The following is a 258,366-nucleotide window of genomic DNA, read 5'->3' on the forward strand; positions in this document are numbered from 1 at the left end:
AACCATCTCCATGGTATATTGCGGAGCCGAGCCAGGAAGGAAATTGTCAACATCCAACAACATCCGAGGCGGCCCCCGGGCAATGGGGAGTATGGCTTGGGGCGAGCACTCCCGTCGCGATACCAGTCCGAGGTCTTCACATCGTCCCAGACATGCAACATCCTCAGCATGGTATGTTTCGAGGTTCGGAGTCTCAGATCCGCCATTATAATGTAGGGCAGCCATCTTGGTGGAGACGGACGTGGAACAAGGAGAATCGCTATGTACCTGTAAATCTTCCATTCTCGATCTTCCCAGTGCGCTCACGATATCATCCACCGTGTTGATCAGGGTTTGAACAGAGTGAGCCATGAAGTGACGGAGGGAGAGAACAGCTGCCAAAAGATCGCCATAACCCGGGTCTCCTCCACTCTCCCCTCCGAGTGCGTCCCCCTGCGCCACAAGTCCGCCATCACACTGTAGCCCAGGCTCCCCCAGGCTGTATTCCATCATGTCCGCTGTAGGCGTGAGTGTGGACACTCCGAGTCAGGCCAGGGTACTCAAGGTGGGAAGCCAAAGTTCCGTGCACTATTATAGTGGCAGACGATGCCAATATGTTGCCACAAGCTAAGACCCATAGAGACGTTTTCCTGCAAAAAGTAGCGGGAGTAGAAATTCGGGAGCCTCCCGCCGATTGCGGGACATTACTCAAGCCGTTTCTCGGCGGCCAGCAAACAGGCCACTTGCAGCCGTGCGGTTGCCCCGTACAAAGAGCCAGGCACGATTAAATCCGTACCTACAGTCCAACGGGGTTTGCGTGCTGAAGTTCGGCCGTCTCGCACATGAAATGATCCGACCGGCTCACCGCGATCGTTGGCATCCCGTGTTGTGCTCTTGGTAGCCGGCCTCGCTGCCTACTCGGGGCCCCGGTCTCAGAGCTGCTGCGGGCCGCAGAGTTTAATCGATCATTTCTCCCGCTTGCAAGGATGTTACAGCCTCAGGATTTCTCCGTGGGTTGCCGGAAGTCATCATCGTCCACAATTCGCCACTGCGGTTCAGGATAGCCGGCAGGATTGCTGCAAAGGAGGAGATGGTCCTCGGAGCCGAGGGACTGGACGTCCTACCCGGACGCCATCTGGCTCCTCCCCCCCAGGAGACATTCTTAATCATCTTTGTGGACTCTGAGACACTCATCAGCTGTGACGCTGTGTCAGCTCCAACTTATCCATTTTATGGCGGCCCTGTGTGACCACTCGGAAGACGTGTAAAGGCTATTCCGTGACTTCCCAGGCCTATTCACCAGTCTGGGCCGCCTGAAAGGTCCACCGATTTCACTGCACATCAACTCCTCAGTTTGCCCAATTGCACTCTATCACCGCCGGATCCCTTTCCATCTCTGCCCAGCAGTGGAAGCAGAGCTATAGAAACAGAAAGATGCAGGAGTCATCGAGGAAGTCTCCGGAGCGAACCCTTGGGTATCCCTCATGGCATCTGCCTGCAAACTCAAACGACCAGGTAGCATCCAGATCTGCATTAACATGTGCCTCCCCAATGCGGCAATTAAAAGAGAACTCCCACCATAGACAATCTCATCGCCAACACTAACGGTTCAACCTGGTTCTCAAAATAAGACCTAAACTCCAGCTACCACCAACTCGAACTCCACGAGAACAGCAGGTATATCACAACTTTCTCCACGCACATTGATCACCACCGCTGCCACTGGCTCAACTTTAGGATATTTTCGGCCGCTGAGGTTTTTAGAAATGCAATCCCTAATGCGCCCACTCTCAACAGCCATCGCCTCCAACTGCCTGCTGCCTTCTCAAGGATCGTGTCAGCAGGCCTCACCCTCAACCACACAAAATGCCAGCTCTTCCAAGAAGAGATGGTGTTCTTTGGCTACATCTTTTCCAAGGAAGGTGTCAAGGTCGACCCGTCCAAGTGTGTCTATATCAAAGAAGCGCCTACTGCAGCCGAAGTCCGGAGCTTCCTTGGCCTTGCAATTTACTGAATGAGGTTCATCCCAAACTTGGTAATGCTAGCAGGCCCTCAAAGACACCTCACCAAGGGCCCGATGTAGGTAATTTTATTTTACCACTTCTTAAATACCGAATGATACCGAATCGGTATTTAAGAAGTGGTAAAATAGAGGGGGGGATGTAGGTAATACAGAATCGGTAAATACCGAATCGTTAAGATTCGGTATTTACCGATTCTGTAAATACCGATTCGGTAATGCCCATTGATTCCAATGGGCATTGAAGCCCATAGGAATCAATGGGCATTACCGAATCGGTATTTAAGGAATCTGTAAATACCGATTCCAGCAAGGGTGCAGGGGGTGTCACTTTGACACCCTCTAGCACCCCAAATACAGGCATGTGTGCCATGTGGCACACAGACATGCCCTAAGGGCATGCCTGTCTGTCACATGGCATAGGTGTGCATGCACACATGTGCATGCACACCTGGATTCAGTATTTTACCACCCAATTGGATTGGGTGGTGAAATACCGAATCTGAAAGGCCTGTAGCACTGGAAACAGTGCTACCTACATCAGGAATTTTCCGAATCCGAAAAATTACCGATTTGGTATTTTACAGATTCGGTAAATTTACCTAATCGGTAAATTTACCGATTCTGTAAAATATAGCCCCCTACATCTCAATCACCAAATACCGGTCGGTAACGGCCGAATTCGGCCGTTACCGACCGGTATTTGGTGACCTACATCTGGCCCCAAGACATCAGCCCCCTGGGCATGGGGACCGGTGGAAGAAGACGCCTTTCAAGTTATCAAGAGGGCACTCCTCCAAAACATGGTGACGGCCTACTTTGACCCCACCAAAGAGTCTGAGCTAGTGGTGGATGCCAGCCCCATTAGACTAGCAACAAAAAAAAGATGGACGGAATGCAGAACAAATTAAACATTCACCCTCAGTCACAGATCTGGGTTAAATCGATTGTTTTTTGCTCACCATAAACACAACTTCCCACAGACACTCTCCCGATGGCCCTGCCCTGACGGATGCCACAGGCCTGTGATACTGTTAAGGCCAGTTTCATATTCCACAAAGGAGTTCATTCATGAGGGTAAAGAGAGAAAAACTGAACTTTGAGACATTGAACTTGTTCTTCAGGGCGGATCAATTCTCATTGCTGCAAGGTTGGTGAACCACAAGGATCTGGAATAACCTTTCGTGAATAGTAGGGGAGTAGATTTAGAAATAGGCTCTGAACCCTGCCTTGGCCTCTGGTCTAAATTCATCTTGTGGCTGAAAGCAGCTGGTACCCTGTGTGACAGACCCGAGATGGGTGATTGCATCGACAAAGATCATAACATGAGGCCTTGATCCTGAAGCAGGCTCCAGTGTTTATCTGTGAGTACACCTGTGTGGCACTCCGCGCCGGTGAGAGCATCTTGCAAGTATCGCGTTCCTCCACACTGGTTAATCCATCGTTATATGGCTATGGTGTATGTACTCCTTTCTCTGCAGATTGTCAGTGTAGTTGATTCACTCGTCACAGCCCACCACCACCACACAGCAGTCAGCATCAGCGGTTGGCTTTCCAACGCCAAAGAGATGTCATGTTGGCCCTACTCTGAAGCTGCAAGAGTGCCATTGCACCAGTGACTCAGGACCACAGTTTAGCTTCAAGATACAGGTATACTGGGAGGCATTGTTGACCTATTCGGCCGTACTCACAAGTATTACCACTCAACAGCTCATGCTCAGCTCAAATCTTTTGGGTGTGCAAGTGTACTCAACTTTGATCTTCACTACGTAACTTGTAGGTTAGACTTCCATGAAACCCAGTCCACCACCAACACAGACATGCCTCAGTATGTATTATGCTCTTCAGGCTGGCTGATTCAAGGACCAGCCTTAGGCACTAAAACTCTCCCATTAGGACTTTGAGTATGCTCCAGATGAATGTGCTACTCTGCCCTTATCCAAAAATATGAGTGTAAGCACTGCAACAATCTACTTGATTCAGAGAACCACTCAGAACCTCAAGCATGACACCAAACTCTTCACTCTTCCACACACAAACGTTCATCACTGCAGGCATGCTTCGCCTGCTGCGTAATGGACATGTTTGATCCCTCCAAGGCCACTGCAGCGGCGGCAGTGCACTCAACATATCTAAAGAACCAATAATAACATAAATTACAATGGATCAGCCTCTGCCAGAGGAGAGGACTGGTGGACCAGACAGAGATCCCCTGGTGGGACAGAGAAGGTTCCCCCTGACTGGCTCTGCCAAGAATGCCTGACCAGATCACCAGTTTCAGAACCAGAGAATTCGTAGAGCACCAGAGTTGGGCTAACGACCATCAGCTCCCCTCTGGACCGGCAGATTGGAGGAACTGGACTAGTCTGTCTCCAGAGGCAGACTGGACCTTGCGCGAGGTCAGAACTGACCAGGCCTAGGAGGGGTGCTGGAGGTGCCCCTGCAAAAGGGAGGCGTAACTGTGAAAGTGAGGGCTGAGAAGGAGCTCAGCGGGAAGGCTCCATGCCGCCCCTGAGATATCGGAAGACAATTGTACCACTATGCCATGTTGAGTCTCAGATTCCTAAGTGTATCCCCAGCAGATGTATTATTAACACCCCAACGAAGCCTTGGACTCTGGGCCAGACAGAAAGGCAGGGCTCGAGTCGGGGGTACATGCAGGTACACAGCATCCCCCACTCTTATCACAGGGTGGACGCCGCCCCCCCTGCCAAAAAGATAGGCCCCGCAGAAATCGCCAGGTGTAATTTTCAGACACCGGGACACGTTCAGCAGCACCTGCACGTTGCCTGCTTTCCATTCCCAGCAGCAACGTGCAGGCAGCCAGGGAGCCTTTGTTCACCTCCAGTTGGGCCGAAGTTATGGGGCCATCCGGCCTCCTTTTGTTTGTATATGCTGACTGGGGGCCGCCTGGAACCTTACATTTAAATGTAAATGCCACAGAGGGGAACAAAGGCACACAGCTTGCCTTCTCGTCACAGGTACTTAAGAGAGGCAGCTTTTGCCTTTGTTCTGTCCCAGTATATAAATGCAGACACAGTAAGACTGTCAGATGGGTTAGTCTGTCCCAGTATTTACACAAATATTTTAAATAGCACTATTTTATTTCTTGTATAGCGCTACATCGTGACGTCATGAGGTCATTTGCATATTGTCTTACTTGGTCAGTCCCCCCACTTCTTTTTATAGGACTTGCGCCCTGCAGAAAGGTAAGGCATCATGGAACACAATAGGCCTTGTGGTTGGCCAGAGAGAAACTACTGGGACTCATGCATGGCTGTGAACACACATTTGATCTGCAGGCGCTGTTTATAGTACCCCAGAGATTCCACACGGGTCAAAGTACAGTTACTGATGTAACCTATGCCACATGATCCACTGTGGGGGCTGTTCCAGTTAGTACCCATAAGAACTGCTCTGTCTAAATGATGCCAGTATATTTGCATTGATAACATGAGTAGTAATAAACTACTTTTCTTTTCTTAAAGTACTCTGTGGGTGTTTATTTAGCTTCTATTCCATGCTTATTAGGCACTGAGTCTCTAAGCCCACACTACCTTCCTGAGTAAGCCTTGGACTTCTCGACATCATTACCCCAAGAGTCAAGCGCCAAAGGGGCATACTTGGTGATCAGTTTTGGGACAAGAGTAAGGTTAAGACCCAGGACAGGCTCTGATTTCCAGAAACTGAACCCAGTAAGCAGAGCCTGTCCTGGAACTCCTGAAAGCATCACCTTGTCTAGGAAGGGGTATCTTACAGTTGACACAGGGTTGCGACCCACCTATGCCCTCCCCCATGGCAGGTACCTTCAGAAGCAATCCAAGGTTTAAGGACCAGGGCCGCCTTGGAGTTGAAGAAACTCAAGGAGTTCTGGAGAGACACTAATGACAGAGTGATGTCCAGCTTGTTTCCCATCCTCAGCACCGGTCCCGCAGCCCCCGTCAATGTGGACCTTAGATAAGGATGGACGCTCTTCAACAGAAACCTTACCATGTTTACCAGCAGAAGACAGAGGAGCTAAGACTCAGAGATAGGAGAAGGCTCAGTGTCCTCCTGTGTGGGCAGAGGATGAATGGAGACCCCTGGAACACACTGCACTTTATCATTATAAATCATGAATATAATCAAGACACTTGCTCTACCTGATGTAGACCAAGTCTATAGGACCGCTCGCAATGTGTTCTTGTCCTAAACCAGTGAAGGTTGGGATAAATCCATGGGTGCTTATAGATAGTACTATCTATTATGTCTCAAATGAATAATAGTAAAGGTTTCACACTATTGGACAGGACCAGCAACCAGCTTACTATCTGTGCTCATGGCCAGCGCGATGGCAAGTCGACAGTGGACAGTTTCTGAGAGCACCAACAGAAAAGGACATGGACTTACCCTGGACATGAATATCTCTCCCTACCTCTGAGAGCAGCAGATCCAAACACCTCTCTAGCTAGCTGCATGGGCCCACAGTGGATTGTCTTTACTGTTTAAAACAATTGAGATAACATATAAAGAAACACCAAAGACAAATTGGACGTCTGATATCCTGTGTCACTCTGACTCTACAAGTCATTCAACAGCAGACGACAGCCTAGAAATGAATCCAGAATTATTCTGTACCCTAGAAGTGAATCCACCACACAGATGCTAAGGTCCACCGACGTGATCGAGATACAGACCTGCGCCTCACCCGAGAGGTGATTTGACACAGAGAAGGCATTGAGGACAGACTGGACATTAAGACTCAGCTCCCCTCCCCCAAAGAGGTGACTACAGAACCAAATCACACCCAGTAACAGGTTAGACATTGAGACTGGGCTCCTTCCTCACCTCAGTCAACCAATCATGCAACTTTTGTACAGTACTACCAACCCCAAATAAATGTCAACAAAGATCTGTATGGATCTAGACCTTAATACAACAAAATCTTCAAGGATTTCCAGAAGGTTCAAAGATCTCTACATCTCATATTTTTAGGAAACATATTCCAAGTGGAAGATGCTGACATTGTAAAAGCTCCCCTTAGTGCTTCGTTCCGTGCATACTTTGGTGGCAATATACTTGTTTTTCATATGATCGCTAAGTCCTCTATGATGCATACAAATTTACTTTATTGTTGTATACAATGCCTTGTGCATTAGAACCAAATTAAAAATTTTCATAAGGAGACCAGAGAAGCCAGAGAAGTTGACATAGATCCTGTGGGATAGAAGTGTTAACTAACATAGTGCTTCCATAGTCAAGCAAGGCCACTATGATCACCCCAGTGGCTTATTCAGCCTGTGAGAACAGAAATCTGGGTTCCTGAGCTACTTCAAATGAAAACATGAAGATGCTGTAGCATTGTTTAAATGGCAGTCCACCCACATTCTTGGGTCAGATGAGGCTGCCAATGCCTTGGCTGTCACTCACCAGAGCATCTCAGTCCCCCACTCTGAAACAAGTGTCAGTCACTCTAAGCTTCTTTAAACAATGGTCTGTACCAATCATCAACACATCAGTCTTAGATGGATGAAGACTCGACCAGTTGTGACCCATCCAGCACTTTATTTGATCAAACATTTTGTAGAATCTCAGAAGACCATATATTGATTTTTGGAAATATGAAAGACAATTTGCATACCATCAGCCTAATTCTGAAGACCTGCAGCAATGAGTAACAAGGTGTGATGCAGTGTTTGGACTTACAGATGAAGTACCTCATGGCTGTAGCCAAGATCTACAGACTGCGGCTCCTTATTGTACCATCGTTTCTCATCGCCCTCATGACCAGAACCACTCTAGTGCCTCTCTCATAGAAGATCGATTCCAGCCACTTACTAGTCACCTCTGCTAATCCAAGCAGCCTGTAGACCTGCTTATCACCATTGTGTGCTCTGGAGTATCAAATATTTGGGACAGGTCCAATGGAAACGTAAGGCAACATAACTCTCATCCAGAACATTCAGAATTGTGGCTTGAATGTCCAGTGGTGCTGTTCCAGTCCCTCTCTGTGGATGAAAACCAGATTGATTGCTCCCTAGGAGGGTGTCAACTTCCACAAAGCTCTTAGGTTTGGCTATTTCCATAAGTTTTGGCAACCAGAGAATATTGGAAACAGGCCTGTCATTTTTCGGATGAGATCTGTCTAGCACAGATTTCTTCAACAGAGGAAAGACCCATGCCTTCTTCAAGATTGCAACAGTGTCACCAGTTCGGAAGGAGGAATTATTAAAATCTGTAATAATACTTGTATGGCCGGGGTCTCCCAGGGACCAAGTGGAAATGTTTGGCTTCATCGGGCCATTTCATCTGATCTTGATACAGAGATGCTGAGCAGAGAACACATGGAGTCTTACATCCTGTATCACTCTATAAGTGAAGACTGAACATCCCTCTCACTGTACAGCTGGCCCCGCCGCATGGACACTGAGGTCAAGATAGACTCAGGGACGGATCACCTGCCATACACTGAAGAACTGTAATCTTCATTCTCAGGGGTCTCACAATACAAAGAACTTGGCACATAAGCTGAAATATGAAAAGACATCTTTATTAAACTTAATTAAGTGAGACTACGTCACACAGAAGCCTTTAGCAACTGAATGAGGCAGTCTAAAGAGTACAAAACACAGAGGCCTTTTATATGCTTAGGGTTACAAACTCAGCATAAAAGAAAGGGGCAGTCCTAGCTTCTGCAAGCATGCAAAATACCTAATATGGACATACAAGATCTGCAAAATATTAGCCAATAGAAAAACATCATGTAACCAGAATGTCCACCTTACGTCGTGTTTCTGCCCAACCCATAAGTCAATCAATTACAGCACTTATAGGTCAATCAGTAATGGCAGAACATGTCTGTATGCAGTTAGGCCAGCTGGTGTCTGAGATTGATTTCAAAGCAAGGATGTAGGGGGGTTTTCAACACGTTGCAGTCCAAAGGGCAGAGACACTTCATGAATAGAGCAGCCTGTGTAAAGGCAACGCAAATTGATGACAAATGTAAGATGGAGTCAAAATGAAAGAACCTCAACACTAGAAGTGCAGAATGGATCCATTTCTCACTCCCTACTACATCCTTCTAGAAGGGCACCAAAGACAGGCTGGACATGATTAGTGGGCTTCTCTCTTACATTAGCGGTAGAGACTAAATACTCTCTCACTCTCAGCTCGATCCAGGCACTGAGTCATGGCTGCATGAGTGGACTTGGAGAGTGAGTTTATGCCTCACCATAGAGAGGCTCCCTCTATAAGCACAGAGAGGATCAAATGGAAAGGGAAACAAAAACGAGACCAAGAGTGAGATGACTTGGAGACCGAGCTGCCTAGAGCCTTGAGAGCTGACCCCTCAGAGTGTGTCAGCGGGCTTCTAGACCAAGAGACGCTGGAAGGTGAACCCTCAGAGTGAGTGAGTGTGCTTCTAGACCAAGAGGTCCTGGACGGTGACCCCTCAGATTGAGTGAGTGGGCTTCTAGACAAAGAGGCTCTGGACGGCGACCCCTCAGACTGTCAGCGGGCTTCTAGACCAAGAGACGCTGGAAGGTGACCCCTCAGAGTGAGTGAGTGGGCTTCTAGGCCAAGAAACCCTGGACTGTGAACCCTCAGAGTGAGTGAGTGAGTGAGTGGGCTTCTAGACAAAGAGACCCTGGACGATGAACCCTCAAAGTGAGTGAGTGGACATGGAAAGGCCATGTGAGGTGAACCCTCAGAGTGAGTGAGTGGGCTTTGAGACCAAGAGGCCCTGGACTGTAAACCCTGAGAGTAAGTGGGTGGGCTTCGAGACCAATGGGCCCTGGACGGTGAACCCTGAGAGTGAGTGAAGGAGTCGGCTTCTAGACCAAGAGGCCCTGGATAGTGAACCCTGAGACTGAGTGAGAGAGTGAGCTTCTAGACCAAGAGGCCCTGGATGGTGAGCCCTCAGAGTGAGTGGGTGGGCTTCGAGACCAAGAGGCCCCGGAAAGTAAACCCTCAGAGTGAGTGAGTGGGCCTCTAGACCAAAAGACCCTGAACGGTGAACCCTCAGAGTGAGTGAGTGGGCTTCTAGACCAAGAGGGCCTGGATGGTGAGCCCTCAGAGTGAGTGGGTGGGCTTCGAGACCAAGAGGCCCCGGAAAGTAAACCCTCAGAGTGAGTGAGTGGGCCTCTAGACCAAGAGACCATGAACGGTGAACCCTCAGAGGGAGTGAGTGGGCTTCTAGACCAAGATACCCTAGATGTTGAACCCTCAGAGTGAGTGGGGGGGCTTCGAGACCAAGAGGCCCTGGAAGGTGAACCCTCAGAGTGAGTGAGTGGGCTCCTAGACCAAGAGGCTCTGGACAGTGAACCCTCAGAGTAAGGGAGTGGGCTTCTAGACCAAGACACCCTGGAATGTGAACCCTCAGAATGAGTGGCTGGGCTTCTAGACCAAGAGACCCTGACCTGTGAACCCTCAGAGTAAGTGAGTGGGCTTCGAGACCAAGAGGCCCTGGACGGTGAACCCTCAGAGTGTGTCAGTGGACTTCTAGACCAAGAGGCCCTGGACTGTGAACCCTCAGAGTAAGTGGGTGGGCTTCGAGAATAAGGGGTCCTGGACGATGAACCCTGAGAGTGAGTGAGGGAGTGGGCTTCTAGACCAAGAGTCCCTGGACGGTGACCTCTCAGAGTGAGGGAGTGGGCTTCTAGACCAAGAGGCCTTGGACGGTGACCCCTCAGAGGGAGTGAGCTTCTAGACTAAGAGGCCCTGGACGGTGACCCCTCAGAGTGTGTGGGTGGGCTTCGAGACCAAGAGGCTCCGGAAAGTGAATCCTCGGAGTGAGTGAGTGGGCTTCTAGACCAAGAGGCCCTGGAAGGTGACCCCTCAGAGTGAGTGAGTGGGCTTCGAGACCAAGAGGCCCTGGAAGGTGAACCCTCAAGGTAAGTGAGTGGTCTTTTAGACCAAGAGACCCTGGACTGTGAACCCTCAGAGTGAGTGAGTGAGTGGGCTTCTAGATGAAGAGACCATGGATGGTGAACCCTCAGAATGAGTGGCTGGGCTTCGAGACCAAGAAGCCCTGGACGGTGAACCCTAACAGTGAGTGAGTGGACATGGAAAGGACATTGGAGGTGAACCCTCAGAGTGTGTCAGTGGACTTCTAGACCAAGAGGCCCTGGACTGTGAACCCTCAGAGTAAGTGGGTGGGCTTCGAGAATAAGGGGTCCTGGACGATGAACCCTGAGAGTGAGTGAGGGAGTGGGCTTCTAGACCAAGAGTCCCTGGACGGTGACCTCTCAGAGTGAGGGAGTGGGCTTCTAGACCAAGAGGCCTTGGACGGTGACCCCTCAGAGGGAGTGAGCTTCTAGACTAAGAGGCCCTGGACGGTGACCCCTCAGAGTGTGTGGGTGGGCTTCGAGACCAAGAGGCTCCGGAAAGTGAATCCTCGGAGTGAGTGAGTGGGCTTCTAGACCAAGAGGCCCTGGAAGGTGACCCCTCAGAGTGAGTGAGTGGGCTTCGAGACCAAGAGGCCCTGGAAGGTGAACCCTCAAGGTAAGTGAGTGGTCTTTTAGACCAAGAGACCCTGGACTGTGAACCCTCAGAGTGAGTGAGTGAGTGGGCTTCTAGATGAAGAGACCATGGATGGTGAACCCTCAGAATGAGTGGCTGGGCTTCGAGACCAAGAAGCCCTGGACGGTGAACCCTAACAGTGAGTGAGTGGACATGGAAAGGACATTGGAGGTGAACCCTCAGAGTAAGTGAGTGGGCTTCTAGACCAAGAGGCCCTGGACGGTGAACCCTCAGAGTAAGTGGGTGGGCTTCGAGACCAAGGGGCCCTGGACTGTAAACCCTCAGAGTTAGTGGGTGAGCTTCGAGACCAAGGGGCCCGGATGTATGACGGTACAACGCGTACCGTTACAACGCGTACCTTTACAACGCAGGATTAACAACGCAAGTCGTTACAGCGACTTGCGTTGGGGGCGCTGGATAGTGAATAGTTTAATTTAGTATTCCAACTCCAGTCCCCATGGATAGTAGGGAAGGTGTTGGATAGTAAATTAAACTATCCCCTATCCTGGAGCGCCCTCCAGCGAAAGTCATTGTAACGACTTTCGTTGTAAATCCCACGTTGTCACGGTACCGCGTTGTAACGGTTCCGTTGTAAAGGATGTTTCCCAAGGGGCCCTGGACGGTGAACCCTGAGAGTGAGTGAAGGAGTGGGCTTCTAGACCAAGAGGCCCTGGATGGTGAACCCTGAGAGTGAGTGAGAGAGTGAACTTCTAGACCAAGAGGCCCTGGATGGTGAGCCCTCAGAGTGAGTGGGTGGGCTTCTAGACCAAGAGGCCCCGGAAATTGAACCCTCAGAGTGAGTGAGTGGGCCTCTAGACCAAGAGACCCTGGACGGTGAACCCTCAGAGTGAGTGAGTGAGTGGGCTTCTAGACCAAGATGCCCTAAACTTTGAATCCTCAGAGTGAGTGGGTGGGCTTTGAGACCAAAAGGCCCTGGAAGGTGAACCCTCAGAGTGAGTGGGTGGGCTTTGAGACCAAGAGGCCCTGGAAGGTGAACCCTCAGAGTGAGTGGGTGGGCTTCGAGACCAAGAGGCCCTGGAAGGTGAACCCTCAGAGTGAGTGGGTGGGCTTCGAGACCAAGAGGCCCTGGAAGGTGAGTCCTCAGAGTAAGTGAGTGGGCTTCTAGACCAAGAGACCCTGGACTGCGACCCCTCAGAGTAAGTGAGTAAGTGGGTTTCTAGACCACGAGGCCCTGGGCAGTGAACTCTCAGAGTAAGTGAGTGGGCTTCTAGGCCAAGAGGCTCTGGAAGGTGAACCCTCAGAGTGAGTGGGTGGTCTTCTAGACCAAGGGGCCCTGGGCGGTGAACCCTCAGAGTGAGTGGGTGGGCTTCGAGACCAAGAGTGCTGGACGTTGACCCCTCAGAGTGAGTGAGTGGGCTTCTATACCAAGAGGCCCTGGACGTTGACCCCTCAGAGTGAGTGAGTGGGCTTCTATACCAAGAGTCCCTGGACGTTGACCCCTCAGAGTGAGTGAGTGGGCTTCTAGACCAAGAGGCCCTGAACGGTGAACCCTCAGAGGAAGTGAGTGGGTTTCTAGACCAAGAGGCCCTGGACGGTGAACCCTCAGAGTAAGTGAGTGGGCTTTGAGAACAAGAGTCCCTGGAAGGTGAACCCTCAGAGTAAGTGAGTGGGCCTCTAGACCAAGAGGCCCTGCAAGGTGAACCCTCAGAGTGAGTGAGTGGGCTTCGACACCAAGATGCTCTGAACTGTGAACCCTCAGAGTGAGTGAGTGGGCTTCTAGACCAAGGGGCCCTGGACGGTGAACCCTCAGAGTGAGTGGGTGGGCTTCGAGACCAAGAGTGCTGGACGTTGACCCCTCAGAGTGAGTGAGTGGGCTTCTATACCAAGAGGCCCTGGACGTTGACCCCTCAGAGTGAGTGAGTGGGCTTCTATACCAAGAGGCCCTGGACGGTGAACCCTCAGAGTGAGTGAGTGGGCTTCGACACCAGGATGCTCTGGACTGTGAACCCTCAGAGTGAGTGAGTGGGCTTCTAGACCAAGGGGCCCTGGACGGTGAACCCTCAGTGTGAGTGGGTGGGCTTCGAGACCAAGAGTGCTGGACGTTTACCCCTCAGAGTGAGTGAGTGGGCTTCTATACCAAGAGGCCCTGGAAGGTGACCCCTCAGAGTGAGTGAGTGGGCTTCTAGACCAGGAGGCCCTGGACGGCGAACCCTCAGAGTAAGTGAGTGGGTTTCTAGACCAAGAGGCCCTGGATGGTGAACCCTCAGAGTGATTGGGTGGGCTTCTAGACCAAGAGGCCCTGGAAGGTGAACCCTCAGAGTGAGTGGGCTTCTAGACCAAGAGGCCCTGGACGGTGAACCCTCAGAGTGAGTGAGTGGGCTTCTAGACCAAGAGGCCACGGACGGTGAACCCTCAGAGTGAGTGGGCTTCAAGACCAAGAGGCCCTGGATGCTGAACCCTCAGAGTGAGCGAGTGGGCTAATAGACCAAGAGGCCCTGGACGCTGAACCCTCAGAGTAAGTGAGTGGGCTTCTAGACCAAGGGGCCCTGGACGGTGAACCCTCAGAGGGAGAGGGTGGGCTTCGAGACCAAGAGGCCCTGGACGGTGAACCCTCAGATTAAGTGGGTGGGCTTCTAGACCAAGAGGCCCTGGTAGGTGAACCCTCAGAGTGAGTGAGTGGGCTTCTAGACCAAGAGGCCCTGGAAGGTGAACCCTCAGAGTGAGTGGGTGGGCTTCTAGGCCAAGAGGCTCTGGACAGTGAATCCTCAGAGTAAGTGAGTGGGCTTCTAGACCAAGGGGCCCTGGAAGGTGAACCCTCAGAGTTAGTGAGTGGGCTTCAAGACCAAGAGGCTCTGGACGGTGAACCCTCAGAGTAAGTGAGTGGGCTTCTTGACCAAGAGGCCCTGGTAGGTGAACCCTCAGAGTGAGTGAGTGGGCTTCGAGACCAAGAGTCCCTGGAAGGTGAACCCTCAGAGTGAGTGAGTGGGCTTCTAGACCAAGAGGCCCTGGAAGGTGAACCCTCAGAGTGAGTGAGTGGGCTTCTAAACCAAGAGGCCCTGGAAGGTGAACCCTCAGAGTGAGTGGGTGGGCTTCTAGGCCAAGAGGCTCTGGACAGTGAATCCTCAGAGTAAGTGAGTGGGCTTCTAGACCAAGGGGCCCTGGAAGGTGAACCCTCAGAGTTAGTGAGTGGGCTTCGAGACCAAGAGGCTCTGGACGGTGAACCCTCAGAGTAAGTGAGTGGGCTTCTTGACCAAGAGGCCCTGGTAGGTGAACCCTCAGAGTGAGTGAGTGGGCTTCGAGACCAAGAGTCCCTGGAAGGTGAACCCTCAGAGTGAGTGAGTGGGCTTCGAGACCAAGAGGCCCTGGAAGGTGAAGCCTCAAGGTAAGTGAGTGGTCTTTTAGACCAAGAGACCCTGGACTGTGAACCCTCAGAGTGAGTGAGTGAGTGGGCTTCTAGATGAAGAGACCATGGATGGTGAACCCTCAGAATGAGTGGCTGGGCTTCGAGACCAAGAAGCCCTGGACGGTGAACCCTAACAGTGAGTGAGTGGACATGGAAAGGACATTGGAGGTGAACCCTCAGAGTAAGTGAGTGGGCTTCTAGACCAAGAGGCCCTGGACAGTGAACCCTCAGAGTAAGTGGGTGGGCTTCGAGACCAAGGGGCCCTGGACTGTAAACCCTCAGAGTTAGTGGGTGAGCTTCGAGACCAAGGGGCCCGGATGTATGACGGTACAACGCGTACCGTTACAACGCGTACCTTTACAACGCAGGATTAACAACGCAAGTCGTTACAGCGACTTGCGTTGGGGGCGCTGGATAGTGAATAGTTTAATTTAGTATTCCAACTCCAGTCCCCATGGATAGTAGGGAAGGTGTTGGATAGTAAATTAAACTATCCCCTATCCTAGAGCGCCCTCCAGCGAAAGTCATTGTAACGACTTTCGTTGTAAATCCCGCGTTGTCACGGTACCGCGTTGTAACGGTTCCGTTGTAAAGGATGTTTCCCAAGGGGCCCTGGACGGTGAACCCTGAGAGTGAGTGAAGGAGTGGGCTTCTAGACCAAGAGGCCCTGGATGGTGAACCCTGAGAGTGAGTGAGAGAGTGAACTTCTAGACCAAGAGGCCCTGGATGGTGAGCCCTCAGAGTGAGTGGGTGGGCTTCTAGACCAAGAGGCCCCGGAAATTGAACCCTCAGAGTGAGTGAGTGGGCCTCTAGACCAAGAGACCCTGGACGGTGAACCCTCAGAGTGAGTGAGTGAGTGGGCTTCTAGACCAAGATGCCCTAAACTTTGAATCCTCAGAGTGAGTGGGTGGGCTTTGAGACCAAAAGGCCCTGGAAGGTGAACCCTCAGAGTGAGTGGGTGGGCTTTGAGACCAAAAGGCCCTGGAAGGTGAACCCTCAGAGTGAGTGGGTGGGCTTTGAGACCAAGAGGCCCTGGAAGGTGAACCCTCAGAGTGAGTGGGTGGGCTTCGAGACCAAGAGGCCCTGGAAGGTGAACCCTCAGAGTGAGTGGGTGGGCTTCGAGACCAAGAGGCCCTGGAAGGTGAGTCCTCAGAGTAAGTGAGTGGGCTTCTAGACCAAGAGACCCTGGACTGCGACCCCTCAGAGTAAGTGAGTAAGTGGGCTTCTAGACCACGAGAACCTGGGCAGTGAACTCTCAGAGTAAGTGAGTGGGCTTCTAGGCCAAGAGGCTCTGGAAGGTGAACCCTCAGAGTGAGTGGGTGGTCTTCTAGACCAAGGGGCCCTGGGCGGTGAACCCTCAGAGTGAGTGGGTGGGCTTCAAGACCAAGAGTGCTGGACGTTGACCCCTCAGAGTGAGTGAGTGGGCTTCTATACCAAGAGGCCCTGGACGTTGACCCCTCAGAGTGAGTGAGTGGGCTTCTATACCAAGAGGCCCTGGACGTTGACCCCTCAGAGTGAGTGAGTGGGCTTCTAGACCAAGAGGCCCTGAACGGTGAACCCTCAGAGGAAGTGAGTGGGTTTCTAGACCAAGAGGCCCTGGACGGTGAACCCTCAGAGTAAGTGAGTGGGCTTTGAGACCAAGAGTCCCTGGAAGGTGAACCCTCAGAGTAAGTGAGTGGGCCTCTAGACCAAGAGGCCCTGCAAGGTGAACCCTCAGAGTGAGTGAGTGGGCTTCGACACCAAGATGCTCTGAACTGTGAACCCTCAGAGTGAGTGAGTGGGCTTCTAGACCAAGGGGCCCTGGACGGTGAACCCTCAGAGTGAGTGGGTGGGCTTCGAGACCAAGAGTGCTGGACGTTGACCCCTCAGAGTGAGTGAGTGGGCTTCTATACCAAGAGGCCCTGGACGTTGACCCCTCAGAGTGAGTGAGTGGGCTTCTATACCAAGAGGCCCTGGACGGTGAACCCTCAGAGTGAGTGAGTGGGCTTCGACACCAGGATGCTCTGGACTGTGAACCCTCAGAGTGAGTGAGTGGGCTTCTAGACCAAGGGGCCCTGGACGGTGAACCCTCAGTGTGAGTGGGTGGGCTTCGAGACCAAGAGTGCTGGACGTTTACCCCTCAGAGTGAGTGAGTGGGCTTCTATACCAAGAGGCCCTGGACGTTGACCCCTCAGAGTGAGTGAGTGGGCTTCTATTCCAAGAGGCCCTGGACGTTGACCCCTCAGAGTGATTGAGTGGGCTTCTAGACCAAGAGTCCCTGGACGGTGAACCCTCAGAGTAAGTGAGTGTGCTTCTAGACCAAGAGGCCCTGGAAGGTGAACCCTCAGAGTAAGTGGGTGGGCTTCTAGACCAAGAGACCCTGGGTGGTGAACCCTCAGAGTAAGTGAGTGGGCTTTTAGACCAGGAGGCCCTAGAAGGTGACCCCTCAGAGTGAGTGAGTGCGTGGGCTTCTAGACCAAGAGGCCCTGGAAGGTGACCCCTCAGAGTGAGTGAGTGGGCTTCTAGACCAGGAGGCCCTGGACGGCGAACCCTCAGAGTAAGTGAGTGGGTTTCTAGACCAAGAGGCCCTGGATGGTGAACCCTCAGAGTGAATGGGTGGGCTTCTAGACCAAGAGGCCCTGGAAGGTGAACCCTCAGAGTGAGTGGGCTTCTAGACCAAGAGGCCCTGGACGGTGAACCCTCAGAGTGAGTGAGTGGGCTTCTAGACCAAGAGGCCACGGACGGTGAACCCTCAGAGTGAGTGGGCTTCAAGACCAAGAGGCCCTGGATGCTGAACCCTCAGAGTGGGCTAATAGACCAAGAGGCCCTGGACGCTGAACCCTCAGAGTAAGTGAGTGGGCTTCTAGACCAAGGGGCCCTGGACGGTGAACCCTCAGAGGGAGAGGGTGGGCTTCGAGACCAAGAGGCCCTGGACGGTGAACCCTCAGATTAAGTGGGTGGGCTTCTAGACCAAGAGGCCCTGGTAGGTGAACCCTCAGAGTGAGTGAGTGGGCTTCTAGACCAAGAGGCCCTGGAAGGTGAACCCTCAGAGTGAGTGGGTGGGCTTCTAGGCCAAGAGGCTCTGGACAGTGAATCCTCAGAGTAAGTGAGTGGGCTTCTAGACCAAGGGGCCCTGGAAGGTGAACCCTCAGAGTTAGTGAGTGGGCTTCAAGACCAAGAGGCTCTGGACGGTGAACCCTCAGAGTAAGTGAGTGGGCTTCTTGACCAAGAGGCCCTGGTAGGTGAACCCTCAGAGTGAGTGAGTGGGCTTCGAGACCAAGAGTCCCTGGAAGGTGAACCCTCAGAGTGAGTGAGTGGGCTTCTAGACCAAGAGGCCCTGGAAGGTGAACCCTCAGAGTGAGTGAGTGGGCTTCTAGACCAAGAGGCCCTGGAAGGTGAACCCTCAGAGTGAGTGGGTGGGCTTCTAGGCCAAGAGGCTCTGGACAGTGAATCCTCAGAGTAAGTGAGTGGGCTTCTAGACCAAGGGGCCCTGGAAGGTGAACCCTCAGAGTTAGTGAGTGGGCTTCGAGACCAAGAGGCTCTGGACGGTGAACCCTCAGAGTAAGTGAGTGGGCTTCTTGACCAAGAGGCCCTGGTAGGTGAACCCTCAGAGTGAGTGAGTGGGCTTCGAGACCAAGAGTCCCTGGAAGGTGAACCCTCAGAGTGAGTGAGTGGGCTTCTAGACCAAGAGGCCCTGGAAGGTGAACCCTCAGAGTGAGTGAGTGGGCTTCTAGACCAAGAGGCCCTGGAAGGTGAACCCTCAGAGTGAGTGGGTGGGCTTCTAGGCCAAGAGGCTCTGGACGGTGAACCCTCAGAGTGAGTGAGTGGGCTTCTAGGCCAAGGGGCCCTGGAAGGTGAACCCTCAGAGTGAGTGGGTGGGCTTCTAGGCAAAGAGGCTCTGAACGGTGAATCCTCAGAGCAAGTGAGTGGGATTCTAGACCAAGGGGCCCTGGAAGGTGAACCCTCAGAGTGAGTGGGTGGGCTTCTAGACCAAGAGGCTCTGGACGGTGAACCCTCAGAGTGAGTGCGTGGGCTTCTAGACCAAGAGGCTCTGGACAGTGAACCCTGAGAGTGAGTGAGTGAGTGGGCTTCTAGACCAAGAGGCCCTGGAAGGTGAACCCTCAGAGTGAGTGAGTGGGCTTCGAGACCAAGAGGCCCTGGACGGTGAACCCTCAGAATAAGTGGGTGGGCTTCTAGACCAAGAGGCCCTGGACGGTGAACCCTCAGAATAAGTGGATGGGCTTCTAGACCAAGAGGCTCTGGAAGGTGAACCCTCAGAGTGATTGGGTGGGCTTCTAGACCAAGAGGCCCTGGAAGGTGAACCCTCAGAGTGAGTGGGCTTCTAGACCAAGAGGCCCTGGACGGTGAACCCTCAGAGTGAGTGAGTGGGCTTCTAGACCAAGAGGCCACGGACGGTGAACCCTCAGAGTGAGTGGGCTTCAAGACCAAGAGGCCCTGGATGCTGAACCCTCAGAGTGAGTGAGTGGGCTAATAGACCAAGAGGCCACGGACGGTGAACCCTCAGGGTGAGTGGGTGGGCTTCTAGACCAAGAGGCCCTGGACGGTGAACCCTCAGAGTGAGTGGGCTACAAGACCAAGAGGCCCTGGACGGTGAACCCTCAGAGTAAGTGAGTGGGCTTCTAGACCAAGAGGCCCTGGTAGGTGAACCCTCAGAGTGAGTGAGTGGGCTTCTAGACCAAGAGGCCCTGAAAGGTGAACCCTCAGAGTGAGTGGGTGGTCTTCTAGACCAAGGGGCCCTGGGCGGTGAACCCTCAGAGTGAGTGGGTGGGCTTCGAGACCAAAAGTGCTGGACGTTGACCCCTCAGAGTGAGTGAGTGGGCTTCTATACCAAGAGGCCCTGGACGTTGACCCCTCAGAGTGAGTGAGTGGGCTTCTATACCAAGAGGCCCTGGACGTTGACCCCTCAGAGTGAGTGAGTGGGCTTCTAGACCAAGAGGCCTTGGACGGTGAACCCTCAGAGGAAGTGAGTGGGTTTCTAGACCAAGAGGCCCTGGACGGTGAACCCTCAGAGTAAGTGAGTGGGCTTTGAGACCAAGAGTCCCTGAAAGGTGAACCCTCAGAGTAAGTGAGTGGGCCTCTAGACCAAGAGGCCCTGCAAGGTGAACCCTCAGAGTGAGTGAGTGGGCTTCGACACCAAGATGCTCTGAACTGTGAACCCTCAGAGTGAGTGAGTGGGCTTCTAGACCAAGGGGCCCTGGACGGTGAACCCTCAGAGTGAGTGGGTGGGCTTCGAGACCAAGAGTGCTGGACGTTGACCCCTCAGAGTGAGTGAGTGGGCTTCTATACCAAGAGGCCCTGGACGTTGACCCCTCAGAGTGAGTGAGTTGGCTTCTATACCAAGAGGCCCTGGACGGTGAACCCTCAGAGTGAGTGAGTGGGCTTCGACACCAGGATGCTCTGGACTGTGAACCCTCAGAGTGAGTGAGTGGGCTTCTAGACCAAGGGGCCCTGGACGGTGAACCCTCAGAGTGAGTGGGTGGGCTTCGAGACCAAGAGTGCTGGACGTTTACCCCTCAGAGTGAGTGAGTGGGCTTCTATACCAAGAGGCCCTGGACGTTGACCCCTCAGAGTGAGTGAGTGGGCTTCTATTCCAAGACGCCCTGGACGTTGACCCCTCAGAGTGATTGAGTGGGCTTCTAGACCAAGAGTCCCTGGACGGTGAACCCTCAGAGTAAGAGAGTGGGCTTCTAGACCAAGAGGCCCTGGAAGGTGAACCCTCAGAGTAAGTGGGTGGGCTTCGAGACCAAGAGGCCCTGGGTGGTGAACCCTCAGAGTAAGTGAGTGGGCTTTTAGACCAGGAGGCCCTAGAAGGTGACCCCTCAGAGTGAGTGAGTGCGTGGGCTTCTAGACCAAGAGGCCCTGGAAGGTGACCCCTCAGAGTGAGTGAGTGGGCTTCTAGACCAGGAGGCCCTGGACGGTGAACCTTCAGAGTAAGTGAGTGGGTTTCTAGATCAAGAGGCCCTGGATGGTGAACCCTCAGAGTGATTGGGTGGGCTTCTAGACCAAGAGGCCCTGGAAGGTGAACCCTCAGAGTGAGTGGGCTTCTAGACCAAGAGTCCCTGGACGGTGAACCCTCAGAGTGAGTAAGTGGGCTTCTAGACCAAGAGGCCACGGACGGTGAACCCTCAGAGTGAGGGGGCTTCAAGACCAAGAGGCCCTGGATGCTGAACCCTCAGAGTGAGCGAGTGGGCTAATAGACCAAGAGGCCCTGGACGCTGAACCCTCAGAGTAAGTGAGTGGGCTTCTAGAGCAAGGGGCCCTGGACGGTGAACCCTCAGAGTGAGTGGGTGGGCTTCGAGACCAAGAGGCCCTGGACGGTGAACCCTCAGATTAAGTGGGTGGGCTTCTAGACCAAGAGGCCCTGGTAGGTGAACCCTCAGAGTGAGTGAGTGGGCTTCTAGACCAAGAGGCCCTGGAAGGTGAACCCTCAGAGTGAGTGGGTGGGCTTCTAGGCCAAGAGGCTCTGGACAGTGAATCCTCAGAGTAAGTGAGTGGGCTTCTAGACCAAGGGGCCCTGGAAGGTGAACCCTCAGAGTTAGTGAGTGGGCTTCAAGACCAAGAGGCTCTGGACGGTGAACCCTCAGAGTAAGTGAGTGGGCTTCTTGACCAAGAGGCCCTGGTAGGTGAACCCTCAGAGTGAGTGAGTGGGCTTCGACCAAGAGTCCCTGGAAGGTGAACCCTCAGAGTGAGTGAGTGGGCTTCTAGACCAAGAGGCCCTGGAAGGTGAATCCTCAGAGTGAGTGAGTGGGCTTCTAGACCAAGAGGCCCTGGAAGGTGAACCCTCAGAGTGAGTGGGTGGGCTTCTAGGCCAAGAGGCTCTGGACAGTGAATCCTCAGAGTAAGAGAGTGGGCTTCTAGACCAAGGGGCCCTGGAAGGTGAACCCTCAGAGTTAGTGAGTGGGCTTCGAGACCAAGAGGCTTTGGACGGTGAACCCTCAGAGTAAGTGAGTGGGCTTCTTGACCAAGAGGCCCTGGTAGGTGAACCCTCAGAGTGAGTGAGTGGGCTTCGAGACCAAGAGTCCCTGGAAGGTGAACCCTCAGAGTGAGTGAGTGGGCTTCTAGACCAAGAGGCCCTGGAAGGTGAACCCTCAGAGTGAGTGAGTGGGCTTCTAGACCAAGAGGCCCTGGAAGGTGAACCCTCAGAGTGAGTGGGTGGGCTTCTAGGCCAAGAGGCTCTGGACGGTGAATCCTCAGAGTGAGTGAGTGGGCTTCTAGGCCAAGGGGCCCTGGACGGTGAACCCTCAGAGTGAGTGGGTGGGCTTCGAGACCAAGAGGCCCTGGACGGTGAACCCCCAGAATAAGTGGGTGGGCTTCTAGACCAAGAGGCCCTGGTAGGTGAACCCTCAGAGTGAGTGAGTGGGCTTCTAGACCAAGAGGCCCTGGAAGGTGAACCCTCAGAGTGAGTGGGTGGGCTTCTAGGCCAAGAGGCTCTGAACGGTGAATCCTCAGAGCAAGTGAGTGGGATTCTAGACCAAGGGGCCCTGGAAGGTGAACCCTCAGAGTGAGTGGGTGGGCTTCTAGACCAAGAGGCTCTGGACGGTGAACCCTCAGAGTGAGTGCGTGGGCTTCTAGACCAAGAGGCTCTGGACAGTGAACCCTGAGAGTGAGTGAGTGAGTGAGTGGGCTTCTAGACCAAGAGGCCCTGGAAGGTGAACCCTCAGAGTGAGTGAGTGGGCTTCAAAACCAAGAGGCCCTGGACGGTGAACCCTCAGAATAAGTGGGTGGGCTTCTAGACCAAGAGGCCCTGGACGGTGAACCCTCAGAATAAGTGGATGGGCTTCTAGACCAAGAGGCTCTGGAAGGTGAACCCTCAGAGTGATTGGGTGGGCTTCTAGACCAAGAGGCCCTGGAAGGTGAACCCTCAGAGTGAGTGGGCTTCTAGACCAAGAGGCCCTGGACGGTGAACCCTCAGAGTGAGTGAGTGGGCTTCTAGACCTAGAGGCCACGGACGGTGAACCCTCAGAGTGAGTGGGCTTCAAGACCAAGAGGCCCTGGATGCTGAACCCTCAGAGTGAGTGAGTGGGCTAATAGACCAAGAGGCCACGGACGGTGAACCCTCAGGGTGAGTGGGTGGGCTTCTAGACCAAGAGGCCCTGGACGGTGAACCCTCAGAGTGAGTGGGCTACAAGACCAAGAGGCCCTGGACGGTGAACCCTCAGAGTAAGTGAGTGGGCTTCTAGACCAAGAGGCCCTGGTAGGTGAACCCTCAGAGTGAGTGAGTGGGCTTCTAGACCAAGAGGCCCTGGAAGGTGAACCCTCAGAGTGAGTGGGTGGGCTTCTAGGCCAAGAGGCTCTGGACAGTGAATCCTCAGAGTAAGCGAGTGGGCTTCTAGACCAAGGGGCCCTGGAAGGTGAACCCTCAGAGTTAGTGAGTGGGCTTCGAGACCAAGAGGCTCTGGACGGTGAACCCTCAGAGTAAGTGAGTGGGTTTCTTGACCAAGAGGCCCTGGTAGGTGAACCCTCAGAGTTAGTGAGTGGGCTTCGAGACCAAGAGGCTCTGGACGGTGAACCCTCAGAGTAAGTGAGTGGGCTTCTAGACCAAGAGGCCCTGGACGGTGAACCCTCAGAGTGAGTGAGTGGGCTTCTAGACCAAGAGGCCCTGGAAGGTGTACCCTCAGAGTGAGTGGGTGGGCTTTTAGGCCAAGAGGCTCTGGACAGTGAATCCTCAGAGTAAGTGAGTGGGCTTCTAGACCAAGGGGCCCTGGAAGGTGAACCCTCAGAGTTAGTGAGTGGGCTTCGAGACCAAGAGGCTCTGGACGGTGAACCCTCAGAGTAAGTGAGTGGGCTTCTTGACCAAGAGGCCCTGGTAGGTGAACCCTCAGAGTTAGTGAGTGGGCTTCGAGACCAAGAGGCTCTGGACGGTGAACCCTCAGAGTTAGTGAGTGAGCTTCTAGACCAAGATGCCCTGGAAGGTGAACCCTCAGAGTGAGTGCGTGGGATTCTTGACCAAGAGGCCCTGGTAGGTGAACCCTCAGAGTTAGTGAGTGGGCTTCGAGACCAAGAGGCTCTGGACGGTGAACCCTCAGAGTAAGTGAGTGGGATTCTTGACCAAGAGGCCCTGGTAGGTGAACCCTCAGAGTTAGTGAGTGGGCTTCGAGACCAAGAGGCTCTGGACGGTGAACCCTCAGAGTAAGTGAGTGGGCTACAAGACCAAGAGGCCACGGACGGTGAACCCTCAGATTAAGTGGGTGGGCTTCTAGACCAAGAGGCCCTGGTAGGTGAACCCTCAGAGTGAGTGAGTGGGCTTCTAGACCAAGAGGCCCTGGAAGGTGAACCCTCAGAGTGAGTCTGTGGGCTTCTAGGCCAAGAGGCTCTGGACAGTGAATCCTCAGAGTAAGTGAGTGGGCTTCTAGACCAAGGGGCCCTGGAAGGTGAACCCTCAGAGTTAGTGAGTGGGCTTCGAGACCAAGAGGCTCTGGACGGTGAACCCTCAGAGTAAGTGAGTGGGCTTCTTGACCAAGAGGCCCTGGTAGGTGAACACTCAGAGTGAGTGAGTGGGCTTCGAGACCAAGAGTCCCTGGAAGGTGAACCCTCAGAGTGAGTGAGTGGGCTTCTAGACCAAGAGGCCCTGGAAGGTGAACCCTCAGAGTGAGTGAGTGGGCTTCTAGACCAAGAGGCCCTGGAAGGTGAACCCCCAGAGTGAGTGGGTGGGCTTCTAGGCCAAGAGTCTCTGGACAGTGAATCCTCAGAGTAAGTGAGTGGGCTTCTAGACCAAGGGGCCCTGGAAGGTGAACCCTCAGAGTTAGTGAGTGGGCTTTGAGACCAAGAGGCTCTGGACGGTGAACCCTCAGAGTAAGTGAGTGGGCTTCTTGACCAAGAGGCCCTGGTAGGTGAACCCTCAGAGTTAGTGAGTGGGCTTCGAGACCAAGAGGCTCTGGACGGTGAACCCTCAGAGTTAGTGAGTGAGCTTCTAGACCAAGATGCCCTGGAAGGTGAACCCTCAGAGTGAGTGGGCTTCAAGACCAAAAAGGCCCTGGATGCTGAACCCTCAGAGTGAGTGAGTGGGCTAATAGACCAAGAGGCCACGGACGGTGAACCCTCAGGGTGAGTGGGTGGGCTTCTAGACCAAGAGGCCCTGGACGGTGAACCCTCAGAGTGAGTGGGCTACAAGACCAAGAGGCCCTGGAAGGTGAACCCTCAGAGTGAGTGGGTGGGCTTCTAGGCCAAGAGGCTCTGGACAGTGAATCCTCAGAGTAAGCGAGTGGGCTTCTAGACCAAGGGGCCCTGGAAGGTGAACCCTCAGAGTTAGTGAGTGGGCTTCGAGACCAAGAGGCTCTGGACGGTGAACCCTCAGAGTAAGTGAGTGGGCTTCTTGACCAAGAGGCCCTGGTAGGTGAACCCTCAGAGTTAGTGAGTGGGCTTCGAGACCAAGAGGCTCTGGACGGTGAACCCTCAGAGTAAGTGAGTGGGCTTCTAGACCAAGAGGCCCTGGACGGTGAACCCTCAGAGTGAGTGAGTGGGCTTCTAGACCAAGAGGCCCTGGAAGGTGAACCCTCAGAGTGAGTGGGTGGGCTTCTAGGCCAAGAGGCTCTGGACAGTGAATCCTCAGAGTAAGTGAGTGGGCTTCTAGACCAAGGGGCCCTGGAAGGTGAACCCTCAGAGTTAGTGAGTGGGCTTCGAGACCAAGAGGCTCTGGACGGTGAACCCTCAGAGTAAGTGAGTGGGCTTCTTGACCAAGAGGCCCTGGTAGGTGAACCCTCAGAGTTAGTGAGTGGGCTTCGAGACCAAGAGGCTCTGGACGGTGAACCCTCAGAGTTAGTGAGTGAGCTTCTAGACCAAGATGCCCTGGAAGGTGAACCCTCAGAGTGAGTGCGTGGGATTCTTGACCAAGAGGCCCTGGTAGGTGAACCCTCAGAGTTAGTGAGTGGGCTTCGAGACCAAGAGGCTCTGGACGGTGAACCCTCAGAGTAAGTGAGTGGGATTCTTGACCAAGAGGCCCTGGTAGGTGAACCCTCAGAGTTAGTGAGTGGGCTTCGAGACCAAGAGGCTCTGGACGGTGAACCCTCAGAGTAAGTGAGTGGGCTACAAGACCAAGAGGCCACGGACGGTGAACCCTCAGATTAAGTGGGTGGGCTTCTAGACCAAGAGGCCCTGGTAGGTGAACCCTCAGAGTGAGTGAGTGGGCTTCTAGACCAAGAGGCCCTGGAAGGTGAACCCTCAGAGTGAGTGGGTGGGCTTCTAGGCCAAGAGGCTCTGGACAGTGAATCCTCAGAGTAAGTGAGTGGGCTTCTAGACCAAGGGGCCCTGGAAGGTGAACCCTCAGAGTTAGTGAGTGGGCTTCGAGACCAAGAGGCTCTGGACGGTGAACCCTCAGAGTAAGTGAGTGGGCTTCTTGACCAAGAGGCCCTGGTAGGTGAACCCTCAGAGTGAGTGAGTGGGCTTCGAGACCAAGAGTCCCTGGAAGGTGAACCCTCAGAGTGAGTGAGTGGGCTTCTAGACCAAGAGGCCCTGGAAGGTGAACCCTCAGAGGGAGTGAGTGGGCTTCTAGACCAAGAGGCCCTGGAAGGTGAACCCCCAGAGTGAGTGGGTGGGCTTCTAGGCCAAGAGGCTCTGGACAGTGAATCCTCAGAGTAAGTGAGTGGGCTTCTAGACCAAGGGGCCCTGGAAGGTGAACCCTCAGAGTTAGTGTGTGGGCTTCGAGACCAAGAGGCTCTGGACGGTGAACCCTCAGAGTAAGTGAGTGGGCTTCTTGACCAAGAGGCCCTGGTAGGTGAACCCTCAGAGTGAGTGAGTGGGCTTCGAGACCAAGAGTCCCTGGAAGGTGAACCCTCAGAGTGAGTGAGTGGGCTTCTAGACCAAGAGGCCCTGGAAGGTGAACCCTCAGAGTGAGTGAGTGGGCTTCTAGACCAAGAGGCCCTGGAAGGTGAACCCTCAGAGTGAGTGGGTGGGCTTCTAGGCCAAGAGGCTCTGGACAGTGAATCCTCAGAGTAAGAGAGTGGGCTTCTAGACCAAGGGGCCCTGGAAGGTGAACCCTCAGAGTTAGTGAGTGGGCTTCGAGACCAAGAGGCTCTGGACGGTGAACCCTCAGAGTAAGTGAGTGGGCTTCTTGACCAAGAGGCCCTGGTAGGTGAACCCTCAGAGTTAGTGAGTGGGCTTCGAGACCAAGAGGCTCTGGACGGTGAACCCTCGGAGTTAGTGAGTGAGCTTCTAGACCAAGATGCCCTGGAAGGTGAACCCTCAGAGTGAGTGGGCTTCAAGACCAAAAAGGCCCTGGATGCTGAACCCTCAGAGTGAGTGAGTGGGCTAATAGACCAAGAGGCCACGGACGGTGAACCCTCAGGGTGAGTGGGTGGGCTTCTAGACCAAGAGGCCCTGGACGGTGAACCCTCAGAGTGAGTGGGCTACAAGATCAAGAGGCCCTGGAAGGTGAACCCTCAGAGTGAGTGGGTGGGCTTCTAGGCCAAGAGGCTCTGGACAGTGAATCCTCAGAGTAAGCGAGTGGGCTTCTAGACCAAGGGGCCCTGGAAGGTGAACCCTCAGAGTTAGTGAGTGGGCTTCGAGACCAAGAGGCTCTGGACGGTGAACCCTCAGAGTAAGTGAGTGGGCTTCTTGACCAAGAGGCCCTGGTAGGTGAACCCTCAGAGTTAGTGAGTGGGCTTCGAGACCAAGAGGCTCTGGACGGTGAACCCTCAGAGTAAGTGAGTGGGCTTCTAGACCAAGAGGCCCTGGACGGTGAACCCTCAGAGTGAGTGAGTGGGCTTCTAGACCAAGAGGCCCTGGAAGGTGAACCCTCAGAGTGAGTGGGTGGGCTTCTAGGCCAAGAGGCTCTGGACAGTGAATCCTCAGAGTAAGTGAGTGGGCTTCTAGACCAAGGGGCCCTGGAAGGTGAACCCTCAGAGTTAGTGAGTGGGCTTCGAGACCAAGAGGCTCTGGACGGTGAACCCTCAGAGTAAGTGAGTGGGCTTCTTGACCAAGAGGCCCTGGTAGGTGAACCCTCAGAGTTAGTGAGTGGGCTTCGAGACCAAGAGGCTCTGGACGGTGAACCCTCAGAGTTAGAGAGTGAGCTTCTAGACCAAGATGCCCTGGAAGGTGAACCCTCAGAGTGAGTGCGTGGGATTCTTGACCAAGAGGCCCTGGTAGGTGAACCCTCAGAGTTAGTGAGTGGGCTTCGAGACCAAGAGGCTCTGGACGGTGAACCCTCAGAGTAAGTGAGTGGGATTCTTGACCAAGAGGCCCTGGTAGGTGAACCCTCAGAGTTAGTGAGTGGGCTTCTAGACCAAGAGGCCCTGGAAGGTGAACCCTCAGAGTGAGTGGGTGGGCTTCTAGGCCAAGAGGCTCTGGACAGTGAATCCTCAGAGTAAGTGAGTGGGCTTCTAGACCAAGGGGCCCTGGAAGGTGAACCCTCAGAGTTAGTGAGTGGGCTTCGAGACCAAGAGGCTCTGGACGGTGAACCCTCAGAGTAAGTGAGTGGGCTTCTTGACCAAGAGGCCCTGGTAGGTGAACCCTCAGAGTGAGTGAGTGGGCTTCGAGACCAAGAGTCCCTGGAAGGTGAACCCTCAGAGTGAGTGAGTGGGCTTCTAGACCAAGAGGCCCTGGAAGGTGAACCCTCAGAGGGAGTGAGTGGGCTTCTAGACCAAGAGGCCCTGGAAGGTGAACCCCCAGAGTGAGTGGGTGGGCTTCTAGGCCAAGAGGCTCTGGACAGTGAATCCTCAGAGTAAGTGAGTGGGCTTCTAGACCAAGGGGCCCTGGAAGGTGAACCCTCAGAGTTAGTGTGTGGGCTTCGAGACCAAGAGGCTCTGGACGGTGAACCCTCAGAGTAAGTGAGTGGGCTTCTTGACCAAGAGGCCCTGGTAGGTGAACCCTCAGAGTGAGTGAGTGGGCTTCGAGACCAAGAGTCCCTGGAAGGTGAACCCTCAGAGTGAGTGAGTGGGCTTCTAGACCAAGAGGCCCTGGAAGGTGAACCCTCAGAGTGAGTGAGTGGGCTTCTAGACCAAGAGGCCCTGGAAGGTGAACCCTCAGAGTGAGTGGGTGGGCTTCTAGGCCAAGAGGCTCTGGACAGTGAATCCTCAGAGTAAGAGAGTGGGCTTCTAGACCAAGGGGCCCTGGAAGGTGAACCCTCAGAGTTAGTGAGTGGGCTTCGAGACCAAGAGGCTCTGGACGGTGAACCCTCAGAGTAAGTGAGTGGGCTTCTTGACCAAGAGGCCCTGGTAGGTGAACCCTCAGAGTGAGTGAGTGGGCTTCGAGACCAAGAGTCCCTGGAAGGTGAACCCTCAGAGTGAGTGAGTGGGCTTCTAGACCAAGAGGCCCTGGAAGGTGAACCCTCAGAGTGAGTGAGTGGGCTTCTAGACCAAGAGGCCCTGGAAGGTGAACCCTCAGAGTGAGTGGGAGGGGTTCTAGGCCAAGAGGCTCTGGACGGTGAATCCTCAGAGTGAGTGAGTGGGCTTCTAGGCCAAGGGGCCCTGGACGGTGAACCCTCAGAGTGAGTGGGTGAGCTTCGAGACCAAGAGGCCCTGGACGGTGAACCCCCAGAATAAGTGGGTGGGCTTCTAGACCAAGAGGCCCTGGTAGGTGAACCCTCAGAGTGACTGAGTGGGCTTCTAGACCAAGAGGCCCTGGAAGGTGAACCCTCAGAGTGAGTGGGTGGGCTTCTAGGCCAAGAGGCTCTGAACGGTGAATACTCAGAGCAAGTGAGTGGGATTCTAGACCAAGGGGCTCTGGAAGGTGAACCCTCAGAGTGAGTGGGTGGGCTTCTAGACCAAGAGGCTCTGGACGGTGAACCCTCAGAGTGAGTGCGTGGGCTTCTAGACCAAGAGGCTCTGGACAGTGAACCCTGAGAGTGAGTGAGTGAGTGGGCTTCTAGACCAAGAGGCCCTGGAAGGTGAACCCTCAGAGTGAGTGAGTGGGCTTCAAAACCAAGAGGCCCTGGACGGTGAACCCTCAGAGTGACTGAGTGGGCTTCTAGACCAAGAGGCCCTGGAAGGTGAACCCTCAGAGTGAGTGGGTGGGCTTCTAGGCCAAGAGGCTCTGAACGGTGAATACTCAGAGCAAGTGAGTGGGATTCTAGACCAAGGGGCCCTGGAAGGTGAACCCTCAGAGTGAGTGGGTGGGCTTCTAGACCAAGAGGCTCTGGACGGTGAACCCTCAGAGTGAGTGCGTGGGCTTCTAGACCAAGAGGCTCTGGACAGTGAACCCTGAGAGTGAGTAAGTGAGTGGGCTTCTAGACCAAGAGGCCCTGGTAGGTGAACCCTCAGAGTGAGTGAGTGGGCTTCTAGACCAAGAGGCCCTGAAAGGTGAACCCTCAGAGTGAGTGGGTGGTCTTCTAGACCAAGGGGCCCTGGGCGGTGAACCCTCAGAGTGAGTGGGTGGGCTTCGAGACCAAAAGTGCTGGACGTTGACCCCTCAGAGTGAGTGAGTGGGCTTCTATACCAAGAGGCCCTGGACGTTGACCCCTCAGAGTGAGTGAGTGGGCTTCTATACCAAGAGGCCCTGGACGTTGACCCCTCAGAGTGAGTGAGTGGGCTTCTAGACCAAGAGGCCTTGGACGGTGAACCCTCAGAGGAAGTGAGTGGGTTTCTAGACCAAGAGGCCCTGGACGGTGAACCCTCAGAGTAAGTGAGTGGGCTTTGAGACCAAGAGTCCCTGAAAGGTGAACCCTCAGAGTAAGTGAGTGGGCCTCTAGACCAAGAGGCCCTGCAAGGTGAACCCTCAGAGTGAGTGAGTGGGCTTCGACACCAAGATGCTCTGAACTGTGAACCCTCAGAGTGAGTGAGTGGGCTTCTAGACCAAGGGGCCCTGGACGGTGAACCCTCAGAGTGAGTGGGTGGGCTTCGAGACCAAGAGTGCTGGACGTTGACCCCTCAGAGTGAGTGAGTGGGCTTCTATACCAAGAGGCCCTGGACGTTGACCCCTCAGAGTGAGTGAGTTGGCTTCTATACCAAGAGGCCCTGGACGGTGAACCCTCAGAGTGAGTGAGTGGGCTTCGACACCAGGATGCTCTGGACTGTGAACCCTCAGAGTGAGTGAGTGGGCTTCTAGACCAAGGGGCCCTGGACGGTGAACCCTCAGAGTGAGTGGGTGGGCTTCGAGACCAAGAGTGCTGGACGTTTACCCCTCAGAGTGAGTGAGTGGGCTTCTATACCAAGAGGCCCTGGACGTTGACCCCTCAGAGTGAGTGAGTGGGCTTCTATTCCAAGACGCCCTGGACGTTGACCCCTCAGAGTGATTGAGTGGGCTTCTAGACCAAGAGTCCCTGGACGGTGAACCCTCAGAGTAAGAGAGTGGGCTTCTAGACCAAGAGGCCCTGGAAGGTGAACCCTCAGAGTAAGTGGGTGGGCTTCGAGACCAAGAGGCCCTGGGTGGTGAACCCTCAGAGTAAGTGAGTGGGCTTTTAGACCAGGAGGCCCTAGAAGGTGACCCCTCAGAGTGAGTGAGTGCGTGGGCTTCTAGACCAAGAGGCCCTGGAAGGTGACCCCTCAGAGTGAGTGAGTGGGCTTCTAGACCAGGAGGCCCTGGACGGTGAACCTTCAGAGTAAGTGAGTGGGTTTCTAGATCAAGAGGCCCTGGATGGTGAACCCTCAGAGTGATTGGGTGGGCTTCTAGACCAAGAGGCCCTGGAAGGTGAACCCTCAGAGTGAGTGGGCTTCTAGACCAAGAGTCCCTGGACGGTGAACCCTCAGAGTGAGTAAGTGGGCTTCTAGACCAAGAGGCCACGGACGGTGAACCCTCAGAGTGAGGGGGCTTCAAGACCAAGAGGCCCTGGATGCTGAACCCTCAGAGTGAGCGAGTGGGCTAATAGACCAAGAGGCCCTGGACGCTGAACCCTCAGAGTAAGTGAGTGGGCTTCTAGACCAAGGGGCCCTGGACGGTGAACCCTCAGAGTGAGTGGGTGGGCTTCGAGACCAAGAGGCCCTGGACGGTGAACCCTCAGATTAAGTGGGTGGGCTTCTAGACCAAGAGGCCCTGGTAGGTGAACCCTCAGAGTGAGTGAGTGGGCTTCTAGACCAAGAGGCCCTGGAAGGTGAACCCTCAGAGTGAGTGGGTGGGCTTCTAGGCCAAGAGGCTCTGGACAGTGAATCCTCAGAGTAAGTGAGTGGGCTTCTAGACCAAGGGGCCCTGGAAGGTGAACCCTCAGAGTTAGTGAGTGGGCTTCAAGACCAAGAGGCTCTGGACGGTGAACCCTCAGAGTAAGTGAGTGGGCTTCTTGACCAAGAGGCCCTGGTAGGTGAACCCTCAGAGTGAGTGAGTGGGCTTCGACCAAGAGTCCCTGGAAGGTGAACCCTCAGAGTGAGTGAGTGGGCTTCTAGACCAAGAGGCCCTGGAAGGTGAATCCTCAGAGTGAGTGAGTGGGCTTCTAGACCAAGAGGCCCTGGAAGGTGAACCCTCAGAGTGAGTGGGTGGGCTTCTAGGCCAAGAGGCTCTGGACAGTGAATCCTCAGAGTAAGAGAGTGGGCTTCTAGACCAAGGGGCCCTGGAAGGTGAACCCTCAGAGTTAGTGAGTGGGCTTCGAGACCAAGAGGCTTTGGACGGTGAACCCTCAGAGTAAGTGAGTGGGCTTCTTGACCAAGAGGCCCTGGTAGGTGAACCCTCAGAGTGAGTGAGTGGGCTTCGAGACCAAGAGTCCCTGGAAGGTGAACCCTCAGAGTGAGTGAGTGGGCTTCTAGACCAAGAGGCCCTGGAAGGTGAACCCTCAGAGTGAGTGAGTGGGCTTCTAGACCAAGAGGCCCTGGAAGGTGAACCCTCAGAGTGAGTGGGTGGGCTTCTAGGCCAAGAGGCTCTGGACGGTGAATCCTCAGAGTGAGTGAGTGGGCTTCTAGGCCAAGGGGCCCTGGACGGTGAACCCTCAGAGTGAGTGGGTGGGCTTCGAGACCAAGAGGCCCTGGACGGTGAACCCCCAGAATAAGTGGGTGGGCTTCTAGACCAAGAGGCCCTGGTAGGTGAACCCTCAGAGTGAGTGAGTGGGCTTCTAGACCAAGAGGCCCTGGAAGGTGAACCCTCAGAGTGAGTGGGTGGGCTTCTAGGCCAAGAGGCTCTGAACGGTGAATCCTCAGAGCAAGTGAGTGGGATTCTAGACCAAGGGGCCCTGGAAGGTGAACCCTCAGAGTGAGTGGGTGGGCTTCTAGACCAAGAGGCTCTGGACGGTGAACCCTCAGAGTGAGTGCGTGGGCTTCTAGACCAAGAGGCTCTGGACAGTGAACCCTGAGAGTGAGTGAGTGAGTGAGTGGGCTTCTAGACCAAGAGGCCCTGGAAGGTGAACCCTCAGAGTGAGTGAGTGGGCTTCAAAACCAAGAGGCCCTGGACGGTGAACCCTCAGAATAAGTGGGTGGGCTTCTAGACCAAGAGGCCCTGGACGGTGAACCCTCAGAATAAGTGGATGGGCTTCTAGACCAAGAGGCTCTGGAAGGTGAACCCTCAGAGTGATTGGGTGGGCTTCTAGACCAAGAGGCCCTGGAAGGTGAACCCTCAGAGTGAGTGGGCTTCTAGACCAAGAGGCCCTGGACGGTGAACCCTCAGAGTGAGTGAGTGGGCTTCTAGACCTAGAGGCCACGGACGGTGAACCCTCAGAGTGAGTGGGCTTCAAGACCAAGAGGCCCTGGATGCTGAACCCTCAGAGTGAGTGAGTGGGCTAATAGACCAAGAGGCCACGGACGGTGAACCCTCAGGGTGAGTGGGTGGGCTTCTAGACCAAGAGGCCCTGGACGGTGAACCCTCAGAGTGAGTGGGCTACAAGACCAAGAGGCCCTGGACGGTGAACCCTCAGAGTAAGTGAGTGGGCTTCTAGACCAAGAGGCCCTGGTAGGTGAACCCTCAGAGTGAGTGAGTGGGCTTCTAGACCAAGAGGCCCTGGAAGGTGAACCCTCAGAGTGAGTGGGTGGGCTTCTAGGCCAAGAGGCTCTGGACAGTGAATCCTCAGAGTAAGCGAGTGGGCTTCTCGACCAAGGGGCCCTGGAAGGTGAACCCTCAGAGTTAGTGAGTGGGCTTCGAGACCAAGAGGCTCTGGACGGTGAACCCTCAGAGTAAGTGAGTGGGTTTCTTGACCAAGAGGCCCTGGTAGGTGAACCCTCAGAGTTAGTGAGTGGGCTTCGAGACCAAGAGGCTCTGGACGGTGAACCCTCAGAGTAAGTGAGTGGGCTTCTAGACCAAGAGGCCCTGGACGGTGAACCCTCAGAGTGAGTGAGTGGGCTTCTAGACCAAGAGGCCCTGGAAGGTGTACCCTCAGAGTGAGTGGGTGGGCTTCTAGGCCAAGAGGCTCTGGACAGTGAATCCTCAGAGTAAGTGAGTGGGCTTCTAGACCAAGGGGCCCTGGAAGGTGAACCCTCAGAGTTAGTGAGTGGGCTTCGAGACCAAGAGGCTCTGGACGGTGAACCCTCAGAGTAAGTGAGTGGGCTTCTTGACCAAGAGGCCCTGGTAGGTGAACCCTCAGAGTTAGTGAGTGGGCTTCGAGACCAAGAGGCTCTGGACGGTGAACCCTCAGAGTTAGTGAGTGAGCTTCTAGACCAAGATGCCCTGGAAGGTGAACCCTCAGAGTGAGTGCGTGGGATTCTTGACCAAGAGGCCCTGGTAGGTGAACCCTCAGAGTTAGTGAGTGGGCTTCGAGACCAAGAGGCTCTGGACGGTGAACCCTCAGAGTAAGTGAGTGGGATTCTTGACCAAGAGGCCCTGGTAGGTGAACCCTCAGAGTTAGTGAGTGGGCTTCGAGACCAAGAGGCTCTGGACGGTGAACCCTCAGAGTAAGTGAGTGGGCTACAAGACCAAGAGGCCACGGACGGTGAACCCTCAGATTAAGTGGGTGGGCTTCTAGACCAAGAGGCCCTGGTAGGTGAACCCTCAGAGTGAGTGAGTGGGCTTCTAGACCAAGAGGCCCTGGAAGGTGAACCCTCAGAGTGAGTCTGTGGGCTTCTAGGCCAAGAGGCTCTGGACAGTGAATCCTCAGAGTAAGTGAGTGGGCTTCTAGACCAAGGGGCCCTGGAAGGTGAACCCTCAGAGTTAGTGAGTGGGCTTCGAGACCAAGAGGCTCTGGACGGTGAACCCTCAGAGTAAGTGAGTGGGCTTCTTGACCAAGAGGCCCTGGTAGGTGAACACTCAGAGTGAGTGAGTGGGCTTCGAGACCAAGAGTCCCTGGAAGGTGAACCCTCAGAGTGAGTGAGTGGGCTTCTAGACCAAGAGGCCCTGGAAGGTGAACCCTCAGAGTGAGTGAGTGGGCTTCTAGACCAAGAGGCCCTGGAAGGTGAACCCCCAGAGTGAGTGGGTGGGCTTCTAGGCCAAGAGTCTCTGGACAGTGAATCCTCAGAGTAAGTGAGTGGGCTTCTAGACCAAGGGGCCCTGGAAGGTGAACCCTCAGAGTTAGTGAGTGGGCTTCGAGACCAAGAGGCTCTGGACGGTGAACCCTCAGAGTAAGTGAGTGGGCTTCTTGACCAAGAGGCCCTGGTAGGTGAACCCTCAGAGTTAGTGAGTGGGCTTCGAGACCAAGAGGCTCTGGACGGTGAACCCTCAGAGTTAGTGAGTGAGCTTCTAGACCAAGATGCCCTGGAAGGTGAACCCTCAGAGTGAGTGGGCTTCAAGACCAAAAAGGCCCTGGATGCTGACCCCTCAGAGTGAGTGAGTGGGCTAATAGACCAAGAGGCCACGGACGGTGAACCCTCAGGGTGAGTGGGTGGGCTTCTAGACCAAGAGGCCCTGGACGGTGAACCCTCAGAGTGAGTGGGCTACAAGACCAAGAGGCCCTGGAAGGTGAACCCTCAGAGTGAGTGGGTGGGCTTCTAGGCCAAGAGGCTCTGGACAGTGAATCCTCAGAGTAAGCGAGTGGGCTTCTAGACCAAGGGGCCCTGGAAGGTGAACCCTCAGAGTTAGTGAGTGGGCTTCGAGACCAAGAGGCTCTGGACGGTGAACCCTCAGAGTAAGTGAGTGGGCTTCTTGACCAAGAGGCCCTGGTAGGTGAACCCTCAGAGTTAGTGAGTGGGCTTCGAGACCAAGAGGCTCTGGACGGTGAACCCTCAGAGTAAGTGAGTGGGCTTCTAGACCAAGAGGCCCTGGACGGTGAACCCTCAGAGTGAGTGAGTGGGCTTCTAGACCAAGAGGCCCTGGAAGGTGAACCCTCAGAGTGAGTGGGTGGGCTTCTAGGCCAAGAGGCTCTGGACAGTGAATCCTCAGAGTAAGTGAGTGGGCTTCTAGACCAAGGGGCCCTGGAAGGTGAACCCTCAGAGTTAGTGAGTGGGCTTCGAGACCAAGAGGCTCTGGACGGTGAACCCTCAGAGTAAGTGAGTGGGCTTCTTGACCAAGAGGCCCTGGTAGGTGAACCCTCAGAGTTAGTGAGTGGGCTTCGAGACCAAGAGGCTCTGGACGGTGAACCCTCAGAGTTAGTGAGTGAGCTTCTAGACCAAGATGCCCTGGAAGGTGAACCCTCAGAGTGAGTGCGTGGGATTCTTGACCAAGAGGCCCTGGTAGGTGAACCCTCAGAGTTAGTGAGTGGGCTTCGAGACCAAGAGGCTCTGGACGGTGAACCCTCAGAGTAAGTGAGTGGGATTCTTGACCAAGAGGCCCTGGTAGGTGAACCCTCAGAGTTAGTGAGTGGGCTTCGAGACCAAGAGGCTCTGGACGGTGAACCCTCAGAGTAAGTGAGTGGGCTACAAGACCAAGAGGCCACGGACGGTGAACCCTCAGATTAAGTGGGTGGGCTTCTAGACCAAGAGGCCCTGGTAGGTGAACCCTCAGAGTGAGTGAGTGGGCTTCTAGACCAAGAGGCCCTGGAAGGTGAACCCTCAGAGTGAGTGGGTGGGCTTCTAGGCCAAGAGGCTCTGGACAGTGAATCCTCAGAGTAAGTGAGTGGGCTTCTAGACCAAGGGGCCCTGGAAGGTGAACCCTCAGAGTTAGTGAGTGGGCTTCGAGACCAAGAGGCTCTGGACGGTGAACCCTCAGAGTAAGTGAGTGGGCTTCTTGACCAAGAGGCCCTGGTAGGTGAACCCTCAGAGTGAGTGAGTGGGCTTCGAGACCAAGAGTCCCTGGAAGGTGAACCCTCAGAGTGAGTGAGTGGGCTTCTAGACCAAGAGGCCCTGGAAGGTGAACCCTCAGAGGGAGTGAGTGGGCTTCTAGACCAAGAGGCCCTGGAAGGTGAACCCCCAGAGTGAGTGGGTGGGCTTCTAGGCCAAGAGGCTCTGGACAGTGAATCCTCAGAGTAAGTGAGTGGGCTTCTAGACCAAGGGGCCCTGGAAGGTGAACCCTCAGAGTTAGTGTGTGGGCTTCGAGACCAAGAGGCTCTGGACGGTGAACCCTCAGAGTAAGTGAGTGGGCTTCTTGACCAAGAGGCCCTGGTAGGTGAACCCTCAGAGTGAGTGAGTGGGCTTCGAGACCAAGAGTCCCTGGAAGGTGAACCCTCAGAGTGAGTGAGTGGGCTTCTAGACCAAGAGGCCCTGGAAGGTGAACCCTCAGAGTGAGTGAGTGGGCTTCTAGACCAAGAGGCCCTGGAAGGTGAACCCTCAGAGTGAGTGGGTGGGCTTCTAGGCCAAGAGGCTCTGGACAGTGAATCCTCAGAGTAAGAGAGTGGGCTTCTAGACCAAGGGGCCCTGGAAGGTGAACCCTCAGAGTTAGTGAGTGGGCTTCGAGACCAAGAGGCTCTGGACGGTGAACCCTCAGAGTAAGTGAGTGGGCTTCTTGACCAAGAGGCCCTGGTAGGTGAACCCTCAGAGTTAGTGAGTGGGCTTCGAGACCAAGAGGCTCTGGACGGTGAACCCTCGGAGTTAGTGAGTGAGCTTCTAGACCAAGATGCCCTGGAAGGTGAACCCTCAGAGTGAGTGGGCTTCAAGACCAAAAAGGCCCTGGATGCTGAACCCTAAGAGTGAGTGAGTGGGCTAATAGACCAAGAGGCCACGGACGGTGAACCCTCAGGGTGAGTGGGTGGGCTTCTAGACCAAGAGGCCCTGGACGGTGAACCCTCAGAGTGAGTGGGCTACAAGATCAAGAGGCCCTGGAAGGTGAACCCTCAGAGTGAGTGGGTGGGCTTCTAGGCCAAGAGGCTCTGGACAGTGAATCCTCAGAGTAAGCGAGTGGGCTTCTAGACCAAGGGGCCCTGGAAGGTGAACCCTCAGAGTTAGTGAGTGGGCTTCGAGACCAAGAGGCTCTGGACGGTGAACCCTCAGAGTAAGTGAGTGGGCTTCTTGACCAAGAGGCCCTGGTAGGTGAACCCTCAGAGTTAGTGAGTGGGCTTCGAGACCAAGAGGCTCTGGACGGTGAACCCTCAGAGTAAGTGAGTGGGCTTCTAGACCAAGAGGCCCTGGACGGTGAACCCTCAGAGTGAGTGAGTGGGCTTCTAGACCAAGAGGCCCTGGAAGGTGAACCCTCAGAGTGAGTGGGTGGGCTTCTAGGCCAAGAGGCTCTGGACAGTGAATCCTCAGAGTAAGTGAGTGGGCTTCTAGACCAAGGGGCCCTGGAAGGTGAACCCTCAGAGTTAGTGAGTGGGCTTCGAGACCAAGAGGCTCTGGACGGTGAACCCTCAGAGTAAGTGAGTGGGCTTCTTGACCAAGAGGCCCTGGTAGGTGAACCCTCAGAGTTAGTGAGTGGGCTTCGAGACCAAGAGGCTCTGGACGGTGAACCCTCAGAGTTAGAGAGTGAGCTTCTAGACCAAGATGCCCTGGAAGGTGAACCCTCAGAGTGAGTGCGTGGGATTCTTGACCAAGAGGCCCTGGTAGGTGAACCCTCAGAGTTAGTGAGTGGGCTTCGAGACCAAGAGGCTCTGGACGGTGAACCCTCAGAGTAAGTGAGTGGGATTCTTGACCAAGAGGCCCTGGTAGGTGAACCCTCAGAGTTAGTGAGTGGGCTTCTAGACCAAGAGGCCCTGGAAGGTGAACCCTCAGAGTGAGTGGGTGGGCTTCTAGGCCAAGAGGCTCTGGACAGTGAATCCTCAGAGTAAGTGAGTGAGCTTCTAGACCAAGGGGCCCTGGAAGGTGAACCCTCAGAGTTAGTGAGTGGGCTTCGAGACCAAGAGGCTCTGGACGGTGAACCCTCAGAGTAAGTGAGTGGGCTTCTTGACCAAGAGGCCCTGGTAGGTGAACCCTCAGAGTGAGTGAGTGGGCTTCGAGACCAAGAGTCCCTGGAAGGTGAACCCTCAGAGTGAGTGAGTGGGCTTCTAGACCAAGAGGCCCTGGAAGGTGAACCCTCAGAGGGAGTGAGTGGGCTTCTAGACCAAGAGGCCCTGGAAGGTGAACCCCCAGAGTGAGTGGGTGGGCTTCTAGGCCAAGAGGCTCTGGACAGTGAATCCTCAGAGTAAGTGAGTGGGCTTCTAGACCAAGGGGCCCTGGAAGGTGAACCCTCAGAGTTAGTGTGTGGGCTTCGAGACCAAGAGGCTCTGGACGGTGAACCCTCAGAGTAAGTGAGTGGGCTTCTTGACCAAGAGGCCCTGGTAGGTGAACCCTCAGAGTGAGTGAGTGGGCTTCGAGACCAAGAGTCCCTGGAAGGTGAACCCTCAGAGTGAGTGAGTGGGCTTCTAGACCAAGAGGCCCTGGAAGGTGAACCCTCAGAGTGAGTGAGTGGGCTTCTAGACCAAGAGGCCCTGGAAGGTGAACCCTCAGAGTGAGTGGGTGGGCTTCTAGGCCAAGAGGCTCTGGACAGTGAATCCTCAGAGTAAGAGAGTGGGCTTCTAGACCAAGGGGCCCTGGAAGGTGAACCCTCAGAGTTAGTGAGTGGGCTTCGAGACCAAGAGGCTCTGGACGGTGAACCCTCAGAGTAAGTGAGTGGGCTTCTTGACCAAGAGGCCCTGGTAGGTGAACCCTCAGAGTGAGTGAGTGGGCTTCGAGACCAAGAGTCCCTGGAAGGTGAACCCTCAGAGTGAGTGAGTGGGCTTCTAGACCAAGAGGCCCTGGAAGGTGAACCCTCAGAGTGAGTGAGTGGGCTTCTAGACCAAGAGGCCCTGGAAGGTGAACCCTCAGAGTGAGTGGGAGGGGTTCTAGGCCAAGAGGCTCTGGACGGTGAATCCTCAGAGTGAGTGAGTGGGCTTCTAGGCCAAGGGGCCCTGGACGGTGAACCCTCAGAGTGAGTGGGTGAGCTTCGAGACCAAGAGGCCCTGGACGGTGAACCCCCAGAATAAGTGGGTGGGCTTCTAGACCAAGAGGCCCTGGTAGGTGAACCCTCAGAGTGACTGAGTGGGCTTCTAGACCAAGAGGCCCTGGAAGGTGAACCCTCAGAGTGAGTGGGTGGGCTTCTAGGCCAAGAGGCTCTGAACGGTGAATACTCAGAGCAAGTGAGTGGGATTCTAGACCAAGGGGCCCTGGAAGGTGAACCCTCAGAGTGAGTGGGTGGGCTTCTAGACCAAGAGGCTCTGGACGGTGAACCCTCAGAGTGAGTGCGTGGGCTTCTAGACCAAGAGGCTCTGGACAGTGAACCCTGAGAGTGAGTGAGTGAGTGGGCTTCTAGACCAAGAGGCCCTGGAAGGTGAACCCTCAGAGTGAGTGAGTGGGCTTCAAAACCAAGAGGCCCTGGACGGTGAACCCTCAGAATAAGTGGGTGGGCTTCTAGACCAAGAGGCCCTGGACGGTGAACCCTCAGAATAAGTGGATGGGCTTCTAGACCAAGAGGCTCTGGAAGGTGAACCCTCAGAGTGATTGGGTGGGCTTCTAGACCAAGAGGCCCTGGAAGGTGAACCCTCAGAGTGAGTGGGCTTCTAGACCAAGAGGCCCTGGACGGTGAACCCTCAGAGTGAGTGAGTGGGCTTCTAGACCTAGAGGCCACGGACGGTGAACCCTCAGAGTGAGTGGGCTTCAAGACCAAGAGGCCCTGGATGCTGAACCCTCAGAGTGAGTGAGTGGGCTAATAGACCAAGAGGCCACGGACGGTGAACCCTCAGGGTGAGTGGGTGGGCTTCTAGACCAAGAGGCCCTGGACGGTGAACCCTCAGAGTGAGTGGGCTACAAGACCAAGAGGCCCTGGACGGTGAACCCTCAGAGTAAGTGAGTGGGCTTCTAGACCAAGAGGCCCTGGTAGGTGAACCCTCAGAGTGAGTGAGTGGGCTTCTAGACCAAGAGGCCCTGGAAGGTAAACCCTCAGAGTGAGTGGGTGCGCTTCTAGGCCAAGAGGCTCTGGACAGTGAATCCTCAGAGTAAGCGAGTGGGCTTCTAGACCAAGGGGCCCTGGAAGGTGAACCCTCAGAGTTAGTGAGTGGGCTTCGAGACCAAGAGGCTCTGGACGGTGAACCCTCAGAGTAAGTGAGTGGGCTTCTTGACCAAGAGGCCCTGGTAGGTGAACCCTCAGAGTTAGTGAGTGGGCTTCGAGACCAAGAGGCTCTGGACGGTGAACTCTCAGAGTAAGTGAGTGGGCTTCTAGACCAAGAGGCCCTGGACGGTGAACCCTCAGAGTGAGTGAGTGGGCTTCTAGACCAAGAGGCCCTGGAAGGTGAACCCTCAGAGTGAGTGGGTGGGCTTCTAGGCCAAGAGGCTCTGGACAGTGAATCCTCAGAGTAAGTGAGTGGGCTTCTAGACCAAGGGGCCCTGGAAGGTGAACCCTCAGAGTTAGTGAGTGGGCTTCGAGACTAAGAGTCTCTGGACGGTGAACCCTCAGAGTAAGTGAGTGGGCTTCTTGACCAAGAGGCCCTGGTAGGTGAACCCTCAGAGTTAGTGAGTGGGCTTCGAGACCAAGAGGCTCTGGACGGTGAACCCTCAGAGTTAGTGAGTGAGCTTCTAGACCAAGATGCCCTGGAAGGTGAACCCTCAGAGTGAGTGCGTGGGATTCTTGACCAAGAGGCCCTCGTAGGTGAACCCTCAGAGTTAGTGAGTGGGCTTCGAGACCAAGAGGCTCTGGACGGTGAACCCTCAGAGTAAGTGAGTGGGATTCTTGACCAAGAGGCCCTGGTAGGTGAACCCTCAGAGTTAGTGAGTGGGCTTCGAGACCAAGAGGCTCTGGACGGTGAACCCTCAGAGTAAGTGAGTGGGCTACAAGACCAAGAGGCCACGGACGGTGAACCCTCAGATTAAGTGGGTGGGCTTCTAGACCAAGAGGCCCTGGTAGGTGAACCCTCAGAGTGAGTGAGTGGGCTTCTAGACCAAGAGGCCCTGGGAGGTGAACCCTCAGAGTGAGTGGGTGGGCTTCTAGCCAAGAGGCTCTGGACAGTGAATCCTCAGAGTAAGTGAGTGGGCTTCTAGACCAAGGGGCCCTGGAAGGTGAACCCTCAGAGTTAGTGAGTGGGCTTTGAGACCAAGAGGCTCTGGACGGTGAACCCTCAGAGTAAGTGAGTGGGCTTCTTGACCAAGAGGCCCTGGTAGGTGAACCCTCAGAGTGAGTGAGTGGGCTTCGAGACCAAGAGTCCCTGGAAGGTGAACCCTCAGAGTGAGTGAGTGGGCTTCTAGACCAAGAGGCCCTGGAAGGTGAACCCTCAGAGTGAGTGAGTGGGCTTCTAGACCAAGAGGCCCTGGAAGGTGAACCCCCAGAGTGAGTGGGTGGGCTTCTAGGCCAAGAGGCTCTGGACAGTGAATCCTCAGAGTAAGTGAGTGGGCTTCTAGACCAAGGGGCCCTGGAAGGTGAACCCTCAGAGTTAGTGAGTGGGCTTCGAGACCAAGAGGCTCTGGACGGTGAACCCTCAGAGTAAGTGAGTGGGCTTCTTGACCAAGAGGCCCTGGTAGGTGAACCCTCAGAGTGAGTGAGTGGGCTTCTACACCAAGAGGCCCTGGAAGGTGAACCCTCAGAGCGAGTGGGTGGGCTTCTAGGCCAAGAGGCTCTGAACGGTGAATCCTCAGAGCAAGTGAGTGGGATTCTAGACCAAGGGGCCCTGGAAGGTGAACCCTCAGAGTGAGTGAGTGGGCTTCGAGACTGTGGACCTGGCTGGTGGGTCTGGGATGAGAGACACGCCAGGTTGTTGAAGTAATGCAGGTTTTATTAGGATATCACGTTTTGTTTTAAACATCAATGTCCTTCTCGTTCTGAAGGTCAGTCTTTCCCTTGCAAATTGACTCGGATCCGTTTTGGCGTTGTGAGGTGTTCCCGCTTGGCTGACGTAGGGAGGTTCAGCTCGGTGATGTCTGGTCAATACGTCGGTTTCCCAAGCTCCGGGTTCCCATGAAAAAGAAGACCAACAGAAAGGAGGCCGTTAGTTCTATTGTCGGCTGGGGGGTGTGCACCTCGGGGCCGTGTGTAGTGAGACAGGGGTTCACCGGTGATACTGTACAACCAGCGGTAGTGGTGAGACGTGATTACAGACAGTGAGGGAGTAAACGCGGGGTAATGGAACAAGAGGAAAGGGAAGACTAGGGAGTACTAGGGGTCTATATACACTTTTTACACACGCTTGCTTCCCACCCAAGCTGCCATATGCCGCCGTACCTGAGAAAGCCACACTCCTCCCCCGGGAGTGTGGCACGGCGGCTCACGGGGTCGTTGGCCTCCTGGCTCTCCTTGGGACCCTTCTCCGCTTCCTTCTGCTTCTTCCTCGGGGACTCTCCGTGTTCCTTCGCTACGTACTCCTGCCCGCTCTCCGACTCCGACTCCGCTCCTCGCCTTCTCCACCGGGGTGACGTCACACGCCCCAAACAATACTTCCTGGGGTTTATCCAATCCGACTGTTCTGACGTGGGCGGAAGGAGGGGTCTCCTCCTCAGGGAACGCCCAATTAAAGGCACCGCGTTCCTCTTCCTCCAGTTCGTCCAGTTCCGATTCCCAGGGGTTCGTCTGTAAGGAAGGAGGCATCACTGGGTCAGTTCTGGGTGTCCACCACTCCTCGTTACAGAGACCAAGAGGCTCTGGACGGTGAACCCTCAGAGTGAGTGAGTGGGCTTCGAGACCAAGAGTCCCTGGAAGGTGAACCCTCAGAGTGAGTGAGTGGGCTTCTAGACCAAGAGGCCCTGGAAGGTGAACCCTTAGAGTGAGTGGGTGGGCTTCGAGACGAAGAGGCCGTGGACGGTGAATCCTCAGAGTAAGTGAGTGGGCTTCGAGGCCAAGAGGCCCTGGAAGGTGAACCCTCAGAGTGAGTGGGTGGGCTTCTAGACCAAGGGGCCTTGGACGGTGAACACTCAGAGTGAGTGGGTGGGCTTCTAGACCAAGAGGCTCTGGACGGTGAACCCTCGGCTTCTAGACCAAGAGGCTCTGGACAGTGAACCCTGAGAGTGAGTGAGTGAGTGGGCTTCTAGACCAAGAGGCCCTGGAAGGTGAACCCTCAGAGTGAGTGAGTGGGCTTCGAGACCAAGAGGCCCTGGACGGTGAACCCTCAGAATAAGTGGGTGTGAGGTTCCGTGACTATTTGAACCCGTGTTTTTAACATTGTCGCAAATACATAATTTTGGTATCAGTGAACCGCAAATGATCCATCTAGTATATCCTGGTGTTTTCGCTATGCTACGAGCAAGAGCACTCCTGTTACAAACACATTTCTGTTCTACCCATGGCATCCATCTTAGATTACGGCAGACATTTTGTATTCTTCGCCCTCACATAGTCAATGGACACGCAATGACCTCTTTCAATTAAGGACACATAGGCTTTAGCAGGCAATTCACCTTGCTAGTGACACGTGCACCTTAGGCAAACAACGCTGTGGCAGCATGACTCAGCAAGAGCTGCCTCCCCAGCCTGAGGCCAGTCCTGCTATACTGGTTCTCGTGTCCGTTGGCCTGATCATGATTAGGCGGACGAAGCTGGTAGCCTTGCCCATTTACGACCCACAAACATCTCTTATCCTACTGTTCTATCTTCTGCACCTGGCTCTGCTCCTTTCCTTCTGGGCCTTTATTAGGGGGAGGTAACGAAATTTACGATGAGGCGGTCCGGGTCTTGAATGAGAAATTGACATGGGATTATGATGGAATAGTGGGAACCCCTCGTTCGTAATGTTTTGACATCAGATATTGTTGACGATTCCTGTGCAACGCCAAATATTTATTGTTTAAGATACAAAGGTTTTTGAATGTGCTAACATATAAAGAATTTGCCTGAAGCCCAATATTCAGTATATAAGGAGCAACCCTCTTTGTACAAATTGAACAGGCTCCTAGATACTGCCCATGTGTAGTTTCTGTGACTTCTGTGTCCCTGCAGTAATAAACCTTTGGTCTTTGACGCCACCATCGAGAAGCCCGTGTTTCTGTTTGTTTATGCACCGAGGCAGGTAGAACTCCGGGGTCTTCGGGTGTTATCCCTGACACCTCTGGACGGAACCAAAAAGTCCAGAACTCCAATTGGCGCCCAACGTGGGGCGACGTCATTCGGTACCGGTCCAAAAGCCTGAAGAGTTCGAGAAGCTTCGTGTGAAGATTCCAGAGGGAGGCGCCCCACTTCATCGATCCCGGCATATCGCAAAAGTGGCCCGACGTTCTCTTCCACGAGGGTTCCCGTTCGGATGGCTACAGTGGTCCGTTGCTTTGACCGTCGCCCTGTCTTGGACCCGAGGTGCAGTCCTTAGTACGGCGAGACGTGACGGGTTTCTCCTTGGTGACGTCTTCAGTGCCTCAGTTAAGTATTAAGTGGTTGCTAGTTGGTTACTTCGTAAGGGTTGCTCCTGTTTGGATAATCCTTTTAGTTTTTGGTTTGGTTTGGTTTCGTAAGATTATCACTGGTTGTTCTGGTTAAGATAATCATTTGGTTTAGTTTGGGTATCGATACATTTGTGCGCTTTGGTAGGCCTAAGTTCTTCGTTCGAGTGCGCACCTTTTGTTTGTGTTTTGTCTGTTCTGTGTTCCGGATTATAAAATGGTAAGTCGGAAAAATTGTATGTTGTCTTGTTTTAGTTGCAACAGTGATTCCCAGTTGGAGGACTCGTGTTCGGTTCCTCCGATTGGAACTCCCCTTTATGATCTATATTGCAAATTTGGTGTGGGCCCTATCTCTTATAACGAGGTATGGATCCACTATACAGAGAAAGATGGTGTCCTTAGTTGGCCACTGCATGGTAGTTTTGAACCCCAAGTTCTTGATAATTTAGAAACGAAATTGTTCAAGAAGAAAGCCCGGCCGGCAATGTTTGATTCTTTCCGTTATTGGCGAAAAGAATCTAAACAGAGAGAAATTAAAAAGTTGAAGAAAGAACAGAAAAAGCAAGAGTTGACTTTAGAACAGTCTGCTAAGCAGCTGCAACTCAACGAGTCTGAGAAAGCGATGGAGGTGGCCAATAGAGAGCGTAATTTAGCGATAGACAAGTGCTATCCTGCTTTGCCATCGAGTACAGCTAAGATAGTAGAGGACCCCGAAAAGGATCCCCTGTTGTCTTACTTGTTACGATCACCCCCACCGTATGCACAGGGTGCTACGGCTCCACCTATACCAAATGTTCAATTACCGGTTGCTGGACAACCTGGTGTTCCTGCTCCTCTGAATCAAGTTCCTGTACCTCCTGTGATCAATATTAATGTTCCTTCGATACCCCCTCTTCCAGGGTTGCCGGCTTCTTTACCTATACCTGTATCGCTCACACCTGCTAGTTCACAGGCTATTTTGCCCGCTACTCCTACTGTTCCTGTTCTATCTGTTCCAACTGCTACTCTATTTACTGCTTCTGCTAATATTATGACTCCGCTTTCTGTTCGTCGGAGAATCACTGATTCTGTCTCTAATATTCTATCTCCCTTCTATAAAACTCTGATTAAGACTCCTACCTCTGACTCTGTGCAGAGACGTAGTCAGCTTCCCAGTACTGAAGAGCGAGGAATATTAGATTCCACTGCTCTTAGATGGGTTTCGAAAGTTGGAAGATATAATGTACAAGATGTATTAGATACATTTATGCAATGGAACGAACCGACACAACGATATGTGTTCGATGAAATGTGCTTCCTTCTACGTGAGGAATTGGAAGAGGATGACTCTGAATCAAATAGGGAAGAATTAATTAATGTTCAGAAAGAGTTTGCTGCAGGTATGATAGTTGGTCAAAATATAAAAGGAGCAATGGAACTGATTTTAAGTTATAGGAATGACCCATCCCTTCGTTCACCGAGGGAGTTAGAGAAACGTAGTACGAAACAAAATCGTCAATACCCAATGAGGGAGGTTCCACCAATTTGGCGTGAAGCTGTGCAAGCTAATGTAAACCTTGGTATTGCAGCCGCTCCAGCCCAATTCCAGAGAGTATGGATACATATTCCATGGAAGCGAGCTGAAGTATTAGCAGTGAAACAGGCCTTGCCAGATCCGCGTAAAAATCCTGCAGGATACTACAAAGAGTTGGCTCAGACAGTTGACGCTTGTGTATTGAATCTAGCTGACATAGATCTGCTATTTGGTAATGTAGTACCGCAACCAATTTGGGCTAAGATTCGTAAAGAGAATCATCCAGTTGCCCTAGGTGGTGATTGGGCAGCTATAATTGCAGCGGATGGTCAACAAATAGGTGGTTCTAAACCTGAACCCTTAATTGCTAATTTGCCTGGTAGAATAATCGATTTAATGAAAACCCTGATGCCTGCATTACGCGTTAACTGGGACAAATTGTCCGCGTGCAAACAGAAGAAAGACGAAAGCGTCTCCGACTTTTTCACAAGATTCGAGGAGACTTTCGTGGATCATAGTGGTCAGGATATGAGCACAGAAGGAGGCCAGAGATTATTTGTTGATAAATTTGTGCACAATCTGTTGCCAGAACTTAGTGGTAAATTAAAGAATTCTGAAAGTGCGTGGGCTGTCTCTACGACTGCGCAAATACTTGCGACTGCCCAGTACTATGAAAATAGGGATAAAGAGGAGAAAGAAAAATCAGATAAAAAGACGAAAGATTTAAAAACTAAAGTTCTTTTACAGCAAGCATATCCGCCTCGCATGAATAATTCTCATACACAGCAAGGGTCATATCAAAGGACGGAGTATAATTCTCAGAGGCCACAGTACCAATGGAATCAGTGTGCTTATTGCAAAATGGAAGGCCATTATAAGACTGAGTGTCCAGTCTTAGCGCAAAATAATGCTGCGACAGCTCAGAGAGGTCGTGGTAGTTCTATACAAAACTCTAGAGGTCGAGGACGAGGTGCTATGCCTCCACAGACAAGTGATCGCCCTTCTAATCATTTCGATCAGCGAAATGGACAATCTGCCCAACAAAATAGGTCTCAACAGTATCATGTTGAAGACTACTATAAAGCTAGTGAGTGAGGAAGTTCAGCCAAGAGAGTACTAGGACAGCCATGGACAAAGAGAGGGAGTAGTATCAGTTCCAGTAGATCAGAGTGGGCCTTATGTCGCAGTAGCAACATCAGGTATAGTCGAACCGTTTCTGTTGGATACTGGTGCAGCAAAAAGTTCTATCATACATGCGAAACTCCCTGGCGCACCTTTGTCTGGCTCAACAAACGTTTCAGGCGCCCCTGTTCACAACCCTGTTTCTGGTCCTTTGTCTATTTCTGTTGGACCCCGCCACTTGAAAGCACCCCTGATTTTGACGACAGGTTGTAATGAAAATCTGCTTGGTTTAGACTTGTTAAAACGCCTGTACGCGACATTGTACTGTTCTCCGGCAGGAGTACAGCTTACGTTAGGTAAAAGAATAATTTCTCCGATGTACTTGTCGATGGATGCGCTCCCACCAGAGCTGCGTTCTCTCCCTAATACTCTTTGGGCGACTGGTCCTAATGATGTAGGTCTTTTACAAATTCCACCATATGTAGTAACTTTGAAAGCAAATGCCAAACTTCCACGAATACCACAATACAAGATCTCGAGTGAAGGTGAGCGTGCGCTCCTACTGATAGTGCAAGATCTGATCAAGAAAGACGTTGTAGAAGAAACTAGAGGTAATGTCTGTAATAGTCCTGTACTGCCTATTCTGAAACGAACTGACCCAACAAAACCTCCAGTATATAGGTTTGTAATTGATCTTAGAGAAGTTAATAAAATTGTGATTCCACAGTTTCCTGTGGTTCCAGACATTACTGCATTGTTAACGTTGATTCCTGCTACAGCAACATGGTTTTCGGTTATCGACTTGAAAAATGCCTTTTTCAGCATTCCGATAGCCGAGGAAAGCAGAGATATCTTCGGTTTCTCTCTAGGAGGACGAAGCTTCAGGTTTAAACGTGCTCCACAAGGTTATTGTGAAAGCCCGTCCATTTATAGTCAGGCATTAAAAAGCCAGTTAGACTCCTTTGTACTTCCTCCTGGTTCTGCTTTAGTACAATATGTCGATGATCTTCTAGTGGCTGGCGATGACAAGGAAACTTGCAAAACAGCTACAATTTCTTTATTGCATCATTTGTCAAATTTGAATCACAAGGTGTCACCTTCAAAAATGCAATACTGTTGCCAAGAAGTGACCTACCTAGGTCATCTCTTGTCAGAGGAGGGAAGGAAGTTGACCCCAGAGAGAATAAAAGCAATTACACAGATGAATGTTCCTAGCACGCAGAGAGAAGTACGTGCCTTTTTAGGTATTACCTCATATTGTAGGCAATGGATCCCAAATTTTTCTCTTTTGGCAAAACCGTTGGTAGCTTTGACTGAGAAAAATGTTCCGAGTCCAGTGCCATGGTCTGCCGAATGTCAGGAGAGTTTTTCTGAGTTACGAAATGCACTGTGTTCAGCTCCTGTATTGGGTACACCCGATTACAGTAAGCCATTTACGCTCTATGTCCATGAGAGAGAAGGTTGTGCGTTGAGTGTTTTGACACAGAAATTTGGTGACAAACAACGCCCTTGTGCGTATTTTTCATCAACGTTAGATCCGGTAGCTAGAGCGTTGCCTAGTTGCTTGAGAGCTACAGCCGCAGCTGCGGCCTCCATTCGACAATCTGCTGGTTTAGTAATGAACAACATGCTAGTGGTTATGGTTCCTCATGCTGTGGATACACTCATGAACCGAACCAAGACGCAGCACCTTACCAGTGCTAGATTATCAGGTTACGAACTGACATTGCTAGCGAGTCATATTCAGATCAAAAGATGCAATGTATTGAATCCAGCAACATTGTTGCCGACTAGTCAAGAGTCGAGTGATTCCGAACCACACGACTGTTGTTTCAGAACTGAGGAAGAAACAAAAGGACGAATTGATTTAAAAGACACTCCGTTATCAGATCCAGATGGCACGTTGTATGTTGATGGGTCTTGCTTCAAATTGGAAAATGGTGATGTGACTGCTGCCTATGCAGTAACGACTTTGAGTACGATTGTGGAGACTGCAAGAGTGAGTCAGAATTCTGCCCAGGCTGCAGAATTGATCGCGCTAACAAGAGCGTGCGTTTTAGCTAAGGGAAAGAGAGTGAATGTGTTCACAGATAGCCAGTACGCGTTCGGCGTAGCCCATAGTTTTGGCCGTTTGTGGAAAGAGAGAGGTTTCATTACGTCCCATGGGACTAAGATTCAACATGGTCAGCTAGTTAATGACTTGTTGGAATCTCTAACCTTGCCGACTGAAGTTGCGATTGTGAAATGCAGTGCTCATAAAGCAATCACGGATGATGTTGGTCGTGGGAATGCTTTTGCTGATGAGACTGCAAAACAGACAGCTAGAAATATGATGAGTAGAATGTATGTTGCAACGTCTGCAAGATGGATTTCTGAGTCTGGAATGTGTGAGGACACAGTGGAAAGCGTGAAAGAAATTCAGAAAGAGGCGACTGAGGAGGAAAAGCTTGCATGGAAAGAGAGCACGGGTAAATTGGACCCGAGTGGGTGTTGGATTGACTTGTCGGAACAACAGCGTTGGATGTTGCCTGATGCGTATGTGCTTGCAGTAGTAACGATGGCACATGGAGCAGCGCACATCAGTTCTAAAGGGATTTGTAAGATGTTGGCTCCAGTTTGGAAGAATGATGGGATTAGTAAGTGTGCAGAGAGAGTGGTGAGAAATTGTATGGTATGCTTGATGCATAATCCTGGCAAGGGAATCCCCACACCTGCAGGTCACTTCGCTCCTCCTTCCTGCCCCTTTGAAGTGATTCAGTTAGACTTCATTCATATGGATCGTTGCAACAATCTAAAGTACGTCCTAGTGGTAGTTTGCGCGTTCTCCAGATGGATCGAAGCATACCCACTGAAGGACAATACTGCTTTGTCCACTGCCAAAATCCTTCTTAAAGAATACTTCCCCAGATTCGGAATGCCACGGATTGTATGGTCAGATAATGGAAGTGAGTTCGTAGGGAAAGTTATGCAGAGTGTGTGTGCCGGCCTAGGGATTAGACAAAAGTTTCACAGTGCGAATCATCCCCAGTCCGCGGGTTTAGTTGAGGGTTACAATGGCACCCTTAAACTGAAACTTGCTAAGATACAAGCGTCCACGGGTTTGCCCTGGCCAGATGCACTGCCTTTGGCTTTGTTATCAACAAGAGCAACTGTACATTCTAGAGTAGGGCTTAGTCCATATGAAATAATTTTTGGTCGTCCTGCAAATGTTTGGGGGGTACCTAGACCGAAAGAATTTAAGCAGCTGGAATACCCAATGTTAATTGATTACCTTTTCGACTTGACTGCTAAATTGAGCCTTATTCACCAACAGGTTTTCGATGCATTGCCAAAGCCACCGGAGAGTCCAGGTCATCAGCTGAAACCTGGGGATCAAGTAGTCATTAGAAATTTTGCAAGAACGAAAAATCTTCAGCCCAGATTCGTTGGCCCCTTCCAAGTCTTATTGGCGACGAGAACTGCTATTCGTGTGGCCGGACGGAAGAATTGGATCCACACGACACACGTCAAACGTGTGCCTCTGCCACTTCCTTACGACAACTGGGTAAAGAAAGGAATCAGTGCCTCTGAAGCAGAACAAATACCCAGTTTCATCCCTTTCAGTGATGCAGAACTGATCACTGATACATCAAACTCTGGCTCTCCTCCTGAAACTGCTCTTTTGAACCCTGAACATTTGCCATCTGCACCAAAAGAACATTTGCCATCTGCAAACGTGAACATTGCAACGTCGGCTGAAAATACATTGTTTCCAGATCAGACAGCTCCTGCAAAACTGAGATACAACTTGCGATCTCGCAATATGGACAAATAAAGCAGGAAACTGCCTATTTTCACATTTGAATTTTTGATACATTGCCTCCAGCCAGGAAGTTTGCTATTATTTTGTTGTTTTAAATTTTGCCTTGCCGTCTGGGTAGCCGTAGGGTCGTGGCTGTGTGCTTAGTTGAATCTGCGGGGGTCAGACACAAGGTCGATCTTTCTGTTAGTTCTGGGAACTCCCAGGGCTGATAGAGGCATTTTCATCTACGTACACATCATCAGTGGTCACGAACGGATTGTAGAAGATGGAGCTTCCTGAGCTGCAACGAAAGAATGTAATTTATGTTCGCAGAAATAGACTGTACAGAATACTTCACAGCAAATGCTTTCTAATGCAATGTGCAGTTACATTTTTAATTGTTTTGATAACGTTGGTGGGTGGAATCATCTTTGGTGTGCATTTGATTTTTATGCCGGTAACTACAGTACCTCCCCTTGATCCTACTACTTCTACGGTTTCTCCTATGCATTCTTTTCACTCGTTTCCTGAACACGAACAAGCTCGACGCTCAGAATTTATTAACAATACATTTGTACAGCTCTTGCATCAACACCAACTGGTAGTTAATACTACAGACTGCTGGGTGTGTGGCTTGATACCTCACACTATGGATAAAGGCATTCCCTATCTAGTCTTGCCTTTTAGCTATAATGGATCATTTCAGGCCTTTCAGACCATTTTTTCCTATGCCCTTGAGACCTATCCTTCGCGTCCACCACGGTCCACTAAATACAACTCAGCCAACAAAGCTTTAGTCCAGGGAATTATTGACATGATTAAAGACGTCAATAATACTCCATCTTACCCTAGAGATGAATTACGGGTGTATTTGAGTTGGAACTCTACAGAGTATCGCCTTAGTTTGGGAGAAAGCAAGCGTAAAAGCTCCACTTCAGTCTGGGTCGTGCCTCACCGAGGTCAGGTCTGTGTGCAAGGAAATGGGAGAAATCTGAGAGCTCAGCTAGGGAGGAGTGAGTGCGTTGAGACTTACGTATTTCCGTCTAACTCCTCCCCTGCCTTCCTGACTGCTAGGGGTACTTACTTCATCTGTCAAGACAGAGCGTATACATGGCTGCCTGCTGACTTCTCAGGTTCATGTTATATTGCTCGATTGTTACCTCCGACATACACTGCTTCTTCAGATTATCACAAGACCAGAGTAGCAAGAGGTGTCTTCAGCAAGGAAGATACCGCTGGTCAGGAAGCTGGAGACTTCTTCAAAGGTTTCCTTCCGTTTTGGGGGCCTATGGCCAATAGTAGAAATCTACGTCAACTAACACGGGTAGTTGAATCTACTATTACAGAAACTGCTGGTGCCCTTAGTAACTTAACAGCTGAGCTTCAGGCGGATCGTCTCATGACGTTGCAGAACCGTATGGTTCTAGACGTAATACTTGCAGATCGAGGTGGGGTATGCAGAATGATCCAATCGAGCTGCTGTGTTTTTATTCCCAATAATGCTCCAACCGTCTATGAAGCGATCTCTAAGCTACACAAGATTTCCGACTCTATACACGCAGACAAGGGAAACTGGTCCTTCATGGAGTGGTTTTGGACTCTGGTATCAGCGTGGGGATGGAAGGTTCTGATGGTCATTGGTGTCATCCTAGTATTTCTGTTCTCGTGCTGCCTTATTATCCAATGTGGTCCCGCTTTGTGTAGTCTCTGTGCTGCAACCTGTTTCAGAAAACCACCTACATTTGGGGAGAAGGTACGAGACAAGATGATGATGCAACAACATGTCACTGACCTAATGAGCATAGAGTTAGATTCTGACATAGACTGAGTAATTGCCTATGTAAGGGCAAAAGGAGGGTCTGAGGTTCCGTGACGATTTGAACCCGTGTTTTTAACATTGTCGCAAATACATAATTTTGGTATCAGTGAACCGCAAATGATCCATCTAGTATATCCTGGTGTTTTCGCTATGCTACGAGCAAGAGCACTCCTGTTACAAACACATTTCTGTTCTACCCATGGCATCCATCTTAGATTACGGCAGACATTTTGTATTCTTCGCCCTCACATAGTCAATGGACACGCAATGACCTCTTTCAATTAAGGACACATAGGCTTTAGCAGGCAATTCACCTTGCTAGTGACACGTGCACCTTAGGCAAACAACGCTGTGGCAGCATGACTCAGCAAGAGCTGCCTCCCCAGCCTGAGGCCAGTCCTGCTATACTGGTTCTCGTGTCCGTTGGCCTGATCATGATTAGGCGGACGAAGCTGGTAGCCTTGCCCATTTACGACCCACAAACATCTCTTATCCTACTGTTCTATCTTCTGCACCTGGCTCTGCTCCTTTCCTTCTGGGCCTTTATTAGGGGGAGGTAACGAAATTTACGATGAGGCGGTCCGGGTCTTGAATGAGAAATTGACATGGGATTATGATGGAATAGTGGGAACCCCTCGTTCGTAATGTTTTGACATCAGATATTGTTGACGATTCCTGTGCAACGCCAAATATTTATTGTTTAAGATACAAAGGTTTTTGAATGTGCTAACATATAAAGAATTTACCTGAAGCCCAATATTCAGTATATAAGGAGCAACCCTCTTTGTACAAATTGAACAGGCTCCTAGATACTGCCCATGTGTAGTTTCTGTGACTACTGTGTCCCTGCAGTAATAAACCTTTGGTCTTTGACGCCACCATCGAGAAGCCCGTGTTTCTGTTTGTTTGTGCACCGAGGCAGGTAGAACTCCGGGGTCTTCGGGTGTTATCCCTGACACCTCTGGACGGAACCAAAAAGTCCAGAACTCCAGGTGGGCTTCTAGACCAAGAGGCCCTGGACGGTGAACCCTCAGAATAAGTGGGTGGGCTTCTAGACCAAGAGGCTCTGGAAGGTGAACCCTCAGAGTGAGTGGGCTTCTAGACCAAGAGGCCCTGGAAGGTGAACCCTCAGAGTGAGTAGGCTTCTAGACCAAGAGGCCCTGGACGGTGAACCCTCAGAGTGAGTGAGTGGGCTTCTAGACCAAGAGGCCACGGACGGTGAACCCTCAGAGTGAGTGGGCTTCAAGACCAAGAGGCCCTGGATGCTGAACCCTCAGAGTGAGTGAGTGGGCTAATAGACCAAGAGGCCACGGACGGTGAACCCTCAGGGTGAGTGGGTGGGCTTCTAGACCAAGAGGCCCTGGACGGTGAACCCTCAGAGTGAGTGGGCTACAAGACCAAGAGGCCCTGGACGCTGAACCCTCAGAGTAAGTGAGTGGGTTTCTAGACCAAGGGGCCCTGGACGGTGAACCCTCAGAGTGAGTGGGTGGGCTTCGAGACCAAGAGGCCCTGGACGGTGAACCCTCAGATTAAGGGGGTGGGCTTCTAGACCAAGAGGCCCTGGTAGGTGAACCCTCAGAGTGAGTGAGTGGGCTTCTAGACCAAGAGGCCCTGGAAGGTGAACCCTCAGAGTGAGTGGGTGGGCTTCTAGGCCAAGAGGCTCTGGACAGTGAATCCTCAGAGTAAGTGAGTGGGCTTCTAGACCAAGGGGCCCTGGAAGGTGAACCCTCAGAGTTAGTGAGTGGGCTTCGAGACCAAGAGGCTCTGGACGGTGAACCCTCAGAGTAAGTGAGTGGGCTTCTTGACCAAGAGGCCCTGGTAGGTGAACCCTCAGAGTGAGTGAGTGGGCTTCTAGACCAAGAGGCCCTGGAAGGTGAACCCTCAGAGTGAGTGAGTGGGCTTCTAGACCAAGAGGCCCTGGAAGGTGAACCCTCAGAGTGAGTGGGTGGGCTTCTAGGCCAAGAGGCTCTGGACAGTGAATCCTCAGAGTAAGTGAGTGGGCTTCTAGACCAAGGGGCCCTGGAAGGTGAACCCTCAGAGTTAGTGAGTGGGCTTCGAGACCAAGAGGCTCTGGACGGTGAACCCTCAGAGTAAGTGAGTGGGCTTCTTGACCAAGAGGCCCTGGTAGGTGAACCTTCAGAGTGAGTGAGTGGGCTTCGAGACCAAGAGTCCCTGGAAGGTGAACCCTCAGAGTGAGTGAGTGGGCTTCTAGGCCAAGGGGCCCTGGACGGTGAACCCTCAGAGTGAGTGGGTGGACTTCGAGACCAAGAGGCCCTGGACGCTGAACCCTCAGAGTAAGTGAGTGGGCTTCTAGACCAAGAGGCCTTGGACGGTGAACCCTCCGAGTCAGTGAGTGAGCTTCGAGACCAAGAGGCCCTGGATTGTGAACCCTCAGAATAAGTGGGTGGGCTTCTAGACCAAGAGGCCCTGGTAGGTGAACCCTCAGAGTGAGTGAGTGGGCTTCTAGACCAAGAGGCCCTGGAAGGTGAACCCTCAGAGTGAGTGGGTGGGCTTCTAGGCCAAGAGGCTCTGAACGGTGAATCCTCAGAGCAAGTGAGAGGGATTCTAGACCAAGGGGCCCTGGAAGGTGAACCCTCAGAGTGAGTGAGTGGGCTTCGAGACCAAGAGGCTCTGGACAGTGAACCCTCAGAGTAAGTGACTGGGCTTCTTGACCAAGAGGCCCTGGAAGGTGAACCCTCAGAGTGAGTGAGTGGGCTTCTAGACCAAGAGGCCCTGGAAGGTGAACCCTCAGAGTGAGTGGGTGGGCTTCTAGACCAAGGGGCCTTGGACGGTGAACACTCAGAGTGAGTGGGTGGGTTTCTAGACCAAGAGGCCCTGGAAGGTGAACCCTCAGAGTGAGTGGGTGGGCTTCTAGACCAAGGGGCCTTGGACGGTGAACACTCAGAGTGAGTGGGTGGGCTTCTAGGCCAAGAGGCTCTGAACGGTGAATCCTCAGAGCAAGTGAGAGGGATTCTAGACCAAGGGGCCCTGGAAGGTGAACCCTCAGAGTGAGTGAGTGGGCTTCTAGACCAAGAGACCCTGGAAGGTGAACCCTTAGAGTGAGTGGGTGGGCTTCGAGACGAAGAGGCCGTGGACGGTGAATCCTCAGAGTAAGTGAGTGGGCTTCGAGGCCAAGAGTCCCTGGAAGGTAAACCCTCAGAATGAGTGAGTGGGCTTCTAGACCAAGAGGCCCTGGAAGGTGAACCCTCAGAGTGAGTGGGTGGGCTTCTAGACCAAGGGGCCTTGGACGTTGAACACTCAGAGTGAGTGGGTGGGTTTCTAGACCAAGAGGCCCTGGAAGGTGAACCCTCAGAGTGAGTGAGTGGACAGGGAGAGGCCCTGGGAGGTGAACCCCTCAGAATGAGTGGACAGGGAGAGGCCCTGGGAGGTGAACCCTCAGATTGAGTGGACAGGGAGAGGCCCTGGACGGTGAACCCTCAGAATGAGTGGACAGGGAGAGGCCCTGGACGGTGAACCCTCAGAGTGAGTGGGCTACAAGACCTAGAGGCCCTGGACGGTGAACCCTCAGAGTAAGTGAGTGGGCTTCTTGACCAAGAGGCCCTGGTAGGTGAACCCTCAGAGTGAGTGAGCTTCTAGACCAAGAGGCCCTGGTAGGTGAACCCTTGGAGTGTGTGAGTGGACAGGGAGAGGCCCTGGGAGGTGAACCCCTCAGAGTGAGTGAGTGGGTTTCTAGACCAAGAGGCTCTGGACGGTGATCCCTGAGAGTGAGTGAGTGGACATGGAGAGGCCCTGGACGGTGAACCCTCAGAGTGAGTGAGTGAGTGGACGTAGAGACGGAGCTCCCAGCCCTCAGAGTGAGGGGGTACCCATATACTCACTAACTGCAGATGGTTTCAAACTCGACTAACCCTCCCTGTGCCCCCATCTCTCACTCTTGCAGGTAAAGATGTGACAACCCAGTGACTGAGACACCCCCCTCAGACCCCTGCCCCCCAGTAATACACAGGAATGCCAAGCGCAGAGGTGGGTGAGATCAAAGGTACCCTCACTAAAGCCCCTGCCCCTTCTCCCTGCACGTGCCATCGTGAGGGGGGGGGGGGCACTCATTAATTGATCCATGCCCTGATTAGCACAAAGCCCCCCTCCAGGTGCGGCTGCGCTTATCCCTTGCTCTCTGCTCCCTCGGCTCAAGCCCGGCGCCGAGCTGTTAACTCAAAGCGCCTGAAATCTCATAAACGTGTCAGGGGCTGTCAGCCCGGGCCCCCGGGGGCTGTCAGCCCGGGCCCCGGAGCCTGATGGGCCCTGACAGGCGCCGGCGCCTGCGGGCGATAATCCCCCCTGGGATTTCCAGTTCACACTGGGGTAGGAAGATTAGCAACAAAACTTTACAATTTAATCTCTGCCGAGAGTCCTGGGACAGGAGGGGCTTTCAACTTGGCCATGGGACTCTCTGGGGGAGGGTCCCGGAGGGGGAGGGGGCAGGAGGCAGGAGGTGCTCAAAGACGGGTCTGCTGCCCTCCTAAACAGGGAGGCAGAGCCGGGGGCCTGGCAGAAGCCGGAGGCGCCAGGCGAGGGAGGCACCGCCGAGGAGCAGAGGTAAGGTGTGCCCGCGGGCAGGGCACGGATGGGTGGCACAGGGCGTCTGCTGTGGTGTAAGGAATAGAAGCGGCACTGCAGTGTACCCGGAGGGCACAGCCTCGCCCCTGGTGGCATGCACCCACGTGGGCAGCCTGCCAGCTGGCACGCATGGGGTCAGCCATGGTGCCACGGTGCCAAGGGCACAGCCCTGTGGCAATGCATGGGGCCGAGGTCCGCGGGGCAGGGCTGCCAAGGGCTTCTGCAAAGCGCCTTGAAGGAAGAGCTCATTAGAAGCCACGTGCACTGCCTTGTTTGGAACACGCGTCAGATTTCTAAGGGTTTTGTATGGACAGTGTTTGGTATGCATGGTTCAGGTGTGGCACCTTGTGTCTATGACATCAGACATATATTGGACATGCATGATTTCAGGTGTGGTACCTCACATGGAAGGGTGCTAGATTGCATGTGACATGCATGACACCAGTATGCACCTTGCTGTGAAGAGTGCTGTATTGTATGTATACATGGTGTCAGGTATGGTACCGTGTGTCCATGAGATATTTATATTGGACATGTATGTTATCAGGTGTGGTACCTCACGTTGAAGGGTGCTATATTGTACGGGACATGCATGACGCCATATGCACCTTGCTTCGAAGGGTGCTACAGTGTGTGATGCGTGGTGCCAGGTATGATACATTGTGTCAATTAGATAATTTTATTATTAGACATGTATGATATCAGGCATGGTTCCTCACGTTGGCGGGCACTATATTGTATGGGACATGCGTATCAGTATTTACCGTACTTTGAAGGATGCCGCACTGCATGAAGCATGCTTGGTCTCAGGCCTGGCACATGGTATTTCACATTCATGGGATCAGGTATGGAGCCTTTCTTGAAAATGATATGTATGATATTTCATGGACCACTCATGGAATCAGGTATGGAACCTTGCTTCCTAGTGACCAATAGTGCATGGGGAGGTATCCTGAAAATTGACACCAAAGTACCAATGGGACACAATATCGAGGAGAAAATATCAAACGTAAAATCAACTGGTAAATGTGCCTAGATTATCTATGCCGAACTCCACATATAAGACCTTGTATATATAGATATATATATATATTTCAAGGCACATAGATGTGGAGTTGAGAATTGAAAATCTATACTTCCCTCTATGCACTTATCTTTCAATATTGTATCCCTCAGTAGTCTATCTTCGATATTCTAGGGGTCGATATTCAGTAATACAGCCCGGTGGCGGACGGCATGCCATCGGGGATGGTACCTTGCTTCTAACGGAGCTGTATTGTATAGATAAGCAAGGTGTCTGGTATGGCACCCTGCAACCATGTGATCAGTTTTATATTAGACATGCATGTTATCAGGTATAGTAACATGCTTTGAAGGGACCCGTATTGTGTGGGAGATTCATGGTGTAAGGTATGTTCCCTTGCTTCGAAGGGCGCTGTATTGTGTAAACACGCATGTTACCAGATATGGTTCCGTGCTTTGAAGGGGCTGTATTGCATGGGAGACGCGTGATCTCAGGTATGTTACCTATGTAGACATGCATGTTACCTGGTATGGTACTGTGCTTTGAAGGGTCTGTATTGTATGGGAGACGCATGGTCTCAGGTATGTTACCTTGCTTCGAAGTGCGCTGTATTTTGTAAAAAAAAAATCAAAAAAGTTACCTGGCCACCAATTTCAGTACTGCTAATTAATACTGCAGATTCGAAATGCAACGCAAAAAATCATTGTACTTTACTTTCATATTTGTATTGATTTAACTTCATTTTAAACAACTATTCATCACTCTTGATGCATAGGAGGAATACACATTTCATTCAGTATATTGTGCGACTCAAAATTATATGAAAAACATTTTACAAAAACATATTAGAAAGTCAAAAACAAAGACAAAACACTGTTCTATTTGCCTCAATTAATTACACCAGTCCAAAATTTCAACATTTGCCTGCCAAAATTCAAATTCTATGTGGCACTATGACAGGCAGACTGCGGGGAAGATTATTTTTTATTAAAGTTCGCTCTCGGGGTATATTTCAATTATGACACCCTCGCTAGAGTCCCATTAAATGTTGGTCCCTCGCAGACGATTAAGACGTTTACAGTATTGTGTAAACATGCATGTTACCTGGTATGGTACTGTGCTTTGAAGGGGCTGTATTGTATGGGAGACGCGTGGTCTCAAGTTTGTTACCTATGTAGACATGCATGTTACTTGGCATGGTACTGTGCTTTGAAGGAGCCGTATTGTATCGGAGAAGCATGGTACCTTGCATCTATGGGAGTAGTTTGCATATTGGGCATGCATGTTGTCACGTATGGTACCGACCTTTGAAGGGGCTGTATTGTATGGGAGATGCATGGTGTAAGGTATGTTAACTTGCTTCGAAGGACGCTGTATTGTGTACACATGCATGTTACCAGGTATGGTACTGTGCTTTGATTTGAAGGGACTGTATTGTGTGGGAGACACGTGGTGTCAAATATGTTACCTTGCTTCGAAGGGCACTGCATTGTGTAAACATGCATGTTACTGGGTATGGTAACGTGCTTTGAAGGGTCTGTATTGTATGGGAGACGCGTGGTTTCAGGTATGTTACCTATGTAGACACGCATGTTACTTGGAATGGTACCACGCTCTGAAGGGGCTGTATTGTATGGGAGACACGTGGTCTCAGGAATGTTACCTTGCTTTGGAGGGCGCTTTATTGTGTAAACATGCATATTACCAGGTATGGTACTGTGCTTTGAAGGTGCTGTATTGTATGGGAGACGCATGGTCTTAGGGATGTTACCTATGTAGACATGCATGTTACCATGTATGGTACCAAACTTTTAAGGTGCTGTATTGTATGAGAGACGCATGGTCTTAGGGATGTTACCTATGCAGACATGCATGTTACCATGTATGGTACCAAACTTTTAAGGTGCTGTATTGTATGAGAGACGCATGGTCTTAGGTATTGTATTGTACTTGTAATTGCATTTATATAGCGCTTACTACCCCTGACGAGGCGTCGTAGCGCTTTGTCCCATAGAGGATTAGTGTTGAAATAGTATAGTGAAACATGCAAGTATATTTTAAGTGGTGGATAGGTTAGTCAGTTATTTGGATTTGGAATGATAGCAGAAGGATAGAGGAGAACAAAGGTTTGTATTTATATAGCGCTTGTTGACGCACGCTATTCAGGAAGCCTATAAAGGATTAGTGGTGAATTAATATGGTGAAATATGAAGTAATTTCAGTGGTGGATATTAGTCAGTTACTTGGAGTGAGAAGAATAGCAGAGGGATAAAAGGGGAAGAAAGATTTACATTCATATAGCACTTGTTACCCCTGATGGATGTTGAAGCTGGCGAGTAACACGCCACTCCGGAACCCATAAAGGATTAGTGTTGAAAATTAGTATAGTGTAAATGTGAAGTAATTTAAGTAGTGGATTTGTTATTCAGTTATTTGGGTAGTAGATTAGTATAGTTGAATGTGGAATTTGAGAAGTAAACATGTTAGTCTGTTCATTTTGATTGAGAAGGATAGTGGAGGGATAAAAGAGTGAAGGATTTTTTTTTAGGTCTTAGTAGTAAGAGGCTTTTGGATGAGTAAAAAGGAGTTTTGAAGGGGAGGAGTCAGAGGGAAGAGTTTAGAAAGGTTTGTTTAGGGGTTCGGTATAGTAAAAGAGGTGTCAGGTGATGCAAGGAGGGGTAGAGTAGGAGAGATTCTAGAAAGGGTTATTTTGGCGATCATAGTAGTGGTATGGGGTTTGGGATAAATGAGAGAGTGGATGTAGAGGATATATTGATAGATGTATAGGATGAGTGATAGGGTAGTGCATTGGAAGGAGTAGTAGAAAGAAGTTTTAGATGAGTCAAAAAGTTGGGCTAGAACATATATTGAGCGAAGTATAGGCTGAGAAATAGGGTAGTGCATCGGAAATGCTAAATTAGAAGAAAGGAATAAATATATAGAACCATAAGTACATTGAAAGTATATAGATACATAAAGGAGGTAAGTATATGTAGATTAAAGATATTGATAGAGGCGCAGGATGAGAAATAGGGTAGTGCTTTGGATATGCTTTTTCAGGAGAAAAGTTACAGACACACAGATCCAAGTACATGGAAGGTACACAGATGCACAATGGAAGTATGTACATGTAGACCAAAGATGATTTTTATTTATTTATTATTATTTTTTTCTCTTAACAACATAATATTATTTTACATGTTTATACAAAGTAATACACAAAGATAGGTACATATCTATAGTGAAAACAAATGCTTATATACAGAGGGATATGCTGTAAATTTCTGTTTGCGTATGGTGCAAATTGTTGAAGGAACTCACACAGGGATCTATCACAACGGCCCAGCAAGAGCAGGCCACAGCATGCTGTTTGCATGCCGCCACTTCTGTGACAAAGTCAGGAGTAGGGTCCAACCGGAGGAAGGAAGGTCCAACTCCGGAAAAATTAAACAGTACTATTGCCGGTTCTCCAAACCCGGCACCAACGGAAGCAGTGGACGAAGGAACATTTTTCATTCTTTATTTTTCTTTTTTTTGATGTTTCATTTGTAGAGTCTTAAACATCACTGATGTCGACTGTACAGGGAGCTTCGAAGCCAGAACCTCCCGGCATGTGGCATGTTACCTGGTATGGTACCGAACTTTGAAGGTGCTGTATTGTATGGGAGTCGTGTGGTCTCAGGTATGTTACCTATGTAGACATGCATGTTACCTGGTATGGAACCGTGCTTTGAAGGGGCTGTATTGTATGGGAGACGGTTGGTCTCAGGTATGTTACCTATGTAGACATACATGTTACCTGGTATGGAACCGTGCTTTGAAGGGGCTGTATTGTATAGGAGACTCATGGTACCTTGCGTCCATGGGACCAGTTTATATATTAGACATGCATGTTATGACGTATGGTACCATGCTGAGGGGGGTTGTATAGTATGGGAGACACACGGTCTCAGGTAAATTACCTTGCTTCGAAGGGTGCTGTTTTATGTAAACATCCATGTTACCAGGTATGGCACTGTGCTTTGATTTGAAGGGGCTGTATTGTATGGGAGACGCGTGGTCTCACGTATATTATCTATGTACACATGCATGTTACCAGTTATGGCACTGTGCTTTGAACAGGCTGTATTGTATGGGAGACATGTGGTCTCAGGTATGTTACCTATGTAGACATGCATGTTACCAGGTATGGTTCCGTGCTTTGAAGGGGCTGTATTGTATGGGAGACGCGTGGCCTCAGGTATGTTACCTACGTAGACATGCATGTTACCAGGTATGTTTCCGTGCTTTGAAGGGGCTGTATTGTATGGGAGACGCGTGGTCTCAGGTATGTTACCTATGTAGACACGCATGTTACCAGGTATGGAACCGTGCTTTGAAGGGGCTGTATTGTATAGGAGACTCATGGTACCTTGCGTCCATGGGACCAGTTTATATATTAGACATGCATGTTATGACGTATGGTACCATGCTGAGGGGGGTTGTATAGTATGGGAGACACACGGTCTCAGGTAAATTACCTTGCTTCGAAGGGTGCTGTTTTATGTAAACATCCATGTTACCAGGTATGGCCCTGTACTTTGATTTGAAGGGGCTGTATTGTATGGGAGACGCATGCTTTCAGGAATGTTATCTATGTAGACATGCATGTTACATGGTATGGTACCGTGCTTTGAAGGGGCTGTAATGTATGGGAGACGTGTGGTCTCAGGTATGTTACCTATGTAGACATGCATGTTACTTGGTATGGTACCGTGCTTTGAAGGGGCTATATTGCATGGGAGACGCGTGGTCTCAGGTATGTTACCTATATAGACATGCATATTACCTGGTATGGTACCGTGCTTTGAAGGGTCTGTATTGTATGGGAGACGCGTGGTCTCAGGTATGTTACCTAGGTAGACATGCATGTTACTTGGTATGGTACTGTGCTTTGAAGGGGCTGTATTGTATGAGAGACGGGTGGTTTCAGTTATGTTACCTATGTAGACAAGCATGTTACTTGGTATGGTACCGTGCTTTGAAGGGTCTGTATTGTATAGGAAGACACGTGGTTTCAGGCATGTTACCTTGTTTCTAAGAGCCCTGTATTTCGTAAACATGCATGTTACCAGATATGGCACTGTGTTTTGATTTGAAGGGGCTGTATTGTATGGGAGACGCGTGGTTTCAGGTATGTTACCTATGTAGACATGCATGTTACCAGGTATGGTTCCGTGCTTTGAAGGGGCTGTATTGTATGGGAGACGCGTGGTCTCAGGTATGTTACCTATGTAGACACGCATGTTACTTGGTATGGTACTGTGCTTTGAAGGGGCTGTATTGTATGGGAGACGCGTGGTCTCAGGTATGTTACCTATGTAGACATGCATGTTACCCGGTATGGTTCCGTGCTTTGAAGGGGCTGTATTGTTTGGGAGACGCGTGGTTTCAGGTATGTTACGTATGTAGACATGCATATTACCAGGTATGGTTCCGTGCTTTGAAGGGGCTGTATTCTATGGGAGACGCGTGGTCTCAGGTATGTTACCTATGTAGACACGCATGTTACTTGGTATGGTACTGTGCTTTGAAGGGGCTGTATTGTATGGGAGACGCGTGGTCTCAGGTATGTTACCTATGTAGACATGCATGTTACCCGGTATGGTTCCGTGCTTTGAAGGGGCTGTATTGTATGGGAGACGCGTGGTTTCAGGTATGTTACGTATGTAGACATGCATGTTACCAGGTATGGTTCCGTGCTTTAAAGGGCACTGTATTGTGTAGAAACATTCCTTGCATACATGGGATCAGTTTTAAATTGGACATGCAGAATATCGTGTCTGGTACCTTGCTTCGAAGGAGGATGTGCTGCATGGAACATACTGGAGAAAGGACCGAGTAGATCTGTTCTGGCTGCAGCGTTAGTTGGTCGTATGTTAAGATCACTCAGCGAGGTAAAGAGTCTCCTGCAGAGCTCGATGTGTGCTCAGCAGGTCTCAGGGTGAACAACACAACTACCGTGCCCATATATGTGTTTAATGCACTGGCCGCAGGGGTCTGTGTGTGAAGAATAGGCCAGTGGGTTCAGATCTTGCAGCAGAGGTCTGTGTGTGAAAGATAGGCCAGTGGGTTCAGGTGCCTGCAGCTAAGTGCTGGGTGGGGCATGAGGGGGACCTCCTTCAGTCTTAGATTACTCGTGGGTTAATGCACTTGCTGCGGAGATGCCTGTGTGGCCCGCAGATCACAAGGGCCAGTCGTGTTACAACACTTTAGAGACATCTTCCTGCTGCCACAGGGGCGTGTAACCTGCAGGGCATACCTTGGAATCATTGCAGGGCTGAGCTCCACATGTCTTAACCCTAGCGTCGATAAAACGAGGAGCATTTACTTAGGTACCATTTTACAATCAGTTTACATTGCGCTCTATAGTAATAGTGGTCATTACTGACCTACGGAGACCTCGAGGCGAACAACACTCTATGTTTAATATGCCATAAAGTAAAATGCTTTCAGCTCGCATCACCAGGCACAGTTTTACCCCCGCATTAAACTCAAGAAAGTAGACAATGTTCATTACTCAGTTTATTTGTGGCTAACTTGTGCAGTGACATGGCATGGCTCCCCTTAACTTCTGAAACCTGCTGCCAGGACGTTCAGACAAAATAAATGACTCATCGTCCTTGAAGTGAGGGATTTGGAGCAAGTGTCTTTCTTTCTCGTTCCACCTTTTGTTTCCCCTTTGTTTCCTACTTTTTCTCTCTTTGCTTGTTTCTTTTTCATGTTTTACTTTATTTCTCTCTTTATTCTTTTCTTTGTGTTTGTTCCTTTATACTTTCTTTGCATTTTCTTCTTTCCATTCTTTGTTTACTTCTTTTGTCTTCTTAATTTTGTTTCTTTTTTTATTTTCCTTTCCTTCATTTTTTCTCTTTCATCTACTCATTCTTTCCTTCTGTTCCTTTATCTTTTCCTTTTCTTTACTGTCTTGTTTCCTTTTTTCTTTTTAATTCCTTCTTCCCTGTTCTTTTGATTTTCTTTCTTTCTTTCTTTCTTTCTCTATTTATTTATTTTCTTCTGTCTTTCCTTCGTTCATCTTTCTTCCCGCTCCCTGTTTCTTTCTTCCTTTAATTTTCCTTCTGTCTACATTATTTATTGTCTCTAGAGCTCTTTATAATACACCCTATCTCTATCACCTCACCAGTTCTTCCTTTAATCCTACATCTTCCTTTTTCTTTTGCTGTATTCTTTAGGTCTGGCTATAGACCGATTAGTGTTTGGATGACATCATGTCATCAGCTCACCTAAAAAGTTCCATAAGAGGAGATATAGCGAGAGATAGAGCAGGCATTGGGTTAGCCCCATTCTGTCATTGACTTTCATATGTTTTTCATGGTTTGCCAATCCTTGAGTGGGCTGTTCATCATAGTACTTTGTGATTGGGTATGCTGTCCCCTTTGTGTTCCCATTAGGTTTCATGTAGTTCTTTTGTGAGGCTATGGATGGGACATGACTTGTAGCTTGTAGTACATAACCAGTGTGTAGTTTTTGATGTATTTACTTTGCAGACATTTGAGTTGCTGATCTAGAGCATTTTTGTTTAGGAAGTGCACATTATTTGTTTTGACTTTCATAAAGACCCAAGTTTATTTGTTTTAATTTACTCTCATGATAAAATGGTGCTGAATGTTCAGCTTCTTTGGGCCATATGTATCAACATTCCCTTTTGCGATTTCTAAATAGCGATTTTTAAGGAATCGCTATTTATAAATCGAAAAATGGTATGTATGTAGAAATTCGCTTTGTTTTAGCGATTTCTTAAAATTCCTTATTTGCGAGTAGCAAATTGCTAATCGCAATGAAGGAATAATTCCCCATTCATTTCTATGGCCCAGGAAGCCCATAGGAATGAATGTGAAATTATTCTCAATTTGCGATTCGCAATTTGCTAATCGCAAATTGAGAATAATTTCAAGGGTGCAGGGGTGTCTCAAGAACACCCTGCTGCACCCCTGAAAATGACAAAAGTGCGCATATGGCGCACATACATGCCCTAAGGGCATGTATGAGCGTCACATGGCACCTTTACAAATTGCATAAAGTGCATTTGTAAAAGAAATCGCAAACTACCACCAACTACAAGTTGGTGGTAATTTGCGATTCCTTAAGGGCATTTTGGATTATTTTTTTTGCATCATACATTGCTTTTAAGGAATCGCAAAATTTGCGATTCCTTAAATGCAATCGCAAAATAAGGAATGGCAAATTTTGCGATTCCTTATTTTGCACCCAAATACTTTCATACATACCATGTTGCGAGAATGGGTTCGCAAACGCCGAAATTCTGCTAATTTTGGCGTTTGCGAACCCATTTGGTCTTGATACATATGGCCCTTAGCTCGATGCAACTAAAGGTCCATGTGTTCTGGCGCTTTATTAAAACGTTTTGCAATCCAGTATGTTGCTGTCTGCCTTTGACGTTGCCCACTTACAAGCTCCATCGCACGTCTCCTTTCATACTGTCTTCTTTGAGGGTACAACTTAAGCCTACTAATGTAGTCTGTTCTGCAAAGGGGCCCTACGCCCACCCTCCATGTTGTAGTAGCCCAGGATATTGCGCAATTATGAGATTTTCTATCTAGGACATCAGGATAAAAAATACTCAAAGTCACTCTACTGTTATCAAGCACATTCCTTAACAAAAATCAGGCCCATTGGCTTTGTCAATGCTTGTCATTCTTTCCTTTTTTCTTTTCGTCCTTCCAGTATTTTTTTCCTTTTCTGTTTTTGCATTCATTTTCCATGTTTTTCTTCATTTCACTTCATTCTTTTCTTTCTTTCCAGCATACTTCCTCTCTCTATTTACTCCCCTTCCTCGCTTTCTTTTTTAATCATTAATTCTTTTATTCTTTCTTTCTTTTCTTATTTCTATTTCCTTTATCTATTTTTGTTTCTTTCGTTGTTTCTTTGTTAGTTTGTTTGTTTGTTTGTTTGTTTCTTTCTTTCTTTCTTTGTGTCTCTTTTGTATTCCTTTCCCTTTCCATCTTCCATCTTTATTTATTAACTCTTCCTCTGTACACTTCGCTCCAACTTTCTTCTACTTGCAGTTTATGTTCCCACCTCTTTCTTTGTCCCACACTGTACTTCTTTAACTGTGCCTTGCTAACCTCATTACAGCTTATCTCTCTTTGATCATCTTGCACTCTGTCCTAATCTAATTTCTCTTTGTTACATTGTTTCTTCAACTAGATAAATATCGTGTCTCTCTTTTCCCTTCTTTATCCATTTGTTCTCGTGCTTCCTCTCTCATGCCCCAGATTGATGTATTTTGTTTTCTCTATTTATATAATTGCTCCCTCGCTCTCTCGCTTCCATTCCGTCATTACCTTTTTGTTTGTCTCTTTTTTGCTCTACTCTCTTTGCTTCTTCTCTCTGCACATCCCCTTGCATTCCCTTTGCTCTCCAGCTCTCTATGCCTTTCTTCTCCTTTTCTCTTCCCTCTCTTATCCTTCTTCGTGTTCTCCCATCTCATCCTCACCTCTATCCCTGTTCCTTAAGTGGTTCTGACAGTGAAGTGCTTCACACACCTTCCCTCTCCTCAATCCTTTCATCCTCTCTATTTCTGTTGGTCCCTAATCCTGCGATCAGCCGCCCTGAGCAGTAAATACCACAAGGGTTAGATTCAAACACAGGCACTCGCTGCCACCTTATGCATTCCATAAAACAAAGAATGGGGGGAGAAGGAGATTAAATCCTAGGTTCACCCTCCTAAGAATATTTAGTGTGAACAACAATCCTTAATTGATCAACTAACCTAGCCACTGGAAAAAGGGGGGGGGGCGTTCACTTAATGAGTGAAACACATCCCTGTCTTGAGAAAAGAAAATTCTGTTCTTGAGTCCCCTCACTCACCAAAGGGTTACCCCTAGGTGACATGCTTCATCGTTGGGGCCGTCACAAACATCTACTGTCTGGGGCGTGCTGTGACTTGCGGATTTACGTAGGAGCACTTTTTTGTTGAAATATGTGTAGTGCAGTGTAGGGGGAGTGGTGCAGGTGACGTTAAAAGTTACCTACCTAGTGAGCTCATACTTTATTCTTGCTCCTAGTTGGCAAGGATTAAAAAGGGGGTTAATAATAGGGAAAAAGTAACTGTTATGTGTTTCAGTCCCTAATATTCCGTCGACATGTTTCGAGGTGTCCCCTAAACCTCTTCTTCAGTGCCACATGGGGACCAGCCCCATGGGTACCACTCCGTGACAAACCTATAATAAAGAATACTGTAATACAATCACTACAGATGCACACCTAATATGTGGGCATCAAATAAAATACATATGTTTAATTAGACTCTTAGTATTTATTTGTAGGCAATAATGAGCCTCATGGTCAGCCAGGGTGGAGGGGCCTGTAGTAACCTGGACTCAACAACCCTCCGCCGATATGACCTGCTCGTTCTCAGGGCGGACCGCATTTTATGCATTCCAGTAGCCCTTGCATGAGCACAAACCTAAGCACATGTGTGTTACCATCATTATCACGTGACCTGTGGAAGGAACGCCCATCCCTACCTATCCCAGTTCACATGTGAGGTACCACCATCCCCGATGACTCAGAGACTGGCTAGCGAGGCCAAGGCCGCCTTTCCCTCTTAGAGTCCAACCCACCTCCTGGACAGAGACTCCAGGACAGTGGAGGAAACCTAGGGCTGGAAGCAGAGAAGGCACTTGTGCAGCCGGTTGGATGGTACAAGCCCTCGACTGGACTTTGAGCTCCAGGATTCACAGCGTCACACACAGATGAGGCAAACCTATCTGTTGAACCAGAGAGGAAGGCAGTAAGAATGCCACCAGATCAAAAACGACTAACTCAAGACCCAAACTATCACCCAAGGGCTGAGGAGTCTCACTGTAACCAGGCCCCAAGTAAACCTGGACACTTACCTGAGATCCGCAGAAGAGCAGACTAGACCGCAAAGGGTGAGCTGAGCTGCTCCCAAAACAGGACCACAGGAGAAGAGACAGAGGACCCTCCTTCTCCTCCCTGTGTGATGTTTCTTGAGCATTTTCTGCTTTTCCCTCTGAAATGTACACACCAAGAAGCAGAAGATTGAGGTAAAGAGCTGCCTCCATGGTGTCAGAGTACAACCTTGCTCACAGTGTATCCACTAAGGAACCTGCCCCACCAGATTAAGTGAAGTGTAACACTGGAAGTGCCATCCTCTCTGGGGCTGAGTCCTTCTAGAGGTACACGTTGAGTAGGGTCCCTACTAAAAAGGACAAAGGCCCTCAGTCAACGAGTTGACCTGCTTCAACACACTGGCGTAACGAAAACTGAGGGGGCCCCCTCCCAGGTATGTGGAGATGCCCCCTCTGGACGCAATCAGGGTCTCTCCGGCCAGAGTACTGCGCTGAGGGGGCCCCCCTGCAGCTTGTGCCCCCCCTGCACCCCGGTGGATGCGGGGGCCTGTGTTATGCCACTGCTTCATCATCGGGACCCTCCTTCATCATGGCGATTGAAACGTTGCCCACAGTGGGCACCCTGAGAGCTTTCTAACTGGAGAAGGGGGCATGTGGGCATAGCTATCAAGCAGTGTCCCTCGTGACCATGACGTGTAAGTTATATTCTCCAGTATTACATCTTTCATAGATTCACATGCTTGTATCTTCCCCGTCGTCATGGTGGGAGTCTCACGGTAACAGAATGACCAAAGCAGTATCATAGAGAAGAAAAACTGCATAGAAAAGACCCTAGGGACTGTAGTATTTGGTAACCAGACCTCCTCATTGTTTGGTCCAAAAGTCAGCCAATCAGCATAGCTGCCCTGCCCTCACACTCCCCAGCAGAAGCTTCCTGCCTCAGATTTCCAACCACCTTCGTGTGAGAAAGTAGTCTCCCTGAGCTCTGCTCAGTTTTGCTGTTCCTGAGTGAACTATTGACCTTTTATTTTTACTATCTTTTCATCTGGATTAAGGTATTGTGTGTACCTAATTTCTTTCATAATGGCTGAAAGCTCTAAAAAGAGGCTTTTCAGGCCTTGCAGATCCTGTGGAAAGGCTAGGCTTTTCTCTGAAGATCCTCACAAGGACTGCTTATATTGCCTTCATCCTAAGCATGTGGCCAAGGATTGTAAATATTGTAGAACCTTCTCTGCTAAAACTTTGAGGGACAGAGAGGCTCGTTTGCTGTTGTGGCTTCAAAAGAAGAAGGCCGCATCAGACTCAGATTCTGGGGAGGAATCTTCTAAATTAACACCTAAAAAGAGAAAGGCCTCACATTCTGAGGAGAGGGTGGAGCCTAAAAAGGTTAAATCAAAGGAGAAAGTGGCGTCATCTCTCCCTCTTACTCCCCTCAAGAAGCCGTCAGGTCAGAAAGGGGCAGGGTCTGCTCCGTCGACCAGTTCACTGTTTTTTTGCTGCAAAATCTGAGGTAAAGTCTTCAGCCCCGTCGACGACGACTGTTTCGACGACGGTGGCTCCGTCGACGACAGGATTTAAGGCGTCGACGACGACCACATCGACGAGTATGATCATCCTGTCGACGAAGAAACCGTCGACGGCTAAGACGTCGTCGACGACGAAAGGCTCGGCGACGAAGACGTCGACGACTCCGTCGACGGACACCCCGTCGACGGCGGTCTCGCCGGCGATGACTTTGGTGACGACGGCTCCGTCGACGATGGCTATGTCGTCTCCGACACCGTCGACGACGACTGTAATTTCAACGGCAAAGGCTTTTAAATCGCCACAGTCGAAGACTATGATCTCTATTCGATCTTTTCAGTCGTCGAGGGGCTCGGCGACTATAAGCAAATCTGCAGAATTCACGGCGTGGACGCAGATTTCGCCTCTACCACCATCTTCTTTACTGGAACAGGATTCAGAAGGAGAGGAGTCGTCAGGTGCGGCCTACAGCCCATCACAACTCAAAATAAAGAGCCAGGACACAGACGAGGAAGAGGTGTTTTCCTTCAAGGAGAGAGCTCAATCTACGAGATATGAATCCTTCCAGGAAACATGTAATTATAATGATGAGGACGAGCAGCAAGAAGAGTCGCGAGAGGAGTCGCGAGAAGAGTCTGTCTCCATACCTACTTCTCTTGTCTCTGACCTGAGGTTCATGATTAATGACTATTATCGTCGTTTTCCGGAGGCAAATGCGCCTCCGTCATCTACGCCGGTAATTACATCGCAACCTCCGAAGACCCAATCTACTCCTCAGGAGCAGGTGGTGAGGTCACCACCAGTGATAACAATCAGGGATGATCTGACGGAGTCTGACGATGACGATCAGCCTGAGGAAGGTGAGCTTGTACAAGATTCTACTGGACAGGAATGGAATGAGTACATTTTGCCGTCGGCTCCTTCACCTATTCCGCCGCCAACCACTTCCCCTCCTCAGGACATTGGAGGTTTCCATGACATTATGGAAAATGCGGCTAAAAGGTTTGATTTGGATATGGAGGTTAAAGAAACGGAATGTTTCTTATATGATTTTAAATATGATGCCAGGAAATCTGCTCGCTCAATTCCGATTATCCCTCACGTTTGGGAAGAAGGCCTGAAAATTTTAAAGACACCCGCTTCCATCGCGGGTTCGGTTCCTAGAATTGAAAATAAATATAGAGCACCAGAGTCTGCTGCAGCCTGTCTTATAGGACACCCGAGACCGGAGTCGGTGATGACGCAGGTGGCGCAGAGGCACTCAAAGAATCCAGTTGCTACTTCATTGGTGCCACCAGATAAGGAAGGACGGAGGATGGAAGGAGCCGGGAAGAGGTTTGCGGTCATGGCAGCCTCTACGATTAAAGCAGCCAATGCTATGGCCCTTATTAGCCGTTTTAATAGGCAAATGTGGTGTGATTTGGCACCCATTCTGTCTGCAAGGCCGGAGGATAAGAAAGAAGAGGCAGCGGCTATCCTTCGAGACGGGGCAAAGTCAGCATCAGAATCTATTGACATTGCCATGGATGTATCCTCTATGGCGTTCAGGCAGATGGCAGGAGCAGTTTCGCTCCGGAGACAGGGTTGGCTAAAGGCAACAGCCTTTCGTCCGGAGGTGCAAGCAAAGATTGTAGACATGCCTTTCGATGGTGAAAATCTATTTGGAAAGCACGTCGACGAGGCGCTGCAGGGTATTAAATCAGACACGGATACAGCTAGAGCGCTGGGATCCCTTCAGCAAGGACGGTTCCAGTCCTTTCGTAAAAGAGGTGCAAGGGGTCAATTTAATCAGAGGTCTTCCTTTCAGTCCAACAGATATCAACCTTATAAGCAACAAGGATATAGGCAATACAATACAGGCAATCAGTACAGGACCTCCAACTCCTCTTACCAGCAGCAGTCTAGGGGCAAGTCCTTCAATAGAGGGAGGAATCAACAGTCTAACAAACGACAATGATTTCAGGCAGGCGCTCCCCACACAGCAGATCCCGGAAAACGACCAATATCTGTCTCAATACTTCAACAACTGGATATCCATAACATCAGACAAATGGGTTTTGGACGTAATAAGCAGAGGCCATACCCTAGAGTTTGTGGAAGTGCCACCAGATCACCCCCGGTGCTCAGGCATCACCAACATCATCAGGATCTGCAAAAGGAAGTCCTTTCACTATTGCAGAAGGGGGCTATAGAGGAAGTACCTCAACAACACCGAGGGAAATGCTTCTATTCGCATTTCTTCCTCATCAAAAAGAAACAATCTCTGAAGTGGAGACAGGTACTGGATTTGAGAGATCTGAATCAATACATAAAGAAAATTCCCTTCCGAATGCTTTCCTTGCAAGAGATCCTTCTAATGTTAAAAGAGAAAGACTACATGGCGTCACTGGATCTCATGGATGCATACTTCCATATCCCAATTCATCGGAAGCACAGGAAGTTTTTAAGGTTCGCTGTGGAGAGTCGCCATTTCCAATTCAAAGTGTTGCCTTTTGGCCTCAAATCGGCCCGAAGGGTGTTTACCAAATGCATGGCCCCGGTGGCGGCCCACTTAAGGTTGAAGGGGCATTGCATTTACCCATATCTCGACGATTGGCTGGTGACAGGACCATCATTCACAAGAGCCAGAAGGTCCCTTCAGTGCTGCATCCGCCTTTTCCATCGGTTAGGACTAAGGACCAACTTGGAAAAGTCTTCACTGATTCCAGCCCAGGGCCTTCAATTCCTAGGGGCATGGATATGCACCAAGGAAATGAAAGCATACCCATCCGAGGAAAGGATGAGAAAAATAATAAGCCTTGCAACATCCCTTCAAACAAAAAGGTTCACTTTTGTGCGGATGTACAAATCCTTGTTGGGGATGATGTCCTCTTGCATCCCCCTGATTCCAAACTGCCGTCTTCGAATGAGATCCTTGCAGGAACATCTAGACGAGCAGTGGGTTCAGTCCAAAGGAACCTTCGAAGATCGGATTACCATCACTCAACGTATGAAGGTGGCCATGTCATGGTGGAAGGTTCAGAAGAACTTGAATCAGGGTCTCCACTTTGTACCTCAAACTCACAAATATGTGATGACGACGGGCGCTTCGTTGCAAGGATGAGGCGCGCACCTCCAGGAGCTGTAGATCCAGGGCCACTGGTCAGAGTGGGAAGCACAGCTTCACATAAATCTGTTGGAGCTCAAAGCGGTGTTTCTGGGGCTCCAAGCTTTCCTTCCCAGAATACAGAACTCGTCGGTGCTCATTCAGACGGACAGCACCACGACTATGTTCTATCTTCTGAAGCAAGGAGGAACAAGATCCAAACCTCTTTCTGCGCTGGCGCAAAGACTTTGGAAATGGCTGATAAAACACAACATTTCTATTCGGGTGCAGCATATACAAGGCATCCTCAACACAAGAGCAGACGTCCTGAGTCGCACGACAAGTGTGCTGCACGAGTGGGAACTGAACGACACTCAGCTTCACAGAGTATTCCAAAGATGGGGCACACCAACGTTCGACTTGTTCGCAACCCGGGACAATTCGAAATGCGATCAGTTTGCGTCCAGGTACCCTCAGCGGGATTCCAAAGGAGATGCGTTTCACATGGACTGGACGGGAATGTTCGCTTACGCGTTCCCACCAATTCCTTTAATACCACAAGTGATTCGCAAAATGAGATCAGAACCATGTCATGTCATTCTGATAGCACCAGCTTGGCCGAGGCAGGCATGGTTTTCAGATCTGCTGCAGATGTCGAAAGGCAACAAGGTGCAATTCCCGACATTCGAGAGCCTCATATCAATGAGCAACGGACAAATTCTGCATCCAGACCTGCCATCGCTAAAATTATCCGCATGGAACCTCATGAGCGGGAATTTCAAGCCATGAGTATTCCACAAGACTGCAGACAAATACTTTCACAATCCAGAGCTATGTCAACCAACAAGACATACACAGCCAAATGGACACGCTTCTGTCACTGGTGTACTAGTCAAAGTCTACATCCATTGACGGTACCCCCAGAAGGTATTCTGCCCTACCTGTTGTCGTTATCAAAAGCAGGTCTGTCTCATGCCTCGCTGAAGGTGCATTTGGCGGCGTTTTCAAGATTTAGGAGAACGCCAGACGAGCCGTCTCTCTGGTCCCACAGGCTGATAAAAGAGTTCGTTAAAGGGCTCTTTAGAGCTTTTCCACCCATTCTACGACCGCCAGTACCCTGGCATCTCAATACAGTCTTTTTTTTTTTTTTTTAAATATTTTTTTATTTTATTGCAGAAACACAAAACGGTACATCAGATTGAGGAGCCCAGTGACTCCCCCTGCAGGAAAACATTGTTAAAGGTACATTTATCACACGGCCCTTCAGCCCGCAACCCTGGGTCGGGCGGCAATTCTCACGTCTCGTCAGACGGCATTTTCACAGTATACCATGTATATCGGCAAAACACTCGAAATTTTCTGCTTTGTTCCCAGTTTACGTTTGTTAGTTATCCCGTTTTGGTTTCTGACTTTTTAATCCCCAACTCTCCCTCCCCCCCAACTGTACACTGTCAGCACACACCTGTGCCTGTGCTTCAGAAGCGGGCCTTTCACACAGTTCTATCTGTAACTTCAGAAGGTAGTCTGAATACTTTAGCAAGACAGTACGGAACTTCCCCACCCCACCACCCCCCAGCACGTGACAATATGGCACAATACCCGATCCCCCCACTCTACGCCCCAAAAACCCTCCGTATCCACATTCATGGCTCAGTGTCATCAGCAGTACATTAGTCAAGTCAAACCTGCAGTTTCACCCCTCCCTTCTCCATTTGGGGTCTCCTCTTGCACTCCACCCTCCAGCCCGTGGTATTGCCTCCATTTGGCCCATACTCTGCGGAACTTTTTGGGGCAGCCCCTAGCTTTATAGGTCACCCTCTCGGCCGCCATGTAGAGGTCCATCCCCCTTCTCCATTCCTCGATGTCAGGTGTCTCTGCGGCTCCCCAGTGCTTAGCAATGTCCCTCTTAGCTACCACCAACGCTAACACCAGGAAAATGAGTTGTGGTCGTGGTAGGTCCACTTCGTTTGTCATGCCCAGTAGGGCCAACTTAGGGTCTAGTGGCAGTTCCGTTTCCAACACCGCCCCCAGTTCAGTAAGAATGTGTTGCCAATAGATGTGTATTTGAGCACAAGCCCACATAGTGTGAAAGAAGTCCCCCTGTTGCTGGCGGCAGCGCAGGCATGTCGGATCATTTATCTTCCCCATTTTAAGAAGCCGTTTTCTATCATAGTAAGTCCTATGAAGCACATTCAGCTGTATGAGGCGTAGCCTTGATTTTATTGCGACTTCCCGGGGGTGCATGAGGACCAACTCCCAATCCAGATCTTCCATCGCTCCCAGCTCTGCCTCCCATACGCCCCTTAATTTGGTCAGGTCACCCAGCATGTTGTTGGTGAGGGTTTTATATGTGAGGGATACCGCCTGACTACATATCCGCTCCTGGAGGAGTCTGCCCTCCAGAGGCGCATATTCCGGCATTTCTGCAAGCTCGATGTTCTGGGCCCTCCATGCGTGTTTGAGCTGCGATCTCAATACAGTCTTAACGCAGCTTATGAGGCCACCATTTGAGCCTATACACAAGACAGACTTACAATTCCTCTCTTGGAAGACAGCCCTGCTGCTAGCTCTGACCTCGGCGAGGAGAGTTAGCGAAATACAAGCCTTTTCGGTGGAAGAGCCTTTTCTGCAATTTCATCAGGACAGGGTTATACTACGGACAAATCCTAAGTTTATACCCATTGCATTTGAAGGTCAGAGGAAAGGGCAACCTCTGTCAAGACTGAGTATCGCCAGATGGATATCATCGGCTATCATTAAGTGTCATGAGAAAGCTGGAAAGCCGCTTCATTCCAGAGTGACTGCTCATTCCACAAGAAAGATGGCGACATCGATAGCCTTATTTGCAGGAGTGTCTCTACCTGACATCTGCAGAGCAGCGACTTGGAAGAGTGTGCATTCATTTACCAAGCACTACTGTCTTGACACTGCGTGGAAAGAGGACACGGCAGTGGGGCAAGCTGTTCTGAAACGTCTGTTTCAATAAGGTATTCTGTATTTCTCTATTAATACTCTATGCAATGTGTGTATGTATATATATATTTATATATCTATATGTAGAATCTGATTTTGTTATACATGGTTTTCTATTCTTATCTGCCCTGTATATTTTCAGATCATGTTCTAACGAGATTTCAGCTGCAGAACTTCCTTCTGGGTTCTATCCTGGAAACGCTGCAGGCTTTGTGGGTACTACTTACTAATCTGATACAAGCATGTGAATCTATGAAAGCTGTAATACTGGAGAAGGAATTAGTTACTTACCTGTACACTATAGTTCTCCAGTATTATCTTTCATAGATTCACATGCGCCCGCCCACCTCCCTGTTTCTCAGGCAGAACTTATTGTCTCGGTATTTATCCAGGTCTCTCACTTGGGGCCGGAAATCTGAGGCAGGAAGCTTCTGCTGGGGAGTGTGAGGGAAGGGCAGCTATGCTGATTGGCTGACTTTTGGACCAAACAATGAGGAGGTCTGGTTACCAAATACTACAGTCCCTAGGGTCTTTTCTATGCAGTTTTTCTTCTCTATGATACTGCTTTGGTCATTCTGTTACCGTGAGACTCCCACCATGACGACGGGGAAGATACAAGCATGTGAATCTATGAAAGATAATACTGGAGAACTATAGTGTAGAGGTAAGTAACTAATTCCATGTGTATAAAGGGCATGATTGTCTTGTTCACATAATTAAATAAGCATTGGCAATGCCAATTGGTCTGAGCATTACAAGAATATAGCGTGGGAATCAATATGTACTTGTGTGGAAGTAAAGAACTGTAGAATGTTGGTGTAGGGTATAAGGTCAGATGACAGTTGTACTTTCAAGCCAGATCTAAAAGTCCATGTAGGTGAATGACTGCCCTCGTTCCATCTGTGCTGCTGCCAGAGATAAACACCCAAAATGATCTAGTTATCTAAGACACCTAATAACATTACAATGCCATGTGTGTGTCACTGAAAATTCAAGCTCAGGCAGCAGGATACTTAATCAAATGATCACAGATGTCTGAAGGAAAAACATTTTTGTAGAAGCATGCAACTTCTTCCCAATGAAAATATGTGCACCTCACTCCCAACATGAGGGCGGAGCCAAAGCCCTCTCCTGGTGATTCTCACATAATAATCTGGCAACAGCTGCGCTGTCAACCCGGACCATAAAAAGAAAGTGCCTGGGGAGCTGCGCCATGCAAAACCATAGGATTCTGTCGACATGTTTCTGCCCGCTATTTCAGGCCTATTGCAGTCGGCAACAGTCGTCAAGGCTATGCCCCCCCTAGATCCCTAATGTCGCCCTATCTGCACTGCATATAGTCTCATGTCCTTTGATCACTTGCAAGAGTGAGAAAGACCACAGCTGGCCTGCATTGGTGCTGTCAGAATGTGTCCTTTGACCTGCGGAAAATGCCAAGTTCAGAAGAAATTTCAATTATAAATGTTTTTTTATTGGAGTTTATATCAGATCGCTTTATATATATATATATATATATATTGGGAAGTTAATGTCACGAGTTGAAGTGATATATATATATATATATATATTCACTGAAAAAACCATAGGTTATAGACCATATATAGTTAGGAATTAGCATTTAAAAAACCTTATTTTACTCACACAAAACCATTGAAATTCCATATATAGTTAGTTGCACTAACTATATATTGCGCACCCGCAATCCACTGCTGATGATGTCACATATTACATCATTCATGACATGGTCAGTGACATCACTGATGACAACATCCAGTGACTATGTTTCTGTAAAGTTAAAATATGTCTTACATATTGAAGAATGAGTGGATGTATAAGTGTCTGGACGAAGGATTTAGTAGGTGCATGACTGAATGTATGAGTGAGTGATTAAATGTGTCTCACTGAGTGCATGGGTTAGTGACTAAACTGTCTTAATTTGTGCATCATTATGTCTGTTGTTCTGTAAACTGCTGCATGTGTTGATCAGTAGCTATATGAGTAACTATATGGGTTATTGATTGATTGCCCAAGTATTTGCATGGGAGACTGAGTGTGTGTGTGGCTGGATGGGAGGTGTGTGACTCTGTACAGATCAATGTGTACTTGTATCAATGATTGTATAAGAGAGTAAGTATGTGTTAGTATATGGTTGAAAACGTAAGGTGCTCTATGTTTAACTGTATAGAGTAGAAAATGGAAGTGTGATTGATTCTTTACAGGACTGACTAGGTGTGTGAGTAACTCCATGGATGAGTGGCAGAGTGTGAGTGTCTGTATAGGTGTATGAGTGCATATGATTGTGTTGTAAACATGAGTGATTGTATGTATGAATGATTGTATGGGTGAATGAGTGAATGTGTGTGTAGACGTAGGAATCAGTGAGTACGTATGTAGTAACTAGTATTGGTGTGTCAATGGTTTCAAAAATTATACTCTGTTTTTAACACTGGGTGAAACAGAGGTTATATTAAAATGTGAGGAGATGCATTGTATTGTCACATGAATGATATCATCAGTGATGTGGTCATTGATGTCAAATGAGATGTCATCAGTGATGTCATTTGAGATGTCATCAGTGATGTCATCAGTGATGTCACTGACCATGTCATGAATGATGTAATATGTGACATCATCAGCAGTGGATTGCGGGTGCGCAATATATAGTTAGTGCAACTAACTATATATGGAATTTCAATGGTTTTGTGTGAGTAAAATAAGGTTTTTTAAATGCTAATTCCTAACTATATATGGTCTATAACCTATGGTTTTTTCAGTGAATTTTCAAGGTTTTGTAAATGCTAATTCCTAACTATATATGGTCTATAACCTATGGTTTTTTCAGTGAATTTCAATGGTTTTTTAATAGCAAATATCATAAGCTGTCGAATGTCAAGTACGTGGTAAGAATTTTTTTTTTCGTGTTTATGCACACTGATCTGCTTTGATTGCTGCCCCCCACCCCTCATTTCTATTAGGAGTACTCTCTCTTTGCAGATAGTGAAGGGTAGTTAACGCAGCCCTTTCCCCCTTTGTAATCCGTCGTGCCTGCTTCTCTCTCCATTTGATTGATTGTTCTCTTTGGTTCATTCTCTATTTACAAACAAGCACAGAGTCGCAATACTCTGTTTAGTCTTTGCAGATAGCGAAAAATCGTGTAAAAAAACAAAAGGAATCGAGCAAAATCAGTAGGCCACTAATGGGATCTCTTTTGACCTCGCTAAAATAGAAACATTAGGAACAACCTGTTGAAAATAGCAATGCGTATGTATATAAGCGGCGTTCATTTGTGTTCACAGTACCCCTTGTTGATTGTTTCAATCGAGCATTGAATTGTTCGAAGTTAATTCTCTTAACGATCTTCTCTACCTGCAAACGAGGAAGAATAGGAATATTCTATCTCCCTTTGCAGATAGTGAAGGGTAGGTAACGCAAGCCTTTAACACGTCGTACCTATTTCATTCCTCATTGATTGATTGATTGTCCGAACATTGACTGTTTGGGAATTAGTTCTTTTTGGAGGTATTCCCTGTTTGCAAATAAACGTAGGAAAATCTTTGCAAGTAGTGAAAGGGTACGTAATGCGGACCGTTCTCCCCCGTTGTAATCTGTCATGCCTATCTACTCCCCACTGATTGATGCACCTTTTTCACCCGGACCATTTACTAGAGATACGTCATCTGGCCCGACCAGAGAGCACCCCTAGTGAAAAGGACATATGCAATAATAACGAAGTGATCACTGTATCCTGTTAACAGAAACTTTACCATGAAACAACCTGGAATGAAAAAAATAGGAAAACGAAAATCAGTAGGCCACTGATGAACATGAACTTTTATTAAACAACGAACAAAGAAACGATAACATAACGTAATGATAAAACCTATTAATGTCCTAGAAACAAGAAAACGTTAAAATATGCCAGTGGTGAGAGACCAGAAAAACAGTAAGAGAAACCAAATCACCCCTCGCTGTCCCACCGCCTGCCACGCCAAAAAAATCGATAGACTAGGGAAAATGCAAGTCAGTAGAACATCCACCCCCACTCTGGAAACTTCCAAGGTGGGGCAGGGTTCCGGCTACGCCCAGCCGGGAGCAGCCCATATAAGGCAGGTCCTGCTGCCACGCCTCGGCCAGGAGATCCTAACGTAGGGTGTAGCCGGAGGAGAGGCCGAGACCAGCGGGACCCGGCCAGGGGATTGCCTTTACAACGCTGAACAGTTGCAGGGGGGGGGAATGTCTCCTCGACCCTCCCCTCTCTCTCCCAGTCCGGCCGCGGTGGCCCTTGAGAGTTGCAGGTAGTCCCGCCACATGCTCTTCCGGTCCGACCACCAACGGTCGGGGGGCCGAGGCCGACGGGATCCGGCTGCAGCCGATAAACCAAGAAACCCGTTCATGGGGCCAGAGCCAGGGGCGTCCGGCCGACATCCACCGGAAGCCCGGCCCGAAGACGGACGGGACACTTCTTTCTTTTATAATGGCTGCGACAACACTGGAGGGGGATGTCTTGCACATGCCTCCGACCCCCCCCTCGTCCTCATCGCCTGGTCCGGCCATAACAAATCTCAAGCGAGACGCCGTGGGGTGCACTGGGAGGGAGAGACGGTGCGAACAGGCCTCTCCCGCCTCCCCAGGTGGAGGCTTCCCAGCTGCACCCTCAGCGCTCCAGGCGGTGGCATCCTAACAACTACAGTGCTGCACAGTTTCGGAACGACCTAGATAACGGTTCTTCCACTGTGGCCATGCTGCAACGTCTCGCCCGGCAGGGTGGAGCCCGTCCGCTCATGTGACCCCGCGATCGCCGGTAGCTGCCGAACTCTCAAAATGGCTGTCGACCTGGCAAGAGCGGGCCCAACATAAAGAAATGGCCCGGTCACTGGTTGACTCCACCACCGTAGTCCTCCACGACCTTGAAGATTCTAGAGGAGCCGCGGGAGTCTCCGACCCCCGATGGGGAATGACTGCCATGATCGCCCGTGGAGTGACGAAACTGTATCCGCGGGACGTCGGCGCTCCCATGCTGGCGCCAGCCTCACTTTGAATTACTACAATCCTGCAGACCTCACTTCCGGTGAAAGCACAGTGTGACCCGGTAGGAAAAATTATTGCACCCCCTCCCCTTTTTGACTGATAGTTCAAACCACCGATCCTTTCCTTTGCCCTTTTAACGGAACTTTGGACTGCCTCCCCCTCTTTTACATTTTCTAGAGAAAACAAAACATTAACCGCTACATTAGCATAGCAGTTGACACCAGAACTGTTTTCAAATTGAAACCAACAACATCTTCAACAGAATCCTTTTTGTTTCTGCTGTGACCCTGCTACAGCACAGGCATTGTCCCCAGCAGTAATTCTGCAATGCCGGTAAGAATAGCTGTGGTGCCTACTGGACTCACTCACCCCCGCGGCGCCCCACGCTGTTTTTTGCTGGGCGGCAACTTACTAGACATCACTTTCGTGCCATCTAGATTTCAGCGCGTTCTGCTGCCTTGGAACTATTCGCACAACAGACCGCTACTGACAAGAATATTTCATTATTGGTGCTGTCAATTTCAATAAATCTATTGGATAATTAAAAAGAAATTGCCACGGTCTCTTCGTTGTTTAAATGTTTTTACTGTTTTTGTTTTGTTGTATATATTTATATGTTATTAAAGTTTTATATTCCTACTACTTTGTTGGAGTGCTATATATTTTTAATGTGACACATAATTGTAAAAACTTTGATGTACAAAGAGTCATTCCTGGAATCTTCCGCTTCAGGCTCGGTCCCCTCCCCAATCACAATACAGGATGGTTTTCAGATAGTAGGAACGCGTGTGCTGTGACGGATCACATCGGGTGTGGGCCTTGATCTACTATAACTCCTTTGAAGAGGGGTGATTCTTTACAGCTGGGGCCATAAACTACATCTGCAGGGCTAGCTGATAGCCTAGGACCGGCCTGGACATTCGGACACAGAGGAAGAGGAGTGTCAGAGGGTGCGGTAGTGAATAGGGCGAAAGGGAGGTGTCGGGCGGGCACAGAGTGTGATTCTCAGGGAAGAGCAGCGCAGATGGGGGAAGGTTTATTGCCCATGCATAAGACAGAGAGCGGTGGTGACCAGTGCCTGGGGGAGATGCTTACGAGGGTGAGGAGCCATGCTACGAATCGACAGCGTGCAGAGAGTGGGTCTGGTCAAGACATCTAAAATGGCTGCCGTGCACGACAAAAGTGTGGCATTTCAAAAAAGGCAAGATGGCGCAGACAATGTTTTTCAACACTTCCTCATTTCCTTCGAATCGAACGTTAACAGACGTTGGGGCATATTACCAAAGTTAAGCGATATTTATCGCTAACGATGCTTACCAACCAATTTTTTACCACTAAGCATCGTCAGAAATTATCGAAGATAAACCTTACTATTATCAAGGTTTATCGCAAATGCGATAATAAACGGCCGCAATGCATGAATATCGCTAAAAACTCAGCGATATTCATGCATTACCGAGCTAATACTCTTAGCCATGTTATCCACCTCCCATTGGATAACATGGCTAAGAACTGCTCAGGGCAGGTGTCACTTTTTGGAGATATTCGCGCTTAGCGCGAATATCTCCAAAAGTTGGTAATAGGAGATAGATATCTTGCATGTTGTAATGCAAGTTATTGTGGTATATGGAACTCATACCATAATCTCTCAGGAAAGCAGAAACTGATCCTTTTGGGACCGCCTAAAAAGGCCTAGGGGGTGAGGAGTACTCTACTTTGCCCCCTTTTCACGTTCCGAACTATTTTATTTTACTCTCTTCTGTAATTACACAAAATACCAGCGATAAGATGCATCGGAGACACACAGTGAGAGAAAGGAGGCCGGAGATGAAGAAGACATGTCAAATACACATTGGAGATAATATAGTGGCAGAAGGGAAGTAAATATGAGTAAACTTACCATGTAACATAAAAATGTTGCACTCTATACTATAAGTCTCATTTTATACTACAATCACTTCGCTACAACCTCATAAATTAAAAATAAAAATAAATAATGTCTCAAACAATTTTTGATTTCTAAATATAAATTTATTCTTCAGAATTTTCTAAATTTGAAACAACTAGTAACATGTCCTCATCAGTAATTTCCTCTTCAATCATCTCATCTGGAATCTCCTCATTAAAAGTCTGCAATGATGATTCTTGTAACTCTATGGTCTCCAAACACTCGATAAATTCGCCATCAAGAGATTGATCAAAAAAATCATTCAAGTCATCTCCTCCTTCTGACAATATTTCATTATTGGTGCTGTCCATTTCAATCAATGTAGTGGAATCATTCAAGTCATCTCCTCGTGACAATATTTCATTATTGGTGCTCTCAATTTCAATCAATGTAGTGGAATCATTCAAGTCATCTCCTCCTTGTGACAATATTTCATTATTGGTGCTGTCCATTTCAATCAATCTAATGGAATCATACAAGCCATCTCCTCCTTGTGACAATATTTCATTATTGGTGCTCTCAATTTCAATCAATGTAGTGGAATCATTCAAGTCATCTCCTTGTGACAATATTTCATTCTTGGTGCTGTCCATTTCAATCAATCTAATGGAATCATACAAGTCATGTCCTCCTTGTGACAATATTTCATTATTGGTGCTCTCAATTTCAATCAATGTAGTGGACAATTCAAAAGAAATTGCCACGGTCTCTTCATTGTGAGCCATTTTATTTTGAAATTGCTTGCTGTAAATTGCAGAAAAAAATAATCACTTTCATTTATCGTTTTTAGTAATACATAATATAAAACTAACTTCATCAAGTATTTAGTATAACAGAAGGACTGCAAATAAATAACAGAAAACATTTTTCAAATTATCTTCAAGTGTACAACATAGTTCCCCTTACAAATTAACAACTCACCTTTTTAAAAGTAGCAGAAGTGTTAGTACTGTGTAAATCAAACACCAGAAATTCACCACCAAAAATTCCTCACAAATGTACCTCAGACAGTAGTATCACAAAATGGCTGTGGTTTCCTCTCATTTGACATATATACATAACCAATTAACTTTCATCACACACAAATACAAAACCAAAGTAACATTTTAATTGGTTCTAAATTTCAACACTTTCAAATGTGTTTTCCCCATGCAATTTTCCATAGGACATTTACATACGTCTACAGCCTGAATGGCTGAACGGAATTACACCAAACTTGGCAAAATGGTACATCAAACCTAAGAGGTCAGGAAGGATCTACTATGCCCCCTTATGGTCATTTCCCCCTTCGCTTTGGCCTCCTCTTGTCTCTCAATCCTACCGAGGGACAAGATGGCGGCCGCTACGGACTGTTTGGAATGTTGACAGACGCCGGAGAACCAATCAGCTTCGCAAAGCTCCGTAACGCGAAAAGTACGCGAAGCGGAGCGCTGTTACAGATATATATCTTTTTTTCAACGTTAATTTCTCAAAATCCACTGGAGCACATATATTGAGACCTAGCAAAGGCACATCGGGCTACCAGTCCCTAATATTTTGCCAAGTTTCGTGCAAATCCATTCAGCCGTTCGATTATTATTATTTTTTTTTTTTTTTGCCCCGCGGGGCCCTTTTAAAACCTCCACATCAAACCTAGGGGGTCAGCGAGGATCTACTATGCCCCCTTATAGTTATTTCCCCCTTTGTTTTGACCTCCTCTTGTCTCTCGATCCTACCGAGAGACAAGATGGCGGCCGCTACGGACTGTTTGGAATGTTGACAGACGCCGGAGAACCAATCAGCTTCGCTTCACAAAGCTCCGTTGCGCGAAAAGTCCGCGAACCAGAGCGCTAACCGGTCCGCTGTTACAGATATATATCTTTTTTTAAACGTTAATTTCTCAAAATCCACTGGAGCACATATATTGAGACCTACAAAAGGCACATCGGGCTACCAGTCCCTACAATTTTGCCAAGTTTCGTGCAAATCCATTCAGCCGTTCGGGCTAAAAGTGAGGCCAACCGCCCTATGGAAAACTCAATGTTAAAAACACGTTTTGGGACCCCCCTTTTTTCTCGGCCCCCACTGGACGAACCCCCCCCAAATTTTCAAGGGCTGCTCAGAAACAAAATGTGCCATTTTCCTGAAAATTTCAGCCGATTCCGTCCACAAACGCCAAAGTTATTAGACATAGAATTTTCAAAAAACCCATAGAGAAAAAATCCTAACTATATATACCTACTGGCGACCGCCAGTAGGTAATATATATATATATATATATATATATATATATATATATATATATATGTATATATATATATATATATATATATTTATATATATATATATATATATGCCAAGAACTTCGTTGCTACACCAGGAAACTGGAAGTAAAAAACGAACCGGACCCAACCAGGTATATTTAGCGCGTATTTTATTCGTGCAACCTCTCGTCCGCCATGACGCGTTTCGGGCCCTGGAGCCCTTGATCACATGACATGGTCGTTTTCACCTCGTGATTTTAAAGTACAGGTAATGGTCACATGATCCCGGGCCTATAGACATAAACAACATACTTCAGCCTAATCAACAGCTTTTGACCGTAATCTATGTGCTGTATGATGTTGCATTCGTTTTTCAATACATCATGATTACATTTTTTACAACCTCCTTGTTACTGTAGCTCCAGACCTGTGTGCACAATTCACAATCAATAGATAAAATATATATTAAATATATATAAATATGTGCAAAGTTGCTGAATTATAAAACATTGAGTAACCTCCATCTTATTGATGATAAAAATTATACAGCAATATTTCATTATATATACACATTTTCATATTTATCAAAAAGCCTGAATACCAATATATAATACATTGAATTCATTAATATCACTTTTGACAAAGATTTGTGCAAAATCTGCCTATAGTGTGCAAATATTCGCTAATCTAAAATCTATTTGGTCTGGATTTTATTATACAGAAAGGGAGGGTAGGTAGTGCAACGCCCAAGTGGGCTCAGTTGGCTTGTGGATTACTGCTACTACACTGCCCGGGAGGTCAATTTGTACCATGTACCTTTATACTTAAGAAAAGATTGTGTGGTTTCCCATAGTGACAAATTAAATTACAATATTTTTTTTAAAAAGCAGTTCTTGTTGTTTTAGTTTGATGACCTCACTTATTCAGATTTCTAATGGACATGGGCTGACTTGGACAGATCTATACCGTATGTCATTTTCGGTTACTATTTATAGACATGTGTACAGGTCTTCCGTCGCATTGAGGCCATTAGGTGTCTTGGTGTCAAGCTCAAGAATATATCTGGTTTCAAGTAATCTTAAATGTGCGTCCCTGTTGCCCCCTCTGCGGAGCAGCAGCACCATGTCTATGGCGTAATACTTGAGGCAGTTCAAGTCTCCTCTGTGGCACAGGTTGACATGTCTCGCCACAGGGTATGCTTCGTCTTTATTGTTTACCGCTCTCATGTGTTGTAGTATGCGCTTATGTACTTGTAGCTTTGTGCTACCCACGTAGCATAGCCCACAAATGCATTCCAACACATAAATGACATAATCTGATTTGCATGTCATTTTTTTGGTAATTGAGATCGGGGCCTCACTAAATGGGGACATGTAAGATGTTTTGTTTTTCCCTATGGTGCATGCCTTGCACACTGCGCACTTTAAGAAACCTTTACTTTTCTTGAGCCAGTTATCCCTCTCTACTATTTCCGGGCTACTTTTCACCAGCATGTCATTCATTGATCTGGCACGACTGTAGGTTATTGCTGGGTAATTCGCCAATGTTTTGCCTATCACCGGATCCCCTGTGATTATGGGCCAGTTGTTTCTGACAATCTTTTGTAGTTGTCTATGTTGGCGGCTATACTCAGTAATGAATCTAGGTTGGCTACCCACACTGATTGTCGCTGTGTTTTTTACCTCAGTAATACCTTCTACGCTGGGACAGGTATTAACTTTGTTTGCCCGTAGCATTGCCTTTTGCACCAAGCTCTCTGCATAGCCCCTTTCTAGGAACCTTGTTTTGCTGTCGTTTTGTGCTATTAAACAGGCATCGTCTGTACTGCAAATTCTTCTGATCCTCAGCATCTCCCCGTAAGGGATGCTTCGGATCAGATGGTTGGGGTGCTGGCTGGACACGTGGAGGACCGTATTGCCCGCAGTTTCCTTGCGGTGCAATTTGGTCTGCAATTTGCCTCCTTCCACGTATACTTCTACGTCCAAAAAAGTAACCCTGTTTTCACTGATTGTACCTGTAAAATTGAGATTCAGTTAATTGTTGTTAATATCCACAATAAATTGTTCAGCTTCTCTAGATGACCCCTTCCATATTATAAAGAGGTCATCTATGAATCTATACCATGACACTACTTTACTGGACATAACCTCTGCAAAGGCGACACCCAGGACCTGCTCCTCCCACAGCCCCATGTGTAAACACGAGTAACTGGGGGAGAAGCAGGCCCCCATTGCCACTTCTCTCAACTGTTGGAACACTTGGTTTTGGAAAAGAAAATAATTGTTCTTTAAACACATTTCCAACATCTCCATCAGCATTTTGTTGTGCTCCAACATACAAGCCGGTCTCTTGTTCAGGAAATGCGCGACTGCCCTTAAACCATCAACATGATTAATACTAGTATAGAGAGCAGTCACATGTAGTGTGATTAAAAGGTATTCAGTTTCCCACACTATTGTTCTGATTTTCTGCAAGAAGTCCATAGTGTCTTTTATGTAGGATGGCAAGGATTTTACAAAGTCTTGAAGGAAATGATCAATGTAGCTGGACACGTTCTCAAAAGTCCCACCCCGGGCCGATATAATGGGCCTTCCCGGTGGCTTACTACTATCCTTATGGATCTTTGGAATTAGATAGAACACGGGTATTATCGGATGATTAGTTTTTAAAAATTTCAATTAATCTCCACTCAAGAGTCCTTGACCTCTCCATGAGTATAGCTTGGTATTGAACTTTTCCCATGACAGCTTGGTTGTTTGCCAGTCACTTCTGCTGTAACATTGCCTGTCATTTAGTTGTTTCAACGCTTCCTCCAAATAAAGATGCATTGGCCAGAGGACAATATTGCCCCCTTTGTCCGATTGCCTGATGACTACCTTGTTGTTATCTTGGAGTTTCTTCATTAGGCTGCCAAAAGAATCATTATATTTCATTGTTTTTTTGTTTTCAACCATCGTTTTTTTGTATAGTTTTTTAATTTCTGTTGTTACCAAGTCACTGAATACATCAATGTTATCGTGTGCCATCACTGGGTTAAATGTCGATTTTGGCTGGAATGAAGTGTTTCCTGGGTTATTGGTTTTGATTACGTTTTCAGTCTCCTGAGTACCATCAAAATCCCCCTCATTCAAGAGATCTACTAGATCGCACTGTAGCTCATATTCTCTTACCGACATAGTTGTAGCTTCCACATTCTCCCCTATGTTAATGTCCGGGGGATTCCGCGTTTTATGCTTATTGACCAGATACAATTTCCTTAATTTTAATTTTCTTACAAATTTAAATAAGTCCATTCTGGTCTTTGCATAGTTAAAAGTGCATGGTGGGCAAAATGATAACCCCAGTGATAACGTACGCAGTTCTTTAGGACTCAGTTGCATATCAGTTAAATTCACAATGGTCATATTGTCACTTACTTGTGAATTCATCGGCGGTTCCACCTTTTGTAGGTTTTCTTTTTCGTTACTTGATTTGTTGTTTGATTTGGCTGCCCTACATTGCCTCCGTTGTTTGCGCTTGATGTTTTTCCTTTGGTTGCGCCGGAGTTTGAGACATGGGATCTTAACGATTGTTTGCGGTCGTGTCGCAGGCATTCCACTTCCTGACCCAACGACCGCTTTGTAAACCCCGACTGCCCCACTGTTGATCGTTGTTCCGCCTCCGAGTCACTACTGGGTACCGAGCTGATATCAGTAGATGATATTGAGAAACGTTCCAGGCTAGTAGCCGCCTGTGCTGGCTGCGGTAATTTGTTTGTTGCCGGGAGATCATATTTCTTCGAGAACGTATAAATACGCCCATTCTGGTAATCCAGTTTGTCCCTTTGAAATTTGAAGGTTTTTCTTCTTTTAATTACATCTTCTTCTTTAGCCAGCCGTATTGTCATTTCGTCTCTCATTTTTTTCTCCAAAACATCTTCATTCAGTGCTTTGATTTGTTCGGTCAATTCTTTGATTTTAATTTGGAGTTTTGCGCCTAAATATATATATATATATATTTAGGAACTGTACCGAATCCGCGGTAAGCACAACAGCTGACAGTTAATTATACCAGCATAACATTCAGGGGCCCACTGTGGGTGTTTTAATGCTTCATCAATGCTCAGATAATATTTCATCACCAAAGGAACTCACTACGAGGAATAACTTTATTTAATTTGGACTCAATGTCCCAGCATGCAAGCAGGCACTGAGCATGACCCACTGGGGGTTGCTGCTTGTACTTAAAGCAGGGAATTGAGCACCTGTGTGATCAAACAGAGCAGCCCAGGAAGAAGAGGCAGTGTCCTCGAAACGCGTTGGCTGAAGAAAATGAAAAGTCACCTTGAATGAAAATGCCGGTTTTTGGAGTGAATAAAGCCTGTTGGTGACAGCTGCTGGGTGTGCACGTTTTAGCTTTCGGGCACATTGGAGAAAATATATATATATATATCCAAGGTATTCACATGTGTAGTTAGGTATAGAAAATCTAGGCTTACTTATATGTCAATCTTTTGTTTTCTATGTTATATCCTTGATATTGTGTCCCATCAATATTCTGGTGTCGATATTCAGGGTTCCCACCTGAGAGTGGATCCACAGGTAGCATAGTGTATGAGCTCTAGAGTGCATCACCTCCTCTGTGGATGATATGGTCACTCTCCGGATGTAAAGTAGCCATATGCCAGGGGGCAGGACTTGGGGCTTGGTTAGCAGGACGATTCTGATCTAAGAAGTACCTATGTTGGTCAAGACAGTTTAGGCAATAAACAGCATTTTAGGTTGAGGAAGAGCAGTGTGGATGAAGTTTTTAGCATGGAAGTGATGTGTGCATGGAGCCCACATAACAGTACTTACAACTATTTATGGAACAACTTAAAAAACCAATTTGCTTTCAGCACTTCAGGAGAGTGCATGTGTTTTCCGGCTGTCTTGCCAGCGTGCTGATTTCTCCCACAAATTCATGATCCGCCCTCCGCATGCTTCATGTTGCTCCCTCCTGCTCCTACCCCCAGCTCGACCACTGCTTTCTTCAACTTGGCTTCCTATATTTTTTTATTTCCTTCTCCTCAGTTGCTCTTCAACCCCCTCCCCGTTGCAGCCCATCAGGCGTTCACTTCTCCTCCACACTTTCCCCTGATGCTCTTCGTCCCCCAACCTATTGTATTTGGTTAATGGCAGCTGCCATTTGCGGCTGGGCCGTTCAATTTGTACAAAGGCCAATCACGCATATTTACATTTTTTTTACCTATTGGAACAGGTAATAAAAAGATAAGCAAAATGGCGCCCAGTGTCATGCCGTATGCGTGTGCATGCATTGAGCTGCATACATACTCACCTGCGCGGACATGTAATATCATTTTCCTTTTGGTGCACCACAGTGGCAAGAGGTATTGGCAAATCCAATAGGTCAAAAATGTAAGACCTCCTTTACTTGCCGCTGCTTGGTTTACTTCAGGAGTTACTGCCATTGTTTATAATATATAATATACTAATGTCCCTATAATCTCATGTTGGTGACATTCATCCCCCTATACCCTACCTCCAGGATCTCATGCAGTTCCATTCATGCCCTTTAGTCCAACTTCTGTCATCTCATATTGATTACTGTTTACATTCCTTCCTCTGTAATTCTGTCTCTAGGATCTGATTCAGTTCCATTCATGCCCCTATAGTCCTACTGCTATCATCTTATACTGATTACTGATTACATTCCGTTCTATGTAATCCTCTCTCTAGGATCTCATGCAGTACCATTCGTGCCCCACTAGTCCTACCTCTATCATCTCATACGGGTACTGATTGCATTCCTACCCGTGTTATCCTGCTTCTAGGATCCTATACATTTCCATCCACGATTCTATAGCCCTACCCCTAGCATCTCTTACTGATTACTGATTACATTCCTGTCTCTAGGATCTCATGCAGTTCCATTCACGCTCATATAGTCATACCTCTATCATCTCATACTGATTACTGATTACATTCCTTCCCCTCTAACTGTGCCCCTTTGATCTCATGCAGTTCCATTCATTCCCCTCTAGTCCTACCACTATCATCTCATGCTGATTACTGATTACATTCCCTTACCTGTAATCCTGCCTCTTGGATCTCATGCAGTTCCATTCGTGCTCCTATAGTCCTGTCGCTATCATCTCATACTCATTACTGATTACATTCCTGCCCCTAGGATCCTATACAGTTCCATTTACGCTCCTATAGTCCTACCTCTGGCATCTCATACTGATTACTGATTACATTCCTTCCTGTGTAATCCTGCCTCTCAGATCCTATACAGTTCCATTTACGCTCCTATAGTCCTACCTCTGGCATCTCAAAATGATTACTGATTACATTCCTTCCCTTGTAATCCTGCCTCTAGGATCATATACAGTTCCTTTACTGCCCTATAGTCCTACCTCTTTCATCTCATACTGACTACTGATTACTTTCCTCCCTCTGTAATCCTGCTTCTAGTTATCTTACATATTGCATTCCTACCCTTATAAATCTCCCTTTAGGATCTCGTACAGGTTACATTTCTTCCCCTATCACCATGCCTCTAGGCTCTCTTGTATGTTATATTTCTAGCCCTATAATCCTGTCTTTAGACTCTCACACGTTATATTCCTGGCCCAATATTCCTGTCTTTAGGCTCTAACTCATTTTATATTTCTGGCTCGATAATCCTGTCTTTAGGCTCGCGTGCATGTTATATTCGTGTCCCTATAATCCTGCCTTTAGGCTCTTGCATGTATTATATTCCTGGCCCTATAATCCTGTCTTTAGGATCTCGTGCATGTTGTATTCCTGGCCCTATAAAGCTGTCATTAGGCTATTGTGCATGTTATATTCCTTGCCCTATAACCCTGTCTTTAGGCTCTCATGCTTGTGATATTCCTGGCCCTTTATTCCTTTCTTTAGGCTCTTGTGCATGTTCTATTTTTAGTCCTATAATTTGTGCATGTTATTTCCCTGTCACTATAATCCTGTCCTTATAATGCTGTCTTTAGGCTCTTGTACATGTTATATTCCTGGCCCTATAATCCTGTTTTTAGGCTCTTGTGCATGTTACATTCCTTGCCCTCTAATCCTGTCCCTATATTCCTGTCTTTAGGCTCTTGTGCATGTTATATTTCTGTCCCTATAATCCTGTCCCTATAATCCTGTCTTTGGGCTCTCGGGGGCGTGGCCAAGAGCCGTGCATGGCGGACGTGTAGCGCAGTAGCTCCGTCTTCGCCCTTATTACACTCGCTCTTAATCCTGTCATCCCTTACTGCAACCACCCCAAACTCTAGCCCGGACCTGCGGCTGATGAGCGGAGGGCAGTATCTGCGCGTGGACCCCGCCGGACGCCGCCTGCATCCTGGGAAGCCGCGGCGGCCTCTGGGGCCTGCTGCGAGTGGAGAAGCCGCGGCCTCGATTAACCCTGGGGCCGGACTGCAGCGGATTACCGGCGGGCCGCCAACGAGACACCGGCCGGGCACCAGGGCACTGCACTACCCGCATTACAACCGGAATACCGGCGACTCATCCTGCACCCCCCAGGACCGGCTCCTACATCGCCGGTGGACAACCGAGAACCGCGCTGCCCCTGTATACCCACCTTAAGACCGGAGAAGCGCCGGCCTGCGCTGCGCCTCCTGGATAACTGCGGGGGCGCCAGAGACGGGCTCCTGGGACCGCTGGACAAGCTAAGTGGGGGCCGCTAGAGACCTGGGTCCTTCTATCACTGCGTATACCATCGACGGCGGCCCAGCGGGCCTCTGTACCAGGGAGACGTCACGAGCGCCATCTTGCCTACTCCCTGGCCGAAGGCGGCTCCGAGAGAGACGCGGAGGACGTCAACATTGCCTCGGATCCATTGGGGGCGGCGGAGGAGACACGGATCCAAAGTAGGGACGAGGAGTCCACGCAGCACCTGCAGCCACGCTACCATTGGGGTCACGAACCAGCGTGGAGGGGTCCAGTTACGGGGGAACCCAGGTGGCTCACTATAGACCGCGAAGGGACAGGAGTGGAGCGCATTATCACTGTTCTGCCTCTGGTGTTCCCCCCCCCTTTCCCCCCACCCCCCTTCTGTAGCCGCTTGCCCATATCTACCGCCACGCCAGGACCACTGCGGCGACTACTGAGAGGTTACCCAAGACGCACCGACAAACAGGCCGGGGGTGCCACCTCTTCTACGCCACACTTGGCCCCTTCCAACGCCGGGGGGGCCGCCCCTCCTATCGCCCTCCTCGCCTGGGATCTCGGTGACCACGTGGAACTCTGCAGAACTCAGGGCGGTGCCCTGAGGGCCTTCCATCGGCGGACGGAAACGCGACCTCCCCAACGCCGCTCTATATACTAGGTCGATGGGGCGACACAGGGGCAAGGCCCAGGACCCCGGTACATCAACAGACATGCAATCCACCGGATCTGAAGACCCTCTTTTCTCCTCGAACGTGGACGTCATTCCACAGACTGGGAAGGGGTCCCAGGACGCCAAGCTAGATCTTATCCTTAATGAAATACGGGCCACAAGGGAGGCATTGGAAACGCGTATAGACAATATGGCGACTGGACTCTCGTTGCTCCGTGCAGACCACAATAAACTTGCTGAGAGGGTCTCCGAACAGAAACTCGCACTGAACGACCTCATACCCCAACAAACGGAACACTCTGCAAAACTGGAAGGCGTAGAAAAACAACTACGGCAGCTATGGGACAAGGTGGATGATGCGGAAGGACGTGCCCGCCGCAATAACGTCCGCATCTTGGGCATTCCAGAACGAAGCGAAGGGAGGAACCCCACCCAATTTGTGGAAGACTGGCTACGTCAACTAGTGGGCCCACAAGATCTCACCGCACTATACAGCGTGGAGAGAGCACACAGGATGCCGTCCAAACCACCGCAACCAGGAGCGCCCCCGCGCCCTTTGATCGCACGCCTCCTCCACTACAAAGACCGCGACACTGTGCTACGCGTGGCCCGGGAGAAGGCTCCAATCCGTTATGAGGACAAGAATATCTCCGTATATCCTGACTTCACGCCCACAGTCCAACGGGCCAGATCCACATTTCTGGGAGTGAAACGCAAGTTGCGTGAAAGGGACTTAAAGTATGCCCTTCTATTCCCTGCGCGCCTTAAAGTACTGCACAATAACAAATCATACTTCTTTGACTCACCGGAGGATGCAGCAGAGTGGATGGAGGTGACGTTGACTCCGCCCGCCTCGCAAGACCCTTTCCTGGCCACCAACAGGAAAGGCCACAAGCCTCACTCAGATCGGCGCAGTACCACTTCCGAGACTCGACAAGCCCCGCCGCAGAGGACATCACCAACGGATGCGACCGCTGCGACCCATCCAGAAGGCCCCCCACCAGTGATGCAACTAACGAAAGAAGCGCTCGCCGCCCATGATGCGGCACACCTAGAGACCTGATTAGCAACTCCGACACACGCACTGAGGTTTCGGGGTCAGCAAGCAGCGTCCAACTCTTCCCGAAGATCACGGCGCAGACGGCAGAAGAATTTTAACGTCGACATCGTGATCGCACTCCAGGTGGTAACGTATAGACTGTATTATTCCTTGCACTCGGGTGGGCTGCTCGAGGGATTGCTTTGCTAAGGGCCGCCATGCCACCGCAGGCCAGTACAGGTACGGCGACAGCAGCCTACGCCCCCCACCGCAGGCACATGAAACTGTTTGACTTTTGCCCCTGTTGGGCATCATGGTTTGGACCTCGAGCCCGTTGGCCTAGGGACCTTAGTATTCAGGGACTGATTGTTAGTTTGACACTCCTCCTATGCAAGAAGAAGTACCAGGTACGCGTGCCCACATGCACACTCCTACTGCAATACACGACCGGACATGGGACCACTTAATGTTTATAGTTCGTGCACCTGGAATGTGCGGGGCATGGGCTCGATTTATAAACGGCACAGGATACTCGCCCAACTGAACCGAAGGGGCGTCATGATGGCCTGCCTGCAAGAGACCCACCTGAACTGTGCTGAGAGTGTGAAATTACATAAGAAGTGGAAAGGCCAGTTTTTTGCTACGTCCTATTCTGCATTCTCTAGGGGGGCTGCTATCTGGCTCCGTAATTCTGTTCCCTTTAAGCCACTGGAGCAACAAATTGACAAAGAGGGTAGATATGTCTTTGTGAGGGGGTTACTGGATGGGGCTACTGTCGTGCTTGGCTGTGTGTACTCCCCGAATTCGGGACAACAGGATTTTTTGATTGCTGTCAACAGGGTCATTGCGGATTGGGCGGAGCACCAATGGGTGGTGGGAGGGGATTTCAATGCTGTGCTGGATGTAGCCATGGACAGATCACACCCCCCCCCTGCATGCCACGGAGAGCAGGCGAAAGGCAGAGGCACTGACACAATGGGCGGAGGGATGGGATCTAGCAGACACATGGCGATGTACGCATCCACAAGACAAAGAATACACCTTTTACTCCCCCCCCCACAACCTCCACACCAGGATAGACCGAATTTTCTGCTCCCGTTCCTTGCTAGGGTCGGTTATCCAAGCCCAGCACATGGGGAAGACCCTATCTGATCACAATCCAGTTGAACTGACTTGGCAATGGGGACGTCAGACGACCCCTATCCCAACCTGGAGATTACCCACAGACCTACTGGAGGATACGGTCTTCAAATCCACTATGGCGGATGCCATCGAGGGTTATTTTGACACGAACACTAACACTGCCAGCTCACGACAATTGGAATGGGACGCCTTTAAAGTTTACATTAGGGGGGAAGCGATGGCCACTTAGGTGGGCATGAGGAGAGCAGTCGTTGCAGATCTGAAAGATGTGGAGGGTAGACTTGCAACCCTGGAATGTGAGGCTGCGGGCACGAACACACTTTTCACCCCACTGCAGGATGCACATATAAAACACGCTGAACTACTAGAAGACTTGAGATTGTTGGACTACAGGGAATACACATTGAGACAACACACACAAGCAGATAGGGCAGGCGCTCTACTGGCCCGTATCTTACGTGACTCCCCAACACAACATCCCATCCTAGAAGTACTGGACCAGGACGACATACTAGTTACGACACAAACAGGGATAAACGTCGCGTTCAAGGACTACTATGCAACGCTCTACGACCCCCACAACTGCCTCTCACACACTGCATTCGAGGGTTTCATGCGGGATTTAGACCTGCCCAAGCTCACTGACGGACAACGCGACGACCTAAAGCGTACTATTTCTATCGCGGAAATTAGACAAGCGATGCGTGCCCTCCCCAGAAACAAAACCCCCGGGACGGACGGCTTGCCGGCCGAATTCTACACCGCATTTATGGATCTGTTGGCCCGCGCCTCCATACCCTCTATTCAGAGGCGCTACGGACTGCATGCTTGCCGCAATCCTCCCTTCAGGCCTTGATTACCTCCCTCTTAAAGCCGGGCAAGGACGGGCTGTACCTTGCTAGCTACAGACCCTTATCTTTACTTAACACCGATTACAAGATACTGAGTAAAATTCTAGCGACAAGACTGGCACAATACGTACCACATTTGATTCACCCTGATCAGTGTGGCTTTGTGCCAGGCAGGAGCACGGCCATGAATCTTAGGCGGCTAGCCCAGCTGATGCTGGGAGATCAGACGGACCTTGGCTCGGAGGGATGCATTTCGTTGGACCTGAAGCAGGCTTTTGGCTCCCTCAGATGGGATTACATGCTCGCTGTGTTCGCGAGATTCGGAATCCCTCAAGAGTATATAGCATGGGTCCAACTGCTGTACACACGGCCCACGGCCCGGGTGCGCACGTCCAGATGCATCTCGGATCCCATAGTTATTGCACGGGGCACGGGAAAAGGCTGCCCCCTCTCCCCACTCCTCTTTATTCTAGCGCTCGAACCACTACTCTGTAAACTACGGACTGTGGCCCCCCACCGTGGAATTAAAAGAGGTGACACGACGCATATAGTGTCAGCCTATGCTGACAATATTATCCTCTACCTACGTAACCTAGGTGGAGACCTGGACCCTATCCCTTCCATATTTGAGGACTTTAGATCGTTATCTGGCCTCACTATCAGCGAGTCCAAGTCCTACGGATTTACCTTTGTCGCCTCTGCTTTGAATACACCACTGCTCTTTGAGCCGCACGCGTTTCAATTAGCGGATACTTCATTCCGATACCTCGGGATACAGATTTACAGGGATTCCGACATGATGATTGACGGCAACCTTGGAAGGGCTATAAGGACTCTAAAGTCACAGATACAGTTCTGGTTGTTGCTCCCTCTCTCAGTGGCCGGCAGGATTGCCATTTCCAAGATGGTAATGCTTCCCCGTCTTATTTACTATTTTACGAATTTACCGTTCCTGATCCCTGCTACGACGTTTAAAATGCTTGACACTCTCCTTACGGAACTCATATGGGGACAAGGGCGAAGGCGCATAGGTCTCGCTAAGCTGCAACTCGCAACCAGTTCGGGAGGTATGGGAGTACCTGACTTTAGGGCCTACAACTTTGCATGCCAGCTGCAATGGCTGGCCTTCTGGCTTGTTGGTAGGAACCTCCATGAGATTAGCATGGTAGATGACGATCGTGCTAAGGGGAGAATACATGTCCTGCTCCTTCCCCACTCGGACTTAGCGAGAGATGCCCCGCCGCTTCTCCGACTTGCAGTACTATACTGGCGAAAGGCGGTGAAATACACGACCCCTCTATCATCTTACGCCCCCACAATTCCACTACTGGGATTGCCATTGGGGTCGGGACCGCTCACGACACACAAACTAACGCTATGGCATGACGCAGGTGTGACACAGGTAGGAGACCTTTTTGCTGAAGGGCGGATGTTGTCATTTGAAGACCTCAGGTCCACGCATAACGTACCCAGGGGTTCGTTCCTCATGCATGCTAGCATCCGCCGCTACGTACTGGGACAATGGGCGCCTGGGGGGGTAGAACCGCCCACAAACCCCTTGCTGACGATGCAGTACCTCATGGGAACGGGAAGCCATCTGACAAAATGGCTCACTGCTGGCATTAGAGCGGGTTGAGCGGTTTCACTGTCACCTCTCAGGACCAAGTGGGAAGAAGACATTGGGAGGCCATTACGGGAAAAGGAATGGGAGAGGATCCTTCAATTCCCCAAAAAGGTAGCTAGAAACCCTAAATTTAAATTCATCCAACTAATGGTCCTGCATAGAGCTTACCTAACGCCACACCGATTGCATGTCATGTTTCCCAACACCACTGACACCTGCCCTAGATGCGCTATAGATGATGCGTCACTGACACATATGTTGTGGAGTTGCCCCAAACTGGGCTATTTCTGGACTACTGTTAATGACACACTTACGGACGCAGGTGCATTGATGCAGCCACTCACCATGGAATACACGCTCCTGGGGTTGGGTCCTACAGCGCGTAAGAGAAGCGTTGCGACACGTTTTACTGATATAGCAATGCTGCTTGCGAAGCGTGCCATTACAATGAGGTGGAAGTCTCTCAAGCCACCTGACCCTGATTTGTGGAAAACTGAACTATTGCGATGGGGCAAGGCAGAGGGTGCGGCGCTACAACGCGAGGAACGCAGAGGCCTCCGAAAAACACCAATCTCACTAGATTGGTTTACTATACTCGGGAGGTTAGAATCTGGGAGTGACGAAGAGTCTGATACTTCAATGCTGTAAACTGTACTGAGCGAAGCTGTTGAAGGGCCTCCATAACCCTCGCACGACCAGGTTGCACTACATTGGGACACGGGTTAACTCGTGCTAAAAATGCTTATACCACTGTCTAGTTGTGTAAAACGCAAACAAATGCATTGTAGAATTGTTCTGTCTGTAGGGGGCGCTCTGGTACTAACTACTATATATACAAGCTCGATGGGAGGTTTTAGGGGGGGACCTTTCTGTGGGTGGAGGGTGGGTTTATATGGTTCTTCTGGGATTGTTAGATTGTAAGATAGCACTACAAAAGTTTTAAAATGTTTGACACACGCATTGTTCCGGAGCTCGATGGAGCGGTCTTAATCCTATTTCGATGCTCTCCTGCTGACAATGTATAATTGCTCTAATCACTCTGCTAATAAACAGATTTTCAACAAAAAAAATTCTGTCTTTAGGCTCTCGTGCTTTTTATGTTCCTGGCCCAATAATCCTGTCTTTAGGCTCTCACGCATGTTATATTCCTGGCCCTATAATCCTGTCTTTAGGCTCTCATGCGTGTTATATTCCTGGTCCTATAATCCTGTCCTTAAACTCTTGCTCATTTTATATTCTTGTCCATATAATCCTGTCTTTAGGCTCTTATGCATGTTATATTTCTGGCCCTGTAATCTTGTTTCTAGGCTCACATGTTTGTTTCAATCCTTCACCAATAATCCTGTCTTTAGGCTCTCACGCATGTTATATTCATGTCCATATAATCCTGTCTTTAGGCTCTCACACATGTTATATTCTTGTCCATATAATCCTATCTTTAGGCTCTCATGCATGTTATATTTCTGGCCCTTTAATCTTGTTTTTTAGGCTCTCATGTTTGTTATATTCCTGGACCTATAATCCTGTCTTTAGGCTCTCACGCATGTTATATTCTTGTCCATATAATCCTGTTTTTAGGCTCTCACGCATGTTATATTCTTGTCCATATAATCCTGTCTTTAGGCTCTCATGCATTTTATATTCTTGTCCATATAATCCTATCTTTAGGCACTCGTGCATGTTATATTTCTGGCCCTATAATCTGGTCCCTATAATCCTGTCTTCGGGCTCTCGTGCTTTTTATGATCCTGGCCCTATAATCCTGTCTTTAGGCGTTTCTGAATGTTATATTCCTGGCCCTATAATCCTGTCTTTAGGCTCTTGTGCATGTTATATTTCTGGCCCTATAATCCTGTCCCTATAATCCTGTCTTTAGGCTCTCGTGCTTTTTATGTTCCTGGCCCCATAATCCTGTTTTTAGGCTCTCATGCATGTTATATTCCTGGCCCTATAATCCTGTCTTTAGGCTCTCATGCGTGTTATATTCCTGGCCCTATAATCCTGTCTTTAAACTCTTGCTCATTTTATATTCTTGTCCATATAATCCTGTCTTTAGGCTCTCATGCATGTTATATTTCTGGCCCTGTAATCTTGTTTTTAGGCTCACATGTTTGTTATATTCCTTCACCAATAATCCTGTCTTTAGGCTTTCACGCATGTTATATTCCTGGACCTATAATCCTGTCTTTAGGCTCTCACACATGTTATATTCTTGTCCATATAATCCTGTCTGTAGGCTCTCATGCATGTTATATTTCTGGCCCTTTAATCTTGTTTTTTAGGCTCTCATGTTTGTTATATTCCTGGACCTATAATCCTGTCTTTAGGCTCTCACGCATGTTATATTCTTGTCCATATAATCCTGTCTTTAGGCTCTCACGCATGTTATGTTTTTGTCCATATAATCCTGTCTTTAGGCTCTCACGCATGTTATATTCTTGTCCATATAATCCTGTCTTTAGGCTCTCACGCATGTTATATTCTTGTCCATATAATCCTGTCTTTAGGCTCTCATGCATGTTATATTTCTTGCCCTGTAATCTTGTTTTTAGGCTCACATGTTTTTTATATTCCTGGACCTATAATCCTGTTTTTAGGCTCTCACGCATGTTATATTCTTGTCCATATAATCCTGTATTTAGGGTCTCACGCATGTTATGTTCTTGTCCATATAATCCTGTCTTTAGGCTCTCACGCATGTTATATTCTTGTCCATAATTTAGGCTCTCACGCATGTTATACTCTTGTCCATATAATCCTGTCTTTAGGCTCTCACGCATGTTATATTCCTGGCCCTATAATCCTGTCTTTAGGCTCTTGCGTATTTTATATTCTTGTCCATATAATCCTGTCTTTAGGCTCTCACGCATGTTATATTCTTGTCCATGTAATCCTGTCTTTAGGCTCTCACGCATGTTATATTCCTAGCCCTATAATCCTGTCTTTAGGCTCTTGCGTATTTTATGTTCTTGTCCATATAATCCTGTCTTTAGGCTCTCAAGTTTGTTATATTCCTGGCCTGTAATCCTGTCTTTAGGCTCTCATGTTTGTTATATTCCCGGACCTATAATCCAGTCTTTAGGCGCCTGTGCATGTTATATTCCTGGCCCTATCATCCTGTCTTTCGGCTGTTGTGCATGTTATATACCTGGCTGGCCCTATAATCCTGTCTTTAGGCTCTTGCACATTTTATATTCTTGTCCATATAATGCTGTCTTTAGGCTCTCATGCGTGTTATAGTCCTGGCCCTGTAATCCTGTTTTTATGCACTTGTACATTTTATATTCTTGTCCATATAATCCTATCTTTAGGCTCTTATGCATGTTATATTCCTGGCCCTGTAATCTTGTTTTTAGGCTCTCGTGTTTGTTATATTCCTGGACCTATAATTCTTTCTTTAAGGTCTCACGCATGTTATATTCCTGCTACTATAATCCTGTTTTTACTGTCCCTATAATCCTGTTTTAGGCTCTCATGCATGCTGTATTCCTTGCCCTATCATCCTGCCTTTAGGCTCCCATACATGTTATTTTCTTGGCCGTATAATCTTGCCTCTAGGATCTCATATAGATTTCCTTGCTGCCCGTATAATTCTACCTCTATTACCTCATACACGTTGTATTACTGCCCATATAATCTCATTCAGGTTACAGTCCCTTCCCATTAATCCCCCCACCATACTCTCTTGAATATTATTTTGTTGTCCTTATTACCCCGCCTCTTTAGTCTCATGGTGGGTATGTTACTATCTCTGTAATCTCACAGATGACGTAACTACCCCTTTAATCTCTTACAAATTATTTTCCTACCCCCAGAATCTGTCACAGGTTATAATTCCACCTCTATCATTTCTCACAGTTTATATCCCTGCATCCATCATCAGTCACATGTTATAGTCCAATATCTATGATCTTTTGTAGCCTATAATTCTGTCCTACAATTTAAATCTCTTACAGGTTATGTGTCTGCCCTTGTAATCTTTGATGTTTTATTAATGCCCCTATAATCCTTTACAAGTTAAATTCTATGCTTTTATTCTCTTGTAGATAATGGGCCCTATTCACAAAGGCAATCTCAGTCAAGAGTCTAACTTTACGACTTTTGGTATTTCCCAAAGGTCATTTACCAATTATATCTTTACGTCCGCAGTCTGTCCGAAATCTCCAGCTTGGGTCGTACTCTCCGCACCCGGGCCGTACTCTCTCCACCCGGGCTCTACTCTTCAGCTTGGGCCGTTCAACACTGAGGGGAACGCAAAATGTGGACTGCATGTACCATGATGCAAAGGAGCAAACTTTTCTGGGAAATGATGTAGTGTACGGCCACACCCTTTTCACTGCCCAAACTGTTTTTCATGACCTCTTCTACCATTTATCACACATTCCTAATGTTCATTTTAGTAAAAATGGCATTCTGGCCCATTGCTTACACTTCATCCGGCCCGAGTCGGAGAGTACGGCCCGGATGCGAAGAGTACGGCCCAAGCCGGAGATTCCAGCCTGACTGCAGACGTAAAGATACACCTCATAAATCACCTCTGTGAATACCAAAAGTCATAAAGTTAGACTTAAGTCTCAAATTGCCTTTGTGAACAGGGCCTTTTATTCCAAAGTCTATAAAGTTATACATTTTATTTATTGAGTTATAGTTTCATGTAGCACAGACTAGAGCCATTTGGATAAAAAAAGCTCTTTACATAAGTTACAAAACAAATCACAGGAGTGGCAGATGTACCATGACACATGGTATAAAATACATTATTGAAATCCAGATTAAAGAGCAGATAAAAGGCATACAAGAGGGCAAAATTAATTGTATGGAGGGTAAATGAAAGCAGAAAGGGATACAAGTTTATATTATTAAAATATATAGTCCCATTCCCTGAGAACAATTGCTTTAGAGTTATTTTCTTTCTACTTGTTGAGTATTCCAGCATGAAGGTTCCTAAGCTCCAAAGTTGACCTCGGATGGCCGGTTAAGGAGCTACATGAGTGGGTGGCCCATAGAAGGGAGTTTAGTGATTATCCGGGTCAGTTTAAGTCTACTTCTGGCCTCAGCCAAGGCCACTCAGGTGAGCTCAAGACTGGCTTCATCTGATCATACTTCTTCACTCCAGTGGCCACCCTGGGAGTTGCATGTGACGCTGCTCAAGAGTAGCCAGCTGTCACTTTAACCCCTTCGCTGCGGGGGTTATTCCCCCGATGTGCTGGGGGGGAGGGGGGCGCGCACAGCGCCCCCATGCTCATGACGAGCTCAGCTCGTCATGAGCTACGGCGCTCCTGTGCTCATGACGAGCTGAGCTCGTCACAGGTGTATTGCCTCCCGTGGAACGCTCAGCACAGCGGGGGAATTCTCCCCGCACCTGAGCGTTCCACGGGCCATGACGAGCTGAGCTCGTCATGAGCACCGTAGCGCCGTGGCTCATGACGAGCTCAGCTCGTCACAGGTGTATTGCCTCCCGTGGAACGCTCAGCACAGCGGGGGAATTCTCCCCGCACCTGAGCGTTCCACGGGCCATGACGAGCTGAGCTCGTCATGAGCACCGTAGCGCCGTGGCTCATGACGAGCTCAGCTCGTCATGAGCGTCCAAGGAGTTAAGACTGAGTAAATAAGGAGTTATCATAGTCTAAGGGCCTGTTTATGATCTAGGCATATGGAATCCTCTGTCACAAATGTGATGGATATCCCGTCTGCTGTATTACAAATTCCATAGGGTATAATGGAACTGAAATTCGGCGGGCGGCATTTCCGTCACGTTGTGACAGAGTAACCCTGTCAGCCAGCATCGCAATCAGGCCCTAAGACGGGTGAATACCGCCTCCCCGCTAAAGTCCATCATCTCAAGTCAAATCAACTCAAATAAAACGTATAAAGCGCACGGCTACTCTAGAGAATGTCCCGGCGCTACAGGTCCATCCGCTGCTGATGTCAGAAGAGCGGAGCAAACGCTAAAAGGCGCAGTCAAATCGCCAAGTTTTCAAGCCATAAGGGCACCCAGATCCACAATGACACAAAGGTGCAGGGGAAGAGCATTCCAGCCCACAGCAGCCAAAGCATCTCCATCTGGAAGCAAAGCTTTGATTCTACATAGGCACCTGATTTGAAACCGTGCCCCTTTTTCTGAAGGAATTGATGTAACTTGGTAGACTGTGATTCTTGCCTAACATAACATCCTTAGATCTGATCGATTCATTGATGAGCTGTCGAAACTCCAATATCCGTACTGTATCCATCTAAATCTGCACAAACGTGAGACCTTTTATATATACAGTTTAAATGTATGTGCCACTGAAATTATGTGGCAAAAGAGGACTGAGTTATGTGGCAAGGTTTACTAACTTATGCGGCACGCAAAGGCAAGTTACGCAGCATTATGTGCACATTCTGAGGCAGAATTATTTTGCGATTTTCTTTTCTCGCACAATAATATGAAAGGGGTTCCAAAGTTGTGCAACGTCTGAAATTGTCATAAAAAAGTAATGTACACAAAATGTAAATGCATTTACATAAAGAGTTTGTCTGGCTTGAAAGCACAGGAACCCCATTGTATAAACCGCATCCCTTCTAACTTTTAAAATTGATTCATTTGTCGAAAGTATTCATAATCACAGTCAGAAGAAAACAAGCATTCAATTTAAGTGCACAATTCTTCAAATAAAAGTTGTACCTCTTTTATTCTGCATATTCCACTGATGGTTTAGAACCGTCCTACAGTTTTGGGTTTGCTCAGTTGCTGTACTAAGAGCACTTTTTGTTGAAATTTGCAAACTGTACCGCAAATGGTGTAATATGTGGCAAATACAGTCAGTCCATAATTAGGTGGTAAATGCTTCAGTCGCAGAATCCCCTCATTTTAGTGGTCCTGGTCCTGGTCCTGTTTATAGGGTATACTCCTGTAATCTTTCACTTTACATTTCTGCCGCTTTAATCTCTCATGTTACATTCCTTCCCTGGTAATCTCCCTCAAACGAAATTCCTGCCCTTTCATCCATCAGGGGTTTATATGCCTGCCCTCTAATCTGAGCTTTAGATCTTACACAGGTGGAAGTCCCCTTAAATTTCACACAGGTTGTATCCTGCCCCGTAATCTCTCACACGTTGCATTTCGGTCCCAGTTGTCTTGCACATGTTATACTCCTAGGAATATAATCTTCTGTACAGGAAAACAAAACGACAATGGGTGCTTTGCTTGATTTAACTCCACTCACTGTTAACTACTTGAAGCTGCATCCCAGTGTGTCGTTGTTTTGCTCACTATGGATCAGATGTAGGTAAAATCAAATTTGCAAACCCTTAATAGCGAATTTTACCGATTCGCTATTGAGGACTCGCAAAATTGAATGTAGGTAGGAATCGGTAAAATATTAGGGAATCCTTAATATGCCTTAATAACAAATCGCTAATTGACATTCGCTAATAAGGAATACCTACCCATTCATTCCTATGGACTTGGAGGCCCATAGGAATGAATGGGAAGATATTCTCCATTTGCGATTTGCTATTAGTGAATCGCAAATAGCGGGCGCTATTTCAAGGGTGCCAGGGTGTCAAAAGGACACCCTGTTGCACCCCTGAAATGTGCATGTGTGCACATGTGGCGCACATACATGCCCTAAGGGCATGAATGTGTGCCACATGGCACTTTAAAAAAAGTGCTTTTTTAAAGGAAATCGCTAATTACCACCAACTTGAAGTTAGCGATTCCTTAAGGCTAAAGTGCACTTTCTTTTGTGCTACTTACATTGCATTTAAGGAATCGCAATTTCCGATTCCTTATTTTGCTAGCAGGTTTAAACTCACCTACATTGCTCGCAGCCAAATAGCGATCGCAAACACTCAAATTCTGTGGATTTCAACGTTAGCGCTCGCTATTTGGCCACCTACATCTGGCCCTATGTCCCTCGAGAGAGACACCAGTCATCTGCAGATCAATCTCGGTCCTGCACCAATAGTATGAGTCTGGAACAAACTGCCAGACCAGGTCCCCTCCGGATGGGTACATAAGCACTCCAGACCGGTCCTATGTAGGCCTCATCAGTCAGATATAGCTTGGTTCCTGTGGCAGAGTGAGCATGACGCAACAGTTGCAAAAATGGCTTCCTCCAGAGGAAAATATTCTTACGGTTCCACCCATTGGACTTGGTCAGCCAACATGTGCCCTATCCATAAGAAGCTTTCTCCTGCTAGTGGACCTGCCAGTCTCCTGCATCCAGCTGTTTACCGGTGGGTGATTGTTATTCTTACATCTAGAAACAGTAGCTACAGAAGAAGGTAATTCTACACACTCCTTTACTTGCATCTTTCCTGGGCTATTAGGGGACAGTCTCGATGTTTAGATAAAGAGCTACCGAGACCCAGGGGTGAAATAACCAGGGCTTAATTTGAGCCTGTGGTTTCCGGAGCTCGGCACCAGCACTTAATTGTCAACACCGGCACTTACAGGCAGTCTGCCACATGGTGGGGCTGTGCAATTAGCACAACAGCAGTTCAGTGCCCCCAGCCATCCAGAAGGCCCCCGCCCTTCAAGGGGGGCTCAATCAGCCCAATGCCAATGAATGTCCCTTTTTCCATATCAGCATGTTGTTTTCTTAAATAACATATGGTGTATTTGTAAAGTGCACTTTCACCCAAGGGTATCTTGGCTCTAAAGAACTGCAGTTTATTGTTACCCAACGGTACTCATTTTATCAACCTCAGAAGGATGAAAGGCTGAATGGACCTGCCAGGATTTGAACCGGTGACCATGAGGGCGAACACAGGTCCCTACAGTGAGCGCATTAGTCCACTAAGCCACCAGACCCATCGTTGACTAAACCAGCGGCCTTTGTTCAGTTCTTTGAGCCCCGATGCGTCGGTCCTCTGATGCTTCCTGAAAATGGTGCAAGACTGCAGAAGAGCATCCCAAAAGAGAGAGTACTTCTGCAAGTCACAGCTGGAAGAATATATAGTTAGTTCATCAAGAGGGTTTGTAAAGCGCAGATACTCACCCGAGAGGGCCTCGAGGAGCTTGGGGGGAGGGGCGGCTCCGTTGGGTGCTGGGATCATCTGAATAGCCAGGTCATGTAGTGGAGGACAAGGCCAAGTGCCCCCACAGAGGTTCGCGTTGGAACCATTGAGGGGCCGTCTGGTTGAGAGTTGAGAGGAAAGATGCCTCTGTCTCCATACAGCAGCTCTTTCCTGTTGCCCAGATGATGTGGAAGGGGTTATTGAGGGTCGGGTGGCAGGATGCCTCTTGTATAACCTCAGATCTTTCCAAGACTCTTAATGGCATGCAGGGTGTGCTTTGGATTCTGGGGGCAGAATGTGCCCAGTATCCCCTTAACATCAGTTTACCCTGTAGGCCTGGTGGCATGGAAGGATCTGACTTAGAGTTTGGAGGTAGGATGTTCCTTCATCTACTGAACATCAGCTTTTTCCTGTAGCTGTGATGATGTAAAATAACCGCAGCGGTTTCCTTCAGTCTTGTGATGCACGAGGGTCTATTATAGAGCGTGTACTCTATCCATTAGCAGCAGCGGTTTCCTGTAGCTTCGTAAAGTGAAAGGGTGTGGTTTAGAGCGGGGCAACAGGATGTGATGAGTATCCGCATAGCAGCAGCGGTTTCCTGTAGCCTCCACAGATGTAGTTGGGTCTGATTTAGAGTGGGGCGACAGGATGTGACCACTATCCGCTTAGCAGCAGCGGTTTCCTGTAGCCTTGTGATGTGGTTGGGACTGATTTAGAGTGGGGCGACAGGATGTGTTCAGTATCCGCTTAGCAGCAGCGGTTTCCTGTAGCCTTGTGATGTTAAAGGGTGTGGTTTAGAGTGGGCGACTGGATGTGTTCAGTATCCACTTAGCAGCAGCGGTTTCCTGTAGCCTTGTGATGTGGTTAGCTCTGATTTAGAGTGGGGCGACAGGATGGGCTCAGTATCCGCTTAGCAGCAGCGGTTTCCTGTAGCCTTGTGATGTTAAAGGGTGTGGTTTAGAGTGGGGCGACTGGATGTGTTCAGTAACCACTTAGCAGCAGCGGTTTCCTGTAGCCTTGTGATGTGGTTGGGTCTGATTTAGAGTGTGGCGACCGGATGTGTTCAGTATCCACTTAGCAGCAGTGGTTTCCTTCAGCCTTATGATGTGGTTGGGACTGATTTAGAGTGGGGCGACAGGATGTGTTCAGTATCCGCTTAGCAGCAGCGGTTTCCTGTAGCCTTCTGATGCAGAAGGGTCTGATTTAGAGTGGGGCGACAGGATTTGTTCAGTATCTGCTTAGCAGCAGCGGTTTCCTGTAGCCTTGTGATGTGGTTGGGTCTGATTTAGAGTGGGGCGACAGGATGTGTTCAGTATCCGCTTAGCAGCAGCGGTTTCCTGTAGCCTTGTGATGCAGAAGGGTCTGATTTAGAGTGGGGCGACAGGATGTGTTCAGTATCCGCTTAGCAGCAGCGGTTTCCTGTAGCCTTCTGATGCAGAAGGGTCTGATTTAGAGTGGGGCGACAGGATGTGTTCAGTATCCGCTTAGCAGCAGCGGTTTCCTGTAGCCTTCTGATGCAGAAGGGTCTGATTTAGAGTGGGGCGACAGGATGTGTTCAGTATCCGCTTAGCAGCAGCGGTTTCCTGTAGCCTTCTGATGCAGAAGGGTCTGATTTAGAGTGGGGTGGCAGGATGTGGCCTGTTTCTGCTTAGCAGCAGCGGTTTCCTGTAGCCTTATGATGTGAAAGGGTCTGTGTTGGAGTTGGGTGGCAGGATGTGATTAGCATCCATCAGCACGTTCACGTAGTCCTGGTGATGCGGAAGGGTCTGAGTTGCAGTTGTGAGGCGAAAGTTTCTGGTTTAGAGTGGTGTGGCAGGATGTGTTCTGTATCCACTTAGCAGCTACGTTTTCCTGTAGTCTTGTGATACGCAAGGGTGTGGTTTAGAGTGGGGTGGCAGGATGTGATTAGCATCCATCGGCATGTTTGTGTAATTCAGATGATGCAGAAGGGTCTGAGTTAAGGTGGGGTGGCAGGATGTGATTAGCATGCATCAGCACGTTCATGTGGTCCTGATGATGTGGAAGGGTCTGGTTTAGCGTGGGGCAGCAGGGTATGTGTTTTATATCCACCTAGCAGCAGTGTTTTCCTGTAGCCTTGTCTGCGGAAGGGTATCGTTTAGAGTGGGGTGGCAGGATATGATTAGCATCCATCAGCACGTTCATGTAGTCCTGATGATGTGGAAGGGTCTGAGTTGCAGTTGTGTGGCAGGATGTTTCCTCTACCTGCCTAATATCATCTCTTTTCACTAGCCTTGCTGATGTGGAAAGATCCAAAAGATGGGTCTAAAACATTAATTGCTAAGATTCACAAGGCACATGCAACTTCTCTAGGTTGAATCACTGCCATTGTAGGTATTTATGTTTTATGAGCTTCAGGCTTGTGCGGGCACCATGAACCATTATTATAGCATTAACGCCTGCTGCCCAGGACTACACTGCTTATTAATGCCCTTTCATGCTCTAGCCTCTGTGTCCTTGCCTCCACTTTCCAAGTTTAGGCCCGTTTATTAAGTTCATCATTGCTTTTCCACCTCTTTTTCAGTGTTCCTCTGGGAGTCGTAAGCTTCAGTGTAAGTCCTGCCGGTGCTGCCATGTCTTCTTCTTCTAGCGTTGGTTGTGGAGTTGTTTCGGTCAGACCCCAACGCTATCCCTGATGATGTGTACAGGTAAGTTGTTAGTTAGGCTTTCGCTCTGGGTTGGACCATATGATGTGACCTGATGGATTTTTATCTGAGGGGGAGGCTTTGATAGGGCTGAACTGGAACCTGAAAGTACCCCTGGAAAATATTTTATTTCTTAATCCATACACCCTTAAACTTGGTGCTCAGGCCCGGCCATCTCCCGGAGGTTAGGGGAGTGGCCTCCCCTTGGAGAAGATGTGCCAAAAACTAAATTAAATTCACAATTTGCCAAATGTATATTTCATAATGTCAATTTTACAGGGAACTCTCCAAGGCACCTCATAAAAAATCCCAGATGAATCCTGAGTGTCAGTGAGCTGATAAAATGGAGATTAGGCTTCATCCTGAAGCTTGCCTTTATGTGTCTTTCGTTGATGAACTGGCCGGTGAGGCTCTGCTGCAGTCTACGTCATCCACAGCAGACAGACCCTGGTCTGGGCTAGTCAGGACCACCCATCTAAGGTCCACTGGGGACCGGTCCATGAGAGAATTCCAGAATGCCCACATAAAATACATTTAAATTCAATGGATCCAAATGAAACCTATTTACATAGTCAATGGGGATGCCTCAACTCAGGGTTAGGGTTGTGGACACCCCGGGTTAAACTAGTGTCTTGTTCTCTGGGTCATCAGGGTCAACATGCTAGAAGGTTTATAGATGTTTGAACCTCTACTTACAGAGCGCTTTGAAGTAGACTATGTGTATGATTTAGAGTGTGTACACTCATGTATATTTAATAAAACTATTGATTATGCTTATGAGATTTCTCTTGTATCCTAATAACATAAGGACTCTTTGGCTGGATGTCCATAAACGCTGCACGCACCATGAAGATCTCAGCAGGTGATGGCTGCTGGGGCTGCTGAAGCTTTCATAATGTCCTTGGACCTCACAACTGTGGGTCCCGAATGAGATCAGCTGTTCCAAGATGGTACTGGGGCCACGTGTAACTGAACAAGAACCTGGTTCAGCCTGACGAGGGATGGCATGGTGGTTACTTCTGACTCCAACAAGGCTGGGTAAGAGGACTAGCTGGTGAAGGAACAGCTGGGACCTGGTAAAGCCTGATGAGGGATGGCATGGTGGTTACTTCTGACTAGGTAAGACGACTAGCTGGTGGAGGAACACGGGGAACCTGGTAAAGCCTGACGAGGGATGGCGGTAACTTCTGACTCCAATATGGCTGGGTAAGAGGACTAGCTGGTGGAGGAATAGTCGGGACCTGGTAAAGCCTGACGAGGGATGGCATGGTGGTTACTTCTGACTGGGTAAGATGACTTGCAGTTGGAGGAACAGTGAGGACCTGTAAAGGTTGAGGAGGGATGGCATGGTGGTTACTTCTGACTGGGTAAGACGACTAGCTGGTGGAGGAACACGGGGGACCTACTAAAGCCTGATGAGCGATGGCATGGTGGTTACTTCTGACTCCAGTATGGCTGGGTAAGAGGACTAGCTGGTGGAGGAAGACCAGGGCGAGGCATGGTTTACAACATTGATATCCATGTAAACTAATCACAACAGATCCATACATCCGACGCTCTTGAGGCCTTCATACCCTGTGAAGAAGGCAACGTAGTCCTTTATGATCGTGCTGGTGAGCGTCTTAAGAGTTACAGGTAAGGGCAGCTCCCACACCTGCTCAACTTAAACGCTGCCATGTGTCCTGCTGCTGATAACATGCTCGGGCGAAAGTTAGCTATGAATAGGCTCTGAGGACATATTCCATTGACATCCTTATAGCTTTTTACTGCCTAGTGGCATTTAATAGAACCTCCTTGAGGCTGCAAAGTTAATATTAGTAAAGAAAGGGAAATGTCCCCAGTGGTTGGTGGGATGGCTGTGAGCGAAGAGGCGAGCTTCGGCTGTGGATGTGTTTGTCTAGATACAGCTACGAAGATCAACAATGACAGTGAAGAGGGGAGAGGAGATGAAGGGCCAAACGGCATGGGACTTTCCACACTCCTCTCTCCAGGGGCTCAGTGGAATGGAGACGTAGACCCCAGGGGTAGTAAAAGGGCACTGCTAAGAATACGTAGGTATGGAGGTTTGTAGAGAGTGAACCTAGCGCAAAGCATCATGGCAGCGCGGAACTGTGGAGGGGGAGCATGATGGAAGCTGCATGGAGCACGAGGTAAGAGCACCCATAGGGTGAGAGTCTGGGGGAGTGGAGAGAGGGCATGGGAGCTGGCACACTGCCAGGAAGGAGGGTCCCCCTTGTCCTACCGCTGTGACCCCAGGGAGTCCCGGCTTGTAGCAGCCGCGGACAGGAGTAAGGTCTTCCCCGTCAGGTTGCCTCATCGAAGCTTTATCCCTCAGACCAGGCTTGAGACCATGAAGTGGGTACCATCTACTCGCTGCTTGAAGAGGATGATACAGATTTTAATAACGTGATATCAAGTTATCGTAAACTGATGGAGCTCTGACATCATTGGTGGGAAGGCACTCTGTTGGTTCTTGGAGCGGTGCATTCTGGCAAGGCATGGTATGGTCACATTCATTTTAAAGGAAAGAAGTCTGATGATGCATGCAGAATGTCAACAAGCAGGGGCTGCAGGGGGTTTAAATGTACAATGGTTGAATGGTGTCTTGTGTTCTATTGATATCACGTATTATGATCTTGTTTACATGTAGTAACATCTATCAATAGCATTGATAAAGTGTGTTGTAAAGTTTTCGTTGAGGTTTAGCCGGGTCACTGAAGACATTCCTCGAACCATGGACCTGGCACCCTCAATGTTCTCCAGTAACCACCCTGAACCCGGACACTTTGCGCCCCCCACAGTGTCTTGCCCTTCCTTGGCTTCTTCGGGGTGCCCGGTAGGAATTCCGCTAGTTCTGAACTATTTACATTTGGAAAAAGTTCACTACTAGCAGAACTCGGCTGTGCACTCTCTTGCTTCACCAAGAAGGGACAAGGCTCTTCGGGGGACCGTCGAGGACGAGGCCACTGAAGGAGGCCCTGGTGGTGTCAGGACATTCAGAGCAGGAAGAAGGAGCTCCGTCTTAAGCCAGAGAAGATTCCGCATACTGGGAGCGTGGACTCAGAAGGTGCTCTCCGCTGTTGGGCGGTCGGGGCGATGAAGAAAGACTGCGGGTCATTCTCCATCACTCCAAACCCCCCCAACTAAAGGACAATGATTTTCTGTTACTGTGTTTTAATTGGCTGTGAGGGTTACTATAGAGGGGGGTGGGGGGTTCAACATAAGAAGGGACAGAATGGCCAGCAAAGATGGGGATCAATATGGAAAAGGAGGTGAGACTTTGCTTCAGCAGTTGCACAAAGTGATAGGATTAGGGACTCGAATGGCCAGAGGGCTAGTTCCTGGCTGACTTTACAACATGGATGCCTGTTGTCCTCATGAAGGGAGTGGTCACGTTCCAGGGCACTTTAGCTTCCTTCTTGTTGACTACATCATTATTAGAACGTCTTGTGGACAACAGCCCCATTCCGCGAGTTCACTGGGCCACAGTTCTCACCCAGAAAGAATGTCAGTCGTCTGCAAGCAGAAGTGGAAGGAGGTAGATCCTGCTGTACCCTCGGAATGATGGGCATCACCTGTACCCCACAGCAGCCAGTCCTGCTTCAAGGGCCTTGTCTCGCTCCTCCAGGGCCCTTGCTGGGCTGGCGGCTGCTTTCATCGTCGTGGTCATGCCAGAGCCTGGGATCTACCAATCAACCCAGTATTTATAAAGTGTGGCAAATCACCCGTGAGGGTCTCAAGGATCTATCAGTCACCGCATGAGCATTCTTAGCCTCCTAGGGCAGCAGCGTGCAAGTCACAGTCGCCAGGTTTGAGACATTCGCAGTTTGTGGGATGGGGATGTGTTCATGTGTGTTGTCCTACACAGGAGCAGAGGATGAGTCCAGGAGCACAGGACCAAAGGAAGAAGAACAAACACGAAAGAAGTCAGACATGGTTCTCCATCTGATGGTGAGTGGATTCAATAGTACTTTAGGTATAGGCGCAGATATTCCTAAATCCTGTCTATGCTCCCTTTAAATACATCTTCTGGTCCCACCTAACCCCACTCTCAGATTATTCTATTGTGGAACCAATAGACCAACCATCAATACTTTGAGACTGCCCGCTTGTCGAATGTCTGCACGTCCTGAACACTGGATACCACCTGGTCAAAGTTCACCATCCACTGAGCAGTGCTAAGTAAACTCATTTTATTGTGCAGGAAGGGTGGTCAGAGGGGTGAACAACCGTTACAACGAAACTATTACAACGCACTACCATTACAACGCGGTCATTACAACGCAAACCATTACAACGCATTGCGCTGGGGGCGCTCTAGGATAGGGAATAAGTTTAATTTTCTATCCAACACCTTCCCTAGTGTTCACGGGGACTGGAGTTGGAATAGAAAATTATACTTACCACTATCCAGCACCTCTAAGCGCTATGCGTTGTAAAGGTTTGCAATGTAAAAACCGCGTTGTAAAGGCAGGCGTTGTAATAGCCTGCGTTGTAACGTCATACATCCGGTCAGAGGCACCAAAGCTCTGCTGGAATTAGCCCTTGGCTTTGCAGTCTTTCTTCCGATTTACAAAGTGGGAGCCCCTTGGACATGTGATCCACGTGATGTAAGGAGACATGGGTACAGGCTCATGAACCCTTTGGGCATCAGTGGGATGCAAACACACTGAGTGACATGCATTCATGGGGGGATAGAAGAATGACAAGTTCAAGGGGTCCTTTATAAAGAGGAGGGGGTGACGCTTCACACAAGAGGCGCGTCCTATGGAAGCTTCTCTTCCAAATGCTTATATTGTTCTCATGTTTGCCGGTGGTAGGCACTGATTCTCATCTTTTGTGGGACCAGGATTTATTTTTTATCATTAGACTTTGGCCCAGAGCTAAAGAGAAAGGCAGAAAAGGGAGGGTGAAGGACCCTAAGAAAGTTAGGAAAACAGTGACAAAGGGAGCAAGCAGTAATGAAAAGTAAGCATCAAGAGTGGGATAAATAGACACAAAGTTTAGAGTGGTAAAGAAAAGAGTCATGAGGTGGAATCAAGACCATGCAGAGTTGGTATTCATGAGATAAAGAGGCAGGAAGTGTATCAAAGTGGAAGAAAGAGCCATAAGGTGTAATCAGGACTACACAGGCTTGGTATTCATGAAATGAAGAGACAAGAAATGTAGAGTGGTGGAAGAAAGAGTCATGAGGTGGAATCAAGAATGCACAGCCTTAATAGTCATGAGATAAAGAGACAGGAAGTGTAGAGCAATGAAAGAAAGAGCCAAGAGGTGGAATAAAGAATACGCAGCCTTGGTAGTCATGAGATAAAGAGTTAGGAAGTGTAGACTGCTGGAATTAAGACCCATGAGGTGATATCAAGACTACTCAGGCTTGGTATTCATGAGATAAAGAGACAGGAAGTGTAGAGCGGTGAAAGAAAGAGTCATGAGGTGGAATCAAGACTAGCCTGCCTTGGCATTCATGAGATAAAAAGACAGGAAGTGTAGAGCGGTGAAAGAAAGAGTCATGAGGTGGAATCAAGACTAGCCTGCCTTGGCATTCATGAGATAAAAAGACAGGAAGTGTAGAGCGGTGAAAGAAAGAGTCATGAGGTGGAATCAAGACTAGCCTGCCTTGGCATTCATGAGATAAAAAGACAGGAAGTGTAGAGCGGTGAAAGAAAGAGCCATGAGGTGGAATCAAGAATACGCAGCCTTGGTAGTCATGAGATAAAGAGTTAGGAAGTGTAGACTGCTGGAATTAAGACCCATGAGGTGATATCAAGACTACTCAGGCTTGGTATTCATGAGATAAAGAGACAGGAAGTGTGTAGCGGTGAAAGAAAGAGTCATGAGGTGGAATCAAGACTAGCCTGCCTTGGCATTCATGAGATAAAAAGACAGGAAGTGTAGAGCGGTGAAAGAAAGAGTCATGAGGTGGAATCAAGACTAGCCAGCCTTGGCATTCATGAGATAAAAAGACAGGAAGTGTAGAGCGGTGAAAGAAAGAGTCATGAGGTGGAATCAAGACTAGCCTGCCTTGGCATTCATGAGATAAAAAGACAGGAAGTGTAGAGCGGTGAAAGAAAGAGTCATGAGGTGGAATCAAGACTAGCCTGCCTTGGCATTCATGAGATAAAAAGACAGGAAGTGTAGAGCGGTGAAAGAAAGAGTCATGAGGTGGAATCAAGACTAGCCTGCCTTGGCATTCATGAGATAAAGAGACAAGAAGTGCCGAGTGGTGAAAGAAAGAGCCATGAGGTGGAATCAAGACTATGCTGCCTGGGTATTCATAAAATAAAGGGACAGGAAGTTCAGAATGGCAAAAGAAGGAGTCATGAGGTGGAATCAAGACTAGGCAGCCTTGGTATTAATGAGATAAAAAGACAGGAAGTGTAGACTGCTGGAATTAGGACCCATGAGGTGATATCAAGACTACCCAGGATGGTATTCCTGTGATAAAGAGACAGGAAGTGTAGAGCGGCGAAAGAAAGAGCCTTGAGGTGGAATCAAGACTAGCCTGCCTTTGTATTCATAAAATAAAGGTACAGTAAGTGCAGAATGCAAAAGAAGGAGTCATAAAGTGGAATCAAGACTACGCGGCCTTGGCAGTCTTGAGATGAAGAGCCAGAAAGTGCAGAGCAGTTAAGGAAAGAGCCATGAGGTGGAATCTAGAATACGCAGCCTGGGTAGTCATGAGATAAAAAGACAGGAAGTGTAGAGCGGTGAAAGAAAGAGCCAAGAGGTGGAATAAAGACTACGCAGCCTTGGTATTCATGAGATAAAGAGACAGGAAGTGTAGAGCGGTGAAAGAAAGAGTCATGAGGTGGAATCAAGACTACGCATCATTGGTTTTCACCAACCCCAGCATTCGGCAGCAGCAAGCTCCCAAATAAAACTTTGGGCCCCTACTGTTATTTGTTTCACAAATTAGGTACTCTTCAAACCCCTGTCAGCCCCATGTTCCCAATAACATGTTTTATTAACAATCTCTCAGTTTGAGGAGAACTGTTTACAAAGTCAAAGCTGCCAGCGAACCAGAAATTCAATGATAAAAACAATTTTTAAGTACAATAAAGCACCAGATGAGGCAGATGTGAAGATGCATCTCCCATATTTATTTCAAGACATACCAACAGCATGAGCTACGCTACTTGACGGCAAGTACAGAGAGTGAGGAAGCAAGGCGGTGGAGAAGTATTTACAATGTACAAGTTATTCTGCCCAACACACCAAGGAAGAGCGTCCGCTGCTATCGCATTCACTGCTCTCGCGTGCACTGCTTCGCGAGAACAGACAGCGCCACTCTGCGTGCTCTCAATCTTAAGGTGGGTGGGTCTCACCGATGACGTCTACTTGACTTTCAAAGGAAGGTTTGAATTGCTAAATCTCATCAGTTTGGTAAGAGGGGTTGCCTTGATAGTGGAATATGCTGTTGGGCTTTTTTGATTAGATTCCTGCATCCCACTCAATATAATGAACCCTTAAAAATTATTTTACAATCACCAAGTAGACACACTGGCGTTTATGAGGGCGCCCTATGAGCGAAGGGTTTGATGAGACGAGCAGGCTTAAGCGTGTTCTCGCGACATCCCAGGGAGCCTTTGAGACCATTGCGCCCTATTGCACCTGCCGCGTGCCCGCGGGTTCTATGCAGGCGCCACCTGGCTGCTCGACACTGAAGAGACCTGGGTGGACTGGCCAGAGACGGAGGCGTCGTCGTCGTCCCCGAAGGGACTCTTGCCACAGAAGACGAGCTTCATCATGGAGGAGCGGAACTGAGGAGAGAGAAAAGAAGGCGTCACCATGTTGTCATGCAGATAGACCTGCAGCATTATTGAAACAGTGCATCACTTTACAACCTCAGCACTCACACTTCTTCCCGCCCCTTTAATATGTAGCACAGACCGGAAGGGCGTGGCCTAAACAATGAGACTTAGATCTGACAATCATCATCCTAAAGCTCAGAGTTCCACTGGCATTCATTGTCGCTAAAAATCTACGGGGCATATTAGCAAGAACCTCGTTAAGATTATCGCCATTTTAGCGGCAGGAAGCTGCAGCTAATGGGGCGATAATGGGCTTACTAATATGGGTTATAGAATTCAAATAGAAGCCCAGGTTCGATTTGCAGGACATCTAACCTGGGCTTCTATTGGAATTCTATAACGCATATTAGCAAGCCCATTATCGCCCTTATAGCGGCAGTTTCCTGCCGCTAAAATGGCGATAATTTTAACGAGGTTCTTGCTAATATGCCCCTACATTCTCAGCTGGTAAAAAACATTAGAAATTACTTGTAAAATTGCTATTATCTGTATAAAAATGGTTTTGTTTTGCAGTTTATTCTGATAATAGTGCCACCAGGAATAGACACGTTCAGTTTGTAGTATCCTCAGGCATGTTGTGTTTCTCTCGTCAACCAGTGCGAGAGAGATAGAGGCTTAGAAAACTCATCTCTCAAGGACAAGATCAGCAACAGCAGAAAACTCTGACTGCCAACAGCAGATATAAGTAAATGACAATACGCCTTGGGGAGTGATTCAGGTGCTTTATAAATCCTAAATCAAATCAAATCAAACCAATGGTGCCTTTGATGAGCCGGCACACACTATTGCCCAACGCAGATCAATTCTTTGTCTTTCAGAGCGTTACATCCCGGGAGCCCATCTAAGTTAATGTAGTACATGTCTAGAGCATGTCTTAGTATCTCAAAAGATTTAAGATGGCTTGGGGGCATATGTATCAACCCTTTTCCCGTTCGCAAACAGGACGATTCTCAGAATCGGCCCATTTGCGAACGGGAAAATGCCTTTTGGGATGTATCAACCCAAAAGGGAATCGCAAAATAGGGAATTGTAAAATTTGCGATTCCCTATTTTGCGAAAGTATTTAAGGAATCGCAAATTGCGATTCTTTAAATGCGATGTAACAAGCACCCAAGTTGTGCGATTTCTTTGAAAAATGCCCTTTTTGCCATTTTTCAAAGTGCCATGTGGCGCACATACATGCCCTTAGGCCATGTATGTGCGCCACATGCGTACACATGCTCATTTCAGGGGTGCATCAGGGTGTCCTTATGACACTCTTGCACCCTTCAAATTATTCTCACCTTGCGATTCTCTAATTGGGAATCGCAAATTGAGAATGTCTTCCCATTCATTCCCACGGGCCTCCTGGCCCATAGGAATGAATGGGAAGGTATTCCTTAATTGCGATTCGCAATTTGCTAATCACAATTAAGGAATGCCAAGCAATCGCTAACTGTTTGCGAATTTTTAATTACATCTCGTTTGCGATTCTCAAATAGCGGTTCTCAAAATATAGCTATTTGAGAATCGGAAATAGAGTATTTGATACATATGCCCCTTGGTTTCCAAGTATAACCAAGTCATCAACACAGTTCTGCTTGTTTCAAAGAGTTTGGTCACGAGTACACTTAACCATATTATACCTGCCAGGAATTCACAAAAGAATTCCTGGGAGGTGTAAATGGCTTGAGAGAGAGGTGAGGTACAGATTGATGATTCTAGACAGAGGTGAGGACTAGAGAGAGAGGTAGGGAAGAGATGTAATGAGAGAGATGAAGGTGAAAGTGTAATGAAAGATATGAAGGAGAGATACAAGGAGATGAGATGGGAACAGATGGAAACAGAGCGGTGAGGTTCAAGGAAGGAGTGAGAAGAAGAATTGGATGAGGTGGAGAGAGAAAACTGATGCAGAAAGAGAGGCAGGAGTAGAGATGAAGAGGTTGGCACAGAAAATGATAGAGAGGTGAGGACTTGAAAGTGAGGTAAAGGTGGGGCAGAGAGGTGAGGTGCTCATAGGTCAGGTAACTAGAGATGTGAGGTGGAGAGAGGGGATAAAGAAATAGGACAGGTTGGAGGTAGAAGGGGTGAGGTGGAGCAGGGAGAGTAAGATGAGACAGAAAGATAATTTGTAAGGTTAATTGCTTCGAAAAGCCTGAGAGCATTAAGTTTGTGTAGCCCGACAGTCCCAGCTGTCAAATTAAAGAGCCATTTGCAATGCAATTGGTCTCACATTTGCCAGAGTTAGAGCTATTGGCGTTGTAAATGACAATGTCTTTTACCCATGTGTTTTGGTTTGGAGTGAAGTGGATGTATGTGATTTGCAGTGGAATAGTGTGTTGAATTGTTATTGTAAGTTGTGGAATTGTGTAGTGTGTAGAGTACTTGTGTAGTGGAATTATGTGGCATGGTGAATAGATAGGGGTGAGAGCTGCACAGAATAGATCGAAAGGAAGATAGAGAGAGATGGGTAGTTTATGTACAAAGTGGTGAATACACTCCAGACAGAGGAGCAGAAAGAGTGTGTAAGAAAAAGAAAGAAAGGGAGTGCAGACCACAGACGCATAAAGAGGGAGCGCCTGTGTACGCAGAAGACACCCCAAAAAGAGGAGCAGAGTGTCTGTCTGAGAGATGGAAATGTTGAAAAGGTACAGGAAAGAAACTCCATTTGAAGACTTGAAGTGAACCAATATGAGACCGTCGGGAATAGGGCATCAGAGAGTAAGAGAGAACTGTGAGAGAAAGAGAGTGAGAGAGAGATGTGAGAGAAAGAGAGCTTGAGAGAGAGAGGGGGGCTAGTGGGAGAGGCATCCAGAGGCAGGAAGGCAAGAGGTGGACCAGTGCACAGCCTCAGGAGGTACAGGAAGGTACCATGTGTGAGCAGGCAGCATAGAGATGAGAATGGGGGTGTGAGGGACGGATGAGGGGGTAGTAGGAGTGTGAGGGAGAGATGACATTTTATTTTAATACGTAGTTTAATGCACTTGAAAAGATTATTTAAACAGAGTGTTAAATATGTGCATGTGCACCAAATCAAACAATTCACTTTTAGGCACTACTTACACAATTGAGAACATACAGAAAGTGAAGCACAGCAAGGTTTAAAGTTCAGATTATAAATAGGCTTCAGGGAAATATTCTTGCTTCAGCTGTAACGTGCATATGAATAATTACATATCGACATACATGATGGAAGATAGATGTACATATTTATCTTAAATGATTTTCAACATTAGCATTGTGATATTCACCTAGTACCCTTAAATTGTTTTTAATTAGGACAGCTGGTAACTAACAATTAAGAAAAGAAAGTAAAAGAACAATAGTATTTAGGACGTGAGGATAAAGCATGTGTTGTGCACATGAAAGTAACAAGCATTGGCAATGCCAACAGGTCCTGCATTTGCGAGAGTTAGAGCTTTTACGTTGTAATTGATAATGTTTTTTACCCATGTGTTTTGGGTTGGAGTGGAGTGGATGTATGTGGTTTGCAGTGGAATCATGTGGGTTGGATTGGAATTTTTAGTTACGGAACCGTGTGGGTTGTAATTGTGTGGCGTGGTGTGGATGTGTGTAGTGGAATTATGTGGCATGGTGGATAGAAAGGGTTGAGAATATACAGAATAGATAGACAAATAGTGTGATGTGAAGTGGATTTGTGTGGTGGAATTATGTGGCATGGTGTGAAGTGGAATTATGTGGATAGTAATTGTGTGGTATTGTGTGTGGAGTGTAAATCTGTGAATTGATATTTTGTGTTGTGGTTTGGATGTATGAGGTGTGTTGTACAAATGTGTTGTTGAGTTGAATTATGTGGTGTGGAATGGAAATGTGTGGTGTTGAATTGTGTGATGTGGAACTGTGTGGCGTTGAGTGAAATTATGCTGATTGGAATTATGTGGCATGGTGTGGGGTGTATTTATGTGGATTGTTGCTATGTGGCATAGTATGGTTTTACGTGGGGTGTATTTATCTGGTATAGAGTACAGTGTAATTATGTTAAGTTGAATTATGTTGTGCTGAGTTGTATTATGTGAAGTGTAACTATGTTGAGTGGTGTTGATTTGTGTGACGGTGAATTGTGTGGTGTTGTATGTCACACTAAACATCCAGATATGCGCAAGGTACCTAGGTGAACTAACGAGCTAAAGAAAAGATTTAAAAGTGGGGGATGGTAAGAATAACCAAGATTTTACCAATATGTTAAACCTGGGGCACAGGAGCACTTAGAATGAAAAGGTCTGAACCCAAAGTTCTTAAGCTAATAGTCTTGCAAGGTGTCCTCAAATTTCTACTGAAAACATCAGGAAATTTAAATTATGGTAAATATTTGGAAATTAATATTTTCTGAATGTTTACAGCTCTACTGTTATACCAATGCTGACTTAAGGATTCTATATTAAGTACCTACGTCTACACAGTTTTACTTAAACATTAGCATTGAAAGACATGCCATTGCATAAAAAAAAGAGATTAGTAATAAAATAAAGTAGGGTATATGTTGGCACCTGTAATGAACATGAACAATATATGTGCCTTGATTTTGAAATGGGTGGGTACTACTGAGCTCTGCTACCAACATAACTTTCAAAGTTTCAATCCTATATCAATTAAATGATTTATTGCGAAAGTGACGTGACAGTATTTTTTCTACTTTTCAATTACTGTCACCCGACTCAAATAGTTAATGCAGAGGGTGCCCAACAGGGCGGACTGGCCGTAGCAGGCATCAGGCATTTCCCCAGGAAGCTGGAAGGGTGGGGGCCAATTTTGCAGCAGTGTGGGCCATATTTAGGTCTCGTGCCTAGCGTTGCAGTGCGTAGCACTGCTCGCGCAGCGCGAGCCCTTATGTAGGGGGTTTTGAAAGCTAACCACATGCTTGTGCATGTGCTTTTGCTTTTGCCGGCAGCCATTGGGTTTCGCGTGTTTAAAAAAAAGAAAAAAAGGCACGCGATTGGGCAAAGGTGGGCGCATGTCCCACCTTTGCTCCACCCATTCCCGTCCGTGGCTAGCACAGGCAGCAATGCGCGTTCGCATCGCTGCTACTGCTGTGCTCCCCCGCTCCTCTGTGGTGCACACGCACCACTGGTTTGCTTTTACTTTCGCGCTGCGCAGCTGTGTCACTTTCACAGCCGTGCGGCCATTGCTTTTTTTAAAGGTGTGTTGTGGTCATCCTATCTACTGCTGGTCAAACAAGAGCTGTGTATTCTGAGGTGGGGTGACACGAATGTCACCACTCTGTTTCCAGGGCAACGCGACTGACGCTAACAGCGATTTGCCACTAATTCTTTGAGTTCCTGAATAGCACGCTTCGATGCCTCGTCAGGGGTTGTAAGCATTATATAAATGCAATACAATAGTACTAAGGTAGGCATAAGAGAGCAGAGAGGTCTTTGACTCAGCAGGTGGGATCATGTTGTTGGAATACAGCCTCTCTTTTCACACCCATTTCGGCTCCCAGCTTCTGAGGGTTTCTTTTTTGAAGCTAGTTTTTAGTTTGCCACAGTGCCCGGTTAGTTCAGGTAGCCTGTCAGAGTCCTCTCCTGGCGGCCGCTGCAGTGAGTGAGTGTGGCGGTCGGTCACAGGTCATGACTCCGACAATGCCATGCACTGCACTCTCCCTACCGGGCTCAGCAATATTGAATTGTGTGCGGGCGGCACTGGCCTGTGCTAGCACTAGTCACTTAGCACTGCTCAAGATCACTTAGCACTGCTCGAGACGGCATGGACTGCTGCGAGCAGAGCCGGGAGCACCATAATGATTGTGGCCGGTGGTGCCAGCCGCAAACCACTGAGCCGCCCGCCTTCACACTCCTGGATCTTGTGGCGATATTAGTCTAGTAGGAGGCAGGACGTCACGCCCCCCCTGCGGTGCCACAGCCAATCTATCCAACAACTGGACAGTCTCAGTAGTACTAGTTACTATTGGGCATACTACTGGGCCAGTCGTGTCGTCATGCTGTCTCGGAGCAGTGTTGTTACTCAGAGCTGCACAGGCAGCGCCGGAATAGAACTGAATAAATATAATACATTGTAGCGCTGACTGTGGGCTTGCCAGAGTGACCTTAGCTGCCAGTCTTGTTAAGTACTATGGAGCACTCTGACAGCTGCTACACACAGGTTTGCAGCACCTCAGTTACAGCCAACGTATCATGCAAATCTGTGGGACAATGCATTTCAGTGCGGTGATACGGAGCACCACACTGAAATGCTTAAGTCAGATGCGTGGTACCTGGCAGGTTGGACTTGGGTCTAGCTCAGGCAGCAGCTGTGCAAACTTTTCCACCAGAAAACAAGTACAGTCTAAAGTGTCAGCAGAAGAGTCCTAAAAAGGTGACCACAATGGCAACTGCAAGGAATAAGAGATGCACTTAGGTGGGGGAACTCAAAGCCACCCCGATGGTGGCCTGGGCCCTATGTGAACAAGCAGTAGGTAGTGGTGCATGTTTGCTGTGTGTGTGTGTGTGTGTGTATGCTTGTTCCAGGCAGCACAATCAATCATATCATTTGTAAAGCGCACTGCTCACCCGTGAGGGTCTGAAGGCACTGGGGTGGGGAATGCTGCTACTGCTCGAAAAGCCAGGTCTTGAGGAGTTTTCTGAAGGTCAGCAGGTCTTGGGTCTGCCGTAGGTGGATGGGGAGGGTGTTCCAGGTCTTGGCGGCGAGGTGGTAGAATGATCTGCTGCCGGAGGTCGCTCTTTAGAAGCGGGGTACTGTGGCGAGGTCGGTGGAGCTGGTGGGTGGGGGTGTAGAAGCTGAGTCGTCTGTTGAGGTTCGTTGGTCCGGTGTTGTGGAGTGCCTTGTGTGCGTGAGTGAGGAGCTGGAAGGTTATCCTCTTGTTGACCGGGAGCCAGTGCAGGTCTCTCAGGTGGGGTGTGATGTGGCTGCGGCGAGGGATGTCGAGGATCAGGCGTGCAGAGGCGTTCTGAATGTGTTGGAGCCGTCTCAGGAGTTTGGCCGAGGCTCCTGCATAGAGGGCGTTTCCGTAGTCCAACCTGCTGCTGACGAGGGCCTGGGTGACCATTCTTCTAGTTTCAGTGGGGATCCACTTCTAGATCCTGTGGAGCATGCGGAGGGTGTTGAAGCAGGAAGAGGAGATGGCATTGACCTGTTTAGTCATGGCGAGGGTGGAGTCGAGGATGACTCCTAGGTTGCATGCGTGGTTGGAGCGGTTCCCAGTGCGGTCGGCCACCAGGGGTCGTCCCAGGCCAAAGGGGTGGATCCGAGGATGAGGACCTCCGTCTTGTCCGACTTCAGCTTCAGTCGGCTATTCCTCATCCATTCAGCGACGACCTTCATTCCTTCGTGAAGGTTGGTTTTGGCGGTGTGGGGGTCCTTAGTGAGGGAGAGGATCAGCTGGATGTCATCGGAGTAGGAGATGATGTTGAGGTCATGCCGACGAACGACGTGGGCGAGCGGTGCCATGTAGATGTTAAACAGAGTTGGGCTGAGGGATGAGCCCTGGGGTGCACCGCAGATGATCTCGGTGGCTTCGGAGCGGAAGGGGGGAAGGTGGATGCTCTGTGTTCTGCCGGAGCAGAAGGAGGTGGTCAAGTCCAGGGCCTTCTCTTGGATCCTGGCGTTGTGGAGGCGTGTACGTAGTGTGTGGTGGCAGGCCGTGTCGAAGGCGGCTGACCGGTCCAAGATGATTAGGACCGCCGTTTCTCCGTTCTCCAGCAGGGACTTGATGTCATCGGTGGCGGCGATGAGGGCAGTCTCGGTGCTGTGGTTGCTGCGGAACCTGGACTGGGAAGGGTCCAGGATGTTGTTCTTCTCGAGGTAGCGGGTCAGTTGTTCATTGACGGTCTTCTCGATGACCTTTGCCGGGAACGTGAGCAGGGAGATGGACCGGAAGTTCTTGAGGTCCTTGGGGTCCGCCTTGGGTTTCTTGAGTAAGGCGTTGATCTCGGCATGCTTCCAGCTCTCCGGGAAGGTTGCTGTCTCGAAGGAGGCGTTGATGACTTTCCAGAGATGGGGTGCGATGGCTGTGCTGGCTTTGTTGAAGGTGTGGTGTGGGCATGGGTCTGACGGAGATCCGGAGTGGATGGTGTTCATGATCTTGATGGTGTCGCCGTCATTGATGTTGGTGCAAGAGAGCAGGCGGTTGTTGCGGATGGTGGTCGTGGGGGCGGACGTCTCAGTGGTTGTTGGGGCAGTTGTGGCGTTGAAGCTGTCATGAATGTCTTCGATCTTGCGGTGGAAGAAGGTTGCCAGGGAGTCGCACAGGTCTTGCGAGGTTGGGACGTCGTTGGTTTTGGAGCTGGGGTTGTAGAGTCCCTTCACGATGTTGAAGAGCTCTTTGCTGTTGTGTGCGTTGTTGTCTAGGCGGTCTTTGAAGGAGGCCCTTTTGGCAGATCTGATGAGGTGATGGTGTCTGCGGGGTGCCGTACTTGTGGGCAGCGTGGCTGTCCTGTGTTCGTTCACGGAGCCAGATCTTCTCCAGCTTTCGACAGGTTTGCTTAGAGGCCCAGATGTCTTCAGTAAACCAGCTGGCTTTCTTGTTGGTGTGACTATTGGAGGGTTTCTTGATCGGGGTTAGGGTGTTGGCACAGTCGTTGATCCACTGTCCGAGGTTGTGGGCGGCGGTGTCGGGGTCAGTCGGGTCGGCGGGTGGGCTCTGGGTGAGGTTGGTGGTTAGCTGGTCTTCGGTGACTTTGCTCCAGCAGCGGCAAGACACCTGTTGGGTGCGGTGGTTCGTGGTGGGTTTCTTGAAGGTGAAGTGGATGCATCGATGGTCGGTCCAGTGGAGTTCGGTGGTGTGGTTGAAGGAGACGTGGGGGCTTGCGGAGAAGATCGGGTCAAGCGTGTGACTGGCAGAGTGGATGGGTGTTGTGACGAGTTGTCTGAGTCCGAGGTTGGCTAGGTTGTCGATCAGGGTGGTGGAGTTAGTGCTGTTGTTGTTCTCGAGGTGGAAGTTCAGGTCCCTGAGGAGGATGTAGTCCGTGGAGGCGAGGGATGTGTGCTGACGAAGTCGGCAATGGAGTCGCTGAACTGTGGACGGGTCTGGGGGGGTCGGTAAATGAGGGTTCCTCTGAGGGTGGTGTTGGGGTCAGGGTGGATCTGGAAGTGCAGGTGTTCAGCGGTGCTGAGGGTGTCGTTGGTGTTGGTCGTGACTCTGAGAGTGTTCCTGTGGACGATGGTGATTCCTGCTCCATTAGTGCGGTCCCTGCGGGTGATCTTGTAGCCTTCCGGGACGGCTATGTCGGGTGCCGAGGCAGTGTTCAGCCAGGTCTCCGTCAGGAAGGCGACGTCTGGGGAGGTTGAGTCGAGTAGGTCACAGAGTTCAACGGCGTGTTTGCGGGCAGAGCGGGTGTTTGAAAAGGATGCATCTGAGGTGGTTGGGTTCTTTCCTGGTCGGCAGCATGGTGGGTTGGATGCTTGTGAAGCTGCAGTTCCGGCAGGTGAAAGCTCCGAGGGTGCACTTCGGGGCGGCCAGGAAGCAGGTGTGTGATCATCCGGCGTTGAGTGCATGGAGGGTTCTGGCATCGTAGTGGTGTCGGGCGTCGTGGCATTCACAGGGTCCAGGGGTCCTGGTGCTGGGCGCGGTCCAGGCGTGGATGGGTGCAGACAGGCTTGCCTTAGGCGTGGCCGCTGCGCGGACTCCATATGAGGGGATGTGGGAGGGAGGAGCAGCTGGGAGGCGGGAGCAGGACAGCGAATGGGATTGCAGGGGGGCGGGGACGCAGCGGCGGGAAAACTGGCAGGGGCTGCTGTAGAACTGGGCACAGGAAGGAAAAACAAGTTTAGGCAAGAAAACAAGTACAGGCACAGAGGAATAAAAACAAGTGTGGGCAAGAAAGCAAGTACAAGCACAGAAGAATAAAAGCAAGTCTGGGCAAGAAAGCAAGTTAGGCACAGGGGAAAAATACAAGATTGTGCAAAAACAATGCAGGCAGAGCCATGCAGCAGCGTGGGGAGCGACCTGCCTGCGAGCAGGGTCAGAGGTCGCTCACTACTTCTGGTCAAGGCACACTTTAGATTTAGCATGACTGATCTGTCCTGCTCAGGGCAGCAAGCAAACCATCACTTTTTGCTGAAAAGCGGATGTTATTGATTAGGCACCATTCTGCTTATAAGTGTTTCTCGAATGATAAACTCCAAAAAGTTCCCCTTATGGGTCTTGCATGTGCATGACCTAGTGGTGGGTGAGTCACTGAAAGTTCCAGCCAGATGTTGGGCTTTCGATTCGCCCGAGGCCCACGAACCCGAATCAAGCCAAGCTTTCATGTGCCTGCACATGACACCTGCGCTCTACCCCCATGTGCCAAGAATAAAAACTGAGCATAGATCTCGGATGTAAAAACGTGAGAAATCAATAATCATCTGGGGGCTGAATTGCACAAAGTGAAGCCAGAGAAATGGGATCAATCCTGCCTTGTTTGTTCCTCGGTAAATATTTTTATTTCACAAAGACTTTCTTTTAATTTATTATCAAATGTAAACGCACTTTCAATGAGTGAAGGATGTGCGATGTATAAAAACCTCATGTATTTGATCTACAGTATGTCTACATGTATAATAAGACCACACAGAGTACATATGACAAGTGACGTGACTCATAGGGCCATATGTACCATCATCACCATTTGCGATTTCTAAATAGCGATTTTTAAGGAATCGCTATTTAGAAATCGCAAAATGGTATGTATGTAGAAAATCGCTATTTTTTAGCAATTTCCAATTTTTCCTTATTTGCGAATTCGCAATTTGAAAATTTGCAAATAAGGAATAATTTTCCATTCATTCCTATGGGCCAGGAGGCCCATAGGAATGATTGTGAAATGCATTTCATTTTGCGATTCGCAATTTGCTAATCGCAAAATGAGATTGATTTCAAGGGTGCAGGGGTGTCTCAAGGACACCCTGCTGCACCCCTGAAATCAGCATGTGTGTGCATATGGCGCACATACATGCCCTATGGGCATGTATGTGCGTCACAAGCCACATTCAAAAATGCCAATTTGTGCATTTTTTAAAAGAAATCGCAAATTACCACCAATTGAAAGTTGGTGGTAAATTGCAATTTCTTAAGCTAAATTCGCTATAGAAAAATGCTTCATACATAGCATTTAAGGAATCGCAAAAGTGCAATTCCTTAAATGCTATAGCAAAATAAGGAATCACAAATTTTTGCGATTCCTTATGAGGCAATTTTTCTTACATATCAAAACATGCAAAAAAGCCTTTTGTGATTCGCAAAGGCCGGAATTCGGCGAATTCCGGCCTTTGCGAATCGAAAAAGGCTTGATACATATGGCCGTAAGTTCACTAATGGGAATGTTTCTAAATTCATGTTTAAAAACTTGATTAATTTCCTCTCAATACAGTGATATAATCTGATGTCATAATGTGAACTTCTAGTGCATCTTAAACAAAAACACGTTCTGATTAATTTTGAAGAGACAATACCATATTCCAATTTTTTTTTGCATGCTCTACATTTCAACTATTTTCAGGATTGGGATGGGCAGAAGAGGAACACAGGAATAACAAACATTTGAAATGCAATAGGTCTTGCATTTATATGTTTTGTAAACCTGCAAGCGGTGCGTAAACACACTTTCTAGTTATATGCGTTGCTTACAAGAAACAAAGCTGGCAGTAACGGCCTGTTTTACTGCCAGTCTTGCTTCTCATAAGCAAGGACTATAAGTACAAAGTGTGTGGTTATGCTCTGCTTGCAGGTTTTCAAAACACATAAATAAAAGGCATTGTCATTCACAAAGCCAATAGCTCAAACTCTCGCAAACGCGAGACCTATTGCATTGCAAATACTTGTTGTTACTGTGGGCCAGCTTTCAGTAGTGCTGCTGTATCGGCCCCCAGTAACAAAAGCAGGAGGGCTCCTGGTCCAAACAAATTCACAGGGCTGGTTTGGGTTCCCATTCCGACCCTGGTGCCCAAGTCTCACTGAATTCAAGGATATAACCTAGCTTTATATATTAGACACAACTTGCAGGCCAAGTCCGAGGCCTGACGCTGACTCCCTGGGACTGGAGGTGGCGAAATCCCCGACGCGACGTGGCTGGCCAGTGAGGAGGGCCCTGACCGGAAGGCAGCGGCTCCCCCCCTTGCATCCTGCTGCCGCCACTGCTCCGCCAGGGCTGGGCGTGCCGTGCCGCGTCCCGAGGCAGGTCTCATCGGCCGCATAGCGTATGACTGCCTGTCATGATTCTTGGACTGGAGGTGTGCTTCCCGTGGGCAGCGGGCGGAGGATCGGAGATGATGCCCGTGTTACCGCTTGTGGTGTCAGACTGCTGAGCCCCACGGAGAACTGTGGTGGTGCGGCAGGGGCTACTCTTCAGTGGGGTGGGGGCTGTCAGTTGGTGGAGGTGGGATTTGGTGGAAGTGGGATTCCCTGCTCCCTCCCTCCCCCTCCTTCCTTCCCACCCTTGCCCTTGCCGTGTGTGCAGTGTAGTCTGTGGGATGAACGGACCAGCCGAGGACGGCTTATTGCGGCGGTGAGGACTTGGTTTTTGGAGTCTGTGTGGCTGCCTGCGGAGGAGATCCACTGGAGTTACCTGAGGTTCCGTGACGGCGCTGGGGAGACTGCTTTATATTGGAGGTTGGGGTTTCTGGACGTGGAGGTGGATACCCCCTTCTTCCCCCTCCCCATCCTTTTCTGTGCTGGCCCCGGCCTCGTGTGTGGTGGGAGGCGGAGGAAGAGTCAGATTAACCGAGGGCGACATATTTGTGGTGGTGGGGCCCTGCATGGGACGGCCCCTGGAATTCTGTGTGTCCCTTGGAACTCCTACTGGGCCCTGTGTTGTGGTGACTGGGCTATCTGGTGTGGGTGGGCAGCGGAGTGCTTGTCCACTAGATTCATGGAGACCACCACCAGGGCTGGACCTGCCAGGTGGGACTTGCTGTGTCTTGGGACCTCCCCCTCACTTTCCCAGATGGTGGGGACCCCCATCTGTGCCGAGCATTGGCACCTGCCTTGCCTCTCCTTGGCCATCAAGGGGCGGTGTATCAGGTTGGGGCAGGGACTAATGCCTTCCCGTGGATCTCCTGCCTGCGTGACGATACAATCCTGTGCTGGGCAAAGGAGAAATAATACAGTGCGTACCGATACACCCCGTACCTTGCAATGGGAGAAATAATACAATGCATACCGCTATAATCATGTACTGCGGAATGAGGGAATAATGCAAAGCGTCACACCCCAATCACGTACTTTGCAATGGAGAAATAATGCAATGCGTAGCACTACAATCATGTACTTCGTTATGCAGGCATCATAAGACAGTCCGGCAGTTTGTTAGCAGCCTTATTGGCAATGTGTATTACGAAAATCAGCCTCTTCGATAACAGTTGTCCCCCACACGTATCAACGATGACATAAAGTACGGCTTCTTACTCTGGCCCCAGTACTGCCACTCCTCTGGTCAGTACGGGCCCCAATCTTAGCCGAAGCAAAGGCTCCCATTGCCTGAAGGACTGAGAGGCAGAGAGAGTGTCCCTCCGAGCCCGCACCCCGCCCAGGTAGTGATCCACGTTACCTGGGGTCGCGACCCCACTCTCCTCTCCTTCTTCAGCGAACTGGGCCTTCCATGCAGAACTTTCTCAATGGGCGGCTCGTCCTGGCAGCTCAGCTCCTCTGGGGCTGCTGGTCCGGGCCGGGACTGTTAGGAAGGTCTCAGGTGGCCGCAGGGCACACGTACCCCATGCCTCTGAGATGATGTTACTCCGGGTGCACGTTCACCACAGCACCCTCCGTGTCTCCTCTGGCATGAAGCCACACATACAATGCTGATGGGACTTCACATCGACTCCGAGTGCATGTTCACCAGGCACTCCTTCTTGCGGTCTTAGCTGTCACCAAGACACGCACACTGCGCAGCAGAGACTCACTTTCTTCTGGTGCACACGATGATCAGCCGATTACCTTCACAGTCCCAGGTTGCACCAAAATATGCACACTGCTTTACTGAGACTTACTCCAACTCCAGTGCCCCAAAATCCAGGCGCTCTTCGGCTGCACTATGACACACTCACCGTGTCCGAGCCTCACTTCTCCTGCGGGGCACTTGATGACCAGGTGCTCTTCACCAATGCCTCGGGTGCACCCCGACACGCACCCTGCGCGTCCGAGACTCACTCCACTTCCGATGTACACGTTGACCAGGCGCTCCTCACCAATGCCTGCGGTGCACCAGACACGCACCCTGCGCGTCCGAGTCTCACTTCACCTCGGATGCACACGCTCACCAGGCGCTCTTCACCAACGCCTGCGGTGTACCATGACACGCACCCTGCGTGTCCAAGACTCACTTTCACCTTCGATGCAGACGTTGGCCAGGCACTCTTCACCAATGCCTCCTTTGCACCACGACACGCACCCAGCGCGTCCGAGTCTCACTTCTCCTCCGTGTGTCCAAGATCACAGGGCACACCTTCCGAGGGTCTCAAGCTGCCAAAACACATGCCCACTGCGTCGCTTGAAACTTCTCCGGAAACGTTTATGTTCCTGTGTTTCTAAACAGGGAGCCAGCTCACCTCGGGCCCTTGGGGTAACAAGACACAGCACAAAGCACAGTCTTCTTCAAGCAGGGGGACCCAGCGCACAAAGCACAGTCCCAACAGCCTCTTCCTTGGTTAAAACAGTCAACTGCAGACCAGCCCCAGATCGCAAAGCAAGGGTCGGTCCTTCCCGGCAGTCTCTTCAGTTGTTCCTTCCTTAGCAGAGGTTCCTCTTGACCACAAAATGGATCCAAGCCTTTTCAGTCTCAATCCATTTCTATTCCATTCCAACGTTCAGGGGTCTCAGCTCTCATAGTTATACCCCTAAATGTCTTTGAAGTTTGTTGTGCTCAGGGGTCCCTGACCCCTGCCTAAATCGGTTCTGGGTGTCTCCCTCCCAGTGTCATCTTTCTCCCTTTGATACTGGGGGTCTGGATCCTTAATCACTCAGCAGGAGACGGGTCAATTGGTTTATAGCAGCAACCCAGGCCTCTTCACCTCTCGGGGCTTCTCCTCGCCTACTCTCCAGATGCAGGTCAGCCTGGTGCCATTTCAACCCCCTCCCTGGGTCAAGAACTCCCCCAGCTCCTCTCACCTCTCAGATCCAGAGAGTCAATCCAAATTCAGCAGAGACACACCAAAATGCTTAATGCACAAAACTCAGCCACTTCTAAAAGAGTGGTTTCTTAACACAGTGACAAAACCACTTTCATATAAAGATGTGTTATGACACTGTGAGTTCATACATACTAAACTTCACCTCTCCATTTTAAACTTCTAGGAAACTAGACTAACAAAACACAATACCCAGCCTCCCCCATTCGATCCTATGGGCAGGATGATCTTTCACCAGTGAAAAACGAAATGGAGTGTTTTTCACTGTCAGGACATAGACACACATCAGTATATGTCCTGCCTTTTACTTACACCCATCCTGCCCAGAGGTTACCCGGGACCTACCACAGGGGTGCCCACTGTGTACGGAAAAGGGAAAGTAAGGCCTGACAAGTGGTTGCACTTGTCAGGACAACATGCTAACTTAGCAACCTGTGCGGAGGCCCTACACTGAAGGCCTGAGTTCCCTTCTCCGCGCACCTTTGCATTACTAGCCCTGGCACACACAGTGCACGTCACTAGGGACTTTACTAGTAAGGCAAACATACCAATCATGGCCAACCAATTACCATTACACTTTACATAGGGAACACTTGTACTTTGACACTAATCAGCAGTGGCAAAGTACCCAAAGCATCTACATTGGCAACTCTATGTCAGGAAAACAATCTAGGGGGAAAGCAAAAGGTTTAGGGAACTCTAGCCAAAAAAGCCAAGTCCTACACAATTTCCTCCCAGCCAAAAGCCAGAGTGGACCAATCACTACCTTCCCGGCTTCGGGCGATAGAACCAGGATGCAGACCCTCTACCACAGGGACACCCTCCTGTTGCACGCCTTCCTGACCCCACGGGGTCTTTTTTATCACTAGTCCCTGAGCCCACAATGCTGTTCCATGGATCCTCCCAGCCAGGGGGACCCCTCCAGTGGTGCTGGTTCCACACCAACCACACCCCAGGGTGGTTCCCTGGGAAGGCCCATCAGTCAGAATACTGCCTCCAGTCATCCTGTCCTCTAGGTTAAGAGTGGGTCTACCGTTGTCATGTATTCCTATAGGTTCTGAATCGATCCCCCTATTCCTGACCCTATTCTAGTTAGACAAACCAACAAGTTAACTAGCAGTCAGCCCATGAGGAAGAAAACCCCCCATGATGCAGATACCGTTATCTGACGCAGTTACACTACGGCACAGGAACGTGTTATCTGATTAGGTCATAACGCTTGCGATCTAATTAGACAAGCGATATTCCTCCAGCCCCTGATAAGGCATACGGAGTTCTCATAACAAATCAAACCTATGACAACCTGGAAAAACCGTGCGGCCATTGTTTTGACTTCACAGAGAACTTCAGTAAAAGAATGTGCTAACGAGCAAGTCGTATGACATCTTTATTGACGTATCTATGTCCATCCTTACGTCAATCTCGGCACCTTAAAGGTATAAATATTACCGATCTTGCCCTATGCAAACACACGCGTGGTGACGAGACGGAGCAGCCATACTTGCCGAAGCCCAGAGCAGAGCAGACCCCGCTGGCAGCAGCCCCGCCTTCCTGACGCGCTGAGAGACGCGCTGCTTTCTCCTGCCGAGAATCCAGCACCGGCGTTTCTGGGTAGCCCTCGCAGGCAGCCTGGAATATCGAGACCAGAGAGAGAGATACCATTCCTCATTCATCCTAACTTCCAGGTACAGAACTGAATAACCCCTCACAGAGAATTCTTTAGTTATCCACTTGGCAAAAACAAACTTAACTTAAACTGTAACTTTCTATTCCCGCCCACGTATTAGGCTTAGGTCAGGTACACGGGGTAGGCGTATTTAGAAACACCAGTTGAGTACGTTTAGTCAAATGTAAATGTGTATGTAATATATTTTATTCATTTTAAACCTTCATATGGCTTAGAAACCATATAAATGTTTTTACAGTATTATTTTATACTTCTGCTTCTAATGTATGCACTTTACTTAACTATAAGTATTGCAATAATATCGATCCATTTCTCATGTATGAGAAAAGAGACTGATCAATAAATACCACCTTTTTATTGAACACGCCCGTCTCTTCCTTTTCTCTACAATCTGATGAGACTAAGAATGCACGTACTGACTGAGTAAAATAATTGCCTTTTGTTCACACGACTCTCGAGATACACTCTTGATTAGGGGAGAGCAAAGTTGTCATGTTCTATGGTTGTCAGAAACTAAATCCCTTCTTGTCTAATCAGGGAAGTTACTTCTTTCCTGAACATTCGAGAAAGTTTCTAGTGAACTCTGAGCTAAGCTGGCAAACCCAAAACTTTAAGTCTAGTATCGACAGTAGTAGACCTAGTTAACGTCTGGCCTAGGCCTTTACTGCTGTAGGTATTATTCCAATGCGCAGAGCATATTGGGAAGATAGGAACTACACTACACCGTGGTCACTCCTAGATGAACCAGCCCTACTGGCTGGACAATGTCCCATTGGTGTCCCCACCGGGGAACACAGCCCCAGGGTGGGGCAATCCTGGGAAATAATTTATGAGCCTAGGCTCCCCTGGGGCCAAATTGAACAACCCGTCCAAATCATTTACCATGCTAACCGCTACCCAATCTTCCGGTGCACACTTGTACTAATCCACACTTGGCACTGGTTGTGCGCTGCCACCAATCACACTGGACTCTTGTTTCTCTACCCTTAATGTCCAGTTCCCTCATGCTTAACTCACGAGCGAAGAGAATCTGTTTATCTTCTAACACGAGAGCGTTCCTGCTCTCCTCTGCTTGTGTTTTAAGTTTTAACACCTCCAACTCATGCAGTCTGACCCTTTGGTTTCCGTCCAACTCCTCTGGTGAAAAACTCCTCCCTGAATGCCTACTACCAGCCCCTGCGGCTGGACCCTCCACTGGCAAATCCTGTGAACCAAATCCATTCCCTGGGTCATCCTCATCCACCTCAACATTACCCATCTCCTGAGCCTCTTTGGCTTCCCACCAGGCCCTCAAGGCCACTTGCAGCTCCTCCGTCTTGGTGCTACCCTTCATGGGACATCCCAAAGCTCTGCAGAATTTCCTCAACTGATCAACCTTGTAGGTAAACAATGCCTCAATGTTAAACTCTAATTCTGCAGCCGCAGCCTCACCGGCTATCTGGCTCCTCTCCTGAGACATGATGGACACTCACTCTTCCCTAATCCCGAGCACCCTATGCCACCAGGTCCCACACTCTTCCCTAATCCTCAAACACTGTCCAACCCCAGGTCACTCTTCCCTGATCCCTAGCACCATGCACCCCCAGGTCACATGCAGTTCCTTGATTCTGAAGTACCCTGCACTAAAAGGTCCCACTCTTCCCTATTCTTCAAACACCGTCCGCCCCAGGTCACACACACTTCCCTGATCCTCAAGCATCCTGCCATCCCAGGTCACACGCTCTTCCCTGATTCTTAAGCACCGTCCACCACCAGGTCACACACTCTTCCCTGATCCTCAAGCACCGTCCACCCCAAGTCACACACTCTTCCCTGATCCCTATCACCATCCACCCCCAAGTCACACACTCTTCCCTGATCCCTATCACCGTCCACCCCCAGGTAACACACTCTTCCCTATTCCTCAAGCACCGTCCACCCCAAGTCACACACTCTTCCCTGATCCTCAAGCACCGTCCACCCCAAGTCACACACTCTTCCCTGATCCCTAGCACCATCCACCCCCAAGTCACACACTCTTCCCTGATCCCTAGCACCATCCACCCCCAAGTCACACACTCTTCCCTGATCCCTAGCACCATCCACCCCCAAGTCACACACTCTTCCCTGATCCCTAGCACCATCCACCCCCAAGTCACACACTCTTCCCTGATCCCTAGCACCATCCACCCCCAAGTCACACACTCTTCCCTGATTCCTAGCACCGTCCACCCCAAGTCACACACTCTTCCCTGATCCCTAGCACCATCCACCCCCAAGTCACACACTCTTCCCTGATCCCTAGCACCATCCACCCCCAAGTCACACACTCTTCCCTGATCCCTAGCACCATCCACCCCCAAGTCACACACTCTTCCCTGATCCCTAGCACCATCCACCCCCAAGTCACACACTCTTCCCTGATTCCTAGCACCGTCCACCCCCAAGTCACACACTCTTCCCTGATCCCTAGCACCATCCACCCCAAGTCACACACTCTTCCCTGATCCCTATCACCATCCACCCCCAAGTCACACACTCTTCCCTGATCCCTATCACCGTCCACCCCCAGGTAACACACTCTTCCCTATTCCTCAAGCACCGTCCACCCCAAGTCACACACTCTTCCCTGATCCCTAGCACCATCCACCCCCAAGTCACACACTCTTCCCTGATCCCTAGCACCATCCACCCCCAAGTCACACACTCTTCCCTGATCCCTAGCACCATCCACCCCCAAGTCACACACTCTTCCCTGATTCCTAGCACCGTCCACCCCAAGTCACACACTCTTCCCTGATCCCTAGCACCATCCACCCCCAAGTCACACACTCTTCCCTGATCCCTAGCACCATCCACCCCAAGTCACACACTCTTCCCTGATCCCTAGCACCATCCACCCCAAGTCACACACTCTTCCCTGATCCCTAGCACCATCCACCCCCAAGTCACACACTCTTCCCTGATCCCTAGCACCATCCACCCCCAAGTCACACACTCTTCCCTGATCCCTAGCACCATCCACCCCCAAGTCACACACTCTTCCCTGATTCCTAGCACCGTCCACCCCAAGTCACACACTCTTCCCTGATCCCTAGCACCATCCACCCCCAAGTCACACACTCTTCCCTGATCCCTAGCACCATCCACCCCCAAGTCACACACTCTTCCCTGATCCCTAGCACCATCCACCCCCAAGTCACACACTCTTCCCTGATCCCTAGCACCATCCACCCCCAAGTCACACACTCTTCCCTGATTCCTAGCACCGTCCACCCCCAAGTCACACACTCTTCCCTGATCCCTAGCACCATCCACCCCAAGTCACACACTCTTCCCTGATCCCTATCACCATCCACCCCCAAGTCACACACTCTTCCCTGATCCCTATCACCGTCCACCCCCAGGTAACACACTCTTCCCTATTCCTCAAGCACCGTCCACCCCAAGTCACACACTCTTCCCTGATCCCTAGCACCATCCACCCCCAAGTCACACACTCTTCCCTGATCCCTAGCACCATCCACCCCCAAGTCACACACTCTTCCCTGATCCCTAGCACCATCCACCCCCAAGTCACACACTCTTCCCTGATTCCTAGCACCGTCCACCCCAAGTCACACACTCTTCCCTGATCCCTAGCACCATCCACCCCCAAGTCACACACTCTTCCCTGATCCCTAGCACCATCCACCCCAAGTCACACACTCTTCCCTGATCCCTAGCACCATCCACCCCCAAGTCACACACTCTTCCCTGATTCCTAGCACCGTCCACCCCAAGTCACACACTCTTCCCTGATCCCTATCACCATCCACCCCCATGTCACACACTCTTCCCTGATCCCTAGCACCATCCACCCCAAGTCACACACTCTTCCCTGATCCCTATCACAATCCACCCCCAAGTCACACACTCTTCCCTGATCCCTATCACCGTCCACCCCCAGGTAACACACTCTTCCCTATTCCTCAAGCACCGTCCACCCCAAGTCACACACTCTTCCCTGATCCCTAGCACCATCCACCCCCAAGTCACACACTCTTCCCTGATTCCTAGCACCGTCCACCCCAAGTCACACACTCTTCCCTGATCCCTAGCACCATCCACCCCCAAGTCACACACTCTTCCCTGATTCCTAGCACCATCCACCCCCAAGTCACACACTCTTCCCTGATCCCTAGCACCATCCACCCCCAAGTCACACACTCTTCCCTGATTCCTAGCACCGTCCACCCCCAAGTCACACACTCTTCCCTGATCCCTAGCACCATCCACCCCCAAGTCACACACTCTTCCCTGATTCCTAGCACCGTCCACCCCAAGTCACACACTCTTCCCTGATCCCTAGCACCATCCACCCCCAAGTCACACACTCTTCCCTGATTCCTAGCACCATCCACCCCCAAGTCACACACTCTTCCCTGATCCCTAGCACCATCCACCCCCAAGTCACACACTCTTCCCTGATTCCTAGCACCGTCCACCCCCAAGTCACACACTCTTCCCTGATCCCTAGCACCATCCACCCCCAAGTCACACACTCTTCCCTGATCCCTAGCACCATCCACCCCCAAGTCACACACTCTTCCCTGATTCCTAGCACCGTCCACCCCCAAGTCACACACTCTTCCCTGATCCCTATCACCATCCACCCCCAAGTCACACACTCTTCCCTGATCCCTATCACCGTCCACCCCCAGGTAACACACTCTTCCCTATTCCTCAAGCACCGTCCACCCCAAGTCACACACTCTTCCCTGATCCCTAGCACCATCCACCCCCAAGTCACACACTCTTCCCTGATCCCTAGCACCATCCACCCCCAAGTCACACACTCTTCCCTGATCCCTAGCACCATCCACCCCCAAGTCACACACTCTTCCCTGATTCCTAGCACCGTCCACCCCAAGTCACACACTCTTCCCTGATCCCTAGCACCATCCACCCCCAAGTCACACACTCTTCCCTGATCCCTAGCACCATCCACCCCAAGTCACACACTCTTCCCTGATCCCTAGCACCATCCACCCCCAAGTCACACACTCTTCCCTGATTCCTAGCACCGTCCACCCCAAGTCACACACTCTTCCCTGATCCCTAGCACCATCCACCCCCAAGTCACACACTCTTCCCTGATCCCTAGCACCATCCACCCCAAGTCACACACTCTTCCCTGATCCCTATCACCATCCACCCCCAAGTCACACACTCTTCCCTGATCCCTATCACCGTCCACCCCCAGGTAACACACTCTTCCCTATTCCTCAAGCACCGTCCACCCCAAGTCACACACTCTTCCCTGATCCCTAGCACCATCCACCCCCAAGTCACACACTCTTCCCTGATTCCTAGCACCGTCCACCCCCAAGTCACACACTCTTCCCTGATCCCTAGCACCATCCACCCCCAAGTCACACACTCTTCCCTGATCCCTATCACCATCCACCCCCAGGTAACACACTCTTCCCTGATCCTTCAAGCACTGTCCACCCCCAAGTCACACACTTTCCCTGATCCTCAAGCACCTTGCACCCCCAGGTCGCACACTCTTCCCTATTCCTCAAGCTCCGTCCACCCCCAAGTCACACACTCTTCCCTGATCCCTATCACCATCCACCCCCAAGTCACACACTCTTCCCTGATCCCTATCACCACCCACCCCCAAGTCACACTCTTCCCTGATCCCTAGCACCATCCACCCCCAGGTAACACACTCTTCCCTGATTCTTAAGCACCGTCCACCCCCAAGTCACACACTTTACCTGATCCTCAAGCACCTTGCACCCCCAAGTCACACACTCTTCCCTGATCCCTAGCACCATCCACCCCCAAGTCACACAGTCTTTCCTGATCCCTAGCACCATCCACCCCCAAGTCACACAGTCTTTCCTGATCCCTAGCACCCTGCACCCCCAGGTAACACAGTCTTCCCTGATCCTTCAAGCACTGTCCACCCCCAAGTCACACACTTTCCCTGATCCTCAAGCACCTTGCACCCCCAGGTCGCACACTCTTCCCTATTCCTCAAGCACCGTCCACCCTCAAGTCACACACTCTTCCCTGATCCCTAGCACCATCCACCCCCAAGTCACACACTCTTCCCTGATCCCTAGCACCATCCACCCCCAAGTCACACACTCTTCCTTGATCCCTAGCACCCTGCAACCCCAGGTCACACTCTTCCCTGATCCTTAGCACCATGCATACCCAGCTCACACACTTGTCATTGGTTCCCAAGCACCCTGCACCCCAAGCTCGCACACTCTTGCCTGATCTCCCAGCACCCTGCAACCCCAGCTCACACACTCTTCTCTTTTATTTTATTTATTTAAAAAGGTTTGTATAGCTCAAACATGACCCTAGAGGGTATCAGAGCGCTTTACAGAGAATTGCAAAACACAGAAGGGGAGACAATTGTGGCAATTGTGGACGAAGGACAGACGGCCGCCTTGATATTGCTGGACCTAAGTGCGGCATTTGATACTGTGTCGCACCCTAGATTGCTAGCCCGTCTGAATGAAATGGGAGTTGCCGGCCCGGCGCATGAATGGATGGTCTCCTTCCTGGCGGGCAGACAATTTCAAATACACTGCCCCACCTTCAAATCCACGCCTCGAACTTTAAATCAAGGGGTCCCGCAGGGTTCCATTTTAAGCCCTGTATTGTTTAATCTCTACACGGAACCCCTGGCCAGGATGGTGGAATCTTATGGGGTGGATATCGTATCATATGCGGATGATACGCAACTGGTGGTTACTCTATCCCACAACCCAGTTGAGATGGCTGATAATTTCACTGCGTGCCTTGTGGCACTGGCAAATTGGATGAAGTGCAACTGTCTCCGCCTAAACGGTAATAAGACGGAACTGCTTGTGATTGGCTCTTCTCCTTCAATCTGGTCATCAGCCTGGTGGCCCACTGACCTGGGTCCTACACCTATCCCCTCTGACACCGTGAAGAATTTGGGTGTTCTCTTGGATTCCAATCTCACATACTCCCAACACATAGGTAAGACGGCGGGGAGATGCTATGGCATTCTGAAGGTCCTGCGTAAGATCTTGGATCTCTTACCTATGAGAGACAGGAAAACTCTGGTCCACACACTGGTTACGTCCCATCTTGATTATGGGAATGTCCTGCTCTGTGGCCTCAGTAAAAGGGGTTTGACCCAGTTGCAATGTGTCCAAAATGCGGTGCCAGGCTTGTACTGAAGCTGCCGAGGAGGTCGTCAGGAAAACGGGCGCTTCAGCGCCTGCACTGGCTCCCCATGAGGGAACGCATTAGGTTCAAGACCATGTGCATTAGTCACCGCATTGCACATGGCAGGGGTCCGGTCTACCTTCATAAGTTGTTAACCATCTATCGTCCTAGGTGTCTCTTGAGATCCATGGGCAGCATGCAGTTTGCGATACCTCGCATATATAAAGCACGGATGGGAGGGCGATCTTTTAGATTCCTGGCCAGCAAACAATGGAATGACCTTCCTGTTGAACTGCGGATGGAGCCGTCGGAAACCAGGTTCCGGCAGAAACTGAAGACCCATCTATTTCCGGAAGATTAGTATAAACTTAGGGTTTCTCTTCCACTGTCCCCTCTCCTCTCCGTAGTCTGTTCTTGATTTTTGCCGTGTTGGAACGCATCCTAGCGCAGAGACGCACTGTTTTAGTGTATTCAGGCGCTTAATAAATGTTTTTATTATTATTATTTCACAACAGCAGCAATAGACAAATGAAAACAGGTTTGTAACGCCATAATAATGGAGGGGATCAGAATAGCAACAATGCAAGGTATCATAAGTGAACAGAAGACCATGACAAGGAAGGCAGAAGAACATGTATATTGAATACAGCAAGAAGAGTCATCGTAACAATAGATGAGGTGGAGCAAACTGTTGAGCTAGGAGGACCCGCCAGGGCTCGGCTGATTTGTAAATAGGCCGAGGCTAATCTTCTAATTCAGAAAAGTACTCATCAGTAAAGCTTTCACTTCCTTTTTGAAGGACACTGTTGATGGGATCAGTCTAGTTTCTGTAGGTTGGGAGTTCCAGATTCTCGGGGCAAAACCCGAGAAAGAACAATTGTAAGTTTTAATTTTTTAAGTTTTTTGGGATTTAAGCAACAAGGTACTGGAGCACCTGGAGGATCGGGCATCACCCAAAAGCTCTAGCTTTTTGCGAGGTACAGAGGAGTGTTGAAATGAAGGGCTTCATGGGTCATGCAGGCAAGTTTTAGTTGCATTCTTGCCTCAAAAGGTAACCAATTTATGGCCAGAAATAGGTAACTTCCATTTAGCGAGTCCTTATTAGCGATTATTACCGAATCGCTATTAAGGACTCGCTAAATGGAATGTAGGTAGTAATTGCTAAAATATTAGTGATTCCTTAACATTCTGTAATAATAAAATGGTAATTTCGATTTGTTATTAAGGAATACCTAGCCATTCATTCCTACGGGCTAGGAGGCCCATAGGAATGAATGGGAAGAGATTCACTATTAGCGATTCAGTATTACCGAATCGTTAATAGCAGGAGGTATTTCAAGCTGTTGCACCCCTGAAATGTGCATGTGTGCACAAGTGGCGCACATCCATGCCCTAAGGGCATGGATGTGCGCCACATGGCACATAAAAACAAGCAAAAAACGTGTTTTTTGTAAGGAAATCGCTACTTAACACCAACTTGAAGTTGGTGGTAAATAGCGACTCCTTAAGGCTGATGTGCACTGTTTTTAGTGCTACCTACATTGCATTTAAGGATTCGGTAGTTCCGATTCCTTAAATGAAAGAGCAAAATAAGGAATCGCTATTTTGCGATTCCTTATTTTGCATGTCGATTTAAAGACACCTACATCGCACATGGCTAAATACCGGTCGGTTACACTGAAATTCTCAGAATTTCTGCGTTACCGACCGGCATTTAGCCACCTACATCTGGCCCTTAGAGATTTCAAATCCGGAGAGCTCTGGTTCCTTTTCTTGGAGCCTGTGATGAGCCTGGCAGCAGCATTAAAAGAAGCCCTAAGAGGGGCCAGTCTGTACCTCGGTAGTCCACAGAGGGTAGTGCTAACATAGTCCAGCCTTGAGATGAGTAATGCTTGTACAGCAGGCTTGAAGTCATCGGGGGGATGGAAGGGTTTAAATTTCCTTAGGATGCTCAATTGGAGGTTCGCTCCTTTGGTAGATGCGCTGATGTGATCCTGCATGTTCAAGTTCTTATTCAGCACTATTCCCAGAGATCTCATAGAGTCTATGATATGGGGTGTGCAGTTGAGAGCGGATAGATTTTTCATATATTTCTCCAATATGGAGGCTTGCTTGGGCGGGGAGATAAGGAGGAAATTCCTTTTTGAGGGCGTTCGGTTTGAGATGGTTGGAGGTTATCCAGTTTGGGGTTTTGTGCAGGGTTCCGTTGAGTGTCTTGATGCCATCAGGAGAAAATATTTTCATGTAGAACTGGGTGTCAACCGCATACACGTGATACCGAATGTAAGAGGCTTTGAGGATTTCAGTAAGAGGTTCAATGAATAGGTTGAAATGTGTGGGTGAGCGAGAGGACCCCTGGGGACCCTGAGAGGGCTATGACTGGAATTGGAGAGGGTTTGATTGATTTGAAATCTCTGTGTTCTGTTATGTAGAAATGAGGCAAACCATTTTAGTACTGAGCCAGAGAGCCCCGTCCTACGTTCCAGTAGGCTCAGGAGATTGTCATGTTTGACAGTGTCAAAAGCTGATGAGCGGTCCAGTAGGATTAATAGGCAGGATTCGTTCCGATCAAGCATTGTAAGAGCGTTGTCGACTATATGAGTGATGGCTGTTTTGGTGCTGTGACCCTGACGGAGGTCCGATTGGAATTGATCAAGAAGCTGGAATTCCTCAATGTGGTTACACAGTTGTACATGAACACATTTATCAATGAGCTTTGCCAGAGTTGGGATGTTTGTGATTGGTCGGACGTTATTAAGGTCCTCTGGATCAGCCATAGGTTTTTTGAGAATTGGCAAAACCTGACGTCCGGTCCTTGAAATAAGGAGGCATTAACAATCTTGGTCCAGAGTGCAACTAGGGACCTTATCATCTCTTTAAGAAATTGTTTGGAAGGGGATAGTTGAAGTGATCTCAAGAATGTTGAGAATGGATCTATCGTTAAAGGCTGAAAATTGACTCCAAAGAGCATTCTTTTTAGGGGTGTGACATGCTGCAAAAAGGGGCTGCAGGGGGGAGTCTGGTAAGAATGATAGATCGATCAGGGCAGACCTTGGATCAGATTCAATCTTGTTAGACTTTCCAAGGAAGAAGGAGGCAAAGTCTTCGCAGTATGTTTGTGGACTGGAGATGAATGGCAATTGAATGGGAGTGTTATTGGATTGAAGTTTAATCAGATCAAACAGCATTTTAGAGCAATTTCTGGTGATTCTCTGATCTCCAAGCACCCTGCAACTCCAGCTCACACACTCTTCTCTGATCTCCAAGCATCCTGCACACCTAGGTCATGCCCTGTTCCCTGATCCCTAGCACCCAGCACTCCCATCTCAAACACTCTTTTACTCTGTGCCTCCTGGGTACACACACTCTACTGCATCCTCTAATACTCTGTCCCCCTGGGTTGACACGCTCTTCTCTGACTTCCTGGTACCCTGTGCCTCCTGGGTTGACTCTCTCTTCTCTACCCCCCTCCCAGTACTCTGTGCCCCATGTGTTGACCCACACTGCTCTGGCCTCCGGGTACTGTGTGCCTCTGGGTTGACACACACTTCTCTGACCTCCCAGTACTCTGTACCCTCTTGGTTGACCCACTCTTTTCTGACCCTCCGGTACTCTGTGCCCTCTGTTTTCACCCACTCTTCTCTGACCCCAGGCGCTCTGTGTCTCCTCTATTGACCCATACTTCTCTGACCTCCCAATATTCTGTGCTCTCTCTGTTGACCTGCTCTTCTCTGACCCCCCTGGTACTCTGTGCCCCCTGGGTTAACCCACTCTTCTCTGACTCCGTACTCTGTGCTCCCTATGGTGATCCACTCTTCTCTGACCCCCTCGTGCTCTGTCCCCCCTGGGTTGACCCACTCTTCTCTAACCCCCCTGTACTCTGTGCCCCTTGTGTTGACCTACTCTTCTCTGACCCCCGGTACTATGTGCCCCATCAGTTGACCCACTCTGGTCCTCGGGTACTCTGTGTCCCCTGTGTTGTTCCATTCTTCTCTGACTTCTCGGTACTCTGAGTTGACCCACACTACTCTGACCCTTGGTACTTGGTGCCCCCTGGGTTGACCCACACTTCTCTGACTCCTGGGTACTCTGTGTCCCCTGGGTTGACCCACTCTTCTCTGACCTCTAGGCACTCTTTGCCCCCTGGGTTGACCTGCTCTCCTCTGACCACCCTGTAATCTGTGCCCCCTGGATTGACCCACTCTTCTCTGACCCCCAGGTAATCTGTGTCCTCTGAGTTGACCCACTCTTCTCCGACCCTCCTCCCTGTACTCTGTTCCCCCTGGACTGACTCACCGTTCTCTTACCCCAAGATACTCTGTGCCTCCTGGGTTAACCCACTCTTCTCTGACTTCAGGGTACCCTGTGCCCTCTGGGTTGGCCCACTGTTCTCTGACTCCCGGTGCTCTGTTCCCCCTGGGTTGACCTGCACTTCTCTCACCCTCGGTTACTCTGTGCCCCCTGTGTGACCCACTCTTCTCTGACCTCCCGTGTACTCTGTGCCCTCGGGTTGACCCACGCTTCTATGACCTTCCATACTCTGTGCCCACTGTGTTGACCCCCTCTTCTCTGACTTCCCATACTCTGTGCCCTCTGGGTTAACCCACTCTTCTCTGCCCTCCCGTGTACTCTGTGCCCTCTGGCTTGACTCACTCTTCTCTGACCCCACAGTGTTTTGTGCCACGTGACTTGGCCCACTCTTTTCTCACCCCCAGATACTCTGTGCCCCCTGGGTTGACCCACTCCTTTTTGACCCACCCCAATACTATATGCCCCTTGGGTTCACACAGTTGTCCTTGGAAACACAGCACTTTTTTTATTTTTTATTTGATGAGTTTTATATAGCGCTGGCTAGACCCGGAGGTATCAGAGCGCTTTACATGAGGTTCCAGAATGTTACAAAGTTACATCAGTTACAATTTACATTTGTTGCAAAAAAATATTCAAAGAGCATTGAAGACGAGATAAAAGGAGCGTAGAAGGGTAGGGGAGTAAGGTAAAAGGGTAGGAGAGAGATACGAAGGAGAGACGAAGTGTCTCACACTCACCTGCCGGTTCATGAAGACGTATATGACAGGGTTGTAGACGGTGGACGACTTTGAGAAAATGGATGGGACGGAAGCCATCCAGGGTTCGAAGACCTCTCCGCGATGAGAGATGGCCCACAGGGCAAAAATGGCGTAGGGGCTCCAGCAGATGAGGTAGCCGAGCACCATGACAATCACCATCTTGGTCACCTCCCGCTCAGCCTTCTGGGTGGTGGCAGACTGCTCCTGCTGCTTGGCGACCTGTGGGCACCAGAAGAGAGCACATGGAAATGAACATGGTAGCCCTGGGGGAAGCTGGGCATAGCTTGTAACTCTGCACTGACTGCCCGAGTGATTTGTACGGGAACATCGTTTACAACTAAACTTTTACCACGCACTACCATTACAACACAGGAATTACATCGAAAGTCGCAGTACGTTACAACGACTTTCGCTGGAGGGCGCTGTTGGATAGGGAATAGTTTAATTTTCTATACTACTATCCACGAGGACTGGAGTTGGAATAGAAAATTAAACTATTCCACTATCCAGCGCCCCCCAACGCAAGTGGTTGTAACGACTTGCGTTGTAAAGGCATGCGTGGTAAAAGCATGCGTTGAAACGTCATACATCCATTTGTACTGCCTAGACCAGCAATTTCTTAACCTGTGGGAGTCTTAATAAAGTGTAAATACATAAAAAAGCTCATTTTTAAATGTAAAATGTTAAAACGCTCTGTAATTGTGAAGGGATTTTAAAACAGATTGAAAATTCAGGCCAAGATTTAGAATTCTTTCATGCAACGCAACAAGAAAACTTGCTGTGCTGTGTGAAAGGGAGAGGGTCGGGAATGTGGTATACATATTAAGATAATGCGCATTCCATGTACCTGCTCTTTCGCTCAGTATTTTGTTGAGCTCATACTTCCTCTTTGTCAGGTCTGTCAGAGTGTTTTTATCTGCTAGGTTTATGCAGTGGCCCTTTTCTAGGTCTGAGATCTGCTTCTCCAGCTCGGCTATCTTATTGTTCCTGCTTCTGTTCATTCTGGCCTTGATGTTCAAGAGTTTACCCCTTATCGTGGCTTTTAGGGCCTCCCATATGGTGCCTTTATCTACCTCTGCGTTGTCGTTGAAGGTGAGATACTCTTTGATGGCGTTCTCGATTTCCTCTATGTTTGTTGGGAGTTCTAGGATGTCGCTGTTCAGTCTCCAGCTACGGCCTGGCTTCTCGTTGTGTCTTCCACTAATCGAGAGGGTGATGTGTGCGTGGTCCGAAATTGTTATTGGTGCTATTTCTGTTTGGTCTATAACGAAGCTATTTGTTGTCCCTCAACTGGGAAGGTGTACAATTCTGACGCATTCCCAGGTCTACCGGTGTTGCTTCAGAATACATGGACACCCGCGCTCCACCCATGTAACACCTTTCCAGCACAGTGTAATGCAAGGCAGAGACTTGCACCCTCTTGAGTTACACCAGGTTTACCAAGCCACGCAGGGTGCCTCTGAGTGGCAGGGTATATCTCATTCTAGGTTTGCGTCACCCTGCGTTTCCTTGCGTGGCGCAAGGGAGATGCAACATAACCTAAGTTTGTATCCATAGCTCGATTCGTGAGAGCAGAGCAAGTACAGCCGTCAGTAGTATGGATGGTGGCCTCACTGGTATGCACCGAAAAAAATACATGGGTGCACTAGAGACAAAAAAAGATAAAGCAAAACGAGAGTTTAGCATGTTACTTTGTCTTTTAGAAATGAAGCTACGTTTTCAAAAGCTCCAACCTTCCCATTAAAATTAAAATCTTTGTTTTTTTGTTTGTGAATTAGGAAAATATCTCATAATTTGTGGTATTTTTGACGGAAACTTGTTTCTGTAGTTTTGTTTATTTTTTTGAATTGCAAATTATAAAACCTGCTTAGAGAGGTGTCCAATAGAGGTTCAGTGGTGGTCTACTGAACTCAAAAGGTTAAGAATCACAGGTTTAAAAGCAGTGTTTCATTATAGTGTCGCACGATGCCATACATTTTACACAAGCACACATGTATGCGCACACAAAACACACACAGGGCCTTATTTACAATATTTTGCCCTCCTGCAACGCTGTCCTACAGTAAAAGAAATGGGCTAAAATGCGCCGTATCTATCAGACACGGCACATTCCTGTCCTTTTCAACTGCACTGGTCCACAAAGGGCTGCTATGTGCCAGCGCAGGCAACTTTGTGACATGGTGCAAGGGTGCCTGCGTTGCGGGGATAATAGTTTTTTTTCCTGCACAAAAACAATCCCAAGAGGCTTTTTCTTCTTTCTATATGTGCTGCAGATGCAGCACACATAAAAAAGGAAAAATGAGGAGATCTAAAGGTATTTCTACTCCTTGCGCGTCCACGTTTTTGGTCGCCGCCTCAGAGTTTCTATTCCTCATAAACCTGGGGCCGTGTCAAAAAGCCGTGGGTGTTGCAGAAAACTGTGTTAAAGTGAACAATATTTACAAGGCCGCATTAAGGCACGCAAGGTGTCTTAGTGCTGCCTGGTAAATATGGAGCAGGCCCGTGCGCCACCAGAGCGTCGCAAAAATTGGCGCGCCGGTGGTGGCACAGCCTTATTGTAAACGAGGCCCACTGAGTTATACATGCTCATAAATTGCACATTACACAGAGACGCACGGCTCCCACTTCTGTTGATGTCCCAGAACTTTACACTGCACTGTCTCAGCTTTTCCAGTACTGAGGCTAAACACATCACGCCAGGGCCCCTCAGCTTTCTCCATGCAGCACTCAGGACAGGACAGCAGCTGTCTTCCAAGGGCTCCCTTCCTTTCCCTGACAGGGAGTCTTACACGACTCTGCCAGTGTGCCTCGGCCCTGGCATCCATCGAGCACCCAAAGAGAGGCCCACACAAGGGTACCTCATTCCTGGCCTCAAGGACCCCCTGCCAGCCCAGGGCAGGTGCCTGTACTCAGCCTGCTCACAAGGCCTCTGACCGATCAAAGAAAGCATGCCTGTTCACAAGGCCTCTGACCGATCAAAGGAAGCATGCCTGTTCACAACGCATCTGACAGATCAAAGGAAGCAAGCCTGTTCACAAGGTGTCTGAGTAAAAGGAAACATGCTGCTCACAACGCATCAGACAGATCAAAGAAAGCATGCCTGTTCACAAGGCCTCTGACAGATCAAAGGAAGCATGCCTGTTCACAAGGCCTCTGACAGATCAAAGAAAGCATGCCTGTTCACAAGGCCTCTGACAGATCAAAGGAAGCATGGCTGTTCACAAGGCTTCTGACAGATCAAAGGAAGCATGCCTGTTCACAAGGCCTCTGACAGATCAAAGGGAGCATGCCTGTTCACAAGGCCTCTGACAGATCAAAGGAAGCAAGCCTGTTCACAAGGTGTCTGAGTAAAAGGAAACATGCTGCTCACAACGCATCAGACAGATCAAAGAAAGCATGCCTGTTCACAAGGCCTCTGACAGATCAAAGGAAGCATGCCTGTTCACAAGGCCTCTGACAGATCAAAGAAAGCATGCCTGTTCACAAGGCCTCTGACAGATCAAAGGAAGCATGGCTGTTCACAAGGCTTCTGACAGATCAAAGGAAGCATGCCTGTTCACAACGCATCTGACAGATCAAAGGAAGCAAGCCTGTTCATAAGGTGTCTGAGCAAAAGGAAACATGCTGCTCACAACGCATCTGACAGATCAAAGGAAGCATGCCTGTTCACAAGGCCTCTGACAGATCAAAGGAAGCATGCCTGTTCACAAGGCCTCTGACAGATCAAAGGAAGCATGCCTGTTCACAAGGCCTCTGACAGATCAAAGGAAGCATGCCTGTTCACAAGGCCTCTGACAGATCAAAGGAAGCATGCCTGTTCACAAGGCCTCTGACAGATCAAAGGAAGCATGCCTGTTCACAAGGCGTCTGACAGATCAAAGGAAGCATGCCTGTTCACAAGGTGTCTGACAGATCAAAGAAAGCATGCCTGTTCACAAGGTGTCTGACAGATCAAAGAAAGCATGCCTGTTCACAAGGCCTCTGACAGATCAAAGGAAGCATGCCTGTTCACAAGGTGTCTGACAGATCAAAGAAAGCATGCCTGTTCACAAGGCCTCTGACAGATCAAAGGAAGCATGCCTGTTCACAAGGTGTCTGACAGATCAAAGGAAGCATGCCTGTTCACAAGGTGTCTGAGTCAAAGGAAGCATGCCTGTTCACAAGGCCTCTGACAGATCAAAGGAAGCATGCCTCTTCACAAGGCCTTTGACAGATCAAAGGAAGCATGCCTGTTCACAAGGTGTCTGAGTCAAAGGAAGCATGCCTGTTCACAAGGTGTCTGAGTCAAAGGAAGCATGCCTGTTCACAAGGTGTCTGAGTCAAAGGAAGCATGCCTGTTCACAAGGTGTCTGAGTCAAAGGAAGCATGCCTGTTCACAAGGCCTCTGACAGATCAAAGGAAGCATGCCTCTTGACAAGGCCTTTGACAGATCAAAAGGAGCATGCCTGTTCACAAGCTGTCTGAGTAAAAGGAAGCATGCCTGTTCACAAGGCCTCCGATAGATCAAAGGAAGCATGCCTGTTCACAAGGTGTCTGAGTAAAAGGAAGCATGGCTGTTCACAAGGCCTCTGACAGATCAAAGAAAGCATGCCTGTTCACAAGGCCTCTGACAGATCAAAGGAAGCATGCCTGTTCACAAGGCCTCTGACAGATCAAAGGAAGCATGCCTGTTCACAAGGCCTCTGACAGATCAAAGGAAGCATGCCTGTTCACAAGGCCTCTGACAGATCAAAGAAAGCATGCCTGTTCACAAGGCCTCTGACAGATCAAAGGAAGCATGCCTGTTCACAAGGCCTCTGACAGATCAAAGGAAGCATGCCTGTTCACAAGGCCTCTGACAGATCAAAGGAAGCATGCCTGTTCACAAGGCCTCTGACAGATCAAAGGGAGCATGCCTGTTCACAAGGCCTCTGACGGATCAAAGGGAGCATGCCTGTTCACAAGGCCTCTGACGGATCAAAGGGAGCATGCCTGCTCACAAGGCCTCTGACAGATCAAAGGGATCATGCCTGTTCACAAGGCCTCTGACAGATCAAAGGGAGCATGCCTGTTCACAAGGCCTCTGACAGATCAAAGGGAGCATGCCTGTTCACAAGGCCTCTGACAGATGATCAAAGGAAGCATGCCTGTTAACAAGGCCTCTGACAGGTGAGAGGAAGTATGCGTGTTCACAAGGCCTCTGACAGATCAAGGGGAGCATGCCTGTTCACAAGGCCTCTGACAGATCAAAGGAAGCATGCCTGTTCACAAGGCCTCTGACAGATCAAAGGGAGCATGCCTGTTCACAAGGCCTCTGACAGATGATCAAAGGAAGCATGCCTGTTCACAAGGCCTCTGACAGGTGAGAGGAAGTATGCGTGTTCACAAGGCCTCTGACAGATCAAGGGGAGCATCCCTGTTCACAAGGCCTCTGACAGATCAAAGGAAGCATGCCTGTTCACAAGGCCTCTGACAGGTGAGAGGAAGTATGCCTGTTCACAAGGCCTCTGACGGATCAAAGGGAGCATGCCTGTTCACAAGGCCTCTGACAGATCAAAGGGAGCATGCCTGTTTGCAAGGCCTCTGATAGGTGAGAGGAAGTATGCCTGTTCACAAGGCCTCTGACGGATCAAAGGGAGCATGCCTGTTCACAAGGCCTCTGACAGATCAAAGGGAGCATGCCTGTTTGCAAGGCCTCTGACAGATTAAAGAAAGCATGCCTGTTCACAAGGCCTCTGACAGATCAAAGGAAGCATGCCTGTTCACAAGGTGTCTGACAGATCAAAGAAAGCATGCCTGTTCACAAGGCCTCTGACAGATCAAAGGAAGCATGCCTGTTCACAAGGTGTCTGACAGATCAAAGGAAGCATGCCTGTTCACAAGGTGTCTGAGTCAAAGGAAGCATGCCTGTTCACAAGGCCTCTGACAGATCAAAGGAAGCATGCCTGTTCACAAGGCCTTTGACAGATCAAAGGAAGCATGCCTGTTCACAAGGTGTCTGAGTCAAAGGAAGCATACCTGTTCACAAGGTGTCTGAGTCAAAGGAAGCATGCCTGTTCACAAGGCCTCTGACAGATCAAAGGAAGCATGCCTCTTCACAAGGCCTTTGACAGATCAAAAGGAGCATGCCTGTTCACAAGCTGTCTGAGTAAAAGGAAGCATGCCTGTTCACAAGGCCTCCGACAAATCAAAGGAAGCATGCCTGTTCACAAGGGGTCTGAGTAAAAGGAAGCATGCCTGTTCACAAGGCCTCTGACAGATCAAAGAAAGCATGCCTGTTCACAAGGCCTCTGACAGATCAAAGGAAGCATGCCTGTTCACAAGGTGTCTGACAGATCAAAGAAAGTATGCCTGTTCACAAGGCCTCTGACAGATCAAAGGAAGCATGCCTGTTCACAAGGCCTCTGACAGATGATCAAAGGAAGCATGCCTGTTCACAAGGCCTCTGACAGGTGAGAGGAAGTATGCGTGTTCACAAGGCCTCTGACAGATCAAGGGGAGCATGCCTGTTCACAAGGCCTCTGACAGATCAAAGGAAGCATGCCTGTTCACAAGGCCTCTGACAGATCAAAGGGAGCATGCCTGTTCACAAGGCCTCTGACAGATGATCAAAGGAAGCATGCCTGTTCACAAGGCCTCTGACAGGTGAGAGGAAGTATGCGTGTTCACAAGGCCTCTGACAGATCAAGGGGAGCATGCCTGTTCACAAGGCCTCTGACAGATCAAAGGAAGCATGCCTGTTCACAAGGCCTCTGACAGATCAAAGAAAGCATGCCTGTTCACAAGGCCTCTGACAGATCAAAAGAAGCATGCCTGTTCACAAGGCCTCTGACAAATCAAAGGAAGCATGCCTGTTCACAAGGCCTCTGGCAGATCAAAGGGAGCATGTCTGTTCACAAGGCCTCTGACAGATCAAAGGGAGCATGCCTGTTCACAAGGCCTCTGACGGATCAAAGGAAGCATGCCTGTTCACAAGGCCTCTGACAGGTGAGAGGAAGTATGCCTGTTCACAAGGCCTCTGACGGATCAAAGGGAGCATGCCTGTTCACAAGGCCTCTGACAGATCAAAGGGAGCATGCCTGTTTGCAAGGCCTCTGACAGGTGAGAGGAAGTATGCCTGTTCACAAGGCCTCTGACGGATCAAAGGGAGCATGCCTGTTCACAAGGCCTCTGACAGATCAAAGGGAGCATGCCTGTTTGCAAGGCCTCTGACAGATTAAAGAAAGCATGCCTGTTCACAAGGCCTCTGACAGATCAAAGGAAGCATGCCTGTTCACAAGGTGTCTGACAGATCAAAGAAAGCATGCCTGTTCACAAGGCCTCTGACAGATCAAAGGAAGCATGCCTGTTCACAAGGTGTCTGACAGATCAAAGGAAGCATGCCTGTTCACAAGGTGTCTGAGTCAAAGGAAGCATGCCTGTTCACAAGGCCTCTGACAGATCAAAGGAAGCATGCCTGTTCACAAGGCCTTTGACAGATCAAAGGAAGCATGCCTGTTCACAAGGTGTCTGAGTCAAAGGAAGCATGCCTGTTCACAAGGCCTCTGACAGATCAAAGGAAGCATGCCTCTTCACAAGGCCTTTGACAGATCAAAAGGAGCATGCCTGTTCACAAGCTGTCTGAGTAAAAGGAAGCATGCCTGTTCACAAGGCCTCCGACAGATCAAAGGAAGCATGCCTGTTCACAAGGTGTCTGAGTAAAAGGAAGCATGCCTGTTCACAAGGCCTCTGACAGATCAAAGAAAGCATGCCTGTTCACAAGGCCTCTGACAGATCAAAGGAAGCATGCCTGTTCACAAGGTGTCTGACAGATCAAAGAAAGCATAAGCATGCCTGTTCACAAGGTGTCTGACAGATCAAAGAAAGCATGCCTGTTCACAAGGCCTCTGTCAGATCAAAGGAAGCATGCCTGTTCACAAGGTGTCTGACAGATCAAAGAAAGCATGCCTGTTCACAAGGCCTCTGACAGATCAAAGGAAGCATGCCTGTTCACAAGGCGTCTGACAGATCAAAGGAAGCATGCCTGTTCACAAGGCCTCTGACAGATCAAAGGAAGCATGCCTGTTCACAAGGTGTCTGACAGATCAAAGAAAGCATGCCTGTTCACAAGGCCTCTGACAGATCAAAGGAAGCATGCCTGTTCACAAGGTGTCTGACAGATCAAAGGAAGCATGCCTGTTCACAAGGTGTCTGAGTCAAAGGAAGCATGCCTGTTCACAAGGCCTCTGACAGATCAAAGGAAGCATGCCTGTTCACAAGGCCTTTGACAGATCAAAGGAAGCATGCCTGTTCACAAGGTGTCTGAGTCAAAGGAAGCATGCCTGTTCACAAGGTGTCTGAGTCAAAGGAAGCATGCCTGTTCACAAGGCCTCCGATAGATCAAAGGAAGCATGCCTGTTCACAAGGTGTCTGAGTAAAAGGAAGCATGGCTGTTCACAAGGCCTCTGACAGATCAAAGAAAGCATGCCTGTTCACAAGGCCTCTGACAGATCAAAGGAAGCATGCCTGTTCACAAGGCCTCTGACAGATCAAAGGAAGCATGCCTGTTCACAAGGCCTCTGACAGATCAAAGGAAGCATGCCTGTTCACAAGGCCTCTGACAGATCAAAGAAAGCATGCCTGTTCACAAGGCCTCTGACAGATCAAAGGAAGCATGCCTGTTCACAAGGCCTCTGACAGATCAAAGGAAGCATGCCTGTTCACAAGGCCTCTGACAGATCAAAGGAAGCATGCCTGTTCACAAGGCCTCTGACAGATCAAAGGGAGCATGCCTGTTCACAAGGCCTCTGACGGATCAAAGGGAGCATGCCTGTTCACAAGGCCTCTGACGGATCAAAGGGAGCATGCCTGCTCACAAGGCCTCTGACAGATCAAAGGGATCATGCCTGTTCACAAGGCCTCTGACAGATCAAAGGGAGCATGCCTGTTCACAAGGCCTCTGACAGATCAAAGGGAGCATGCCTGTTCACAAGGCCTCTGACAGATGATCAAAGGAAGCATGCCTGTTAACAAGGCCTCTGACAGGTGAGAGGAAGTATGCGTGTTCACAAGGCCTCTGACAGATCAAGGGGAGCATGCCTGTTCACAAGGCCTCTGACAGATCAAAGGAAGCATGCCTGTTCACAAGGCCTCTGACAGATCAAAGGGAGCATGCCTGTTCACAAGGCCTCTGACAGATGATCAAAGGAAGCATGCCTGTTCACAAGGCCTCTGACAGGTGAGAGGAAGTATGCGTGTTCACAAGGCCTCTGACAGATCAAGGGGAGCATGCCTGTTCACAAGGCCTCTGACAGATCAAAGGAAGCATGCCTGTTCACAAGGCCTCTGACAGGTGAGAGGAAGTATGCCTGTTCACAAGGCCTCTGACGGATCAAAGGGAGCATGCCTGTTCACAAGGCCTCTGACAGATCAAAGGGAGCATGCCTGTTTGCAAGGCCTCTGACAGGTGAGAGGAAGTATGCCTGTTCACAAGGCCTCTGACGGATCAAAGGGAGCATGCCTGTTCACAAGGCCTCTGACAGATCAAAGGGAGCATGCCTGTTTGCAAGGCCTCTGACAGATTAAAGAAAGCATGCCTGTTCACAAGGCCTCTGACAGATCAAAGGAAGCATGCCTGTTCACAAGGTGTCTGACAGATCAAAGAAAGCATGCCTGTTCACAAGGCCTCTGACAGATCAAAGGAAGCATGCCTGTTCACAAGGTGTCTGACAGATCAAAGGAAGCATGCCTGTTCACAAGGTGTCTGAGTCAAAGGAAGCATGCCTGTTCACAAGGCCTCTGACAGATCAAAGGAAGCATGCCTGTTCACAAGGCCTTTGACAGATCAAAGGAAGCATGCCTGTTCACAAGGTGTCTGAGTCAAAGGAAGCATACCTGTTCACAAGGTGTCTGAGTCAAAGGAAGCATGCCTGTTCACAAGGCCTCTGACAGATCAAAGGAAGCATGCCTCTTCACAAGGCCTTTGACAGATCAAAAGGAGCATGCCTGTTCACAAGCTGTCTGAGTAAAAGGAAGCATGCCTGTTCACAAGGCCTCCGACAGATCAAAGGAAGCATGCCTGTTCACAAGGGGTCTGAGTAAAAGGAAGCATGCCTGTTCACAAGGCCTCTGACAGATCAAAGAAAGCATGCCTGTTCACAAGGCCTCTGACAGATCAAAGGAAGCATGCCTGTTCACAAGGTGTCTGACAGATCAAAGAAAGTATGCCTGTTCACAAGGCCTCTGACAGATCAAAGGAAGCATGCCTGTTCACAAGGCCTCTGACAGATGATCAAAGGAAGCATGCCTGTTCACAAGGCCTCTGACAGGTGAGAGGAAGTATGCGTGTTCACAAGGCCTCTGACAGATCAAGGGGAGCATGCCTGTTCACAAGGCCTCTGACAGATCAAAGGAAGCATGCCTGTTCACAAGGCCTCTGACAGATCAAAGGGAGCATGCCTGTTCACAAGGCCTCTGACAGATGATCAAAGGAAGCATGCCTGTTCACAAGGCCTCTGACAGGTGAGAGGAAGTATGCGTGTTCACAAGGCCTCTGACAGATCAAGGGGAGCATGCCTGTTCACAAGGCCTCTGACAGATCAAAGGAAGCATGCCTGTTCACAAGGCCTCTGACAGATCAAAGAAAGCATGCCTGTTCACAAGGCCTCTGACAGATCAAAAGAAGCATGCCTGTTCACAAGGCCTCTGACAAATCAAAGGAAGCATGCCTGTTCACAAGGCCTCTGGCAGATCAAAGGGAGCATGTCTGTTCACAAGGCCTCTGACAGATCAAAGGGAGCATGCCTGTTCACAAGGCCTCTGACGGATCAAAGGAAGCATGCCTGTTCACAAGGCCTCTGACAGGTGAGAGGAAGTATGCCTGTTCACAAGGCCTCTGACGGATCAAAGGGAGCATGCCTGTTCACAAGGCCTCTGACAGATCAAAGGGAGCATGCCTGTTTGCAAGGCCTCTGACAGGTGAGAGGAAGTATGCCTGTTCACAAGGCCTCTGACGGATCAAAGGGAGCATGCCTGTTCACAAGGCCTCTGACAGATCAAAGGGAGCATGCCTGTTTGCAAGGCCTCTGACAGATTAAAGAAAGCATGCCTGTTCACAAGGCCTCTGACAGATCAAAGGAAGCATGCCTGTTCACAAGGTGTCTGACAGATCAAAGAAAGCATGCCTGTTCACAAGGCCTCTGACAGATCAAAGGAAGCATGCCTGTTCACAAGGTGTCTGACAGATCAAAGGAAGCATGCCTGTTCACAAGGTGTCTGAGTCAAAGGAAGCATGCCTGTTCACAAGGCCTCTGACAGATCAAAGGAAGCATGCCTGTTCACAAGGCCTTTGACAGATCAAAGGAAGCATGCCTGTTCACAAGGTGTCTGAGTCAAAGGAAGCATGCCTGTTCACAAGGCCTCTGACAGATCAAAGGAAGCATGCCTCTTCACAAGGCCTTTGACAGATCAAAAGGAGCATGCCTGTTCACAAGCTGTCTGAGTAAAAGGAAGCATGCCTGTTCACAAGGCCTCCGACAGATCAAAGGAAGCATGCCTGTTCACAAGGTGTCTGAGTAAAAGGAAGCATGCCTGTTCACAAGGCCTCTGACAGATCAAAGAAAGCATGCCTGTTCACAAGGCCTCTGACAGATCAAAGGAAGCATGCCTGTTCACAAGGTGTCTGACAGATCAAAGAAAGCATAAGCATGCCTGTTCACAAGGTGTCTGACAGATCAAAGAAAGCATGCCTGTTCACAAGGCCTCTGTCAGATCAAAGGAAGCATGCCTGTTCACAAGGTGTCTGACAGATCAAAGAAAGCATGCCTGTTCACAAGGCCTCTGACAGATCAAAGGAAGCATGCCTGTTCACAAGGCGTCTGACAGATCAAAGGAAGCATGCCTGTTCACAAGGCCTCTGACAGATCAAAGGAAGCATGCCTGTTCACAAGGTGTCTGACAGATCAAAGAAAGCATGCCTGTTCACAAGGCCTCTGACAGATCAAAGGAAGCATGCCTGTTCACAAGGTGTCTGACAGATCAAAGGAAGCATGCCTGTTCACAAGGTGTCTGAGTCAAAGGAAGCATGCCTGTTCACAAGGCCTCTGACAGATCAAAGGAAGCATGCCTGTTCACAAGGCCTTTGACAGATCAAAGGAAGCATGCCTGTTCACAAGGTGTCTGAGTCAAAGGAAGCATGCCTGTTCACAAGGTGTCTGAGTCAAAGGAAGCATGCCTGTTCACAAGGCCTCTGACAGATCAAAGGAAGCATGCCTCTTCACAAGGCCTTTGACAGATCAAAAGGAGCATGCCTGTTCACAAGCTGTCTGAGTAAAAGGAAGCATGCCTGTTCACAAGGCCTCCGACAGATCAAAGGAAGCATGCCTGTTCACAAAGTGTCTGAGTAAAAGGAAGCATGCCTGTTCACAAGGCCTCTGACAGATCAAAGAAAGCATGCCTGTTCACAAGGCCTCTGACAGATCAAAGGAAGCATGCCTGTTCACAAGGCCTCTGACAGATCAAAGGAAGCATGCCTGTTCACAAGGCCTCTGACAGATCAAAGGAAGCATGCCTGTTCACAAGGCCTCTGACAGATCAAAGGAAGCATGCCTGTTCACAAGGCCTCTGACAGATCAAAGAAAGCATGCCTGTTCACAAGGCCTCTGACAGATCAAAGGAAGCATGCCTGTTCACAAGGCCTCTGACAGATCAAAGGAAGCATGCCTGTTCACAAGGCCTCTGACAGATCAAAGGAAGCATGCCTGTTCACAAGGCCTCTGACAGATCAAAGGAAGCATGCCTGTTCACAAGGCCTCTGACAGATCAAAGAAAGCATGCCTGTTCACAAGGCCTCTGACAAATCAAAGGAAGCATGCCTGTTCACAAGGCCTCTGGCAGATCAAAGGGAGCATGTCTGTTCACAAGGCCTCTGACAGATCAAAGGGAGCATGCCTGTTCACAAGGCCTCTGACGGATCAAAGGGAGCATGCCTGTTCACAAGGCCTCTGACAGATCAAAGGAAGCATGCCTCTTCACAAGGCCTTTGACAGATCAAAAGGAGCATGCCTGTTCACAAGCTGTCTGAGTAAAAGGAAGCATGCCTGTTCACAAGGCCTCCGACAGATCAAAGGAAGCATGCCTGTTCACAAGGTGTCTGAGTCAAAGGAAGCATGCCTGTTCACAAGGCCTCTGACAGATCAAAGGAAGCATGCCTCTTCACAAGGCCTTTGACAGATAAAAAGGAGCATGCCTGTTCACAAGCTGTCTGAGTAAAAGGAAGCATGCCTGTTCACAAGGCCTCCGACAGATCAAAGGAAGCATGCCTGTTCACAAGGTGTCTGAGTAAAAGGAAGCATGCCTGTTCACAAGGCCTCTGACAGATCAAAGAAAGCATGCCTGTTCACAAGGCCTCTGACAGATCAAAGGAAGCATGCCTGTTCACAAGGTGTCTGACAGATCAAAGAAAGCATGCCTGTTCTCAAGGCCTCTGACAGATCCAAGGAAGCATGCCTGTTCACAAGGCCTCTGTCAGATCAAAGGAAGCATGCCTGTTCACAAGGTGTCTGACAGATCAAAGAAAGCATGCCTGTTCACAAGGCCTCTGACAGATCAAAGGAAGCATGCCTGTTCACAAGGCGTCTGACAGATCAAAGGAAGCATGCCTGTTCACAAGGCCTCTGACAGATCAAAGGAAGCATGCCTGTTCACAAGGTGTCTGACAGATCAAAGAAAGCATGCCTGTTCACAAGGCCTCTGACAGATCAAAGGAAGCATGCCTGTTCACAAGGTGTCTGACAGATCAAAGGAAGCATGCCTGTTCACAAGGTGTCTGAGTCAAAGGAAGCATGCCTGTTCACAAGGCCTCTGACAGATCAAAGGAAGCATGCCTGTTCACAAGGCCTTTGACAGATCAAAGGAAGCATGCCTGTTCACAAGGTGTCTGAGTCAAAGGAAGCATGCCTGTTCACAAGGTGTCTGAGTCAAAGGAAGCATGCCTGTTCACAAGGCCTCTGACAGATCAAAGGAAGCATGCCTCTTCACAAGGCCTTTGACAGATCAAAAGGAGCATGCCTGTTCACAAGCTGTCTGAGTAAAAGGAAGCATGCCTGTTCACAAGGCCTCCGACAGATCAAAGGAAGCATGCCTGTTCACAAAGTGTCTGAGTAAAAGGAAGCATGCCTGTTCACAAGGCCTCTGACAGATCAAAGAAAGCATGCCTGTTCACAAGGCCTCTGACAGATCAAAGGAAGCATGCCTGTTCACAAGGCCTCTGACAGATCAAAGGAAGCATGCCTGTTCACAAGGCCTCTGACAGATCAAAGGAAGCATGCCTGTTCACAAGGCCTCTGACAGATCAAAGGAAGCATGCCTGTTCACAAGGCCTCTGACAGATCAAAGAAAGCATGCCTGTTCACAAGGCCTCTGACAAATCAAAGGAAGCATGCCTGTTCACAAGGCCTCTGGCAGATCAAAGGGAGCATGTCTGTTCACAAGGCCTCTGACAGATCAAAGGGAGCATGCCTGTTCACAAGGCCTCTGACGGATCAAAGGGAGCATGCCTGTTCACAAGGCCTCTGACAGGTGAGAGGAAGTATGCTTGTTCACAAGGCCTCTGACGGATCAAAGGGAGCATGCCTGTTCACAAGGCCTCTGACAGATCAAAGGGAGCATGCCTGTTCACAAGGCCTCTGACAGATCAAAGGAAGCATGCCTGTTCACAAGGTGTCTGAGTAAAAGGGAGCATGCCTGTTCACAAGGCCTTTGACAGATCAAAGGAAGCATGCCTGTTCACAAGGCCTCTGACAGATCAAAGGAAACATGCCTGTTCACAAGTTGTCTGAGTAAAAGGGAGCATGCCTGTTCACAAGGCCTCTGACAGATTAAAGGGAGCATGCCTGTTCACAAGTTGTCTGAGTAAAAGGGAGCATGCCTGTTCACAAGGCCTCTGACAGATCAAAGGAAGCATGCCTGTTCACAAGGTGTCTGAGTAAAAGGAAGCATGCATGTTCACAAGGCCTCTGACAGATGATCAAAGGAAGCATGCCTGTTCACAAGGCCTCTGACAGATCAAAGGGAGCATGCCTGTTCACAAGGCCTCTGACAGATCAAAGGGAGCATGCCTGTTCACAAGGCCTCTGACAGGTGAGAGGAAGTATGCGTGTTCACAAGGCCTCTGACAGATCAAAGGGAGCATGCCTCTTCACAAGGCCTCCGACAGATCAAAGGAAGCATGCCTGTTCACAAGGCCTCTGACAGATCAAAGAAAGCATGCCTGTTCACAAGGCCTCTGACAGATCAAAGGAAGCATGCCTGTTCACAAGGCCTCTGACAGATCAAAGGGAGCATGCCTGTTCACAAGGCCTCTGACAGATCAAAAGGAGCATGCCTGTTCACAAGGCCTCTGACGGATCAAAGGGAGCATGCCTGTTCACAAGGCCTCTGACGGATCAAAGGGAGCATGCCTGTTCACAAGGCCTCTGACAGATCAAAGGGAGCATGCCTGTTCACAAGGCCTCTGACGGATCAAAGGGAGCATGCCTGTTCACAAGGCCTCTGACAGATCAAAGGAAGCATGCCTGTTCACAAGGTGTCTGAGTAAAAGGGAGCATGCCTGTTCACAAGGCCTCTGACAGATTAAAGGGAGCATGCCTGTTCACAAGTTGTCTGAGTAAAAGGGAGCATGCCTGTTCACAAGGCCTCTGACAGATTAAAGGGAGCATGCCTGTTCACAAGTTGTCTGAGTAAAAGGGAGCATGCCTGTTCACAAGGCCTCTGACAGATCAAAGGAAGCATGCCTGTTCACAAGGTGTCTGAGTAAAAGGAAGCATGCCTGTTCACAAGGCCTCTGACAGATCAAAGGGAGCATGCCTGTTCACAAGGCCTCTGACAGATGATCAAAGGAAGCATGCCTGTTCACAAGGCCTCTGACAGATCAAAGGAAGCATGCCTGTTCACAAGGCCTCTGACAGATCAAAGGAAGCATGCCTGTTCACAAGGCCTTTGACAGGTGAGAGGAAGTATGCGTGTTCACAAGGCCTCTGACAGATCAAAGGGAGCATGCCTGTTCACAAGGCCTCTGACAGATCAAAGGAAGCATGCCTGTTCACAAGGCCTCTGACAGATCAAAGGGAGCATGCCTGTTCACAAGGCCTCTGATAGATCAAAGGGAGCATGCCTGTTCACAAGGCCTCTGACGGATCAAAGGGAGCATGCCTGTTCACAAGGCCTCTGACGGATCAAAGGGAGCATGCCTGTTCACAAGGCCTCTGACAGATCAAAGGGAGCATGCCTGTTCACAAGGCCTCTGACGGATCAAAGGGAGCATGCCTGTTCACAAGGCCTCTGACAGATCAAAGAAAGCATGCCTGTTCACAAGGCCTCTGACAGATCAAAGGAAGCATGCCTGTTCACAAGGCCTCTGACAGATCAAAGGGAGCATGCCTGTTCACAAGGCCTCTGACAGATCAAAGGGAGCATGCCTGTTCACAAGGCCTCTGACGGATCAAAGGGAGCATGCCTGTTCACAAGGCCTCTGACGGATCAAAGGGAGCATGCCTGTTCACAAGGCCTCTGACAGATCAAAGGGAGCATGCCTGTTCACAAGGCCTCTGACAGATCAAAGGAAGCATGCCTGTTCACAAGGCCTCTGACAGATCAAAGGGAGCATGCCTGTTCACAAGGCCTCTGACAGATCAAAGGGAGCATGCCTGTTCACAAGGCCTCTGACGGATCAAAGGGAGCATGCCTGTTCACAAGGCCTCTGACGGATCAAAGGGAGCATGCCTGTTCACAAGGCCTCTGACAGATCAAAGGGAGCATGCCTGTTCACAAGGCCTCTGACGGATCAAAGGGAGCATGCCTGTTCACAAGGCCTCTGACAGATCAAAGGAAGCATGCCTGTTCACAAGGTGTCTGAGTAAAAGGGAGCATGCCTGTTCACAAGGCCTCTGACAGATTAAAGGGAGCATGCCTGTTCACAAGTTGTCTGAGTAAAAGGGAGCATGCCTGTTCACAAGGCCTCTGACAGATTAAAGGGAGCATGCCTGTTCACAAGTTGTCTGAGTAAAAGGGAGCATGCCTGTTCACAATGCCTCTGACAGATCAAAGGGAGCATGCCTGTTCACAAGGCCTCTGACGGATCAAAGGGAGCATGCCTGTTCACAAGGCCTCTGACAGATCAAAGGAAGCATGCCTGTTCACAAGGTGTCTGAGTAAAAGGAAGCATGCCTGTTCACAAGGCCTCTGACAGATCAAAGGGAGCATGCCTGTTCACAAGGCCTCTGACAGATCAAAGGGAGCATGCCTGTTCACAAGGCCTCTGACAGATGATCAAAGGAAGCATGCCTGTTCACAAGGCCTCTAACAGATCAAAGGAAGCATGCCTGTTCACAAGGCCTCTGACAGATCAAAGGAAGCATGCCTGTTCACAAGGCCTTTGACAGGTGAGAGGAAGTATGCGTGTTCACAAGGCCTCTGACAGATCAAAGGGAGCATGCCTATTCACAAGGCCTCCGACAGATCAAAGGAAGCATGCCTGTTCACAAGGCCTCTGACAGATCAAAGAAAGCATGCCTGTTCACAAGGTGTCCGAGTAAAAGGAAACATGCCTGTTCACAAGGCCTCTGACAGGTGAGAGGAAGTATGCCTGTTCACAAGGCATCTGACAGATCAAAGAAAGCATGCCTGTTCACAAGGCCTCTGACAGATCAATAATCGCTATCGCCACTCGAGGGGAAAGATGGCGGCCGCGAAGCGCGGCTGAGCAGCAGCGGAGTGTGAGCGAGGACATGGATTGACAATGGAGCTGCCCCAGAGACCAGACCTTCTGCATAACAATCTTTAGCACTGACGGGGGGTAAATGCTTCTTTACCGATTGTTGCTGACTCCCGCTGTGCTCCGACGGCTCGCAGCGACGGGTGCTTCGGTCTGCCTGGATTCGGAGCTGGAGTCAGCTGCCTGCGGAGTTCGCGGAGGCAGTGGGCGGAGCGAACCCAGCACATTCACGGTCGTCCTCGGTGGAAGAGGGACGCCGTGTCGACCCGCAAGAGTCAGACGGGTGAAGGCGCTCTGCTTCAGGACTGCATATCGGCGTGGGGAGATGGCCCCTAAAACGAATACTGCTGGGAAGGGTTCCAGGAAGAAGAATACGGGTGAAAATGCGGGTGCACCCGCGGAAATTATCGACTGCAGCTCGGGACGGGCTCAAGACCCGACAGCAACAACAAAGGGCTCAACACCAGGGCGAGTTCAACCCCCGGTGAAGGAGACTAAGTCGGCAGCAGCTAGGACTCGCCAGAACACCGCCATTACCGCAAACATCAGCATAGTAGAGTTGCTCCGAGGTGGTAAGGAGAAAGGGGGGAAAGTGTCTGCTAACTTGGATACAGCAGCAGATGATGTACCTGGAGTACCGGGGGGAGCACCTGGGGGCAAGACAATGCAGGGCACCCAAGACAGCCCCGAGGGCAAGGAACCAAGACCAAGAGATACAGCAGCAGTTGCAGCTGATGTACCCAGAGTACCAGGGGGTGTGCCTGGGGGGAATGCAATTCAGGGCGCCCAAGACGACCCCGAGGGCAAGGAAGTCAGATCAATAGATCAGGAATGTATTAATGGGCCAGGTGCAATGGGTCCCTTTGGCATAAACACAACAAAGGTAACAATGACTATGGCGGCGGATGCATCTGAGACGTCTCCAGATGTCCATTTGGACAAGGCTAGTACTCAGGCAGATATCGCCACGGATTCTATTGTTACAGACGCTATAATGGCTATAGCGGGGGGCCCATCCGACCTGCTCACAGAATTCCCTCCGGATAAAAGTAACACGCAGGCAGTCATTCCTACTGTTATCAGTGGCTCAAAGCAGGTAACCGCAATGGAACAACAGGAGGTCATGGAAAACAGCGCCAGCAAAATGCAAGATGGAATTGAGGATATTCCAGCTGTAGTCAGCACCACGATTGCTGCCAGTATTCCTATTGAGGGGATGGAGGCAACGAGTAACACTAAAAGTGAGAAGACTTCTAGCGAGTGTTTCCATTCGGTGGCCGAAGAGGCAGATTGGTCGGAAGATGAGGGGGGGAACAGCTCAGATATAGATGGCAGTAATTTAGATTCAGACACTGATCCAGAGGAGGATACCCCTACAACTGCAGTGAAACCAGGAGTTTCCCTAAAATAAAAAGGAGCAGAAGGGGTTAGCTTGGGACCACTCACCGACTACTCTGCTCCAGGGGTCACCGAATCAAACTCAGGATTTTGAATCCACCCTACGGTCCATGTTAGAGGCAATCCACCAGGAAATAATTGCGCATCGAGAAGAGACAAGGCAGGATAATCGCAAATCTCAAGCGGCCATGAGGAAGATTAAGACTGTTGTGAGGAAACTTTCAAAGGCATGTGCGACAGTGGACGACAGAGTCTCAAATCTTGAAGAAAGAGTGGTTTCCACTGAGGCTGAATCTGCTGCTGCCACCAGCAAGGTAGAATCGTATGGGGCACAAGCCCAGGACATACAGTGGAAGCTCGAGGACCTTGAAAATAGGCTTAGGAGAAATAATCTTAGGGTCTTGGGCATTCTGGAAGGTTTGGAGGGGGGGGATGCAAGAGCCTTCATCGTGAAAGTATTTGCTAAAGTATTTCCTGAATTGGGCAGCTGGTCTTGGGAGTCAGAGATTCAGCGAGCACATAGAACCCCGTTCAAGATGAATCGAAATTTCAGGGAAGGAGATAAACCCAGGGCAATCTTGATTTTTCTGGGGAATTTCATTTTGCGTCAGTCTATAGCAGAGAAGGCTAGATCAGACGCTAAGAGAACATTTGAGGGGTTTTCATTTTTTGTTAGACCCGACTTCTGCCACGTGACGGTGGAAAGGCGCTGGAGGTTACGACAATTGATCAAACCCTTTCAGGACAAAAAAGTTCAAGTCTATCTCATTAACCCAGCTCAACTCAAAATAATTCATCAAGGAAAGACTTTATATTTTCCATCAGAAATTAAGGCCAAAGAATTTCTAAACTCTATATAGATTTCAGTCTGCGGATCCATTGCCTTTTGCAGTAGTGCCCTGGGTGGTTAGATTGACAGCTATTAGAATGTATTAGCAGATACCTAGAAACGAAGGGAGATGTTATTGATAACGCATACTAAAGGATGGCGGTATCGCAAGGATGCTTCTTAAGGTCTAGGCAATGAAGTGAATTGTCAACCTAGGTATCTCTCTATGCCACGGTAATCTGTGTCTGGATGTACTAAATATGAGCTCTGCGGTCAAGGCCATCTAGGCCACTAAGCAGTATGCACTGAGTCCTCGCTGCAACGCTGCTCCCATCACATGCACAGACTCAGTCTGAGCACCCCACAGAGGTGGGTGAGTGGCCAGGGGGCCAGTAAGGGAGGAGGGGGGGTGTATGGGCGGAGTGGGAGGGGGGAGGTTTGGGGTGTGTGGGAGGAAACAAAAAAGAAAAGAGAGTACGTGTTATTATTATACATATAAATTCAATTCGAAAAGGACAAAAAAAGAGATGTTGTAATTTTATTTCTAAAATGTTACCCTGTCGTATGAGAAGTTGGTAATGTTTGGTGCAGGAAGATGCCTAAGCTTAAGATTGGCTCCATAAACATTAACGGTTTGAACGACTGGAAGAAGAGTTGTAGATTCGAGGAATACCTTAAAATAATAGATATAGATATTTTGGCAATACAAGAGACTCATCTGCCAGGGAAAAATAAGCACTGGCTTAAGTTAAAAGGGTTCGAGATCCTGTCTTGCTCCTCTCAAACGTCTACCACAAGGGGTGTGGCCATTATTGGGAAGGCGGGCCTGGGTGGCATTAAGCGTTGTAAGGCAGATGCCCTCGGCAGGTGGGCTGTATGTGAAATGAACCTCGGATGTACTATCTGTTCAATCTATGGAGCTAATTCGGATGATCCTGATATCTTTGATCTTATTGAGAAAGAATTAATAGATTGGCCAGCTCCATTAATAGTCTGTGGAGACTGTAATATTTCGGCAGATTTTACTAATGATATCCAATACACTGGACGTAAACCCAGGGTATATAGAGCCATATCTGCCCTCCTGCTGTCACATGGGTTGAGAGATGTTTGGGGCAATAAGGAACCACTGGATACTGGGTTTACTTACTTTTCACATCCTTTTAATAAATATTGTAAATTAGATTACTTTTTTGTATCAGCCTCAGAAATGAATAAGGTTAAAATCTCTAAACTTCCAATGATAATGTCTGATCATAACCCCTTGGTAATGATAATGGATGTTAATCGACCTACAAAAGGACCAAGACCATGGACTTTCGATAGAAAACTATTAACTGACAGTGTTTATATTGAACATATTAAAAATTGGTCAAAGGCCTTCTTTGATGCCAACAGATATAGTGCTTCCCGGGGGGTAGTGTGGGACAGCTTTAAGGCAGGGTTAAGAGGGGAGACCATTAGCTATACTACTAGACAATGGAAAAGAACCAAGTTGGAAAGGGAGCAATTACTGGAAAGCCTGAGTAATGCAGAAATGCAGCATCAAAGGGATATATGTCAGGGGCGGCAAGGATTGGAAACTCTTGAGAGGATTAATACTATAAAAGCGGGATTACAGACCCAACTGGCCAAAAAATCAGCGGCGGAATACCATACAAATAGAACTAGGCTGTATGAGACAGGGGAACAGGCTGGAAGGGCATTAGCGCTGCGTATCAAACAAGTTACGTCAAAAAATATAATTACAAAAATAGAGGAACTAGGGAGAGTATATGAGGAGCCTGCCGAAATTTTGGAGGTCTTCAGAAGGTTTTATCAAGATCTATACCAGGTGGTGACAGATGCCCCAATTAACAGCTGGGAAAGTGTAGGTCAAAAACTAGGTCAGCAGGAGAGGGAGGATTTGGAACAGGCTATAACCATCGAGGAGGTAACAGGAGGATTGCAAAGTCTGGCAGCAGGAAAGGCGGTGGGCCCGGATGGGTTACCACTCGAAATATATAAATGCTTGCGGGAGGAAATATCCCCTCTTCTCTTAGACTTATTTAACGGGATTATGATTACTGGTAAGATACCTGAGTCATGGAGGAGCACCAATATCGTGGTGTTCCATAAAAAGGGCAAGCCCAAAGAAAATCTAGGGTCCTATAGGCCTATCTCCCTGGTCAATGCCGATAATAAGCTGTATGCCAAGATATTGGCTACCCGATTCGGGAGGATCATCGCGGCCCTGGTCTCACCCTGGCAGCATGGGTTCATCCCAGGAAGAGGCACGACGGATCATATTAAAAGAGCGATTACCGTATTTGACATCTGCGCTGCCGGGGGGGAGGGGGCCGCGATGGTCCTCCTCGATGCGGAAAAGGCCTTTGACCGGGTGAGGTGGTCCTTTCTATGGAAAGTGTTAGAGGAGAGGGGGTTTGGACCAAGGTTCCGACAGGCCATACAGGCAATGTACTCTACTCCCTCAGCCAAGATCCAGTTGATGGGTGGGAGCTCGGGAAAAATTAGTATAACGAGAGGTACTCGGCAGGGCTGCCCCTGCTCTCCTATCCTATTTGCCCTGTACATAGATCCAATAATTATACAGATATTGTCTAACATGGCGATAAAACCAGTAATTATAAAAGGATTTTAAACAAAATTGCTCGCATATGCGGATGACCTAGCTGTTATTACGAAAGATCCGGAATCCGCTATGAGGGAAATTGTGAGCATGACAAATTTGTTTGGGAAATGCTCAGGATATCGATTGAACGAAGCTAAGACCCAAATTTTGTGCTCCAAGAATATAATTAAACAGGACGCTAGGTATGTCAATTCTGTGGTGTATCTTGGCATATCACTTAATTCACAACCAGGGAATATAATTGGAGATAATTTTACACCCCTTTTGAAATCAATGGAACAAGAGCTGAAGAGGTTGAATACACTTCATTTATCAATAATAGGCAGGGCTAACGTTATCAAAATGACTATGTTTCCCAAGATTTTGTATAAACTAAGATCTATCCCATTTAAAATAGAGGATAAATTAATAAAGGAAATCGAAGCAATCTTTATGAAATTTCTGTGGAAATATGGCAAGATCAGAAGATCAAACAGGTATATGTCTTTATCTGAGGAGAGGGGAGGGTTAGGTATGCCTAATATTAGGAATTACCACTGGTCTTGCCTCCTTACAGAAATGGCAATACTCTTTGACCAGGAGGGGGCGGCACAGGAAGGGGGCCCTGATGATATTCCATCGATATTTCAACTGGCACTGGGTGAGGAAGCATTTGGGATACTTTTGAGAAAAACGGAAAGAAGGTATTATAAGAAATCACGGTACAAAATACTTGAAGGTATAGCTGGGGTCTGGGCATCTGTGCAGAAAGTAATGGGAAAATCAAGGTATAACTACCATACTCCTTTATGGAATTCTGGACTTTTCCCAAACTTGTGTATGGATGGATCCTGGAGACATTGGGAGCAGCAAGGTATTGTAACACTTGGACAAATAATGGTGAACGATGCATGCAGATCATTGATTGATCTAAGGCTGCGATATTCACTACAGGAAGGGCAAGAATATAAATATCTTCAGGAGGTAAATACAATCAGATCAGTAAGACCCCGAATTAATTTGGGAAAAAGGAGTAATCTCCTGGATTATCTGAAGGGAGGCGGGCGCAAAATTAATGGACTTTACAAAATCCTTATGGAAAGTTCTCCAGATGACATGCTTAAGACCGAGGCAGCCTGGGCTGTAAAATTGGGGGACCCAGAGACTGATCTGGATAGAGCTCTTACTTTTGATAAGAGATTTCTGCGCTCCTCCAATCTTGGAGCTCAACATTTTAAAACTCTATTTAATTTGTATTATACCCCATCCAAGCTGTTTGACTGGGGGATGAGGGTTGATAGCGATTGCCCCAGATGTGGCAAAGGACCTGCAGATATTGTACATATGTTTTATGGGTGCGAGAAACTGAAACTAATTAAAACGGAGATAACGGCTTTCTTAGAGGGGCTCCTAGAAGTTAAAATAACTCTATCCCCAACACTATTGATTATTGGATGTGATATCAATCTAAAATTAAGGATTGAGGAGGAAGCTCTAATTTTTATAGCAGTAGCAGTACTCCGGTTATTAATATCAGCCGCCTGGAAAGATGTAGAGGCTCCAACATTTCAAATGTGGCTATGTAGGCTGCTGGGTATCCACAACATCGAGGGTGCTCTATATGAACTTAAGGGCTTAAAAACAAGAGAGATGGGGCTACGGCTGTGGGCACCAGTGGCTAGATGGAGAACTATAAGGATGAGGGGTCAGGGGAACGGGAGTTAATGGTGTTTTGCTTCTCCTTTTTAGTCTCTTTTCTCTATAATTTCTCTCACCCTAGTATGCTGTTACCAGAGACACTGAATAAAAGAATGGCTAAGAGTTAAAGTAATCTAACTATGAAAGATCTTCTCCCTTCATATTTCCTGATTTCTCTATATATCCATATATGTTCATAATCTGTTTATGTTTGCTAGTTTCGGCCTATTGTATGTTTACATCTGAATGAAATGTATATTGTTTTGTGATATGAATACACGTACTCTCAATTAAAAAAGAAAAAAAAAAAAAAGGAAGCATGCCTGTTCACAAGGCCTCTGACAGATCAAAGAAAGCATGCCTGTTCACAAGGTGTCCGAGTAAAAGGAAACATGCCTGTTCACAAGGCCTCTGACAGGTGAGAGGAAGTATGCCTGTTCACAAGGCATCTGACAGATCAAAGAAAGCATGCCTGTTCACAAGGCCTCTGACAGATCAAAGAAAGCATGCCTGTTCACAAGGCCTCTGACAGATCAAAGAAAGCATGCCTGTTCACAAGGCCTCTGACAGATCAAAGAAAGCATGCCTGTTCACAAGGTGTCCGAGTAAAAGGAAACATGCCTGTTCACAAGGCCTCTGACAGGTGAGAGGAAGTATGCCTGTTCACAAGGCATCTGACAGATCAAAGAAAGCATGCCTGTTCACAAGGCCTCTGACAGATCAAAGAAAGCATGCCTGTTCACAAGGCCTCTGACAGATCAAAGAAAGCATGCCTATTCACAAGGCATCTGACAGATCAAAAGAAAGCATGCCTGTTCACAAGGCCTCTGACAGATCAAAGAAAGCATGCCTGTTCACAAGGCCTCTGACAGATCAAAGAAAGCATGCCTGTTCACAAGGCCTCTGACAGATCAAAGAAAGCATGCCTGTTCACAAGGCCTCTCACAGATCAAAGAAAGCATGCCTGTTCACAAGGCCTCTGACAGATCAAAGAAAGCATGCCTGTTCACAAGGCCTCTGACAGATCAAAGGAAGCATGCCTGTTCACAAGGCATCTGACAGATCAAAGAAAGCATGCCTGTTCACAAGGCCTCTGACAGATCAAAGAAAGCATGCCTGTTCACAAGGCCTCTGACAGATCAAAGGAAGCATGCCTGTTCACAAGGTGTCTGAGTAAAAGGAAGCATGCATGTTCACAAGGTGTCTGAGTAAAAGGAAACATGCCTGTTCACAGGGTGTCTGAGTAAAAGGAAGCATGCCTGTTCACAAGGTGTCTGAGTAAAAGGAAACATGCCTGTTCACAAGGCCTCTGACGGATCAAAGGGAGCATGCCTGTTCACAAGGTGTCTGAGTAAAAGGGAGCATGCCTGTTCACAGGGTGTCTGAGTAAAAGGAAGCATGCATGTTCACAAGGTGTCTGAGTAAAAGGAAACATGCCTGTTCACAGGGTGTCTGAGTAAAAGGAAACATGCCTGTTCACAAGGCCTCTGACAGTTGAGAGGAAGTATGCCTGTTCAAGATGAGTCTGACAGGTAAAAGGAAGTATGCCTGCTCTTAAGGCATCTGACAGATCAAAGAAAGCATGCCTGTTCACAAGGTCTCTGACAGATCAAAGGGAGCATGCCTGTTCATAAGGTGTCTGAGTAAAAGGAAGCATGCCTGTTCACAAGGTGTCTGAGTAAAAGGAAGCATGCCTGTTCACAAGACCTCTGACAGGTGAGAGGAAGCATGCCTGTTCACAAGGTGTCTGAGTAAAAGGAAGCATGCCTGTTCACAAGGTGTCTGAGTAAAAGGAAGCATGCCTGTTCACAAGACCTCTGACAGGTGAGAGGAAGTATGCCTGTTCACAAGGTGTCTGGGTAAAAGACAACATGCCTGTTCGAAACGCATCTGACAGGCGAGAGCAAGCATGCCTGTTCACAAGGTGCTCAGTAAAATGATGCATGCCTGTTCCCAAGGCCTCTTTTGCCCTGCGCCTGCTCACACCGCCCTTGCCTGCTCTCTTGCTTTCGCCAGTGCTATAAATGGTGTGACCTTCCTTGTGCCTCCGGCCCCAGCCCCACCCTCACCTCTGCTTATCTCCTCAGTTAAAGCCTGTCTCCTGTCGCCAGGTAAGCCGCTGAGCCGCCTCTCCGCCTTGATTGCTGAGAGCAGGCGCTTTAACCTAATCCCGGCGGTAATTGGTGGATAAGCCTCACACTCGGAAGAGGCTTAGAGTGGCAGTGGATGGGCCAGAGGTCACCTTTGACTGACAGGAGAGGTGGCAGGGGTGGAGGGGGACCAGAGGTTTGTCAGTGAACAGCCAGGCTTGAATAAGGCCTGGCAAAGCCAGGAAGTCTCGCCTTTTGGCTTTGCAAATTACTATTCTAACTCCAGTGAGTGCAACAGTAGGGTAAGTGTTGGATAGTGTAGGGGTACAAATTACTATTCTAACTCCAGGGGGTGCAACAGTAGAGTAAGTGTTGGATAGCGTAGGGGTAAAAATTACTATTCTAACTCCAGGGGGTGCAACAGTAGGGTAAGTGTTGGATAGTGTAGGGGTAAAAAATACTATTCTAACTCCAGGGGGTGCAACAGTAGGGTAAGTGTTGGATAGCGTAGGGGTAAAAATTACTATTCTAACTCCAGGGGGTGCAACAGTAGAGTAAGTGTTGGATAGCGTAGGGGTAAAAATTACTATTCTAACTCCAGGGGGTGCAACAGTAGGGTAAGTGTTGGATAGTGTAGGGGTAAAAAATACTATTCTAACTCCAGGGGGTGCAACAGTAGGGTAAGTGTTGGATAGCGTAGGGGTAAAAATTACTATTCTAACTCCAGGGGGTGCAACAGTAGGGTAAGTGTTGGATAGTGTAGGGGTAAAAAATTACTATTCTAACTCCAGTGAGTGCAACAGTAGGGAAAGTGTTGGATAGCGTAGGGGTAAAAATTACTATTCTAACTCCAGGGGGTGCAACAGTAGAGTAAGTGTTGGATAGCGTAGGGGTAAAAATTACTATTCTGACTCCAGGGGGTGCAACAGTAGGGTAAGTGTTGGATAGCGTAGGGGTAAAAATTACTATTCTAACTCCAGGGGGTGCAACAGTAGAGTAAGTGCTGGATAGCGTAGGGGTAAAAATTACTATTCTAACTCCAGGGGGTGCAACAGTAGAGTAAGTGTTGGATAGCGTAGGGGTAAAAATTACTATTCTGACTCCAGGGGGTGCAACAGTAGGGTAAGTGTTGGATAGCGTAGGGGTGCAAATTACTATTCCCACTCCAGGGGGTGCAACAGTAGGATAAGTGTTGGATAGTGTAGGGGTAAAAATTACTATTCTAACTCCAGGGGATGCAACAGTAGGGTAAGTGTTGGATAGTGTAGGGGTAAAAATTACTATTCTAACTCCAGGGGGTGCAACAGTAGGGTAAGTGTTGGATAGTGTAGGGGTACTATGCGTTGTAATGGTGTGCGTTGTAATGGTATGTGTTGTAATGCCTGCATTGTAGTGACATGCGATGTAGTGTCATGCATTGTAAAGGTATGCGTTGTAATGCCTGCGTTGTAGTGACATGCGTTGCAGAGAATGTTGCGATGTAATGACTGCGTTGTAAGTGTAGTGCGATGTAATGGTTGCGTTGTAAAGGTTGTTCCCCGCTTTGCCAGTGCTTTTTTTCTGATGCTGTTTTGACATCAGCAAAAAGAAAACAGGGGTCTTATTTATCAAAGAGTTGCGTCACCCTTGCACCTAAAACCCTTGGGCGGACACAGTCTCTGCGCCCTGCCATGAAGCATGTGTAAGTGACCCGTGGCCCTGTGCCGCGAAGGGCTCTTCGAAGGTCCTTGAGCGCAACTAGGCATGGACTTTGTGGGGGTGGGGGGGTAACTGGTCAATCAATGGAGGTGGGGCTAACACTTCAAACAATGGGGTAGAGCCATCCTTAGAGTGAAAACAAGAAAACAGAGTGGAAAATTGTGCAGTCTAAACATATAGGTCAAACCAGACACCCGGCCCTATAAAAACAAACGGGCCTCATTTATGAGGCCTTGCGTCAGTTTTGCGCTTCCGATGCGTCACTTTTTGTGTTGCATCGGCGGCGCAAAACATGCCTCCTGTTGCACACTATTTACAAAGTGACGCATCTAAGCAGATGCGTCACTTTGCAAACCCCTGCGCTACATTGTACCTGCGTCAGGTATAATGTATGCAGGGGGGCGTTCCCCCGCAAAAAGCCTCATAGAAATGACGCAGTGAAATCTATGAGATTTCACTCCGTCACTTCTAGTACGCCGTTGCGTCAAAGTCTTGCACCTGCCTCACAGCAGGCGTAAGACTGACGCAGGTCCTTTCACATGGGGCTTGCCCCATGTGAAAGGACGCATTGCAGGAGTTGCGTCACTTTTGTGACACACTCCAGCATTGCGTCACTTTTGCACTTACATATACGTCAGAAATACTGACATATCTGTACCTCCTTGCGACATGATGCGTCATACATTAAATATGATGCATCAGGTATGTCGCAAGGAGGGCGCACTGAGAAGTGGCGCATCGCTGCTTTCACGCTGCGATGCGTCACTTTTCATAAATGAGGCCCAAACATGTTTTAGTGGATTTGACAATGTTTATAGACTATTGACAGAGATCCTTAAAAGGGGAAATGAATGCTTTGACAACTTAAAAGCAGCTTCTATACATTTCGAAACGCGTTGTTAATAACATGCTACCAGGGCGATAAATTCCAGAGATAACCTACGATAACAAAATTATCGCTAAGCACGGCCAGCGATAATTATCACTGACCATTGATAATATGCCCTATGTGAGTGCAGTCTGCCCTTCGTTTGAAGTGTTTTGTGTGTATATATGGGCAAAACATCCCAGTAAGCGTTGTAAATAAGGGTGTATGTGTGCTTACTCCTGGGTGTAGGAGAGAAGTGTGAGAACAGAAATGGCTGCAGCAGTCAAGACCTGCCATCTATAAAGTGGGCTCTGTAAGATCAGCCCGAACTGCATAGAACACAGGGCTTAGAAAGTGCACAGAGATGAAGTGAGCTAAACTTTGGAAGTGCAAAGCAAGGGGTTCAGGCAGGTACGAGGCCAAGGTTGCATCCTTTCAACCTCAAAAAAGTCACTCTGGGCCCAATTCACAGAACTAACTTAAGACAAAATCCTAAACTTACTACCATTTTCGTATTCACAGAAGGCACGAACTCATTTCAGTATTCACAGAAGTTAGGACTCCTAACTTTAGGACTCCTAAATGCCTTCTGTGAATACCGAAAGTCTTAAAATTAGGATTTTTCTCAGTTCAGGAGTCCTAAAGTTAGGACTCCTAACTTCTGTGAATACCGAAATGAGTAAGTGCCTTCTGTGAATACCAAACTGGTAGTAAGTTTAGGATTTTGTCTTAAGTTAGTTCCTTGAATCGGGCCCGAAGTGTGTAACTTCACAAGGCATACATCACCCACAATGCACTCTGATTACGCCAACAGTTATCTGGGATCAGGAAAGCAGACAGGCTTTGGAAGGAGGGACAGACTATCATTTTTCACTCCGATTCTATTAAAAAGTGCCTTATCTGATGAATAGGTTCAAAGCATTAAGAAAATAAAAAATCACTTTTTCTGCCAGATCTATGCCCTGGGACTCTCATGGGTTAGGAAAATACTATACAAATGTCAATACAATACATTATCACTGCCTCTCTCTATCACATCTTGATTGAATCTTGCGTTACTTATTTTGGGCTGATGTTAAAGTGTGCTGCAGTACTCCTGTATATTCATAGATGTGACTTGATGTTATAAATAGGCCTTTTGTCCCTGTTGTCCTATCCCCGGGGACTTTAACCCCTTCTACGCTCATGACGAGCTCAGCTCGTCATGAGTTACGCCTCTCGTATGCTCATGACGAGCTGAGCTCGTCATGTAACGCGGTTTTCCGCAAAAGTCAGCGCACAGCGGGAAAACCGCTAGCGCGCATGCGGTTAAGTCTGCCACCATGGCACCCATTACAAGTTGTACGGTACTGGTGGGGTGCAAAGTTTGCACCAATAATCACCATTATTGTGCTGTTAAACATCACCAGTACTGTGCATTTATAAGGCACACGCCCAGGAATGGGGAATTACTCTTCGGCCCTGGATTTACGAGGCAATCTCCATGATTTTTCTTTTTTCTGTGGGGTTTACCACTTGCATTTACCACCAGCTGTCAGCAGGTGGTGTATAAGGGGCTGAAATAAAAGTACACAGAGGGCTGTTGTAAGAAGGGGTAGCGAGAGGGTGAGGAGGATGAAGGTAGGTGTGGAGAATGTTGGCTGGCAGGTGGGGGCATGTAATTCCCCCATGCCTTGTCTGAGGTTTTATCACGAGTCATGAAAGGGTTCTGGGCTACGATGCAGCCTTTTCCACAGTGATTTTACCTGCTGGTAAAATTAGGTTTCTGTTCCCACAAAGTAAATAAGGGTGCAGTAACACTGGACCCCTTATAATTGTACAGAACAGAATTCCTCATGGAAATTCCATTCTGCACAGTTTTTGATCAGGACTCACGTATTTTATGAGCACTTTTCAAGTGGGCTGATCAGGCAGGCACAACAATATGAGGCAAGGGACGTAGGGCCATATTATCAAGAACGGCGCAAACATTATCACCGCTTTAGCGTAAGGAAACTGCAGCTAAAGTGGCGATAGGGGGCTTGATAATATGCCCAAGAGAATTCCAATAGAAGCCCAGGTTCTGGTGTCAAGTCCCTCGATCCGGCCACCGACACCCGCAATACTGGTATCGCATTGCAGACCAGCTCTACCCACAACTATTCGGATTTGCTCCACCGCGAGCTTTATTGGGGCTTTAACCACGCTCCTCATGCAATCTCTAGCGGCTCCACTGTGAGCCATGCAGTTATTCAGGGAAACATCCTTTACAACGCAACCTTTACAACGCACTACCATTATGACGCAACTATTACAACGCAAGTCATTACAACGACTTGCGCTGGAGGGCGCTCTAGGATAGGGAATAGTTTAATTACTATCCAACACCTTCCCTACTATCCACGGGGACTGGAGTTGGAATAGTAAATTAAACTATTCACTATCCAGCGCTCCCAACGCAAGTCGTTGTAACGACTTGCGTTGTAAAACTTGCGTCGTAATGGCATGCGTTGTAAAAGCGTCCGTTGTAATGTCATACATCCGTTATTCATGTCCCAGCTAGACTTTTCATATCGCTAAACCGGAACTGGAGCCCTAGAGCCCAATTCCTTATCGAAGGCAGCTTTTTTACATTCAGGCATGTATTAAAACCGTCCTGATGATGATCCCATTATCTCTTTAAAAGGGTCGTCGACCTATGGAATAGATTCACACGTAAAAACCATTGTGTTACATCAGTGGGAATAGTGTTATGGATAGCTTGTCATGTATTCTTATTAACTCAAAGCCTCCTTTGTCCTTTGCCTGAAATTCTTACTGTTCATATGTATTTGTCTTCTGTTTTGTGTTCTGGATGCAGGACTGCGTCACACTCTATTGTTTGTTGCTCTTCAAAATGTTGAAACATTTACTTGATTGATTAAATTTTGTGTCCGGCTGGACGCGGAACGGCCATGACAACGCGGGGATTACCACGCAATGCCATTACAACGCGGGGATTACAACGAAAGTCGTTACAACGACTTCCGCTGGAGGGCGCTGTTTGATAGGAAAAAGTTTAATTTTCTACCCAACACCTTCCCTACTGTCAACGTGGGCTGGAGTTGGAATAGAAAATTAAACTATTCCACTATCCAGCGCCCTCCAGCGAAAGTCGTTGTAACGACTTTCGTTGTAATCCCGGCGCTGTAATGGCACGCGTGGTAATACCACGCGTGGTCATGACATACAACCGGCTGGACACCGTGGAATATAGCACTAATCTTGGTCTAAATTTATTATTTTGTCATTAATGCTTTTTTAAGGACCATTGTTACCAATATAAAGTTGACACCCAGGGTCCTTATTTATATATTGGGTTCCCTTGTTTTCTTTAAACACGTAAACATAATAACATTCACAAATAACTATCACCAACTCTAAATTAAGGAGTTATGCATCATGTAGAATCGAAGGGCATAGGGAACCATACCTATGCAAGACCTTTTTAACTGTCCCTTAAAACCACAAAGGTTAGTGATGGAGGTAACGATAACATGGCACCAGCTATAGCAACGCGTAGCCACTGACCCTGGCGCAGTGCCATTTAAGATGTCTACAACACCTCCTTGTGTGTCTAGTGATTGTAGGAGTGACTGTACTTAGTCACCATACTAAATTATTAGTGTTGAACACAGACCCCCCCCTCTCTCTTGTGATGCTATGTTGGGAGAACAGCCATTACAACGCGGGGATTACCCCGCACTACCATTACAACGCGGGGATTACAACGAAAGTCGTTGCAACGACTTTCACTGGAGGGCGCTGTTGGATAGGGAATAGTTTAATTTTCTATGCAACACCTTCCCTACTGTCAACGTGGGCTGGAGTTGGAATAGAAAATTAAACTATTCCACTATCCAGCGCCCTCCAGCGAAAGTCGTTGTAACGACTTTCGTTGTAATCCCCGCGCTGTAATGGCATGCGGGGTAAAAGCCCGCGTTGTAATGACATACAACCCTATGTTGTACACTCCACTGGCTGGACTCTTGGTGTCATTGTGTTTCATCTGAGACGATTGGTCAGCCAATGACAAATTGTAAAGGTTCATACTACCCTCCCGCCCCTGCCTATCCAAGATACAGAATGGATGACTCCGATGAAACTAACAATGAATTTGCCCTTCTAAATCCCAAAGAAAATGGTAGGATTCCTTCTCTCTGCCTGGAGGAAGCAGCTCAAATCCTTTGGGTCTGCCCCTAAGATTGCCTCAACTGCTAAATCCCAAGGCTTTAATCTCGACTCAGGCTTCACTTCAGTCGTATCGCAGTTGCGGCGAGAGAGCTAGGCGTCCACTGAAGCTCATTTGAAACATGAGGCTTTTTCTTTCCATGAATGGTCGATGGTTCCTCAAAGAGCTAGCCAGGGCAATGCTCGCTCGCTCTTCCTCTTCTCAAAGCTGTCCTCCACTCTGCTGCTCGACTTGTCGCTGATACCAAGAAGTTCAGTCACTGAACTCCTGCGCGTTGGCTACCTCTGGAATCAAGAACCACGGATAAGACGCCCCAACTTAGCTATAATGCTGTCCACGTGGACAATTCCAAGTATCTCACCAAAAAGTAAAGATGCAGTGAGAGATTCAAAGAGGGAAACTCACAAACAAGGGGTGCGTGGAACTGCGGCTTCTCTGGTGCTGCTGGGAAATCTGGAATGCCGGACCTACTCACATCAGGCTTTGCACCTTCTCTTACTGTCTTCAAAAACCATCTCAAGATTCATCTATTGAGTTGACTAAATACCTCATAGCTCTAGTAAGTCTCTTAAAATCTACCACCACCCAAGCCCAAAGTGGCCCCCCTCCCAGCAACTGTACCACTCGCACTTATTTTATATGTGTATTTGCGTTCTCCTGAATTACAAACCCTTTATATTTAAGCCATTTGTGATTAATGACCGGTACATTTGTGTCTATTGTGATTTAACACCTGGTCTATTTATACCCTCCATGATTACAGCCAATGCATGTTTATACCCTCTGTGATTACAGACGATCCATGTTTATACCCTCTGTGATTACAGACGATCCATGTTTATACCCTCTGTGATTACAGACGATGCATGTTTATACCCTCTGTGATTACAGACGATGCATGTTTATACCCTCTGTGATTACAGACGATCCATGTTTATACCCTCTGTGATTACAGACGATGCATGTTTATACCCTCTGTGATTACAGACGATCCATGTTTATACCCTCTGTGATTACAGACAATGCATGTTTATACCCTCCGTGATTAAAGACTATACCCTCTGTGATTACAGACGATGCATGTTTATACCCTCTGTGAATACAGACGATGCATGTTTATACCCTCTGTGATTACAGACGATGCATGTTTATACCCTCTGTGAATACAGACAATGCATGTTTATACCCTCTGTGAATACAGACGATGCATGTTTATACCCTCTGTGATTACAGACGATGCATGTTTATACCCTCTGTGATTACAGACGATGCATGTTTATACCCTCTGTGATTACAGACGATCCATGTTTATACCCTCTGTGATTACAGACGATGCATGTTTATACCCTCTGTGATTACAGACAATGCATGTTTATACCCTCTGTGATTACAGACGATGCATGTTTATACCCTCTGTAATTACAGACGATCCATGTTTATACCCTCTGTGATTACAGACCATGCATGTTTATACCCTCTGTGATTACAGACCATGCATGTTTATACCCTCTGTGATTACAGACCATGCATGTTTATACCCTCTGTGATTACAGATCATGCATGTTTATACCCTCTGTGATTACAGACGATGCATGTTTATACCCTCTGTGATTACAGACGATGCATGTTTATACCCTCTGTGATTACAGACGATGCATGTTTATACCCTCTGTGAATACAGACGATGCATGTTTATACCCTCTGTGATTACAGGCCATGCATGTTTATACCCTCTGTGATTACAGACCATGCATGTTTATACCCTCTGTGATTACTGACGATCCATGATTACAGACGATGCATGTTTATACCCTCTGTGATTACAGACGATGCATGTTTATACCCTCTTTGATTACAGACGATGCATGTTTATACCCTCTGTGAATACAGACAATGCATGTTTATACCCTCTGTGATTACAGACGATCCATGTTTATACCCTCTGTGATTACAGACGATGCATGTTTATTCCCTCTGTGATTACAGACGATGCATGTTTATACCATCTGTCATTACAGACGATGCATGTTTATACCCTCTGTGATTACAGGCCATGCATGTTTATACCATCTGTCATTACAGACGATGCATGTTTATACCCTCTCTGATTACAGACGATGCATGTTTATACCATCTGTCATTACAGACGATGCATGTTTATACCCTCTCTGATTACAGACGATGCATGTTTATACCATCTGTGATTAAAGACCCGTATGTTTATGACCTATGTGATTACACACTCTGTATGTTAATGGCCTCTGTGATTATAGATCCTGTAAATGTGTGCCCTCTCTGACTATGGAACCTGTATAATAATAGCATTTGTGATTACAGACCCTGAGTGTCCATGGACTCAGGCCCCTGTATTATCCACTCTGTGATTACAGACCCAGTAAGTCTATTATTACACACCCTAAATATTTATAACTTCTTTTATTACAGACACTGTACATTTGTGGCCCCTGTGATTACACATACTACTCATGTAAGCCATATGTGAGTACTAACACTGTGTATTTGTGACCTCTGTGATTAGTGACCGTGTATACCTGTGCCCTTTGTTATTTTTGTATCTTTGTGCATTTTGTGTGTGATTACACAATTTGCATATGTATTCCCTCTGTGATTACAGACGCGGTATATTTATACCGTGTGTGATTGCAGACCTGTATGTTTATGGTCTCTTTGATGACAGACCCTGAGTTGTGGGGCTCTCTGTGATCACGGACCCTGTATATTTATACTCTTTGCTGTCCATGCTTTATCAGTCGTTGTTACTTCATCATTCTTAGTTTTCACTCGAGACAGCGCATGCACTGTCGATTAAATCTTTTGCAAACCCCCAACAGATCTTAAAACGGGCTGAGAGCCATCCATTATTTACCATTGCTTACCATTGGCTGGCTTTGACATCACTCTTGTGTCCTTACTTCTTATTGGTCAGGGCCTCTTGCTCACCCCCTGCTTCCTCTAGGTGCTTCCAGTGTATGTCCCTGCCAGGGAGCATGGACCAAGTACTGTTTCCTGTCTACAACTGGTATCCTTCCACCGGCTGCGCGCTTCTGCGGGTACTTTTCTTTTACTGTTTCCATGCACGCTGTAAGAGTTCATGAGTCTGCGGTCTGTCTCTTTCCCTCCGCCCACTATCAGTGCTCTTGCCCCAACCACCCCCCTGCCCTCCTCCTGTTGTCCACTCTGCTGCCTCCCTCCTCCCCTGCATCTCAACCATGTTGCTTCCTAGCCCTGTTCCCTCTGTCCTTTGTATTGTTGCTCTGTTCCACCTTCCCCACACCTCCCTCATTTTGCTTGCCCCCACTCTCCTCCCACTCTCCCATATGTGCCTGCCCCCAACACGCTTCCTCCAACCTTGAGCCTTCTGGTCCTGCCACAAAAACATTAACAAAGTCAAATAGCACTCGCATACACAAAAATAAAGATCTATGTGGCTTTAGCACTGTTTTCTTATATGTTGCTAAATTTGTGGCACATACGGATAGATTAGATGTTAATCCGTACAATCATGTGTCGTGTTGTTGATCTGCACAAATTAGCATGTGATGAAGAGAGTGTATTGTCTGTTGTGTTCTCTCTGTTTATTATTGATATATAATTTGTTGATTTCATTTTTTAATTTGTGATATTACTCATCAATTTTTAACATAAGAAAACATGGCCATCAATGTAAATGTAATGTAAATTGATACTTGTATAGCGCACTACTCACCCGCAAGGGTCTCAAGGCGCTTGTACGAATACCACTGTGGAACCCATCCTGGCTTTCCCTATGAGGTGTCCACTCCTGGGCACCCCCAAGGTGAAGCCAGGCATCCTAGTGCTGTTGGGGCCGTTGTGGAGATTAAGCAAGCTATTGCCCAGAGTTGCAGAGTGGGTCCCATGGTTAGAATAGTCACCGAGGCGAGAATTATCAGGTCAGTGGAATTTTTGAGCCCAAGACCCGCCGAGGCGGGGAATTGAACCCTGGTCCCGGGCTAGACCTCTGCATCAGGGTCTGCCGCTCTAACCACTGAGCCACACTTCTCCACTCTTCAATGCTGTACCTGTACGGGCCATCGAGTTCTTATGATGTAATGTGAGATTTTTATTAAAGATTTGATACTGTTTACATTTTTTTTTTGTTAGTTTCGTTTTTTTGTCCATAATTTTAGCAAGAATAATAAACAGAGAAATATATTAATGTGATGTGCCTGATCATGTAATAACCCGCTAACTAGCAAATACTGTGCATTGTAACAATCTACCTTCCTCTTGCACGCCAAGCTAAAGGGCAAAGTATGCGGCAGAAAACAGCAATAATCCTATAATATAGGAACCTAAGGGGGCATATTTACAACTTCTGGCGCATCTCTGCGAATCAGCAGGGATGCGCCAGAAGAGTTGCGACGCATCTGCCCACCCGTGCGCCACCACTGATGCGCCATATTTACAATGTGGCGCACCGCAGCGCACGGATGAGCAGATGCGTGTCGCATCCTCCGGCGGAAAGGCGGCGCATTGCTGGAGTCGCGACGCACGTGCGACGCAGCTCCAGCAAGGCTCAGGTGCCCCTATTCCTAACATGCTGCGTCAATCCATATGCCTGCTTCAAGCAGGCGCAGGGTTTTGATGCAGCATGGACGTAAAAGTGACTGAGTGAAATCTTGTAGATTTCACTCAGCCACTTTTCAGCGGCGTTCCTGCTCCGGAACGCCCCCCCCCTGTCACGGAACACACACATGTGGTGCAGGGCTTCACAGCGTGACGCATCTCCCTAGATGCGTCACGTTGTAAATACCCCGCAGCATGGCGCTGGCTTTGCGCCACCGCTGCGTCACAAAAGTGACACAGCGGCGACGCAAATGTGGCATACGGATCTTGTAAATCTGCCCCAAGGTGTATAACAACCAGTGGCAAAAACACAAAACAATGGAATCCCCCCGCAGATTGTGATGAAGGGCCCCAGGGTCTCCCATATCTTGCAGATGTTCGGTGCTTTAAGTAGGATGAAACAAGTAAAGAGAGGGGTCTCTTAAATGGGCGGGACCTTAATTAAGGGGGTGGCTTAAACATGTAAAGTACATTTCTGTGATTTTCATAGTGTGCCACCCAACCGGTATTTGGTTCCTCTCTGTGCTTTCTGTTATTGAATCCAGACATAACACAGTAACTGGCGTACACCTAAAATAACCCAGAACTATTGGATTTATCAATGGTTGTTAGCTGTTTAAGATAAACGAGTAGCAACAGTTATTTTGATGTAAATAAATAAAATGTAATGTTTCAATTTTGAAGTTGTGAGACTGAGTTAAGCATCACTGAGGCCTGTGGAAAGGATCAGTGACTGCAAAGTATCTCAGACATGTCTGTTATGTTCCCTCTATGTTAGACATGTAGGCCCTGTTTCTCTCCACATCTCGTCCATCTGAATATCTTAAACCTCATCTCTTTCTTACTTTCTTTCACACATTTGCACAAACTCGAAACTGCAACTGGAATATGTGACCATTACTCTGTGCGCTCTGCAGAGAGGCCAATGATTGGATGACCATGAATTACTTTAACGTTTATTACATTCATCTATCCTAAATCGATCAGTGTTTTTGCCATTACAGTCAAGGGCATAAATATATAAGGCCCTATAGGGGCCCATTTCAATATCTTTTGTTAATTACTACCTGGTCTGGGACCCGAAGGGACCCGGCCCCCTTAAAACCCTGATAATATTCAATAATCTTAAAATGAAAGGGTGCCCTCTGAAGGGTTGGGGGCCCGCCTGCACAGCAGGGGCTGCAGGTGACTGTCTCACACCCTTGCTAACAATGACTAAAAGTCACGCATTTAGAGTGAGGAAAGCATGTTCTTTATGTGTATAGGGAAAACAGAAACACAGTGACCTCAAGATGGCAGCATTGCATAAGCAACAAAGCAGGTGAGGATTTAAAGGCAGTTTATGCTGGATCTGTTCTCATTTGTATTTTAAGGGAGGGTTTCCGGTGTTACCTTACGGTTCCTATTATATGCCTCAAGCGGATTCTTCACAAACAAGCATTGGCAATGCCAAGCGGTCTGGTGGCTCTTCAATCACTAATAAATTTAGGCACTCAGTAAGTCAGCAAAATGTATTCTGTCACTCATGCTTGAACTCATTCATCCCATCATCCATCCACTGACACAGTCTTGCACTTACCCATTAGCAATAAAACAGACACACAAACTCAACTAACATATAGGAGAAAAATTGAAAGAATAAAAGTTGGTGGACATATGCTTGCAATAAAAAAAAAATTAAAAATAGTTGTGAGTGACTGTCTTGCAAGTGCATTGTACATATTTTATCATTGTTTACACATGTAAAGTAAATTGTTGGCCATCTTGGAGCAAAGAAATAATAATACACCATGCACAATGCCATTCCAGAATGGCCGCTCAGTAAACATCTCGCTGGCGGCCATCTTGAAATGCTTTACTGTATCACTGTTATACTGATTGGCTTACATAAGGCTTATAAACATGGTGGCCATCTTTGAACAGTTAAAACAAGGATACACTATGGACAATACCATTCCAAGGTGGCCGTCCAGTTTAGAAACAGTGACCACACAGGATGCAGCACGTTAGAAATGAAGTGAGCAATAAGCAAGCTGCCTTGTAGGACTGTCTTGGGAGGGGCAGCGGGCTCTTAGGATAGTAAGAGAGAAGAAACATAGAAATGAAAGAGGACATAATGTTAAAATGGATCACTAAAGGACTGGCCACCAGCCCAGACACTGAAGTGCACTCATTTTCAGGCAAACATGCAAATGTTGGGGAACACCCTTTACAACGCGGATGTTACCCCGCAGTACTGTTACGACGCGTCTTTTACAACGCAAGTCGTAACCACGACTTGCGCTGGAGGGCGCTCAAGGACAAGGAATAGTAGATTTACTATTCCAACACCTTCCCTACTGTACGTAGGCTGGTGTTGGAATAGTAAATGTAACTATTCTAAGTCCAGCACGAATACAGCGCAAGTCGTAGTAACGATTTGCGTTGTAAAAAACGCGTTGTAACGGTACACGTGGTAATACCACGCGTTGTACCGTCGTACATCCGCAAATGTTATGAGACAAAATGCCATTGCCGAAATGGGCTAACTCATTCCCCTACGCGTTATGCTGAGGAATATAATGTGAATGACATCCAAATAAACAGGAGAGGGAAGACCTAAAAACCCTCTATGTATGCATATGTATGCAGAGTCTTTATGTGTTTTTCCATTACAGGGGCAGGAAGACAACTACACCTGCCAGGCCCTCCAACAGGGTCTAGCAAGGATTATCGCATTTAAAATCGTCTACCCCTGGGGTTTGGTATAGGAAGTAACCAACACCAAACTTTTGCAAACTACAGTAATCTGTGTGACTACATGTAACAAAGGCCTCTCTGTGTAATATCAGTCCACCCTTAGACACATTAAGGCTTTAAAATACGATTTTCACAATAAATAAGTCAGGCCTAGTACTTGTTGTCAATTGTCATAATAATAAACAGATCAGACCTACAGTAGCTCACATGACTTTTCATAATGAAACAATCAGGAATATACGCTTTATAAGTGACCCATCACGTAAACCAACTTGGGGGCATATTATCAACGGCCAGCGATAATTATCGCTGGCCGTGCTTAGCAATAATTTTGTTATCGCAGGCTATCTCTGGAATTTATCGCCCTGGTAGCTCGTTATTTTCAACGCGTTTCTCCAAGGCGATAAAGATTCCAGAGATAGCGAGGTTATTGCCGTTTTGCAGGGAACATCACTGGTTTTTCAGCGATGTTCCCTGCAAAACGGCGATAACCTTGCTGATACGACCCACAGGGTTGTTTCAGCATAATCCACCCCAATGTTAGGGATAGGTAAGTCTGCATTTTCTCCAAAAACTAACGTGTGCTAAAATGCTGGGGCAGCCTTGTAAATATCGATATGTGAACATCAGCGATATTTGCAAGGTAGTCCATCCGGGGAACGCCCAGTGACACCCACTTTGCATCTCAGAGATGCAAAGGGAGGCGTTAGGAAAAAGGGTGCTAACATGCGATTATGCATGTTAGCCCCTCTTGTAAATAGGGCGATAGTTTTATCTCAGCGGAGATAAAGCCCTTGTAAATATGCCCCTCAACCTACTATACTAAGCATAAGCTCTCCTACGGTGTAACCCTCAACTATACGGGCATGAAAATTGGGAATATGTACAAAATTAGAGTTGGAAAGATTATCAACAAAAATATACAGCCCTTCCTAGGATGGCCTTCCAAGAATTCTCGCTAACAAATCTATTTGCAAGCTTTTATCAGAGAGGGAACAACACAAACCGCTTGCTTATTCTAGTAATTTACGATAACCTATGTAACGCAATACCAGACTGCAGACCGATTCATTTTGCCATGACTATCCACCCTTATAGGCCTGTTGGCTTTAACATATGGATTTCACAATCAATACCCCAGGCCTACTGTCCTGGTCATCTTAATAAACAGATCTGTCCTATGGCATGTGACATAACTTTCCCAGCTAACCTAATCAGGTCTGTAACCTGTATTCTTGGCTTGACACCGTCATTGATTCAGGCCTAGCGTATCAGGCATAAGGTTTCTCACGCCGCAGCTGTCAGGCAAACAGACAGCAACGTTACAAATATGGATAACATTTCAATTGGCAAAACAACATTCAACCCCTTTGAAAAGGGTTTAACAGATATTATCCCTTTGCAAATCTTCAAGTCCAACTGTTTGTCAGAAGGGGTACCCAAACCAAACCTCTTGCCTCCTATGGTAACCTGTGAGAGCCCCTTTATGAAACCCTGACTACAAGCTTTAACCGAGTAGTGACAATCCACTCTTAAACACCGATCGCCTATAAATCTGCTTCTCACAGTGAATAAGTCAGACCTACTGCCTTTATCGTAACTTTTCATAATAAACAATGCAGGCTGATAGCTTTGATCAATGACTTGACACCATAACCTCCTCAGTCCTGCTGTGTTAGGCTTTCCCACCAGGCCAACCTTGCTATACAAGCACTCCTGTTCAGCAGAAGCACACACCTACATCACAATCTGTAGTCAAGGAAGCCAACATTTAGGCAGAGTCAAAGCCCTGCTCTCAGGGACCTATCCAAGCCCCGGTCTCAGGGGCCGCCGCCTATCCACAAAGGTAAATATGCAATTGCATATTTACTCATGTGCATATTTACTATCACACTTAGGTATAACGCTTTTTTGCTATTCACCATTTCTGAGTGTAAAGTTCCACCCCGGTGTAGACTTGCATGCCCCCCCCTCAAATCAGTGTGAGGAGCCTCCTACAATAGGATTTAACAAGTGTAAAGTTACTATTAGTAGCATAGTACATGTGGGTGCAGATTACTGTCACTGTGGCAAAGATCTCCCAATTGTAAACCACAGGGGAAATTATTAAAGTTGTTGTTGTCTAATTTTATAACAAATGTATTGGGACAGGTAATATCTTAAATTAACTGTAAGAAATAATCAGTTGACATGATGAAATGTTCAATATATATGCATTTGTACTGGAACTATAATCTAGAAAACAGTTTTGTAGTTTATATCGCAGTATGTCTTCACTGTTCATTACCTGTGTAGTTCAAGTAATCACATGAGCACAGTCACCAATGTATTTAAATCTAGTTGTTTGAGCAGCGGGGTTATGTGAGCAAGGCTACACGCTAGCCGAAACGCGTCATCCTGCCCGATATCTCACACTATTCTTAAATAAAAGTCACTGCAGCCAGCAGTGTGTAAGCTGATTCTGGAGTCCTTGTCTTTCTCCGTTTGGTGGTTTCAAGCGCCGGAGCGGTAATTGGATATATATATATGCCCGTGACCAAGTGCTGGGGAAGCACGAAACGCGTTGGGCGTTTATTTTCCGAGGACATCGTCTTGGTATGCAGGCTGCAGCCTTCATCTGCAATAAATTGCTTTACTTCATTCCTTGGCTGTGCGGCTTCATTCAAGAGGGCAACCTGTGTTTTTTATATATATATATATATATATATATATATATATATATATATATATATATATATATATATATGTGTATATATATGTATATATATATATATGTATATATATATGTATATATATATATATATATATATATATATATGTATGTGTATATGAATTTTTAAGCTAGAACTAATAACATGATATGTCACAGCACATTAACTCATCAAATTAAATGGGTATTAAATAATTAATTCATTTAAATATATGAATCTAATTTAAAAATATTAATGTTTAAACACAAATGTTAAAGAAATGTCATCCTTAAATATTAATATAATGTAATTATTTAACTGCTTTTTATGGGAGTGTGTTGCAGGAGCTGTGAGCAGCCATGTGTGGCGCTTGACTTACTCCAGGGCTACACTGAAGTACATTTAAACCAGTTTGATACCTTTAAGGCCGTAGTGACTTTAGAAATGCTGTGTTTGAATTGCAATGAGTTTATTCATGGAGGTGTGTGTTTGTGTTAGCATGTGCATCTCTTAACTCCTCCTTAAATTTTCCTAAGTAAGTATTCCTCATTTTCCAGCCAGTCTCTTCCACATTTGTTACTGAAACGTAAACCTAGGGGTGTAGAGACCTCCACACAGAAAAGATAGGAGTGGGGCAGGTCTCCAGCTGAGGGTTAGCTAATAGCATTTTGTAGTTTGAGACTAAGGGCCTTATTACGACTTCGGCGGTCCAACCGTTGAGGCCGAAATCCACCACAAGACTGCAATGCCGGCGGTCTTGAGACCGCGCATTACGACTGGATCTCCGAGCGAGCGATGCACCAGCTGCAGTCTTGGCTGTCTGCATTCTTCAGCTCATTGAGTGAGCCTGAAGCCAATGCAGCAGCCCAGCAACGCCCACACTGTCGTGCACACACTGCTGGCATGCACCATGTCATGCAAGCCACACAGTGCACGCACAACAGTGTAGGTGTAGGGGGGAACAACATGTGCCCCCAGTGACATAACAAAATGGGCAACCATACCCGGGGGCCCTGTCTGATGCCCCCTCCTTTGGTTTCACCGCCTTGAAAAGGCTTGCAGAAATGCAAGCCAGAATATGGACGAGGGTGCCAGGCTCGGCACCGCCTCCATTCCTACCCACTCTGAACACCGTTAGCACCGCGGGATCCAAAATCCTGCTGGTGCAGGCGGCGTTGTGGCGGGCGGGTGGCTGTTCGACCACCAGACTCGTAATCAGGCAGTCGGACTGCCTAGGTTACGGCGGTCGGACCGCCACCATGGGTTTGGCGGTCTGGAAACCGTCTAACTCGGAATAAGCCCTTAAATCTACTGTCGTACTATTTTACATACTACAAAATTCAGTTTGTGAATAAGTCTCTATGTAGTCATAAAATGACCATTGTGTACAAAATGACAGTTGGAAAAACAATAAAGAGCCCTTTCTAAAATGGCATAACAAGGATTCTCAAAGTTGAGACACCAGGCTCGCCGGATACGGCCCTGACGATCTCTCCCTATTGCCGCCAACAAATGCGACTACTCCTTTGACTTGCTGCAGCACACCATTGATCTACTTGCTTACTATGACGTTGTATCACATGCGACTGATCCATGATTTTCATATTTCCGTTTCCACTGTTTACTGTTGCCATGGATGCTAACCATGGATGCATACGATCACGGACTGCTGATAGCATGTATACGACACCGGAGATTCATTACTGCATAAAAACACATAAAAACCATAGACCTGTCTATTTTTCGAGATTTCCAAAGTGTGATGCGTACATGTTTCACTCTGATACGCCGCCGGACCCCAGGGTCGTCGGCTAAAACGGCTGTGTTATCTCACTAACAATGCATGTCACTTACATTCAATGCAGCCGGCCTAAGGAGGTTGTAGGCTATGTGCTGTGTTATTTACGGACTATACAATAAAGGTCTTTAAAAAAAACAAGGATTCTCAAAGTGAAAATCTACCTTTTACTAAGGGAAGCTAACACTGGCGATGAAGAGGAGGTCTTTCCATAAAAGACACAATCCAGATCCCCAGAAAGATTTAATAGTAGGTTTATTAGAGAATCTCTCCAGCGCTGCCACTCGCCAGCAGCCTCCCGTCCAGTTACCCATACCATACCATTCCATACCATACCATACCATACCATACCATACCACTCCATAGAATCAGTTTCTAAAGAGACAGCACATCAGAGTTCTACAATACTAGTTGAACGTTAAAAGTAACACCCTTCCCTTCTGCTTATGAAATACCTCTTTATGTCACCCCAAATGAAAATTGCAGGCCAAGAGTCATCTGATGGCTTTGATGATCTGCACACATTTTGAAAAAAGATGGGTCTTCACGATTCGTCTGGCGAGCACCATTTCCAAGATTTTAAACAAAATGCTTTGGCTTGGCTTCAAACCAATCTTTGGTTGAAAAGCCTAATATTTGCAGGTCCCTCCCTGGGCAAGCACTAGCAAAGGCAATGGCCTTCATACAGAAAAACGCTTCGCGGGTATGAGCCTGAAGATCAGTTGCGCATGACGTTGTGCAAGGTTGGGTATCCGAAGAAGGTACTTTTACAAGTGTGTGGTTTAGAATAACCTTTGACACTGAACCCCTCTATCCCTTCCCCTGCTGGTACAGTGCATTCTAGTAGGTGGTGTGAGAAGCTACCTGCTCTTTTCAGGAGGGTACTACTAAACGTCTACCAAAACAGCTACAATCTTATCCTCCCTTCTCTAAGGGGCTGGCATACTGTTAACGTGGCAGCTACAGAACATCTCAGCAGCCCTGCAATGCTTCTATTGGGACAGGACATGGTCCAAGCACAAAGAGCAGCTGCACACACACAGTCATGGTCAGGTTTCTATCTCAAGTACAGCAGTCCAAGCTTCTTCCACCCACAGAGCAGGACTAGCAGCATTACACACTTCTCCTGCAAATACACAGCCGGCACAACACAGTCAGTAGCAGGTGACCAAGCTTTGCTCAGAAAAAAGCCTGTGCAGCACAGGTAGCATTGCCTAGGACAAGTCTTGACCTTCTTACAGAAGAACTGGTCAATATTCAAACCAGTGCACTTACAGCGCGAAGGGTGAAGAGGAGCCGGCCATATGAGAAGATGATGATGAAGAGCGGGACACCAAAAGAGAAGCAGAAGAGGAAGAGCACGTAAGACTCGTTGTTCCACTTGTTGTTCACCGTGTACCAGTCTGGGCCACAGGAGCACTGCAGGCCCTCAGGGATGTACCTAAGACCAAGAAAGAAAGGACATTCCTGAATCTATGGAATTATTCCAGCCTTTGCCCTGAGGCCTGAATGTACACTCACTCTGGACTCACCACCCATTTATATATACGTCGAACCAAGACCATGAACTGGTTGCACTATGGACTATCCATCCATCAAAGTATCTAACTAAGACCTAGGGTGTATCATCCTGAGGACAAGCCACCCATTAAACTATCTAGCAAAGAATCGGAACCTATTGTACAGTGAACTAGCCACCCATTGAGGTAGCTACCCAAGACCCTAACGTTATCATACCATGGACTAGCCACCCATCAATGTATGTAACCAAGACTCTGACTGGTGCTGTTGACTACTCATCTATCAAGGTACTTAGCAAAGGCCTTGAACGTATTGTGTAGTAGACCAGCCCCCTATCGATGTATCGAACCAAGACCTTGGTGGAATTATACTGTGATATACCCATTGATGAAGGGATCTAACCAAGACCCTGAATTTATGGTACTGTGGGCTAGCCATCCATTGAGGTAGCTAACCAAGACCCTAACATTATCATACTGTGGACAAGTCACCTATCGATGTATGTAACCAAGGCTCTGGATGTATGGTACTGTGGACTAGTTATCTATCAAGGTATCTATCAAATACCCTGAACGTATCGTATAGTGGACCAGCCTCTTACTGATGTATCGAACCAAGACCTTGATGGTATCATACTGTGATGTAGCCATCGATTAAGGAATGCAACCAAGATCCTGAACGAATGCTACTGTGGACTAGCCATAGAGTGAGGTAGCTAACCAAGACCCTAATGTTATTATACCGTGGACTAGGCACCTATCGATCTATGTCACCAATGCTTTGACTGTATGGTACTGTAGACTAGTTATCTATCGAGGTACCTAGCAAAGACCCTGAACGTATCGTATAGAGGATCCAGCCCCCTATCAATGTATCGAAACAAGACCATGGCTGTTTCACACTGTGAGGTAGCCTTCAATGAAGGAATCTAACAAAGCCCTAAACATATAGTACTGTGAAACAGCCATCCACTAAAATATCTAACCAAGACCCTGAACATATTGTACTGTGAAGTAGACATCTATTGAGGCATGAAATCAAGACCATGAACGTATCGCACTGTGGGCAAGACATCCAATGGGGTATCTAACCAAGACCCTGAATGTAGTGTACGGTGGACAAGCCCCCATTCAATTATCTAACTAAGGCTCTGGCCATAACATAATGTGGACTAGCCACCCATCAAGGTATCTAACCAAAACCCTGAACGGATTATACTGTTAATTAGCCATCCATCAAAAACCCTGGATGTATCGTACTCTGGGCTGGCCATCCATTGAGGTATCTAACCAAGGCCATGAATGTATTGTATTGTGACTAGGCAGCCATCAAGGTATCTAACCAAGGCCCTGAACATATCATACTATAGATGAGCCATCCATTGAAGTATCTAACCAAGACCTTGAACGTATCACACTGTAGATTAGCCATCCATTGAAGTATCTAACGAAGACCTTGAACGTATCACACTGTAGATTAGCCATCCATTGAAGTATCTAACCAAGACCTTGAACGTATCACACTGTAGATTATCCATCCATTGAAGTATCTAATCAAGACCTTTAACGTATCACACTGTAGATTAGCCATACATCGAAGTATCTAATCAAGACCTTTAACGTATCACACTGTAGATTAGCCATACATCGAAGTATCTAATCAAGACCTTTAACGTATCACACTGTAGATTATCCATCCATTGAAGTATCTAACCAAGACCTTGGATGTATCACACTGCAGATTAGCCATCCATCGAAGTATCTAACCAAGACCTTGAATTTATCACACTGTAGATTAGCCAGACATCGAGGTATCTAATCAAGACCTTTAACGTATCACACTGTAGATTATCCAGCCATTGAAGTATCTAACCAAGACCATGAACGTATCACACTGTAGATTAGCCATGCATCGAAGTATCTAACCAAGAACTTGAACGTATCACACTGTAGATTAGCCATCCATCGAAGTATCTAACCAAGACCTTGAACATATCACACTGTAGAGTAGCCATCCATCGAAGTACCTAAACAAGACCTTGAACGTATCACACTGTAGATTAGCCATACATCGAAGTTATCTAATGAAGACCTTTAACGTATCACACTGTAGATTAGCCATCCATCGAAGTATCTAATGAAGACCTTTAACGTATCACACTGTAGATTAGCCATACATCGAAGTATCTAATGAAGACCTTTAACGTATCACACTGTAGATTAGCCATACATCGAAGTATCTAATGGCGACCGTTAACATATCACACTGTAGATTAGCCATCCATCGAAGTATCTAACCAAGACCTTGAACATATCATACTGTGATTAGCCATCTATCAAAGTATCTAGCATTAGTTCAGCATTATGAAGGTATCCTTGCTCACATTCTCTAACCCATCCATTGACCTCTGTCTTAAACATATCACTACTTTGAACCAACCGCCCATCTAAGTATGTCCTCAGCCACTTCAGTGACTCCAACTATATTGTTACTCTATATTTACTGCCCATCTCGGTATCTACTGTAACTTCAATCATTGCTGAAGTTCATGACAAATGTCTTTGATCTTCCTCACTGCCTTTGCGTTCCAATTTGGCCAAGACCCCAATGGCAATTCTGCTGTCTGCCCTTCGAACCACTGTTAACTGAAAAGGCTGTGTGTCCCAAAAATACTGGAAAGCTGGGACGTGCCAACCACCTGCTGAAGTCCATCAACTTCCAGATACTACTGACTTTAACAGATGTTTTTAATACTAAATACTCTACCTCAAAACTTTCTCAGATAATCGGTGCCGATGAACCAATGTTGTAATCAAATCCATGCATGCAGCCTAGCCAATCTAGAGTCTTTTGAGACAATGAAGGAATTGCAGTGCTCACAAGATGCTGAGGGAAGGATTCCTCACATGGCAGTCCAGGTGTAAGGGTAAAGAGTTTGTGAAAGGTGCTGTGTGGAGGGTTTTGGAAAATGACATCCTCTGCACCCAGAGGACAGGCACACCATGGGCCCTAGCAGGATCAGCTCAACTGCGACCCATGTCATGGTATCCCAACACCACTCTGGAGGGACCGTGCAGGGCAGACATTGGCTTCTGTTCCAAGACTGTCGAGAAGTGTGCCAACGCCTACCCATGGTGAAGTGGGTTAAACTCAAGGTGTCACAAGCCCGCCGTAGGTAGGATAATGAAACAAACACTATTTTACATGATACTCATCAGTCACCAAATAGTACTCGCTAAGTTAACGCTTGATAATGCTTGCTTTGGGTCTACTTTAAACCAGTGATCTAAAGGAGAATGGATAACCCTGCACCAACCATTCACCATACACCCACAGCAGATGCAGGTGTTTCCCCCTGTATCAAGTATAGACCATGCAGCAGTCCTATGCATGAAAAGCTCTGGGATAGGGCAGCCTGAGCTAGCTGTGAAACCTTACACCATATACAAGCCAGTCACCACCCAGGCTCTAAGCCTCTGCATGCTCTACAAATCACTAAGCATGCAGCACTAGGTGTGGGAGGCTCTGCGACAATGTCCAGAGCCTTCGGCCTTGTGTTTAATGTTTGTCTGATGGCTGTAAAACTAATAAAAAGCTCAGACCCTTTACTATCCTACCCTAGACCTTCAACGGTCTGGAACAATGTCCACACCTTCACTCTCCAACCCTAGAGGTGAAAGGCCCTGTAAACTAATCCTCCAGCCCATGTATGAACAGATCAATCTCCTGAAACTCACAACCCACCCAGCCCCACCCAGCCCCACCCATCCCCACCCAGCCCCACCCATCCCCAAAAGTGGAAGGCTCAAGCAATGTTCACTCCATTGTTTATCCACTCCTAGAAGAGCCTTACTTTTGTTAAGCAGCTACACCACTCACTTGCTCTAACCCTCTGTAAACAAAGAACCCTTCCCAAAATAGTGTGGGTGTTTGGCACACGTACATTCCTAGTGGTGTGGCCGGTAGGGAAATTCTGGATAACTAGGGGAGTCTGTGGTAGGGTATTATTCTGTGAAATGGGCAGTCTGAAGTGCTGTGTTCCCTGTTTGTCATTACTGCCTGTGTTTCTATTAGAAAATTGTGAGCAAATTCTGCATCTTTCTTCATGACCTTGTCTTCTAGCAGAAGTTAGATGTACCTGCTCCAGCCAAACAAGGGTGGGCCAGCTGCCGTGAATCCTGCTATCCAGGTGAAGACGCAACCCATGATGGCGTGACTCTCTCGGAAGGTGAAGCCGCCCACAGGTTTGCAGATGACCAGGTATCGCTCAAAGGCCACCACAGCTAAACACCACAGACCGACAATACCTGCGTGATATGGAAGGAAACAGAAACAGGAAGCTTATTTTAGAGAGACTCAAACAGAATGCTAAGGGAATTGCGATTCTAAAAGGTTTACTGTATAAAGAATCAACGGCCAGATTAATCATACTGAAATCGGCTCGCAAAGGGCCAGATTCTGAGAATTTGGCCCTTTGCGAGCGCAATTTTTGCATTTGGGATTCATCATCCCAAATGCAAAAATCGCTATAGTAGAAATGGCTATATTGCGAAGAATCGCATTTAAGGAATCTCAATTAGAGATTCTTTAAATGCTATTCATGAACCTTTTTGAAATCGCGAATTCGAAATATGGGGCCGCTATTTACCGCGAAGTGTAACTTCGTGGTAAATAGCAAAAACTTAGAAAAATGCACTTTAGTGCATTTTTCTAAGTTGTATGTTACACACACACATGTGCTTTGGACATGTGTGTGCGCAACATCAGTCTACATTTTCATTTCAGGGGTGCTACAGGGTGTCCTTTGGACACCCCTGGCACCCTTGAAATCGCTTCCTTATTTGAAATTAGCAAATTGCTCATTGCAAATAAGGAATGACTCCCCATTCATTCCTATGGGCCTAAAGGCCCATAGGAATGAATGGGGAGTCATTCCTTATTTGCGATTAGCAATTTGCTAATCGCAAATAAGGAAGCAGTAGAAATCGCAAATATTATTGCGATTTCTACATGAATCCCGTTTTGCGAGTCTTTAATAGCGATTCCTTAATAATCGCTATTAAGGACTCGCAAAAGAGGACAATGATGAGTCTGGGGGCAATACTTTATTAAAGACAAGGAGGCTAGCATTATGTATAATACTTTTATTCGCCATCAAAATAATGTTCAGTTCCATAAATAGCATGTGACCGCCATCTTCTTCCTCGTTTCATTTACTCTTCTTCTGTTTTTCTATCCACTCTTTATTTCCGGCTATCCTCTTTTAATTCTCAACAAAATACAAAATCAAACATGTCATTTCACCCCATATTTGTCCTAATTCTTCATTCCAAAACTCTCAACTTAATCCTAATCACAACATATTATAATTTTTGAAATCCAACAATCAGCTCACCTCCCAAAAGTGCTGGGAGGGATAATGCTAGCCTCCTTGTCTTTAATAAAATCTCGATTCTTTATACAGTAAGCCTATTAGAATCGCAATTTTATGTCAAGACAGGAGACTAGCATTATGCATATTCAAAGCTTTTGTAAAACACATTTTTAAACATGATCTATTGATTTAAAATAAAACCTCCTGAAAGTCTCAGCAGAGGACCAATCAGCTGCTTTCATAATATCTTTCAATCTTCCACCTAACATACACACCCTACTTGCCATTGCTCCTCTCGCTGAATGAGCCGTAAACTTGGATACACCTACACCTGCTTCTTTCATTGCACATTTAACCCATCTTGCAATTTTTGCATTACAAACTGCTTATAAAGCTTGACATACGAAATTAACCCCTGTTCAATCCCTGCAGCTCTTTTCTTCAACAGTCTATTCTCGCATTCTTTAAGGCAACACACCACACACAACTTCAGATATTCATCAAACATAGGATAGAAGACAGAACCAGACATGGTTTTATTCTTACTGTATATCTCAAAAACTACTCCATTTGGTTGATAAAAATCTATGCGATAATTCCAACGCCTTCACATCTGAAACCCTCTGAAAAGATATAAGACACAACAAGGAAACTAACTTCCAAGACAATTCTCTCGCCCCTAAATACTTATTGCTCGGCCACCCTTCTAAAAACCTTAAAACTAAATCCACATTCAATAAAGTCTTATACTTCGAGTTCGGGGGTCTCGTCATTTGAAAACCTTTCATCACCCTATACACTAAAGAACTTTTATCAACTGTTACACCTTGTATGGGAGGATTTCCAGCAGACACCACTGATCTGTTACAATTCATTGTTTTATAAGACATTCCTCTTCCAAATAACTAGGCCAAAATGATTTGCCTCCTGAACGTCATCAGTTTCCAAGGGATCCAAACCCCTTTCCATGCACCAACTGAGTCACACCTTCCATGACCCTCTATACCTCCTCCTTGTACCAGAGGCCCAAGATTGTTTGAGTAATTCTGCAGCTGTGCCTGAGAGTTCCTTGAATGCTCCTGAACACCTGATATCTTCCATACTAGAAGGTTGAGAGAATCCAATTCCACCAACGGATGCTCCCCCCTTCCACGTTCTTCAGAATACCTTTGAAGACCACCGTCAACAGAGGTTCTTCCACTGTCTACTCCATCACCGATGGAAACCGTGGTAGAGTCTTCCAAAAGGGAGTAACCAAAACAATTTGACATTTCTGTCTTCTCACCTGCACTAGAACCCTCTGGATCATAGAGAATGGGGAAAACGCATACCCCTTTAACTCTTTCCAGTTCTGTACAAAAGTGTTCACTGCCATCGCCCCTTGATCCTGTCTCCAACTCACATACCTTGTTAACTGGTTGATCAACCTTAAAGCAAACACATCCACTTCCAAAGGACCTATCACCTCTAATATTTCCTGAAATACTTCTTCTTCCAGCTTCCAATTGCTATAGCCGATCATGTACCTCGAATTCCAATCCGCTAATACATTTTGTTCTCCCAGGTAATATTCCCCTCTCAATCCTATCTTTTGTTCTAAACAAAACTCCCCATAATTCCTTTGCAAAATCCACTAATCCCTTGGACCTTGTTCCTCCCATCCAGTCTGTTTATGTATGCTACAGTAGTTATATTGTCGATTTTCAACAGTACAGACTTCCCTTGTAATCCTGCTTTGAAACTCTTCACAGGGAACAAACCCGCTTTCATTTCCTAACAATTTATATGTTTCTCATTCTCCAACGAAGGCTAAAGACCCCGGTGTCCAGAGCTAAACCAATCGCTCCCCAACCTGAATTGCTCGCACCTGTTTCTAACACAAAATTGCTCGGCCATTTAAGGCTTCCAAATTCTCTTTCCACCAAAGTAACTCCACCTTTGCCTCCATGGAAATTGATGTCTCGTCTCCATACCACCACATTGTAAGGACCTGTAATGTACTGATCCTGGAAAGATTGCTTGAATAGATGAAGATAGCAAGCCAATCACTTGTGCTAAATCTCTTAATTTCACCCTTTCTTTCCTCATTACTGACTGTGCCTCCTGCTTTATCCTCTTCACCTTCTTCTCCGAAGACATAACTGACTTGATACAGTGTCTACTACAAATCCTAAAAATTCTAAATTCTGCACTGGTCTCAAAATTGACTTTTCGGTATTCACCACAAATCCTAAACTCTCCAACCTTTCACAATAACCAATTGTTTTTCTAAGTCTTTAATCTCCTGACTCATCAGTAATATATCGTTGAAATAAACGATCATTCTTACTCCTCTCTCGCTTAGAAACCCAACTACCAGTCTCCTCACCTTTGTAAAACACCATGGGGCCGATGAAAGCCCAAACGATGAACTCTGAAACTGATATAATTGACCTTTCCAACGAAACTGCAGAAACTTCGGACTCTTTTTTGCCACTGGGATTGTGAAATATGCATTTTTAGATCCATTTTCACCATCCAATCGTTCTGTTGCAGTATATCTCTTAAAAGATTAATTCCTTCCATCTTGAAATGCTGATACGTCACATATTGATTCAAATTCCTTAGGTTTATTACTGGTCTCCACCCTTTGTAATTTTTCTACTAGGTACAAAGTACTTACAAACCCTTTCTCTTTTTCGTCCACCTGTATATTTACATTTTTTGCAACATCTATAAAACTTCCTCTTGTACTATTTACATTAGTTCTTCTTGAAAAACCAATATGTGAGGTTTGTATAATTGTACCGGTTCTGTATCGAAATCTATTGAATACCCTTCTATAGTTCTTAGCACCCAGACATCTTGTTTTATTTATGAAGTTTTATATATTGTGTAATTGTCATCCACTTTTCCCTGAAATACATTTATCTTCCTCCTATACTTGTCAGAATAGAAACAGAAAAAATCTTCATACTCACCCTGGTTCTGTCCTTGTCCTGCAATGTGGCCCCTTCCTCTGTTTGTACAACCTCACGACCTTCCCCTTTGTGGTAAGAATTGAGAACCTCCTTGTCCTCTATATTAACCATAGCCCTGGTTATGATATTGGGCTCTGTAGTTTGCACGGCTGGTAGTTTGCTCTCTCCTACCAGCCCGTCCATAAAAACTATTGTTTGCAAACACTCTCATCTGTGCCTAATCCAGGCTTGTGAAGGTACGCACATAGGGGCGTATTACCAACGATTAGCGATATTTATTGCTAACGAGGCTTAGCAACGAATTTTTTAACGCTAAGCATCGCCGGAAATTATCGCAGAGATAACTTGCTATTAGCAAGATTTATCTCAGGAGTGATAAAAATCCTCGCGCTAACTGCCAAATGAGAGATTATCGCTGGAAAACCAACAATAATCTCTCGAAGTTTGGCGTTAGCTTGATAATAGGGGCTCACAAACTTAGCCATGATATCCACCTTCCATAAGATATCATGGCTAAGTCAGGAAAATACCAGGTGTAAAAAAAGCAGTGCTAACCGCGGTTAGCGCTGCTTTTTTTATCACTAACAGGGTTAGCGAAATCCTTGATAATAGGAGAAATGTCGCTTAACAACATTTCTCCTATTATTTTTCTATGGAACGCCCCCTTTGCATCTCATTAGAGATGCAAGGGGAAGCGTAGAGAAAAAGGGTGCTAACATGCGAATTTGCGTGTTAGCACCCTGTTGCTGATAGGGAGATAATTTTATCTCCGCTTTCTTGGCTTTTAAAGCCAAAAAAGCGGAGATAAATCCCTTGATAATATGCCCGTCAATTTGTTAAAGACATCACCATCCCATCGCCAAACAGTAAACAACGGGCATCCTCTCTTGACTCTCTATTAGCAAAATCCCCTGGCTTAGGGTTTATGCGCATAAGCACGGTTTTTATTTTTTATGTTATGAGCCCGGTATTTGCGTTTTCCAAAAAGCAAATGGCTCTCTGACACCATCCACGCAACAGACTAAAATCAAAATCTAAATTCTTGATATAAGCCTTCCACAGCATCAAACATTTTAGCCAAAGGCCCGAAGTATCAAGCACTTTATCTTGATACTGTTTATGGATCTTTCTAACCCCTTTCTAGGATCCTTGCCCATCTAAAACAGATAAGGTTTTAGCTCCGGGTGCAAATTTGATGTCAGAGTAACTTTTTCGTCATTAATTGGCCTCTAGCATTCTGCCCGCATATCATTTCTCTCATCTTTCTCTAATGGTTTCTTGCCTCTATGTGATCCAAAAAGTGGTTCAAAGGCCACCAATTCTTCCCTCTAGGGTGGCTAGTTTCTTTTGGACTGGAAAGTAGCTCCCCAAAAGGATCAACTACAGTTTCTTTATTTTTCATTCTACCACTGATTTCATTTTGATCCACCAACCCATCGTTATATTCCAAATCAAGAATATATTCATCTATGTGCATGTTATCATTATTGCTCACATCCTCAGCGCCTTGAGACCCTACGGGTAAGTAGTGCGCTCTATAAATGTCTTTGATTGATTGATTGATTGTTTCCTCCATTCTCAGTGATAAACTGGTCTCTCTTTGCACAGCGTCGGGTACCCTCTCTTTGCACCGCGTCGGGTACCCTCTCTTTGCCCCACGTCGGGTACCCTCTCTTTGCACCGCGTCGGGTACCCTCTCTTTGCACCGCGTCGGGTACCCTCTTTTTGCACCGCGTCGGGTACCCTCTCTTTGCACCACGTCGGGTACCCTCTCTTTGCACCGCGTCGGGTACCCTCTCTTTGCACCGCGTCGGGTACCCTCTTTTTGCACCGCGTCGGGTACCCTCTCTTTGCACCGCGTCGGGTACCCTCTCTTTGCACCACGTCGGGTACCCTCTCTTTGCACCGCGTCGGGTACCCTCTCTTTGCACCGCGTCGGGTACCCTCTCTTTGTGAGTTGCTTTGGACTCTACTCCCGAATGCTTTTTCTTTGAAAGACATTTCCCTCCTGGGCCCCTCTCACTACTCTCATCATCTGAAACAGAGTAATATTCTTCTTCATCTGAATGTTTCCTCTTGCCCATAGCCTGCTTCACAGACTCTTGAATCACCTCTTTTAATTCCTCAGAAATAATTTTCATATTCTCCTGCTCTCCCTATTTATCTCCATACCAACCACTTTTATACTTCCTATTAAATCAAAATATATTTTAGACCGTCTAAACTGTAAATGTTCTCCTTGTCTTTAAAACAAGCATTTACAATGCAATGGTCTCGCCTTCACAAAAGTTAAAGCTATTGGCATTGTAAATGACAACATTTTTATTTATGTGTTGGTTTTTTAAACAGATAAATAAATGGCATTCTCATTTACAATGCCAATAGCTTAATCTCTCGCAAATGCACACACACCATGCTCTCCCACAAACCATGCTCTCCCTAGAACACTCACACTGCTGTCTCTCTCACACTGCTGTCTCTCCCACACACAGCCACACACACACACATACAGCGAGCCACACACACACACACAGCCTCACATACAGAGAGCCACAGACACAGCCACACACATACAGAGAGCCACACTCACACAGCCATACACACACATACAGAAAGCCACACACACACACATACAGAGAGCCACACACACACAGAGCCACACAGAGCCACATACACAGCCACACCCACACACAGCCACATACACAGCCACACACAGCCACACACACAGCCACACACACACACAGCCACATACACAGCAACACACACAGCCACACAGCCACATACACAGCCACACACACAGCCACACACTGCCACACACACAGCCACACACAGCCACACACACAGCCACACAAACAGCCACACACAGCCACAGTTTTCAGTAAGCTTTGATCCTTTTGAGTTAGAAACAATTTATCTACAGATTATGCGCCAGATGAGGGATAATTATGCAAAATAAAGCAGAAGCAGCAAACACAGGATCGCATAATTCCAGTGGCCCTCCCCATGACCTACTATTATATTTGAGCTCTAACTTTTTGATGCTCAAACTGGACCCTCTCCATACCTGTCCACTGGATGCAATGTGATGAATCTATTGTGACCCCCAGCCTTCTGCACCTTTGTCAGAGTAACAGGCCCCCCGCCCCCACCCTAATCAGGTCTCCACAGACCCAGAAGAGACCCAAGAGGCAATGCCACGGCCCACCGTGACTGGAAGGGGCAGCTGCTCGCTTCTCCTCCCCCGGGCCCCTTGACAAGTGACATTTATTTATTTAATGCGTTTTTCTATAGTGTAAACTTCTGTACCCGAAGGTGTAAGAGCGCTTTATAAAAGGACCAGTTACATTACATAACATTCAAGGCTGTAGGAGTTTAGGCCTAAGATCAGTGTTGCATGATAACTTGTTGGTTAGTATTAAATAACGTGTTCGCGTTAGATCAAAGGTCTCTGTGCTCATGATACGGCAAGGGCACCCTAGCGCTGATCCTTTCCCTCCGATTATTATACCCAAATGTTTCTGCACTTGACCTATCGTGGCTGCTAAACCGGACGCACGATAAAAAAAGAGTTGCGGTCTAGCTTCGAATAGATTTACCCTCCAATTGAAACGATGCACTCTCATCATACTACTACTGGAGAGAGCAAAAGAACAACACTGGCCCAATCAGACAAACGCGTCTTTTGTGTGGACCAATTGCAAGCCTGGGGCAGAGGAGCGCGCATCAATACCAAGAAATCCCTGTACCCTGGGCTCGGATTAGTATTCATCTAATAAGGCATGTCACTGTGCTGGAAGATTATCCAATTTAATTCTTAAGCACCCGCCTACTGGAGCTTTGAGTTAGGCGTTTATCTTCAGATGCCAAACCGTCCAAAACAAATCATTGTTTCTTTGAACATAAAAACAAGGGGGGAGAATCCAGAACTGCTTTTCAACTCAACACGACCACCAGTGACTGTTCAACTGAGACAGTACACAACCCACACTTAAAGTGAAAAAAACATAGAAAAATGTGTGGTGAGGAGGAAGGCACCTCACGGGAGAACACCCTCGGGCCGTTTGGCAGAAGTTTACCAATTTCTTGCCCCTTTCTCATCATCGGTCGCCTTACCTCCTCAAAATAAAGTGTCCAAAGAAACAGAACCATACGTGTTGACAGACAAGTGCAAGACAAAACCATCCAAGGAATCACTCCTTGGTACAGAAAAAGTGATTAAAAGTGATTAAAATCGGCAATCACACCAAAGTTACAAATTTATTATTAGTTATGGTGTGTACCAGTAAACTAAAAAGGCTGGTAGCTTAATTTCGCATACCAATACCCATAGCCAACATGTTTCACTGCCCCACAAACTTATCGGCAGATTCATCAGGGCTCACCGCTTGGTCACTGCACAAGTATTGGACATCATCATAGTGGAAACCTTATCCAGCCATATCCTCTCATACCAGCTGGAAGAGGAAGAGACTTTTCTGTCGATTGTTTCATCAATCGTACACACGGGCACCAGGACCGGAACTCATCCCAGAGGAGCGCGCAACATGTTTGATCACTGTGAAGTGGAAGTGAACCTAGAACTGGAAGGGGGCAGGGAGGAGTGGATTTTTTTACTAGAGTTAGGGCTGAGGTCTCTGGAGCTGTCCAGGGGGTTGCAACGCGGCTATCATGGCTTCCACCTATACTGCTGTGCTGCTGGTTGAAACATCCCCCGTGAGCCCAGAGCATCGCTTGCGCCTCAGGCTGGTCGATTTGCGGCTTTTAAACTATCTGGGCTGCCGTCTGGGTCCGGCCGGGTCCGCTGGGAAACTCTTAACAAAATCATGAAACCGCTGCAACCCCCTTAAATGGAAGGTCATGAAGATGTTGAAGGACAGTATTTTCCCACAGCCGTGCAACTACTCGGTTCAGGCTGGTAGACGGCCATCGGCTTGACATGGGCGTGCACAAACCAGTTAAGAGGTGAGAAGAGGAGTGGGGGGAGAGGGGGCGGCGTCATTTTTGGAAGCTAAGCCCTGTCCTTTGCAGACTGGGGGGCGTGTTTTTCGAGGAGAGAAAGAAACAAAAAAAACACGCCCCTCAATCCGAAACGGACGGGGCTTAGGTACCAAAAATGACGTCACAGAACCCTCTTCTCCAATGGCTGGCCGCCGTTTAGGCAGCCAGCCAATGGAGAAGAGGGGCGGGTTCAAGCCTCGCTACTCTGGAGGCATAATATCTTGCCGCATTCGCTACGCTACGCTAGCCGAGACCTAAAAACAGCCTCTGCTCACACGAAGCTCTCAACGATACTTTGTTGCTAGTTCACAGAGCAATCAGCCCTAGAAACCACATGTAGTGTTTAGAGGAAGCTCAATCTCCCTCCGAAAACCGCACAAATGTCACCCAATCACAATGTGAGTCATGTGACTTTATCACACAACTCGCACTTCCTTGAATGCTTTCCTCCTAGAGGCTATCTCATCACACGCGCGAGGCAACATGTATGCCGCGCGATTGAAAATCAACGCTCCCATCTCCATGTGCTGTATCAGTCGCGCTCTGTCTACCTTCCGCGCGAGTAATCAGGTATGCCGCACGATGGAAACCGCTGCTGCACTCGTGCTCCTATGTTCGCCATAATGCATCCCAACTTTAAAAAGTGCTAGTTTTTAATGCTACCACTACTTTATATGAAATCTACAGATTTCCCTAAAATACTTTCTTATCTTCAAACCATTCATTTCCATAATACCAACAATCACTTATCTACTCTTTCCCGCTCATACTAATTACTCATTTAAAAAATCAAAAACATTTTCAACTAATTGTATCCCAAACATACACCCATACATTCGGTATCCCACAGTTTTCAACAATCAATCAGACATATATAATCTTAAAATACACATCTATATAAATAACTTGCATATAGTTATCTGCTCAGAAGCAGCAAACAAAAGAGGAGGACAATGGAGGTCACAGACTACTTGTGGAACTCAACATTCTTTTGGTGGTGAATACAAGTATTATGCATAATGCTAGCCTCCTGTCTTGACATAAAAGCAGTCATTCTCATAAGTGTCTAAAGGCAGGACCAGCCGGACCCACAAACTGATAATGTCTGAGGGAAAAAAGAGAGAGGGCTGTGAGCAGTTAGAGACAGAAATAGGCAGAAGCTCCCTTCACGGGAAGGGTTGCCGGTGAACATAGACTCCCATACACTGATCAGGCCGAGCCGAGAGCTTCAGTCATGTTTCTGAAAGAGTGACTGTTCCAATGGAAGCAACACACAGGTAGCTACAAAACAGGGAAAGTGGAATATTATGTGGAATGGGTGAGTGCCATTACCATGCAACTTTATCACAAAGCCTCAAAGAGGATCCTGTATTCACAACAATAGTCCTTAGCTCAGTCCTGGTAGTGTAACAAAAAGCAGTCAAGCATTACTGGAGGAACATATGTTAAGTATTTTACAGTATTCATAAGTTATTGATACGACTCGAGAAAAATCCAACACTAATTTAAAAAAACAGAGTACATTTTTTATGTAAATTTAAAGACCAAAACATACTAAATAGCATACATAGAACCGGAGTAAATGCATTAAAATTTGCAGACATTTAACATTATGGTCAATGGAAAAATCTGCCAGTGATAATCGGTCACTTAGGGGTCGAGTGACGTTGACCCTCGTAGGGTAGTGGTCTTTGAGGTCCCAGGAGCAGAGCCCAATAGTCAGTTCAATTTGACCTGTCCCGGGGAGTCCGGGTGCAGTGGTTGTCCTGGCTATCAGTAGGCTTTAAACGGGAGTCGCACCCAAGCTGCTTTTACCATAGGGACGGTGCCAGCAGAAAGGGAGTGCAAATACACAAGAGCAGGGTCTTTACTGATGTCGGTCACAGGTGTTGTGAAGTGCCCTCTTATTGTAGCATCGAGCCAAGCGGTCAGTTACCCGACTGATAACCAACACCCCTTGGTAGCAGTAAAAGTAACGAAAAGGAACTTTGCGGTCTTGCGGTCAAGGGGAGTGCGGTAGTGGCTTGTAACTTTGGTGAAAGCCAGACTACAGCTCCCAGAATGCACTTCACCATTTACTTTTGGGTGATTCCTCAGAGGGCCCGATGGCCAGCTATTCTTTAGATGCAGAGAGTAATTTTACCTACACTTTGCATGTGACTGGTCCCACCAATCCAGGGGAGTCTGAGGGTGCTTCTGGCTTCCACAAGGGTCCCTCACTTCGGGAGTGTCGCGTTTTAGCCAAGGATCAGGGTCGTTCACTAAGTTCCAAGCCTGTTGCCTCAGGGTCACCATACCCCTCTTTTGCTTTGTGCTGGTGGGCAAAGTCCTGTTGTCAGTGACACGAGTCACCTCTTGGTCCTTCTTTGAAGTAGATGTTTCAGATCCGAGGTTCTGGTGTCAGGGGAGTCCCTTAAATCCTAGATTTAGTGGGACTAGGGGTGGGGGAGCTAGTAGCCAATGGGCAGCTAATCGCTGCTGCTAGTACGCCCTGAGGTGACTACATCCGGTGGTGCGGGTCGCCTTTTCTATCCAGAGCCCACTAGTTTTTCCCTCCTAAAGGGTGGCAGAAATTAACTTTAAGTGTACAGATCAGGCTGCTCATCCTGGAGGTGTAGCCAGCCTTCCTTGAGCTGTACACAGGGCCGGACTGGGAACCAAAACCTGCCCCGGCAAAGTGCTCGGCCTGCCCCCCCTCCCCACTCGGGGGCGTTGGAGGTGCCGCCAAGCTCTTTGCCGGGGCCGGTTTTCGGACGATTTTGTTACAGGGACGATTTTGCGGCCCTGTAATAAAAACAGCCCCCAGGGGCCCAAAACCGGCCCCCACCCTTGCAACGCACCGGGTAATTCCCCGGTGCCCGCAACGGCCAGTCTGGGCCTGGCTGTACACCTTCTGCATACCTAATTTCCTGCCTTGCCAGGGTCCAAGCATGCCTGGGGCAAGGGGGAGGACAACTCAGATGCATATCAGAGGCGGTGCAGCCTTCGAAGTTCACCGTTCTGTTGTGTCACTTCACTAGCCCACACGGAGGGGAGAGGTGGTACCTCCTTCCTGCTCAAGCCTTTGTTCGGGTTCCGAGGAGAGTTCACACTGCCTGGCAGGAGGGCAGAAACCTGTCATGGTGGCAGCTGGGGCGGGAAAACCTGGGTGTGCCAGCCAAAGCACATGTCAGCTAGGGTAACCAGGTGGGCAGCCACTAGGTAGCCACCTGGGTTATGCCAGCCTTACCTTACCAGTCTCGTGTCAGGGGGGAGTAGGCATATTGTTTAACACCAAATTCGACATATTTAGGTGGTGCTAAAATAGAGCTAGCATCCCGGGTATGCCTGGGTGTAAGTCCCATGTTATCCTATAGACCGCTCATTACTTATAGTGGAATTTAATAGTAAAGCCACTATAGAGACATATAAGCTTGTACTTACATGTCTATACTCTACACCCTGCCTTCTGGGAAGAAGAGACCTTCTCCTTCTCTAGGGGTGACTGACATATGCTTAAGAGCAGTGCTGTGACCCTGTCACACATGGCAAGGACAAAGTCAAAATGGAGCATTGAACACTGTTCCTGCAGTCTGCCATGGCAGGTCTGCTGTCCTCTGTTTACCTGGATCACTCGGGGTGTCACAAACAGGGATGCAGGCCGTGAGTACCCCTCTACCACCCATGCCCTGGGCACCACAGTACTACCTAAAAGGGACATGCAGGGGGTTATAGTCTCTGTCAATTGGGGATGCCAACTACATGTGTCAATTTTAGGAAATGAACACTGGCGACTGGCTGGCAGGCTTCAGTGCACTGTCAGAGTCGAAAACCAGCATCTAGTAGTCCAAACGGGGGCAACAAGTAGGGGGACAGCTGCAAAAAGCCCTGTTTTATTACACTTTTCCAACGGAAGCAACAAACACTGCAACAAACAATGCCACAGATATGAAACTATACCTGTTCCAATGGAAGCATCAAACACCACCGCAGGTATCCATGAAACAGTGACTGTTTCAATGGAAGCAACAAACACCGCTGCAGGTAGCTACGAAACAGTGACTAATCCAATGGAAGCAACACACACCGCCACAGGTAGCTACAACCCAGTGAATGTTCCAATGGAAGGATGAAAGACCACTAGAGACAGCTGTGAAACAGCGACTGTTGCCTCAGAGGCATCAAAGACCACCAGAGACAGCTGTGAAACAGCGACTGTTGCCTCCGAGGCATCAAAGACCACCAGAGACAGCTGTGAAACAGCGACTGTTGCCTCCGAGGCATCAAAGACCACCAGAGACAGCTGTGAAACAGCGACTGTTGCCTCCGAGGGATCAAAGACCACCAGAGACAGCTGTGAAACAGCGACTGTTGCCTCAGAGGCATCAAAGACCACCAGAGACAGCTGTGAAACAGCGACTGTTGCCTCCGAGGCATCAAAGACCACCAGAGACAGCTGTGAAACAGCGACTGTTGCCTCAGAGGCATCAAAGACCACCAGAGACAGCTGTGAAACAGCGACTGTTGCCTCCGAGGGATCTAAGACCACCAGAGGCAGCTGTGAAACAGCGACTGTTGCCTCTGAGGGATCAAAGACCACCAGAGACAGCTGTGAAACAGCGACTGTTGCCTCCGAGGGATCTAAGACCACCAGAGACAGCTGTGAAACAGCGACTGTTGCCTCCGAGGCATCAAAGACCACCAGAGACAGCTGTGAAACAGCGACTGTTGCCTCCGAGGCATCAAAGACCACCAGAGACAGCTGTGAAACAGCGACTGTTGCCTCCGAGGGATCAAAGACCACCAGAGACAGCTGTGAAACAGCGACTGTTGCCTCCGAGGGATCTAAGACCACCAGAGACAGCTGTGAAACAGCGACTGTTGCCTCCGAGGGATCTAAGACCACCAGAGACAGCTGTGAAACAGCGACTGTTGCCTCAGAGGCATCAAAGACCACCAGAGACAGCTGTGAAACAGCGACTGTTGCCTCAGAGGCATCAAAGACCACCAGAGACAGCTGTGAAACAGCGACTGTTGCCTCCGAGGCATCAAAGACCACCAGAGACAGCTGTGAAACAGCGACTGTTGCCTCCGAGGCATCAAAGACCACCAGAGACAGCTGTGAAACAGCGACTGTTGCCTCCGAGGCATCAAAGACCACCAGAGACAGCTGTGAAACAGCGACTGTTGCCTCCGAGGGATCAAAGACCACCAGAGACAGCTGTGAAACAGCGACTGTTGCCTCAGAGGCATCAAAGACCACCAGAGACAGCTGTGAAACAGCAACTGTTGCCTCCGAGGCATCAAAGACCACCAGAGACAGCTGTGAAACAGCGACTGTTGCCTCCGAGGGATCTAAGACCACCAGAGACAGCTGTGAAACAGCGACTGTTGCCTCAGAGGCATCAAAGACCACCAGAGACAGCTGTGAAACAGCGACTGTTGCCTCAGAGGCATCAAAGACCACCAGAGACAGCTGTGAAACAGCGACTGTTGCCTCCGAGGCATCAAAGACCACCAGAGGCAGCTGTGAAACAGCGACTGTTGCCTCCGAGGCATCAAAGACCACCAGAGGCAGCTGTGAAACAGCGACTGTTGCCTCAGAGGCATCAAAGACCACCAGAGACAGCTGTGAAACAGCGACTGTTGCCTCAGAGGCATCAAAGACCACCAGAGACAGCTGTGAAACTGCGACTGTTGCCTCAGAGGCATCAAAGACCACCAGAGACAGCTGTGAAACAGCGACTGTTGCCTCAGAGGCATCAAAGACCACCAGAGACAGCTGTGAAACAGCGACTGTTGCCTCCGAGGCATCAAAGACCACCAGAGACAGCTGTGAAACAGCGACTGTTGCCTCCGAGGGATCAAAGACCACCAGAGACAGCTGTGAAACAGCGACTGTTGCCTCCGAGGGATCAAAGACCACCAGAGACAGCTGTGAAACAGCGACTGTTGCCTCCGAGGCATCAAAGACCACCAGAGACAGCTGTGAAACAGCGACTGTTGCCTCCGAGGCATCAAAGACCACCAGAGACAGCTGTGAAACAGCGACTGTTGCCTCCGAGGCATCAAAGACCACCAGAGACAGCTGTGAAACAGCGACTGTTGCCTCCGAGGGATCAAAGACCACCAGAGACAGCTGTGAAACAGCGACTGTTGCCTCAGAGGCATCAAAGACCACCAGAGACAGCTGTGAAACAGCGACTGTTGCCTCCGAGGCATCAAAGCCACCAGAGACAGCTGTGAAACAGCGACTGTTGCCTCCGAGGGATCTAAGACCACCAGAGACAGCTGTGAAACAGCGACTGTTGCCTCAGAGGCATCAAAGACCACCAGAGACAGCTGTGAAACAACGACTGTTGCCTCAGAGGCATCAAAGACCACCAGAGACAGCTGTGAAACAGCGACTGTTGCCTCCGAGGCATCAAAGACCACCAGAGGCAGCTGTGAAACAGCGACTGTTGCCTCCGAGGCATCAAAGACCACCAGAGGCAGCTGTGAAACAGCGACTGTTGCCTCAGAGGCATCAAAGACCACCAGAGACAGCTGTGAAACAGCGACTGTTGCCTCCGAGGCATCAAAGACCACCAGAGACAGCTGTGAAACAGCGACTGTTGCCTCAGAGGCATCATAGACCACCAGAGACAGCTGTGAAACAGCGACTGTTGCCTCCGAGGCATCAAAGACCACCAGAGACAGCTGTGAAACAGCGACTGTTGCCTCCGAGGGATCAAAGACCACCAGAGACAGCTGTGAAACAGCGACTGTTGCCTCAGAGGCATCAAAGACCACCAGAGACAGCTGTGAAACAGCGACTGTTGCCTCAGAGGCATCAAAGACCACCAGAGACAGCTGTGAAACAGCGACTGTTGCCTCCGAGGCATCAAAGACCACCAGAGACAGCTGTGAAACTGCGACTGTTGCGTCAGAGGGATCAAAGACCACCAGAGACAGCTGTGAAACAGCGACTGTTGCCTCCGAGGGATCAAAGACCACCAGAGACAGCTGTGAAACAGCGACTGTTGCCTCCGAGGGATCTAAGACCACCAGAGACAGCTGTGAAACAGCGACTGTTGCCTCCGAGGGATCTAAGACCACCAGAGACAGCTGTCAAACAGCGACTGTTGCCTCAGAGGCATCAAAGACCACCAGAGACAGCTGTGAAACAGCGACTGTTGCCTCAGAGGCATCAAAGACCACCAGAGACAGCTGTGAAACAGCGACTGTTGCCTCCGAGGCATCAAAGACCACCAGAGACAGCTGTGAAACAGCGACTGTTGCCTCCGAGGCATCAAAGACCACCAGAGACAGCTGTGAAACAGCGACTGTTGCCTCCGAGGGATCAAAGACCACCAGAGACAGCTGTGAAACAGCGACTGTTGCCTCAGAGGCATCAAAGACCACCAGAGACAGCTGTGAAACAGCGACTGTTGCCTCCGAGGCATCAAAGACCACCAGAGACAGCTGTGAAACAGCGACTGTTGCCTCCGAGGGATCTAAGACCACCAGAGACAGCTGTGAAACAGCGACTGTTGCCTCAGAGGCATCAAAGACCACCAGAGACAGCTGTGAAACAACGACTGTTGCCTCAGAGGCATCAAAGACCACCAGAGACAGCTGTGAAACAGCGACTGTTGCCTCCGAGGCATCAAAGACCACCAGAGACAGCTGTGAAACAGCGACTGTTGCCTCCGAGGCATCAAAGACCACCAGAGGCAGCTGTGAAACAGCGACTGTTGCCTCAGAGGCATCAAAGACCACCAGAGACAGCTGTGAAACAGCGACTGTTGCCTCCGAGGCATCAAAGACCACCAGAGACAGCTGTGAAACTGCGACTGTTGCCTCAGAGGCATCAAAGACCACCAGAGACAGCTGTGAAACAGCGACTGTTGCCTCAGAGGCATCAAAGACCACCAGAGACAGCTGTGAAACAGCGACTGTTGCCTCCGAGGCATCAAAGACCACCAGAGACAGCTGTGAAACAGCGACTGTTGCCTCCGAGGGATCAAAGACCACCAGAGACAGCTGTGAAACAGCGACTGTTGCCTCCGAGGGATCAAAGACCACCAGAGACAGCTGTGAAACAGCGACTGTTGCCTCCGAGGCATCAAAGACCACCAGAGACAGCTGTGAAACAGCGACTGTTGCCTCCGAGGCATCAAAGACCACCAGAGACAGCTGTGAAACAGCGACTGTTGCCTCCGAGGCATCAAAGACCACCAGAGACAGCTGTGAAACAGCGACTGTTGCCTCCGAGGCATCAAAGACCACCAGAGACAGCTGTGAAACAGCGACTGTTGCCTCCGAGGGATCAAAGACCACCAGAGACAGCTGTGAAACAGCGACTGTTGCCTCAGAGGCATCAAAGACCACCAGAGACAGCTGTGAAACAGCGACTGTTGCCTCCGAGGCATCAAAGCCACCAGAGACAGCTGTGAAACAGTGACTGTTGCCTCCGAGGGATCTAAGACCACCAGAGACAGCTGTGAAACAGCGACTGTTGCCTCAGAGGCATCAAAGACCACCAGAGACAGCTGTGAAACAACGACTGTTGCCTCAGAGGCATCAAAGACCACCAGAGACAGCTGTGAAACAGCGACTGTTGCCTCCGAGGCATCAAAGACCACCAGAGGCAGCTGTGAAACAGCGACTGTTGCCTCCGAGGCATCAAAGACCACCAGAGGCAGCTGTGAAACAGCGACTGTTGCCTCAGAGGCATCAAAGACCACCAGAGACAGCTGTGAAACAGCGACTGTTGCCTCAGAGGCATCAAAGACCACCAGAGACAGCTGTGAAACAGCGACTGTTGCCTCCGAGGCATCAAAGACCACCAGAGACAGCTGTGAAACAGCGACTGTTGCCTCAGAGGCATCATAGACCACCAGAGACAGCTGTGAAACAGCGACTGTTGCCTCCGAGGCATCAAAGACCACCAGAGACAGCTGTGAAACAGCGACTGTTGCCTCCGAGGGATCAAAGACCACCAGAGACAGCTGTGAAACAGCGACTGTTGCCTCAGAGGCATCAAAGACCACCAGAGACAGCTGTGAAACAGCGACTGTTGCCTCAGAGGCATCAAAGACCACCAGAGACAGCTGTGAAACAGCGACTGTTGCCTCCGAGGCATCAAAGACCACGAGAGGCAGCTGTGAAACAGCGACTGTTGCCTCCGAGGCATCAAAGACCACCAAAGACAGCTGTGAAACAACGACTGTTGCCTCAGAGGCATCAAAGACCACCAGAGACAGCTGTGAAACAGCGACTGTTGCCTCAGAGGCATCAAAGACCACCAGAGACAGCTGTGAAACAACGACTGTTGCCTCAGAGGCATCAAAGACCACCAGAGACAGCTGTGAAACAGCGACTGTTGCCTCAGAGGCATCAAAGACCACCAGAGACAGCTGTGAAACAGCGACTGTTGCCTCAGAGGCATCAAAGACCACCAGAGACAGCTGTGAAACAGCGACTGTTGCCTCAGAGGCATCAAAGACCACCAGAGACAGCTGTGAAACAGCGCCTGTTGCCTCCGAGGGATCTAAGACCACCAGAGACAGCTGTGAAACAGCGACTGTTGCCTCAGAGGCATCAAAGACCACCAGAGACAGCTGTGAAACAGCGACTGTTGCCTCCGAGGGATCTAAGACCACCAGAGACAGCTGTGAAACAGCGACTGTTGCCTCCGAGGCATCAAAGACCACCAGCGACTGTTGCCTCCGAGGCATCAAAGACCACCAGAGACAGCTGTGAAACAGCGACTGTTGCCTCCGAGGCATCAAAGACCACCAGAGGCAGCTGTGAAACAGCGACTGTTGCCTCCGAGGCATCAAAGACCACCAGAGGCAGCTGTGAAACAGCGACTGTTGCCCCCGAGGCATCAAAGACTACCAGAGACAGCTGTGAAACAGCGACTGTTGCCTCCGAGGCATCAAAGACCACCAGAGACAGCTGTGAAACAGCGACTGTTGCCTCAGAGGCATCAAAGACCACCAGAGACAGATGTGAAACAGCGACTGTTGCCTCCGAGGCATCAAAGACCACCAGAGGCAGCTGTGAAACAGCGACTGTTGCCTCCGAGGCATCAAAGACCACCAGAGGCAGCTGTGAAACAACGCCTGTTGCCTCAGAGGCATCAAAGACCACCAGAGACAGCTGTGAAACAGCGACTGTTGCCTCAGAGGCATCAAAGACCACCAGAGACAGATGTGAAACAGCGACTGTTGCCTCCGAGGCATCAAAGACCACCAGAGGCAGCTGTGAAACAACGACTGTTGCCTCCGAGGCATCAAAGACCACCAGAGACAGCTGTGAAACAGCGACTGTTGCCTCCGAGGCATCAAAGACCACCAGAGGCAGCTGTGAAACAGCGACTGTTGCCTCCGAGGCATCAAAGACCACCAGAGGCAGCTGTGAAACAGCGACTGTTGCCTCCGAGGCATCAAAGACTACCAGAGACAGCTGTGAAACAGCGACTGTTGCCTCCGAGGCATCAAAGACCACCAGAGACAGCTGTGAAACAGCGACTGTTGCCTCAGAGGCATCAAAGACCACCAGAGACAGCTGTGAAACAGCGACTGTTGCCTCCGAGGGATCAAAGACCACCAGAGACAGCTGTGAAACAGCGACTGTTGCCTCCGAGGGATCTAAGACCACCAGAGACAGCTGTGAAACAGCGACTGTTGCCTCCGAGGCATCAAAGACCACCAGAGACAGCTGTGAAACAGCGACTGTTGCCTCCGAGGCATCAAAGACCACCAGAGGCAGCTGTGAAACAGCGACTGTTGCCTCAGAGGCATCAAAGACCACCAGAGACAGCTGTGAAACAGCGACTGTTGCCTCCGAGGCATCAAAGACCACCAGAGACAGCTGTGAAACAGCGACTGTTGCCTCCGAGGGATCAAAGACCACCAGAGACAGCTGTGAAACAGCGACTGTTGCCTCTGAGGGATCAAAGACCACCAGAGACAGCTGTGAAACAGCGACTGTTGCCTCCGAGGGATCTAAGACCACCAGAGACAGCTGTGAAACAGCGACTGTTGCCTCCGAGGGATCTAAGACCACCAGAGACAGCTGTGAAACAGCGACTGTTGCCTCAGAGGCATCAAAGACCACCAGAGACAGCTGTGAAACAGCGACTGTTGCCTCAGAGGCATCAAAGACCACCAGAGACAGCTGTGAAACAGCGACTGTTGCCTCCGAGGCATCAAAGACCACCAGAGACAGCTGTGAAACAGCGACTGTTGCCTCAGAGGCATCAAAGACCACCAGAGACAGCTGTGAAACAACGACTGTTGCCTCAGAGGCATCAAAGACCACCAGAGACAGCTGTGAAACAGCGACTGTTGCCTCCGAGGCATCAAAGACCACCAGAGACAGCTGTGAAACAGCGACTGTTGCCTCCGAGGCATCAAAGACCACCAGAGGCAGCTGTGAAACAGCGACTGTTGCCTCAGAGGCATCAAAGACCACCAGAGACAGCTGTGAAACAGCGACTGTTGCCTCCGAGGCATCAAAGACCACCAGAGACAGCTGTGAAACAGGGACTGTTGCCTCAGAGGCATCAAAGACCACCAGAGACAGCTGTGAAACAGCGACTGTTGCCTCCGAGGCATCAAAGACCACCAGAGACAGCTGTGAAACAGCGACTGTTGCCTCAGAGGCATCAAAGACCACCAGAGGCAGCTGTGAAACAGCGACTGTTGCCTCAGAGGCATCAAAGACCACCAGAGACAGCTGTGATACAGCGACTGTTGCCTCCGAGGCATCAAAGACCACCAGAGACAGCTGTGAAACAGCGACTGTTGCCTCCGAAGCATCAAAGACCACCAGAGACAGCTGTGAAACAGCGACTGTTGCCTCCGAGGCATCAAAGACCACCAGAGACAGCTGTGAAACAGCGACTGTTGCCTCCGAGGCATCAAAGACCACCAGAGACAGCTGTGAAACAGCGACTGTTGCCTCCGAGGCATCAAAGACCACCAGAGACAGCTGTGAAACAGCGACTGTTGCCTCCGAGGGATCTAAGACCACCAGAGACAGCTGTGAAACAGCGACTGTTGCCTCCGAGGCATCAAAGACCACCAGAGACAGCTGTGAAACAGCGACTGTTGCCTCCGAGGCATCAAAGACCACCAGAGACAGCTGTGAAACACTGAGTTTTCCAACAGGAGGCTGTAGAAGACAAGCACAGTAGCTGGATTTGAGAAGTGGTGCACTGTCCTAATTTAACATTCCACAGTAATCATGGAAGCAGCAAGAACCATCGTACGTAGCTAAGAATCAGTGACCATTCCAATGGGATGGGGTAGGTTGTGTCAAGATGACCAACCATTTCAAGTCATGCTTTTCATTTTCTTTTGCAGTACTCTCGGTTTATCTGTCTTTCTCTCTCATGCGTCTCTCTGTCTCTCAAATCCCTATCTCTCTTCCACTCTCCATCTCTCCCTTCCTCTCTCTCCTTCTGTACCTGTCTATCTACTGCGATTGGAATTTTACCAAATGAGTGAGAATGTGCTCCAAGAAGTGAGACTCACAATTAGTGAGTGAGACTGTGCCTCATCACAATGAAAGAGACTGCATCAAGTTGTGAAGTTTGCAAGAAGTGAACAGCCAGGAGTGAGACCAAAAACAATGAGTGATGTGCTCCAAGAAGTGACTCTCACATCCGAAGAGTGAGATGGTGCCGCAAGGTACATCTCACAACCAATAAGCGAACCTGTACCTGTCACTAAGACCTTTGTGCCCCTTAACCTCCCACTCACGACCCCATTGTGTCCGAGCCCCTCTCCAGGTATCATAGTGTCTGCCTTCGGAACACTTGTGCTTTTGGTACTGCAGAGCCATACTCCCACCCTCTTCGGTGCCATCTCGGACCACATGCCAGTCACTTGTACACACAGGGCCGGACTGGGAACCCAAAGCAGCCCTGGCAAGTTTCTCAGACTAGCAAAAGAACTCCCTAGCACACGTAAAATATCAAGTATTTTTACAATGTTTCCGAGTTATACATTCATCATTCTTGCATTCAGAAATGACTCTTGTTCATAGGGTCCTGTAGTTTCTTATGAAGTTTATTCTTGGACTTTCACAGTCAACACGTGTTTCGTCGCATTGGGAATGTAACCCACGACTTTCTCAAGGCTCTTTCTTTGGTGATGCGGACGTATTTATTTAGCGGTGATAATTCCAACCAGCAGTGGGTTTCCGTTCAGGGACGATCTTGGATTTGTAAGTAGGTTTATAAAGAAGTCAGGGTATGTTGCTTCCTAGTTCTGTTATTCCATTTGGATGGCTTTCGCCGTTCGATAGTTATATTTCCTCGTCCCCGGTCCTCCCGTAAGACCAGCTCCTGGGGAAGCACTGCCTGGCCCAGAGAGGCTGGAAACATTTGTTGCTGATTTTGTTATTGTTGGCCGATATTTCAGCACTGCTACAAAACCAGCCCCCAATAACAAAACCGGCCCCAAGTAACAAAACCAGCCCACACCGCTGCAAAACCGCCCCTATCCTTGTACCTCCCTATCTCCCCGGCGCCTTGAGACCCTTACGGGTGAGTAGTCGCACTTAACAAACACATGATTGATTGATTGATTGATTGTAGGTTCTTGAGGAAATACCCGATGCCCGCTACGGATGTATGACATTACAACGCATGCTTTTACCACGCATGCCTTTACAACGCAGTTTTTACAACGCATGCCTTTACAACGCATAGCGCTTAGAGGTGCTGGATAGTGAATAGTTTAATTTACTATTCCAACTCCAGTCCCCGTGGATAGTAGGGAAGGTGTTGGATAGTAAATTAAATCTATTCCCTATCCTAGAGCGCCCCCAGTTCTATGCGTTGTAATGACATGCGTTGTAATAGTTGCGTCGTTAAGGCACTGCGTGGTAAAAGTTGCGTTGTAAAGGATGTTTCCCGCCCGCTACGGTCAGTCCAGCCCCGTGTACACAGCTCATGTTCACAGTAGGGTTTTCTTTACTTAAGGGCCATTTGTTGGCAGAACAGCCTATGCACAGGGTAGTAATAGACTGGCTGGCGATGCACAGGCATACCAGTGGGCAGAGCTAGCAGTCCTCAGGGCTTCTTGAAGTATTCCCTATTGGGAGGTCAGGCACCCAGCAGGTAGCTTGGGCACAGAGCTGGTACATTCTGTACCCGAAGCATATACCAATCCCTGACACCCAAGTGCACAACATTCATGGAGTGTCTTTTCTGCTTCAGATGAGGAGAGGACCCTTTTTCCTTATGTAGGGGACCAGCATGGTGCTCTGCCTGAGGACTCCCTCAGCACAAAGACTCTCTTTGACTCTTTCATGCCCCAATCGATTTGCAAACACATTTTACAAATGTGGAACCCGGTGACTAAGCACACCACGTGGGGCAAGTAAGGGTCCTTCATCCTATGGGAGCACAAGAATGTATGGTAATTCCATAAGAGGTTTGGTTGTGGAGAAGTGTGGCTCAATGGTTAGAGCGGCAGACCCTAAAGCAGAGGTCTAGCCCGGGACCAGGGTTCAATTCCCCGCCTCGGCGGGTCTTGGGCTCAAAATTCCACGGACCTGATAATTCTCACCTTGGTGCCTATTCCAATCATGGAGTCCCACTCTGCAACTCTGGGCAATAGCTTGCTTAATCTACAACGGCCCCCACAACGCTAAGGATGCCTGGCCTCCACCTTGGGGGTGCCCAGGAGTGGACACCTCACAGGGAAAGCCAGGAGGGGTTCCACAGCGGTATTCGTACAAGCGTCTTGAGACCCTTGCGGGTGAGTAGTGCGCTATACAAGTATCAATTTACAAGTATCAATTTGTTTCCAAGCCTAGAGTGTTGGACTTCTTGCCTGTGTGTGGAAAGCATACACCAGCCCTTTACCCCCTTTCACTCCCTCTTGGGTATGTTAGCTCCCTGTGTCGAGTCAGTCTTCTACGTGTGAGAGAACAGTGTGATGTTTCACAGCTATTGTCACCTGTGTGTTACTTTTTTCTTTGTGTTAGGGAAGGTCACGCAGCTGCTGTTCATGTTGTACCTTTGTTGGTTTGTTAACCTCAGCATAAAACTTTCCGCTACACCGCAGCCAAAACAATTGGCACTGTCAATGCTTGTTTTAATGCATAATGTGAATGAAAGAGTAAACCCTTATAAAATAAGTGAGCAGTATGTTGGTTTTATGGGTGAAAGTACCTGTCCAGTTTTTTAAATGGACTAGACAACTTCATAACATTTTTAAATATGTCAGGCAAGTGGCTCCAGATCACTTATCACACCTTCGACCAGTTCTGGAATTTTAGGCAAGGGTATTTTTCATGGAGGGGTTTTGAGTCCATAATAACAGTGTTAAAAGTCAGGATAGCCTGATGGTATTATAAATCAATCAATCAAATTCCTTTATTCGGTCTTGACGAAGATACAACAACCATAAAAGTACAATCTTTAAAAATACTTTAAAAGGATTAAAATTTCTTCCATTGGTTGTAATAAATACATTTAAAAAAAGAAATTTTTTCAGATACAATCAATGACAGTACATACCAACAATATAAAGTGCCAGGATATCAGCTCAATATTAGAACACCGCGAATGCATCATTAAAGTGCAAAGCGGAAAAGAACTATCAGCTAGATTCATCAAGCTTAATTGCGCTCGCAAAGGGCCAGATTCTGAGAATCTGGCCCTTTGCGAGCGCAATTTTTGCATTTGGGATTCATCATCCCAAATGCAAAATTCGCTAATAAAGAATTCGCACATTTGCGAGGAAATGCATTTAAGGAATCTCTATTTGAGATTCCTTAAATGCAATTCATTAACCATTTTACATTGCGAATTCGCAATTTTTGGTCGTTATTTACCACGAAGTCTGACTTTGTGGTAAATAGCGAAAAAATAGAAAAAAGCACTTTAGTGCATTTTTCTCAATTGCATGTTACACACACACACATGTCCTTTGGAAATGTGTGTGCGCAACACCTGTGTAAATTTACATTTCAGGGGTGCTACAGGGTGTCCTTTGGACACCCTGGCACCCTTGAAATCGCAATCTTATTTGCGATTAGCTACCTTGAGCAATTAGCTAATCGCAAATAAGGAATCAGTGGGAATCGCAATAATTATTGCGATTCCTACATGAATCCCGTTTTGCGAGTCTGTAATAGCGATTCCTTATGAATCGCTATTATAGACTCGCAAAACGGGTCTTTCATGAATCTAGCTGTATGTTCTTACACAATGTATGCCATAGCAATCCTATTCTAAGTTCTTCCTGTGTCTAATACAGAGCTTCAAGAAATGGGCTATATTTTTTGCAAAGCACTCTGCTTCCAGAAATTGCATCACGAGATAAGCTGGGCGACATTGTCGTAGGCCCCAAATTTTTAATGTCGGTGTTATCCATTGTTTCCTCTGTTCCTTATAAAATTTGCAAAACAGATCCACATGCATTGATGATTGCAAGGATACTTCACCACAGGGGCAGGTTGGTAGTGTTTTTGACCAGTCATTCATTTTGGGAAAGGTTATCACATGGTGAAATATGTTCATCCTGAATCGTACCAAAACATAACCACTTAAATTAAACGTTAAATAAGACTATTTAGTTAAAGTGGTCTGTATTGTTAGAATGTGTTGGGCTCAGCTTTTACTTGCCTCCACGGCTAATCTCAGTCCTTCCAAATGAGTCAGACACATTTTTTTTAAGCCTATTTATAGGGATCTCTGATATCTGTGGGGGATTATAGTAATACCTTACCAATCCCAAATTGACAACAAGTTTTTCATATAAGAGAGCCAACCAATCTTATATGCATTTTCAAGGCCAAGACAGTCATTCAGGAGCTCCTGGTTAAATAGTGTTTTGGGGGATGACCATATACGATGCCATAGTAAATTCGGTTGTAATTTCACTATGTCAGTAATATATTGCAAACCTAATTCCACATGACAATTGAAGGTCGAAGTGCCTCGCGGAACTGCCAGTAGAAACCTCAAAAAGCTATTCTCAACTTTCTGCAGGGCATCTACCCTTCCATAGCCCCACACCCCAGCTCCATAAATCGCCGAGCTGATACATTTGGCTTGGTATATTTGGAGCATCTCCACCGGTGGCCTTTTACCTAGCCTCTGCGCAAAGTTAACTAACGCAGTGGTAGCCCTCATGAACAACAATTTTCTAACCTCTATTACTTATCTCCATGAGCACTTGTCATCAATTAAAATTCCTAAGTAAGGATATGTGGTAGTGTTCTCTAGCTTAATGTTTTCAATAAAAATATCCTTCATTTTCTTTCGTCCTGGCCCACAGGACATTAAGAACGTGTTTTTGATATTAATTCTTCAATCCAAGTTTGCCATGAAACTATGGTACCTATTAAGTGTGCGTTGTAGTTCTAGGGGAGTTTGCGCTATAATTACTGCGGCCGCCGCGTAGAGCATGGCGGGTATTGGTCGTTTTTGCAAAAGAGGTAGGTCCTGGCACCCTTCCAACATGGCCTGTTCAAGGCCATTTGTGTAGAGTGTAAAAAGGAAGGGCGCCAGGACACAGCCCTGCCTTACCCCCCTCTCCACCCTGAACGAAGCCGTAAGCTCCCCACCTGAACCGAACTTCACCCTTGCCATGGCATTTGAATATAGCTCTCGTAAAAAGTTTACCAAAGAGACCTCTGCACCCATGTCTGTTAAAATGCTCCACAATTTAGAATGGCTTACGCAGTCAAAAGCTGCGGTTAAGTCTATGTATGCCATATACAAGTTCCCCCCCTTGCGTTCACATATTTACCCATTAGGAGGGTTAAATTAAGGCCTTGCTCTGTTGTGCCCAGACCTTCCCTGAACCCAGATTGGAGATCTGACAGTTTTTTGTTGTCATCTGCCTATTGCTGCAGGCGATTAAGGATGATATGTCCCGCCACTTTGCCAAAAGAATCTAGTAAAGAAATGGGACGGTAACAGGACGGACTCTGGCGATCTCCTTTCTTGAATATCGAGACTAGGATTGAATCTGACCACGATTCAATGAGCCCCACAGCACAGGAGGCTTCTAGAACTCTGGTCAGTATTGGGGTCCACAGATCCATATTATATTTAAAAAGGTCTACTGGGACGCCATCAGGGCCTGGCGCCTTTCCCCCTTTGCTGGCCATTAAGGCATATTCAACTTCCATCTGGGTAATACCAAGGGGTATGAGGAAAACTGTAGAATTATGGTGGGAGTTTATCCTATCTCTTTCTGTTAACACACGATCTTCCTTGATCTTCCTTGATGTTTAATCCAAATACCTGCGAGAAATGTTCGATCCATTGAGTTTCATCTACTGCAATTTCAATTTTTGGTTTATCCCTGGCCTCCGAAAGGAATGGAGATTTGATGGCGTCCATAATGCAGTACTGTCCTTAATCATACAACTCCTATGTAGTTCTTCCCAGATTTCTTTCTTTAATTCAACTTTCCTTCATTTTATAATCCGATTATATGCTTTTCTAAGCTGGACAATTTCTTGTTTGTCCCTTTCTACCTTATGTAGGGCTAATTTTAGGTCAGTGTATGCTTTGGTGCAAGTCTTGTTAAACCATCCTTTGTTTTTACCCTTCCTCAGTTTTTGTTGGATGAACAGGGCTTCTTTTACTGCTTTTGTTATTGCTGCGAAGCTACTTAAAACCTCGTAGTGTGGGGTTGTGGTGTCCAGGCATTTCTCTATAGATTGAAGAGAGTTCTTCACTATCACAGTTTTCGTCTCAAGGGGGTCAACTTTGTCCCACTTGAGAGAATACCCATTTACTCTGTCCATGATCAAGTTCTTTTGCCCATAGATTCTTTCGAAATTACTTCTATCAGATTTATATGGGCAAAGTATTGAGACACTATTTGGGAAATGATCGCTGGTCCCATTATCATGAAATGAAATGAAAAGACGATTTGTAAAGCGCGGTGGCTACCCTGAGGCGTCCCAGCGCTGCAAGAGGTCAGGCCTGAGACAGAGCCGCAGAAAGTTACTCAGGTTTGTTAAGCCAGGTTTTCAGGAGTTTTCGGAAAGTCAGTAGGTTAGGCTCTGATCTGAGTGTGAGGGGGAGGGCGTTCCAAAGCTTGGCGAGATTGTAAGAGAGTGAGCGGCCTCCGCATCTGGCTTTCTTAAATCGGGGTATTGTGGTGAGGTAGGAGGATCCTAATCTGAGATGTCTGTTAGGGTGGTAGGCGGTTATAAGGGTGCGGTTGATGATGGGACCTGTTCCCCAGTAAGAACGATGGGCGATGCACATAGCCTTTACTGGGAGCCAGTGGAGGTCTTTTAGTCGGGCTTTAACTGAGACTCGTCGGGGGATTTGGAGGAGGGTCCTGGCTGCGCAGTTTTGGATTATTTGTAGTTTGTTCAGGGTGGACTGGGGAGCCTCGAGATATAGGGCGTTCCCACAGTCCAAACGGGATAGGATTAGGCCTTGTACCATAATCCGTCTGGCATGAAAGGGAAGAGAAGGGAGGATTTTGCGCAGCAGTCTTAGGAGACCAAAACAGGTGGTGGATAGTTTGGCCGCCTGATGATTGAAGTTGAGTGACTTGTCGAGCCATATGCCGAGGCTTTTGATAGATTCTTTGGGTGGAGGGGGAGGACCCAGACAGAGGGGCCAGATTGGATCTATGGTCTTGTCAATGGTGTTTCCCAGGAGCATGAGCTCAGTTTTTCCCCCGTTTAATTTTAGGCAGGAGGATGTCATCCATGTGGTGACCGCATCCACACATTTGTACAGGCCATGGTGTGAGTTAAGGGGGGGATCTGGAGCCACCACTAGCTGGGTGTCGTCCGCGTAGGTGACAATTTTTACTCCGAAGGGGCGGACGACCTCAGCCAGAGGATTCTTGTAAACATTAAAAAGGGTGGGGCTTAGGGAGGAGCCCTGTGGCACCCCACAGTTCAAAGATTTGCTGGGGGAGGTGTGTTCTTTTTCAAATACCTGGAAGGAGCGGTCAGAGAGAAAGGACCTGAGCCAGGTGATTGCCATTCCAGAGATACCCATCCCGCTGATCATGATTTTTAAAATTCAATAAAAGGGACGCGACGCTACTTGATGCAAAGATTAAATCTATAATAGTCGTGGCTCCTCTGCCGCTAAAAGTCTGAGTGAGTGGAACTGGGGGTACCACTAATTCATTTGCCAAACCAAGTTCCAAAATAAATAATGTCCCATTCAAACAATCGCCACTAATTGTGTGAGGGAAGTGCGTTAGATTGTTTCTATTCTCGTCTATTAAGCCACAGGTTAAATTGCCATTATGCCCACATGGAGTTAAGTTAAAATCACCCCCATATTACAGAAACACTTTTAGTAGCCTTGTTTTTAATTTCCTGCAGAACAAAGCGAATTTCTTTTAGTGTTGTAATCAGCTGGTCCTTATGCATGTTATTATAAAAATTGACCAGCACATGTTTATTCATATTGAGGGTTGTATTTGAAAATTAGGTTCAGATTTGAGGGAGACTATTTCTTTAATCTCTAAGAGATTGGAGATAAATATTATAAAGCCTCCCTTAGCTCTCTCTGAGATAGAAGGAGTCGCAGACGAGAAATAGGTCTTATAACCCTTAATGTGTATGGCTGTAGGAGCCCAGGTCTCTTGAAAGCAAAGCACATTAAATTTACAATGAATTCAAGCCATAATTAATTTATAATTTTAGATTGAAGGCCTAACAATATTAAGTATGGAATCGTTAGAAATTCCTGTCTGTATAATGTCATGTTCAGTACGCCCCAGTTGGAATTCGGGGTTCATCATGTTCCCTAGACTTCTCTGTTTTAGCTCAGTGTTCGTATGCGACACTGAGCCAGTGCTTTCAGATGCGCGGAGATGATACACAGTCTGAGGGTCGTATTGATGACAGATGTCTATACTGCGTGCCCGTAGACTAGGGTTTACCGCATACTCCAGGAAAGATAGTCCTGGCTTAATATGTTCTTTTCTACATACTCAAGGCGCACAGTAGAGCCAATGAATCGCCTCTACATATTTCAAGGCACACAATCGACCCAATGATTCTCCTCTACACACTCATGGCCTCATTTATGAGACTCCTTGCGCCTCCGGAATGTCACTTTTTGTGATGTTCCGTGGTGCAGAAGCCTGCGTGATATTTATCAGGCAGCTCTGAGCCACTTTTTTGGATTATTGCTGCCTGCTAAATATCAGTCCCTTTGACACACTTTTCTGTGTTAAAGGAGCGTGCAATGGGTGTTGCTGGGGGCCTTCCCCGCAACATCCATGGCTTTTTGACAGTGCCCCAGATTCACAAGAAATCGTATATCTGAGGAATCGCCAGAAATGTACGCCCCCCCAGGGGAGGCGTAATTGAGGTACAACGAGGAGAAATATCTTTATTTCTCCTCGCTTTTCCTTTTTCTTTGTGTGCTGCAGAAACAGGAAAAAGCCTCTTGAGATTATTTGTGTAGAGGAAGGTTTCCCTTTCTGTACAAAAAGAAATGTCCCTGCAACGCAGGCACCCTTGCACCATGGTGCACAGGTGCCTGCGTTGACACACCGCAGCCCATTGTGCGCCTGCACAGGGAAAAGGACAGGAAAGCGCTGTATCTGATGGATATGGCGCATTCCTGCCCTTTTCTTTTGAGGTAGGGCAGAGAATAAATTTCATCTACATACTGAAGGCGCACAATAGAGCCAATGAATCTCCTCTACATACTTCAAGGCACACAATAGAGCCAATGAATCTCGTCTACATACTCAAGGCGCACAGTAGAGCCAATGAATCTCGTCTACATACTCAAGGTGCACAATAGAGCCAATGAATCTCGTCTACATACTCAAGGCGCACAGTAGAGCCAATGAATCTCCTCTACATACTCAAGGCGCACAGTAGAGCCAATGAATCTCGTCTACATACTCAAGGAGCACAACAGAGCCAATGAATGTGCTCTACATACTCAAGGCTCACAGTAGAGCCAATGAATCTCCTCTACATACTCAAGGCGCACAGTAGAGCCAATGAATCTCGTCTACATACTCAAGGAGCACAACAGAGCCAATGAATGTGCTCTACATACTCAAGGCACACAGTAGAGCCAAATAATACCCTCTACATACTGAAGGTGCACAATAGACTCAATGCATCTCCTCTAAATACTCAAGGCACACAATAGAGCCAATGAATCTCATCTACATACTTCAAGGCACACAATAGAGCCAATGCATCTCATCTACATACTTCAAGGCACACAATAGAACCAATGAATCTGCTCTAAATACTCAAGGTGCACAATAGAGCCAATGAATCTCCTCTACATACTCAAGGTGCACAATAGAGCCAATGAATCTCCTCTACATACTCAAGGTGCACAATAGAGCCAATGAATCTGCTCTAAATACTCAAGGCACACAATCGAGCCAATGAATCTCCTCTACATACTCAAGGCGCACAGTAGAGCCAATGAATCTCATCTACATACTTCAAGGCACACAATAGAACCAATGAATCTCCTCTACATACTCAAGGTGCACAATAGAGCCAATGAATCTCCTCTACATACTCAAGGTGCACAATAGAGCCAATGAATCTGCTCTAAATACTCAAGGCACACAATCGAGCCAATGAATCTCCTCTACATACTCAAGGCGCACAGTAGAGCCAATGAATCTCATCTACATACTCAAGGCGCACAGTAGAGCCAATGAATCTCGTCTACATACTCAAGGAGCACAACAGAGCCAATGAATGTGCTCTACATACTCAAGGCACACAATCGAGCCAATGAATCTCCTCTACATACTCAAGGCGCACAGTAGAGCCAATGAATCTCCTCTACATACTCAAGGCTCACAGTAGAGCCAATGAATCCCATCTACATACTCAAGGCACACAATAGAACCAATGAATCTGCTCTAAATACTCAAGGTGCACAATAGAGCCAATGAATCTCGTCTACATACTTCAAGGCACACTATTGAGCCAATGAATCTTCTCTAAATACTCAAGGCGCACAATAGAGCCAATGAATCTCCTCTACATACTCATGGCGCACAGTAGAGCCAATGAATCTCCTCCACATACTCAGGGTGCACAGTAGAGCCAATGAATCTCCTCTACATACTCAAGGTGCATAATAGAGCCAATGAATCTCCTCTACATACTCAAGGCGCACAACTGAGCCAATGAATCTCCTCTACATACTCAAGGTGCACAGTAGAGCCAATGAATCTCCTCTACATACTCAAGGCTCACAGTAGAGCCAATGAATCTCATCTACATACTCAAGGCACACAATAGAACCAATGAATCTGCTCTAAATACTCAAAGTGCACAATAGAGCCAATGAATCTCGTCTACATACTTCAAGGCACACTATTGAGCCAATGAATCTTCTCTAAATACTCAAGGCGCACAATAGAGCCAATGAATCTCCTCTACATACTCAAGGCGCACAGTAGAGCCAATGAATCTCCTCTACATACTCAAGTCACACAACTGAGCCAATGAATCTCCTCTACATACTCAAGGCGCACAATCGAGCCAATGAATCTCCTCTACATACTCAAGGCACACAACGGAGTCAATGAATCTCCTCTACATACTCAAGGCAAACAATAGAGCCAATGAATCTCCTCTACATACTCAAGGTACACAACAGAGCCAATGAATCTCCTCTACATACTCAAGGGACACAGTAGAGCCAATGAATCTCCTCTACATACTCAAGGTGCACAATAGAGCCAATGAATCTCCACTACATACTCAAGGCACACAACGGAGCCAATGAATCTCCTCTACATACTCAAGGTGCACAATAGAGCCAATGAATCTCCTCTACATACTGAAGGTGCACAGTAGAGCCAATGAATCTCCTCTACATACTCAAGGTGCACAGTAGAGCCAATGAATCTCCTCTACATACTCAAGGCTCACAGTAGAGCCAATGAATCTCATCTACATACTCAAGGCACACAATAGAACCAATGAATCTGCTCTAAATACTCAAAGTGCACAATAGAGCCAATGAATCTCGTCTACATACTTCAAGGCACACTATTGAGCCAATGAATCTTCTCTAAATACTCAAGGCGCACAATAGAGCCAATGAATCTCCTCTACATACTCAAGGCGCACAGTAGAGCCAATGAATCTCCTCTACATACTCAAGTCACACAACTGAGCCAATGAATCTCCTCTACATACTCAAGGCGCACAATCGAGCCAATGAATCTCCTCTACATACTCAAGGCACACAACGGAGTCAATGAATCTCCTCTACATACTCAAGGCAAACAATAGAGCCAATGAATCTCCTCTACATACTCAAGGTACACAACAGAGCCAATGAATCTCCTCTACATACTCAAGGGACACAGTAGAGCCAATGAATCTCCTCTACATACTCAAGGTGCACAATAGAGCCAATGAATCTCCACTACATACTCAAGGCACACAACGGAGCCAATGAATCTCCTCTACATACTCAAGGTGCACAATAGAGCCAATGAATCTTTTCTACATACTCAAGGCACACAACGGAGCCAATGAATCTCTTCTACATACTCAAGGCATACAATAGGGCCAATGAATCTCATCTACATACTCAAGGCGCACAATAGAGCCAATTAATGGCCGCCTTTTTCCTCTGCCTCTTTCCGCTACTTTCCGTCTCTATCTTTGCATGGGTTCATGTTTATGATTGAAAGACAATGAAAAACACAAGGGAGTATCAGCAAGTCCAATTCATTCTTCAGCTACGAGTGAGAAGGGAGGCTAGTCCATGCTTAGTACTTTTCAGGAAGCCGCCAGGACTCCAAATGTCTGTCTCTAGTACCGCCAACGTCACCCTTGTGACAACTCACCTCCAAGTGTGGCGGCAAAACCCTCAATCTTGCAAGCCAGGGGCCCCAGCTTGAAGTACATTTGGGTGTTAGAGTAGAAGGAGAGGGTAGGGCCGATAAAGATGACCAGCAGGTTGGCCACCGCCATGTTGACCAGGATGTAGTTGAAGTGGGTGCGCAGCTTCTTGTGGAGGACGGTGCAGAGGATGGTGAGGAAGTTGATGGGGATGCCCAGGAAAAGGATGAAGAACATGAAGACGGCTATGCTCCGGAAGAGGGTGGGGCTGCCCAGATGTGTCTGGGGCACCAGGAACGGGCTCAGGGAGGTGATGTTGGCCGTGTCCAACGGGATCGGGATGAAGAAGTCATCTGACATCTCGGCGTCCATCACTCGGTTGACTTTGTACATCATCATGAGACCAGCGACTCTCCGGTCCGACTCAACAGCTGGAAACTGAAGGAAGAGCAATTGATGAAGGAAAAATTTGATAAACACGGCAGAGGGGACAATATATTAAATTCTGATCCCAGTGACGCGGGCTGGGCTTGGTACCAAGCGCGTGCGAGACAGAGTGCCTCCCCTATCAGTACAGGCCCCTGGGCAGGGTGGGCCCCATATATATACCCTGTCCTCAGTGGGGGGAGCAGATGTTGGGTGCGGCTGGAGCCAACTTATTATTATTTTCTCTACTTTGGTAATCGTATTTGGAGACAGAAAGTCCACTAAGAGGGTCTTATCCAGGAGGCCATCACGGTGTGGTGGGAGCGCGCGGGAAAAGGTGACAGGGGATAAGCTGGGTGCCAAGCTCCTTTGAGGGCCTAATCACAGTGGGCGAGGCGTAATCTGCGGGTTTAGCGACTTTGCAAGGGCGCTGATTGCGGATCCCCAAGGCGCTTGCAGCACAATCTTTGTGCACGGAAGGAAAGCCACAAAGCCTCTGTGCAGGCCCTGCCAGGCACCATTTGCTGCTCTCTTCCGGTTTACTTGCAAGCTGATTGGCTGCTTCGGCATCAGACCGGAAGACCACGCTTGCAAGACTGTTTTAAGTGCATATCAAAGTTATTCACGTTAATGCACGTTCTGTGAGGTAGAGACGTTATCTCTGTATGTTCAGGTCGAAAAGAAAGAAACAAGCTGTTTTAAGGCGTTCAACAACACACGCTTAAACCACAGAAATATTTTAAGAGGATACATTTTGAGCCCAATGTATTTACATTTTCATGCACCGCACAGAAGCCTCCACGTTTTCAGCGCTGAGCCCAAAATAGAAAAAAAAAACAAAGCCCTTTCTACTAAGATTGTCCTGCTGCTGCTTTCATTCCCCGTGTTGGCGCTTTAATAATGCTGCCTTCGCGGCGCTAAGCCTCCCACTGCGGTGCAGAAGTGAGTGTGGCTGTCCAGCACAGGATTACCATATGAAACGTAAACTTCCTGTATAAATGCAGACGCAAGACAAGCACTCCCTGGATGTGTGCAGTGCACTGCAGCACGCATGCAGTGCGTGGTTTTTTCATTTCTTTTTTCAAATGAACACATTTTCTCCTTTGACAACCGGCTTCAAGGAAGCTTTTTAGTTGTAAATAAAAGCCATTTATCTGACTGGGTAGATGTTGGCACTGATCTGCCAAAGTAAAGCTCCTGTAACGCCCCCTTGATGCAAAGCACTCTTTTGGACTCACAAAAAAGGCAGCTTTTAAGTGCAAAATACCCCCAGTGCTGGACATTAAATCCCAATGCGCCACTTTAGTACATTACGGAGCATATTTACAACTTCTGGCGCATCTCTGCTAATCAGCAGGGATGCGCCAGAAGAGTTGCGATTCATCTGCCCACCCGTGCACCACCACTTTACAATGCAGCGCACCGCGGCGCACGGATGGGCAGATGCGTGTCGCATTCCCCGCGGAAAGGTGGTGCATTGCTGGAGTCGCAGCTCCAGCAAGGCTCGGGGGTGCCCTATCCCTAACATGCTGCGTCAATCCTTACGCCTGCTTGAAGCAGGCGCAGGGTTTTAACGCAGCATGGCTGAGAAAGTGACTCAGTAAAATCTTATAGATTTCACTCAGCCACTTTTAGGAGGCTTTCCTGTGCCGGAACGCCCCCCCCCACCCCCCCCTGCGCCGGAACGCCTAGATGTGGCGCAGGGCTTTACAACGTGACGCATCTCCCAGATGCGTCACGTTGTAAATACCCCGCAGCCTGGCGCTGGCTTTGCGCCGCCGCTGCGTCACATAAGTGACACAACAGCGGCGTAAAAGAGGCGCAAGGGGCTTTTAAATCTGGCCCTACGTTTTTCCTATTATTACTTGCTACATTTCTTTCATCCAGACAAGCAGAATAATTTATTACTTCACACTTTAGTACGTTAAGTTTTTCCTATTATTTCCTATTATTACTTGTTACATTTCTTTCTTTTTTCTATACTCTTTTACCATTACTCTTTCTTCTTTTCTATTCTTTTCTCTCCTTCTTTGTACTTTGGCTCCACTTACTCACCCCCTTTTTTTCATATTTATTATCTTCTCCTTATCTTCTTCTTTTCCCTTTCCCCCTTACATTATTCCAATAGCCTTTTGCACATTTATTGTGTTCTCAACTTTTCAAAGGTGCATATTTTCTATGATAATTCATTTCTCTATAATTTTTATGATGATCTCATGTATAGCCATTGTCTTATATTTATATTTGATTTATTTATGATCCATCAATTAATGTTATATGCTATATCAATTTCTTATTTCTGTCATTTTCCAATATTTGGCTATTTATTTAACAATCTTTTAACAATATGCCTATTTATATATTCTCTATTTATACATTTCAAGTTATCAACAAATACTATATATCTAATGTTATTTTTCATTCATAAAATATTTCTTGAATATGTATTAACGATTTCATGAAGTTTCCTTATCTTTGTTGTTACCATGTATTTTATTGTAAAATGTAATAAAAAATTTCAACACAAAAAAAAATCCCAATGTGCCACATTGTGTCACTGTGCATCACTTCACAACAGCGCAAAGTCATAGTGAATCCTGGCATTTGTGTCCCTCAATCACGTGGAAGGGATTCCCCAGTGGAAAGCTTTGCTGTATTGATTTGTAAATAAAATAAAAAATGTTGGTGGTTACAGTCTTGGATATGCCTGGGGACATCTGATGCTGCCCGGGTTTCTCATATGGTAAAAAGTGGCGCAAAACAGACGAGCCACAGTGCCCGAAGCCATCTCTAGTACCGGGTGACAGAGTTCCTAATATATACAGCAAACAGGTGAAGACCTCAAAAACAACTTATACTGCCTCAACCCAACCACAGAACAATCTACACACATACAAGGGAAACCACTCTGGACCCGACTCACAAAGGTAAACTGAGACAAAAGTTTAACTTTACGACTGTCAGTATACACAAAGCGCCTTTTCAAGTAGTAAAGTTAGACTTTTATCTCAGTTAAACTTAATTTTTTGTCTTAAGTTTAACTGAGTCTAAAGACTTTTAGTCTCAGTTACACTTAAGACGAAAACGTAAGTTTAACTGAGGCAAAAGTTTAACTTTACTACTCGTAAAGGCGCTTTGTGAATACCGAAAGTTGTAAAGTTAGACTTTCGTCTGTTTACATTTGTGAATCGGGATCTTTGGGCCCGATTCACAGAACTAACTTAAGACAAAATCCTAAACTTACTACTTTTGTTAGTCACAGAAGTTAGGATTTTGTCTTAAGTTTGTCTTAAGACAGACTTAAGACAGACATAAGCTAGGATTTTGTCTTAAGTCTGTTTTAAGTCTGTTTTAAGACAAACTTAAGACAAAATCCTAACTTCTGTGAATACCAAAAGTAGTACGTTTAGGATTTTGTCTTAAGTTAGTTCTGTGAATCGGGCCCCATATGTTTTTAGACACTAATTGTGGTTTATAATATGCACTGATCTCAAAGTTTTCTAAACAGAAGGCAGAGTTTTACTGATAGAAGCTGGGATGCTCTAACTCACTGTATTAACCAAAGTTTGGTCAGAATTCCTCTGACAGGGAATGGATGAGGGGGCATCTGGAACACTCCCCCTCCATGGTTTACTAAAAGACCGCAGTGGCACTTTGGCCCAGGTACCTTCTGAGCCCTCCAAAACAACTGCCCAGTGCAGGGGTGCCACTGCTGAGGCACCAGGAAGAGGGACGTTCTACTAATAGCAGGAACTTCTGCCACAAATTTGAGAACCGACAAGTTCACCACAGCTGAGAAGTGGGATCTGGATCTCACAGAAGATATTGAAAATGTGAACTTCAAGACCTTTTGGTCAATCAAGCTACATTTATAAAGCACGGCTAATCGCCCGTGAGGGTCTCGAGGCGCTGGAAATGGTGGCTGCTGCGTGGTGGTTTGTTTGTTCATTCGAACATCCAGGTCTTGATAATATTAACCTCTTTCGTGCTCGTGACGGAACCACTCCGTCACGAGCCACGGACGTGCTGTGCTGGTGACGGAGTGGTTTCGTCACGGTGCGGCCACCCCACCCACGCTGCAGGAATTCCGCGCCTGAGCGGGCGTTCTATTGAGCAGGCGGGGCCGTGACGGAACCACTCAGTCACAAGCACAGCGTGCCCGTGGCTCGTGACGGAGTGGTTCCGTCACGAGCATGGCGGCGCCACGCGGACCCGCCTCCCCCGCAGCGCCGCGGCGGAATTACTGCCGCAGCCAAGGGGTTAATAAGACTTTATTGTTTGTTTACTTAAAACCATTGCAATTTAAAACACATGCAATTCACTCGTATAAAAAACGACTAATTAAAAAACTGCAAAACGTTTTTTTTTCTTTTAAGCTCTCTTGAGCCCTGAAAACAGTTAATGTTCAGCTAAAAAGCCAAGCTCTAATCAGCAGTTATTAGCAGTCAGGGATTGTGTGGTTGAGCCGATGAACAGTTTGCGGTACTGCTGGGGTAAGGGAGATTTGCGGTTCTAGAATCTCCCAACATTTTTGACGCTACCTTGAAAAATTTGGTGAGCACAATATTCAGCTTTGTGTTGTCTGGGTTTAAGGCGGCTCTTATGGCTTGGCGGCATGATCGTACTCCTAGCCTGTTCCATTCTTCCCGCAATAAAGACCGTCTAGCTGTAAGCATTGCGGGTCATACACAAACTATGTCCTCCATTGCTTCGGACTGATAGCCGCACATCCTACATTTAATACTAATGCTGGGTCGGCGCCGTTCAGGGAGATTCTTTTAAAAAGGCCATTCACCCATCCTCAGAGCAATAAACTGTTGTTTCCAATAAAGTGCAAATGTGCTTGATAAATAAGGTGACTCAGCCCCTGGTTTAAAATCAGAAATCACTGCCCAAGCATGTTTCCTTCTTGACAGTGTTGCCCTGTCTGAATAAAAGGACCACAGCCGAATGCTCTTCTTGATGTATTTGTTACCCAGAATTCTTTAACTCCCAGTAGTCAGGCCCGGACTGGCCGTTGCGGGCACCTGGCAATCCCCCGGTGCGCCGCAAGGGTGGGGGCCGGTTTTGGGCCCTGGGGGCCGTTTTTGTTACAGGGCCGTGTTTGGAGCATAGCTGCAAAATCGGCCCTGTAACAAAATCGGCCGAAAACCGGCCCCGCCAAAGAGCTCGGTCGCACCCCAGGGGGCCGGTCGAGCACTTTGCCAGGGCCGGTTTTCGTTCTCAGTCCGGCCCTGCCAGTAGTTGTAGGCTGTAATCCAGGTGATGCCGATATTTATGGCTGGTGTGGCTTTTCCTGCCAAAGTCTAGCCTCCAGGGAGCTCGCCCGGGCATGGCGCAATCTGTTGCAAAGCTTTATGAACGCACCAGCCTCTACGCCATGGTGGTCTAGTAGGCCTACTTCGAGTCGAACTTGGGTTGGCGAAGCTGATCTTGGCAGGCGGAAAGCGCATTTAAAAATGTTGATAGTTAGATTATTTAGTAAAATGCTTGTTGTACCTTTCATGACCACGTGCCCATACGACAGGGAATTGGTTATCTTCGTCTTCATCACCTTCAGCTTGGGCAAAGTAGTTGTTTAGACAATTTCGTAGCGGCGGCCTCGAGTGACAAATCTTTGGCCCTTAGTACTTCTTTCTGCTTGATAAATGAACATGTAGTGTCGAGGAAGATTCCCAAATATTTATAGTAGGGTGTTGATTCAAGCTTTACGTTATTGAAATACCACCCTCCGCGTGACCTCTTTTGCTTCCCAAAAGAAATTGTTTTTGTTTTTGACAAATTCAACTCTAAAGAGTTTCTTGTTGCGTAGGGAAGCAGCTCAGCAGGTAGCCTGCGTAGGCCTACTTTTGTGTGGCGTGGTAGCACCAGGTCGTCAGCATATAACAGGTTACTGATGCAAGTTCCGTCTAGTTTAGGCGGATGGCAGTTGACACTATCAAGTGTTGGGGATAAGTCCGATATGAACAAGTTAAAAAGGAGAGGGGCCATCACGCAGCCTTGTTTGACACCACTTTTAGTTTAAATCATCCTGGAAACATGGGAACCTTCACCCAACTTGATTCTAATCCATGTTTCCAAGTGAAGTTGTACTATGGCGTTTAAAAGGGCCGGAGGTATACCCCAGGACTCTGGTTTTTGCCACAGCAGGCCCTGAGGCACCCGGTCAAAGGCCGCTTTAAAATCAACAAAACAGCAATGAAGTTGAGTTTGTTGAACAGCCGCTTTCTCTATCAGAACAGTTGGGGTGAGTAAGTTAGTTGTTGTGCCGGAGTTGGCCACGAAGCCCGTCTGATTAAAAGGAAGGAGCTTTGTTGTGTCGGCCCAGGCCAATAACTCTTCCAATAAAATACTGGCATAATATTTGGACTCGACGTCGAGGAGTGCTATCATTCGGTAATAATTGGGGTAATTTCTCTTCCCGCTTTTATTAATTCGGTGAATGAATGCCCCTGTTTACAAGGAACCACATTTTAGAATTCTTACTTTCATGAATATGCTTCAGCCAAAACTGATCTGAGACTGCTTGTTTTTCCCTTTTTATTGGGAGCTTGAAAGCTGTTTGAGCATCCAGGTCTTGAGTCCTTTCCTGAATTGCCGCAGTGATCAGATTGTGCGACCTACTGCGTTCCAGGTGGATCAGCCGGGTATTCCAGAGCCCGCTATGATAGGTTGGGCAGGAACCAAGCAAGGATTCTCGGTTCCACAAGCATGATCCAGTACTTGGTTTGTGCTGGTCGTTGCCGGGGGTCACCACCGGCACTTACATTAAGGGACTTGGGCACTTTTAGCAACTTTTTAAAAAATGGAATCATGCAGGCATGGGTTCTGAATACACAAGAGAGTTTGAAGAGATTTCAGTGAGTTTGCTCCAGAAATTCAAAGCAAAAGCAGAAATTAGTGGATCAGAGTGTCAAAGTCCCTGGAGCTCCCTGACAGTGTCAGCAGCAGCACCGGCTGTTAGCAGGCGGCTGACAATATCACAGTTCTCACCAAGAGAAAAGAATCAGTCAAGACATGTTGTGTACTATGTGAAGGGTTTTATTATATTCAGGTAGCCATGTTTTTGAAGGATGGTGTAAGATTCCCTGAACCCACTTGGATCCACCATAGCAACAGCGCAGTGCGCTCCTTCTCGCACCTGGTGTCCAAGGCTTGGGACAGCGTCACCGGCACCTCAGGGACACCTCATCGCTCCGATGAGTTCAAGAAGAGACTCACGACCTGGCTGTTCGAATGAACACTATAACAACGCAGTAACCTGCTCCCTTCAGCGCCTTGAAACCCTCAGGGGTGATTTGCCGTGCTCTACAAATCGTTGATTGATTGACGAAACACTTTTAGTAGGTACATCGCCGACAGTAACAGTGCACACTTTGGTCACAGAGGACAGGTACTTCACTTGCATCAGCAGAGCAAGATTCCCTAACAATGGACAAAGGCATCATTAGAATATAGTGAAAGGTAACTCGGAGGACCCAAAACTACACCATGGCAACCGCATCCAAAACCAAAACCTCCCCACTGAAGGTCCACCGTGGACCCAACATCACAGAAAGCGCAGCTCCAGTTGGATGAAAGACTGCATTGCAAAGTCTCATGTCAATGAGGTGTTGAGTGTACTAGGCCACAGGGTCTGGGGTCAGTGTAGGGCAACAAGCATAATAAATGAGGGGAGAATGTAGCTTTATGGCTAGAGTGGTCAACCTTGGAGCTGAGAAACCGGGTTCTAGTCTTGGCAACGACGCTCAACATCTTGTGATTCTGGGCAAATCACTTAAGCTCCTCGTGCCTAACAAAAAATGAATGTGTCCTTGTGTAATGAAACTGGTGTTCATGTAAAGCGCTCTGATACCTGATGTCTTCGGGTCTAGTTTGCATTATATAAAACCTTTAAAAAAATGTTCTCAGTGTGCTAGGACAAGTGGTGGCACCTCGTGGTTGTCAACCGAGACTGGTCAAGGCCAAGCTAGTCAGTGGTTGGGGGCACCCAGGGAACAAGGAGCACTCAAGAGGCGCAGGGGTGACACTGTTAGAGTTATGTTGACACTGAAACCTGTAGTAATCCCAAAACCATATGTCACGGAGAGATGAATGACATGGCCCAAGTTCAGTGCAACCAGAAATATGGCGTAAAAGAACTGTGGGAATCCTTGGGGTATGAGAGGAATCTAGTGTTAATCGTGGACTCCATGGCAAACCATATGGACACCCCAGAGAGTCAAAAGTGGGTGTTGTGACTTCTTCACAGCCACACTCTTTGTCCAACACTGGGTCATAGGCCCAGGCGCTGACTACGGGACTGCGAGGGTGGTGTACAGGGGGCACGCGGAGGGGCCAGTGCAGCCTCCCGCGCAGCTGCAGTCCTTCGCCACCATCTACACATCCTGGTCCTCTCAGGTTGATGTGTGATCCTTCAGAATTGGTCCAGGTTTGGCTCAGGTCAGCAGAGATCAATATTCTGGTGGCTTCTGGACAGGCTCTTTCCTTGAGTAAGTTCTTCACGCAGATCTCTTTCAGCTAGGCTCTGCCGCTCTCATCCTCTAAATTATAGCGACTGCTTTCCACACAGTTAGTCCAACTCCACATCTTCCATTTGGGGCAGCAGCTTCAGCCGTATCATCTTGTCCTCAGCTTAATCCTGGTCTTGAGGTGGACCAAATAATGTCCCGTACCTGGCACATTGACTTCCTTTGCGGATGCTGAAATGTTTCTGTATGGGGGTACGGCTCGGCTGTAGAAGCTCAGTACTTCTCTATGGCATCCACTATTGTAGAGAACGCGATAAAAAAATGAAGGCGAAGCAGTGCTCAGAGCAACTGAAAAGAAACATCAAACTACATTGTGTGATACATTTGTAGATCATCCCTCAGATCACTGTTTTTGCTGATGGACCATGACGGATGCGGCCACTGCTGCAACTCAACTCAACTCTCTACACAACTCTTATCTGAATTGGTATTTCTGTGTTTTGCGGGGATAGTTCAGTAATCCCCTTCTAAGATTCAGTATTGTGCACTATCTTCATTAATTGCTTTCTCCTTGGGCCAAACTCTTTTCTAATTTGTGATATAAGGACCATATTGGCCTTACAACTCTTTCAGATATTTGATATCGCTCTTGTTGTCATGATAATGACTTGTTGATTTGTCCAAATGAGTCGAAACATCAATATTATACGATTGATGTATTGTATTAGTATTGGACTAATTTACAATGTTTTGTTAGGTAATTTATCCAACAAATTTGTCTGCCACTTGTACATGCTCTAGTCCTTTTGAGCTTATGATTATCTACAAATGTGTTACACAATGTTGCCAGGGTTGCTTTTCACCTGCACCGATCACTATGTCGTCTTCACTTATTTCATCATGTCTATTCTTTCATCATTTGAATTCCAAGGTGTTCAAATTGACATTTATATGGCTGTTTAAGAATGAAACACTCTATTTTTCTATTTAAATACATATCCAGGTTCCTCTGTCCTTGGGTTTATCCTGTAAGTTACTATGGCTTGTGCTGTAGAGAAAGGGACTAGTAAACAGATGAAGGGACCATGATTGTGACTCTGCATCTCCTGGTTTGCGTCTGTTTTCTTCTCAGGCTCTGTGTACCATGACACATAGTGGCAGAAACCTCTGGGTGTCATCTACATTAAGCATTTCTACGTTCGCTCCTATCCACTTCTCTATGTTGGTTGGCACCAACCCAATTTTCCTCATCCAAAGAGATTAATATTGCTGCAGATGAGGCTGCTGTCCACACCCCATAAGAGCAAATCTGATGTCAGCAAGGCATAATTGCACAATGATTGGTTGCATAGCAGCCGTGCATTCAAGCTTAGTGACTGTCGGGCGGCATGGAGATCCGCTCTTAGTCTTGCATTAAGACGGATCGCTTCAGAGGAAGCCCCTACCTAAGATGCAAGAACTCCAGAATCCCCATTGGCCAGAGCAGGCTGGAGCCACAAGATAGGTCAAGCATCTCAAACTGACCTTTCATTTGTGGAGGGTCCTTTGGGTTAAGAGAGCTACATAGAAAGCATAAAGGAACGCCTCTGACCAGTCGATCACAATGCAAAACCACAAGGAACCGAGGACTCTGCCCATCTTAGACGCGCAATTCATTCAATTCTTTGTTCATTTGGGTAGTAGAGACTCCCATTTCTGGGTGACCTCAGGCCTCAAAGATGAAGTTGAGAATGATCTGGCTGAGATCCCACTCAATGAATATGTTCACACTGTAAGACTAAGAATAAGCGCCTCTGCAGTCTGACATAGCAGAAGGAAGATCTTCTGAAAAATACCAAATACTAAGATTGGAGACGCCCGTCTTTAGGTTGGAGGGCGTGCGTGCTGCCCTGTTTCCTAATGGGATGCAGATATTTGATATTGTCAGTGGATGGTAACCACCTTGGATTTCATCATTGGTAAAAAAAAGTTTTAAGTGCTAAGAAGATGACTCTCAGCTCCAGCATAGTGAAGTGACATATTTGACATGTCCCAGAAAGTGGTGGTAGAGTGAAATTTAGTTGGTGAACACTTACCTGACCTCTGGCGCATCTGAATCCTGAGAGATCCTGAGAGGCAGAATAGCTCACGTGCACATTGGAAGTATGGGTCATACACCTCAATGCTAGCAAGAGGCTTAGATAGACCGATACCAGTCATGCATGGCCTGGCGGCCTGACGTCCAGTGCTCTTCCAGTTAAAGGTGTGCGGAGCTGACTTACTTAAGTTTCCAAAAAAAGTGATGAATGGGAAGCCTGAATTATTCTCAGTCACTGGTAAATATTTGGAGCTGCATCCCTGTTCACCATTATTTTGCTCACCACACTTCCTCAGTTTGGATACAGCCATATACAAACCAGTATTGACCCTGCTCCAATGGGAACAGTCCAACCGACCTGTCGGGCCAGGTCCTCCTTGAACCTGGCCACAAGCAACCAGTTTCTCCCTGATTGGGGCTCATCAGTCAAGTGCAGTTTGGTTTCCGTGGCACAGTGAGCATGGGACCCACATCTGGGCATGCCTGGCACCTTTAGGGCATCATGCTTAAGTGTAGAAAAAGTGATGGATGGAATACTTCAATGAATCTCAGCCACTAGTAATTACTCTGGCTGCATCACAAGCTATCATTGTTTGCACACCAGGCCAGCTCAATTTGGACCCAGTCATATGCAAATCACTCTTGCCCTGGTCCAATAGCACTCAAGCTACACTATATTTACAAGCCCTAAGTATGGCAAAAACTTTCACGGATTGCTTTATGTCCCTTCTGGAGAGGGCCTCGCTTGGCAGATTGGGAAAGGCTGTTGCCATGAAGAGCTGAGTCGATACTGATTCGCCAAAGGCGGGTCTTTATCTCCAATGGCATAGTGGGTGCAAAAACAATGGATTGGAATGTGGTCTAAGTGATTGCCAGTGGCTAAGATTGATTTAAGCAGCCCATCCAACACCATATTGTTGTAGTAATTAATGCCCTAAGTGCTATGGGTATGCCCAGACATGGGTCCAGCATTCACTGTGCCCTAGGCCTCAAGCTACACCCTACTGATGAACCCCAAGTAGGGAGAACCCGGTCTAGGGTTGCGTGTGGTTTTCTGGGCCGGGCCTCGCTAGGCAGTTTGGGACAGCTGCGCCATGAAGAACACGGTCAGTACTAATTTGCCTAAGGTGGGTGTAAGAAATTGGGTTGTTAGTTGAGAGTGTGGAAGCCCCACTCCGGAAACGATCACAGTGGATGTACGACGGTACAACGCGTGGTATTACAAAGCGTACCGTTACAACGCGTCTTTTACAATGCAAGTCGTTACCACGACTTGCGCTGTAGGGGGGCGGACTTAGGAATAGTTTAATTTACTATTCCAACACCAGCCTACGTACAGTAGGGAAGGTGTTGGAATAGTAAATCTACTATTCCTTATCTTAGAGCGCCCTCCAGCGCAAGTCTTGGTTACGACTTGCGTTGTAAAAGACGCGTCTTACCAGTACTGCAGGGTAACATCCGCGTCGTAAAGGATGTTCCCCGATCACAGTCCTTGTCAGGGTGAATCAGAAAAGCCAGTAAATTTACCTGTGGTTATCCCTCTGGTAGCCTGGCATTACATAAACAGTAATAAAGTAGAAGCACAACACAACAAACATTCAAACCAATTGTAATAAATCTTATGATACCAGAATGAGAATCATCCAATCAGTAGAAGCAGAGATATTGAATTTTAAAGTCCCTCACTGCCAGGTTTGTCCTGGCAGTGATGGACTGAAAAAAAAGATATTACATAATGCACCCTAATAGGGCAGGTGGTGTAATGTCCTTCCTCTGACAGACCCTCTTCTGTCGAGCCAACAAGGGCTCTGTCAATAGAAAACGTGAGTTCCCCCCACCTCTAAATGAGGCAGGCAGACCTAGGGTTTGGCAGACACGGTACTCTTTCGCATTTGTGAAGGAGTACCCTCTTCCACCATACTCTAAACCAGGCCCATTATATTCTGAAATACTCCAACTGAAATATGTCCAATATATATATATAGTCTGACAAACATGTTGTTCTCTGTTTTCTTTTGTAGAAAGCCGCATACACATTATGGGCCAGATGCAGGTCACCCAATACCGGTCGGTAACGGCTGAAATTACCGAATTTCGGCCGTTACCGACCGGTATTGAGAATTTGTGATGTAAGAGGCCAAAAAATACCTATTCGGTAAATACGAATCGGTAAATACCGAATCGATAGATGATATGTAGCAAGCACAATTAAGAGTGCGTATGTGCATTAAGGATTCGGTATTTACCACCAACTAATAGTTGGTGGTAAATATCGAAAACCTTAAACCGAAAACTTAAACTAAACTGTGCCATGTGGCAGACATACATGCCCTGAGGGCATGTATGTGTGCCACATGTGCACCCATGCACTATACAGGGGTGCAACAGGGTGTCAATGTGACACCCTGCCACCGTGGTAGGTCTACCCCCTATTACCGATTCGGTATTTACCGAATCGGTAAATCTCATTCATTCCTAAGGGCCTCCAGGTGCATAGGAATGAATGGAGAATACCAAATCGGAAAATACCGAATCGGTATTTACCGAATTTTACTGATTCGGTAAAGTTTACCGAATCATTAGCTACATATCATTTACCGATTCTAAAGTAATGAACCGGTAAAATTCTGTATTTTAGAATCGGTAAATGATATTTACCTACATCTGGCCCTATATCATTAAGGGCCATATGTATCAAGGTCAAATGGGTTCGCTAACGCCGAAATTCGCAGAATTTCGGCGTTTGCGAACCCATTTTCGCAAAATGGTATGTATCAAACAGTTTGGGTGCAAAATAAGGAATCTCAAAATTTGCTATTCCTTATTTTGCGATTGCATTTAAGGAATTGCAAATTTTGCGATTCCTTAAATGCAATGGATCAAGGAAAAAAAAAATCCAAAATGCCCTTAAGGAATCGCAAATTACCACCAACTTCTAGTTGGTGGTAAGTTGCGAATTCTTCAAAAAAAGCATTTTTTTGAAAATCCAATGGTGCCATGTGACACACATACATGCCCTTAGGGCATGTATGTGCGCCATATGCGCACACATGTCATTTTCAGGGGTGCAGCAGGGTGTTCTTGAGACACCCCTGCACCCTTGAAATTATTCTCAATTTGCGATTAGCAAATTGCGAATCGCAAATTGAGAATAATTTCCCATTCATTCCTATGGGCCTCCCGGCCCATAGAAATTAATGGGAAATTATTCCTTAATTGCGATTAGCAATTTGCTAATCGCAATTAAGGGAATTTTAAGGAATCGCTAAAAAATAGTGAATTTCTTCATACATACCATTTTGCGATTTCTAAATAGCGATTCCTTAAAAATCGCTATTTAGGAATCGCAAAAGGGGATGTTAATACATATGGCCCTAAAACTCCAAAATCAGGGTGGTTGCTGTGTTCACAGGTGGCTGGCACTAGTTTGAGGGAGGATTCGTTCCTTCACACAACCTCTATTCTCACTTGCACCTGGGCTGTGAGAGCTGCTGTCAGGCAAGAATACACAGCTGTGTGTCACTACATTGGATTCGCCTACATAGGGGGTCACTACATTTTAGTCACATCATTAGGAATACAAATACATGGCAACTTCACTGGTAAGTTTGCAATGGTTCTTTTTTTGTGGTTTTATATCGCGGATACTCGACCCAAAGTTATTGGAGCACTTTGCATGAGCACCACTTAAATTACACACAAGTTCACATTTTTTTCCGGAAGGGGCAGACTAAGAGGAATATTTATCATTGTGTTGCTTCGCAAGGGTGGTGCAACAGCAAAAGCCACACAAGGCCACCTTGCGCGGCCCTGCATGGCTTGATAAATCTGAAATAACACAAGGCAGCGCAAATTGCTGCTTTGAGTTACTCTGCCCCCGGGAGGCGTTCCACGGCTGAAGCGTGGGTGTTTCCACACATCCACCCATGGATTTTGGTGCATTCTTAGATTTACCATTAGTAGTAGTCCTGGAAATGCGTCAAAATGCTACACCTCCTAACGGGAGGCATAACGAGGAGAAATATCTTTATTTCTCCTAGTTTTTTTCCTCTTTCTGTGTGTTCTGTATTGTGCAGCACAGATAAAGGAAAAGGCCTCTCAGGATTGTTTTTGTGCAGGAGGTGTCCCTGCACAAAAAAAATCCTGCTTATAATGCAGGTACCATTGCACGATGGTGCAGGGTTAGCTGCGTTGGCGCTAGGCGGTCAAAAGTGCATCAGTGCCTGGAAAGGACAGGAATGTGCCGTATGACTTTAAATATGGCGAAATCCTGCCCTTTCACTCATCGCAATATGTCCCGAAATGATGTGCTCAGAATCACAAAATGTTGAGCCAACATCGAGACTCGAACCTGGTTCCCCGGTTTCAAAGTCGGCAGCTCTGGCGGTAATGCCACATCCTCTCCCCATGGTGGTGAAATGAGATAAGAACTAAAATTTAAAAAACAACTTCAATTTGCTCCAGTTTAGTGAATTAACTATAACTTTCGCACCTGTCATGCACTGCTTATGACCTCACATATTATATTACTCGTGGCATGTTAAGTTTCATCATCAATGGCATCCCCAATGACATCTCAACTGACAGCGTTGATAACATCAGTGATGGCATGTAAAATTGCACCACCCATTATACTGCTATTCACATTACTCCATCAAACCACAGACTCTTTAAAAAAAGAAAGTTGTTAGTAAGAGGCCTGTAGTCATATACAGCATGGAGTTACTGTGCACACATGAGTGGGTGCAAAGAATGAAAATAATGTAAGCCCTGGAGGCAAGTGTGGTTGGGCGTGCTGAAAGATATATGGTGCACTGTTTACAAACCAGCAAAGATTCAGGCGCAAGTAGTACTCCATGTTAAACAAGATAAAGGCTGAGTGCACCTGATGTGGTTTGTGGAGGCGTGTTTCAAAGCAGGCTGTGGCTTAGGAACAAAGTTGTTGCAAAGAAATCTGTGAGAAAAGAAAAAAATCTATCGATAATAGATCATACATAAGTGGAGGTGCCCATGTTCAATAGTTATAATACAGTGCTATATAAACATTGTGTGTACCAAGGATGCTTATTAGGTGTGATGTTTGCTTCCATAACCTCGTTGAAGATTCTGAGGCATTGCAGGTTGTTGAATAATGTAGAATGGAGGGGTACACCACTTATCCGTGGTTTTATTCACGCTGAGGTGGTAAGCTTGGCTCTAAGTTGTGTGCCATTGTGCTCATCTGAGGAATGTGTGTAGTGTATTTTACCAAATTACAGAGGGTTATCTATAAGGTGCTTTATCCGATGTAAAAGTGTATTGTCAACCTCTCGACTTAAAATTGTGGGTTATGTGTACTGTTAAAGAAACTGTTACGGTAAAATAATACTCACCCATTTTTGAAGAGTGTACAACAATTAAATAAAAAAGGTGTGACCCCATTAACCCATTTACCGAAGCGCAAATTCCTCCGCAGTGGGGGCGTTCTATTCTGTGGGAGGGGCTGCGTCGGCCAACGGTTGTGCGCAGCACCGGGGAGTTAGTGCTCGCGTTGGCCCTTGGCCGACGCAAGCACTGAACGGGTTAAGGTCCATGGAGGCATATTTTTTGCTAAGTATGTAAATACCATTAAGAAAAGCTTGGGGGGGCGTGGCTAGCGGCCGAGGGAAATGGCCGCAGCTTGAGAGAGCTCTGCCTGTCCAGTGTCCCTTTATCCGAATACAGCCTAAGGATCCGGACATTTTTTAGCTGAAACACCCGATAACGATGCCTGGCGTCTTCGAGGTGGCTCCGGTGCGGTACTAGCGGAGCTGCTACCCCTCCGGCAGAAGTGAGCGCGCTCTCGGACGGTCCGGGGGCTGAAGTGCCCAAGATGGCGGCCCTGGGGCGCTGATTGAGGTGAAGACGCGGACTGTCTCCAGTGGAACCTCTCCTTCCCCCCCAACTGCTGGTTTCTTGCGACCCGGACTCCAGGGAGTTGTGGTGCCGCGGCGAGGGGCGGCGGAAACTGGCCTCCTCCGATTCCTGGCTTTCGTGTGTGTGCGGGTGCCGGCCCAGGGACGGGACACTAATTGAGGCCCCGGCTTCAGGGCCTAGCGGCGGCTGATGCCGGACACTGGGGAGCTGCCGGGGCCCCGCCCCTGCCGACGGACGGCGTAATATTGCAAGACCTGGCTGACTGGTGGCGGCCCCTTGGTGTGGGCTACCTTCGCGACCCCCCGGGGCTGCGGGGGGCCTGGGTGCTCTCCGGGGCGTTGGTGAGCTGCGTTCTATTGACGGTGGGGCGTCCGCCTCTCCGGGCCAGACAGCTAATCACTGAGGCTGGTCTTATGGCTGCATCACTGCTGAAGGTGGGGACTAGAGGCATACTACCCCCCCACACACTGTGGCGCTGGTTGCTGTCTCCCCCCCCCCAGAATAAAGCCTGCCTAAGTTGGGGTGCTCCTGGCCTGATTTCTCCAGCACGACACTGCCAGTGGGCGTCTCCCGGTCCTGCTGAACCCGGGACGGAGCGATGGCCAATGGGCCAAGAAGTGGACCAGTGGCCTGAACTGTGGTGCCTGTGTATTGTGTAGCTAGCGCAGCTTTTGTGATCGGCTGCACCTGGTGGGCGCGGCCCGGTTCCGAGGTGCTGCAAATCCGGCGACACGATCCCCGGAGGCTTGTTGGGGTGAATCCTGTCCCCGCCAGGGGGTTGTTGGACCTAGCAGAGGATACAGAGGGGCTGCTGTTGCTGTGTACATCCCAGGTACGACTCTCATGCAGACGAAAAAAATGGCGACGGGGGCAGAGGATCGAGGAGTAACCCTCAAACACAACTTTCCAAATTTGCGTGGACCAAAAGTGGAGATAAGGGCACCTCGCCGAGAGCGGACAGGGAAGGCGCAGAAACGTCGTCCACTCCTATGCTAAATGACGTCCTGGCGGCCATAGGGGGAATGCGTACTTCAATGGACTCAGTCACGGCGGAAGTTTCCCTGCTCCGTGCGGACTTTAAACAGATAAACGAGAAGGTGAGGGAGCTCAAGGTGGTGATGGCGGCACTACAGGAGGATACTTCTGAACTCTAACGTCAAATGTCCGACATGGTAAAGAAACAGACACGAATGGCGCAACAACTGGACGACTATGAAGGGAGGGCCTGCCGGAATAACATACGAATCCTTGGTGTTCCGGAAAAAATGGAAGGGCCTGCCGCGGACCTCTACGTGGAGGAGCTGGTCATGAAACATCTAAAGCCTAAGACGCTCTCCGCTTACTTTTCCATTGAACCAGCCCATAGGGTGCCAGGCGGGCGACCCAAACCTGGGGCTCCACCGCGACCCCTGATTGCAAGAGTCTTTCATTTCCAGGACAGGGATAATATCTTGCAGGCCTCCAGAGCGGGCCCTCCGTTGAAGATTGACAACTATTAGGTTTCCTTTTTCCCGGACTTCACGGCAAGGGTCCAGGCACAGAGATGCAGCTTCCAAGCAGTTAAACAGGAACTCCGCAGCAGGGACATCAAATATGCAATCCTTTTCCCAGCCAAATTAAGAGTCGAATGGGACGGTAAACCAAGGTTTTTTCGACTCACCTGAGGTGGCCTGGGAGTGGCTGGAGGGATGGACAAAGGTCGGCGACGCGAATGGCAACCGCCGTGATAAAAGAGACCGGAAGAATGGTGGAGGGCCTGCCGCCCTGGTGCCAGAGGCTGAGATGGAAGCAAGGGGCCTAGCTGAACAGGAATGAGTGACATTTGCGGCCTAGTGTTGGACCGGTTCTTGGTGCCGTCTGCAAGTAATGGGCGGGGGAGTCTGAGTGGGGGGGAGGTCTAATGGTGGAGTGATTGTATGAAGGTACCTGGTTTTGAAGATTTCGAATTTGTAACATGTTAAGATTTGCGATTGTCTAGATATGTTGTGATATTTATCTGAGGGCTATATTTAAGATTGAAGGCTGTATTTTATTATCGACACTGTGGATTGCCACGGGGTTGGGGGCTCGCTTACCCCAGCGCGATTAGCAAAGGTTTGGGGAGTACAGGCACTCTGCCAAGTTGGGGGGTGGGCAGTTTGAGGTCCACAGGCAAGGGAGCAGGGTGGGGGATGGAGGGGAGTACGTGGGATGTTCCAAGGGAGAGATGGGGTAGTAGTATTGTTTGCTATGACAACGCACAAACTGTGGCCGCAGCGGCGAGGGGGGGGGGGATTGTTGAGTTTTGTTTTTAGTTTTAGTTTTGGGCTACATTTCAAAGTTTTACCAGCTAAGATACATGCCTCGGAGGAGGGTCCACAGGGAGGCCCGGATTATGATGGAAGACTCGGAACTGACAGGCACTGCGACAGAGGTTAGCACCCCACTAATGGCCCCAGTATCTCCTATGACCTTACTTACTTGGAATGGGCTGGGGATAAGATTAAACGGGGATTGGTACTACAGTATGTACGCCGCGCAGCACCGGCACTTGTATTGCTCCAGGAGACGCATCTAGTGGGATCGGCCTGTACAGCTATGGACCGCTGGGGGTACACAATGGTAGTGCACTCAGAGTTCTCAACTGGCTCCGGAGGGGTGGGCATACTGGTACGCAAACGCTTCCCTTTAATTGTTCAGCAGGTCTGAAGGACCCACAGGGTCAATTTGCTGCTGTCTCCTGTCTGTGGGAGGGGAAGAAATTCAATGTGGTAACAGTATATATTCCGCCGGCCCTTCATAATGTAGCGCTTTCTGCCCTTAGTGCCTTTTTACTGTCACTGCCGGAGGGAGAGCTTATAATAGGGGGCGATTTCAACGCAGTTCTGAATGACAAACTGGACCGACACCCCTGCAGGACACCAGGGGCGGGCAAGTCCTGGTTGGCGGGTTTTATAGACGCACTAGGCCTTACGGATGGGTGGAGGTTCAAACATCCTGGGGGCCGTGTGTACACTTTTTACTCAGGGGTACACAATAGTCTTGCCCGCATTGATTACTTTTTCCTTTCCGCTGGAAGTTTATGCCATTTGACAGAGGCACTAATAGGCCCAAGAGGCATTTCTGATCACTCCCCGGTCTCTATGACCTATACCTCCTATCTTAAAGCCCGGAGACATATCTTTCCGATTTCCCCCGGTTATTTACAGAACCCGCAGATCAGGAAAGAGTTGATTGCAGTTACAAAGCACTACTTCCAGGAAAATACGGATTTGGTTCGGTCACCAGAGGTTCTGTGGGAGGCGTATAAAACAGTGTTAAGGGGACAAGCGATAGCCTCGATAACGGGTCACAGGCGGGCAGCGAGCGCTGACATACAGGCGATCGAAGCCGACCTTGCCGTGCTACGAGGGCGAGCCTACTGAGGTGTCAACGCAACAACTGCGCCTCAAACAGGCTGAACTCACTGAACATCAGCGGGAACGGGTACGACAACGACTCCAACGCACGCAGCACACTATTTATGAAGTGGGGGATAAGGCGGGAAGGCTACTGGCCTGGTTGGATAGGAAGGAAAGGGCCCACAATTCCACACCCTAGAGGGTGTGCTGGTCACCACCCCACGGACATCGTAGATGCCCTAGCAGACTATTATGAAAAAGTCACCTCCCGCATGTCCTCAGAAGAAGCACAAACCTATATCAAGGATATACAAATGCGTTCCTTGTCGGAGGACGAGGCCTCGTTCCTGGAATCTGCGTTCACGAAGGACGGGGTCCTTGCTGCGGTTCACTCTTTACAGTGAGGCAAAGCCTTGGGTCCTAATGGGATCCCTATAGAATTTTACAAGCGGGTATCTGACTTAATAGCTCCGCACCTCTTGAAGATGTTTTTAGATAGCTTAAGTAAGGGAAAATTACCGCGAGACCAGCGAACGGCCACAATCATTGCTATCCCGAAGCCAGGCAAACCCCCGGACATGTGCACATCCTACTGCCCAATTTCCCTATTGAATTCGGAAGCGAAGATATTGGACAAAATGATTGCTACTCGGTTGACCCCGCACTTAGAGACGCTGATCCATCCGGACCAATCCGGGTTCATGCCAAACAGAAATACCGCTCTTAATCTACGACGAGTCCATGCGGTGATGGCACGGATACCTATTCTTTCGGAACCAGCGGTGATCCTTTCACTGGATGCCCGAATGGCTTTTGACATGGTTGAATGGCCTTATCTTTTTGCGGTTCTCCAGCATCTAGGCTTCGGGCCCAATTTCTGTGCGTGGGTGAAGCTACTTTACACTGAACCACTAGCACATGTAGTGGCGAACGGCCATATTTCTAGGGATTTTCAACTCGGACGTGGCACACGTCAGGGATGCCCTTCGTCGCCCCTGCTCTTTGCCCTGATCCTTGAGCCCTTGGCAGCATGGATACGGTGGGACCCCATGATTAGAGGGCTCAGCTGGACCGAGACATGGGAGGACCGCATATCACTATATGCTGATGATATCCTCCTTTATTTGACCTTGCCCAGACGCTCGATTATAGTACTCCTTAACATCTGTGAAATATTTGGGCGGGCCTCGGAGTAGACTATTAATTGGTCCAAGTCTGTTTTATTCGTCCTTAAAGGACCCCCACCGCGGCTTCCAGCTGACTGCCAATTAGTGATTACTGACGGCCCCTTTAAATATCTGGGGGTCTGGGTAACGCCTAACCAAGAGGCCTTCTTTCAGCGTAATTTGGTGCCCCCCCTTAAACGCTTTTGTGGTGACGTAAAACATTGGCACACCTTACCACTGACCCTTTTGGGGAAAGCGGCGCTATTTAAAATGATGACTTTGCCCCGATTGCTCTATCTCCTTGAAAATACTTCATTTCTTATGCCTCTTAAGTATTTCACGTCTATAAACGCACTGGTCTTGAGTCTCCTTTGGGGGGACAAACCAGCGCGCATTTCCCGATATAAACTAGTTAGGGGTTGGTTTGATGGAGGCATAGCCCTCCCTGATATTCAACTATATTATTGGGCGGCCCAGTTAAAGATTATAAATCACTGGCTCCACGCTCCACTGAGCCGGCATATAAAGCGGACAGATATGACCTCGGAAGCGGCGGTGTGATGGCCGCACTCTACGACACAAAAAAGATCTCCGGCCTTGATGGGCCCTACGGCCCATACGGTGTGGGTGTGGTATTTGGCCTCGGCTCGCCTTAAATGTAAGGACACACTTACGCAAATGACGCCGCTCTGGTCGTCGCGCCGATTGGGCCGCCTATGTAATAGTAAGGGTTTTGAAGCCTGGGACTTAATTGGTATCTCTACGGTTGGAGACCTTTGGAGGCGTGGCGCCGTCCTTTCCTTTGAACAACTTATGGAGCAATATGACCTAGCACACACGGAGCGATTCCGATACTTGCAGATTAGTCACGCCCTGAAGTCACTGGTCCGGCCCGGTGAGGAAATACCTGAATCTACCCCATTAGAAGATAGGCTTCTCACGGAACACATGCCCAAGAAGGCGACCTCCTTTGTTTATCGCAGACTTGTTAATAACCTGCCTGACCCTCCTTTGAAGTTGAAGACAGCATGGGCCGCGGAGGTGGGTGAGTTTGTTGAGTCGGACTGGCAGACAGCGCTCTCCTCACCTCGGGAGGTTGCTGTGCCAGCCAGGCTCCGATTAGTACAGTTAAAAATTTTGCACCGTGTTTACTACACTAGGGTCACTCTTCATAAGATAAGGAAAGCTGCACATAAGTATTGTCTCCGTGGATACAGTGAGGAGGGAACATTCTTCCATACCATCTGGGACTGTCCTCAAATTACAGGCTTTTGGGTGAAGGTTATGCGGACTATATCGCAAGTGGTGAAAGACTCCCTGGTCCCGGAACCGTGTTGTTGCTTACTAAATATCTGGGAACCAAACAACCTCAATCACTCCATGCAGGACTGGGCGACGCTGAGTATCATATATGCTAAAAGGAATATAGCCAGGTTCTGGAGATCCTCTCTGGTGCCGGCACTCAGGGAATGGTGCTCGGACTTAGACTCTGCAATGGTGGCTGAAAGGGCAGTGTATCTGAACAGAAAATGTCCGCAAAAATGGGCTAAGATCTGGGGTGCGTGGAATGAGTATAGAGGATTCATATGTGAGCCACCACAGCTAGACAGTGACAGCAGCTCCGAGTAGGGGGCAGGGTGATGGAGCTCTGAGGAGGTGGGGGGGATTGACGTCATGACACAACCGTATTGTTTTCCTCAAAGTGCCGATGTAATAGATTCCTTGATTGACCAATATCTCTGTACGCATGTGATGCTTTTTAAATGCCCATTGTTTTTTCTTTGAATTAATAAAATTGTTTTTAAAAAAAAAAAAAGAAAAGCTTAACATCCGTTAATTGTGGGTGACTTGACAGACATGCTCGGTGTTCAGCATGTGGTCACATGTTGTGTCTATCATCACTTGATTAGTGATAGGAAGGTGTAGCTTGTTGAATTACTTCAACTCCACAAACCCTTTGGGATGCTGTCATATGACTGTATGATGTAATCAGTGATAGCATCAATAATGCCATTTGGAATGTCACCAGTGATCTCATCAATTATTTTATTTTTCTTAAAAAAAATTTATTGGGTTGTTCGATGTTACAGTAGCATTACAAGCCTTTGCCAGGTGCATTAAAGTGTATTACAAAGGAGGTACAATTCTAGATCAGAGACATATCATGTCATTCAAAGTGATGTCATCAATTATGTCATTTAACTTGTCATGAGTAATGAAATATGTGAGGTCATAAGCTGTGCATGATGGGACTGCAAGTTGTTGTTAATTTTATAATTTGCGAATTTCAGTGGTTTCTCGGCTTTTAAACAGTTGTTCTAATCTCATTTCAGCACCTAACTATAACATGCCTTTAACCTTTGTTTTTTCAATGAATTCTTGTTATTTTTAATGTGAGTTAGGATCTTCTTAACAAACTTAATGATAATGTCACTTTAACCTTTGTTTTTTTCAGTGAATTTCTTTTTTTTTATGTTGAGCATATGCCCAACCCCCTTGTACAAACTGCGACCACCCACCCACTACGGACAGCCAGTGAAGAGTTGGCCACAGAGGATAGCCACCAGCCAGGCCCTGCACCCAAATTTCCGCAGGCAGCCAACCAACCTACTGCCTGCGACCTTTGGCCGGGCACAGCAAGATGCCAGGCCTTTGGCCTAACATGGCACCCAACCCCATGCTGAGCACAGCCTTTTTGTGCATGCAGTGGGGGGTTGGGGGTTGGCAACAGCACCTATGCCAATCCCTCCAAGGATAGTCATGCCTAGCTCCCAGTTCCCCGTAAGAGTCCAGGCAGCCGTCAAAGGCTACATGCAGTCGGGGTTGGTCACAAGGTCTGGCCTCCTGCCATGTCCTGCGCCCCTGCTTCCACTCCAGGGTCAACCACCTACTGCACACCGCCTTTGGCCTTGGGCAGCTGTGGCTTGGCCACAGGGTCTGGCCTCGGACCAGGCCTTGTGCCCAATACCCTATGGAAAGCCTTTGGCTGTGTGCAGTGGGTGTTAGTCCCCTACAGCGCCCAACCCCACATCTGCGCTCAGTCTTCGACCCTTGGCCCGACTTCTCCACAGCAGCCCTCCCCTTATGGGGGCCCAACTTTACACTCCACCTGTCGGGCCCTGTGACCAAATCTGCATGGCACCCAACCCCATGCTGCACGGGGCTTTGGCCGTGAGCAACGAGGGTTAGACCCGGACGCAGAAGTAAAAGTGGCCCACATTAGCGAGGCATATACTTTAAAAAAGTTGTGATATTAGGGACATCAACAGTAAAAACAGGCCCACCTGGCCATAAAACTGACTCAAAGCTGCTACAAAAACTTTGCTCTGTCAGACTAGCCGGTCAACCAGCGCATTATTGCCCTTCAGGCCAGTCTGACCCCGTGTCGCTTTCCAATCATCGCCGAAATGACTGGCCATTTCCCAACATTCTAAAGCCTGAAAATTCATGAAAGATCTTGAATTGGGTTTGATGATACGTTGGATGCACAAGTGATGTGCATTTGAGGATAAACTCTATAAGATTTGTAATTTGATAATGAAAGGGGTCTAAAAGCAGAAATGTGGCGTACCGATTACTGCGCTAGAAAATAAACTTGAACAACAGTAGACAGTGACCATCAAGAAACAATTACAAAGAGAAAATGCAGCAAAGCAACTTCGAAAGGCACACCTGATGTTGTGGGATTAGAAACTTGACTTGTGGTTTGACTTTAAAACCTCAACAGCAGCATAAGCGATACTACAAACAGGAAGTGGGTGCTCTTTGACGTTCTGGGCTAAAAGAAATGTGTAGCTTGAATGTAAATGTGACACACCCAAAATCTTCCTTCCTGCATGCTCCTCCTTTCTAGCAAAAAAAACAGATGATGGACGGAATGCTGAACAAATCACACAGTCACCCCCAGTCACAGATCAGGGTTTAATCCATTGGTTTTTTTGCTCACCATGGCAGCCCAGTTTGGACCCAGCCAGTTGCAAATCAGTCTTGACCCTGTGCCTCATGGGAACAGTCCAGCCCAAACAGCAAGGCCTGGACCTTCCTGGACCTGAAACAAGCATCCTGGAACCGTTTTCGGGGTGTCACCCCTCA

The 258,366-nt window shown here is 48.1% G+C and overlaps 1 protein-coding gene across 1 annotated transcript; it reads right to left on the bottom strand.

The window, feature by feature from the left end:
• Positions 1–118,521: 118,521 nt before the first annotated feature.
• Positions 118,522–233,361, bottom strand: LOC144785005 (blue-sensitive opsin-like). The gene is made up of 5 exons (XM_078664124.1): positions 232,865–233,361; positions 198,871–199,039; positions 194,487–194,652; positions 148,226–148,465; positions 118,522–119,200 (listed from the first exon to the last, which is right to left on the bottom strand). Exons 1-5 carry the CDS (start codon positions 233,256–233,258, stop codon positions 119,072–119,074), a joined length of 1,098 nt encoding a protein of 365 aa, XP_078520250.1. The 5' UTR covers positions 233,259–233,361; the 3' UTR covers positions 118,522–119,071.
• Positions 233,362–258,366: the final 25,005 nt, after the last annotated feature.

This window comes from Lissotriton helveticus, chromosome 10 (genome assembly GCF_964261635.1).
Source record: "Lissotriton helveticus chromosome 10, aLisHel1.1, whole genome shotgun sequence".
In the NCBI taxonomy this organism is placed as follows: Eukaryota; Metazoa; Chordata; class Amphibia; order Caudata; family Salamandridae; genus Lissotriton; species Lissotriton helveticus.

Coding starts and splice junctions, on each gene's coding strand:
- LOC144785005 (XM_078664124.1), bottom strand. CDS start 233,258: ATGATGATGTACAAAGTCAACCGAGTGATGGACGCCGAGATGTCAGAT. Junction 194,653..198,870: donor CCCTTGTTTGGCTGGAGCAG/GTACATCTAACT, acceptor TCTTGGTCTTAG/GTACATCCCTGAGGGCCTGC. Junction 148,466..194,486: donor TCCTCTTCACCCTTCGCGCT/GTAAGTGCACTG, acceptor TGGTGCCCACAG/GTCGCCAAGCAGCAGGAGCA.